This window comes from Pan paniscus, chromosome 15 (assembly GCF_029289425.2).
Source record: "Pan paniscus chromosome 15, NHGRI_mPanPan1-v2.0_pri, whole genome shotgun sequence".
In the NCBI taxonomy this organism is placed as follows: domain Eukaryota; kingdom Metazoa; phylum Chordata; class Mammalia; order Primates; family Hominidae; genus Pan; species Pan paniscus.
In genome coordinates this window covers 89,235,640-89,503,489 of record NC_073264.2, presented here as the reverse complement: position 1 = coordinate 89,503,489, position 267,850 = coordinate 89,235,640, and the positions used below count along the sequence as shown (strand labels likewise).

Here is a 267,850-nt window from a genome sequence, read left to right as displayed (position 1 = left end):
AATGTTGAATATTGGCCCCCACTCTCTTCTGGCTTGTAGGGTTTCTGCCGAGAGATCCGCTGTTAGTCTGATGGGCTTCCCTTTGAGGGTAACCCGACCTTTCTCTCTGGCTGCCCTTAACATTTTTTCCTTCATTTCAACTTTGGTGAATCTGACAATTATGTGTCTTGGAGTTGCTCTTCTCGAGGAGTATCTTTGTGGCGTTCTCTGTATTTCCTGAATCTGAACGTTGGCCTGCCTTGCTAGATTGGGGAAGTTCTCCTGGATAATATCCTGCAGAGTGTTTTCCAACTTGGTTTCATTCTCCGCATCACTTTCAGGTACACCAATCAGACGTAGATTTGGTCTTTTCACATAGTCCCATATTTCTTTGAGGCTTTGCTCATTTCTTTTTATTCTTTTTTCTCTAGACTTCCCTTCTCGCTTCGTTTCATTCATTTCATCTTCCATTGCTGATACCCTTTCTTCCAGTTGATCGCATCGGCTCCTGAGGCTTCTGCATTCTTCACGTAGTTCTCGAGCCTTGGTTTTCAGCTCCATCAGCTCCTTTAAGCACTTCTCTGTATTGGTTATTCTAGTTATACATTCTTCTAAATTTTTTTCAAAGTTTTCAACTTCTTTGCCTTTGGTTTGAATGTCCTCCCGTAGCTCAGAGTAATTTGATCGTCTGAAGCCTTCTTCTCTCAGCTTGTCAAAATCATTCTCCATCCAGCTTTGTTCCGTTGCTGGTGAGGAACTGTGTTCCTTTGGAGGAGGAGAGGCGCTCTGCATTTTAGAGTTTCCTGTTTTTCTGTTCTGTTTTTTCCCCATCTTTGTGGTTTTATCTACTTTTGGTCTTTGATGATGGTGATGTACAGATGGGTTTTCGGTGTGGATGTCCTTTCTGTTTGTTAGTTTTCCTTCTAACAGACAGGACCCTCAGCTGCATGTCTGTTGGAATACCCTGCCGTGTGAGGTGTCAGTGTGCCCCTGCTGGGGGGGTGCCTCCCAGTTAGGCTGCTCGGGGGTCAGGGGTCAGGGACCCACTTGAGGAGGCAGTCTGCCCGTTCGTTCTCAGATCTCCAGCTGCGTGCTGGGAGAACCACTGCTCTCTTCAAAGCTGTCAGACAGGGACATTTAAGTCTGCAGAGGTTACTGCTGTCTTTTTGTTTGTCTGTGCCCTGCCCCCAGAGGTGGAGCCTACAGAGGCAGGCAGGCCTCCTTGAGCTGTGGTGGGCTCCACCCAGTTCGAGCTTCCTGGCTGCTTTGTTTACCTAAGCAAGCCTGGGCAATGGCGGCCGCCTTGCAGTTTGATCTCAGACTGCTGTGCTAGCAATCAGCGAGACTCCGAGGGCGTAGGACCCTCCGAGCCAGGTGTGGGATATAGTCTCATGGTGCGCCGTTTTTTAAGCCGGTCTGAAAAGCGCAATATTCGGGTGGGAGTGACCCGATTTTCCAGGTGCGTCCGTCACCCCTTTCTTTGACTCGGAAAGGGAACTCCCTGACCCCTTGCGCTTCCCGAGTGAGGCAATGCCTCGCCCTGCTTCGGCTCGCGCACGGTGCGCGCACCCGCTGGCCTGCGCCCACTGTCTGGCACTCCCTAGTGAGATGAACCCGGTACCTCAGACGGAAGTGCAGAAATCACCGTCTTCTGCGTCGCTCACGCTGGGAGCTGTAGACCGGAGCTGTTCCTATTCGGCCATCTTGGCTCCTCCCCCGAAAACCATTCTTTATTGATACTTTGCCTAGTCTTTCTAAGGGATTTCAGTCTCCACTCCAGTCACACTTTAGTTCTTTGTCTTGTTAGATGTCTGCCTGTAATATACAGAAACACTCTAAATTATTAGATTGAATGACATGAAATTGCTGTTTTATAAATAAAAAATTGTCAATTAGACAATATTACTTGGTTCTACCTAGTAGTTTGAAGTATTTGAAGAACACTATTAGAAACTTAGATTTAATTTAGACTACATTAATTATTTCTTTAGAATATTTGAGTAAGTAATCTTAGAAAATGGAGGTGGGAGGGTGGTTCTTGACATCCTTAGACATGTTCAATCTCTGACTTAATTGAATTAAATGTGAGATTTCTCTTATCCTCTTTGAAGTCTTCCATTTCCTTGTCTGCAAACAACTGCATAGTGTTCATTATGTTTTTAAACAAAATCTAAATTATCCAACAGTGTGAAAATGTGTTATGAAAACAGCCTATCGTTCTGTAACATTAAGTATTCATTGAAGTTTATACCTATAGGCAAGCTGAGATTATGATAACATTGAGGTCCCAATGAACACAGGAGCTATTAATATTTCCCACAGTGAAAGCACAGTCTAGATAAAAAGTTTGGTGTTGATCTGGGTACAGAAAGACTTCCTCTGTGTTATTTATAAGACGCAGAGTGAATGTTTCTGTACAATTTCTGAACAAGGTAGAAGAAGTGATGTTCCGACACTCTAATTCAGTTTGTACACAAGGCTGGAGGTAAGCAAATATTTTCCCTTGTTTGTCAGAAAATGTGGGGGCTAGGAGGATGCTGGTGATTGCTAAGCAAAAGTTCTAATTTTGCAGAAAAAGCTGTGGAGCCCAGAAAAGATAAGTAATTAGCCTACACAATTGGTCTTTATGACTCTTGATTTCGTGCTCATTCCACTAAATCAGGAAATAGGCAGGAAGACAATTATTTCAGTGACTTGTCCTTAGGCATGTTCACTCTCTTATGCATGTGCTACCTAAAGTAATAGAAAAATGATTTTCATATGCAATTGAGGATGTATAAAATGGAAAAGATCAATGAGAATTTGCTCCAGTCTTTGGTCTTAGGCAAACCTGTACCTAAGCTGTCCTAGATAAGTAAGAATATGTATATTTTGAAGTTATACATTTTTTTTTGTAAAAGAGCAACATGTATTATTCTGAACATGGTTGAGTCCAGTTTTCTTCTACTCTGGAGATGATTACTTTATCGTAATCCAGGGGGACTGTCATTTGTATTGATTTAGAAACATTTTACTGGAGAATTATCCCTCAGAAAGCTTCCCCTTTTCAAGGATAGCATAAAGAATAACACTAATGATGTTTTGTAAAGTAAATACTGCCACATGTTATTTCAATAAATATTAAGGGGCACCTACTACGTGCAAGGCTACTTGGGTCACGTTTCCCCCTGGGATTCTACGGAACAACAGTATTTTCTCCAGTTCATTTACATCCCCTTCAGTGATGCTCTGGGATTTACCTGCTTTGAATAGAATCACTGGAAGCTGGGGGTCTATAGGGATATTGTAAAGTGTCAGGAAGCACAGCAGCCATTGTTAAGTGTGTGTTGGAGTCAACCTGCTTTGAATTCTAGCTGTGCTTTTCCCCAGCAGTGTGGCCTTTACTAAGGGCCTCATTTCTTTATCTGCAAAATAGCATAATAATAGTGTACAATTCATGTGATTGTTAAGAGAATGACAGGAGGTAATACATTTAAATAACTTACCACTACGTTTGGCTGTCATAGTTTGGGTTCCTCTGGAACAAGAATTCAAGTACAAGTAGTTTATTTAGGAGATGGTCCAAATAAACACTAGAAGGGGGACATGGAAGTGAGAGAGAGAAGAGAAGGAAGCCAAAAAAGGAATGCTATCAAGCAAGTTACCACTGTGGGTAACTGGAACTCAATCCCACCAGGAAGGAGCTGGGAAACAGTACAGAACTCAGCAGTTATCCTACCCCAGGGGTGGGGAAGCTAGGGCATTGATCCACCATCTAACAACTGTACTTGTCTAAGGGCTGTAAGGGCCTTAGGTGGCTAATTCCCTGGCCTTCTGACTTGCCCTATTGGCATGTAAGTAAGTTTCCATGTTCAGAGAAAGCTGTAAGCAGTAAGGTGCACACACTGGCTGTTGAAGTTGGGATTGGCGTCCAAGAAAGTGGTAAGGGCTGAGGAGATGTGGGCTGAGCATCAGCGGTGTCTGCTGCCCAGGCAACAGGGACCATTAAACACACATTTACTCTTTGTAATTTAAAATATCATTAAGTGACCTTTTAGGTTATTTTCATATTGGCTATGCCTGGTGCAGAGAAGGCATTTGTTGTGAACACTTGTTTTTGACTGCCTAGCACCTTTTCCCTTTTCTTCCTGTGGGAAATTCATCCTAGGTCTTGATCTTCCCTCCTTCCCAGTCCCTTCTTTTCTTCTAGCTCTCTATTATCACAGGAAATGGGAATGGGATCCAGGAGAATACTCCCAGGCAAGCTGGCTTCAGGCATTCATTCCAGGTGGGTGTGGGGCCCTGATCAGCACACCATCCTATCGGCAACCTCCCTGGGACATAGCTGCTAGAGATTCTAGTATTGACTTTTTCTGCTGCATCTGCTAAGCTGGAAGAGAGAGACAATGAGACTCAGAACACCTCCTGAAGAGACTATTTTATCATCCAAATACAACTCTGGTTGAAGTGAGCTCTGCCTCTGGCCCTACCAGTTATATAAGCTGTATTAGTTTGTTCTCACGCTGCTAATAAAGACATACCTGAGACTGAGCAATTTATAAAGGGAAGGGGTTTAATTGACTTACAGTTCAGCATGGCTGGGGAGGCCTCAGGAGACTTACAATTACAGATGAAGGGGAAGCAAACACGTCCTTCTTCACATGGAGACAGGAAGGAGAAGAATTAGAGAAGTGCAGAGTGAAGGGGGGAAAAGCCTATTACAAAACCATCAGATCTCACGAGATCTCACTATCATGAGAACAGCACAAAGGAACTGCCCTGGTCAAGTCAGTCACCTCCCACGAGGTCCCTTCCCCAACACGTGGGGATTACAATTTGGGTTACAATTCAAGATGAGATTTGGGTGGGGACACAGAGCCAGACCATATCATAAGCCAACAAATTCTTTTCTGTTGCTTGCAGTGAAAGAATCGTACCTGTCAGAGCATTTAATATGTACCCATAGCACTTCATGCCCTCAGATTCTAAGACTTATCTTTTAGCACATCACCTTTCAGTGTAAGTTCCCTGGTAGTTATAAAAGCTGCTTAGCAAGATGTTGGAGGCAGGTATGTACTGCTGGCATCATTATATAGCAGAACATGCTTCCTCTCAGGTGAGGTTTTTTAATTTCATACATTATTGCTCAGTCACAGCATTAAAAACTTTGAATTACCCCATAAGAAAGTCATTCACTTTGCAATTCTTTCAACCCCAATTACATCAAGGAGAAAGTCTCTGTTTGTTACTAGTGTGTCTTTAGCACCTCTCACCCTTGCTAATCTCCCTTTCTAACAAAGATCAAAGCTTGGGCTCAGGCCACAGTATTTAGAGAAGATTTGAGAGTATCATCTTTGTTGTGCTCATTTATGGCAATTTCTACAGTAGTAATTGGGCTTGGTTTTCAAGATTTCAGTTACCCATGGTCGATCATGCTTCAACAATATTAAGTGGAAAATTCTGGAAATAAACACTTTCTAAGTTATAAATTGTGTGCTATTCTGAATAGCATGATGAAACCTTGCACTGTCCTGCTTTGTCCCATGTGGGATGTGAATCCTCCCTTTGTCCAGTGTCTCCACGCTGTCTCCACTTCCCACTAATGAGTCACTTAGTAGCCCTCTCAATGATCATCTCACATCATCACAAGAAGAGTGAGTACAGTACAATGAGATGTTTACAGAGAGAGAGAGAACCTAAATTCATATAACTTTTGTTACTGTATATTGTTAGGGTTGTCCTATTTTATTGTTATTGTTGTTAATCTATTCCTGTGTGTAATGTATAAATTAAGCTTCATCATAGGTAGTACGTATGGGAAAAGACAGTGTGTGTTTAGGGTTTCGTACTATCCATGTTTCCAGGCATCCATTGGGGATCTTGGAATGCATTTTCATGGCTAAGAAGGGAATACTGTACTGTTCTTCCAATTATAATTGAGCCAGTTTCTTTTAAAAATATGGTTAATTTTTAAAGTGAGTAAATTCAAGGGAAAACTATAAAGTAAATAATAGTACAGGTGGTATAACAATATGGCAAAAGCCATGTAGGTGGTACTTAGAAGTCTTAGCTTTGGGAATCACTTGCTTAGTATAGTGGTATCCCTGTTTCCAGATGGAGGAAAGAGGGAGTAGACAAGGATCCGTTCAAATTGGCATAGGCTGCTTCACTGGTGTGATTTTGACTAAAGGACAAATTTGGTTCATTGAGGAAGGAGTCTCAATTCATTTGCGGGTAAAAACAAAGAACACTTATTTTTCCCAACCACTATTTTCAACTCTGCTCTAACACAGTCCCCTCCTCACTGGGTGACAGGGGCTCTTTATAACACTTCAGCCTGATTCTTTAGCTTTTTGTCATTTTCAGTAATTAAAAGTCACTTTCAGTTTTTAAGACTCAGCTCTGTTTATTTAAACTTTAATTTTTTTTCAGATCCAAAGCTCTTCTCCCCCACTCCTCCCAGCATTGGCTAGACCAGTGGGCTCCAGGGCTGGCATTTGAAGGGGCATGATCTGCTTTCATATACCCCCTTCTTCCTCCCTCCATGCACCTGCTTCTCTGATGCTGAGCTGGAGAAGGAAAAGGAACAAGAAAGACCCAGCTCCTTATTTGACTTGTCTTTACATAGCTCTCATGGGTGGTTGACACCGTTGTTGTCTGAGGGTTCAATGTAGACAAACGATGGCTCTAGCATGCCCCTCTGATGGCAGCCTCCCCAAGCAGCTTCCCCAGATGTTGGTAATATGTTGTGAGATTTGACTCCAAATGAAGACCCTCGGTCTGCATATTCCCCCACTGCTTCAGTGTGCTTGCCTCCTTGACCCCTGCTACAGCAATCCCCAGCTAGAGACTGTAGGCCACAGACTCACAGACTTACAAGTACCTGTGGGATCCTTTTCTGTACTTCTTGGGATCTGGAACTATGGAAGGGATGCAAAGAAAGGAAGTGGCCTCTCTCTGTCTTACCACCCTCCATCATTCCTTGTCTTCTTAATTCATTCCCCTCCACCTGGATCACAGGGGCAGGTGAGCAGATCCACTGACTAATGTAGACATTAAACCAGAGAGTGGAATCACATTTCCCCTTTTTGTTGGCACCTACAAAAGAATGGTTCTCTTGGGACCTGCCTCCCTTGGTTTTCACACTGCTATAAAGAAATACCTGATACCGGGTAATTTATTTAAAAAAAGAGATTTAATTGACTCACAATTCTTCGTGGCTGGGGAGGCCTCAGGAAACTTGCAATCATGGCGGAAGGGGAAGCAGGCATGTCTCACATAGCAGCAGGCGAGAGAGGGAAGTAAGAGCAAAGGGGAAGAGCCCCTTATAAAACCATCAGATCTCATGAGAAGTAACTCACTATCATGAGAACAGCTTGGGGGAAATGTCACCCATAATCCAATCACCTCCCTCCCTCCATATGTGGGGATTACAGGTCCCTCCCTCAGCACATGGGGATAACAGGTCGAGATGAGATTTGGGTGGGGACACAGAACCAAACTACATCAGAATCTGAGTCCCTGATACTGTGGAAGCTCATACCAACCTAGAAGGGCTACTATCTTCAGACTTTCAGAAGAGAGAACTAAATGTTCCATTACTTACAGTTATACATAATCCTAGCCAATCACAGTCAGACTTTTTGTAGTGTTCAAACTAGACTATGAAAATGGAGTCTCCTAGAAACTACTTTTATTGACAGCTTGGAATAGTTCTTAAATGTACATTACAGAATGCCTACTTGGATGGGACTGAAAATATAGCAGTATTTCTACTCTTATATGTGAATATTTTTATAGTTTGGAGAAATTGGAGGACTGACTTAAAATGAGCCAAACCCATATTCAGATTTTATTAGCGGTTGCCTTTTCCCCATTATATTCTCTGCTCTTGAGATTATCCAGAATAATTGTTCTAATAATGCTAAAGGTTTGGCAATTGCATGGACACATTACACAGTAAAGAATTATGAGATCAAAATCCTTGGCTTGTACCGTATTAAGTGGTTGTATGAGTTTGAATAGATACATCTCTGAGTCTCAGTTTCCAAACCTTTAAAATAAAAGAGTTAAATTGCAATGAATGTGGCTTCCAGTCCTTTATTTCTATGAAAAGCTTGGTATTTTTAAAAGACAGCTTTTTCCTACTGTTCTGACAAAGGCCAAATCTCTAAAACTTTGGAGTTATTTTAGGACCTGTGCTATCACAAGCTGCTCTATGAAAGATGGCAGATTTAGTGTTAGTGATTTCACTGATATTTTGTTCTTAGAAAATTATTCATGGCCTTAAATCGTGTTCAGACACTCAAATTATTAACACTATCATTTATAAAAAGTGAAACGTTTCAGGGTGAGGAAGCAAATTATTCTGTCTGGTACCTCCTTCACTGATTGGAATAGGGCATCTTGTACTGAATGTATAAGTAGCTTCTTCTGTACTCTTTCATTAAACGTGATGTTATTGTTTGTTTGTTTTTTGCAAACTCCTTGGTGTCTTCTAGTGGTTACAGTCTAAAGCAGACATTATAAAAGACTGAAGTGGGTAGGGAGTTGAGATAATTGTATCAGGACAATAAGTGCTAATAGTATTGTTACCAGGTGTATTCACTGCCCAGGTACTATGGCTTTTCAATAACAGGCATAATTAAACACACCCCCAGGCTGCACATTGCATATAAACATCAAGTGATAACCCATGACCTAAAGGGGTTGGTGGCCAGAACTCATTGCTTGTTAAGAATCTCGGCCGATGGGGCATGGTCAGGCCTATAATCCCAGCACTTTGGGAGGCCGAGGCGGGCAGATCACCTGAGATCAGGAGTTCGAGACCAGGTTCGAGGTCGGGAGTTCGAGACCATGGCCAACATAGTGAAAACTGTCTCTACTAAAAATGTAAAACTTAGCTGGATGTGGTGGTGGGTGCCTGTAATCCCAGCTACGGGAGGCTGAGGCAGAAGAATTGTTTGAATCCAGGAGGTAGAGGTTGCAGTGAGTGGAGATTGCTCCACTGCAATCCAACCTGGGCAACAGAGTGAGAATCTGTCTCCCCTATGCCCCCTCCAAAAAAAAATGAATCTCCTGGGGTCGAGTGCAGTGGCTCACACCTGTAATCCCAATAGTTTGGGAGGCTGAGGCAGGCAGATCACCTGAGGTCTGGAGTTCGAGACCACCCTGGCCAACATGGTGAAATCCCATCTCTACTAGAAATACAGAAATTAGCTGGGTGTGGTGGTACATGCCTGTCATCCCAGGTACTTGGGAGGCTGAGGCAGGAGAATTGCTTGAACCTGGGAGGCGGAGGTTGCAGTGAGTCTAGATCATGCCATTGCATTCCAGCCTGGGCCACAAGAGTGAAACTCTGTCTCAAAAAAAAAAAAAAAAAATCTCCTGGAAGGCCAGAGTGGTGGCTCGTGGCTGTAATCCCAACACTTTGGGAGGCCGAGGCGGAAGGATCACTTGAGCCCAGGAGTTTGAGACCAGACTGGGCAACAGAGCGAGACTCTGTTTCTACTAAAAAAAAAAAAAAAAAAAAAAAAAAAAAAAAAAAAAAAAAAAATTAGCCAGGTGTGGTGGTGTGTGCCTGTGGTCCTGGCTACTTCTACTTGGGAGGCTGAGTCAGGAGGATCACTGGAGCCTGGGAGGTCGAGGCTGCAGTGAGCCGTGATTGCGCCACTGCACTTCAGCCTGGGTGACAAAGTGAGACCCTGTCTCAAAAAAAAAAAAAAAAAAAAAAAAAAAAAAAGAAAAAGAGAAGAATCTCCTGGAGAGCTTTTTGAAAGCTACACCTGGGCTTCTCCTACCCCCAGAAATTCTGATTGAATTCATTTTGGGTTGGGCTTGAGCACTGGCATTTTTTTCCAGATCTCTTCTCCTGATTTTCATGTGGAGCACAGTTAAAAAGCACTGAGGATATACTGTTATAGATTCCTTATACTACAAATAAAGTGGTATAATATATTTGTAGGCAGACTCTGATTAAATGCATGTGTTGTAAACCTAGGGTAATCACTAAATATTCTTTAAAAATTCTTATATATATTGTCTATAGAGATAATCAAATGGAATCCTAAGATATACTCAATGATTCTGAGAATAGGCAGCAAAAAAGGGGAAAAAATGAGACAAAGAAATGATGAAACAAATAGAAAACAGCTAGTAAGAAGGTGATTTGATGCATTTTACATATTAATGATTTGAACACTAATTGAAAAACATTGTCAGACTGGGTAAAAAACAAGAGTCAACAGTATGCTTCTTTGAAGAAATCAACAAATTGATTCTGAAATTTATTCAGAAAAGTAAAGAAACCAGAGTAGTCAAAACAATTCTGTAAAATAAGAACCAACTATGTAAATTGTTAACGTTAGGGGAAGATGGGCGAAGGAAGGGTAGATGGGAACTCTTGCAACTCTTCTTTAAGCTTAAAATTATTTCAAAATAAAATGTTAGAAAGCTTAACCCTGTTTATCAGGTGTCTAACACCATAGGAATCCACCTCTTGCATCAGTGTGGCCTTCATGTGAGACATGGAGTCAAAAGAGTGCATTTTGGAGCTTTAAGGTTTGACTGCCCCGCTGGGTTTTTGAACTTGCATGGGGCCTGTAGCCCCTTTGTTTTGGCCAATTTCTCCCATTTGGAATGGGTGTATTTACCCAATGCCTCTACCCCCATTGCTTCTAGGAAGTAACTAACTTGCTTTTGATTTTACAGGCCCATAGGCAAAAGGACTTGCTTTGTCTCAGATGAAACTTTGGACTGTGGACTTTTGAGTCAATGCTGAAATGAGTTAAGACTTTGGAGGACTGTTGGGAGGACATGATTGGTTTTGAAATGTGAGGACATGAGATTTGGGAGGGGCCAGGGGCAGAATGATATAGTTTGACTTTGTCCTCACGCAAATCTCACCTTGAATTGTGATAATCTCCACATGTCAAGGGAGGGGCCAGGTGGAGATAGTTAAATCATGGGGGTGGTTTCCCCCACACTGTTCTCATGGTAGTGAATAAAACTCAAAAGATCTGATGATTTTATAAATAGGAATTCCCTTGCACAAGCTCTCTTGCCTGCTGTCATGTAAGGCTTGACTTTGCTCCTCATTCACCTTCAGTCATGATTGTGAGGCCTCCCCAGCCATGTGGAACTGTGAGTCAATTAAACCTCTTTCCTTTATAAATTATCCAGTCTCAGGTATGTCTTTAATAGCAGTGTGAGAACAGACTAATACATCAGGTATTATATAAGTTTAAAGATGAGGAAACTGAGGCACAATGTGTTGAAATAATTTTCCATCTATTTACTAAGTGCCATATTTGATATTGCAACCTAATTCTGTCTGACTATAAAGCTTGTCCTCTTTGATTAGTCAACTGTATTTTAAGTTGTGTTTCCCCAAATAGTTTGTAAGCTTGAGGAATAGGGCTGTATCTTTTTGTTTGTTTGTTTGTTTGTTTTTGTTTTCATTCTAAGGTGGAGATGAAGTTTCATACATTTGTATTCCCAGTACCTAGCAGAATGACTGTTTTAGGGAACATGCCCAACAAGGATTTGTCGGTTGGGATAGCATTTCTGTCCTCAGGAATGTGTGTTCTTTGCCGTCTTCACATTTTCTTTTCCAAAGTCACATCAACATGCTAGTATGTAACAACCCAACATGCTTCTCCCCCATGATTCCCCAGCTCAGTATCAGTTGTTGGAATCAAGTAGAGGGGAACATTAAAAAAAGGTGGTCAGAAATGCTGTAAGAGTAGGTGCATTCAGAGAGCATCACCTGCTCTTTCTATGGGCTCTTGAATGCTGTATGAGTCAGGGGAGGCTAACTGCTGTAACAGACCTCCCCCACTTCCCTGCCCACATTTCAGTGGTCTTATATGATAGACAATTATATTTTCTTTATGTAAATTCCAATAGACAGGGGTAGAGGGGTGGATAAGTTGAGTTCCATGTAATCATTCTAGGATCTGGCTTATGGAAGCTCCACCATTATTCAAACACAACTTCATGGTTACCTGGGCACGGACATCCAGCTGGCAGATGGGGGAAGAGATAGCAAGGAGAATTAATCAAGGAGGTTTTTATGGGCCAGGCCTGGAGGTGGCCCATGTCATTTCTGCTCATATTCCATTAGCTATAACCTCAAGAGAGGCTGGCAAATAGAGTCTAGCTATGCGCAAAGGAAGAAGAGGTTATGGGATTGGTTGTATACATGGATATTAATGACTGTCTTAGTCCATTTGTGTTGCTATAAAGGAATACCTGAGGCTGGTAATTTATAAAGAAAAGATGATTATTTGGCCTACTGTTCTGCAGGCTGTACAAGAAGCATGGCACTGGCATCTGCTTCTGGTGAGGGGCCCAGCTGCTTCTACTCATGACGGAAGGTGAAGTAGAGCTGATGTGTGCAGAGACCACATTACAAGAGAGAAAACAAGAGAGATAAAGTGGGAAGTTGCCACTAACAACCAGGTCTCCCAGGAACTAATAGAGTAAGAACTCACTCATTACCGTGAGGACTGTACCAAGCCACTTATGAGGGATCTGCCCCCGTGACTCAAACACCTCTCATTAGGCCCCCACCTCTAACAATGGGTATCAAATTTCAACATGAGATTTGGAGGGAACAAACAAAATCAAACTATAGAAATGCCCAGGTGTGAATTAATTTGTAGGGACAGGCTGGACTGGGCACCCTAGAAATCATCACAGCAGCAACCACTAAAAATAGAACTGACAGTGAATCCCTCCTCCTCAGCATTAGTTGGAGAGAATCTCTCACCTCTTTGCGGGTGCTCCACTGTGTAATCTTCTGCTTTGCCCTCTGCATGAGCAGTTTCTGATGACAAATGCATGGGAATAAACGGACATAAAAGAGAACAAAGCTCCACTTGTTCCAATAAACCCCAGCTGTCAGGACACATCTCTTACACCACAAGTACTGATCCCAAGTGTTTCTTGGAAGTGATCTCTTTAAACCGAATCAAGTCAGAATGCACTTAACATTCATCATTTCCTGCTTTTATGTAGCTTTGTAGTATAAGCTCTGTGGGATCTTGTCAGACCCTTTGTTGTTGAGTAATAACACATTTGTTTGAAAAAAAAAAAAGACAGAAAATTAGAAAGCATGAGTTTATTGCAGCAAATGTAATAGGCCTGCTTTTCTTCCCAGGAGTGGGCTGTCACTGTAGCTCAATGTCCTCACCATGGCCATTCTCTTTAATACAGAGGCTAACCTTACAGTGAGGTAGGCCACAATCAAGGGCTTGTCCTATCCAACAGCCTGGAAGAACCATAGGCATTCACCAAAATCAAGATTTTCCCAGCCTAATCAAAGCACATAGAACAGTTAATTATTGCATGGAAATGTGGTCATTTATCAGGTGAGGTTTACGTGAATTTCACAATGTAAATGATGTCTTTCCAGTTGTTTTCAGGGTATTTCATATCCAGAAATCATTGAATTGCAGCTCGTCATATATTTACACAAACCAAATTAAAAAGCTATTTTGTACTATGTGAAATATAAAATGAGCATGAAATGATTTATATACAAGAGTGGATATGTAGAGTCTAGGTCCTACACCACTATGAATGCATATCAACCAATGACATGTTGACCTATTGGACCACAAGTGAACATAACCATTCAACGCTAACTTCTTGGTCCTGAGCTGTTATATAATGTGTCAGCTCTAGCTCTCAGAATGTAGTAACTAGAGTACTAGTAGTTTAAATGTTATTTTTCAGGTAACTTTGAACTACAGCAAATGTGACTTACTCATTGCTGTGGTCTAAATGTTTCTGTCCCATTCCTAATGCCAGCACACTGGGCATTAGGATTTAACGTGTGAATTTTGGAGGAGACAAAAACATTTATTGGGAGGTATCTCTCTGGGACCTGGCATTAGGAATGGGGCCTTTGGGAGGTGATTAGGAGAATGCTTTTACAAAAGAGGTCCGAGAGAGATGCCTCACCTCTTCCTCCATGTGAAGACACAGCAAAGGAACAACAGTCTATGAACCAGGAAGTGAGCCCTTACCAGCCAACACCTCGATCTCCAGAACAGTGAGAAATAAATTTCTGTTATTTATAAGCCACCCAGTCAATAGCAGTTTGTTATAGTATCCTGAACAGACTAAGACATCCATGGTTAATGATGAATAGTAATGATAATGATGATAATAATCTCAACGAAGTCTAAAGACACTCTAAGAATGTCAAAGGGCAAAAGAGAAAATGTCAAAGATAAAAAATAATAATGATTTAATCAGATTTTTTAGAAAAGTCCAAGAAAAACTTTAAAAGTATAATCTGTCTTACTTGTGCCCTGGAGCTGGGTGTCTTGCTATCTCTGGAGTTCAGTCTGTTTCTCTGGGCTCATAGCTCCAAGCCTGGTGAGGCTTGGCTGAGGATGGGGACTATCAGTTAAGTGGCATGTTCAGTCCTGAGGCTAAGAGCTTTCTAGCTGCCAGGCTGCTATTACATGGTGCAGGGAGTAGGGACTGCCTTGTCCACAACAAGAAAAATCTCCCTCCCCTCAGCCAGATAGGTGGATAGTGAGGAACATGGACAATATTTCTCAAGCACCTATTAAATGTGCAATATTGAATGCTCAAGTGGTAACACAAGATGGTAGTGGGTGGGAGTGGGTGGAGGAAGACAAGGGCCTGAACATAGAAATCAGAAGATGAGACTTGAATTATGTTTATGTGAATATGGTTTTTCCTGCAACTCCTACCTTGCCTTGGAGTGGACTGTATGTTCCTGAAGGACAGAAACAACAATGAGGTACAGCAAGGGATAGGGAGAAAAAAATCTCAGCTTTCTAGTTGAACCAACCTGCTCTGATTCTGCTCTTATTTAATCCCCATATTTTTCCTGTATACAATAAGCATCAAAACAACTATCTCAAAGGGTTGTTTTCACATTGATTAGGTGTTCAAGGTTAGCTTCTCTTTCTCTGGGGCCTTGCTTATAGCAGATGCTTGATAGAGAAATGAATTAAGACCATTTTTATAGAATTCCTGAATGTTAAAACTGGAAAAGCCTTTCAAAATCATCTAGGTCAACTATCTCATTGAATTTAATTACACTTCTCCTTTTTTAGGAGTTATAAATTGATGGGAAATAGCTGCTTCTATCAAAATATAATGACATCTTGTCTATTAGATGGGAAAAGATAAAAAGACTGAGATAACCAAGATCTGTGAAGATGCAGAAAAGCTTTATCTTCATGCCTTACTGGTGGATGTATAGATTGGCTTAACTCTTCTAGGATACAATCTGGATGATATGGACACCAAATTTAAACATATATATATATTTTTATTTAGCAATCTCATATCTAGAAATTTATCCTGTGGAGATAGTTGGTCAATTGTATAATAGTATGCATGTAAAATAATCTTCTTTGTAGTATTGCTCATAATAGCAAAATGCTGGAAATGCCCTACATATTTCTAAACAGGAGATTAGTTAAATTAATTATGACACACCTATGCAGTAGAGTGTATGACAAATCTATATTGACTGGAATGTAAAGACCTTCACAATGAATTGAATGGGAAAAGCCGGTCACAAAACATCATGCAGAGTAGTTTCATGTATATAAAGTTATTAAGAAATGCATGTGGCCAGGTGCAGTGGGTCATGCCTGTAATCCCAACAATTTGGGAGGCCGAGGTGGGTGGATAACCTGAGGTCAGGAGTTCGTGACCAGCCTAACCAACACAGTGAAACCCCGTCTCTACTAAAAATACAAAAATTAGCCGGTTGTGGTGGTGGGCGCCTGTAGTCCCAGCTACTCAGGAAGCTAAGGCAGGAGAATCGCTTGAGCCCGGGAGGCGGAGGTTGCAGTGAGCCGAGATTGCACCATTGCACTCCAGTCTGGGTGACAAGAGTGAAACTCGGTCTCAAAAAAAAAAAAAAAAAATACATGCACAGAGTGCTGTTGGGATGATAGTCACCATGATTTTAACAGTTGCCTTTGGGTGACTTAGGCTGATGTTTGCTTTCTTCTTTATACTCTTCTAAAGTGCATGGATTGTCCACTTGAACATCTGTTGACTTTATAATCAGAAAAAAATCATGAAGCTATTTTCAACTTGAAACAAAAGACAGAAATATCAAAGATCTCTTCATGTTGCCCAGTTTAAGAGTGGTACTTCGGCAGTGTCACTGTACAGAATCCAATTTTATTTTTCTTATTTACCCTGACTGCCAAGCTAGTTATTTCTGCAGTCATAACTGCAGAAAGCCCACAATCCGATACTTCTCACTTTCTTCATCTCTCCTTTTGGGATTCTGGGACTTACCACAGATCTTTTTGAAAAAAGATAGTAAACAAATAAATAATAAAAAGCACCCCTGTCTCTCTTTAATTGTAAAGCTTACACCATCAAATAGGTTTTTATTTTCCTAAATAAAAGCAAATGGTTGACCATCATGTAATATTAATCTGCCCTTAAGTGACATCCAAACAAAACAGATTTCCTGTCTTGTGATTAAAGAATTTGAAGGACTACCGGGCAAGATGCAGGATGTGTACTGTGTATTGGTTGCCATGGTTTTGACTGAGGATGGGCTATTTAAGCTTATCCTTAATTTGGGTAGGCATGAGTCTCAGCTTTGCAGGGTTAAAAATGGTGTAAAAGACATGACTGTTTTTAGACTGAATGGGAGTCTGGCTATAGTAACAGCTAAAAATAGAGGTCTCTATCTTTAATTAACCCTTTGGTTTCCGAATCAAATAAAGAAATTAATTACGATAGATTCTTTTCAGAAAGTAATCTGGCATGACAGAAAAAGCTGATTTCTAATTACATATGCATTTTGAACTGACATCCTAATATATTTTCTTTAAAAACCTGAAGTATGTATTGAAAAGGCTTATTTTAGCTTTAAAATCATCTAGTCAGTTCCCATGGCAGCTTTACTCTGTTGAAGGATTCGATTGTAACCAATTTAATGTTTTTAGTGGCTAATTTATTTTTCCATTTGCAAATAGCACTTTGAAGCAAACAGGAGGTGGACTGTTAATAATTTACCCTTGATTCTATTATCTATATTATTTCATGCAGCATGCCACACATTATTAATATGCAGATGGTAGATCGAGTTCTGCAAAGAGTGAAAAAAATTTAGAAACATAAAATAAAATAAAATGCAGATGGTCTCTGTATCAAAGACTTTAACACTGAAGTTAAACAAAAATCTACATAAGTTGGATAAATAAGCATTCAATAACATCAAACTCAAGATTTTCAACTCCTTGTTTTGGAACTGCAAGAGCTCTTTGATGGACACATCATATTTTGGAGAGCCCATTCAAATTGGAATCAGAAAGTGGAAATTCCAGTTTTACTTCTGTCCTTGGGTGGCTTTAAGATTTGAGGCAAATCACTTAAACTGCTGAGGCCTCAGTTTCCTTAATTATACACGTATCAGCTTCGAGGATATTTGGACCAGACGAATTATCTATTTTATTTTATTTTATTATTTGAGACGGAGTCTACTTTGTTACCCAGGCTGGAGTGCAATGGCGTGATCTCGGCTCGCTGCAACCTCCACCTCCCGGGGTCAAGTGATTCTCCTGCCTCAGCCGCCCGAGTAGCTGGGATTACAGGCGCCTGCCACCACACCTGGCTGATTTTTGTATTTTGGGGGGTTTCACCATGTTGGCCAGGCTGGTCTCGAACTCATGACCTCAGGTTATCCACATGCCTTGGCCTCCCAAAATGTTGGGATTACAGGTGTGAGCCACAGCATCCTGCCTGAATTATCTATTTTAAAGTTTTTATTTCTTTTTAAATAGTTGAATGCTTTCCTCAAATAAAGCCCACGTAGAAGCCCGTTATGAAAACAGAAGTGGATTTCTACTTGTTAAAGATGTGTAGGGGTTAGCCGGGTCCCGATTGCTTCTCTCTTGTCCTTTTGCTAACCCCCTTGAAACACCAAGTAGGAGCCCACAGCGCTCCTCAGTGCACAATTTCAGGGCCATTTGTTTAGACAAATTTTAACTTCTCATTTTATCTTAAAAGTTAGCCTGTGGTTCTGAGACATCTCAAAACATAATGCCATAATAATTTTTTTAGAAGATAGAAGTTTTCGGTTGGGATTGGTGGCTCACGCCTGTAATCTCAGCACTTTGGGAGGCCGAGGTGGGCAGATCACGAGGTCAAGAGATTGAGACAATTCTGGCCAACATGGTGAAACCTCATCTCTACTAAAAATTCAAAAATTAGCCGGGTGTGGTAGCGGGCACCTGTAGTCCCAAGTACTCTGGAGGCTGAGACAGGAGAATTGCTTGAACCCGGGAGGCGGAGGTTGCAATGAGCCGAGATCGATGCCACTGCACTCCAACCTGGTGACAGACAGAGACTCCGTATCAAAAACAAGCAAACAAACAAACAAACAAAAAAAGATAGAAATTTTCATATTATACCAAAGAAGATAAAACATAGCAACTTTGAAAACATAGTAATTTTATTTCTGACTTTATGGCTTAGAAAAACTGTTGCTTTCCTGATACAAATGCTCCTCAACTTGCAATGGGGCTATGTCCTGATAAACCCACCTTAAACTGAAAATATTCTAGGTCAAAATGCATTTAATCCACCTAACCTACCAAACATTACAGCTTAGTCTAGCCTACCTTAAATGTGCTCAGAACACTTATGTTAGCCTACAGTTGGGCAAAATCATCTAACACTAAACCCATTTTATAAAAAAGCGTTGGTTATCTTCTGTACTTTATTGAGTACTGTATTGAAAGTGAAAAATGGAATGGTTGTGTGAGTACTCGACTGCTGAGCATATTGCTTTCACACTGTGGTGAAGTCAAAAAATTAAATAATCATGAGTTGAACCATTGTACTATTGGGGACTATCTGTATTTGGCATCAAGGGACACTCAAGTGAGTCATCTCCCCACTGCCTGTTTTTTATGAGACCTCAGAATCAAACGATTTACTACTTGATGCATGCCCTTTGTTACTTTGTCTTTTTACAAACATCTGCCTATTGACTCATTGCTTCATAATTTTTATATTCTTTTGGATTTTTTATGGCTTTGCACAGTCCACACACTCCATATTCTGAATAATAGAATGCTGCTTATTAGGATAAGTTGTTTACCCTCAAGGTTAATCCAGCCTCTGTTAGTGTAAAGAAAAGTAAAAGAACACTTTTATTTACAAAGGAAGCTGCAGTATTGAGAAGAGCTTTGGCTGGATCAAAAACTTGTGAGCTCACGTGGAGGAAGCTGGGGTTTGTGTTCCAAAATGGAGATTTTTATGAAAACCTGATCACTAGTTATTCTATATCTACTAGACATAGACTACTAATGGGAAACAGTGATAATATAAGAAGGAATAACAGATATCCTCAGACTTTCTTCATTATTTCAAATAATATTTCAGGATCAACAATGGCAGCTATGTCTGATTCTTGCTTTACTTTAATGTTTTCAATAGCTGTGATCTTCACAGGAATCAATTGTGTTATAATCTGCAGATGGAAATTATGAGTGCTTCTGGGCACTGTGCTACACAGAAAAAATAAAACTGAATAAAAGTACTATGATTTAATAACATAATCTCTATGAGAAAAAAATATTGTATACACCCCTAACATTTATGTGTTTCCCAAACCATTATACAAATCATTTACAGAGAAATCACACCAACCACCCACTGCTTGTTAAAACAGAACAAGTATTTTAACATTGAAACGCAACTTTATAAAACAGCAAGGGAATTGGAAATAGAAGGAAATAACAGGCTGGAGACTTAACTGTTTCTTCCTTTTTTATTTTAAACTTTTAAAGTGTAATGCATGTTCAGAAAAATACACACAAGGCCCAGCTAGCTGAATTTTCACCAGCTTAACACACTGGTATAATTAGCACCCATATCAATAAACTGATTATCTCCAAACTCCCTAAGTTCTGCTCTTGCTCCTTCTAATCACTGTCCTTCCACCAGGGTTACCTGGTATCTTGCCTTCTAATAGGATAGATTAGTTCAGTCTGTTTTTAACTTTTCTCTAAATGGAGTAATACAATACGTACTCTTTTGTGTCCAGCTTCTTTCATTTAACTTTTATGTTTGTGAGACTCACCTATGTTGTTGTTTGTAATTGTTCATTCTGATGAAGAATATTAAATTGTGCAACTATGCCACAATTTATGGACCATTCTACTGTTGATATTCATTTTGGTGCTTTTTTGTTTTTAACTACTACAAATTGTGTTCTAATGAACATTCTTGATCATATCTTTTGATTACATATCTAGGGGTAAAATTGCTGTGTCATACATAGAATAAACATATGTCCACATTCATAGGGACTGCCAAATAGTTTTCCAAATGGTTATATCAATTTACATTCTCAGCAGTAGTGGGCAAGAAATCCTGGGAATTTTCTTCCACCGCTGCCATTCCTGAGACAGCAAGAACAACCTCTCCTCTTCCTCCTCCTCCTCAGCCTACTCATTGTGAAGATGATGAGGGTGAAGACGTTTGTGATAATCCACTTCCACTTACGAATATTAAATATATTTTCTCTGTCATGATTTTCTTAGTAACACTCCCTTTTCTCTAGTTTACTTTATCGTATTAATAAGAATACAGCACATAATACATATAACATACAAAATATCTGTTAATGAATTGTTTATGTTATTGGTAAGGCGTTCAGTCAACAAGAGGCTATTTGTAGTTAAGTTTCTGGGGATTCAAGAGTTATATGCATATTTTTGACAGAGCAGGTGGTTGGTGCCACTAACCCCCATGTTGTTCAAGGGTCATCTGTACTAGCTAACACTTATTATTTTCTGTTGGATGAATAGTGGTATCAGATTATGGTTTTCTCATTTGCATTTTCTTGAGGACTAATAAAGTTGAGCACCTTTTCACACCTATACTGTCCATTTGAATAGCCTCTTTTGTGAAATATAATTTCCAGGTTTTTGCCCAATTTTCTGTTTTTTTCTTATTGATTTACAGGAATTCTTTGTATATACTGGATAATTTCTTCATTTTCTTATGTATAATGAATATTTAAGGGTTCAGATTTATGCTTGGTATGTTTTTATGTTTTCAGGTATTCTATTTATTACGCACCTCAGGCCTCTGTATATTGAAGTCTGGAAAGCTTCAGATGACATTCAAGTAGAAAAAGTTTCCTTATTTAAAAGTCAAAAGTACTGTATGCAATGTGTCATCATCATTTAATGACATTTTAAATTCGCAATCTGTTTTTTTTAGTTTTAGCCTTTTAACATTGTTTGATCCATTGTTTAAAACTGGATATACCATCACTTTGGGAGGCCGAGGCAGGCGGATCACGAGGTCAGGAGATCGAGACCATCCTGGCTAACACGGTGAAGCCCCGTCTCCACTAAAAATACAAAAAATTAGCCGGGCGAGGTGGCAGGCTCCTGTAGTCCCAGCTACTTGGGAGGCTAAGGCAGGAGAATGGCGTGAACCCCGTGGGGCAGAGCCTGCAGTTAGCCGAGAGTGTGCCACTGCACTCCAGCCTGGGCGACAGAGCGAGACTGTGTCTCAAAACAACAACAACAACAACAACAACAACAACAACAACAACAACAACAGCAACAAAACTGGATATAAAAATCAGAAGGACAAAAGGAAAGGAAAAGATAATAAACATGCTTTGACTTTGTTAGAATAGATAGTAATATCTCATTTTGGGTGTATGTATGGTGATGTTCATAAGAGATTGAAATTCCTGGTTGGGATTTCAGTTTTGCAACTTACTAGTGTTTTCTGGTCGAAATAGCCTTGTAATCACCTATACTGGGGAAGATATTTGCCATTTTTGACTATCTAGTGTCCTTCTTTTGGTAGCCGCACCCGGTATTTTTTTGGAGAGCCATCCTAGATCCACAGTTGGTCTGTGTGTATTGACCCCATCCCTACCTCCAGCAGAGAGTGCGAGCTACTAATTCACACCTGGCCAATCAAACATCACATTCCTTAGGGCACAGTCATTGGTTTAAGGATGGGCATGTGACCCAGTCAGAAGCATTGACATGTAAGAAGACCTGTGTTAGGACCACAGAGGGAGAGAAAGACTCTTCCCTGGTGAATTTGACCTTTGGAAAATGAGATGTAGAACTATTGCAAAGCACCTTGCAACCTCAAGGGAAGATCTTGTTGAAAACAGAGCCAGCCCAGAAGAGGTGCAGCTGAGAGAGAGAGAATTGAAATATTTTGAGTCTTTTGGATCAAGCCATGGCTGAAGCCAATAATACTTGGTCTTTTCAGTAATGTGAGCCCATACATTTCTGGTCTGCTTAATATGGTTTGAGTTCGGTTTTCTGATACTTGAAACTGCAAGAGCCTTAACTGGTGCAAATACCTGTCCCAGATGTTGTTAGTAGCATTATATGTGATATACAAAGTATGATAATGATATGGCTTGAAGCAGAGACTTCTCCCTGAAAGGTAAATATTCTTTCCAATAATAGTTTTATAATTTAGACACCAGGATTTAAAGTTTCTTAAGGGTTTGTGGAGGTAATTAAAGTTTATTACGGTAAAAGTGTTTGGTTAGGTTTCGTTTAATGGAGATAGGTGGGAAAAGAGAAATGTGTGCTCTTGTCTATGGTCAAGAATAATCACTGTGCTTCATAAGAGTGGTTCCCAAGTATCTGTTTTTGGACTCTCCCCATCAGAATTGCTTAGGGAGCTTGCCATAAATACACATTTTAGGGCCCTAACCTTGGAGATCTGGAAAACTAAATGTGGGATGATGAGTATAGTCTGTATTTTTAAACAAACTCCAAGATTTGGGAACCAATGCTTTATTACAGGAGTCCTCCTCCTAATTGTGGGACACAGATGGCTCCTGCTTATCTTCTTCCAGGAATTTTGAACCATACAAGGGAATAAAACAAACAGAAGAAAGAGAGAGGTACACATAGGCCATGAGAAAAGCATGACTGCTAAAGGACTGAAGAATGCATGGGTGGAGAGGGGAAGGGAAGAGATTTTATACCAATATTGTTTTTAAAGAATTGGAGTTTCTAGAAACAAAAATAGGTTAGAAGATTGGTTATAGAAGAAAAAAATAAAAAATATAAATAAAAATAAATAGATTTGGAAATGCAAAGGTGCATGTATATTCCTCGTTTCTACCTGGATGCATGGGGAAAATAATGAGGAAGAAGTGATCCCAGCTCTCTTTCCGGTGTCGTTGCTGATTCAAAATATATGTCAGTGGGCTGGGCACTGTGGCTCACACCCGTAATCCCAGCACTTTGGGAGGCTGAAGCGGGCAGATCACTTGAGGTCAGGAGTTTGAGACCAGCCTGGCCAACATGGTGAAACCTCATCTCTACTAAAAATACAAAAATTAACTGGGTGTGGTGGCACGCACCTGTAATCCCAGATACTTAGGAGGCTGAGGCAGGAGAATTGCTTGAATCAGGGAGGCAGAGGTTGCAGTGAGCTAAGATGCGCCACTGCACTCTAGCCTGGGAAACAAAGTGAGACTCCGTCTCAATTAAATATATATATATGTGTGTGTGTGTGTGTGTGTGTGTGTGTGTGTATATATATATACATGTCAGTGTACAGTTGACCTTGCACTGAACACTGCAGGGGTTAGGGGTACCGACTCCCTGTGCAGTCAGTAATCTGTGTTTAACTTTTGACTCCCCCAAAACTTAACTACTAATAGCCTACTGTTGACTGAAAGCCTTACCAATAACATGAACAGTTGATTAATACATATTTTGTATGTTATATTTATTATATACTACACTCTTACAATAAACTAAGCTAGAGAAAAGAAAAAGTTGTTAAGAAAATCATAAGGTAGAGACAATATATTTACAATTTATTAAGGGGACACGGATCATCATAAAGGTTTTCATCCCTGTCGTCTTCACGTTGAATAGGCTGAGGAGGAGGAGGAAGAGGAAGCGTTGGTCTTGCTGTCTCAGGAATGGCAGAGGTGGAAGAAAATCTGTGTATAAGTGGATTCTTGCAGTTTAAACCCATGTTATTCAAGATTTTACTGTATTTCACACACATTGGTTTTTGCATGGAGTTACGAAGAAGACATCCACTCCCTTATCCATTTAGTAGTGAATAAAATTGATGAAAAACTGTTATTATTGATCATCTCCAGATAAAAATTTTCTAGTTCCTTCAGCTCCACTGGCATGCATATCATATATAGTAAAATATAACATGTTAATTAGAGGACATATGTTGACTTCAAATACAGTTTTGCATGTGAAAAGACTACAGGCTTAGTTCTTAAATACTGTAACAGATGCCTAATAATTGATGTTGAAAGTACTTTGTAAATCTTGCTCTAGGAAAAAGAGCTAATGATTCTCTTACAACCCCAGCAGTATTACATTACACTTCACCATCATCAACTGTATTTCAGGAAGGAGGGGCATATAGTTTGAACTACATCCTATCTGAATCCCTGTAATAAAGAGCTATGAATATGGGAATTCAGATGTGTATATTACATTGTATGTAATATTGAAAATTTATTATTAAAATTTAAATTACTACTTATTTTAAAATTTAAAATATTTAAATTTAATAAAATTAAAACCATTTAAATGTAATTACATTAAAATAATTTAAATTTAATTACATTAAAATAATTTAAATTTAATTAAAAATAAAAAATAATTTAAACTTAATTAAATTTAATCAAAATAATTTAAATTTATTTTAAAATTAAAATTTAAATATTACTTTCAAATGACTATTTAATTTTAAATACAATTAAAATAGAAATAGAAGCTGAGTAGAACTAACCATGAAAACCTTTCTTTTAGTCTGGCTATTTCATGTTCTGCTTTAAAATGTAAGCAAAACAGATTCTTTTCAGTGCCAAAGTGTTTTTTTCCCTAACCGAACTCAAATCCTTTGATTTAACAATTGACTCAGATTACTTTATTGGTGCACGAATTGTTATTTACAGTTCTTTTGGCCAAACCACAATAAGAAGTAGTACATATACCACAAGATGTTCAAATATTACTTTTTTAACTACCAGATGAATATATTTATTACTGCAATTATTGTGGCTACTCTGCATCTGGAAGCAAAATATTTAGCAATCTAAATAGCTTAGCATCTTAGTTAGGTTACAGTTGAAAAGTACGGATCTGGGCTCTTACCTGGATCCTGCTACTAACCACAGGAGTGATTTCGTCAAATTATCAGGCCACTCTGACCCTCCGTCTTCTCCTCTCTTTTAACAGGGGCTGGGGCCGATGATCCATGTATAGTTCTAAAAGTGAATAGGTTGCTAGACACTGGCTGACATAGACTCCTAGGAAACACAGCCAAGGAAATAGTACACTGTGTCTTCTGGGCAGAACTCAAAAAATAAGAAATGAAATAATAATCAAAGTAAAATTCATTATTTCCTAGTGATGTAAAACAAAACAAATCCTGTTAATCACCTTTGGAGGATGCTAGGGAACCAACTACTTATTCTGACAACTGGTACATAAAGGGAAAGAACTGAACATTTATCATTATTTTTTGTGGATGGGCTATACCTCAAGGTAATTGAATAGTGTATAAAGGAGAGTTCATTATACAATAATTCCAGCTAATAAAGGCAGAAAAAGTAGAAATAAAATGTTATCATTTTGCAACCCCCAAAAATGGCTCAAGGCAATGATCACAAATAGTTGTAAAACAATTAGGGGAAAAGCAAATGTGGAACTTTGTAGTGGGTAGATCAGGCTGACAACAAATGAAACCATTAGCCAATCTTAGTGTCACATGAGAAGACACCCAGGCATTATGGTGATAAGATGTAAAGTACAAAACCCCACCTATGAAGCATTCTTTCCAAATATATTGAACCTGAATACACTGTAGATCTAATTTCTCATTAACAGGAAATGCAGGGAAGATAGGAATATACTAAAGATACTCAGAGATAAATTAAAATCTGGGAAATTTTACAACGCAAACAACCTGACCTGGTTTCTTCAACAAATAATTTAGAGGGAAGAAGAAAAGAAGAAATTCATAGAACAAGAGATATGTTACCAGATGCAGTGTATAGACCTGGTTTGAATCCTGTTGCAAACAAACTAACTCAATAAAGAAACCAAATATCAGACAATTGGGGGAAATTTGAATACTGATTGGATATCTGATATTATTAAAATATTTTGTTAATTTTTTAGGTGATGTATCATATTTTGGTTATGTTAAAAAAGGAAACTTTTTTTTTTTTTTGAGATGGGGTCTTGCTCCGTCGCCCAGGCTGGAGTGCAGTGGCGTGATCTTGGCTCACTGCAACCTCTGCCTCCTGGGTTCAAGTGATTCTCCTGCCTTAGCCTCCCCAGTAGCTGGGATTACAGGTGCCTGCCACCATGCTCAGCTAATTTTTTTGTATTTTTAGTAGAGACAGGGTTTCACCATGTTGGCCAGGATGGTCTTGAACTCCTGACCTCAAGCGACCTGCCGGCCTTGACCTCCCAAAGTGCTAGGATTACTGGCATGAGCCACCCTGCCCAGCAGAAAACATTGTTTTTAGAGATGTATTTGAAGTATTTATAGATGGAACAATATGATGTCTGGGATTTGCTTCAAAATAATCCAGTGGCAGGGTGGTGAGTGGGAGTGTAGATGAAACTAGATTGCTCATGTGTTGACAATTGTTGAAAATGGATTTTGGCGCCATGGCACATGTATTCCTATGCAACAAACCTTCATGTTCTGCACATGTATCCCAGAACTTAAAGTATAATAATAATAAAAAAAAGAAAATGGGTTTTGGGCACATGAAGATTCATTATGTTACTTATAGTGAATATTACATTATTTATTATATTACTCTCTCTGTTTTTGTGTATGTTTGAAAATCTGCCTAATTTTTTTAAATGGGAAAAAGTAATAAACACTTTGTGATAATTTATTAAATTCCATACTTAAGATTTGTGCAGGTTTTTGTATCAATGACTGTATTAGTCTGTTGCTACACAGAACTACCTGAGAATGGGTAGTTTATAAAGAAAAGAGATTTAATTGACACACAGTTCTGCAGGCTGTACTGGAAGCATGGCTGGAAAGGCCTAGGGAAACTTATCATCATGGCAGAAGGCGAGGGGAAGCAGGTACATCCTACATGGCCAGAGAAGGAGGAAGAGAGAGAAGAGGATAGTGCTATACACTTTTAAACAACCAGATCTCATGAGAACTCACTCACTTTCATGAGAACAGCAAGGGAGAAATCTGCCTCCATGATCCAGTCACCTCCCACTAGGCCCCTACTCCAACACTGGGAATTAGAATTTGACGTGAGATTTGGGTGGGGACACAGAGCCGAACCATATCAATAACTGTATTAGTTTCCTGTAGCTGCCTTAACAAATTACCACAAATTGGTGGCTTAAAATGACAGAAATGGACTCTCTCAGAGTTCTGGATGACAGAGGTCTGAAATCCAGCAGAGCTGTGCTCTCTCCTGTGGCTCTAGGGGAGGATCCATTTTGGGCCTCTTCCAGCTTCTGGTGGCCGTTGGCATTGCTTGATTTGTGGCCATATAACTCCAGTCTCCGCCTCTATGGTCACATTGCTGCCTCCTCTTCTGTCTATGTAGTCTCCTCTTGCCTCTCCTATAAGGTTATTTGTCCTTGGATTTAGGGCCTATCATATAGTCTAGGATGATCTCCTCATCTCAGAATTCTTAACTCAATCACACCTGCAAACCTTTTCCCAACATGCGGACATATCTTTTGGGAGGCCACCATCCAACCCACCATAATGGTGTATTTCAGTAGAAAGATTTGAAAACTAATAACTAAAAAGCACAGTTTATCTTTGTCAATTTCACAATAAGGAGTAACTGTCAGAGTTATTTCTGGTACAAATGTGTGAGATATCCTTGATTTTTTTCCTACCTTGTCACACAAGCAAGTCCTGTCATTTTCACTAAAAAAAGGTAAATGAAATCTTTCTAACTTCTTTCCATCTATACTCTCAGTGCTTTAATCTCATCTACTATATTCTATGATGGTCCTACTGATCTTCCCGGCTTCTAATCTCACCTCTCTCCCTTCCATTCTCTGCACAGAGCCAAGCAGAATAATTAATTAAAAACAAAACAAAAATTTATAATCTAATCACCATCTCTTCCTTGCTCTGTACCTGAAATGGTAGTCCATTGCTTCTAGAATAAAATCCAAACACTACCATGGCTTCAAAGGTGAGAATAAATAATTTATCCTCCAACTTTGTCTACACTTATCTAGGGCTATTCCCTTTCTTACCCACAACTGCCCAGCCCCACTGGCTTCTCTTCAGTGTCTTAAACACACCAAAGCCAACTCCAGTAAATGTAGACCTGGGAAAAGGAGACACCAGACAGTATTTACTATGAGAATTCTATTGATAATTAAGCAAATTATCATTTTTTAAATGAAATAATAATTCATGATGGAAACAGTAATTTATGTTGGATACAGATACATTAGAAAACATGTAAATAAAATATAAATACTCATCCCTCTTCCACTCTCTGAGATAATGATATTTTCATATATATCTGTTCAGAATGTGTGCTTAAATATTGCAAACGTATGATTGTATAACTTGGTAACTTGTTTGTTTTTTTTGAGATGGAGTCTCGCTCTGTCACCGAGCCTGGAGTGCAGTGGCATGATCTTGGCTCACTGTAACCTTTGCCTCCAAGGTTCATGTGATTCTCATGCTTTAGCCTCCTGAGTAGCTAGGATTAGCCACCATGTCTGGCTAATGGCTAATTTTCATATTTTTGGTACAGACCAGTTTTCACCATGTTGGCCAGGCTGGCTTCAAACTCCTGACATCAAGTGATCCACCTGCCTTGGCCTCCAAAAATGCTGGGATTACAGGCATGAGCCACTGTGCCTGATTGTAACTTGTTTTTTTCCACTTAGCAATGAACTGAGACTGTTTTTTCATATTATTACAAATACCATTTCATCATTTTCTTAAGGCTTTTGATCCATATTTCCTAATCACCCGCCCCAGGACTTGTGCCAATCTGCATTCCTGCCAGCAGAGCATGAAAGTGCCCATTTCCCCACATCCCTGGACATCTTTTTAAATCTCAGCCAATCTGAGAGATGAAAAACAGCATCCTATTGTTCAATTTGCATTTCTTGGATGGTTATGACATTGAACTTTTTTTTCCTGGTATTTCTCACCTATAGTTCTTTATAACTGTGTAATGAAGTATTTGGTTATATTTTAAAAAGAAATAGCAAACTAGCTAAAAAGCATTTGTGAAAGCCACTTAGTGCCAAATTGCAGTAGCCCTGCCACCATGCCTGAGAGCACAGTTGCATCAATGCCTCGAAGCTGTTTGCTCTCCTGGATCTGAGCATACAGCCTGGGCTTTATAGACCTTATTAGGGAAGCCTCGATTTTCTTCTCGTAAAATATAAATCACAGAAAACCCTCCATGATCAGTTTTCAAAGTTATTGTTTGCATTTTCTGAAAATACACGTGGTAAAACAAGAAATTATAGATTTAAAATCTAAGTTTCAGAATGGCGCCCAGCAATTTGCACTTGCCATTGTCTGGGGTTTTGATCATCTTTAAGTTTCAGCATGGAGTTCACGTAACTTGATATATTAGCATAGTCAGCAATACATTTTCCTGTTACATTTATTTTAGAAAGAAGGTCAGATAAATGTGTAGGAAAACCTTCATTTTCCACATTATTTTTGAACAGGCAATTTTATTTTGCTTCATCTGAAAAAAAAAATAACAGCAGGATATTTCAGGGCACCATGTCGGATATAGTACTGCAGATGTAAAAATGTATCACAAACTTGCTTGTGAGGCAATACCAGGGAATACAGCCAGAGTACTTCTAACTGTCCAAGGTCCTGAAATCCCACATTTTCTTGGTTTACAATTTTGTGTATTATTTTGAACTCAGAGTGTTTGCTCATTGAACAGACACATTCTATCACTTCATATTTCTTATACTCTATTATCATTCATGTGTATCTAAAGTTAATCCACTTGAAGGTTGCAGTGAGATGAGATTGCACCACTGCACTCCAGCCTGGGTGACAGAGCGAGACTCCATATCAAAAAGAAAGAAGGAAGGAAGGAAAGAAGGAAGGAAGGAAAGAAAGAAAAAGAGAGAGAGAGGGAGGGACGGAGGAAGGAAGGATGTCAGTCCACTTGAATATCAATGGATCAAATGACAGAATAGAGCAATTTTATGTGTGATATAGTGTCATATTTTTAAGAGCTATTTTTCTAAAAAAACTTAATCAAAACAAAAAATGTAATAATGGTTGTGATTGTGAGACCAAATATTTTCTTAAAAAACTCAAAAACATAAACCAATGTGACCTAAATCACAGCTAAATAGAGAGCTCACTGTAAATAGAAATTCTAAAGAAAGAGGTCCAGGACATCAGAAATAAAATTAAATATTATGATTCAATAAATGCAAGTGCAGGAGTACCAAAAATAAAAAAATAACCTGTTAAATAGAAGGGACATGTGAAAACAATGTTTTGTTTTAATGGCAAATGTGAAGGGCCAAGAAACACGGTGTGCCATTTCATGGGAGGGAAGGGTGACACTGGAAAGACACATGGTGAATATTGCTTTAAAAATCTAGTCTTTACCAAAATCAAAGTTCAATGGTGACCAGATATGTGGCTCGTGCACCATCTGTGAGGGGAGCAGGTAGAGAAGGGAAGCCAAACTAGACCAAGAAGGAAGTGTCAGCATTTGTCGAGAGAGCATGCTAAGTAGCTTTATGAAATAGGCTCAGTGAAAAGAAGATAAATCAGGAAAGATAGGTTCTTCCTTAAAGAAATGGGACAGACACAGAGTCAGACAGTCAGACAGACTCAGAAACTCAGCGTTTAACCCTTTCCTTGAACAACAAAAGCTCAGACAGGCAAAGTGGCTTACTCAAGTTCGGACCGCTTACCAGTGGCAGAGCTGAGACTAGAAATTAGTAGTTTCAATTTCTATTAGAGTGGTCTTCCCACTCTAGGACAGCTATCTCATATGCGAAAAACTTAACATTCATATAAACAAGCATGCACCACAGTTAAACACAAAGGGGCTGGGCACGGTGGCTCATGCCTGTAATCCCAGCATTTTGGGAGGCCGAGGTGGGTGGATCACTTGAGCCCAGGGGTTCAAGAGCAGGCTGGGCAACATGGTGAAGCCCATCTCTACTAAAAACACAAAAATTAGCCAGGCACTTGCCTGTAATCCCAGCTACTTGGGAGGCTGAGGCGAGAATTGCCTGAGCCCTGGAGGCAGAGGTTGCAGTGAGTGGCGAGAGCATCACTACACTCCAGCCTGGGCGAAAGAGCGAGACTTAGTCTTTAAAAAAAAAAAAAGTTAAACACAAAGGGCTTGAGAAATAGAGCAACTAAATGAATGGATGACGAAGGAAACGGTATAGAAAGGAGCTGTGTAACATGAGTCAAGAGAGATATGTCTGGCTTTATATGAATTTTAAGGAGGGGGAAGAGCATTGGCCAAGAGGTATGAGAAGGATGGAGGTGTTAATAGGCCCAAAGGTACTAAGGGGAACCCAGTAAATCACATGGCTTTTGGGATTTTGGGGCAAATCAGAGAAAACATGGAGAAAAGACTTCAATAGTCCAACAAATAAGGGACAGAGGCGTTATAAATGCTTGATTAACCCAAATGCATCTGAAATCAGGAGTTTCGGATAACTGAAATTTCTGATTGTGTAACTTTGCTTTTTTCACAACTCCTAACTCCCATCATGCTTGCAAATGTTTCTTAAATACATTAGTCCATTTTATGAAGACTTGAAGCCAGTCAGAATATTTCTGTTCCAGTCCCAATTCTATCACAGACCAGCTGTTTGGCCTCAGGGAAGCCACCTTACTTCTCAGGGCCTCACTGTTATCTGTAAAACAAAGGGCTCTAGTACATTAGAAGTAACCAGACTTTGCATGGAAGAATCACCTGGTGGCCAGGTTTGGCGGTTCATGCCTGTAATCCCAACACTTTTGGAGGCTGACATGGGAGGATTGCTTGAGCCTAGGAGTTTGAGTTTGCAGTGGGCTATGAACCCAACACCGTACTACAGTCTGAGTGAGAGAGTGAGACTGTGTCTCAAAAAATAAGTCACCTGGGGCTCTTGTTACATAAATGAATCTCCAGACCCCACCTTAGACCCACTGAAACAGAATCTCAGAGGAAGCACTTGGACCTAGGAATCTGCTTCTTGTCACTAAGAAATTTTGCAAAGCTCCCACTACATGATCTCCATGTTCCCTACTAATGATTATATTTATGACTCAGTTTTCTCACTGGAAGCTCAGAATTTCTAAAGCAACTGAACTTCTGTTTGATGGACTTAGGGTCACTGCGAATATGGAAAACATTGTAAGGTTCTCTAGCTTTCTATGGATAAAGGACAAAAGAATGGATACATGCACTAACTCCAGGTTATTTATTCTTTCTTGAATCTAAAATTGAATGGATGAGTCTTTGATGTCAGCTTATAAAGTTTATATACCAGGGCTGGGCATGGTGGCACATATCCATAGTCTCAGCTACTCAGGAAGCTGAGGCTAGAGGATCACTTGAGTTCAGGAGTTTGAGGCTATGGAGGAGTAGTGTGCTATGATTGTGTCTGTGAATAGCCACTGCACTCCAGCCTGGACATCACAGTGAGGCCCTGTCTCTAAGAAACAAATTCTATATGCCAGAAAAAAATATACCAAGTCCAATGTGCACATGTTACAAATAAAAGTCCTGGCACCAAAGACAGAAAATAATAGATTATTCTATCTCCTAGGAGTAGAGTAAAGCAAAGCAAACCATCACTAAAGTATGAGCTTTACTTGGTCTCAGCAGCTTCTTTAATAAAATAACAAGTTACCCAGCTGGTCAGAGGCAGAGTGTAGATTCCCCACTCCCAATATTTTAGAATTAAATTTATTATTTTCCTCATTCATGGCTCAATAGCAATGGGGGCATCCCTGTAATATCAAGTTCAAGCTTACTGTTATGATTTAAAGGAAGAACATGGTTATGATATTGCATAGCCATAATGTTTTGATTTCTTTCCAACGGAGAAAAATAGCACTTAGGAAAACAAGAGAAGCTGAAAATATCCAGAAACGACAAACACAATGATATATTTTCTCCCTCAAAACTAATCTAAACTTAATTTGAATTCATGTATGACATAAAGTACTTAAATATTCTCTTTCCAAAAATTGACCTTGAATGATTGGAATTCATCATATATTCTTGCTTATTGTATCCATCTGTGTATCTTATATAGAGGGCCAGAGCGTACAATTGTTCAGTTTGCACATTGTATACAGGCACTAGGCTGAGGTGGTGAGTGGGACTGAGAGCCAGTTCAAATTCTGGACATACTGCTGTGCTTCCTGGTATTGGCACATCCTTCCCGTCTCATACCCCACCTCTTGTCCCCAAGGGATGTATTCTGAGGTGAACAAAGAACAAAGATACTGTCTCAAGTTAAGACAGTGCCATAGTGCGTTGTTTCCCACCAGAGGGGAGTGCCTTTCTCTATCTGCCATCTAGGCTAGCTGTGGCCATCTAGGCTTGCAGTGTTTGACTTTCTCTTCTACAACATTGCTGGAGGTAGTTTTAATTGAGTGAGTTCTGATTAGTTGAGATTTTACTACGGTGCATTATATAGTGAGGCAATAATTTGATAAAGGTTTTCTAAAAATGTTGCATTCTTTCTACCTGAAGATTATAGTCACTTACAACGCTTTGGAACATGAAGACATCACTCTTTTGAAATTCTTCTTGAAAAACAAGGACGCAAATTTGGAAAAAAATGAAAAAGAATAGTTTTTCATAAAAGATACCATAAGATTCTTAGAAATTACAGTTGTCAACTGAACTTTGATTCCTGATGAAATTTTTTGCAGGTCCAAGAGGATCAGCATTTCAATGTGTATCAGTAATATTAGATGACTATTAAAAATATAGTACTGGGGCCAGGTACGGTGGCTCACACCTGTAATCTTAGCTCGTTGGGAGGCCGAGGCAGGTGGATCATTTGAGGTCAGGAGTTCGAGACCAGCCTGGCCAACATGGTGAAACCCCGTCTCTACTAAAAAGTACAAAAATTAGCCAGGCGTGGTGGTGGGCACCTGTAGTTCCAGCTACTGGGGAGGCTGAGGCAGGAGAATCGCTTGAGCCCAGGAGACGGAAGTTGCAGTGAGCTGAGATTGCGCCACTGCACTCCAGCCTGGGTGACAGAGGCAAGACTCCATCTAAAAAAAAAAAAACAAACCTAAATAAAAACATAGTATTGGAATCTAAATATAGAGGCATTATATAAACTGGAAATAGATCCTCTTTCTGTACCTCAGCATTATTAATCGACCACTGAAACAGTAGAGTAGGTTGAGCAACATAATGTGGTCTTATGTTACACTGGATAAAAGTTGAAGTAATTCCAAGAAGACTGCATATCTGGGTAAATACTTCAGGATGGTCACATATTTGCCATGATTTCAGGGACATAACAAAGGTTTTCTCACCTCCCTTTCTACTCACCTCTTCCCCATACTTCTTTTATTTGTTTCATAATGTCTGATGGTCTAAGATTTATTTTTCTATACTTTGGCTTAAATGTTCACCTGGTGTTAAAAATGCAAATACCTCTGGGATAGGAAGAACATTGTCTTTGAGCATCAGTTCTCTCAAAGAACACAGACAACACACTTTGATAGAGAGAATAATACAAGGGAATAGTACCCCAGAGTTGGGGAGGTAACAATGAAAAGGAAAAAGGGTCAAGAGTGTTTCAACTGCAATTGCCAGAGATCAAAACTTTGTGTAATCATCTTGGCATTGGGAATGGTAATTTGACTTAGAGATTAGTGGGTCCCCAACTTCAGTCAGATAGCTCGGGTTTGATTTCAACTTCCATCTCTAACTAGCCTTGCTTATTTGGATAAGCAGTAACCTCTCTAAGCTCCAGTGTTCTCCTCAACAAATATTTATATGCCCAATACATGTCAGGTATTATTTTAAATTAAATCACAATAATATTGTCCATCTTCTGGGATTGTTATGAGAAATAAATGGGATAATCTTTAAAAGTGGTTGCTATGTGCCTGGTGGATAGTAAGAAGAATCTTATGGAACAAGTAATCCTAAAGATGATTCCTTTAATATGTGAATTCCTACACAGTTTACAAAGCACTTCCACATCTATTGCCTCCTTACAGCAACCCTGTAGGCAGAACTAGCCAGATATTTAGTGCTCCATTTTACAGGTGAGGAAACTGAATAAAGCTTGGCATGATTCACTTGGTTGGTTGTGCAGTGCTCCCTACTGAAAAGAATGGTGGGCTAAAATGTGCATAAGTTGGCCAAATACTTGTTCTTATTACGAACCCCTATTTTATAGATGCAGAAACTTGGTAAGGCTTAGAAAGACTTTGATTTTTTTTTCTGAAACTTGTAGTGAAAAAGAATGCTTTTAAGAGAAGTATGAGTTGGCCATATTAGCCTATACATGTCAGTAAAGGGGTAAAAAAGGGTTATTTGATATGAAGAAGAGGACATTGAACAATTTAATCTCCAATACATAACAGTTACCAAAAAAGACTGGTTTCTCCTCATCTTCACTTAAGTACTGAAAAATTTAAAGAAGAAAGAGATTTAGACTGGAAATAAGAAAATATTTTTACTCCACCGAAGTTTCTTAAATTTTGGAAAAGCCCATCAACAAAGGGTTTGGAATCTTTCACTAAATATATTTAGAAACCTTGAATAGTCATATATATTGGACTCTTATTTAGAAGTAGAAGACTGAACCAGTAATCTTGAAATGACCTCTTTGAAATCTGGTTTCATGATTCAGCAAACATTTAGCTGACTTAGTTGTAGAAGAGGAAAGTTCTTATATTACATTTGTTCCAATGATTTTCAAGCAAACAAATATTAGCTTTAAGAGCAGCAAAAATGAAATGAATTTATTTCACACATTCCCATAGGAGGTGGAGACTGTGTCTCACACTTGATCTTCGCTAAAAGGCTGAGAAGCAATGTGAGACTGTGTCTCACTTCCTACTGAACACAATTTTTTCTACTGTCCAGGCTATTCCAAGCCTTTCATAGGCTCTCTGGGAGAAGCATCTGTCCATATGCCCAGATAGTAGGTCCCTCTAAAGAATTTTCAACTCTGCCAAGTTGAAAGACCCTGAGAATAAGACTTGCTCATAAATCAATAGGTTATTGAAAGCACACATGCTTTCTACACGCCTTTAAGTTTGGTCCAAATTAAAACCTTCCTAGAACGACATGAAAATCAGAGCTCATTCATTATGGTGTGTGACCTTGCTGAGTTCTTATTTTTAAATTCAGTAAAATACCATATGTGCCTGTCAACTTGGTGTATATGTGTGAAAACACTCATCCATTCCTGAAACAAGACCTTTTGGATAAAAAACAAAGATAACTTCTTTGAATAAAGCAAAGACTAAGGAGGAGAGTGAGTAGAGCTACAACTGTCTTCCATTCTATGGATACTGGCACAGATGCCAAGTTTATAGAAAATGTTAACTTATTTTAATGATCTACTATGACCAGGAAATAATTTTCCCCCTTTGACTCAACTTATCTTTAGCTACATCAGGCCATTAAACACATCAGAAAGCAAATGAGCTTGGATTCTGTGAAAAAAAATCAATGACATTAGAAAAATATGAAGATGCTTTTCTAGAATAAAACACACTAAACAGAACAAGCAAATGCAATCTTTGATTGGATCCTGCTTGTCTTAGTCTGTTTTTGCTGGTTAGTTTATAAATAATGGAAATTTACTTCTCATAGTTCTGGAGGTTGGGAAGTCCAAAACCAAGGCTTGTTCTCTGCTTCCGAGATAGCATCTCCTTGCTGTGTCCTCACATGACAGAAGGGCAATAAGAGACAAGCTCATTCCCTCAAGCCCTTTTTTAAAAGGCACCAATTCATAAGTGGGAGGGGAGTCCTCATGACCTAATCATCTCCTAAAGGCCTCACCTCTTAAGACAATTACATTGGAGAGTAAGTTTTACATGAGTTTTAGAGAAACACATTCAAACTGTGGCACTGGCTTTTACCAAACAACTGTAACTTTTCTGTGTGTTTGAAAACTTTCAAAGTAAATAGTGGAGGGGAAAAGCAAAAATATTCTAGCTCCATCTCTTTAAAAAATTACCTGGGATTATGGTTTGGTAGTAATACAGAGAGAGAAAAACACTAAAACTTGTTCTATAAGAAGAAGGACTATAGCTCTGTACATTTTTGGTAAGATGTTTGGCACTATGCTTTATAGGAGCATAAAAATATTGTCCTAAGGGTTAAGATTTTAAATAGAGAAACTTATAGGGAAAGAGGATGCAGTTCCTGGTTATGAATCATGTCCATCAGCCTGACACTTTAATTACAACTTCTTTGGAGTTTATAGTATATTATCCTCATTAATCCCCAATTAGAGGTTTGAGTCATCAAAATAAATCTGCAGGACTTACACACACAGAGTTCATTATGGAGCAGCCTAGCTTCACGCTTCCAGGTGTATGACATATGACACCCTCTGTCCTTTCACTTCTGATGTGTCTCTAGTTTTTCCAAGCCAAAAGCAGAGCCCAGGATTAGAGCAACATATATTTAAGGGTGTGTTTTTGCAGATGTCAGTTGGGACTAGAAAACAAATGTAGGCATGCTTAAACGCTGAGACCAATGTGGAAACTTCACGAGGTGGGGGTAGGGGGAAGAAAATTTTTGGTGGGGCACGTTTAAGTTCACGTTAATGTATAACGCTATCGATTTTACTACCACTGAGTGGGTATATGAAGGGGATGTTTGCGTGTCTGTGTGTATGTGTGTGTGGTAAAGGAGGGTGTGTGTGTGGCGGGGGGTATTTTCACAAAATGACATGGAAACCTGACTGCAGCTCTTTTGGGAAGAGGACTTGGAGGTGTCTTGGGGGTGGGGAAAAGATGGAAGACTGGGATTTCTTCTGGACTTCAGGGAAGAAGGATGAAACCAAAGGGAAACAATCCAAGGCAGATTAATGAATTTAGTCTAATATTTGTGAATTCAAAGTAGATTCTAATCAGCCCATCTCCTCCCTCTTCTGTTTGCAGAACTGGCACTAAAGAGGATTCCCCAAGCTGCTTCATCACTCCCTGCCATTCGCTGTCCCAGGAAATTCTCCTGACTCGCCCCGGAATCCGTGTTCGACTCTTCTCTGGCTGAGCTGTTCATTGCCAGCCACCCTGAGACTCCCCACGCGGCAGGCATCGTCTCCTCCGGTCTCACAGCCACCCCGGGCTGGAGCGTGGGGAGGGGGTAAGGGAGCCAGCCAACTCGGGGAAACTTCGTTGCCAGAGATGACTGGGGTTTTCGGGCTTTCCCAGCCTTCCCATGCCGGGCCACACGGCATTCATTAAAGTGGTGGGGCAACTATTGCTGCGCTCCGGCCGGGCAGGTTTTGAGCTGCAGAGACCCGTGCCCGGCAGCAGCACTTTGCCACCGAGTGCACCCAGGACGCAGTGGCCGCCAGCCCGGGTCTCCTGCTGGGGGACGGCGAGTGCAGGGAGACTTTGCGCCACGATGTTTTGTTTTCCTGCCGCAGGAACGCTAGGCAGTCTCTTTCCACCGGACTTAACCCGCCTGAAGCAATAGCCATGGCAGTTGCGGCGGCACAGAGGGAGACAGAACCGCTTGGCGCGGCATCTTTCTTGGATGTTTTTTCTCTACACAGACGACTTCTTTCTTTCCTTGGGTAAGTGAAGTCCAGCTTGTAAATAACCAAAGGGTAGAACCGAAGGGGATGGAAGGGGATTGCAGTAGCCCAAAGGGCTAAGTTTTCTTGGGAGGGAGGTCTCCCTCCATCCCCACTCCATGCAGTCCACTCCAAATACGCAGTTGAGGAGGAGTTGTGTTTGATTTCAGACACGTTTTGGGAAACGGTACTGGGATTTATTTACCTAATTTTGGTGGATTTTTTTGGGGGGGGGCGGGTAACTTGTTTTTGTCTACATTCTGAGAAAGGAGAATGAAAGTGGAGGTGAGAGAAAGCTCCAGAGGTTGGAGGTGGGGAAAAGAAAGGAGGGGGCGGCATCCAGTGATTAAGCAGAGAGATCATCCCAAGGGCCAATGACTAGTGCAAGTCTTCAAGGCAGACCAGGTGCACTAGACACTGATCCTGCTCCCTGCCCTAATAGAGTCTACCCCAACCTCCCCATCCCCAACCCTCCCCTTATAACCATCCTGCTGTTGCCATTCTGGGGAAGGTCATCACTACTCAGGGCCCCAAATAACTTTTAATGGGGACCTGCAACCTGTCTTGTACACAAGTGATGCTCAATAAATGTTTGTTGATTGGCCGAATGATGTTGCATCCTAAGGGTGCAGTTCCTGCCACAGGAATTTGCCTTGGACAGTGAACTAATTCCCCAATGCAGACCCCAGAACACAACCATAGGTCAGTTCATTTTGCAAAGGAGGAGGGCCTGGAGGCTTAGAAAATATCGTATTTAGACCTTCATTACCCAAACGAACCCATGGGACAGGTTCAGGGTCAGATTCACGGGTCCCGGGACTGGATGAGCTCACAAGGTTCTGGCATGGAGAGCATGGACCTTTGTGTCATACAAACTTGGGTTTGAATCCTCATATCGTGACCTTGGGAATGTTTCTTTATCTCTCTGAGCCTTGATCTTCTCATCTGTAAAAGGAGGCCAGTTACAGCTTCTGCAAAATGATCTAACAAAGATGAATGGAGAGGAAATATGAGATGGTGAGGGGGAATTCAGTAAATGTCAATCTTGCCTCCCCATGCTCTGAGGACTCAGGAGAGGGTATCTTTCTCTGCTGAAGCCCCTCTCTGACTCTGATGCATGTAAAAAACATTGTATTGCAGTGACTGTGCTAGAGTCCAGCTGTCCGTGAACAGTTAAAGAGAAGAGCGCAGAGGGAGGTTCGAAAGCCTTTCTTAGAAGCATCTCCCTCTGGACTTGAGAACAGAATTTACATACACACTGGTGTCTCGGGGCATGGCTGGGAGAAGCAGAGATTCCTTGTTTGTTTGATTTCTATGTCTTAGCCATCCTCCCAGTCCTAGTAGAGAGAGGCAAAGTGTGGTTACAGAGTCCAGGGAAGATGGTTCTGAAGCACCCGGGAACCTGCCTAAAGGGCTGAAGAGTCAGAGTAGCACCATCAGATTGGTACCAGTTTTGCCTGAATGGGGTTTGCAGAGAATTCAGGGCTACAGCCTGGGGTGCCTGTGACAGCCCAGTGACAAAGCACTCACCTTTCCCACAGACCACAGCGGACCTCTGTAGGTCTTGCTCTTGGACTCAGAAAGCTTGATGTGATAGTGAGGGATGGATGGTGAGAAAGATGCTGCTGACATAGGGCTCCCCAGAAGCCTCAAGGTGCCCTAGAGTGGCATGCAACTTAGAGATCAGCTGCTAGTGTGGGATTTTAGGACCCCAGCTGGCAGGCATAGGAACGAGCTGGGCAATTTCTATGCGTAAGTAAAGGCAACAACAATCTAACAGGACCTTATGGCACTAGATAGTAAGCCCCATGAAGGCAAGATCTCTGTCTTGTTCTCTGCCATATGGCCAGCACATAGCACAGTGATGGCACTTGGAAGGGGTTCAATATATATGTTGAATGAACAACAAATTTTAGTAACCTTATCTGGAAGCCAGAGTAGGGGTTTAAACTACTTCCTATCCAACAATGCAGCATGCAATTCATGTCTTCATTTAGCAAGTATTTCTTGAGCACCTACTACGTGTAAGGCTCCGTTGCGAGGCATCCGAAGCAATTTGTCAGCATCATTCATGTTGACACTCGGAGCAACACCGTTCAAGAGCACCTCAGCACCACCTGGCTTTTCTGAAGACTGAGGCCCCACCACAAACCCCTGTGGAGTTTCAAGCAGGGGCAGTGAGAGGGCATTAGATGAATGCTCCAGGTTTAGCCCCTTTGCGGGAACAGGTCTGGGTCCCTTCGCATCTGCCCTGCTGGGTCCCAGGATCCCGGGGCCGCCGCTTCCGGGAGCTGCCGGGTCTTGGCAACTCCGCTTTCCTCCGGGGGCCCCCGTGCCTCTCTCAAGCCTCCTTTCCAGCCAACGACCAGCGGCCCCAGTCCGGCTGCAGGTAGCTGGGGAAGGGACCAAGCTGCGCCTTGGGAGCGAGCTTCCCCGGGCGGGGAGAGCGCAGCAGATGCGGAGCGGTCCCAGAACAAAAGGCTCATGGCTGGCACGGGCCTCCTTGGAGTGCGGCGGGGACGTGGGTTCGGGACTCAGGCGAGAGAGCCAGACGCGGGAGGAAAAAAAATGAAGTGAGAAAAGAGAAGGAGGGAGAGCTCAGGGTGAGAGCGGTGAGAAGAGGTGACCCGGAGGCTGAGGTCTGCGGCGGAGCCGCAGCGGCCCTTCCTCCGCCTCCTGCAGCGCCTTCCAGGCAACCAAGCGTGTCTCCGGCTGCAACTCCAGCAAGCGCGCCGCTGCCGCCTCCACGCCCGCCCGCCGGCCGGCCGAGCCAGTAAGTAGCGGCGCGCCCACCGCTCGTTCCCCGCCCCTCCGCGGCTTCCCCGCCACCGCCCACCGCCTCCCGCCGCCCCGCGGGCAAGTCCGCGACCGCCTCCCCCTGCCCCGGGCCGGGTGCCGGGGGCTCAGCGCGCCTTCCCAGCTGGGAGCCTCGGTCCGCTGTCGTCCTGCTCCCTCTTGCCGGGGCGCGGCGTCTGGGGCGCGCCGCGGGGAGGGTCGCCCTCGCCGCGCGCTCCCCGGGCGCCGCGCCACCCCTACATCCAATGGCTTTCGGGGAGCGGGAAGTGGGGGGCGTCGCCGGGGGCGAGGAGCCGCGGCCGGGGTGGGGCGTGTGCGCTCAGCGCGGCCGAGCGAGGCTGACGTGCCCGCCCAAGCGCGCGCCCGGGAGTGTGTGTGTGCGGGTGTGTGTGTGCGGGAGTGTGTGCGCACACGCCTTCGGGGGCTGGAGTGACACTGCAGTGGGCTTCTCCGTAGCCCCAGCCTTCAGGCTGCTCAGCCCCTAACCTGCCGGCACCGCTTTTGGGAAGCAGCTTGGCTCTTCCATCTTCCCAAGCCTTCCTCTCCATCCTTTCATCCACCCCTCGCCGATCTTACTTTTTCTTTTACCCACGGGGCCGCGGCCGGCCACCCCCTAGCCGGTGCAAACACCCAAGCCGTCTCCAGTTCTCCCCCAAGCTAATATTTTCCCTCCTGTCTTTTTCTGGGGTTCCTCCACGAGCCAGTCCAAGGCTCCCCCATCCTCGGAAATTGTTTTGTTGGACTGCTAAACCGAGGCGTGTAAAGCTTGAGGACTTTATTATTATTTGGGTTCTTTTCATTTCTTCCCCTTCTGGGCAACGGAGCAATGAAATTTCCAATCGAGACGCCAAGAAAACAGGTGAACTGGGATCCTAAAGGTGGGTATTTCCTACTTTTGGCTGCCCTCGCCCTGCCTCTGTCTCCGGCGTGTGCGCGCTTCCTTGAGTGGAAGCACTCTTGCTTCTGGCAGCGTGTGTCCTGAGGCTGGGAAATGCGCCTGGGAACTGCAGCGCGGGTGGGAGGAGGGCGGAGGCAGCGTGGGTTCCGAACCCAGATAGTGCCTGTCATTACCACATAATCATTGTCCCTCCTAGATTGTCTCCAGATCTATTTAGATAGACCAAGCCGACTGTTTGGTTTGAAATTGCAAGTGTCGGTATTTGCTTTTGACTTTGAGTGTGCGAGTGTGTATGTGTGTGTGTGTCCTTTGTTTCTGGTGATCTTTGTCTCTCTGGCAGATGGGTGGGGTGCTTCCCCCTGGACCTGGAGCTGCGCCGCATGCCCGGGTGTCCTCAGTGGGAAAGGTTTCCTGGCAGCAAGTGGGGCTCGAGTTGCAGCAGCCGTCCCTAGGGGTGGGCCCTTCTCGCAGGGCATGCAGAATAATGGAACCCACAGGGCCTCCTGAGTCTTCGTTCAATCTTATTACCAAACCTAGCAGCTAGTTAGGCTCAGGTCAGAGTAGAAGCAGGAGGAGGGGTGGTTTGTGAGAAGGGTGGGGCTGGCAAGGCATAGGGGAGGGGCACGAAGTGTGCCCGCCCAAGCGATGGTGTGGTTTGCATGCTTTTACGAATGTTGGACCAGGTTTCATCCACGCAAAAGGGAGCGATTAAGACGGATTTGTGTGTGCCTAGCGTCGGCCACCGTGTCTGTAATTAGCATACAGATGTTAAGGCTCCAAGGGAGTGATCAGTATGGGAGCAGAACAAGTTGGAACCGCGTGTCCAGTTGTGACAAGAATGCTCTTTAGCATTTCTTGTAGCTCATCTAACGACTGTGTCAGGCTAGGCAACGCCTCTGTGTGTATTGGGATTGAAATTTGTTTATTTGGGGTGCGTGTGTGTTTAATGTTCTTTATGAGCGCATTTCTTCTTTTTCTCCAGACTGGAAAGAAGAAACCTTCTTATTTGTTGAGTAAATGTCTTAGGAATTGACTGGCTATTGAAGAGTGAGTGAAGAGATATTGCCTTTTTAAAACACTGAGGCTGTTACATCTTAAATACAGCCCAAACCTTCTATTTTGTCTCTACTTGAAATCTCTGGAAATATGGAGGTGTGCCTTTGCTTTTTTGGGGGGAGAATCCCTGAAAAGCATATTTGTTAAATACCTATTACATGCTAAACACTGTCCTAAGCTCTGGAGATACAGTCAGAACAGGAAAGATAAAAGCTCTGACTTGGAGTTTACAGTGAGGGAGACAGACCTAAATCAATTCCATGGAGGAATGCATAATTCAAAGTTTATGTATGCTCCAGGGAGAGCATCAGAGGTTTAAGAAAGTGTCTGATAGAAGAGATTGACAAGGACCAGAGAAGGCTTCCCTGAGGACATGACACTTGGACTTAGGCCTGGAGGATGTATAGGAGTTAATTGTCTAAGCAGGAGGGGAATTGTTGCAGAAGAGGGAACAGCAAGTGCAAAGGGCCTGAGGCAGAAGAGGTATGTGTATTTGATGAACTGAAAGGAGGTTCCCATGGCTATGGCAGAGTGAGTGAAGAGGTATTGCCTTTTTTAAACACCCAGGCTGTTATACTGTAAATACAGCACAAACCTTTCATTTTGTCTCTATTTGAAACCTCTGGAAATATGGAAGTGTGCCTTGGCTTTCTTTTGGGAAATCCCTGAAAAATGTATTTATCCCTAGCAGAGAGCAAGAGGGCTTGTGTTTTGAGATATGACTGGGGGATCCACAGGCGAGATGCCCCCGCAAGCCCTGTGTTGTTGGAGGTGGGGTAGGGTTGTGGGGTTGGAAGAGTATAGTATTTATTTAAAGCCAATGAAGAGTTTCAAGACGAGGAGTGACATGATTTGAGCTAAGTTTCAAAACAAGTGCTGTGTGGCTCTTGTGGATGTAGGGGACCAGATACAATGGTAGCATGGGCCAGGGTGGTTGCTGTGGGCATGGAGAAGCGGATGGAGTAGAGAGCTATAGAGGACATGAAATCAACAGGCTTTGCATGAATAATGTGTGGAAGTGAAGTGAAGGAATTGGAATGACTGAGATGGCAGCCAGGGCAGGACCAGTCTTGAAGGAAAGCTCATGAGTTCAATCTAGGACTTGTTGAGTAGGACATGTCCCCAAGCCATCCAAGGGGTGTGTTAGGTGGGCAGCTGTCTAAATGCTGGGGTCAGGATCTTCAAGGAACTTTGGCACAGAGGGAGTACCATGAGACTGATTTTGTGAAGCTGGCTTTGTGTTTTAAGGTACATTTCTGTGTGATCATCGTTCTATATATTCATGTTACAGTGATGAACACAGACAAATTTTACACATTTTACAGCCTGACACAGTGAAGAAAAGCATACAAATAGCACCTTCAGTTACAACCAGTGGTGCTAAAAATGAAAAAACCTCAATAAAAATAACAACATTTAATGAGCAACCATTGCATGCCAGGTGCTTTATGTACATTGTTTCATACAATTATTTTCACGATACTTATCTGATGGTATAAGTGTTATAGTCCCATTTGGCACTTGATTACCATCATGACACCACTAATCTGCCTTCCAGTGGAGTTGCTCTGACTTTGTGCACAGTTGTTCCCAAAGACAGGGGTGACAGTAGTCTTTTTCTAGCCAGGGGATGGAGGAGGGAAGAGAGTGAAGAGTGAGGTGGCATATCTCTTATCTGTATAGAATTATGTGCTAGGTGCTCTTCTGATGTTTTACATGTGTTAATTTAATCTTCACAAACATTTTAGGAGAAAGGTATTATCCTAATTTTACAGATGAGTTAACTGAGGAACAGAGAGGTTGAGTAACTTGCCCAAGGTTGCACAGCTAGTAGGACAAGATTAGAATCTGGGCTCTTAAACACTCTTCAAGTCTGTGTTTCTTATTGGGTCTTTTGGCTTTTGCCTGGTAAGGTTCCCAAAGCTCAGGAAGTGGAGAAGCTTGTTGCGAGGAGGAAAAGGAGAAGAGAGAGGATGAAGAGGAAAAGGGAATGGAATAGGAGGAGGATAAAAGAGAGGAAGAGAGAGGAGGAAGGAGAAGAGGAGACAGTGACTCAAGCTTACCCTACTTGTTCCTTTCTCTACTAACCTATTCAGACAATAATCTTTTCATTTCCATGTCTGATGGGCAAGTCAGTGACTACTGGACAGAGTTTGGGTCTCTGTTTTGGAGGTTCTGGATTACATAGACCAAATGTGTTTAGCAGGGAAAAGATGAAGGGGAGCCCAGCAGTATTAGGGGAAAGTGGACAGACAGTTCACATTACTTGGACTGTAGGATATGTCTATCAACAGACATGACCCTTCAGGCGGAGGTGCTCTCATGGGTTCTGGAAGGCAGTTGTAATTATAATGTTTTTCTTACAGCCTTATTACCTTACAATTTAATAGCACAAAATGAAGGTGGTTTGAGAATAGATTGGTTTGGATGGCATTTGGGTGGATTAAGCAAAGCATTGTCAAGAGGTGTAGGTAAAAACAAGACCCAAATGTAAAATGGTTCATCTCTGGTGAGCTATGGCCTTCCTTCATATTCATGGAACAGGGCCTTCTACGAAGAGCGTTACTGTTTGTGTAGGACCTACCACAAGTAGATTGGTTCTAAGTCTTAGCTTTCATAGCAGAATTTACGTGCACTTTAAATCATCAGCATCATTTGTTGATGATTTTCTGCTTAAAATTGGTATTTACTTGCTGCTTATGTGTATTAAGATCTTTTTAAAACCAGTGAGATCTGCAAATAGTATTCCTCTCACTAGAGGCAAGCAGATGAATACAGTGTAAAAAAACTTTGGATTTGGGGGCAAAATAATTAGGTTCTAAAAGCAGCTGTAGCAATACGTAGTGGTATGACTTCGGGCTGCTCATTTAGCTTTTCTGGGTTTCGCTTCCCTTCCATGGAGAAAGGAGTCATTGCCTTTGTCTACCTCTCTGACTTTGTCTCTTAGAACTTTCCCCAACTTGATCTGATCTTGGGGCCAGTTGGCTTCCTTTCATTCCTCAAATAGATCACACTTGCATCTGTCTGAGGGCCTTTGCGCTTGGAATTCCCACTGCTTATAATGCATTTCACGTAGTTGGCTCCTTTCTGTCATTTGAATCTCAGCTCAGATGTCCTCTTGTTAGCAAGGGATTCCCTCTCTTATCTGAAAGACCTCTCCTCCTGTTCCCCAGCACCATCATTTTCTCTTGTGTCACCTATTCGATTGTCTTACTGGCACTTGTCATGATTTGAAACCATCTCACTTACTCATGGGTCACATTTGATGCCAGCCTCCTTTACTAGCATATGAGGTGCATGAGCAGGGACTTTCTCTGTCTTGTTTATTGCCATAACCCCAGTGCCCTGGAAAGTGCCTGGCACTCAATAACCCTTTGCTGAATGAATGGAAGGTTGGCAGGATGGATTGGAGAGGACTGAAGGCTTTATGCCTCATGGAAATTGCAGGATGCCTCTCAGCTATAAATGGCAAAGTACAAATAAGGAGAAAGGAAGAATATCCCCAAATAGTGGCATATCAGAAAGGACGCTGATATTCCCACTTCCTTGCAAGCTCCAGCTCGCTCTAAACCTCCAGTGCACTGTTTTCCTTCTTTTCTCGTCTTTGACCAGAAGTAAGAAGGCTGAATAGAAGTGCAGTGAGGGTGGATGGGTGGACTGATCTAGCCTGCTGAAGATATGGTCAGTGTCCAATAAATAATTTGGCTCATATCAGCTATTGGAGTGTGGCTATTTTTAGGCACTTTAATCCACTTAAGAAAGAAGCAAAGCTCTAGGAGTGGAGGTGGATTTTTTTTTTAAAATGCTGCACTTTTAGTGCACACTTTAATGCAAAATTCTGGAGAAGCCCATACCTTATGTGCATAGCACCTTTCAGTTTACAGAACACTTTTTAGGAATGATCTCATTTGTTCTTTAAAAAACCCTATTTTTGTAGGGATTAGAGTCTTAGATTTACTGACAAATAAAGCAAGATGTAGAAAGGATAAATGATTTACGTGGGAGCCCAAAGCAACAAACAGGCAGAGCTGGGGCTACCCTAGGCCTTTTGATGCTTACATCCATGACAGTTTCCTTCAAGCTTTCCTTCCTCCCAGCAACTTTGTTCATTCCACACTCTCCTGCTCTGTTACCCAAAAGTGTGTTCAAAGGTTTCTCTTGAGAGATTTAGAGGAAGCAGTCTCCCTGTTGATCAGTGAATCTTTAGTTGATGGCTATTTTCAGCAGGTTGTACTTATTGCACAGGTCTACACGTTCATTCTATGAGCTCAGGTGAAGACCCTTAGATCTTCCTTCTGCTGTACTGGCTAAAAGAAGATTTTGGTCTTTTGTGAATGGGGGCCATTTTCAACTTGCTAGGTTGCTTAAGTGCTAGCTTTATTAATGTGTTTCCAAACACACATTTGCGTAGCTTAGATTTCCTGGAAAGAAAATAATCTATTTTTGATTTAATATCCAATTTTCAGGAGATCAGTGTTCCAAACGGGATTTAAAATGTGCCAAAATCACCACAATTATCCTCAAAAGTACCAAGGAACAGTGTTCCAAAGACTGTCTTGGCCAAGATTTGGTTCAGGCTTCTTTTCCAGCAGTGTCTAAGGAGCTTCACCATCCTTTTTGCTAATCCCAGTGATCACTGGGTTGAATTAAGACTGAGCAGGTTGACTTTGCTGTTCCATGCCATTTCCAAAACATCTGTACTTTGGCTCCATATGAACCCCACCTTAAATCTGATGCATTTAAAAAATATAATATAGTCTTTCCCCTCATTAGGAAACTTCAACCACAACTGAGATATGGTGTGAAGTATATTTAATATAGGCATAGTGAGCTAGTGATTTCCTTTTGACTTTTAGTCTACAGGAAATTAGAGGAAGAGTTTAATGATGAAATGGAAAGAAGCCATTCTACTGATAGCCAGTTAGGAAGTTTCAGTTTGGACAGCTCCCTTGGCTGATGCAGAAAGGTAGATAAAAGTGACAATCTTTTTCTGTACTCTGATTCTTATAAAGGGCACCTACTGGATGATCCAGATGAGGTTAAAGTTAGTTAGGGGCTTAGCTCTGCATGGCATGTTTACAGAATCTACCTAACCGTGGCACTAGGAGTATGGTCACCCTGTTGGTTCCACCCACCTGGGTGATTTCTCTCCATAAGAATCATGGAGGTCAAAGGGACCTTCCACTTCTGGGGTCTGGTCCTAGGGGTACTCTCAGCGGAGACTTTACAGTTTATCTATGTCTGGCTCATTACCATCACCTACAATGGGGAAATAAAGACCTACCATATTTACTTGCTAGAACATCTATTTGTCATTTGCAGCCACAGTTTAAGAGTTTTTTTTTCTCACTGTGAGTGTCTAGGACTGAGTACTCTGAATTGAAAATGAAACCCGACTTCCTAATCCTCCATTTAGGGTTGAAGGGAGGGAGTAAGGGTCATAATCACTGGCAGGGGAGGGCACGGTCATGAGGGAGCATTGCATTCTTTTCCTTTGCCATTCCCAGAGCCAGGGAGGTGGGGAGGGGTGGGCATTGGAGGTAGTGGGGATGAGGCTGGGAGATGGATGGGATTTCAGGAGATTTTAGGTTTTGTATTACCAATAACTTCTAGTCTCATCACTTACCCTTTCCATGGAAGTAACTTTGAAGCAGAGTGGAATGGTGGGGAAACAAGATTAGAAAGGAAAACATAGGATTTACTGCCATACATAAGCCAGGTGATCACAGGGAACTTTTCCTTCATTCCTCCCTTCCTTCTTTTCTTCATTCCTTTGTTCCCTCCCACCACCATCCCCCCAAATCCTGCAGAGTCTTGATCTCAATTGCTCTCGCTTGTGCAAAGGGTCCTTTCTCCCTTACCCAACTACCCAGTGTGGTGGGGCTGGTGGTATTTACAGTTTAAAAAGAGTTGCTTGAATAGAAAATGAAAATTTGGTCGGGTGATGGAGAGACTGGAAGTCACGGTAACCTTTGCAGACGCCTAAAACACCAATATTCATAATTTTGACATGCAAGCTAGCAACAATTTTACTACCAAGAAAATGAGTTTCTTATGTGCAAGCAGAACTTGAGATCCCCTAAATAATCACACACCAAATATTTAGCATGATAAAGATAAATAGTATAACTTACTAAATTTAATGTGATATGAGCCTGACAGGCAGAATAGAGATGCTTGATATTAGGTGTGATAAAAGATTTGACATCCAACATTCACTTGCTTCGTCCTCTGAGACAAAAGTCAGGCACCAAGTGTTTAAGAAAAATTGATGGGAGGAAAAGCTTAGAGATGAATAAAGTCTATTTATTAATTTATATTTTCCTCTGAGAACTGGGGAGTGTTGTTACCCATGTTAACTGTGGACTAACCTGGGCCAGCTCCTGGATTCTACTGGCTAAGAATGTTGCTTTAGGCCAAAGGAATTTATCCCTCATGGTGGAATTTGAGGCCATATGGGAGGTGATTATGATAGATCTGTTTTGGCCTCTACATTCTTACAATAACCTGAAAGGAGATTAAATACATGTTATAGTCATTTAACCTAGACTCCAGGCAAAATGTCACCCTCTGTACAGTATAGGAGCTTAGGATAGGAGACCTGGTTTCTAGGGCTGGCGCTGCCACTCATTTAGAAAAGGAGGGAGTTGAGTTGTTGGTTGTTGAGATCCCTTCCTTCCCTGATAGTCTTAGATTGCCTAAGTCCTAATCCAAGCATGATTTACTAGAGGCTGATTTGGGAACATTGCTTCATTTTTCTGTGACTTGGTATCTTCATCTGCAAGATAGAGATAATTACAGCCATTACTTCTTTGGTTTGTTATGTGGATTACATAAAGTGATACATGCAAAGCTCTTAGAAGAATGCCGGATCATCATGAAGGCTCCATGAGTGGTACCTGCCTTGTGCTGTTCTCACAGTTGCAGGAGGCAGCCTGTGAAGTCAGGGTAGCCTCCAGCTCAGCCTCTTGGAAGCATCTGGTTCACTGTCTGGATCATCCAGGAGGTGGTCCATAGCAGAGCACAACACTCCTGATACTCTGGTAGACTCTTAGTATTCTTAGTTCAGATTTAAACAACCTAGGCTGTCCTGGTTAACTCAGAGAAAAGACCAGTGAAAGAACATGGCTTGGAATCACAATATTTGAGTCTCAGTTAATGTACCAATTTTATTAGCAGTGTATCATAGTTGATTTCGGCTGCTTTAATAAAATTCCATAAACTAGATAGATTATAGACAACAGAAATTTATTTCTCACTGTTCTGGAGGCTGGGAGGTCCAAGATCATGGCACTGGTAGATTTGGCATCTGGTGAGGGCCCACTTTTCAGCTCATAGATGGTGCCTTCTTGCTGTGTCCTTACACGGTAGAAAAAGTGATGGGTCTTTCTTGGGCTTCTTTGATAAGTGCACTAATCCTAATCATGAAGGCTCCATGCCCATGATCTAATTACCTTCCAAAGGCTCCATCTCCTAATAACATTACCTTTGGGGTTAGGATTTCAACATATGAATTCTGGGGGGACACATTCAGACCATAACACTGTGTGAACTTGGCCAAGTCACTTAACCTTTCCTAGCCTTAGTTTTCTTTTGGGTAAAATAAAGATCACAATAACAACCACTTCACAGTTGCTGAGATGATCAAATGAGACAAATGTGAATAAACTTCATAAACTGTTAAATTCCAGACCAACATTTCCCAAAATGTGTTCTGTGAGACATAAGCTAGACTCATCAGATACTCTGAGAAGAAAAGTGGTGTCATGGTAAAGTCAGTTTGCAGGATGATACGTGCTCAGTCATTCCTAGAGAGTCATCATGCACGTTAGCATGTTACTGTATTATTGTGTAACAAATAACCCCAACATTTAGTGGCTTAAATCAATATAAACATTTATTATCTCATAAGTTCTGTGGATCAATAATTCAGGGATAGTTTAATTGGGTGGTCTGACTAGGAGTCTGTCATTGATTGTGGTCAGATGTTGTCCGGGCTGCTGTCATCTGATGGCTTGACTGGGGCAGGAGGATCTGTTTCCAAGATGGTGTGCTCATGTGACTTGCAAATTGCTGCTGGTTGTTGGGGAGAGGACTCATTTCCTGCCAATGTGGGCCTGTCCATGGGATGCTTATGTGTACTCATATGTGACATGGTGGCTGGCTTCCCCAAGAACAAGTGATTCAAGAGAGAACAAGGTGGAATTGGCAACACTTTTTATGACTTAACTTCAAACATCACATATTTTTACCACCACCACGTTCTTTTCATTAGACGCCAGTCACTAAAGTTAGTCCACATCTGGGGAGTGGTGGGGGTGATCATATTCACGTTGGAAGGGAGACATGTCAAAGAATTTGAAGACATATTGAAAAATCACCGTAAGAATTTTTTCCTATCATTTATTGAATAGGCACCACGTGCTAGGCTAAATGCTTTATAGTTATTATGTCATATAATCCTATTCATAATCCAAAGAAATAGGTGAAATTATTATCTCTGCTTTCTGAATGAGGAGGCTGAGGCCTATAGAGCTTAAGTAACTTGCCCAAAGTTACCTAGTCGTGCTACGACTTGAACCCGAGTCTGTCTGATTTAAAGCCTGAACTCTTACCTCTGCCTCATATGCCTCTCTCTGATAATCCTGTAGTTCAGAAGTCTGTTTAATTTTGTTTAAGCCTGCATTTTCTACTTAACCACAGAATGATGATTCATTTAACTCCATTTTTACCCTTTCATTTACCAACGGCTTGAAACATTATTCTAGAAAGACAGTGAGCATGATGATGATTTATGTATAATATGAACATATGGTCTCATAATAGATCCCAGCATACCTATCAGTCCAAACCTTTTGTATTATTCAAATACTGGAAGTGTCTATTTTGCCTGTCTTGTGTGGGCACCATCTATGTGTAAATCTGTAAACATTAATTTAAAAAAAAGACCCCATAATCCACCCTATTTTTTCTGACTGTGAAACTAGAGGTGGGGTATGATAACTCATGGTCCCACTTCTCTTACAGAGTCCCTTTCTTTGCAATGTCCCTTCTTTTACAGATTCAGTGACTGACAACTTAACTTTCTTGGGTAAAGCCAGAAAAAACAGGATGGCCTCCAGGCCGAGTAGTAGAAATGCTGGGGAATGGGGTGTCTGGTGTGTGTCTGGTGTGTTCCTGCAGTGCCTGCAGGCCATGTGTCTGTATGGTGACTGAAACTCAAGTCGGCATCCAGCCAGGATGGCAGGGACCGTGTGCCTGGGGGTGACGGCAAACACACAGTGAGAAGCTGCTGATGGAGGGAGGACCGTTAGCACTCCTTGTCATATTTTGAGTAAACATTTTTTTGACAGTCTTGTTGCTTTTTCTGTACAGTCTTGAGAAAATGATTTCCAGGAAGCAGGATGCATCCAATGACTTAGAGGTTCCCATGTTTCCAAACATTACATGCCTGGCTTATTCCTGAGGCAGTTTTGTATTCTGAAGGAAGTTTTGGAGCTTCTGTGTTCTGGGCAGAGGCGAGTGAATATGGTTTCTTTTGAGTAGCACTGTGGACTTGAGAATGATCAGGAGCTGGACATTGTTGAATATGTCACTTACTGCACAAAATGGCAAAGCCAGGGTCTAGGACAGGGTGAGAGTGTGTTGAATGGAGCTGCCTGGGGCCCCAGTCACATTCAGGAGCCAGCACTGATGGCATCTGTAACCATAGTAACCAAGAGTGGAAAAAGTCTCAGGATGCCAAGACGCCACTGTGCCCCCCTTCTGGTTCCGTTGTTTTCCCCTCTATTCTTTCATCCAGAAATTCCCCCATCCCTGCCCCCAACCACCCTGACAAGGGACTGACTTTCAGGGTGGTTTCTACACTGGTGATTTTAACTTCCTACTAACTCAACACTTCCTGCGGCCCCTTTTTCAGTTCTGAGATCCACAAGGATTCATTATGATCCAGACTAAGCCTCATGCACCTAATTTCTTCCGCTTTTCCATTTTTACTGTGAAAATTGGTCCTAAGTCATGTAGTATACATACTCTAGACTTATTTACAGCTGGGCATAACAACGGTGGCTCATGGCACTCAAAGTTTCCAGTAACACTCCTGCACTCACAGTCTGGTATAGATCGTGAGATTTTTTAGATGTGTTTTAAATGAACAGAGAAAGGCAATGAGGCACAGGAAAGAGAGCCGTGGTCTCTTGTTTGGAGATGTGGGTTTTGCTACTGGTTGGAAAGTGAGGTGTGGCATGGCGCATGAGGGTGGGGAGAGGTGGGTGATGCTCAGGTCATGTAGGGCATAGTAGGTCTTACTTATAAGGAACTCTTTTTTTCTGAGAATAACAGGAATGTCTTGATTGATTTGAAGTGGGAGGATGACACAATCAGATTTTTAAAAGATTATTTAAATCGCTAATAAATCAAATGATGGGTTCAGCGAATGTTTGCAGAGGATACTTACTGTGTGACAGGCATAGTGCTGGCCTTACCTGGGGTATCTGTGTATTCTTGTAGGAATCCTACATAAAAGCTGTTAAAATATTTTAACAGAAAAAAGCTTTTCTTGACATCTTTGAATTATGACAACCAATTCCAAACTTCTGGTTGCAAATGGGAGGTGTATCTTAAAGCAATGGCGATTGCATTTTCAATTTCTGTTCATTAAAATGATATTTTCCCTGGCTTTGTTACATGACCCTTGATTCTGTGATAATTTGCATATCTAGAGTCGATGAATCAATACATGCAAAACTGTGGTGCGCTCGCTCATATTCTGTTATACTTCAGACGCCTTTTGGAAGCATGTGGCTCTCAGTTCAGCATAATGCGGCTGATAAAATTGCCCCCTCCATACCCGCCGTCACTTTGTTCCTGGTGTGTCCAGAGGTATTGTAACATCGGGGTATTTCTCCTTTGACTCTAATGGGACCCCCTGCTAGTTGTGTTCTTGTGGCCTCAGCTTGGAAGGCCTCCCAAAAGCCTGAATTAATGAAAGCTTCTGATGTGCCGATCCCTTTCTCTGGCAGGGTGAGAACGCAGTTTCTATAGGAGCGTGAATGCCTGCTGCTCAGGCAATAATCTCTGCATTCAGCCTCAGTACTAAAGACAGGCAGAGCAGACAGCCACAGGGGGTGGGATTTGAGGAGCCCTATAAAGTCCCTCTCCGCAGCTGACACACACCACTCCTTCCCATGACTATCAGGATGCCTACAATCTTAACAGTTACTTTATTCATTGGCTGTTGTCACTCGTCCATCTGGTTATTCCATAAACACTTAGCGAGTGAGTGCCTGCAGAAATGGGGCTAGGCATTGGACACAGAAAGATGAAAAAGACCTGAGGCGTGTACCCAGAGAAGTCCCAGCCTAGCCACTGAGACAGGTGCATCATCAAGTAATTATGATACACCATGATAAATGCACTGATAGAGATATGGATTAAAACGTCAGCTCCAGAACACATCTTGTTAACATGCAAATGTAGTTCCTCAGGGTAACAAACTAATTTCCAATTACCCGTGGGTACAGCCAAATTAATAGTTCCTGTGAGAGAACTGGACCAAGAGAGAACAGAACTAGGGACTGATATGTATTGATAGGCTGGTGTCAAGTGGGAAGAGGGGGAAGTCAGGTGCTGTGTAGGGAGCAGACTGAGAGCTCTGGAGGGCAGGAGTGCCAGGAAGGTTACTGAAAGCAACTTTTCATTTGTGCAAATGTTGTTCAGAGGTTGCTCTGCTCATGTTAAACTCACTTTATAAATTGGAAGGAACTTTTGAGATATCCAAGTCCATTGAGGCTTCTTAGGGCAATACTGAATCTAGATTGGTGAAGTGACTTGTGCTTGCCCAGACAGCAAAAAGGGGACAAAGCATATCTATGAACCCGTAATGCTAACCTTCATTATTCAACAGTGATGCTTATGGCAATGCCAACAGGTGTTGGGGCCTTTTATTAATTTTTAATTTTAGTTTTTTATGTTTTTGAGACAAGATCTTGATTTGTCGCCCGGGCTGGAGTGCAGTGGTGCAATCATAGCTCACTGCAGCCTCGATCTCCTGGGCTCAATCAATCCTCCCACCTCAGCCTCCTGAGTAGCTGGGACTATAGGCATGTGCCCCCAGACTTGGCAAATTTATGCATTTTTTGTAGAGACGGGATTTTGCCATGTTGCCCAGGCTGGTCTCGAACTCCTGAGCTCAAGCAATCCACCTACCTCGGCTTCCCAAAGTGCTGGAATTACTGGTGTGAGCCACCGTGCCCTGCCTGCTTGGGCCTTTTTGCTATTCTCCCTCCTATGGGAAAAAGAATCGAGAAAGAGCAGTAGGCTCTACTAGAGTCTGGAGCATATCGGTTCTGAGATGTCAGATTAAATTCTCTATGTCTGCAGCAAGTACAAATGTGAGTGTATATTCAGCCTCTTGAAGAAGACATCTATCCATTTCTTCAGTGAATATTTGCCCGGAGTCTTCCTCGTGACAGGCACTGTTTTAGGCCCTGGAGGTACAGCAATAAACAAGACGAAGTCTCTGCCCTCCTGAAACTAACCGTTTAGCCAAGGCTTAGCATCTCTTACACTCAGGTCAACTTCTGCATTTTAGAAATCTGTTTCAGGCACACATTTGACAAGTAAAGAGGTTCCAAAAATACGTTAATAAGGATGAAAATAAGGCCATTCTGATATTCCATTGCACGGCAAAAATGCTTAATATGGGAATTTAATATGGAATGGGTGCTGATGCTGTCAAAGGTGGTGACATTCTGTTAGAAAACTCAGTGATTTCAAAGAAGGCCTCAGAGCTGCCTAGTTTGTAATTAGATATTTTGAAGAATCTGTGTTAATTAGGACTCTGTGGCTTGTGCATGTATACTGGGACGAGACTGGAGTTTGTGTCTCTTCCATGATGATGGCATGTAAATTAATCTCCAAGGAATTGCAAGATGCTGAAATTGAGGTACTTGAGTACACGTTGCATGAGTGCACACAAGTGTGCCTGTGCCGGGACGCGTGTGCACGCGTGCACACACATACACTCTAGCAGATAGTAACTTTTTGCTACATGTGATTTCCAAAGTGTCTAAATTTACATGTCTTTTGAGTAGGAGGAAATTAGGGCTTTTGTCTGTTATATGCCTTGCAGTCCTTGGCCTTATCTGGGCTGCTGGGGCAGAATGAGGCCAACAGAGAACCAAGGATGCCAGTCTGGGTCACAAGGGCTTAAGGAAGCAGCAGATGGTTGGACTGACTGGGGTGTCCATTAAGAATCCAGGGGTAGTGAGAGTCTTACCTGGAGTTTGAGGCCGCACTTCCACTGCCAGGACTCTCAGCTGAGTGGCTGGAAGAGACCTGTAGGAGCCATCCTTCCAGTATCTATCAGAGGTTTCTGCTCTGTTTTAAGCTCGTCCTAGTGATCGAGGGAACCTTGACTGGGGGTGCTGATGATTATTAACAGTGGCCATACTCCCACGGCTGCAGGTGGAGATGAAGTGTTTGATGAGAAGATGAGCAAGAGCTCAGGTGTGCCCCACCAGCTCTGCCACTCCCAAGCTGCCGAACTTAGGCACTAACTTACCTCTCTGTGTCTGCTTCCCAACTTGAGAACCGGAAATGATAAAAGTACCTGCTCCCTAGGGAGTAGATATGGTTAAATGAGACCTCTTAAATGAGACCATGCACACAAAGAGCAGAGCACAGTGCCTGGCACACAGGAGGCACCTAATAAACATCAATGATGCTGCTACTGGTAACACCCATTTGCTGAGGGTCTTCAGTGGCTCAGGCACAGTACTCAGTGCTTAACATATAATATGTAATTTATTCTTCACAGTAGCCTGAGTCACTTGCTTGTTCTTCTGGTTAATATCCTAATGTTTAGCTCACCGACTTAGATGCTCATGACTTCCAAAGGATCTTCATGTAACAAGGACTCCATATCTATTTTTAAAAAATAAGAGCTTTATTAAGATATAATTTACATACCATAAAATTACCTATTTAAAATGTACAATTCAGTGGTTTTTAGTATATTCACAGAGTTGTGCAATCATCATCACTATCTAATTGTAGAAAATTTTCATGACTCCAAAAAGAAACTCCATATCCATTAGCAGTCACTCCCCATTTTATCTCTCCCAGTCCCTGGCAAGCATGAATTTACTTTCTGTCTCTATGGAGTTGCCTATTTTGGGCATTTCATGTAAATGGCATCATACAACATGTAGATATTTGTGTGTGTGTGTGTGTGTGTGTGAGATCAGCTTCTTTCACGTAACATAATGCTTTCAAGGTTCACTCATGTGGCATCCATACCTATTTTGAATGAAGAATGAAGACAGTCATCTGAGACAGTTGTATTAGTCCATTTGGAAGATGAGGAAACTGAGGCTGAGAGTGTGTATGTAATTTGCTCATGGCCACCCATCTTGAAAGCGCTTGAGCTGGGATTTGTGCTCAGGTCCATCTTGGCTCCAAGGCAAGACCTTGGTCTTCTCATCCACTCACTGGTCTCTGGTTGGACCTCTGCATCATGCTGAACACCATTTCTATAGAGATGGGTGTGTCCCACTGGGTGTGGACATCCTGAGGAATTGCTGTGGTTGCAAGAACTCTGATATTTTCCATCTACCTTGAGGGGGATATTGTTTCATGTCTGTATACTCACATAGTGTTGGCCAGTCTAATTCTTTTGTCCATTTCCTAAGGGTTATGATATGAACTTGGAAAGTTACAGAAATGAAAGTGATAGGAGAGATATACTTTCTGGGTTGGAAACCCAGCAACCAGTCACTCAATATGACGGAGGAAATGTCATCCTTCTTGTGTTGTCTTCAATAATAGATTGTAATGAAACACTATGGTGTCTTAGTTGGCTCCCCTCCTGCCCCGTGCCCCCTCCCCCAGCCCCAGTGCTTTTCTGGAGACATGAGATGGTGTATCCCTTCCTCAGTTGCTGTGATAGCAGTGGGGATGTTGGGGACAGGTATTCATGGAAGGAAAAGGCGTGGTACCAGCAGGCTCTTGGGCAGGGATGTGTGTCTTCACTTGATCATCAGGGAATGAGCTATCGTGATGACAGAGCACATCCTATGAAGTACAAATCTTCTCCCACATTTCCCCAAAATTACTTTTGTCCTGCTCTGTTCTCTCACATGCTATTCTAGGGAAAAGGTCCCATTTTATCATTAAAATGCAAATGAGATTTCCATCTTGCTTCTACCAAAGAAGGAGGAAAATAACCTATATAAACACCATGAAACCTTACTTTGACTTAAAACTAGTGGAAATTGGCCCCTGAATCAGATAATTAGCTGAAAGTACATGAACACTTTAGGCCTCCGGTAGTGGCTATGTGCTTGTTGTATAGGAATTTCGTCTACCATGGATTTCATGGAAGTGGCCCCATTCCTGCTCTGGGTTTATGTAAGACTTTCAGCAGCAGCCCAGTCTGATGTAGCAGATGTTCCAGTGCCTGTCCCTATCTTCCTGCTCGCACCACTTCAGCTCATGCTGGCTCACTTCTGACTGCCAACTTGGCATTTTTTTTGCCTTTTTCTTGACTGAGCCTACTTTGCTGCTCCCATGGAAGGCAGGAAGTGTTGGGGAATTAGTGGACCCCAGGAGGAGCTCTCAACCAATAACTGATGGAAGATGGTGCGTAAACACCCCAATTCCCTCAGCCTTGGGTAGGGTAACTCAGGAATATGGTTTACATGGGGTCCCAGTTTCCTCTGTAGGAAAAATTCCACTGGGCGACAGCAGTAGCTAGTTAGAAACTGCACCTTTTATTGGTTTTCTTGGCTGCCTTCCCAGCCCTTTCTCTTTTCTCTAATTCCCTACTGGCGATTTCTTCACTTCCCAAACAAACCACTTGTGCTCAAATCGTAATTGTAGGATCAGCTTCTGGGGAAACCCAAATGAAGACATATGGTAAAGCTTCCCTCTTTTCTTGCCTTTCTGCCTTTTGCCCCAATCAGTTAGCTTTGATGGTGGGAGTGAGGGGATGCTCAACCTCTCAGGCAGGCTAATGGCTCTCAGGAGACACAATCCACAGCTGATTGGCAGTTTTCTCCCCAAGATATCTTCAGAACAAACCCTGGTGCTGGTGAGTGATCCACGCAGCATGAAAAGAGAGGGTAAAGCTTGATGAGGCATGTTCCAGTCTCATCAAACTATTTTGTTTCCATAATTTTCCTTCTCAGAAAAGGGCAGAATCAAGTACAGTTGATTCTCATCATTTATGGTAATTCTTGTGTTTTATAAAGTTGCTGTAAATCCTGAATTAGCAAATAGTGAACCGTTGCTTTTAGGGGAAATATACGGTTAGGTTCCTGTGAGCCTCTAGTCACAACATTTTCTTCTTCTTCTTCTTTTTTTTTTTTTTCAAGCTTAGGGTCTTGTTCTATCACCCAGGTGGGAGTGCAGTGGCGTGATCTTGGCTCACTGCAACCTCCACCTCCCAGGTTCAAGCGATTCTCCCACTTCAGCCTACCGAGTAGCTGGGACTACAGGCATGCACCACCATATCCGGCTAACTTTTGTATTTTTTGGTAGAGATGGGGTTTCACCACGTTGGCCAGGCTTGTCTCAAACTCCTGACGTCAGGTGATCTGCCTGCCTCGGCCTCCCAAAGTGCTAGGATTATAGGCATGAGCCATCACACCTGGTCAGGTCACATTTTCATCAACTAAATACATAACCTTGTTGTATGTGTGTTTCTGTTTAAAGACATCTTATTTCATATATATTGTTGATTTGTTAGCATTGAACTCACAGCCACAGCACTGTGACTCATTTCTGAACAAAGTTATCTAACACACATATTTTCTCCATAAGGCACCTCGCATCTTGCACTTAGGAACACTGGATAGCACTTCAGCATTGCACTTGGGGGTGATTTTAAACAGTGCAAACACTAACAAAAAAGCACAAAATGTGAAAAACATGGCACTAAATAGATCACAGAATGGACATTTGCTTACAGCATGAGTGCTCGAACAAGAAGGCAGAGCGTTGCCTTGTTCAACCTCAGCTGAGGACATGTGCATCGGGTGACTCAAACTTTTTTCACTGCTGTGTGCATGACTGCGAATGACTGCAGAACACCATGAATATTGATTTGATTTCGGGGTTACAAATAAATTTTAACACGTAGAAGAATTTGCAAATATATATTCAGTGAATAATGAGGGTCAGTTGTCTTTCTTACTTCATTACAATAAGACTCTACTTCAATTCAGTATTTTTATTTCATTTTATTTTGTTTTTGAGAGAGAGGGTCTTGCTCTGTCACCCAGGCTGGAGTGCAGTGGTGTGATCCTAGCTCACTGCAGACTCAAACTCCTGGGCTCAAGTGATCCTCCCGCCTCGGCCTCCCAAATAGCTAGGACTACAGGAACATGCCACCACACCTGGCTAATTTATTTATTTATTTTTTTGTGGAGACGGCCTCCCTATGTTGCCCAGGCTGGTCTCCAACTCCTGTTTTCAAGCCATCCCCCTTCTCACTCTCCCAAAGTGCAATTTAATATATTTATTAAATGTGTGTTCCAGGCTTTTTGATTGCTATTGAGATGCTAATGAGATGGTCCCTGTCATTAAAGAGCGTCCATTCTGGTGGCACAAGGAACTCAAATTATAACACAAGACAGAATACCTACTCCAGAAGAGAGTTCTGTGAAAGCGTGAAGGAGGGACTTGAGTGTGCGATTCAGGAAGGACTTCACATTGGAGGGAGTTTTTTTAGATAGGTCTTGAGAAACATTTTACATTTTGAACACCTCATACATCATTGATAAAAAAAAGAAGCAATTGGTCGAAACAACTTCATTTCCCCAGATCAAGTCTTCTAGGTTACCTGCATCTGCACCCACCAGTCCCACCTTGATTCCTCTCTAGATGAAGGGCGTCTTTTCCTACCTAAGGCCGTCCCTTCTGCTTATGCTGGGGACTCCTTTGCTCTTTGGGGCATCCTCTCTTCTCCTGGGGAATTGATCTCTCCCTCTCTACTTGAATATTCCTACTAGCGTATACATGGGCTTCCGTGTCATCCCCCTTGATCCCGCATTGCCGCCAGCCACCCCTCATTCCTTTAGGCCTTTCACAGCAAAATTGCTGGAAAGGGTGGTCTGAAGTCACCATCACTACTTCCTCCCCTCACATTCTTTCCAAGCCACCACCACTTTATGGGGGCTGCTCCTTTGGAGGCCACTTATGGACATTGTATCACCTTTCTGTCCTTTTATCTTAAGTACCAGTTAGGATGCTTTCAGCTGCCTGTTGCAGAATGTCCTGATACAAGTGACTTACACAATACGGACATTGACTGTTAAGAGAGTTATGTTCTCACTGAACAAGGATGTTCCAGGCTTGGCTTGGGTGTTTCATAACACCTTCAAGGACCCAGACTTCAGTTTCCTGCCCTGCCTCTCTTGATCACATCAGCAGATATTATGTCGTCTAAAAGCAGGGAAGGGAGTAAAGTAGCCTCTGTGTTTTTCTTTTTATCATGGAGGATGTTTTTTTTGCCCTGCAAGCCCCATGCACATTTCTTAAATATCACCCCCTAAACTCATCCCTGGCAAAGGGGGATGGTATTATCCTTATTGGCTTGGACCAATTAAGATTCATCCCCTGAGTCTGTGAATGGGATGCATCTTCTTTGAAATGTTGTCATTTAACCAAAATTGGATCTGTTAAAGGAAGGGGGAGCGCCTAAGGTGAAAGTGCCAGGCAGTGTCTGCCACATTTTCCCTGACCCTTCCTAGCAATTTTGACAGCCAGCCACCCCATCCTTCTTGAAGCACTTCACTTCCATCACATGCTTTGTGACATCATTTCCTCTGGGTTTTATTTATGTATTTATTATTTATTTATTTGAGACAAAATCTCTCTCTGTTGCCCAGGCTGGAGTGCAGTGGCGCGATCTCAATTCACTGCAACCTCTGCCTCCCGGGTTCAAGCGATTTCCCTGCCTCAGCCTCCCAAGTAGCTGGGATAACAGGCATGTGCCACCACACCTAGCTAATTTTTGTATTTTTAGTAGAGACAGGGTTTCACCATGTTGGCCAGACTGGTCTTGAACTCCTGACCTCAGGTGATCCACCCGCCTTGGCTTCCCAAAGTGCTGGGATTACAGGCATAAGCCACCGTGCCTGGCCGCTCTGGGTTTTCTTTTAACTTTTCTGGCCACTCCTGTTTCCTGTTGACTCCTTTCTCATTGCTCTACCTCTAATTGGTTGAATGCCCAAATAGTTAGACCTGAGGTCCTTCTTGTCAGGATCTGTAGGTTCTCCTGAGTGATCTCAGCAGTCCCTTTGTATCATCTATATGCCGAGTATATCCTAAACTTGCTTCTCTCAAGAGTTTATCATCTCATTGAATGAGTTTCCCATCTCATTGATGGGCACCGCCATCTATCTGTATAGTTGCTTAAAGTATGGGCATGTTGCGCGAGTCCTCTGTTTCCCACCCCTGCCATTTTGTACTCCACTCACCAGCAAGTCCTGCCTGATACGATATCTAGAACACATCCAGAATCTGTTTGTTTCTCTCCATTTCTGCTCCTGCCACCCTCATTCCATGCATCTTCCTATGTGGATAGCTGACAGCCTTTTTATCGGCCTCCTTTCTTCTACCCTTGCTCCCAATAATTGATCCTCCGTGGAACAGCCACAATGATCTTTTAAAAATATGAATCTGATTTCTCTTGACCCTCAGCTTAAAATTCTCTATTGGTTCCTCTTTCCACTTGGCATAAAATCTGCTTTCTGGTGCTGGCCTGCAGCACCCTGAGTGCTGGCTGTGCTGACCTCCTTTCCAAGGCTGGTCTTGAGCCGTCTTCCTCTAACCTATGCTGCACTTCTTTCTGCTTTCCTTGAATAAAACAAGCTCCTCCTGATCTGAGGGCCTTTACGGGACCTCTTTTTTTTTTTTTTCTCCTAGAATTATCTTCTGCCCAATTTTCATAGGACTGGCTTCTCCTCGCCTCTGAAATCTCAGTCCAAATGTCATGTCCTCCAAGAATCTTTCTCTAACCGCCCACTCCTGCTGGGCACCCTCTGTCGTAGCATACTGTTAGGAGTCTCTGCATTATGCCTCTAACTCTTTGAAAAAAAGTTCTATTTGTTAGTTTAATAAACTAAAACTAAAAAATTTATAAACCAAATTTCAAAATTTTAAAAATTAATAAACTAAAAACAGTACAATGATATCTCTGTGAAGTCAAGGGAGGAGAGAGTTTTAAGAAGGGGAACTTAATTAGCAGCACTAAAGGCTCTACAACGGCTCAAGATAATGATGATGATGATGATGATGATGGTGATAATGACAGTGATAACTAACATTTATTGTTACTATGAACCTGGAAGAGTGCCAGGCATTTTGCGTACATTATCATATTTAATTCTGACAGATTAAAAGTCCTGACAATGCCTCTACTGTCAAGGAATGTTATTCTCATTCTCAGAACACTGAGACTTAGGGAGGTCAGTCAAAGTGCCTGGCACATGGTTGCTTTCGATTAATGTTTGCTATGTGAGTAAATAAATTTCCACAAGGTCCTGGAGCTGGTGAATGGTAGAGTTGAGAGTCTAACTTACATCTGACTGAATCCAAAGTCCGTATTTGTAACCACTGGTCTATATTTGCTCAGATGAAGACAGAGAACCCCTTAACAGATTGAGAAAAGGAAGCCTAATATAGGATAAATGATTTCTTATTTATTTAAAACATATGATAAATAAAATTAATTTTCAGTCCAAAACCTTCTGAATTTTGGAATTCTGGACTCCATTCATTCAATTCATTTGAAGGCATAGGTGAGTTCTTTAAAAGAAGCATTAGGAATGAATCCAGATTGAACAATTTTCTTATTAAAATACCCTAAAGATGCATTCTTATGATGAGCCAGGTTCATTGTCCAGGAAAGCTATTAAAACTCAGTCTTTGTGATGAGTGCAGTAAGAACCCCACTTGAATTACGTAGTGAGCAGGTGCTTCCTAAACCAAGTTTCATGTTTGACAAGCTAGGAGAGAACCCAGTGTTAAATGTTTTCTGGCATGTTGGCCTTTGGTTTCTCATATTATGGGACATATGTTTAGTGCTTGTGGTATATGCTTAGCCTACTCTTGTAGGATGACTGAGACCTCACACAACATCAAGGACATAGTCTTTGCCTTTGCTGAGTTCACACTGTAATTGGAGTGATGAAACATACATGTGAATAAATGCAAAGTCACAAGTAAAGACAGTTAATGTGATTGATGAAGGACGTGTGGCACAAGATGGATAAGAATGAGAAGTAGAAGAAGTGGGTGGTTTTGAACTTTCGTTACTCAGGGAAGGGAATGTATGTGGATTGGTGGAGAAGAGAGGGGAGGAAGATGGTTTTAAGCACTGGTAAGATGGTGCATATTTGCAAGTTTTGCTCAAGGGATAGAAAGGGCTGAGACCCAGTGGGGAGGAATCAGAGGGGAATCGGCAAAGAGAATTAGGGAAATGAGAACTGTCAGTAGAGGAAGTGAGATTAGGCTGGCCGGGAGCTATTTGGGGTTTCTGAGTACTGATGTTACATGAAGGAATATTTGTGAGGGATAAATATTGCAGTGGGTGCATTTGAGAGCAAAACCAGATTCAGACCCAGTTAGGGAAGGGTTTCTTAAACATCGGCCTTTCCTATGCCATCTTCACTTTTTAATTTTTTGGTGGCCATATTTAGATATCAGCTGTGTCACTATATACTTAATATTTTCTGTAAGTTGATTTCACTTTTAAAAACTTAAATTTAGCTTTGCCCTATGCAATAAACTTATCATTGTTTACTGAATGCTTTTCTTTAAATTTAACCCCTTAAATCTTAAATAAATGTAGCCTTACCCCAAGCACTAGTACCTATGAAATCATAGGTATTCTGTGCTAGTTCTATTTTTCCAAATGCACAGTAAATTAAACCTGCGGCCATTAAAAAAATGTTGCATATGTGTGTTACCTAATGCTGTCTTGTGTACCTATGGTTCATGTGCTACACTTTTGGGAATACCCAAGGCACTGTTACAGCTTTCTAACTGTGACATGATGAAACTGAATAAATAGGAGCCAGCTACATTTATTAGATACTTACTGTGTGCAAGCCCCTGTGATGGAGGAGATGAACATATGATGCAGTCCTTACCCTTAATAGATTTGGAGCAAAGCAGAGAGAGAATGGCACACCAATGAGAAAGTGAGATGTAGGCCTGACAGGTCCAATCTCTGCCATGTAAAGCAGCTTTTAGATAAGCCATCTGATATCAGCTCTGCCACTGGTCAGCTGAGTGAGCTGCCACTCTGGAACCCAAGGGTAAGCTCTCCTCAAATTCGGTTCACTTCAACAAGTATTTGCCAGATACTATATGACACTTTTGCAGATATTAAGGAAATTAAAGTGTCTTAGGGAGTGTTAAACCAGAAACCAAAGTATGAAGTGGGAGACAGAGTGGGATAAGGACTGTAAGAGAGATGCAATGACATGTATTCAGTACTTACGGGAGGAAGAGTTCATAGCCAGCTTTGGGGACCAGGGAAGGCTTCCTAGAAGATGTGTCATTTCAGATGGACTTTAAAAGATGGGATCATACAAAAGGCAGTGATGGAGGGTGTTCAGCAGAGGGAAGGTCATCGTCATGACAACAGAGAGGGAAGCTGAGGCACCTGTGTGGAGAAGAGCAAGTCTCCGTTGTTTGGTGGTGATGTTGGGGGCATGAAGGTGGAAAGGAAGGTTGGGGTCTTATGGATACCTTACATGCTAGGTTGAACATGGATTTATTTTCACAGGTGATCAGGAGCCATGGAAGGCTACACTAGCTGGGCGTACATAATTTAAGTCAGAGGGACAAATAACTGCAAGCTAAATACTCTTAGGGAGAAACTGCAGCAATCTGGGTGAGAAACAATGAATTTGTGAGTAGTCACCATAGCAAAGGTCTGGGCTAGGGGGGCACTGGAGGAGTGAAAAAGAAAGGTTTAAATAGTCACTGAGAGGGCTGAGGACCCACTAGCCACTGGCATAGTGGAGTCAATCATTTCTCTGAAATTACGAGGAGGAGAGGTGGGGCATCTCTAAGGCTTGGAGCAGTGGAGGATGGTGATTGTATGGTAGGGGAAAGAAGATAATGATCGCAGTTCCAGTAGGTGATGGATGAGGAGGGGAAGGTGTTTTACAGATTATTCACTGGGAAAGAACAGAGGCAGTCCACACTGTGGTTAATTCCTTTTATTTTTGTCTTTAAGTATACTTAAGGATAAATAGCCATACAATTTCTGTTTGGCCTTTCATGCTGGAGAGGTGCAGAGGTTGCACTGAACATGGACGATATTAATTTTGACTTGTACAAGGGTACTGTGTCCTGGGAACTGGCCAATAATATTCTATGAAAAGTCATTTGAGTAACTCATTTTTATACATAAAATGGGTAGTTCCTTTTCAATTTCCTTATATTTTGGGATACTTACATGCCAGGATTCCTCTATTTCAATCCCTTGTTTTCTACCTGAAAAGATCTTACGGTTGGTGGCTGCGGATGCAATTCTGCCTTTACACAGAAATGACTCTCCTGGGCATACCTTTAGGCAAAGAGCAGATGAACGCATAACGAGCAGCTTTGAGATTTGGTATTCCCACTGCAGAACGAAGAGAAGGGTGGCCCACTGGAAATTTCCTCAGAGAAACGTCTAAGTCTGAATCTCCCACATCCATTCATTTTCATGCATAGTTCTTTCATCTGTTGTTTTTTAATTTATCTATTTTATATAATGTCTATCTCTGTAGTACCTGGGATGAAACGCGCCAATCCTGACTGCAATGAATAGGGCAAAGCAATTCTTGGGAGCTGCTCTGGGCAGGAAGTGGAGGCTGAATTCTTTTAAAGGAAAATTTTTTGGGGATCGTGACTCACTGGCCTTCATCCCCATCATCACTGGGATTGGTTAAGTGCCAGGAAACAGCTGGAAGTCGACAGACAATTTAGGGTACAAATGAAAGGAGAAGTTACTGTTAAAGGGATCTGTATTCTCTGTTATCAAAACCACCAACGCTGTCTCCTAGCTAATAGGAACCAAAACTGTGCCCTGAGAATGCTGCCAGATGTTTCTCAATAGGCACGTTACGTTTTATGGTCCTGGATGCTGCACTTAAAAATAGTGTCCAATTTCAAACTCACTATTAAGTAGACACTAAACTTTTGGAATCTATTAATGGATCTAGATCTCCAACCTAGTGGCAACAAACTGTTTGAAGTTTATTGTTTTAAGTGAATTTTAAATGTGAAATGATGAGTATTCAACTTCAATTTTTTTGCATGATTTTTCCACTGTGGCAACTTTCCTTTTAAAATGATAGAACCTCATTATAATGTGGCTGATAGGAAATCTGTTTATTCATGCATATATTTATTCATTTACAAATATTTATTTACTACCTACCAGGCTCTGTGCAGTACTCCGATAAACTGGAACAAGAGCCATATTTTGTACTTTGTATGTTTCTCCAAGAGAAATGTTCTATTGTACTACATTAATTCTTAGATGCATTTTTGAATTATTTACTCTTCTGAAATCAGAATGTGTCTTACTAGCAATATGTCATAATTTAATTGGCAATTTAAATTTTCAAGAGGCACATAAAATAATGATGTGTTTTGTAATTGACAATGTCTTGATTTGATAGAAGATATTTGTACAATACTATATTGGTACCATGCTTTGGCCGATGTAATGGTCCTATTGGGAGTTCACTACTAATGTTAAGCCTCTAGTTTTAGGTGTTGATGTTGGTCCAGGGACACTAGGACTCAAATGCCCAGATGTCCAGGTCTAAGAGAGAAGAATCAGAAGGTGAATGCAGAGCCCAGTGGGTTCAAGCCATGTAGACAATAATAGCAGAATGGAGAGACATTTTCCGATGCCTCATGTCTATGCATCTTCTCTCCCTTTCTGGCCTGCCACATAAATTCATTGCAGTGCAACTCTGCCAGACATCAGAATAGAGCAGGAGGAAAGAGAAACAGCTGCAGCATGGGAGATAGGACTCATACCAAGAGAGATTAGGGTGGGTGTGTATACCTAATGATGGTAAAGTGAACAACCAAGTTACAGTGATAGCAGCAACACGCATTTATCGAGTGTCCTATCCACTTCAGAAACACTATTTTTAAATGATAACAATTCTACAAGATAAGTATTCATTGATCATCAATATTATCCTTGTTTCATGTGTAAAACTGGGACTCAGAGAGGGTGAAAAACTTGTCCAAGGTCATACAGTTAGGAAATGGTAGAACCAGGATTCAGGCTTTGCTCCATGGTGCATCAAGGTCTGCTCCACTTCCAGTGTGCCATGCAGTTTCCCCAAATCTGAGAACATGCATTTACTTTATGTCCGGTTATGTGAGGTCTCAGAAGCCAGACAGGGCCAGAGTATGAAGAGTTACATAAAAGAGCTTCAGAATCTAATAGGGTTCCTGAGCAAGATTCTACCAATACCTGGAATAACTTCCTCTGTGTATAGCCCAGGTGCATGGACTAGACCAGATTGGGAGGGGATGGTTGCCCAGGAGGCCCAGAGAAGGAGCTGGTAGCATGGTGAGTTAAGGGCTGAGGATCAAGAATTTGTTAGTTTAATTAGACCCCCCAAAGAGCAGAAGTGCTGTTGTAGTTAAGACTCTGGAACTCAGTGATAGGATATTTTAATGAAGCCCATGATTGCAAGAGGAGCTTGCTGAATGGATGAGCTCACAGTCCATAGTTGGGAGCTAATGAACAACTTTAATTATGTTTCTGATACTAGTGGAGGTGTTCTCCTGTCAATGAATTCCTTTTAGATTTTGACCCCATGTAGATCTCAAGGAAATAAATAAATAAATAAATTAGTTAATTAACTTATTTATTTTGAGATGGAGTCTAGCTCTGTCGCTCATGCTGGAGTACAATGGCACGATCCCGGCCCACTGCAACCTCTGCCTCCCTGGTTCAAGCAATTCTCCTGCCTCAGCCTCCCGAGTAGCTGGGACTACAGGTGCCCGCCACCACGCCTGGCTAGTTTTTGTATTTTTAGTAGAGATGGGGTTTCACCATGTTGGCCAGGCTGGTCTCAAACTCCTGACCTCAGGTGATCTGCCTGCCTCGGCCTCCCAAAATGCTGGGATTATAGGTGAGCCACCATCTCAAGGAAATTTAAAATGTTTGGGTTTGCTACTGAAGAGCCAAGAAGAATTTTGCAAATTATGAGAAAGAGCCCAAGCTTTCAAATGTCCAAGGTGGCTATTCATATCTGGGAACTAGGAAGAATTCCAAGTTGTTCACCTATGCCTGTTTCTAATGCCTTCCCACAAGGGTGACAGAGCAAAGTTGATTTTTATTAATTTAGGGGAAATAATCTCCACTGAATGGCCAGAACAATAACCTTTCTAATGACACACAGAACAACGCTACTATCACCCTTGTCACGGCTGTACTTGTCATCATAGGTATTTATTAGGTACTTAAATACTTGTTTGGCTCAAGATAGCTCACAAAGAGGCTCATAAAGTCTCGTTTTCTGTCTTTTAGAGTTTCCAGTGTAAGAACAAATGGATGAGCAAACACATATAAGAAATACATTGAAGAGAATTAGAATATTCATGAATGTACAGTGAGAAATTCTTAACCTATACAGGGTCATAGATGACTTCATTTAAATATTTTCTAAGGGTAGAACGCAACATTATTAGAATACCTGAGAGGGGAAGGTTGGGACCGTGCCCTTGAAGTTGCATATTAAATTTAAGAGAGGAAAGAGAAAGCTGGCAATGTTTCAAGTCTGGAATTGATCCTGAAGGCAATACTTTGCTGCTGGAATTGGTATTTTAAAGACCAGCCAGAATCTCTTGTGGTCCTTTGCCCATGTAGCCCTATGAGGACGTTTGTATGTTTGGATTGCTTGAGGCCTGAGTGTCATGGGCATAGGCAGAGTCATTGGATCAACCCATGTATCTGTTGCTTGACACATTGCTCTGGATACATTGTACCCAAGAAATCAGCCCAAGTGGGATCCAGCCCAAAAGAGAATTGTTGATTTTCAAAACTGAACAGTCCAGGCAAAGCTCAATCTAGGGCTCAGATCATTCATCCAGGACTGCATAGTTCTTCATTTCTTGATTCGTCTTCTTTGCATTGCTCTATTCTTAGGCAAGTTCCATCTTGGAAATCCTAAGGTGGCTGCCAAAGGCTGCAGACCCTCCTCTGTCTTCCAGATTTACATCCTTCAGGAGAGTGAAAGCTCAGTTCCCTAAGGCTGAAACAAAAATCTTGCAATGGCATCTTTTTGGTCCTGATTGGCCTGTCTAGGGTCAGATACTCATTCTTTAATTATCATGGTGGTGATTGGGGGAATCGAATGTGCTAATTGGCTTTGCCTGGGTTGTGTGCTTCACTCATGGAGCCTAAGAGAGAAGCCCAGTGAAGCCCAACTCAAGGGCTGAGAGTGGGCTGTAGTGGTTTCCCTAAACAAAATCGGTACTGTTGACATAATATGGCATGGTCATGGATGCTGAGAGAATGATGTAGAGAAAGGGTGGATGAGAATGGAAGCAGGACTAGGCACAGTGGTTCACACTTGTAACTTCGGCTACTTGGGAGGCTGAGGCAGGAGGATCGCTTGTGGCCAGGAGTTAGTGACCAGCCTGAGCAACATAGTGAGACCCTATCTCTAAAAAATTTTATTTTTAAATTAGCCAAGTGTGGTGGTGCATGCCTATAGTCCCAGCTGCTTGGGAGACTGAGGTAGGAGGATCGCTTCAGCCCAGGAGTTCAAAGTTACGGTGAGCTATGATTGCACCACTGCACACTAGCCTGGGTAAACAGAGCAAGACTCTGTCCATAAAAAAGAAGAAGGAGGAGGAGAAGGAGGCGAAGAAGAAAGGAAGTGGGTATGCTAGTTTGGAGGTATTGAAGTCCAGGCAAAGAATCATGGTGGCTTGGACAAGCAGAGTGACTGCTGAGATGGAGAGTGGTGGATGGGTTTGATTTCTAGTTTGGAGATGGAATCCACAGCATTTGCTGATGAAATACATGTTGAAGATGGTAAGGAAAATAATTAAAAATGATTCCTAGGCTTGTGGACTGAGTAACTTGGGAGGATGGTGGTAGCATTTCTTGAGATAGGTAAGAATGGAGGGTTTTTATTATTTTAAAATCAACTATGCTGTTCTAGCTCTGTGGGATTTGAGAAGCCTGTTAATATCTGAGTGGGAATGTCAACTGGACAGTTGGAGACAGGAGTCTGGAATTTAGAGGGTAGAGCTGGAAATATATATTCGTGGATATATGAATCCATAATGAGAAGGGGTGGCTATAGCAGTTTTTATTTTTACTTTTAAAGCCATTTAACTAGTTTATTAAATTGGCGGGCCTTCTTGAGAGTACAAACCATGAATCACTTCATTTATCTTCAACTCCTACCTTCACTCTTGCCCTGTGAGGCCAACCCTGGATGATACACCAGAAATACCTCACAGCTTTTCCAGGCACTTTAAAAATCAAATCAAGTAAAATAGAAATAAAAATTGTACTTTTTTTTTCAGATATTCAAAAGTCCAGTTTTACATGAATCAAAACATCAACCTCTCATCCAATTCAAAGCTCTCTTTCAGCCGGGTGAGGTGGCTTGTGCCTGTAATCCCAGCACTTATGGGAGGCCGAGGCAGGCCATCGCTTGAGCCCAGGAGCTTGAGACCAGCCTGGTGAAACCCTGTCTCTACTGAAAATACAAAAACTAGCTGGGCTTGGTGGTGTGTGCCTGTAGTCCCAGCTACTCGGGAGGCTGAGGCACAAGAGTCGCTTGAACAAGTGGGGAGGACTTTGCAGTGAGCAGAGATCGTGCCACTGCACCCCAGCCTGGGTGACAGAGCCAGTCCCTGTCCAAAACAAAACCAAACAAAAAAACCTGTAATCCCAGCACTCCGGGAGGCCGAGGTGGGTACATCACCTGAGGTCGGCAGTTCAAGACCTGCCTGGCCAAAATGGTAAAACCCCGTCTCTACTGAAAATACAAAAAATTGGCTGGGCATTGTGGCGGGTGCCTATAATCCCAGATACTCAGGATGCTGAGGCAGGAGAATCGCTTGAACCCGGGAGGCAGAGTTTATATTGAGCCGAGATCACGCCATTGCACACCAGCCTGGGTGACAGAGGGAGACTCCATCTCAAACAACAACAGCAACAACAACAAAACAAAATCACAAAGCTCTCCTTTCCCTATAGGCCAGGCCTGGCCTGAGACACTGCAGATCAGCCATGGGAAAGGGAAGGCAGGGGCCGTGGCTGTTCCTTTTCCCTCCTTGTGCACACTCCTTTCCTGCTGGCTTTGCTGCTTTTGGCTCCACCACAGTCAAGGGGCAGGGAGAAGGTGACTAGAAAGCAAGGATGTTTTACTTAGCTGGTGCTTCTTATGGTTCTTTCTAGTCATGAAATAGTCTCTGTCTTGCAGGTGTCCAGCTTTTGTGAGTTCTTGGCCACCCTGTGAAGACCCCCAGACTTTCCTCTACAGACATGGATGATGCCCTCCCTGGCTGGTCTCTTATGACACCCCCGGCCTCTCAGCTTCTGCCTTGAGTGTACCCTGAACTTTTTTTCTCAAGTGGATGGACTTCTTGGGGAAGGCTTTTTTCTGAAGGCTTTGATGTAGCTTCTGACCCCATCCAGTGCCTACTTGGCCCAGAGAAACCATTAGGCATCTTTGTGCTGCCATATATGGGGAAAGCACGTGACTCCACTGTTGCCTACCCTCCTCAGCCTGCATTACAGACCAAACACTGCGCACCCATGTCTGATTTTCCCCGGGCCGTCTCATTGCACACCTCCAGAGGGCATCATTCACATGTGTTCTCCTAGAATTGCACAGTTAATGTGGCAGCCCTGAGTTCAGACAAATCTCTCATGCCCCTACCTGCAGCAGTGCATTCTATGAAGTATGCAGTTCAGCAGGCACCCAGCTGGGGTTCCAGATGCTGAGACCCCCTTCTGCCAACCCCTCTGATCTCTGAGCAGTTCTCTTTCTGCTCCTTCATTTGCCGTAGTGCTGCAATGCTATGTGTTCTTTTCTGCTAAGAAATGCTTTTTCTCCAGCGAATTCTCTTATGTGGCTTAGAGATCATATGCAAGCTCTGCATTGATGGATCCTCAGTCTTCAGTTTTGAGAGATCTCAGTATAAACCCCAGGACAACAGGAAAGGGCTCACTTAACATTGCCTTGTAACAGAGAAACCATCTCTTTGAATGAAAGCTGTCAGGGAAGCTCAGTATATAAAGCAGGTGACATGGTGCTCCATTGGGGTGGTGGGGAACGAGGGGTGGGGTGCTCAAGGCTGGCTTCTGTGCACAGTTAGAAAACTCCTGTGCCTGAGAAAGCCAACCGTGGTTTCCACGACCAGGAGTTTCCCACTATTTACAGTTCTGCAGTGTTTGGCTTCTTCATCATTTTCTGCTGGTGAAAGCAACAGTTTGTACAAGACGTGTGGGAATAAAAATAGTCCAGGTGCTGCCCTTTTCCGCGGCAGAGGGACCACCTGTCAGGCTGCCCTGGTGGGCCTCTTCTCACAGCACGGTTCTGCCACTTGAATACCTCCCTGCCTGTTTCCTGACGCTGACCTAGAAGCTTCTGGTGAATGCTTTGCTTCTGCACAACTTGCATGGTGGGTGCCTTTTTTTTGTGAATGAAAAGATCTTCCTCTGGCTCTGAATATAGCAACTGCACGACCTGCAGAAATAATTTTGATGTTTGCTTGTGGCCATGTTAGCTTAGGGCGTTGTACCTTATAGGGACATTGGCAAGAATTTTCTCAAAAGGTTTTCATCTGTAAATTTTCATCTTTGCACATAGTAGATAGCTTAGAACATCAGTCTCGTTCCATCTGTTATAAGTTTTGAGGCTTTGGGCAAAGTACCTAACTTCCCTGTGCCTCAATTTCTCCATCTGTAACACTGGAGCAAGAGTAGAACCTCCATCCTGGTCTGTGGTGAGGCTTAGTGAGGGCATTCATGTGAAATGTACACAGTGCCTGGCACAGAGCAAGTACCCAGAACACGTCACTAATTGCATTAGTTTCCTCTTGCTGCTATAACAAGTTGCACAAACTGCATGGCTTAAAACAACACAAGTTTATCATATCGTTCTGCATGTTAGACTTCCTAAGTGGGTCATATGGGGTTAAAATCAAGGTGTCCACAGGGCTGTTTCCTTCTGGGGGCTTTAGGGAGAATCCTTCCCTTGCCTTTTCCAGCTTCTAAAGGCTGCTCATGTTTCTTGGCTCATGGCTGCACCACTGTAACCTTTGCATCTGTCCTCACATGCCTCCTCTCTCTGGCCCTCCCGCTCCCCCTTGTGATTACACTGGACCCACCCAGATAATCCAGGATCATCTCCTGATGTCAAGATCTTAATAACATCAGCAAAATCCCTTTGTCGTGTAAAGTAGTAAAGTAATGTGCTCACAGGTTCCAGGGATCAGGACATGGACATCTTTGGGGGACTGACCATTATCCTGCTGATCCTACCAATTATTTAAAAAGTTGTCCTGTAAGTATCTACAGTGTGCCTCCGCTGTGTGCTGGGCATACAAGGTGAATAAGACACAATGCTTATGCCAAAATAGATACACAAGCACGATGCCCTTAGTAATAATCACAGTAGCTGACATTTACTGAGTATTTACTATGTGCCAGGCATTGTGCCAAGCACTTCAGGTGAATTATCTTGCTGAAATCTCACCATGGCACTAAGGGAAAGGTATAATTTCCATTTTAAGGATAAGAACACTGAGGCTTAGAGAGCTTAAGTATTTTTTCTCAAGGCCACAGAGCTAAGGACATGAGCTCAGGTCTATCTGATTCTAAGCTTGAACAATTCATCACAGCCCCCTTAAAAGCTGGGCGGGTTTACCCTCAGGCTCTCTTCTTCACTGTGTGTAGCTAAAGATTGGCCAGCTTAAGAGGAGCAGGTCACACAAGCAGCTATGATGAGGGCCAGTGGGCAGAGCTCCCAGAGGAGGCTGAGGCAACATTGCTCCCATTCCTGCCATCACCAAAAGCTGCAAGTCCATGGCCCTGGCACTTGGGCAAATGTTGCCTTGTCTTCAAGTGAATCTAAAAAACTGTGTAAGGGCATGATTAATTCCACCAAACTGGATTCTCCCCAAGATCACTTACACCACACTAATGGGGCCCTGCTTCAGCCTGAGGAACTGTGTGAATAAAAGAGAAGAAGCCCAGTGAGATTCCTCTTTCATGATTAATAGAAAAACCAGCTGGTGACTTTAAAAGGCAAAGAAGGAGGTACATTCAGATGAGTCAGAAAGAAAAGGCAGCATTTGAATCCTAAAGGCCATGTTACTCTTGATCTTCTCCAGGATTTCCTTTAGGGAAATGGAAATTTTTACATGGAGGGCAGAGGTGGGGCGAAGGTTGGACTGTAGACTGAGTGGTGTTATAATGAGACCAACCCGGGTGCTGGGTTGAATCATATATTCTAGATGGGAAGTTTATATTCTAATGAGGGAGACACACGGGGAATGAGCAAATCAGTACAGAATACAATCTCAGCTAGCACTAAGTTGCTTTGAGGAAAATCAAGCCAGGCGGTGGGCTAGGAAGAGACTGGAGGGGAGAATGGCCCTTCTGCAGTGGGGTGGTGAGGAAGGAAGTCCTCGCTGAGGAGGCAGCATTGAGCACTGAGAGGGCGCTACCCTGTAAGGCCCTGGGCAAGACTGTTCGAGGTTGAGGGAACAACACACATGCAGTCCCTGAGACTAGAGCTAACTTGGACAAATGAGAAGACCAGTGTGGCTGGGCGGTATTGAGGGACAGATGGTAGGAGATGAAGGTGGAGAAGTGGGCCATGGCCAGAATTTGGGGATCTAAGGACAGGAGTTTGGAGGTTCCTCGGGGTGTTGTGGGAACCCTCTGGAGGGTTTTCAGCGTGCAGTGGAGGGATCGAATTTACATTTTGGCAGGCAGGTTAGGACACTGTTGTGCAGAAACAACAATGGCTAATGGGCTGGTTGAGGTGGGAATGAAAGAAGTGGTGGAATGAAATCAGGATGTATTTGGAAGGGAGAGTTGGCTGGACTGGCTGTGGGTGTCAGGGCAGGGTGGAGCCGTAGACTACTCTGGATTTTCTGTCCAAGCCCTGGATGAATAGCAGTACCATGAATTGAGATGCACAAGCCTAGGAGAAGAGGCAGATTTGGGATGTGAATGTGTATGAGTGAAAACAAAATTTCTCTTTGAATCATGTTCAATGTGCTACTTGGACAAGCAGCTAATTGGACAACTAAGTGTAAAAATTAAATAGTGAACAATGAGTGGAACAAAACGTTAGAGCTGTACATTTTGCTTTAGAAGGGGCATACTTTTTGCTTTAGAACGTGTGGCAATCTAATACAAATGGCCAACAAACATATGAAAAAATGCTCAACATCACTAATGATAAGGGAGATGCAAATCAAAACCACAAAGCGATACTGCCTTACCCCTGCAAGAATGGCCATAATAAAAAAATCAAAAAATAATAGATGTTGGCGGGGATGTGGTGAAAAGGGAACACTTCTACACTGCTGCTGGGAATACAACCGCTATGGAAAACAGTGTGGGGATTCCTTAAAGAACTAAAAGTAGAACCACCGTTTGATCCAGCAATCCCACTCCTGGGTGCATACCTAGAGGAAAAGAAGTCATTATACGAAAAAGATACTCATACATGCATGTTTCTAGCAACACAATTCACAATTGCAAAAATATGGAACCAGCCCAAATGCCCATCAATCAACGAGTGGATGAAGAAATTGTGATACACACACACACACACACACACACACACCATGGAATACTATTCAGCCATAAAAAGGAATGAAATGATGGCATTTGCAGCAACCTGGATGGAATTGGAGACCAACATTCTAAGTGAAGTAACTCAGGAATGGAAAAACAAACATTGTGTGTTCTTACTTATAAGTGGGAGCTAAGCTATGAGGATGCAAAGGCATCCTCATTGGACTTTGGGGACTTGGTGAAAAGGGTGGGGGCAGTGAGGGATAAAAGACAGCAAATTGGGTACAGTGTACACTGCTCGGGTGATGGGTGCACCAAAATTTCACAAGTCACCACTAAAGAACTTAGTCATGTAACCAAACACCACCTCTTCCCCAAAAACCTACAGAAATAATAATAAAAAAGAACTTGTGGCAATCTAATTGATGATAATTGACGGTAGCACCCATGTTGGGGAAGGAAGGAAACAATGCCAAACACTATGCTAGCTGCTTCACATGTATTATTTTTCACAGGGTGTAAGGCTTGAGAAGCATCTAGTGTCCTGTGTCAGATTATGCATTCTGGAGGCAGATTGCTAAGGTTCAAGTCCTGGCCCTGCCTCTTAGTGGCATGTTCTATGCTTTGCTTGCTTATCTGTAAAATGGAGTAATAATAATACCTTGCTTGTAAAGTTATTTTTACACTTAAATGAGTTAATGCATGTAAAGCACTTGGAATAGTGCCTGGTATTGTAATAAACAATAAATGAGCAATTTTAATGTTACTATTTTATTTTCTCCCTAGGGTGCACCTCAATAGATGGAAGAGTGGGGCATGTGATAAGGTTTGGCTGTGTTCTCATCCAAATCTCATTTTGAATTGTAGCTCCCATAATTTTCACATGTTGTGGGTGGGACCAGGTGGGAAGTAACTGAATCATGGGGGCGGTTCCCCCATACTGTTCTCGTGGTAGTGAATAAGTCTCATGAAATCTAGTGGTTTTATAAGGGATTTTCCCTTTCACTTGATTCTCATTCTCTCTTGCCTGCTGCCAAGTAAGACGTGCCTTTCACCTTCTGCCATAATTGTGAGGACTTCCCAGCCACATGGAACTGTGAGTCCATTAAGCCTCTTTTTCTTTATAAATTAATTACCCAGTCTCAGGTATGTCTTTATCGGCAGTGTCAAAACAGACTAATACAATGTGTTATAACAAGAGTGTTACTTCAGAATCTTGTTTTAACTTGTGTATTAGTCAGTGTGCAGGATGCTTGGGTTCTGTCCTGGTTTTTGCCATGTTTCCGTTTTATGAGCAGTTCCTCTATCACAATATAGATGAATGCCTCTATCACAATATAGATGCAGCAATAAGTTGGGATTGCTGCATAGCCATCCCAACTTATTGGCATAAAACAAGCATTTTATTATGCTCAGATAATGTGCTTCAGGGATTCATGCAGGACACAGAGGCGATGGTTTGTCTCTATTCTGCAACGTCTGGGGCCTCACCTGGGAAGATGAGCCTCACCTGGGAAATCTACAGGTGTCTGTGGGGTTAGGGGAGGGGGCTGAAATCAACTGGAGGTATCTTGGCTCATGTGACTGGTGGTTGATTCTGGCTCTTGGCTGAGATCTCAGCGTGGCTGTTGGCTGGAACATCTGTATGTGATCACTGTGTTTCTCCACATGGGTTAGCTTGAGCTTCCTCACAGTGTGGCAGCTGGATCCTAAGAGTGAGCATCCCAAAAGAACCAGGCAGAAGCGGTGTGGTCTTTCATTATTTAGCTTTGGAGGTCACATAGTGTCACTTCTGCTTTAGTCACAAGCCTGTCCAGATTCAAGGAGAGGGAACATAGGTTCGATGTTCTCGCGGGGGGAATATTAAAGTCACATAGTAAGGGGTATATGGGATAGGAGAGATTGTTGTGGCTAGTTCTGGTAAATATAGTCTTCCAGGAGGCTTAACCTGTGGGCCACTTATGAGCCTGTCTGGCTTAAAGGATCCAGTACACATCTAAATTTGGACATACTCTAAAATCAGCATCTCTTTTATTTATTAAGGAACCTGAGTAATCTTAACCTAAGTTGTATTAAAATTCAAAGATTGACTCCTTAGAACAGCTAAGCTTTCATTCATTTAATGGGCACTGATTGAATCTTGACTCTGTGCAAGATCCTGTGCTAATGGCTGTGGGAGCATATTGAGATGCCACAAGAAGTTGGCATGCTAAAAGGTGAAGACAAATACAGATGGCTTTCAATTAACTAGTCTCTGGAGAGACAGAGGCCACTCACAACCTCTAATGATAGTTAAAATAAAACTTATTCAGGCCAGGCACAGTGGCTCAGGCCTATAATCCCAGCACTTTGGGAGGCTGAGGTGGGCGGATCACTTGAGGTCAGGAGTTCTAGACTACCCCGGCCAACATGGCGAAACCCCATCTCTACTAAAAATACAGAAATTAGCCAGGCATGGTGGTGCGCGCCTGTAATCCCAGCTACTTGGGAGGCTGAGGCATGAGAGTCGCTTGAATCCGGGAGGCAGAGGTTGCAGTGAACTGAGATCGTGCCACTGCACTCCAGCCTGGGCCACAGAGTGAGACTCCACCTCAAAAACAAACAAACAAACACTATTTAAAACAAGACACAAAGTGAGTTTAATGCAAACTTATTTAGTTAGCATTGCATTTAACGTTCAGGAACACATGTTCCATTTTGTAGACTTCATTAATTACAACTAGCAGTTATTTAAGTGCTTACTAGAGACATTGAATATTCTAAGCACCCTGTGAGTATTATGTATTTAATTTGCACAATACAGTGAAGCAGTTACTTTATCGTACCCATTTTATAGATGAGAGTGAACAGTAGAGGGGTTCTCATTTTGATGGTTAATATTGTCAACTTGATTGGATTTAAGGATGCAAAGTATTGTTTCTGGGTGTGTCTGTGAGGGTGTTGTAGGGGAGATTAACATTTGAGCCAGTGGACTGGAGAGGAAGACCCACCCTTAATCTGGGTGGGCACCATCCCCTTGGCTGCCAGCACGGCTAAAAAAAAGCAGGCAGAAGAAGGTGGAATGAGCAGACTCGCTGAGTCTTCCAGCTTTCATCTTTCTCCCGTGCTGGATGCTTCCTGCCCTCCAACATCAGACTCCAAGTTGTTTAGCTTTTGGACTCTTGGACTTACACCAGTGGTTTGCCAGGGGCTCTCAGACCTTTGGCCACAGTGCACTGTCGGCTTCCCTACGTTTGAGTTTTTGGGACTTGGGCTGTCTTCTTTGCTCCTCAGCTTGCAGATGGCCTATTGTGGGACACCTTGTGATCATGTGAGTCAATACTCCTTAATAAATTCCCTTTCATATATACATCTATCCTATTAGTTCTGTCTTTCTCGAGAGCCCTGACTAATGCAGTCATGGAGGCTGCGTTTGTACCCAGGGTCTCCCAGTCCCCAGGTGCATGCTCAATGTGACAGGGCTAGTTAGTACAAAGCTGGCACTAGAATCCAGGTTCTGGATTTTCTTCTTGGTGTTCTTTCCTCTAGACTTGAGGTTTCGAATTGTGTTCCTGAATCTTTTGGGTCCTAAAAAAGTCTTGGGACCTGCTGCAGGGGTTGAGAAGAAGCAAAGCTCATGTGACTCTAGGCCCTTACTCCAAAGTCCAACCAAGTAGCATGCTTTGAGGTAAATTATATTGTGTTAAATTTAATATATGATACATAGTATAATGCAATACTTAATATATATTTAATATATTTGTAACATACAAAATACAATATCCAAGAGCAGTATGGAACACCAAAAGGTGTTCAGACTTTTTTTTTTGAGACAGTCTCGCTCTGTCACCAGGCTGGAGTGCGGTGGTGCAATCTCGGCTCACTGCAACCTCTGCCTCCCTGGTTCAAGCAATTCTCCTGCCTCAGCCTCCTGAGTAGCTGGGACTACAGGTGCCCACCACCATGCCTGGCTAATTTTTTTTTGTATTTTTGGTAGAGACGGGGTTTCACCATGTTGGCCAGGATGGTCTCGATCTCTTGACCTCGTGATCCACCTGCCTTGGCCTCCCAAAGTACTGGGATTACAGGCGTGAGCCCCTTCCTTCAAATGGAATTTTATATCTATGTTTACATTTTCTGCTTAAAGTTTGAATTTTGTTTAATTCAATTGAATTTCCACTTAAAATTTAAGCTTTTGAAACCCACACCTCTGACATATTCCACATTGCTGTTGGATATTTTTAGTTTAAAGATTTGGCCTGTAAGCTGTATCAGTATCATTATTCTAACTTCAGGCTCAAGGTCTCAGTCACTAGTTAAAGTCTTTTCTACCGGCAAATCTGTATTACCATCTACTGTGGAAGATAACCTCTAAAGTGCCCATGTAAGCACAAATCCATAAAACTAAAAGTCAAAGAAAAAAGAGAAAGAGTTTATTCCACTTTTAAAAGTTCAGTTTGATTTAGATCTTATATCTCTTGGGTTTTCTTGACTGATTTTTTACATAAATGTGTCCCAGAAAGAGTGATCATATCGTGATCTTTGTTCCCAGTTTTCCTTTTCCACATCAAGTTTTCCTGATGGAAAGTGATTTAAAAAAACCCTTATAAAGTGTGATAATCACTCTCTTCTTTAGTAGACAGTGGAGTTTAATAGATGCATACAGCAGTTGTTTACTTGTGATGAAAAGAAATGTGAATTTTCTGGTGCAAGGACATTTCTAGCTCATGTCTAAATTGCAGAGAGACCACAGTTTGACATAGTGCTGAAGCAGGTTGTAAGAGGTAGGGGTACAATGTATGTCTGCACAGGTTGTGCACTATGCAACTGTGAATGGTGTCTTCTGGAATTGTCTATGCGGAAGCACTGTCAGGAGGTCATGGATTCCAGCCTCTGTTGATTTTTGTGCATGGGAGAGCTTGATACCAAGCCTCAAAGTACTAGGAATAAGAAGGTATTACATGCTGTAATTTTCAAGGTGGTGCCTTTCTGTACCTCCATTGCTTTTAGTTTAGGGCATTTCTTCTGCAATCTTTGGAGGGTTCCTAGGAATAAAAAAGTAGCTAGTTTGAGACAGTGTGCAATTGTGCTGAAATGGAGGACCATGGGGGTAGATGTAGTTCCCTTCATGCCAGTAGCTAATTGGCTTAGTTTGCTGATTTGTTCCAGGATATTCCCTAAAAGTAGGTGTCTTCTAAGTCTCAGCTTTGGGCCTTGAGGTATGGCATGGCTATCCGCTCTCTGCTCCTGCTGAGCTAAATGCAGTCCTGAATGCCAAATATTGAGATTTGGAATTATCAAAGGACTATTAGCATCAAATTGAGAAACTCAAGCTAAATTTGCAAATTAATACAAAATCATGAACTGAGCTTCTCTTCCAGAGAACCTCTTATAACAGAACTTGAAGGTGGCAGGATGTCTTGATAGAGCGTGGATTTTAGAGCTGGATGCATGCTGGGCTTATATCCTGGTTCCAGCATTTGCCTTGGGCAAGTTATTTACAACCTCTGGTTGAGGTGGTTGGACTAGTTGATATCTATGATTCCTTTTAAGTAAATAACTATTAGTTTTTTCATACAGTATAATTACTATATAACAAATGTCTTCTTCTTTGATTTCATTCATGCATTCAAAGTATTTATTAAATGCCCTCCAATGCCGGACACCATACTAGGTACTGGGTATATAAGAGTGAACCAAATGAGCAGGGTTTCTGCCCTCAGGGAGTTGATAGTCTAGTGGGGAAGGTGTTGGGGATGATGGTTCGTCAATAGTAAAGAAACAAATAATATAACTACAATCATACTTGCTGTGATAGAGAATAATGGGGAGGACCTATGTATTAGTGGGGGTACTCTAGAGAAACAGAACCAGTAGGATACAAACACACACACACACAAATATATCTTGCATATATATATATCTATATGAGAGATATATGTATATATGTACATATGTATGTGTGTGTGTGTGTATATATATATATATATATGGAGAGAGAGAGAGAGATTTATTTATTTTAAGAAATTGACTCACACAATTATGGACAGGTCCCAAGATCTGCAGGTGAGTCAGCAAGCTGGCGACCCAGGAGAGCTGATAGTTTAGTTCCAGTGCAAGTCTGAAGGCCTGAGAACCAGGAAAGCCAATGGTATAATTCCCCTGAAAAGCTGATATTTCAGTTCAGGTCCAAAGGCAGGAAGAATTCTCTCTTACTCAGGGGAAGGTCAGCCATTTTGTTCTATTCAGGCCTCCAACCGATAGGATGTGGACCACCTATGTCGTGGGAGAAATCTGCTTTACTCACTCTGCTAACTTAAATATGAATCCCATCAGAAAGCACCCTCACAGAAGTACCCAGAATAATGTTTGACCAAATATCTAAGCATCCTCTGACACAGTCAAGTTGTCACATAAAATGAACTATCCTAGGCTACTTAGAGTAGTCAGAAGATACCTCTCTGACATGGTAACATTTAAACTGAGACCCAAAGAATGGGAAGGAGCCAGCCGTGGAAGAATGGGGGACAGGCCTTCCAGGCAGAAAGAAACTGAGTGGAAACTGAGTGGAAACTGAATGGAAACTGGAGTCCAGAGGGAAAAGGGGCATGTTATGAGATGAAATTAGAGAGGGGACAGAGGCTTTACTGTCAGACCTTGGAAGCCATGATAAGGGGCTTGCATTTTATTCTAGATGCAACGATGAGAGGCACTGAGTTTGAGCACCTTGGAAGCCATGATAAGGGGCTTGCATTTTATTCTAGATGCAGTGATGAGAGGCACTGAAAAGTTTGAGCAAGGAGGAATGTGAGAGGATTTATGTTTCGAAAAGATTTTTCTGACTGCTCTGTGGGAGTGGGTGAGAGTGGAAAGTGGGGAGACCTGAGAGAAGGCTATGGCTGGAGCCTAGTAGGGAGCAGGTAGCCTGGATGGAGGGCCAGGGGGACAGAGGGAAGTGGATTGTTTGCAGGTCTATTTTGGTGGTAGAAATGAGAGAACTATTGGGGAGGGACAGGACAAGAGAACAGAAAGTAAGACTGCCTCTCAGGATCCTGCCTATTTGGCTTGAACGGTTTGGGTGAACATTACTATCATTCAGGGAGGTGAGACTTCCTTTTTTGGTTGGGTCAACTAACAAGCGCAATTTTCACTTACTAAGCATGAGACACACCTGAGGTATCCAAATGAAACTCAATAGTAGGCAATTGGGTGTGTGAAGCTGGAGTTCCAAGGACATTTTGGGTCTGGGTGTATAGACCTGGGAGCCATCAGCAAGTAGGTAGGGATTACACAGGGAGAGGATATAGAACAAAAGGGGTGCAGAAAATAACCCACGGAAGTCCAGTGTTTAGGCAGAAGAAGAAGTATCTGCAGAGTGGATTTAAAAAGACCCAACGAGAGAGGGTGGAGGAAAGCCTTGAGAGTGTGATATCACAGAGGCTGTAAGCAGGGAGCTTTTTAAGAAGGAGCAAGTTCTCCTGTGCAGAATATTGCTGAGAGGACAAGTGATGTGTGGCCGTGATGGTGTCCCCTGTGTCGGTAGCAGAGATCGTTAGCAGAGCAGTTTCAGTGGAGTGACAGGAGAGGAAGACCAGTAGATTTTATGCAGTTTTAGGATGGGTATCACCCAGTGTATTAGTCCATTTTCACGCTGTTGATAAAGACATAACCAAGACCGGGAAGGAGAGGTTTAATTGGACTTACAGTTCCGCATGGCTGGGGAGGCCTCAGAATCATGGTGGGAGGTGAAAGGCACTTCTTACATGGCAGCAGCAAGAGAAAATGAGGAAGAAGCAAAAGTGGAAACCCGTGATAAACCCATCAGATCTCGTGAGACTTATTCGTTATCATGAGAATATCATGGGAAAGACTGGCCCCCATGATTCAATTACCTCCCCCTGGGTTCCTCCCACAACACATGGGAATTCTGGGAGATACAGTTCAAGTTGAGATTTGGGTGGGAACATAGCCAAATCATATCACCCAGTTTAGTACTTCACTATGTTTTTGGCCAATTATGTTGGGTAGGGGATGGTTGTGCTCCTCCTGTCCCTTACCTTAGAGCTGGCAGATAAAATACCAGATATCCAGTTAAATTTGAATTTCAGAAAACTTTTTAAAAAAGTATAAGTATATCCCAAATATTGCATGGGATATACTTACCCTTTAAAAATTTTGTTGCTATTGTTTATCTGCAATTCAAATTTCACTGGGTGTCCTGTATTTTTGTTTCCTGAATCTGGTAGCACACATTGAATTGCACCCTTTAAAATGGCTAGAATAGGGAATTTTATGTTATGTGCATTGTAACACACACACACACACACACACACACACACACACACACACACACACACACATATCTGGCAATTCTCCCTTAACTAAACTACCATGTAGAAGCTACCATGCGATGCAGTCTATTTCTAGGTTTAGCCACAAGGGTCAATAAGAAAATCTGACCTCAAAGGAAATTATGTCTGGTGATGGTTAATGCTTCTACTAAATTCCCTTAGAGCATAGGATGCTGAGCCCATAGTAGGACCTTATCAAATGCTGGTTTGATAGAAATTGCATTTGGGGAAAATTAGCAGCTGTTGATAACTGAATGGAAAGAAACGAACTACCCTGGTACCTGTGGTACAACTTAGAGAACACCATGAAATGGTCCTCATGGGAGGTTCTCAATGAATTCAGTGGCGTGGCACTTTTGGGCATGCTTTTGGAACCAAGTACTTACTCCATGTGCCTGTGAGTTTGGCACCTCTCACGGCAGCCCAAGTGCAACTGGTTTCTGAGGGGCCATTAAAAATCTCCCAATGGCAGACAACTCTCAGACATGCCTGCAAATTCCAAGACAGCCAGGCTGATCATCTGCTACTTTAATTGGTTATACCAGTTTTTGTGCCTTTGTTTCTCCTCCTTTCTGTGAGGTGGAGGAAACATAACCGCAAGACTGTTTCCAGTGACCTCTTCAGAGGCAATTTCCAAGCAATTAAGTATGGGTTGAATCCAAAGTGTATTGATGAATTAAATTCTGTTCCTTGGCTGAAGATTCTGTTCCTTGGCTGACACCTGAACTCAAAGGTTAGATTGAACTATCTAGGAAAATGGTTTTTCTCTTGTGTTTTCCTGCAAGCTTTGCTGTTTACGAAGATCTTGCATCAACACTTAGCATTCACTCACATGGCAAGCTTGCATGTGGTACTTTCATCCACATTAATTTAGGGAACTCTACTATGTGCCAGCATTCAATATCCAATTTGTCTTAGATTTTCGAATAGTGTCCCACAATTTTATAACTGGGGAGTTCCTTGAATGGAAATATGTTCACAGTGGCTGCTTAATTGTGACTAACCCATCACATAGAGACTGCTTTGGTAATAGATTTGATTCTGAGGGTCTAGGAGAAGGGACACTTCTCATATGGGGAAGACGGGATTAATCCTTGAAAATGATACTGAAGCCAACTTCTGTACCAGTATAGCAGCTTGGCAGACTTCTATATGATCCGTGTAAGGGTCTGTTTGCTCTCTGAGATTTTGGGTGCCTTCTCTAGCCCCTGAGTGCTGGGCTTCTTCTGAATTCCATAGGGGTGGAGGTGAAGGTACCGCCAGCTCTCACCCAACTCATCCATTCCTGGACAGCAGGGATTCTGCTCATCACCTTGGTGCCCCCGATGCCTGAAGCACAATAGGCCCTCAGCAAACATTTGTTGAATTCATGCCATGAACATTAATCGAGCCCTTTTTATACACTGTGCACTGGGATTGGGACCATGGAAAATTTAGAGAGGAAAAGGTCCACCTTCAAGGGGCATCTAGAGGAACTTATCCTCTAGCAGGAGAAATTGCTAATGAGAAAAGGTATTTTGGGGAGTGGAGTGAGGTGTTGGTCTAGCTGGCAGGTTCAGCCTATGCTCAGTAGCTCTCTGGTATGGAAAATTCCTCAGAATGTTGATTCAGCCATAGATTTCTCTGGCAGCACTGACTCTTGCCTTCCTTCGGCCACATTTTATTCCCCAAACCTAGGTGTTACTGGGAAGAGACTGAGCTGTTTTATTGAAGATAATTGACTTTCCCAGTTTTTAAGTAAGTCTGTTGATTCCTCGAAGACTTCACTAATCAGAGTTATGAATATTTCAAAAACACTTCCCAGTCTTCAGATGAATGGATTTGTAGGTTTTCTACATTGCTGTCTCCCTAGCCCCATGAGGAATAATGTGGGTATCCTTTTCCCTTTTAGGTTTCTCTCTTCCTCTAACCTGCGCCCACTCCCAGCCTCTGATAGATGCATTTGCAGTAAATCACAGAAATGTTGCTGATGTCAGCAGCACTGATATGCATTAGAGGAGCCACTTCAGAGGAAATTACTCAGAGGGTGATGCTGAAATGCAAAGCTGTTTGGTAGGGTATTTTGTAGAAACTGTTTTCTCCCTTTGATGGATCTTGTTTATTTTTTTTTGACTTAGTAGGCACAGTGAAGGAATAACCATCCAAATGTTTTTTTTTTCCATTTAAGTTTTGTATAGGAGGTTTTGGTGACTTTGAAATGAACCAGGAGCACTGAGCAGCTACACTGACAAATGGAGATGGCTGAGGCTGCTTGCAAAGCAGTGTGTTGGGGTGTGGAGCCTCCATGTCAGTGACCTGGGGAAAGGCAACAGTGAGGGCACACCTCATTCTACAGAAATGGTTTAAAAATATACATATGATACCCCACTTTTGATGCACACAGACTGTGCTGTTTAAATGCTTTCGATGGAAAATCCTTTTGTAAAGTACACGTCTATCTTGCAGAGTAGGATTTCTGTATATGATCTCAGGTTTGTTTATAGGGAGGTACACTTGGATGTCTTCGTGACATTTATCATGACAGCTGTCGCTGAGCAGAGAAGGAGGGCAGGACTGCCATGGGGCATCAAGGGCCGTTTGAAGAAGGAAATGGTGGACTGAGAGTGATAGCGACCTGTGAGGCTGCCTGGTTTCTGTAGCAGTGTTCAGCAGCCTGTGACTCTGAGCAGAGAGAAGGAATATTATACAGGGATATTTCCAGGTAGCTCCAGGAAAAGACAAAAGGGGAGGAAGTTGAGTCTGTTAGCTAAAGAGCAGTGTTGAATATGGGATCCAAGTTGGGTGGAGAAGAGAAAGAGAACACAGGGAGGGTAGGATGACAGGAGAAAGTAGAGGCAGGGTATGATGTGGGAGCAATGAGGGTAGCAAGCTGGAAAGAGAAGATGCTCTAGTCAATGTCTTAGTGTGCCTTAGGGCTGCTATAATGAAATACCATAGACTGAGTAGCTTTTACACAACAGAAATTTATTTCTCATGGTTCTGGAGGCTGGGAAGATCAAGATATCAAGGCAGATTCAGTGTCTGGTAAGGATCTGGTACCTGATTGACAGACAGCTGTCTTCCTGCTGTGTCCTCACTCGGTGGAAGGACCAAGAGATATCTCTGGGTTCTCTTTTATAAGGGCATGAATCCAATTCATGAGGGCTCAGCCCTCACCATCTAATCACCCCCCAAAGCCCCCACCTCCTAATCCCATCACATTGAGGGTTAGATTTCAGTGTGTGAATTTTGGGGGACACAAAAATTCAGACCATAGCAGTAATCGCTTCAACTGAGTATTGAGACAGTTCTTGTGGTAACAAGGTTTAGGGTGTGGCCATAGGGAGACTCAGCTGTAGTGGAGCTGTTGGGGCTGTGCCAAGGTCACCCAGATCCGTTTTGTTCTGTGCGCCTGTCCTTTAGCTTCTGGGGGCTTCTCTCTTTCTGGCCTGTACCTACAGCCTTTTTCAGAGGACTCTCCTTGGTCTACCGGAGCCTATTTTCAGGATGTTCCTAGGAGTTTTTTGAGATGGAGTCTCCCTCTGTCGCCCAGGCTGGAGTGCAGTGGCACAATCTCAGCTCACTCCAACCTCCACCTCCTAGGTTCAAGCCATTCTCCAGCCTCAGCCTCCCAAGTAGCTGAGATTACAAGCATGCACCACTATGCCTGGCTAATTTTTTTTTTTTTTTGTATTTTTAGCAGAGCTGGGACTTCGCCATGTTGGCCAGGCTGGTCTCAAACTCCTGACCTCAGGTGATCCCCTGCCTCGGCCTCACAAAGTGCTGGGATGACAAGCATGAGCCACTGCGCCTGGCCATCCTAGGAGTTTGTATCACCCACTCCTTCACGGTTTGTCTGGAAGGATCTCCTAAATAAATAACTCACAAACAAATTCTCATCCGGGATCTGCTTCTGGGATACCTGCCCTGAGTTAGTGGTTGAGATGGAATGGAGATGATGGCAATGGTGATAAATTCAAGGAAATGGGAGGCTTGGGTCTTGGCTGGGTTGTGTGTGGGATGCTGAAGTCACTTAGGAGGGAAACAGGACCCAGAGAGAAGGCTGCAGGAAACTGGGGGAGCAGCCAGGTCTACCACTGATGGCCACGGGGAAGAGTAGGAAGTGGAGGAGCCAGAGGGCTGGGGTCTCAGAGGAACTGCGGGTTTGACACAAGAATATGGGGTATTGGTTTTCCAGGACAATGTGACCCTGATGTTGTGGGCGAGGGAGACTGAACAGCCCCTACCCCAGAGTCACACTGACAGCACAGTGTCCTCAGGGAAAGCCCAGGTATCAGGAGAAAAGGTGCAGGAAGGGGCCCTGAAGAGGCTGGGGGCATGAGGGAGTCTTCAGATCTTCAGCAGGGGCCCCTGAGGCATCTTTGGAATGGTTTGGGGTAGGGGTGAGGAGAAGGTTGGATCAGAGGGGAGGAGGCTGAGAGCAGAAGAGAGATCAAAGAATAAAGCTACACCAAGTGGCCTCACTGGCCTCACACTTCTCAGAATTGGTCCCTTCAGACCCGGTGGTGGGTGGCTTGGCAGCCTGGATGTGGGGTGTGGAGATTGGTACTACTCCTGGCACACAGGAAGCATGCATTGGTTGAATAAACAAATGAATGACACATCAAGTTTGTAGATGCCCCACCTTTTCATCATTCTGAACCATTGTCACTTCCATGTATTTTATGGTCTGATAAATATGGAATTAATCGAAGTACCTCTAGCTATTTGTTATCACCATTATTGGGTGGGACACAGCGAACAGATTTCTTAAAGCTAGGGAATTATGCAATAGGACATGTTATGGACTTAAGCCATAAGATCTATTTTTTTTTTTTTATATAGAGTCTCACTCTGTCACCCAGGCTAAAGTGCAGTGGTGCAATGTCGACTCACTGCAACCTCCTCCTCCCAATTCTCCTGCCTCAGCCTCCTGAGTAGCTGGAATTACAGCGTGCACCACCATGCCTGGCTAATTTTTGTATTTTTAGTAGAGACAGGGTTTTGGCATGTTGGCCAGGCTGGTTTGGAAAGGATCTTTCTAATAGGTCAAAAAATATTTTTCAGTTTTGCTTTCTACTGTGGATCTGTAGATCCACAGTATAACTACTTATGGTCTATTTGCTTGTGATTGCAGATACTGAAGGAGTTTGCTGGGAAGGGAGAAGCGTGTGTGGAAGAAGAGGGGAGGGCTGGAGAAGTGAGATGAGCCCTGAGCACACGGGACATTGGAAGCCAGGGAAAGAACCATGGCGGTGCTTGTGGAGTTTTAACAGGTGCAAGCTGGGAATTTCAGAAGGCTCACCTGGCTGCTGAGTGGAGCCTGGGGCGGGGTGGCGGGGGGGGAGACCCCTCCGGGAGCCAGTGAGGAGAGATAACTGCTTTTGACAAGACACCTGGGAAAGACATCTGGAAGGAATGGCGTTGACAATAGGATTTAAAACCCTTGGCCCCAGGGAAAGGAGATATTTTGAGAACTATGACTGCTTATGTTACTTTTAATCCCAAGAGGAGGATAAAGGTCTTTCCTGTATAAAGTGCGCTAGTTAATTTAAATTGTGGAGGAAAAAACTTAGGGCAAGAGACAGAATATGATATTCAGGAAGCATTTTGGAAAACGACACAAGGAACCCCAGCTGTGGCTGTGTGCACCTTTAGGGCCTTGATCATGGAGGCAGGATAAAGGAGTCCATCTCGTCAGCATGGCGGAGTCAGAGTCTGTTGGGAGAATCACGAGGTAGGCAGCTCTAAATCCCAAAAGATGGTGGTCCAGTCGGATATGCCTGGGCTGCTCTGACCAGCTCAGCACACACAAGGAATAGCTCTGGTCCTGGGCAATTTGTGCCCTGGGTCGGAGGGTGAGAGTTTATCTTATCGGAACAATAAAGGCATCCCACCTGCTACCAGGAGCAACCAAAAATGCTCAGAAGTTCTGGAACAGGAGTGCTGTTGAACAGAGTTTCCTGGCAGCCAGAGATAGAAAGTGGTAAAAACAGCAAAATGCTGCTATGGTATAGTACTGAAGTCATCAGGCACACACTGAGACTTCCTGTGGGTCAGGCCTTGTGAATGGTGCTGGAGACAGAGACTGGGATAAGATCTACCATCTCTGATGCTGACGCCCAGCCCAGTTCTCCCCTTTTCCTCTCTAGTTTTTTCTTTCTCTGTCATGCATCCCCGTCCCTTTGCTGTCCCTTAAATGTTGCTCCCTTGAGCATCATCTTTTACTCTCTTCTCATTTTACATCTCCCTCTGGACCACTTCATCCAGTCCTGTGGCTTCAGTACCACTTACATACTCATCACTCTTAAATCTAGGGATTCAGCTAGATTATTCCCCTGAGTTCTGGTCCGTTATGCCTCATGTTAACTGGGTAGCTCCACCTGGATGGGCTACAGGAGCTGCACACCTAACTCTCCTGCATTTTCTGTCTTGCAGAGCATGATACTGTTATAAGCTTATAAGAGTCATCCCAGACGCCTCCCTTCTTCCTTTGCATCAATCACTAGGACCCACACATTTTACTTCCTTAACACGCCTTGTCTCTGACTCCTCCTCTGCTGCTGCCTGAGTTGAGGCCTCATAATACATTCCAGTAAACTCCTACCCACACCCCCCACAGACGATCTCTCACTTGCTGCATGTCTCTTACGCACTGCTGCCAGAGTCAGCTTGCTAAACCCAGGTCTGACCCCCTGGCTCTTCTCCCTGTGTTAGCCTTGATGGCTTCCCACGCTCATTAATAAGACCAACAAGAGCCACACTCTCTCCTCTGCTTGTCTTTGCAGCTTTATTTTGGTGTAGCCATCTTCACACCCTCTAGTCCTGACACGCAGACCTGAGGTAATTTCCCAAATGCCCCAGGCTGATTCATGGCTGAGTGTCTTTGTATCTGTTGCCCCCCCTTGCTATTCCGCCTTCCTCTCCACCTCCTTCTGCCCTCTCGCAGACACCTAATGCCCTTTCCACACCAGTGGGCACCTTGTCTTTGCATTCTCGTCTCCTCTTCGGTGGCACTGACACTCTCTCTTTATGTCTTTCTGTCCCCCACACCTCTGTCAAACACAGCATCTGCATGCTTTGTTGCATTTGCTTGCATAGAACACGTAGTTTTCTTCACCTCCTAATAATGTGGACAGCTCACGTTGATTGAGGACTTGCTTTGAACAAGGCGTTGCGCAACATGCCGTACATTTTATGTTAAATCTTCCCAATAGTGCTACTGCTTCTGTCCCTTTCCAGGGAGGAGGAAGGAGGCTTGGAGAAGGGACTGTCTTTTAGGAGCCCTGCCCAGTGTTTCCTGTGGAGGGTGGGGCCATCGTGGAAGACAAACCTATGGTAGGGGTAAGCTGGGTGGCTGTTGAAGTCCAACCTTCCCCCTTCTTCCTCTAACCCTGATAACCTTGTTCTCTGGGGCCTGTCTGCTAGTGGAGAGGCTTCTGACTTTTTTTTTTTTTTTGCCATACCTTTGGTTTATAAATACAAGAAGAGATTTGGGGGAAAATCAGGGGAAACTGTCGAGCTTTCAAGTCCCGAGAAGGAAGTCACTGCTCCTTTAAGTCTCATGTGAACCCCTTGTTCTCTCCCCAGCTTGTGGGGTGAAAGAAAAGCCCTTTAGTCTTTCGGGTCCTCAAATCACAGTTTATGCAGTTTGGCCCCAGTCAGAGGGACCCCAGGAAGGCAGACTCAGGGTAAATTCTGCCTGTCTTCCACCAGAGAGGGGACTCACCAAGTGTGACTCATGCCATTCAATAGAATTTTTAAAATCTCACAAGTATTTTGTACCCCTGAGTAAAAGAGAGGCTTGTAGCTCTTCATGAAGAGAACAAGAAAGGCCCGAACTGAGTGTTTGGAGCCCAGTGAAGTAAAATACTGCCCTGTCTCTTGTCTGTCCACTCTAGCGCTTGTACAAACCATGAAGAACTCTCTTTGGACTGTTTGCTTTTTGAGAATGTTAACACCTTGACTCTGGATTTCTGCCTATGGGAAAAAACCGCAATAGTGCCAGGGGTGCTTCCATATGCAGGATTAACTCTGCAGTCAAAGTTTCTGTTGGGCAGGTGTGTGAACTTGATATCATAAATGCTGGCCCAAAGCAAATGGGAGAATGGATGAATGAACAAATTCAGGAATGAAACAAACTGTAACCAGGGGTCTCCTAGTTGTAGGTTCTCTGCTAAACTTCATATTGAGACACAAAGGAAGGGCATCTTATAATATAATGTTGGGGGATGAGCAGTCAGCTTGGAGGTGGGGACACGTAAGGTGAGTTTTGATGTTTGTGAAGGAATTGACCAAAAAAAGAGTCAAGAGGTGAGAAGAATCTGGGAATCCAGACCTGTTTCTCTGGGACAGGTGTGAGCGGGTCTGGGTGCTGCTGGGTTTGGCTGGGGCAAAGGTTGCTTGTGGGGGCGTGGCAGTGGGTGAGGCCTGTGAGATAGGCAGGCGCCAGGTCCTGGAAGGGAGAGTCAGGGAGCAAGGCATGGAGCCTGCACTTTACTCTGAATCTTGGTGGCGCCTTCAGAGCATTGTTAGCAGGGGTCCGTGTGATCACACTGACACCTGAGAGAGCGACACACCATGTACATGGCTGGTATATGGAGGATGGATTTAAGGGGGACAGAACTGAAGGCTGTTGCAATGATTCAGGTGAGAGAAGATGGGGGTCTGGACTAAGGGGACAGGAAAGCACAGATGTGAGATGAGGTGGCAGGCAGTTCTAGCTCTCTCTTCCCCCCAGTCTGCCTTGTTTTCCTCTTCTCATGGCTCCATAGGGTCTCAGTCATTTCGTCATAGCTTGATCTCTTCCATCTGGAAGTGCAGCCTGAAATTTTGAGGACAGCAGGGAGCAATGCTTCACCCAAAGGGAGAGCCTCGGGTGGCGTTTTGGGACCATGGCTTGCTCTCTTGGTGCATACAGACTTAGTGTTACTGCCATTCTTACTGGGATCAGCTTGATTGCCTTTAAGGTAGGGCTGTCCCATGGAAACAGGGAAAACATGATTTGGTTGTTTGGGTATCTGGAACCAGAGGCAGCACAGATACTGCTCTAAGAGCTGCTGGGACAACTGGAGGCCGGTGTGGGTGGAGCACCGGAGGTGGAATCCTGCGCTCCTCATCTTTCCTGCCCTCTTCCTAACACCCTCCCTCCCCAGCGGACTGAAGTCTGCCTATGCCTATTCAGGCTGAGCTGTAACCTGGGACTCTTTGGAAGCTCTGAGCCATCAGTGCAGGTGGCCCCGGAATGATTCCAGACCTAGAGTAGGGGTGGGAGGTCGGCTGCGGGGCAGGGGGAGGTGAGAGGAGGCTGTCCTTTCCCTCTTGCCCGGGAGTCTGCAGTCACAGTTGCACTTTGCCTGGGTCAGTAGCAGAGTCACGCTGCTGTGTGACAGTGGCACTGAGGCAGCTGCATTTCAGGTTTCCAAGAGACTCTGAACCCTTGGAATGCCATTTGTTTCAGGTGACATGGAGGAGTGGAGGCACTCGGGTTAAGTGTCTGAAGATGGATTCAAGGATGCCGCTGCTTGTTAGCTTGTCATAGGTTGCTCAGTGTCCCCTCTCTGGCCCGTAGTTTCCTCATCTATCAATGGGGGCAGATAATAATCATCACCTTACACAGAAGGTTTGGCGAAGATAAAAACAGGTTCACTGGCTGGGTGCAGTGGCTCATACTTGTAATCCCAGCACTTTAGGAGGTCGATGCTGGCAGGTCGCTTGAGGACAGGAGTTTGAGACCAGCCTGGAAAATGTAGTGAGACCCCATCGCTACAAAATATTAAAAAATTAGTTGGGCATGGTGGCATATATCTGTGGTCCTAGCTACTGGGGAGGCTGGGGTGGGAGGATAGCTCAAGCCAGGAATTCGAGGTTACAGTGAGCTGTAATTGTGCCACTGCACTTCAGCCTGAGTGACAGAGCAAGATCCTGTCTCAACCAAAACAAAGCAAAACAAAAACAGCTTCATGCACGTGTAAGATCTTTGTTAATTCTTCCATTAACTCTGAAGGCGGGATGCATCTTATTAATTTATGTAGCTCCAGTGCCAAATGCAGTGCCAGGCAAACTCAGTTGTTTGTTGATTGAACGAATGAATGGATGGTGCAGTAATATCTGTGGGGCTTGAGAAAGCCTGAATAATGTCAACTTATTAAGAGCTTGTTCAACCATGAAAAAGCAGATTTCCACATATACCCCTCCATATCACCCACATTTAGGTGAAAATGAAATATGTGCCGTATTCTTTTTTTTGAGACAGAATTTATCTCTTGTCACCCAGGCTGGAGTGCAATGGCACGATCTCGGCTCACTGCAACCTCCACCTACCTGGTTCAAGTGATTCTTCTGCCTCAGCCTCCCGAGTAGCTGGGACTACAGGTGCATGCCACCATGCCCGGCTAATTTTTGTATTTTTAGTAGAGCTGGGGCTTCACCATGTTGGCCAGGTTGGTCTCAAACTCCCAGCCTCCCAAAGTGCTGGGATTACAGGTGTGAGCCACTGCGCCCAGCCATGCAGATATTCTTGAGGAAACATTTTAAAATGAAAACTAGCAGAAAGGATATTACCTTTCAACATTTCGTTTCTCATCAATTCTTGGCAGCACTTTTGCTGCCCAGTACTCTTCTGTTGGAGCTGTGAAGTGTGATAGGCCATTACTTTATAGATCCATTCATTATTGATACGTTATGTAGGGAAGAACTCCACTGCTGTTTGGAAACTGAAGTAGTCAATCTCATAGACTGGAAAATATTTTTATGCCTATTTGAAACAAATGTCGTTCCTATTTTTTGGGATAAAAGGGCCCTTTCCCCCTGGAATTGCTATGTTTCCTCTTTTCCTGTTCCTACACTCTGCAGAACTGACTTTGAAGTCAGATGATTCCCTTTTTAATCTGGCTTCTCACTTTTGGGCCGCTTAACCTTGACTTAGCCATTGAACCTGTCTGGGTCTCAATTTCTTTGTCTGTGAAGTGGGGCTGTGTTGGGCATGAGCATGCGCCTACAGGCCTCTAACTGGAGGGGGTGTTGGTGATCAGGGCCCTGGCTGCTGCCCTGATCTCCACAGCTGGGCTTGCACTGCGGGTACATTGCTCCCGGGCTGCTCCCAGCCAGTGTCTGTGCGCAGCAAGGATACCACGGCAGGATTGTTTCTGGGAGACACAGGACTCCTCAGACAGCTGACTTCAGCTCAAGAACTCCTTGATGGGCTTGCTAAACTTCCTTAGGCTGGAAGATGCTTACCTCCTCCTTCCTTCTTTCCTTCCTTTTCCAGGGGTCAGACTTACATAGAGTCTAGTGTCTGTTCTAGCCTCCCCAACTCCCTATCATTTTCTCTCACACATGCGTTCCCCCTAATAAAATCCATGCACATTTAATCCCTTCTTGGCATCTGCTTCTGGGGGTCCTACCTGGACTCATGCAGTGTGATAATTCCTTGTAGTGAGGACCGAATGTAGTGATGTAAGCAGAGTGTTTGTCAGAGTGACAGCATGAGTAAGTGCCCAGTAGGCCATCAGGGCTCCTGTCACCTTCACCACCATCAGCACCACCATCCTCATCACCATCTGGCCAAGTTTGCTTCTTTGTTGGTTCCAGGCACGAGAACTCCAGTGGTTGATTCCAGGTCATAAGGCAACTGTATTAGGGTGAGAACAACTATGGCTTCTAAGGAGAATAAATGGATTAATGAAAATGCCATTTAAAAATTTATCCAACTTGGCTGGATGCGGTGGCTTACGTCTGTAATCCCAGCACTTTGGGAGGCTGAGGCGGGCAGATCACCTGAGGTCAGGAGCTCAAGATCAGCCTGGCCAGCATGGTGAAACCCCGTCTCTACTAAAAATACAAAAAATCAGCCGGGCATGGTGGTGCACGCCTGTAGTCCCAGCTACTTGGGAGGCTGAGGCAGGAGAGTAGCTTGAACCCGGGAGGTGGAGGTTGCAGTGAGCCGAGATTGTGCCACTGCACTCCAGCCTGGGCGAGAGAGCAAGACTCCGTCTCAAAAAAAAAAAAAGAAAAAGAAAAAGAAAAAGAAAAGAATTTATCCAACTTAAGCACAATCCAGATCCTTTTCTAGCCATTGAGATGTGCAGTCTTCTTTGCCAAAACAACCAAGTCCATTTTTAGTGAAATGCACAAAAGGTTTTGTAACATTCTGAGATCTGTGCCGGTACTCCTGACAACTACAAATATACTCCAGCCAGTAGACCAGGGCTGCTCATTTGCTGTTCCTGAGAACCCTGTGGACATTTAGAAAAAAAGATGGCTGCTATTATTCACATTTCACAGTAAGCAAACAGAGAAACTAAGTGACAGTTTCGAGGTCATGCTGTCACTGATGGATTTGGGACTGAAACTCTGGTTTTTGCTCTGATGCTTTGGAAGCTCAGGCATGGGTGGATTCTGTTCAAACTCTGCCCTAATGGACAGTCTCTTCGCAAACTGGCACCAGGACCTGGCCTGAAGAGACATTTCTCAAGCCCAATTCTGCCCAGCCTCAGGGATGCTAGAAGCTTGGGAAGCATCCATGATGCAGGTCAGTGACGGAGACCAGCCTCCACTCACCTCCATGCTCATGCTATTTATTGCATGTCAGCTGATGAGGCTTTAAGCTAATGTTGGTTACCTGGTGCTGTGGAACATGTTCCTTAAGCTGACTGGCAAGCCCCTGAGGCTGGGAGGGACTGTGCCTTATCCCCACCATACCACACCCCTTTGTGCCCATTCAGCATTAAATAAATGTTTGTTTTTGAGAGTGCTGGTGATTCCGATGGGGCTTTTGTGTGAAGGAATTATCACCACCACCACCACCACCACCACCACCACTAGAAAACAACATTTGCTCTATGCCAGGCACTATGCCAAGAAATTGAGATCCAATGATTAAAAGATGAACTTTCTGACTCCAAGAAGTTGATAGGCTAGTGGGGAAGATCAGCACGCTGGGCCTGCCTGGAAGAGCCCAGGACGACTTCATAGAGGAGGTAGCTTTTGGCTGAGACTAAAGAGGATGGGAGTTTTCCAGGCAGATGAGGGTGGGGAAGGGGTTCCTGGCTGAGAGGACAACACCTGCAAAGGTGTGAAGGTGTGAACAGAGCACTGCTGTGTTTGAGGACCTGCTTTCAGTATTGCTGGAGTGCCAAACTGTTTGCCATTTGACGCTGCTCATCCACGTTGTCTGTGTGGTTTGGATGTGCCAGCATTCCTTCCACCCTTTATTCACTTATTCCACCATCATTGATTGTCTACCCACCATGTGCCAGGTACTGTGCAGAACACTAGGGGTGCAGAGGTGAGGGGTAGACAGGGTGCCTGCCCTCATGGAGCTTTCAATCTAATGGGAGTGCTGGACAAGGGCACAGGCTGTATCAGCAGCACAGCACAGTGAGTGCTGGGCAAGGGAGATGTATTAGTCTGTTTTCCTGCTGCTAATAAAGACATACCCAAGACTGGGTAATTTATAAAGGAAAGAAGTTTAATGGACTCACAGTTCCATATGGCTGGGGAGGCCTCACAATCATGGTGGAGGGTAAATGAGGAGCAAAGTCACATCTTACATGGCAGCAGGCAAGAGAGCATGTGCAAGGGAACTCACCTTTATAAAACCATCAGATCTTGTGAGACTTATTCACTATCATGAGAACAGCATGGGGAAAAACCTGCCCCCATGCTTCAATTACCTCCCACGGGGTCACTCCCCCAAGATGTAAGGATTAATGGGAATACAATTTAAGGTGAGATTTGGGTGGGGACACAGCCAAACCATATCAGGAAACCTGAACTAATGGAGGGCAGATTCATTTCCTGGGGCTTCCGTAGCAAATTGCCACACATGTAGTGGCTTAAAGCAGCACTAATTTTTTATTGTATGGTTCTGGAAGTCAGAAGTTCAAAATCAGCCTCACTTGGCCAAAATCAAAGAGTAAGCAGTACAGGTTCCTTCGGGAGGCTCTAGGGGAGGATCCTTCCCTTGCCTTTTCCAGCTTCTAGAGGGACCACATTCCTGGGCTCATGGCTGCATCACTCCAACCTGTGTATCTGTCCTCACATCCCTTCTCTCTCTGGCCCTCCTGCTTCCTTCTTATAAGAACTCTTGTCATTATATTGAGCCCAACCATATAATCCAAGATCATCCCCCATCTCAACATTCTTAATCACATCTGCAAAGTCCCTTTTGCCACGTAAGATAACATTCATATATGTCTTGGGGATTAGGATGTGGACCTCTTTATGGGGCATTATTCTACCTGCCTCCAAGGCAGGAGGGGAGAAGGTGCTCCCAGAAGTGATATTTAATATGAGATTTCTGGCTCAGAAGCGGGATACACATGGAAGCAGGGAGGCCCCTTGGGAGGCTGCTGGGCTGGTCCAGGCGAGATGTGACAGTGGCCTGGATGAGGCTGCTGGCCACAGGGGTAGGGAAAGGCCCAAGGGATGAAATACAGTGACGAGGCAGAATGAATGGGAGATGTGGGCAGTGGTAAAAGAAAGCCACCTTAGGCAAGGCTCACCTTCTCGGCATCAACAGGAGCAAGGGGGAAAGTGAATGCAGCGTCTTTAGGGAAAGGTTAGCAAGAACATAATGCCCAGGTTGCTGATTCTAACATATAGATCTTTCAATCAAGATTCCAGACAATTTTGCGTTTGTGTAAATCTGAGGGAAATTTAACGTGGAGTGATTTTATTGGATTGGATAATATGCCATAAAAGACTGACGTTCAGCTCGGTTTCCAAAGACAGAAACTGAATTCCGAGGGCCTAGGAGGAGAGGCAGATGTTTACAAACTTAGATTCTTCTAAGCCATCACTTCTACAGCCAGGTGTTTTGAACAGGCAGTGACATAGCCTGCTCTTTGACTTTTCCAACAGTGATTGAGCAGTTTAACTCCCTGCTGGAGTGGGACTGTTTACCCCACTTAGGTAATTAGGTTTATCATCTACTAATACCTTCTTCACACAACAGCCAGCCTGCACCATGACAGAGACTATAATAAGAGTTGGAATAATAAAGGGAGAACAAAACTGAAGTGCAGTGGCTGTTCGTTGTTGCACAAGACATTTCTGTGATGCATGATAGCATTGCGTGTGCGTCACAACCCCAAACTTCCTGCCATCGCAGAAAAGCCTCCAGCTGAACCTATTTATTTCCAAAGTAATGAAATTGCCCTACAGAGAACAGGGACCTTAGAGAATTCTATGTGCTTCGAAAACCAGGAAACAGTTTTTTTCCAATGACGTCTTATTGGAAAACAATAGAAGAAAAATTCTATTACTAGTAGATCAGGAGTGGTTATGCCTAAGTCACATCTTCTATTAAGATATAACAAGCTCATCCTTTTTCCTTTGTTTTGTGACAAGAGGACTTTTTAAGTCTCTAGACGTTCATCTCTTCTCTGCTGTTGGTATCACCAGCCCTTGGTGCTTGGATAGAGTAGTTGGTTATCCCTCTCCTATTTACTTCCTCTCCAAGTTCAACAACATGTTTGTTTTTAAATCTGGTGATTTGTTGTATTCCTTACACATTGTTTCAACAAGGAAGCTAAGGGAGGAGGTGAATTATAAATGGCAGAGAGATAGCTTTCAATTTGGACCCTCGTAGAAAAATGTAAGTATTTCAAACTCAGTTTATACTTTATTTTTTTTTTAAACTGGGACTCCTGGTGCTTATTTTTTAGAACTCAGATGGGTACCTAGCAACTGATCAAATTCCCTAACTGCAGGCTTGGTGAACCAGCGTTTCATCCTCACATTTGAAAGCTGGCTCAAAGAAGACATCTGTGCTTTGTTTCTGACACGTTTTGTATTTATTTATAAACAAACTCTCTTCTTCTTTGTCCCCCACCCTGACTCCTCAGTGGCCGTTCCCGCAGCAGCACCGGTGTGCCAGCCCAAGAGCGCCACTAACGGGCAACCCCCGGCTCCGGCTCCGACTCCAACTCCGCGCCTGTCCATTTCCTCCCGAGCCACAGTGGTAGCCAGGATGGAAGGCACCTCCCAGGGGGGCTTGCAGACCGTCATGAAGTGGAAGACGGTGGTTGCCATCTTTGTGGTTGTGGTGGTCTACCTTGTCACTGGTGGTCTTGTCTTCCGGGCATTGGAGCAGCCCTTTGAGAGCAGCCAGAAGAATACCATCGCCTTGGAGAAGGCGGAATTCCTGCGGGATCATGTCTGTGTGAGCCCCCAGGAGCTGGAGACGTTGATCCAGGTGAGCAGGGAGTGAGTCCATCTTAGGCCAGCTGGTGGGGTGGATGGCAGTGTTGGTTTTATCTTTCTGGGTCTCTAGTCTTGCCTTCAGTTGAGAGGCTCTTGGTGGTCAGGGAAGTTCTCTCCAGGGAGGTGACATGTGAGCTGAGACCTCCAAGAAGCGATAGTGAGGCATGTGACAGTGTGGGGGAAGGAGGGTCCATGTTCTGCATCTGGTTTTGGATGAGTGGTCAGAGGCGGCAGCAGGCCAATGGACTTTGGATTTTCAAGTTCAAGTCCACCTATGTGTGCTGATTAACTCCTTGATTCTGAACTCTGTGGAATGCTGGGATAGAACCCAAAGAAGGAAAGAATTTTAAATATGCAGATTTAGAATAAGCAGGGATATATTAACCTGTCCAAGATCCATGAGGATGAGGTAGAGAAGAGGCCACCAGGTGTGTGGGTGAAGAGGCTGTCAGTGGCCTGAGACAGCTGTTATAGTGGATTTATGGGGATGAAATAATATGGATCACAGTAGTAGTAATCATCAGGTTTGCTGTTTTTGAATACTTACTGTGTATCAGGCACTATACTAAGGCCTTTACATACCCTGGATATTAAGGAAAAAAGATTCTTAGGAAAATGGAAGCAGAGAACTTGAACTGCAGCCTAAAGAAGCAAGGCAACACTTCTGGGCGACGGATGTGGACTTGGCAGGGGTGGACTGTGGCGGTGAGGAGCTATAGGAAAGCCAGAGAGTCATCTGTGGGGCTACGGTGCGAGGGACTGGATCAGGAGGGTTGTGAAGTCTGGGAAGCCAGAGAGAAAAGCAGTTCCCACGAGGAAGAAAGGGAAATGGTGGAGAGCCCTGTTGGAGGGCTTCACCTTGGACGTGAAGGAGGAAGGCTGCCTCTGAGGCTGAAGTTCCACTTTCTATCCCAGACACCCTCCTGAACTACAAAGAGTGGGTTTTGGTGGAAGGCGGTGACATTTATGGAGGTGAGGGAGAGTCTCATCTTTCTGGGGGCTCTAAAGTTTGGAAGGTGGAGGGATGGAAAAGACAGCTTTTACAATTCCTTCTGGCTCTGGAAGATGCACATTAAATTCTAATGGCTGCAACAATCCAAGATAGTGTAGGATTTACCAGTCTGCGCTGTTTCCTTATTTATTTATTTCTTACCATACCAATAGAGTAGGGGAATTCTGATGCTGCTTATGATCTGGCACCTTCACAGCAATCATATTCTTGTCAGTTAGTTTTAATAATGACTTGACTCTTAAATAAATAGAAATACAAATTCTTCCCTTCCTGGGAGTAAATATGATTTCATAGCTATGCCCTATAATTCTTCTCAAAAAAATAAAATGTTAAAAATCCAAGGGCAGCATTTCATATAAGTGTTTCATAGGAAGTCAGTTCTCCAAATGGCTTTGTCTTTTTTTTTTTTTCCTTTTTCTTTTTTGAGACAGGGTCTCATTCTGTCACTTAGGCTGGAGTGCAGTGGTGTGATCATGGCTCATTGCAGGTTCAACTTCCTGATCGAGGTCTCAGCTGATCCTTCTGCCTCAGTCTCCCGAGTAGCTGGGACTACAGGCATGTGCCACCATGCCTGGCTACTTTTTGCATTTTTTTGTAGAGACAGGTTTTCACCATGTTGCCCAGGCTGGTCTTGAATTCCTAGGCTCAAGCAATCAACCCGCCTTGGCCTCCTAAAGTGCTGGGATTACAGGTGTGAGTCACCACGCCCATCCCTTTTCTTCTTTCGTGGGAAAATGCTACCACATTTGTGGTGATGAGATTTTTGTACTAATCAGTGCCAGATTTAAAGCCTAGCATGCTATAAAGAATGGAAGAAACAATTCTGGAGTAGTTTTAAGTAGGAGTATAATTACATTTATACACATTGTTGTGATATGAGGTAGGATCCTTTTTAATTAGTTGTAAGACACATCATAATAACCTGATAGGCGTTCTGAAGTGAATCTAGTATCGTGTTTGAATTTTCCTTCATTAGGCAGTAAGATCTTGAAGAAAAGGAATGCATTGTGTTACCTTTTCCTCCACATGTGACCTATGCTTTGCTTTGCCTCTAATTATTGCCCATTAGATAAATGTTTTTAGAGCAAGATATCAAAGCAAATTGTAGAACACTGGTGATGTCACAAGCTATCTGAGCTTATCCATGCATTTGTTGATTCATTCAGCATTTCTGTATTGCCCATTCTTTAACCCTTATCTTTATGAGAGAGCTCAGAGACCTGAATGAAGGACAGGGTCAGAGAGCGTGGAGGTCCTTATTCTGATGCTGCCATTAAGACTGGTGTCCTGTTTTGACCTCAAAGATTTCTCTGTGAAATGAGATATGTGTGTGTATGTGTGCGTTTGTGTGAACGTGTTTGCACATACACACGTGTGTGCATTTAAGATAATTTTATAACAATTTAAAAAGCTGCTCTTTATTAGGCATCTGTTATGAGCTGGGCATCATATACCCATTATTTCATTTAATCTTATCAACAACACTCTAAGTTCATATCATGATTCCCATTTTACAGGTGAGGAAACATCAGTTTCCTTAAAGAGGTGAGTAACTTTCCAACCACCAAAGTGGTAGAGCTGGTAGTCAGCGCAAGGTTGGACTGACTGTACACTCTCTCATCCAAATAGTCTACAGGCCCTTTAAGTAGATCTTGGTTTATAATAAGCTCCAGTCTCTTTTAAACTTGTGCTTTATGTTGAATGCTGTATTAGTCCATTCTCACTATAAAGAACTATCTGAGACTAAGCAATTTATAAAGAAAAGAGGTTTAATTGATTCACAGTTCCGCAGGCTGTGCAGGAAGCATAGCTTGGGAGGCTTCAGGAAACTTACAATCATGGCAGAAGACGAAGGGGAGGCAGGCCTGTCCTATATGGCTGGAGCAGGAGGAAGAGAGAGCAAAGGGAGGGATGCTACACACTTTTAAACAACCATATCTTGGCCTGGCGCGGTGGCTCACACCTGTAATCCCAGCACTTTGGGAGGCCAAGGTGGGTGGATGACCTGAGATCAGGAGTTCGAGACCAACCTGGCCAACATGGTGAAACCCCATCTCTACCTAAAATACAAAAATTAGCCAGGCGTGGTGGTGTGCACCTGTGGTCCCAGCTACTAGGGAGGCTGAGGCAGAAGAATTGCTTGAACCTGGGAGGCAGAGGTTGCAGTGAGCCGAGATCATGCCACTGCACTCCAGCATAGGCATCAGAGCATGACTCTCTCAAAACAAAAACAAAAACAAAAAGCCAAACAAACAGATTTCATGAGAACTCACTCACTATCACAAGAACAGCAAGAGGGAAATCTGCCCCCACCATGCCCCTTCTCCTACACTGGGGATTACAATTCAACATGAGATTTGGGCAGGGACATAAATCCAAACCATATCAGACACTTTCCAGAATTTTAGCAGTCAAAAAGCATTAGATGGCCAGGTGTGGTGGTTCATGCTGGTAATCCCAGCAGCTTGGGGGGCCAAGGCGGATGGATTGCTTGAGCCCAGCAGTTCGAGACCAGTCTGGACAACATGGCAAAACCCTTTTGTACAAAAAATTACAAAAATTAGATGGGTGTGGTGGCACACGCCTGAAGTCCCAGCTACTTGGGAGGCTGAGGTGGGAGGATCACCTGAGCCCGGGAAGTCAAGGCTGCAGTGAGCCATGATTGTGCCACAGTACTCCAGCCTGGGAAACAGAGTGAGACCTTGTCTCAATAAGTAAATCATTAGAGTTCCTGGCTGCCTAACAGGAAGCATTTCTGTTTCTTCTCCCTATGCACATTGAGCATCAGTCCTGGACCTGGGATGCTTTTAGATCTCCATCTACTATGACTTACAGATTCATCCTTGTGTTTATCTACAGTCTTTCTCACAATATAAGTTAAGCAGGTTTAACTGCTGAATCTGTGTCAAATCATTGCACCAAATCATTACATTTTGCCCTTCAGTTCACTGATACCTTCACAAGGATGAAAGTGTCCGCTCTTACAGACCAGGGAGCTTTCTCACACTTTATGCCTCTGAGCAGCACTGTATGTAGCGATCACAAGAAACACAGTATTTAAAAATAGTCTGTTTTCACATCTGGAAGGGTTTTCAGTGTGCTGTGTTTTAAGTTGGAAAGATAGTACTATTGTATCTCACCCAAGTCTGAAAGGAGTGACTGGAGAGTAGAAAGTAGATGGAAAGTATTTATTTCATCATGTCTCTTGGCTGGATTGAGTGGACCCCTCATAAAGCCAAGCTGGAATGTGTGCTTCATATTATTAATAACCAAAATAGAGTATCCAGAGAAGCATGATGCCCTCAAAATGCCTGGATAGCCTAGAAGAGCCGTAGCTCTTACAGCCATCGTGGGGAGGGATTTTCCAACAAGTAAGACCACTTCATGGGGGTACTGTGGGACTCCAGAGGAGAGTAATGGGCCACTATCCCTAAAGGTGAAGAAAGATGGGTTGCTGTTATGAAGGGGACATTCTCATCCATTCATTTAGTCATTCATTCATCTATCCATCCATCCACTTGTTCTCAGAATTGCTGCTGAACTCCTGCATGTATCAGGTAACATGCCAGGTGTTGGGGAGAGAAAGAAGAAGACGCGGCCGGGTTCGGCGGCTCACGCCTGTAATCCCACCACTGTGGGAGGCCGAGTCAAGTGGATCACGATGTCAGGAGTTTGAGACCAGCCTGACCAACATGGTGAAACCCTGTCTCTACTAAAAATACAAAAATTAGCTGGGCGTGGTGGCAGGTGCCTGTAATCCCAGCCACTCAGGAGGCTGAGGCAGGAGAATCGCTTGAACCTGGGAGGCGGAGGTTACAGTGAGCTGAGATGGTGCCATTGCACTCCAGCCTGGGCAAGAGAATGAGACTCCGTCTCGGGAAAATAAAAAAAAAAAAAGACACACCATAAGCAAGTTACTCACCTCTTGTTTCTTCATCAATAGAATGTGGCCTCAGGGTGCTGAGAGGATTAAATGCAGTAATTCATGAGAAAGGCTTTGAACTGTGCTTGGCACACGGTAAATGCTCACAAAAGGATTATTATTGCTGCTTCTATTGCTGCTACTGTTCTTAATATTATTCAGGGAGCTCAGATTTTCAAGCAGTGGTTCTTAATGGGATGGGGTGGGGTCACCGGGGAGGGGATGGTTGCCTCTAGGGGGCATTTGGCAATGTCTGGAGACATTTTTGGTTGTTACAGCTGGGTAGGTGCTATAGACATCTAGTGGGTAGAGGCCAGGGTTGCTGCTAGACATCCTACAATGCACAGCATAGACCCCCCCTCCCACAAAGAATTATCCAGTTCAACATGCTCATAGGTTGAGAAGCACTGGAGGAAGAGGCATGTAAGCCAATAATTACAATCTGTTGGAATAGAGCTATCTGAAAGACGTCCAAAAAATGGAGCCCTAGTGAGGCAAATAGAGCTCAGAGAATATTTTGTGGTTATTTATCTCCTTCAGTCCCCACAGCTGTTCTATGAGGATAATCTTTGGTGCCCACATACAGACGAGGAAATGAGGCAGCAGGAGCTGAAATGATGGCTTAAGTTCACCTGGTTAGAAATGGAGGATCCAGGGTTTACTGCCAGGCAGTCTGACCACATATCCCAGGCTCTGAACCACCATGCACTGGAACAGAAACACGATATCTGGGAGGGATTCATTGGGTAGGCCATGGTTGGAGGGTATCCCAATGGCTGGCATGTGGCCCATGGGAAAATGCTAACAAGTTTGTGGTGACAAGAATGTTATACTAATCAGTTCCAGATTTGAGGCATTGAAAGTGATCAGAATGGCTTGAACTGAGAAGTATGAGAGTACGTGGAAATGAGACTGGGAAGGGGGTCGTGGGAGCTGGGCTGAGGAGGTGCTTAGAGGACCTTTATGTTGTGGAATGTCGAGTCACTGAAAGCTTTAAGCGAGGCTTGGAAGATGGAAATTGGCTGCTGAAAAAACCTTTTAGCAATGAGGAAGTTGGGTTGGAGGAAGGAGAAACGGGAAGAAGGAAGACCAGTTAGAATGTTGCAACATCACAGGTGAGGGATGCTGAGAGATAGAGAAAAGGCTATATTTAAGAAAGTTGACAGAGAAAACTTGAAAATTACTCAAACCTGACTCAGCAAAGATTTCTGCTATGTGCTGCATATCCCTGCATGGCCTGTAGCCCCCAAGACTCTGGGGTTAATCTCCCCACGTTAAATCCTATACCACTTAATGAGCTGAGTGAATTGGGCAAATATCATGTTGCCCCTGGCCTCACTGCTCTTCTGTGAAATGGAGATTGCGATCACGGTGTCTGCCTGTTAGACACTATGGTGGTCTGAGGATTAAACAGAAGAAGCTCAGTAACTCTGAGCTCTTGTTATTGCTGCTGCTTATTTGTTAGGGAAGGAAGAAAAAAAGAAACCAGAAAACTCCTAACTGATGCGCATTGTGGAGTTCTGCTGAGGGAAAAGAGAAGAAGGTGTCTGAAATGCCTCTTGGGCTTCAAACCCTGGATTTTCTCATAGACAAATTTTATTTCTACTGTTCAAGTGCAGAGTGCCCATCACAGAAGTCGCTCCCAGAGTGCTAGGCTGGGCTGCTCACACCATGATGCTCTGTCTTTGTGGCTTGAGCTCAGGGAATCAGCACAGCAAGTTGCCATTCCTTTGAGAGGGTTTACTGTGGGCATCTAGAATGTCATCTTTATCCTTCGTCTTACTGGAGACTGTCAGTCTCACATTTATTAAGTAGACACTAGGGCCGGCTCCACTGATCTCTCTCCCCCCTGCTTCTCTGGTTTGAGGCACAGTTTCAGAGAACCTGAGGGACCCGGTGGGCTCAGGCGGCCTCAAAGCAGCAGGTCACCTGACCAGTGGAGTGACCACAGATTCCGAGGTGTGACCGAGTGAAAGGGCTTATATCCCCAATGCCTGACTGCAGTTAAACCCTAATGAGGTGTGTGGATCTTCTAGAGGAAGGGCCAGGCCCCTTTAATAAGGACCCTTCTGAACAAAGAGACAAGACGCTAATCCGAATTCCACTAGGACCAAGTTTGATGTCCTAGGGCAAGCCGCTTAACCCGAGCTGGGGCTCAGCAGTTCAGCTCATAGAGGACACAAAAGATGCATCCATCTCTAGAATCTTACCCCTGAGATGTGAGGGAGTGTGCAGACGATTGTAAATGGGTAACTTCCTGCAGAGCTGGTGTAATAATAAAATATAGCTACCACTTACTGATTGTTTACTTTCCTCTAGACTCTGTTCTAAGTGCTTGAATCCTCTAGCTCATTTAACTCTTGCAAGAAGCCTACAAAGTAGGTACTTTTTTTATTCCTTTTTTTTAAAACAGGGTCTTGCTCTCTTACCCACACTGGAGTGCAGTGGTGCAATCATGGTTCACTGTAGCCTGGAACTCCTAGGCTCAAGCAATCCTCCTGCCTCAGCCTCCTCAGAACGTTTCTGGGGGTAGGTTGGTCCAATCCCCTCAGAGTGAGCAGGTTATCTCACTCCCTGGAAGGCTGGCTTCTTCCCTGCCTCTCTTCGGTCCTTGCCTCCAGCAAGTTACTGAAGTCCTCAGAGGCCTCTCCACCGTGAAATGGACACTGTCTGTTCGTGGGGCTACAGATGGATACCACCAGACCCAGCTAATTTTTATTTATTTATTTATTTTTAGTAGAGACAGGGTCTCACTGTGTTGCTCGTGCTGGTCTGAAACTCCTGGCCTCAAGCAATCCTCCCACCTCAGCCTCCCAAAGTGCTGATATTACAGGTTTGAGGCACCATGCCCAGTCTGAAGTAGGTTCAATCATCATCATCTCATTTTATGGATGAGCAAATAAATCCCAAGAAGTTAAATAACTTGTCCAAGTCCAGACAGCCAATAAGTGATTAAACTTGGATTTGAGCCCTGGGAAGCCAGACTCCAGAGCCCACACAACTGAACCCTTGTGCCATACTGCTTACTTGCATCAATGGTGAGTATCCCCTCACTAACATGTAGACCTCTTCATAAAGCTTTTACTCCAAGGAAAAGGTTGGTGGGAGAAGGAAATGTGATTCAAGAAAACTGGGCTGTCTGGCATGGTGCTATAGCACTCCACGTGGGGAATATTGTGTTTTCAAAGAAAGGGTGTGTTAGAAGGGGAATGATCACGGACATTATATCAGATAGACTTGGTCCCTCAACACCACTAAACCTAAGGCTCCTCCTCATATTAAAGGGATCACAGTCCTCATTAGGATGATTGTGGGGAGTGAGTGAACCTAGCAGAGTGCCTGGCATGTCACTGGCATCAGGAAATGCTATTTCCTTCTCCCACCCGTCTTTCTTCTCTCAAGCGAACTGAGTAGACAAAGCTAATTATACCTGGAGTACTTGCATTTCTTTGGCAGTAGAATAAAGTAAATTAAATGTATTTTTGAAGTTGAGGTTTCCGTGAACTTGATTTGGCGGTCACTGTGTCCCAAGAAAGGCTTTATCTTTGACGTCCTCACATGCCGCAATTGCTTATCTCCCTGTTCCCAGTGCAATTGTCTTAGAAGCTTCTATACTGACTAGTCTTGGAGAAAGCCGTAAAACATTCCTCTTTTGTGATCCTCAAAGAATAAAATCTTGAGGAGCCTTCGCTGACTGACGGGGAAGTGAAGAATGAATGCTTCAGTCTGCAGGGATGATCATTGGCAGCAGTCTTTTTTCAGGTTATGAATTCTGATGTTTCCCAGATGTTTGAAGATTTTGAGTGTCTTCAGGGGAGCTCGAGTGGTCCCATGGCTGCCATTTCTTCTGGTCATAGCCTCGCTGAAGGGAATAGCATTTCACGGGAGTGGGTTTAGGGTTGGATGAGGCACCCATCAGGAAGGACATGGGATTTTTCATTCTAAGTGCCTTGCCATAAAGCAAACGACAGGGGTCTATTCCTCTCTCTCTGGAGAATATTTCTGGGGGCAGGTTGGTCTAATCCCCTCAGAGTGAGCAGGTTATCTCACTCCCTGGTAGGCTGCCTTCTTCCTTGGCTCACTTCAGTCCTTGCCTCCAGCAAGAGGGGTCTCTCCAGTGCAAAATGGTCACTGTCTGTTCATGATAGTTTTTCTGTCTGAAGAAAGTCCCGGGGCCTTCATCTGCGTGGCTGGGGCTAGGTCTGGAACTGCCTGGAGCATGAGCCTTTTGGGGGGTCTCTTCCCACCTGCTTTGTCTCTCTCTCTCTCTCCCCCCGACCCTGACTGGTCCAGTGACTCTTTATGTTGGTGAACAGAAACTTTACCATTGGTTTTCACTTTATGACGTCTATGGGATTCCCCTCTCTGCCCCCAAGATGGCATCTCACTCTGTTGCCCAGACTGGAGTGCAATGGTGAGATCTTAGCTCACTGCAACCTCTGCCTCTTGGATTCAAGTGATTCTCCTGCCTCAGCCTCCCAAGTAGCAGGGATTACAGGCTACTTCACCACCCCAGCTAATTTTTGTATTTTTAGTAGAGACAGGGTGTCACCAGGTTGGCCAGGCTGGTCTCAAACTCCTGACCTCAGGTGATCTGCCCACCTCAGCCTCCCGAAGTTTTGGGATTACAGGTGTGAGCCACTGTGCCGGCTAAGGATTTTTTTTTTAATCCTTTCCAAATAGAGTTTCAGATACTTTGCTCAGTACTGTGTTTGATGAGTATTATTTGGCAAGATTTATTATTTTTTCATTAAAAAATTAAAAATGACCTATAATAATTGTATGTATTTATGAGGTACCTTGTGATGTTTCCATACCTACAATGTATGATGATCAGATCAGGGAAATTAGCATATTCATCATCTCAAACATTTATCATTTCTTTGTGTTGGGAACGTTCAATATCCTCCTTTTAGCTATTTGAAACTATATACTAGATTATTGTTAACTGTAGTCCATCCTGCAGTGGTATAGAACACTAGAATTTATTCCTGTTATCTTGCTGTAATTATGTCCCCTTTAACAAATCCTTCCCTATCCCCTGCTCCCCTGACTCTTTCCAGTTAGCATTATTTATTAGGCACTGATTCTGTGCTGGCTGGGTGCTAGAGAATTTACATATATTACTTAGCTTCATTTGCCTCTCTCCATTGCACCAAGAGGCGGCCACTGTTGCTGCCCCATTTTACAGAGGGTAAAGTTCTTGCATCTAGCTAGTGACCAAAGCAGGACTTGAGTCTAGCTAGATCTCTCTGACTCCAGAGGCCACGCTCTCTTAATCGTACTCTCCTTGGCTTGACACGGTGGGCTTAGAGAGTACATAATTGGATCAAGACAAATTCCTCCTGACGAAGGGAAAACCCACTCAAACAACATGATGAGCAGGCTCCTTTGTGACAGTTAGTGCTTGCCTTCTAACGCAGAGCTCTCTCTCCTGTCCTCTCCCTGTATTTGTAACCTTTCTGACATACAGAGAGCCTCCATGACAAGGCTGGGGTGCCAGATTGTTGGCCTCTGGCTTACTGACTCATTTTATTGGCTGTGCGCATTGGGCCTGACTCTACCATGCTTTAGTGGAGAAAGATTTAGTTTAAGATGTGGGCAGCGGCATGTGAGGAGTGGGTATTGTGCTGTGGTCCTGGGTATGAACCTTTGATGTTGTCATGGCAACCAAAGCTGCTATTCTGCAGATGAGAGGACTAGATATTATGAACTGCCAAACTGTTCTCTCCATAACCAAGGAGATGTTGGTAATCTCCTTGGTAATTTGCATGACCCATAAACATTTCCCAAGGCTGTGGCTCTGCCCTTCTGCCAAGACCCAAGTCACTCACTTGCTCACTCACTTACTCATTTGCTCACTCACTCATCCATTCTTTCATTCAACAAACTTGTTGATTGCCTACTGTGCTAGATGCTGGGATGTAATGGTGAATAAAAGACAGACATGGTCCCTGCATTCTTGGAGCTTATAACTAGGATGACCAAATGTCCCAGGTTTTGTGGTTCTGGAGTAATTGTTAATAATGCCCCTTTCTCTCTCAAAAGTGTCCTGGGGCTGGGTGTGGTGGCTCATGTCTATAATCTCAGCACTTTGGGAGGCTGAGGCAGGCGGATCACTTGAGCTCAGGAGTTTGAGACCAGTCTGGGCAACATGGCAAAACCCCATCTATATTAAAAAAAAGTGTCTTGGTTTGAAATATAAAATATATAGTGACCCTACTTATAGACAGTGGGAGAGCCAAACCTTATGCATGTTATTACACAAATAATTGTAACTAAAAGCCAGATGAAAGTTGCAAAGGAGAGGGGGCTAGAGCTATGGGACACCCAAAGAGGAGAACTGATTTAGTAGGACAAAGATTCCAGGCAGAGAGGGCTGAGTCAAGGCCCTGGATGGGAGGAAGCAACATGCCATGGCTGAGGACTTGAGAGAAGTGAGCAAATGTGGCCAAAGGGCATTTAGCAAAGGGAACTTAGAAAGCAATTTGGCTGGAGACAGGCAGGAGCCAAACCACGCAGGGGCTGATTCTGAATTTTATCTTAAGAGCACTGTGAAGCTTACAGTTATGTTTTCAGTAGCAGAGTGATATAATCTGGTCAATCAGTACATTGCCATTTTGGTTCTTTGTATAAACCCAAAGGGTTTTAAGTTATTTGTTCATTAATTCAATAACTAAACATTTATGGAGTGGCAACTGTGGCACTCTGCTAAGTGTTTTGCTCTGGACTTCTGAACTCTATTGTCCTCAGTGGTGCCAAAACTCAACTCTTGGGGGAAGCCTTTATGGGCCCTTTATGTTGGGTCATGTCCTGCTTGGCCCCATTTGCCCCCCATTTGCTAGACTCTCTTGGATGACCTTTACTTTTCTCTGTCCTCTTTCCATGACTGTGAGCTCTTTGAAGTTGAATCTATGTCTTTTATCAATATATCCCTTCTGCCTGACACAGTGGCTGGCCAATAGAAAATGCTAAAGGCTTGAGGAATGAAGGAATGGTGCTTTTTGTGTCTGTTCTTTTTTTTTTTTTTTTTTTGAGACAGAGTCTTGCTCTGTCTCCCAGGCTGGAGTGCCTTGGCAGGATCTCAGCTCACTGCAACCTCCACCTCCTGGGTTCAAGCGATTCTTCTGCCTCGGCCTCCCTAGTAGCTGGGACTACAGGTGTGCACCACCACGCCCAGCTAATTTTTGTATTTTTAGTAGAGACGGGGTTTCATCATATTGGCCAGGCTGGTCTTGAACTCTTGACCTTGTGATCTGCCCACCTCGGCCTCCCAAAGTGCTGGGATTACAGGCATGAGCCACTGTGCCCAGCCTTTGTATCTGTTTGAAGACCAAGAGCCCTTCATTTAGAACTTTCACAGAAGGAAAGCAAAACATTCTTTTGTTTCTGTTTTACAAGTCTTTTCTTTTTGGTCTGGTTGTCAATAGTACTTCTCTGGATCCGCCTCCTGTATTCAAGTGATTTTTCTGTCTCAGCCTCCTGAGAAGCTGGGACTACAGGGGTGTGCCACCACACCCAGCTAAGACAAAAACTCACCTTGTTGTCTTCTTTATGCATGAGCAGATTCCCTTGGTATCTATAGCCGTCGAAGCTTTACGTATTTCCCTATTTAGGGACATAAGGATTTTTAGGAAAGCAGCATGTTGGAAAGCACGGCACCTGAGATGTTCACGGAAATCCTTGTTGTGACTTCAGAGTGCAGATCTAGAGCAGCCCTCTGTTTGTCTGCCCTGGGCCATCCCCTATTTCAAGCAGTCTTTAGTCCAGGAAGTTTAGGTAGCAGCTCAGGCAGCAGGTGAGCTCTGGAGAGTGCAGGTTCGGGTTCTTTGAGCCCAGGGGCACAATTCTGAGTTGAAGTGACTCCTCCTGGCTGTTGCTTTGAATTCAGAAGAGCTGCCCTTTCACCAGCAAAGCAGTCACGCAAAAGATGCTTCAATGTGTGCAAGATCAGGCCTGCAGCCCCCAGCCTGTGTCTACAGGCCTCCGAGTCATTATTATTACTGTTTCTATCCCTGGGGTTATTGATTTCATCACTGTTTAGTGAAGGAGATCTAAAGCTTTTAAGCCAGAAATTAAAGAGGTAATGGAAATTGGCATGCCACTGGAAAATGAATTTGCAAATGAGAATTCAATGTTCTAAAAAAACTCCCATAAAAATAAAACCAAAACCCAGAAGTGAATGCTCCTGTGACTGCATTTTTATCCAAATGTGCATGGGTTTGTTCTCCTTTAGAGTGTGGCTGTATACATTATGGAATAATGAGATTTTGATGGTGTCTCGTTCCTACAATTGCTCTTATTACTTATCACAATACAATGTATTCATTTATATAACTAATATTTACTTAGTACCTATAATGAAGCAGGTGCTATGTTTGGCTCTAGCGATTAAAAAACAATAAAAAATGCAAGATGCCTCCACCCTGTCCTCAGGGAGCTTGAGGTTCAGTATTAATTATATCGCTAGCCAATTCTGGCATGGTGCTTACTGTGGACAGGAACTGCTCTAAATGCTTTATGTGTAGTAACTCATTTAAATTTTACATTGATCCTATGAAGTGGGGTAAGCAACAGAGGAACAGAGAAGTTAAATAAGTTGCCCAAGCTGAAGTGAGAGGTGGAACTGTGATCCAGCCAAGGCAGTCCGGCTCTAGAATCCATGCTTTTTAGCCATGATGCTCTACTCTAGTGGATAGTTACAGCCCAGTAGCTATTGGTTACTAGATTGGTTCTAGAAGACAAGGAAGCACTCAAGTCCTTAGTCACAGAGCAGGAGTCTCTGACTCAACCTATGGGACCCCCAAGAGGACCTTCATTCACCTGTGAGTCAACTGCAGAGAGTCGTGATTACCTCCTGGTTGTCCTTTAGAGTGACAGGGCTTTGTGTCCTAACATAAGGTGTTGAAGCTGGGTCACCCTTTTCGATCTAAAACCAATGTCCATGGGTTATCATTCAGGTCTGCAATTAAGAGTAGCTTGTCACTTTATATTGGGAACATTTATTTTTCCTTCCTTCTCTATGGAAATGGGCAGAAGAGATGAAAAGCCTGCTGGTGCAGCTTAACTTTCCTCAGTAAGTGAGTGTTTAACCTTTTGTTTTTTTAAAAATGGAGATGAGACATACAAATTATGACTTCTCTATGTTGTCCTTTTTTTTAGTTGGAAGAAGGTGACATGACAGATGAGCTTTAGAAAAATGTTTAGAAGGTGAACAGAGAACTATTCGTGGAAGATAGAAGGCTAGAGTTAAAAGAGAGGACTTTTAACCAGTCTCAGCTCTGACACTTCCTAACTACTATAACCTCACAGGATTTTGTGAGGACTAAATAGGATAATAAGGCAGAGTCTGCCACATTGCAAGTGCTGGCAGCTATGATTAATTTTAGGAGTATTCTAGAACTTTCCCTGAAGTTTCTAGCATTGTCTGCACTTCCTTGTTTCTCCCCTTATCAAACTATGCTCACGGGAGATTTGGTGACTCATTCTTAAGGAGGCACAGAAAATGATTTTTTTTTTTTTTGGCACAGAATCTTGTTCTGTAAAGGGCAGTCTTGCTCTGTGGAGGCTGGAGTAAAGTAGCACGATCATGGCTTACTGCAGCCTCTGCTTCCTGGGCTCCAACGATCCTCCCACCTGAACCTCCCGAGTGGCTAGGACTACAGGCATGCACCACCATACCTGTGTAATTTTTGTATTTTTTGTAGAGATGGGATTTTGCCATGTTGCCCAGGCTGGCCTTGAACTCCTGCGCTCAAGCAATCCTCCTGTCTCAGCCTCCCAAAGTATGGGGATTATTGGCATGAACTACCATGCCCAGCTGGAAATGAAATCTTAATTTGTGATTAATATTGATCACTCAAAAGCAACAAAGAACCCTAAGGTAAATAGCTACAATAAAAACAAGATAGCAGAAGCCTCTCTTTTTCATGATGTTATTAATCATCTAAATATTAAATTTCAGGCTCTGTTCAATGCAATGGCAATGGAAGGAATAGTAACCTTCCATTTAGTGCACAGTGTAATGAATCAGAATTCCTGTAGCTGCTTTTGTAGTCCAGTACAGTTTTTTAAAAATAGAAATTGGATAGACCCGTTTTTAATGGGAATGATCTCAAGTGCAGAGAGAGCAAGGCATATATCAGACGCTCTCCTCAGGACCAGGGCAATTTTTCAACATCAGTTGGCAAATTTGTTATTCTGCCTGTAGAGTGTAAGTCCAAACTGAGATGAAAGAGTGACAGCTTGTTAGTCTGAAAGTTTATTGATCATATCAAAGTATACACATCTATCCCTGATTCCTTAGTGGACTTGATACTTTCCTCGTGGTTTAAAATTTGTCTTATTTCATCCTTCCATATAGTCAAAGAGAGACAGAGGAAATGCATTTTCCATCATAAGGCACAATTTGGAAGCTACAAGAGTGCCCCCAAATATGGCCTGGTCTCATAAGATAATATTTAGATAGATTAGTCGTTAGTGAATACCCAAGGGGCTAATGAATTGAGTCTCAGAAATCCCCATTGTAAGGGATTAACTTGTGATAGCAAGGAAAGCTAGCGTGTCTAAGACCATACGCCATGAGCAAGCATGCTAGCCCATCCTGGGTTTCTCTCTCCTCTTCTCCAAACAGATTCTCCACTTGCCCTGTCCTTTCTGCCAGTGGCCTTCACTTTAGATTTATAACTAGGCTGTAAAGTTCTAATGAAAACTTGCTGCCTGGCTCCCTGAGGACCTGAGGAAAGGCTAATATTTGCACATAACTGGGTACTTAGGGCAGTAGGAAAATACACGTCATTGTAATATCCACCACAGCACTGAAGGTGCCTCTTTCTTTACCTTTTTATGGTCTGGTCTGCTTTTTATGAGGGACTCTGAGGTGGTGTGGCAGTTAGGAAGGCCACTTGATTGGGGTGTGTCCACTCAGGTCAGCCCAGGCTTGACTGCCATATTGGCTGTGTCTGGGTGGGAGGTAAAGGCACACGTGCGTCAGCCTGCATTCTCTTCCCTTCGTCCTATTGCAGGTAGCTGGGTGTCCCAGGCTGGGTGTGAGCCAGCCTGCCCTTCCCAGATGTGGGAAGCTGTGCGTCTGAGATAGAGAAAGAAAAGAACTCAAGGTAGAGAGAAGCGCCTTTGCAGAGTTCAGGATGGTGAACTTCCTGTTGACAATTCTAAGAGCATTGTTTGCTAGCTTTGCTGCGCACCAGATGTGTACTGTACACACAGCACTTTACCATTCTCAGTGTCATGAGTCCCTTGGGGGCAGCAGTGTTGCCCACTGTACTAGGTCCTCACCAGGGCTGAGTTAATCTGTACTCTAGGAAGTGCTCCGAAAGGGTTCCTGTTACTAATACTCCTGAATAAGAAATGACAAGGCACAGTGCCTGAAGTCTTATGTTCATTTTTAGACAACTCTGACAACAACCTTGCATGGAAGTTATTAGTCCCTCATTTTATAGATGAGGAAACCGAGGTTCAGAGAAGCTGAACAGCTTGCAAGGCTGAATGGTTACCGCTTTATCCAAGAACTTTCCCTGTTGCAAGAGTAATGTATGAGGTGCTTCCACTGTCTCCCTCTGCACTGAATCCAAGACATCTCTGAATCAGCCACAAAAGTGCCTCACTGGGTGTGGCCCCAGAAATCCTCTCTGAGACCCTCCCATGGTTGTTTGAAATATTGTGAACTCACCTTGCCCTTGGAAGATTCACTTGTGTGGCTGTGGAATATTTATATGTGAAATACTTCTGAAGCAGGTGAAAGAAAAAGTAATTGTGGCAAGCAAATTAAATATTGTCTTTCCACTTCAAACCCGAGGCTCGTCGGCCACAAATGTGTGAGGAGGTGGAGAGATGTTGCTGCCCTGCTGCTGGGGTTTTGAATCATTAGGGGCATTTTTGAGGAGTAATGAATGTGGTCTGCCAGTTGCCTTTCTCACAGAGTTTGTGGCTTTCCTCCCAACTGCTAATGGCTGGAATAGGCTCCCTTTTTTTTTTTTTTTTTTCTGAGACGGAGTCTCGCTCTGTCCCCCAGGCTGGAGTGCAGTGGCGCGATCTGGGCTCACCGCAAGCTCAGCCTCCCTGGTTCATGCCATTCTCCTGCCTCAGCCTCCCGAGTAGCTGGGACTACAGGCGCCCGCCACCATCCTGGCTAACACGGTGAAACCCCGTCTCTACTAAAAATAGGCTCACTTTTAATACACTTTAGAAACCACTTTCCACATTCATGCCCTCACCCTGCCTCAATCCCTGGCTAAATCTCCAATTCCTAATCCCTTTGCTGACTGTGCCGTTCAGGGAGTAAGAACGTGGTGGACGCAGCCACCATTGTACCCTCGGATGAAGTCCTTTCTCGAGAGACAAACAGTCTGTTAGTAAAATGACCATACATCCTGGGTTGCACCTGTCCTGTGGTCCCAGCATAGCTGTTAACAGAGCTACCTTTTTATTTGCAAGTTCCCTGCTTTGGACAATAGATCAACTGGTCATCCAGCTATTAGCGTCCATGCATAAAGCACGAATCTGTTGTATTCTTCAGCCAATCTGAGACAACCAAGAGATTACTGCTGCACCTTTGTTTGTCTTTCTTTTTGGTGGCACATAAGGAAACAGAGAAACAGATGATCTCACCGAGTGCACAGATCATAGGAGAAAAGCCACAGACAGTTAGTGGTCCCCTGTGGGTCATCATTCATCCCAGTGCAGCACTAACGCTCATGATGGTATCGCACGCTGTCTGGAGCAGTGATTCATGTAGCTGGCGTTGCCTGATGGGAGGAAACTGGTGGGGAAAACGTGGTGGGGGGTCCTGTGAGGGGTCCAGTTACCTCCTCCTCCTCTCTTTCTAAGCGCATCAGCTACAGACCCGCCTCACTTTGTGAGAGGTTGCAGTTTCTCTCTTCTGCCTGTCAGGTAGTCCTAATGCATGGTGTGGGGGAGGGAGGACAAGGGAGAAAGAGGGGCACAGAATCTTTTAGATCTTGCCCTCTTTCAAGTCAGCTCTCCACCTCTTTTTAAAAGAAACAAATCATTATTATTTTGTTGTTGTTGTTGAGTTGCTTTTGTGTTTGTCTAATTTTAGAAAGAAGTAAAATGTTTTCCTCTCACACCTCTGGGAAGATAATATATCTAAATTTATTAGTTTAGTTTGTTCATTTATTTATTGTTGACTTAAAACATTCACTCCCGTGCCATTTACTGGGTAGCTGAGTGGGTGCTGGAAATGCCAGCTTAGAGGCTAAAAAGGAAATTCAAGGAGGAATGGAATTAAAATGTAAAGTAATGCCCTCTTATCTACAGTATCCCCTCATATCTAATTATCTGTCTACCTCTATTGAATTATCTGCCTGTGTGAATTTTTTGATCCTTGTAAGATCTCTCTGAACTTGATAATGGTTGAACTTGTAAGTGAACAAATGATGCTCACTGAGTCTGAAATTAATGAATAACATTGATTGAACCTCTACCCTGTAACATCTTTTGAGCTAAACTGTTCCAAGCTCAGTTGTGCCATTTCATCATCTGTGTGCTCATACATTCCTAATGGGCTGCCCTCCATTCACTTCTGCAGCCTGAATGCAGATAATTTTTTTTTTTTTTTTTTTGGAGACAGAGTCTCACTCTGTTGCCCAGGCTGGAGTGCAATAGCGCGATCTCGGCTCACTGCAAGCTCCACCTCCCAGGTTCACGCCATTCTCCTGCCTCAGCCTCCTGAGTAGCTGGGACTACAGCGCCCACCACCATGCCTGGCTAATATTTTTGTATTTTTAGTAGAGATGGGGTTTCACCATGTTAGGCAGGATGGCCTCAAACTCCTGACCTTGTGATCCACCTGCCTCAGCCTCCCAAAGTGCTGGGATTACAGGCATGAGCCACCGTACCCGGCCGAGAAAAATCTTAAAAGCAAATGCATTTAATTTTAAAATGTTTTACTTGAGCTCAAACAATTAAGATCATTTGAAAATACTTCAAAAATTAATAAAAATTAGAACTGTAAACTCAATTAGAATTATTATTATTGAGTTAAAAATGATGTTGCCAATTCAAATGGTAATGTCAGTTATAACCCGAGTTTGCTGATTCATTTGAATTCTGGTTGTTTGCCAGAGTTTTTCAGAGTCATAAGATCCAGATAGAAAATCAAACCTCATTCTCAGCATTGGGGCTTTCTAAAGCCTTGTCAGAAATTTGGTGACTCGTGGGAGAGCTTATTTTTCTCCTTTTCATTGAGTCTTGCTCTCAAGGAGTTAGTTCAGATCATCAGTGGCCCTACTTTGCCCATAACAAGCCTTATGTATAATTTCCACAAAACTGCTTCCCCAGGGCATTTGGGTGCATTGGCCATTTTACTGAAGATTTGGCAGGGAGAGAGGAATTGACATCACAGATAGAACCCAGCTGAAATTGGATACTAGATGGAGTTGCTCTTCAAAGACTTGGGCATTGCCGCTACGGAGCCTGAATGTCCCACCTATCAGTTGACACCCCTTTTTGTCACTTTATTTCTTCTTGTCCTCCTTTTTCAGGGCTTTTCCGTTTTCTCTGATCCTTCCCTCTTAGGGTATAAAAATCAACCTTTCCCCACTTTAATTAATTTATTCTTTAATTTTATTTTAACACAGAGAGACTCATCTCTAATCAGCTTCAACAGCCAAGTGAAGTTTGGTGTCTCCATTTGCATATTCAAGGAAGTAGTCTAATTAGAAATGATCTCTCGTGAGGTCTCTTCTGCCTAAATTCTGGGACAATGGCTATCCTCCTTCCTCATCTGTCTGGAGGTGAAGATGGGAGTGGGGGAGGCAGCATGCATTCTAGGTACCAAAGGTAGAGGAAAGGCAAAACCATCTGCTTTGGGCCAGACAGGGTTGAATCCTGGCCTCTTCACTTCCTGGCTGGGTGACCTAGGACAAGTTAATTAAGTTTCCTGAGCCTGTTTCCCCATCTCTAAGGTAGGGGATAATACTACTTTCTTGCAAGTTATGGAAAGGATAGAATGGAATCACACACAAGTTGTAGAAAGGATAAAACAGAATGACGCTTCTAGTGCACCTGGCGAAAGGCAGGCACTTAACAACTGTTAGTTCCCTTTTCCTTTCAACTGATAAACACTTTCCTTGAGGGTTACATAGGTAAACATTAAATATTTATAAATTGCATAATTCAAGAAAAATGAAACTTGAAAAGGATTCTTCAGATTTTTTGATGAAACAAATCATCGTCCCCGTTGTCTTTCATGCAAATCTGTGTTTTTGTTTGCAGTGCTGGGTTTGCTTATGACATTTATGTGCAATTCTCAGCACCGTGAGACTTGAGTGAGCCTAACCTCTCTTCACAGCTTGATAGGAGTTGTAAATATTAGGTACTGATGGTATGATTTGAGGCAACCTAAGTGACTGAAGCCTAGAGCCCTCCCTGCGGTATTATTTCCAAGTGGGCTCATCAGAGCTGAATTGATAATGAAGATATAAACACTGGTGAAGGCTTTGTGGCTTGGTTTGATGGTACTCATACGGCACAGTGAAAATGGAGATGCTACCAGTGGAAAGGACTCACCATCTGTCTCTCCTCTAGAGCAAAGCAGAACATACCTATGATGATTATGTGACCATTGTCAATTAGGCTGATTTATGCAAAGACAGTCTGTACACATCCCATGCAGCCAGATTTTAAATTCTAGGGTGCCAGGGTTTGCTAGAAACAGTGGCCGGCTGCGGTCTTGCATAATATTCCATGTTCTCTTAGAGGCAGAAAAGAATAGACTCACGACTTGACAGAAGGTGCTTTTTTCCCCTGTATCATCCAGTCAATTGTCTATGAGTCTGCCAAATCTAGCTCGCAGCGTCTTTTTGTACAACCCCTGAGCTGAAAATGGTTTTTGCATATTTAAAAGATTATTTAAAAAAAGAAAAATATACAACAGAGAACCATATGTGGCCCACCAGGGCTAAAATATTTACTATCTGACCCTTAATGGAAAAAGTTGTTGATCCCTGGTTCAGAGTGTTTGAAATAACTCAGATGAAAGAAGGCAAAATGTAATGATGATTGACTTTTCCAGTTGTAATCTGATTTGTGACAACCACTGTATGCCTGTTTTAACAAAGCTTAATGGGCATTACTTAGGATAAATGTAATTACGTTTCAATATTTGTGTCTTGCTCTCCCTACATAGGGTTATTCCAGGTTTGCCCAAGAAACAGAGTGTCTGTTTGTTGTTCTAGAAGTAGCTCCTGTGTCTGTCACCTCCTCTCCAAGGCTTCCACCTGTCGCTTTTTTATCCCAGTTCACCCGTGTGAACAGCATGTGTTTCGGCTGCCATGACAGCACGTCCTACCTTTTTCCCTAGCTTGAAAGAAGATGGCAGGGGCCAGCTCAGGAAGAACTGCTACGGAGTTTTTTTACCTTCTCCTGCTCGTGATGAGGCTAGGGAGGGATTTTTAGCGTATCTTTAATTGTTGCCGAAGTATGAACTCGGGGAAGGGGGCAACTGTGAAGCAGTGATGCATAGACTAAGTCTCCTGGAAGAAGCAGGGCTTGAATTAGACCCAGAAGGATGGGCACCGTTTGTGGGAGGGCACAGGTACATAAGTACAGGGAACATGTCATGGAGTGTCCTGCCCAGAGTGGGGAATTTATAGCAGTGTGAGATGAAAATGGGTCATCATTGTGGCCAGTTTGTTAGAAATTTTAAGGTGTATAGAATTCCAATTCAGTTATCATCAAGGAGTCATTGTAGCTTATTTTTAAAAAGAGTGATGTGTGTGTGTGGTGTGGGGGTGGGGGAGAGTGGAATGTCAATCATGAAATTGGCTACTGTTTGGTAAACCCTAACTGGGAGCCAGACATTTGGCTAAGGGTGTTACTTGGACCATCTCATTTAATCCTCACAACAACCCTGTGGGGAAGCTATTATCTCTAGTTTGCAAATGAGGAAACTAGGCTTAGAGAGGTTCAAACAACTTGCCCAAGGTTTTGAAGTTAATAACGGCCACAGCCAGGATGGCTCTTAACTCCTGCCCTGTGGAAACAAGCTCAACGTAAAACATTCTTACAAGACAGAAAAGAGTGAAAAAGCAACCAAAATCCTGCCTTGCGGAAATGCCCACTTTGGGTGAACATTCTTATAGACATTTTTTTTGTGTGTATATGCACAGCAACTTGTAGCATTTTGCATAATCTGGGCCACCCCATGCCTGCAAGCTTTCTATAAATGTCACCATATTCTATATCCTAGCGTTTCCCCCCTATTTAACACTAATTTTCTGATTTTCACAACTGGGTGCATAGTATTTTGCTTTGGGATGGTACCCTCATCCACTTAACCAGTTCTCTCTAGATCACTGCAGGTTCTTGAGTAGGGGAATAATGTATTGGAACCTTTTTTTTTTTTTTGAAAAAAAAAAACAACAACTTTTAAACTGAGTCTTATGCTTTTTCCCTTTCTTTGCAGCATGCCCTTGATGCTGACAATGCGGGAGTCAGTCCAATAGGAAACTCTTCCAACAACAGCAGCCACTGGGACCTCGGCAGTGCCTTTTTCTTTGCTGGAACTGTCATTACGACCATAGGTACCCATTTGTTTGCTAATATCTCTTCCTCTGCAGGTCATCTTGAGTAAGGGCGCTTAGTCAGTGTTTTGTCCTCATAGCATACACTATAGTTTGAGGTTCAGAGGAGGCTTACGAAACACTGTCATTTAAATTAATGCAGTCATTGTGGTGGCTTTCAACAAAAGCCAAAGCATAATGAAGTATCTCTTTTTCCAGAATGAAAGGCTAGCAAACCTAATGAAAAGGTTAGAATGGAAAATATGAGTTGGTCGGTTGAACTCGGGTTACTCATTTGAGCTCAACTTCCATTTTAAAAATTGTACTTCTTATTAAAGTTATATAGTAAGGAACCAAAATATTCTACAAAATTTTTTATAAAAAACAGTAACATTCTGACCCTCTCACCTTTTCTTATCTTCCCAGAGACTGTTGCTTTCATCTGTTTTGATTGTTGATTTTAACATTCATCCCCATGTCTTTAAATATCATGCTTGTGCTACTTCTGGAATTTTCAGTTTTGGGGATTTTTTTTGACTTTCCATTGTGGAAGATGAGGAATTAGTTCCTTCTTCCTGCCTGCCTCATCACAGAAGGGCTCTTTTCCTGTCCTCCTGTCTTCCCAATATTTAATTAGATAGAAGTGAAACATCTGCATGATTTTGACTAGATAAATGCTTTCTGCAGCTGATCATAGAGTGAACAGCGATGACCTCTTTCCTTTATCAGTCTTTGTCTTATTTTTTGTATGTGTGTCTTTTTTTTCTGACACTTGGTGAGTTTTGTATTTTTGTCTTAGGGGTTAACTTTATTTATTTATTTATTTATTTTATTTTATTTTTTGAGATGGAGTTTCACTCTTATTACCCAGGCTGGAGTGCAGTGGTGCAATCTCGGCTCACTGCAACCTCCGCCTTGCGGGTTCAAGCGATTCTCTTGCCTCATTCTCCCGAGTAGCTGGGATTACAGGTGCCCACCACCATGCCTAGCTAATTTTTGTATTTTTAGTAGAGATGGGGTTTCACCACATTGGCCAGGCTGGTCTCAAACTCCTGACCTCAGGTGATCTGCCCGCCTCAGCCTCCCAAAGTGTTGGGATTACCGGCGTGAGCCACCGCACCTGGCCTAGGAGTTAACTTTATAAGTATAATGGCATATAATAATTTTAGTGTTCTATTCGTTAACCAGCATGTATTCGATCCCTATAACGGGTGATGATATCTCTTTTCTCTCTTTTTCCAACACGAAGTTTTGGTGGACATCATCTTTTAAATGATTAAATTTGCTTATGTTTCTCTTATATGATTTGCCAGCTTTAAATGATAACTCTTGGCACTCAGCTATTACATATAAGGCAGTCAGTGAACTTAGCATCTCAATTTCCTTTCCCTCTTCCACTAACCACTCTTATTCATGGTGTCATTCTATATAAGTTGTATCTCACTTTATTGTGCTTTGCTTTATTGTGCTTTGAAGATGTTGAGTTTTTTTTTTTTAAACAAATTTAAGGTGTATGGCAATCCCGCATTGAACAAGTCTATTGGTGCCATTTTTCCAACGTCGTGTGCTCCACTCTGTGTCTCTGCCACATTTTGGTAATTTTCACAATAGTTTCAACCTTTTTCATTTTTGATTATATCTGTTAAGGAGATCTGTGGTCAGTGATCTTTGATGTGATGATTGTCATTGTTTTGGGGTGCCACAAACCATGCCCTTTGAAGATGGTGAACCTAATCAATAAATGCCGTGTGTTCTGACTGTTCCACCAGCCGGCCATTCAGGCATCCCAGATCCCTGAGGCACAATGGTATTGAAATTTGGCCAATTAATAACCCTGCAGTGGCTTCTCAGTGTTCAAGTGAAAGGAAGAGTCAGTCGCATGTCTCTCATTTTAAATGTAAATCTAGAAATAATTAAGATTGGTGAGGAAGGCATTTTGAACTCTGAAACAGGCCAACAGCTAAGTCTCTTCTGCCAAACAGTTAGCAAAGTTGTGAGTGCAAAGGAAATTTTGTGTTTTATTTTTTTTGAGACAGGATCTCTCTGTGTCACCCACGCAGGAGTGCAGTGGTGTGATCATGGTTCACTGCAGCCTTGATTCCTGGGCTCAAGGGATCCTCCCACCTCATCCCCCTAAGTAGCTCAGACTACTAGTGTGCATCACCATTCCTGGCTAATTTTTTAAACATTTTTTTCTAGAGATGGGGTTTCACTATGTTACCCAGGCTGGTCTTGAACTTCTGGGCCCAAGTGATCCACCCACCTTGGCCTCCCAAAGTGCTGGAATTACAGGCATGAGCCACTGTTCCTGGCCAGGAAAAATTCCTGAAAGAAATTAAAAGTGATACTCCAGTGAGTGAGCACATGAATGATAAGAAAGTGAACCAGCCTTATTGCTGATATGGAGAAAATTGTAGTGGTCTGGATAGAAGATCAAACCAGCCACAACATTCCCTTAAGCCAAAATCTAATTCAGAGCAAGCGGGCTCTTTTCAGTTCTATAAAGGCTAAGAGAGGTAAGGAGGCTTCAGAAGAAAAGTTTGAAGCTAGCAGAGGTTGGTTTATGACATTTAAGGTAAGAAGACCTTTTGATAACATAAAAGTGCAGGTTAAAGTGGCAAGTGCTAGTGGAGAAGCTACAGCAAATTATCCAGAAGGTCTAAAAGTGGCTACACTAAACAACAGATTTTCATTATAGACAAAACAGCCTAATATTACAAGATGCCATCTAGGACTTTCATAGTTACAGAAGAGAAGTCAATGCCTGGCTTCAAAGCTTCAAATCATAGGCTGACTCTTTTGTTAGGGGCTATGCAGCTGGTGACTTTATGTTGAAGCCAGTGCTCGTTTACCATCCAGAAAATCCTAAGGCCCTTAAGGATTCTGCTTGCCTTCTATAAATGGAACTTCAAAGCCTGGATGACAGCACATCTGTTTACAGCATGGTTTACTGAAGAGTTTAACCTCACTGTTGAGATCTACTACTCAGAAAAAAGATTCCTTTCAAAATAGTTCTGTTCACTGACAATGCACCTAGTCACCCGAGAGCTCTGATGGAAAGGTGCAAGGAGATAAATGTTGTTTTCATGCTTGCTAACACCACATCCATTCTTCAGCCCATGGATGGAGTAATTTTGACTTTGAACTCTTATTATTTAAGAAATACATTTCATAAGGCTGTAGCTGCCATACATAATGATTCCTCTGATGAGTCTGAGCAAAGTGATTTGAACATCTTCTGGAAAGGAGTCATCATTGTAGATGCCATTAAGAACATTTGTGATGAATTGGAAGAGGTCAAAATATCAACATTAACAAGAGTTTGGAAGAAGTTGATTCCAAGGCTCATGGATGACTTTGAGAGGTTCAAGACTTCACTAGAGGATGCCACTGCTGATGTGTTGGAATTAGAAGTAGAGTGTGAAGATGTGACTGAAATGCTGCATCTCATGATAAAACTTGAATGAATTAGGAGCTTCTTCTTATGGATGAACAAAGAAAGAGATTTCTTGAGATGGAATCTGCTCCTGCCTGGTAAAGATGCTGCGAACATTGTGAAATGACAACAGAGAATTCAGAATATTATATCAACTTAGTTGATAAAGCAGTGGCAGGGTTTGAGAAGATTGATTCCAATTTGAAAAAAGTTCTACTGTAGGTAAAATGCTATCTAACAGCATTGCATGTTACAGAGAAATTGTGAAAGGAAAAGTCAATGGATGTGGCCAACTTCTTTGTTGTCTTATTTCAAGAAATTGTCACAGCCACCCCAGCCTTCAACAGTCACCACCCTGATCAGTCAGTAGTCATCAACATCAAAGGAAGACCCTCCACCAGCGAAAGCATTGTGACTTGTTGAAAGCTCAGATTATTATTAGAATTTTTGGTAATAAAGTATTTTCAAGTTAAGGAGTATATATACATTTTTTAGACCTAATGCTATTGTACACTCAATAGACTGTAGTAGAGTGTAAACATAACTTTTATATGCACTGGGAAACAAAAAAGAAATTGTGTGACTCATTTTATTGTGGTGGTCTGAAGTCTAACTCACAATGTCTCTGACGTATGCCTGTATAACCTCAGGGTATGTAATTTAGATTTTAATTTGTTACCCTGATATTTGCATTTGTTTTAGTCGTAGCTCTATAGTTAGATATCATTAATGTTCATCTCTAGTCCTTTTGCTGTGGTTTATCTCATGATCACTTACTTGGCTGAAAGTCATCTTCAAGTAGTTGCCTTAAGAATGGCTCAGGGGAGCAATATTCTGTGAGATCTTGCATTGTTCACAGTTGTAGCTTAACATTTGAAGGATAGTTGAAACAAAATGAAATCCGTTTTATTGACTCACATTTCTTTTTCTTTTTTCTTTGAGACTGGGTCTTGCTCTGTTGTCCAGGCTGGAGTACAGTGGTACGAACATAGCTCACTGCAGTCTCCAACTCCTGGGCCCAAGTGATCTTTTGGCTTCAGCCTCCTGAGTAGCTGGGACTACAGGCGCATACCACCAGGGCTAGCTAATTTTTAAAGTATTTTGTAGAAGCCAGGTCTTGCTGTGTTGCCCAGACTGGTCTCAGACTCCTGGCCTCAAAGGATCCTCCTACCTTGGCCTCCCAGAGTGCTAGGATTACATGTGTGAGCCGCCACGCCTGGCTTTACATTTTCTTTTTAACTGGTCTCACAGGTGTTGCTCTTCTGTTTCCCAGTTTTTATGCAGCTGTTGGGGGAAACCTGATGCCAGCCTTTTTTTCCCCACTTTTATAGGTGACTTTATCTTTTTGTTCAGTGACTTAAAATATTATTTCTCTTTCATCTGATAACATTACTAGGTTTTGACTCTTTTATTGCATTAAAGTTTTCTTGATTGACATCTTTAAACATTTTCTTTGCTGTGTGGTTTTGGTTTTGTTCTTTGGGAGATTACAGCTATACATATATTGTAACTTCTTTGCTCATCTTCTATGTCTCTCATTTCTCTTCTACTTTTTAACTCTTAAAATTTAGTTTTCATTTTGTTAATTTTATTCTCCCTATTCCTTTAGTTTGTATGTTTTCCACAATGCCTGTGCTGCCATGAGCTCCTTCCAATTTTATTTTTTGTTTTTGTGATCAATAGGGAATTTTTTCCTTTTCCTGTTTCTTTCCTGAATTTCATAGCTCACATTTCATCTTCACTTGTTGTTCCATTTTTCCACTGATTTCTTGAATTTCTACTTTTTGGCTTCTCTGTGAAGATTCTTAGAGATGATTATTTCATACTTGGTCACAATTTTTGTCTGATTTTTGAAACATTTTTCTGGTGAGCCTCTTTCCATCCATTGGTAAGTTTTGCTACTCTTTTCACATTTTTTTTCTTATGGAAGTTTTATATTTGTGCTGGGTCAACTTCTTTTTAAAATACCTGGCCCCAGGCAAACTGGATATTCCTGGACCAGCTTTCTGCCAAATGATTTCATGGAGTTGGGGAGAGGAGAGCAGGGTGAGTCAGGGTACCACCTTCCAGATAGCACATCCTAACTCTCTTCATTTCTGTGACAGAGTGTTTCTGCAAATAGGGTCCTTCTGTATTATTTCTGTCCTACCTCCCTGTTTTCTGAACCAGATCAAGTTCAGGGTGGCTTCTGCTGCTCTCCCTCTTTATCCTATGTTTCATGCTTGGTAAAAACAGGGACATCTCTTTTGAAGTTCAGAGTGAGACCCTCCCCTTTATACTTGGATATTTTCGGATACTTTCTGAAATTTACCACTTTAGGGCCCTGTCATCATTTTCTGAGCTTCTTCTTTTTATTTTTTGTTCATATGGCTTCTGTCCAATCTCTGCTTCTTTTGGTAGTTCTTACACATATGCTGGAATCTCTGGATTATATCCTTCTTCCAGCTCTGCTGAAAATGAGTTTGAGGATTTTCTGCCCACATACAATTGTGAAGTAGCACTGCAACAAAAATCTTCATTCAGAAGCAGGAGAGACACCCAGCAGTCACTGGTCCACAGCAATGAGGGACAGGCATTGAGAGGCTCCCCCGCCCTCCTGGTGGGGGAAATTCCTTCATTCAAACTTGTTTATACTCTCTAGGAGGAACTCCCTGCCTTATTGCTCTCTGAAGCCCAGCTATGCCTTTTGAGAGGTTCTTTCCTCTGAGGCACAGTTTTGACAATCAACTTCCTATAGGCGCAAATTTCAGAGGCTAACGATTGGTTTAGAGGCACAGGTTTTTGCTTTTGTTTTAAGATCTAGCCTTCAGGACCTATGTTGTTTCTAGGTGAAATCCAGAAAGTCATATGCAACAAGAACATTTTGGATGAAGGAAAATTGCCATTGTTATTTAGAAACACTCTTAATCTAATTATATGACATGCTAGGTTTACACTTGCAAATCTGCAAATATATTGGTGTTAGCTATTAAAAGTATTCAAGATGCCCATGACACCAGTGGGTCTGGGACTTAGAAGCCTTTTCTGGCACTCTAGGCCAGGTTAGGTCAGCTTAATCCACAGACTCACAGCGTCCAACAAAGGAAGCTGGGTGGCCTGACACATTTAGTATAAGGGCAAAAAGTGTTAGCAACCTGAACAACACCAGAGGGCGTTGCTGTAGTGGATCCAAGAAGACCAATGTCAGGTTTCATTGTGTTCAGCAGATTGTTAACCTGGGAAAAAGTGTCACGCATTGTAGGAGGATCTATTTTACACCAATTAAAATTGAGAAAGTCTGGGCCACTTCAAGAAGTACATTTTGGAAAATGCTCTCTGGTACCCGGTATTGGATTCATGAGACATTAGTGTATATTGAAGGAAAGTCCTAATTTTCTTGTTTCATGACATGGCTAAATGAATGATCTGTCTGCTGCATTGAAAAACACTATGGCTACATTGGAAGGTGCATTAATGGTATTTATTGTGTTAGCTTGTTAGGAATCCAGGAACTTGGTTTATTGAACAACTATGTTTATTGATCCACATAATATTATGTGACTGAGGAATGGTGGCTCCATCTGCCTAATGAAGAACGTTTGATATGCGACGGTTTTTGCCCTTTTTTGTGTGTGTGCTTACACCGGAATCTTTGAGTTTGAGCAAATGGCTCTTAGCCCTTGGATTCTGTTGCCTGGATTCCATTCACTTACTCACCCATGTCCTCATTGTCATATCCCCAGTGGTTCCCTTCCCCATGCTTTGTCCCCAGGCCTCAGGTGAACAATCACCTTGTTTAGACTAAGAAATCCAGTGCTTGGCCACAATTATTAGTTCAAAGATGGACATATGATCTGGATTAGGGGCTTTTGCCGGAGCTTTGGAGGAAATGACCTCTCTTTCTTACTAAAGGTAAGTCTGGAAAGAGACAGGCCTAAGGCACTGCCAGTCATTTTTTTCCCCTTGGGTTGTTCTGCCTAGAATTCATCAAACACTAAAGAAGCAGAGTGAAGAAAAGGAGTGGTGAATGGGGTCTCGTTTACATCATTTGAGCTCTGGATGGTGCTACCCAGGAAGTGTTAAGAAATAAATGTTAAACTCCCTTCTATTTACTGGGGTCAATATATTTTCTTTCGTTGTTTAAGCGAGTGTGCATTGAGCTTTCTATTACCTGCAAGTGAGAACATCCCAATACATGCTTTGGGTCAGAGCTCATGCAGGGCCAGTGAATATCCTCTGACCTCCACAGCTAGTGACTGAGCCTGCTGGCTGCTGCAGCTGCCATCTGTCATCATCTTTGAGCCACTGAATCTTGATTTAAAGTCTTAGGCAGAGCCATCCTATTTGTTCATGTGCACACATCCTGGCTGCCTAGGAGGCTGTTTCCTCTGTGGTGGGAGGCAGGACACTGTATCATACCAATTATGCACAGGAAGGGGGTCTTTCCCAAAAATCAGAAGGAAGGTGGATGCTGAACAGGAAACTACTGCAAAACAAATGTGCATCAAAACCAAAAGTAAAATGCAAAGTCCACTTCAGTATCATTGTACAGTGTTAACACTAGAGATAGGGTCCTTGTTCTATTTAATTTAGAAAACACAATTTTCTCTCTCACTCTTTCTTTCTTTTTTTTTTTTTTTGAGACGGAGTCTCGCTCAGTCGCCCAGGCTGGAGTGCAGTGGCGCGATCTCGGCTCACTGCAAGCTCCGCCTCCCGGGTTCACGCCATTCTCCTGCCTCAGCCTCCCGAGTAGCCGGGACTACAGGCGCCCGCTACCACGCCCGGCTAATTTTTTGTATTTTTTTAGTAGAGACGGGGTTTCACCGTGTTAGCCAGGATGGTCTCGATCTCCTGACCTCGTGATCCGCCCGCCTCGGCCTCCCAAAGTGCTGGGATTACAGGCGTGAGCCACCGCGCCCGGCCTCTTTCTTTCTTTTAATTGAAAAATAATGTATTGTAAGTTGAACACCATTTAGCTGGCTAAATTTTAACTCCAGAGTGGAGGATCTTTATAGAGTCATACAGTTAGAGAATTCCAAAGAAGCCCTTAATACAAGTAAGTAAGTAAGAATAATGAGGTGCAGAAATAATTGTTTTTCCAGTTACTTAGTGGTAAATTCATTTGTTGCATGTGGTCGCAAGGTTTATAAGAAAACTCAGAGCCCAGCAATTCTTCCAGTTCTTCCTGAGCAATTTTCCACTACTTAGGAGTCAGGAAAGAGGAATCGTGAGAGCTGAGGAGCTGTGTATTTCATTAATTGTGAAATACACAAATATTGGCCTGTTTCCTTGCGATCATAAAATTTGCAACGTAATATTGCAGACATTTTTGCATATTACTAAAGTTCTTTGAAAAGTGTATTATTTGATGGTTTCTATTGGATCCACTATTCACACTATAATCACATATTCCTGGGAACTTAAGCTGTTTCTATTTTAGTAATAGTGTAACACCATGGTGTTAACGTTGTGAAGTGTGGTCTTCATCTCTGGTTGTTGCCTTGGAAAGGTTACCAAGGGTTTGCTCTGTCAAAGGAAATGAAAGGCTTGCCAAATTTCTTTCCAGAAAGGCTCTCATGAGCAGCTTAAGGTTATGTACTTTTCAGACATAAAAAATGTGTTTATTAGGTAGAATGTGTGTAGACACACTTTGGGAACAATAGAATCTTTTCTGAAAAGCAGCGCTACTCCTTAGTATCAGAGGTCCCTTTTATCTGAGGATATCAAAGCACTTCTTTTTGAAGAAGGTTTTTCTTGTGCTGAGATATATGGAAAGATTTACAAGTGTATAGCAAACAGAATACCTTCAGGCACTTCTCCAGACGAGTAGCCACGCCAGAAGGAAGAGCAGACTCTGCTCTGTCAATGACGGGGCTGCACTGCACCCTAGTCCCTTTCTCAGTAACTAATTCAATGTGAGAAAGTCCCACCTGCCTTTGATTATTGGCTCAGCTGGTGGGTCCCCCGTAACTAGCTTTTCTAAGCCGGATGAATGATGCTCACTTCTATGTGCAGATGCTTTTTCACAAGCTGTCATTTGTAGAAGGACAGCGAGCGATCAGGTTCTTACCAATATCTGTGAAATGCGATTAGATTTTAGTCTGTGAGGCATTTTCAGATTGAGCCACCTGACTCTACCCACATCAGAGAGAGAGCCTCTGGTCAGGACCAGGTGGTAGCCAGTCACTGCGTCACTAGCCTGGCAGCCTCATTTAAGGGTTGTCCCTATCAAACTATCGAGGCACCTGTTGGTACTTACCCAGCACTGGATTGGATGTTTATTTTTTATTTTTATTTTTATTTTTCGGAGAAGGGGTGTTGCTTTGTTGCCTGGGCTGGAGTGCAGTGGTGTGATCATAGCTTACTGTAACCTCAAACTCCTAGCTCAAATGGTCCTCGCGCCTCAGCCAACCAAGTAGCTGGAACTATAGTTGTGCACCACCATGCCAGGCTAATTAAAAAAAATTTTTTTTTGTAGAGACAAGGGCTCACAATATTGTTCAGGCTGGTCTCAAATTCCTGGCCTCAAGTGATCCTCCCACCTTGGCCTCCCAAAGTGCTGAGATTATGAGTGTGAGCCCCACTTGATTTAGATGGGATGTTTAACCTGTGCCTTTGAAAAGAGCAATCACCGTGGCTAACATTTACTGAGTTCTTACTAGTTAACATGCATTGTGCTCCACATACATTATCTCATTTAATCCTGCATAACCACATGAGGTGGGTACTGTTATTAGCCTCATTTTATCTATGAGAAGACTGAGGCCCAGAGAAGTTAAATAACTTGCCCGGTATTTCATAGTTAGTAAGCAATGGAGTCCAGCTAGATTCACCAGGACCAGCTACGTAATTTGTAGCACCCAGTACAAATTGAAGTGGGGTCCCTTAGAGCATTAAACCAAGCACAGGACCCATCTAAGCGTGGGCCCTGTGGGACTGCACAGGGTGCACATCCATAAAGCAGCCCTGCCCGCGCAGACAGACTGGTGACCATAATAAGAAAGCACACTCTCAACTAAACAAGTAGGGCTGCACAACACACAGTTGGGCCAAGATTTGACTTTGGCACGTAAACAGCAAATGGAAGCCTTTGTGTGCACTCCTCAGGCACAAGTCCTCTTTAAATGCCAGCTTTCTCTTCCTGAAAAACAGGGAACTCTTTTCTAGCCAGAGGTGAACAGATCTGAGCTCATCCTGGTGCTGTGCGTTGATTACAGCCTCCCCTTGGCTGTTTGCCCTTGTGGAGTTGGTTGTCTTCTGCTGAAAGTCACCACCTGATGCTGTGGGTGCTATGGGAGAACAGTGAAGTTTCTGGAGGGAAGATAGGAATCAACTGCCTGTTTTCTCCTGGGACTGAGTTTTCCTGGAGACATATTGCTCAGAAACAATTCCTTCCCACAGTAAAGCACAAGGCAAACTGGGTGCTTAGTTTGCATCATATTTCACAGGTATTTAATCTTCACATGCAACTCTTGCTTTGCATGTAACTCATTTAATCTTTAATAGCTATGGGTAGGCACTTTAATAGCCTTGTCTTTTGATGAAGAAAGTGAGGGAGAGAGATTAAGAATGTGCCTATGACCTGAGAGTTGGTAAACAGAAGAATCAGAACAGAAATCTGTGTAGTCTCTAGTTCTAGAGCCTACAGACAACCGTCACACCTTACTTCAAAGTTCTACCCAAGCATTCTAGAAGGATGAGCAGGGCAGTCAGACAGGCGGGGTGTAACTAGATCCCCAAATCCAGAAATGTGGTCTTCCCATTGCCTCAGAGCAAAGCTCCAAAGTGTAAGTGCTGGAATTTTCCCAGAGTGACAGTGTTGAGGGTCAAACAGTCTCTCCTTATAGTTCACCAAAGGCATGGAGCACACATACACTCACACACACGCCCATGCATGAGATACAGCATCACTCAAGAATGATGACTTTCTGTCCACTGGGCAGTGTGTCACCAAAGAAAGATGGCTGTGAATATATTTAAAGGCTTGTTTGAGTATTGCATCACTCATGCTCTTACCCAAGAACTTAGCTTTAATATTATTTTTGTGTTCTAGTCAACAAAACACTGAACAAATAAGGAACCAATTGTGATAATAATAATAATAATACTTTGCTTTGGTACAGTACTTTACAGTCCATTGATTTTTTTCCCCCCTGCATTTTCCTTGAGTACCTCTGACACTAGGATTTGCAGATGTTAAGTGGGTCTAAGGAGAACCAGGTAGTGTGAGGTGGAATTGGATCCAGATCTTTCATCTCCTCACTTCTCCCTGATGCTCCGTGGTAAGCCACAGTGCCTTACCCAGGAGGTGGGTGGGGGTGGTCATCTCTGAAAGCTGGAGGAAGGGGGTGTAGCACTTGTCAGGATTAATGAGATGCCTGTTCATCCAGTTCCAAGCCTCCACTTGTTTGCCTATGTCTGCAATATATTTCTTTCTGAGACACTTGGACAACCTATATTCCCCAAAGTTAGGCTATTGTGAGACAGTCAAGTTGGGGTCTTCAGTGTTTTCACAAGTTACTTGAATGTTTCCAAGAATCACCATAAACCTGCATAAAGTGAAACTGTAGAGGCTCATTTATTTCCTTTTCAATAGGGCTAGCTTAATGTCAGCTCGACCATTCTAGAGGGGTATTCTTGGAAAAATGATTTTGTCCAAGTTCCTGAAAGTACCTGAAAAAAGTTCTGAGAGCTTTTTTGCATATTTAAATCAAAATCCTGGTGAGTAAAGGAAATACAAGATGAGGAAGCCTAGCCTGAACACTCATTTTAGAAATGGAAGCTGTAATTTAGATTATTATAAGAGGTTGAATGATTCAGAACAGAAGATTGCAAAGGAAAGTATCCAGGTGACTCATTCCCGAAGGCAGAAGGCAACTGTGAGTTCTGCAGGCCTGTGGGTGGCTGAATGATGGACTAACCATCAACGTTTTTTTATCATGTTGCATTCCCAACCTGTCAATAACCATGGACCCAATAACTCACTCATTGAATGGATTCAGAAACAGGCCCCACATGATTTACCCAGATTTGGGAGAATGGTTAGATTACTGTCTAGATACTTTTTAACATAAGATTGTAATATCAATTGGCACAAAAATGAATATTAATTAATTTAGACTTTCATCTCCATGTAAAGTGTGCTAATGCTATAGGACTTTTTCTTCCAGCAATACTTTCTTTAGCCTCATCCATGTAGGGTAAGCCCAGTACTCATTGTACATAAGTTACTTGTGTAATGGCAGTACTCTTAAGAATGCAGATGCAGGTATTTTCAAAGCACTATTTGAAATACATATTAGTAGACCTGACTATAAAAAGATTCTCTTGTATTCAAACATCCATCAATAAACTTTTAGCATCTTATTACCCTCAATGCAAGAGGTAGTTGGGCGGAGAGGTAGGACTCAGAGATGATGTGGAGTTCCCAGTAAAGAGAAAAAAAGAACCAGATGGGGCGAAACTTCACTGGCAGTGGGGAGAGACAGCACAAAGCCTTCCCTTCCCTATTCTTTCCTGTTTTTAGACTTCCCAGGGTAAGGCTGTACAATTCATGAGTCCTTTCTAACCTTGTACTAGACCACATTTCCTCTTTAATATGGGGTACCCATTACCCTTCAAGACAGCCACAGTCGGTCCGGGTGGAGCCCATGGGTAAGACTGTGAAAAAGAAGCTCTTGTCAAATCTAATAAGTGCAGTGGTGATTCCTTCCCACACATTCAGGTCTCGCTAAACTAGACATGCCCATGATGCTTGGTGTTTCAGAAAAAGGTGGTATCACTTTTTGTCAGAAATGAAAATGAAAGTTCTGAGTGACCATGAATTTCCTAAAATGTGTTAATATCCAAGAAACCTTAAAACCGTTTATAAGGGGAGAAGGAAGAGAAGCAATGGAACAATGTTGCGAATTGTAGAGGGCCTTTGAAATGAAGCTCTACTCCCTAAAGCTCATAAGGTGGGGGAATGTACAAACTTTTAAAAAAGTCTGTGAGTTCTTTGGTCAGTATGCTAATTTCTCTGCCACTCTCCCTCTTTTTCATATTTCTCACCAGGGTATGGGAATATTGCTCCGAGCACTGAAGGAGGCAAAATCTTTTGTATTTTATATGCCATCTTTGGAATTCCACTCTTTGGTTTCTTATTGGCTGGAATTGGAGACCAACTTGGAACCATCTTTGGGAAAAGCATTGCAAGAGTGGAGAAGGTCTTTCGAGTGAGTACTGTGTCATATTTAAATTCTAACCACTGCGATCCAATTGGCTTTAGCCTGACAGGATCCAGGAGGCAGTATCAGGGGCATTGTCTGCTTTTAATGGAATAATTTTAATGTTATGATTGTATTTTCTGTTTTGGCCAATGGAAGTCAAACATCTTGCACCTAAACTCCCTTCTTTGAGTAGCTTCCTATTTTAGAGTGATATTTCTGCAATCACAACACAAGAGGGTTAAGTATGGATTTGCCAACACAGATTTTTTGAAGAGGTGAGACAAGTTCAGTTTCTCTTTCAAGATGGAAGATGGGGTTCCTCATTGTGTTTGCAATGATGTAGAAAACTGTACATCCATCCATTTTGTTGTTGGAACTCCCTTACTCCGTTTTATTTTCAAGCACAGTGTCTTCAGGCTAATCCTGCTTCTTCCAGAAGCCTGACTTCTCCAGACACTGCTCTGTGCTTTGCACCTGTCTCCTAATGGTCTCTCTCTCTCCCATCTCTCACTGCTGAGTGCTCCCTCAGAAATGGCATCCTGATGTACTACTTCCTACCGAACTGTTGATGATTGCTATTGCCTTAGTGGGTTTTTTCCTTTCTGGAATATTTATCTTTAAACAAGAGACAACTATCTCAACTCAAGGAATTTATTTACTAAAATTAAAATTAATTAATAAATTATTCCTGGCATTAGTTGCAGGCATGAGTGGCTGAGTGATTAAACCGGGGTTCCCAATGCCCTTTAACTCACACTCATTCGTATGCTTTCACAGAACACCTGTTTTGCTCAGATGTAAGGTCACTTCTGCTCTCTTACTCACTGCTGACCTAATTCTCAAGTCTTTCAAACCTTCCTCAGGGAATGCTTTCTTATGATGACTTAATATTTAAAAATGACATTCTGAGGTCTTTTCCAGGATCTAGGAATGGTGGCCAAAGGCAGATCAGCTGGAAGCTCTAAAGCTGTGCTTTTTTCCCCCTCTAAGAACTCTTAAACTTTGAGTTCAAGGCTGTCTCTGCAATAATGGCTCATACTTCTCTTTAGAAGAATGCAAGGGAGCTTTCAGATGAGCAGTTTCAGAGGCTTTTTAAAAAGAGTAGAATGGGAGGAACGAGGCACCATAGCTGGGTGAGCCATTTTATAATCTCACTGATCCTGGGTCAGCTGCCTCAGTTTACTCATCCACAAAAGGGGATAGAATTTGAATCTACTTTGTCAGGTTTTGCTGATGATTAAATGAAATAATGTGTGGAAAAGAGCTTGTCATATAGGGCAGACATATAGAGCGCAGGGCTTCTGTGTGTCTCTCCAAGAGAAGCCCTTATGGGCAGGCTAGCCACTCATCCGGGTTTCATCTGAGGAGCTCTGTGGTGTGTGAGTTTTACTGGAATGTCCCACAGCCTTTGCTCCTTCATGCTGGCTGGCCGGTGGCCTCATTAGACCGCGCACCTGGGCTCCCCAGTAGTCTCCATGGAAACCATCAGTGCTCAGCTTCCCTGCTTTTCAGACGTTTAGTTCTTCCTAAACCAGACATGGCAGCCCTGTCTCCAAGAACTCTTTTGAACTTCTTGGAAGCACCCTTTTAGCTGCTGCCTCATGGCCCTCTGACTTAGAGAAAAAAGAATCTGGTGGTTTGAACACTCAGAACAGGATTCAATTGGGGAAATGACTGATCTGGCATTTTTATTTTTATGTAGCTTCTTTAGAGCTCAGTTTCCTTATTTGTAGAAGAAAGGATTGGACCAAAAGTTTTTGAAATCCTCCTTAGCAGAAAAAATTCTAGTTACTATATTTGAAGTGATGGAAGAGGTTGCAATCATCTGGACATCTGCTACTAAACTTAGGGACTTAGTCTCCCCTAATGAATTTCCGACTACAAATAGAGTATATGGTTCTCCTTCCTCTTGAAGCTGCCTCTCAAATGGACCATAAACAGATTCTGATACAGAGCCTTAGAAATCTCACATTTCATCTTTATGCTGATTGTCCACTCAGCTCCTTGCAGCGCCATCAAAGATCAAGATTCTTTTAGGAGGCGAGACAGTTGCATATTATTGAATTGGCAGCGCACAATGAATGCATTTGCTGAGTATTGGAGGGTGCTATTGGAAAGGGTGACCGAATTCCAGGGGGAGTGTAAGCACACTTCCTAAATATACGAACAACTGATCCTGCAGCAGTTTGCTTGCTGCATGTAAAGTTTTGGTAGAAAATCTCAGTTTTCTGCCATTGATTTAAACTACATTTAAAAGTCCAATTATGTTTAGGTGGTTATTTGAGAAATGAAAATTGTATAAGCTAACAAAGCTTGGGGTTGTGAATTTTTAGTTCTCATGGGGGAAGGTTTATGTATTTCTTCTGCTCAATGAGTGTTAAGCCCTTCTCTTGATCTGTTATGTTTTCTCTCAGCTCTTGGGAAGAGAGGATTTACGGTGGAGTAAAAATAAAATCTAAAGTTGGCTTTCTGCCGGGCGTGGTGGCTCACACCTGTAATCCTAGCACTTTGGGAGGCTGAGGTGGGTGGATCACCTGAGGTCAGAAGTTCAAGACCATCCTGGCCAAGATGGTGAAACCCTGTCAGTACTAAAAATACAAAAATTTGCAGGGCACGGTGGTGCATGCCTGTAATCCCAGCTACTCGGGAGGCGGAGGCATTAGAATTGCTTGAACCCAGGAGGTAGAGGTTGCAGTGAGTTGAGATCGTGCCACTGCACTCCAACCTGGGTGACAGAGTGAGCCCCTGTATTAATCAATCAATCAATAAATAAAGTAAATATAAAGTTGGTCTTCAAGATGCCTGAATCCTGAGGTGACTCTGTTTTGGGTCCTTCCAACACATCCCAGGTCTGATCCTCATTTTAAAGAATTGCTGAGGGATACTGGATTACTTAGAAATGCTTTTGGTTGCAGAATAATAAAATGCCTGACTATTGGAGTTTTTATGACATGAATAAATAAAAATTCTTCTCCTCTAGAGTTCAGAACTAACTGTGAAATGGAGGAGTCAGATGGAGATCAAATTGCCAGCTTTATTGCTTATAAGCCGATCAGAGAATATAGCTTTAGCTTTGTTTCCGAAAGGGCTTACAGTCACTTTACCCTGAATTAGGGCCTTGCTGCTGCATTAGTTTTTCTATTGCTGTGTAACATATGACTACAATCATAGAAGCTTAAAACAACACTTTTAAATGGCCTTCTTGCACCACCACTTAGAATGTTTAATTTTGCTCTCAGATGATGTTCAGAAACAAAGGAAAGGTAAAAGTAAAGGTGCCAAATTATTTGCAGATGTGCATAACCAAACCCAAATGAAACTAAAATAAGAATGCTCACAATTTTCTTTTTCTTTTTTTAAGTGGAGATGGGATTTCACTGTGTTGGCAAGGCTAGTCTGGAACTCCTGGCCTCAGGTGATCCGCCCTCCTTGGTCTCCCAAAGTGCTGGGATTACAGTCGTGAGCCACCACGCCCAGCCACACACATTTTTTTAAGCCAGGTGTACAGACCAAATAACATATTAAACTAGATGTAAAGAAAGAACCAAAAGTGAATTCACCAGAAAAGACATGCCACTAAGACAGAATGTAAATTCTGTAGAAACCAGAGTACTCAATGCAGAAGGATACTTTTCTACCAGAAAGTGCTTGCCAACAAACAAACAAACAAAAACACCTTTTACAGACCCAAGAGGGATGCAAAGTTCTTTACTTAAGGCACCTTTTAGCCAAATCAAATCACATATAAAGTCAAAAAGAACTCACCAAAGGGAGGGAGTCTGAGAATCTGAGAGGAGAGTCACCCAGACAGAAGAGGCAACAGACAGAAGCAGAGAGCAGAAAGGGCTCAGTCAGTACTGCACTCAATTCCAGGGACCTCTCATTCCTCTGAGGTGCACTCACTTTGATCCCACTTCTGACACCATTTATGTCACCCTAAATAACATACAGAGAGAGGCTCATTGAAAGAAAATGATATTTACTCAGGGATGGGCATTGCAGTGGTAATACATGCCAGTTTAAACTATGTGTGCATTCAGGGAGGTAAAGCAAAAAAAAAAAAAAAAAAAAGGTTTTTAAAGCAAAAATGAAGAGGATTACATAATTGTTTTGAGCTAATTATCCTTGAATACAAGGATCAATAACAAGGGTGATGCCAGTCCAAGGTTGGACAGTCAGTTGCTGGGTAGATGTCTTCGCAGAAATGCTTTTCTGCATAACGCGGTGATGCGTTTTGTGCAAGGTTGTAGTTTTTGCAGTCTTTTATGATAGCTCTTGTAATCAGGCATTTGTGCATGAGAATCCTTCCTTGCTGGCTTTCCCTGACTCTGTTTGTCAGAGTTTTAAGCACAAGTAACCCCATTTTGATTCTGACAATTTTCATACTCCCAACACTCATTAACAATGGGTTAAGAATTTGAACCCTTATCTCACATAGCAAGAAGCCTGGAGGCACGTTGACTCAGGCTTGTGCTATCCGCTCCAGAATGTCAGGTGTATCCAGATTTGTTACCTCTTTCTGCTCTGTTTTCCTTCATCCTCAGACTTGTCACTCACATTGCAAGATGGCTGCTTCATGACCAAATGGCACGTTTTCACCCAACCTCATATCAGGAAATACAAAAGGAACTCCCTTAAAATTTATCTTTTTTTAGAGCAGTTGCATATTCACAACAAAATGGAGGGGAAGATACAGAGATATCCCATATCCCCTTGCCCCTACACACATGCGCAGTCTCCCTCATTATCAACATCCTCCACCAGACTGGTACATTTGCTACAGTTTATGAACCTACATTGATGCATCATTATCACCTAGAGTCCATAGTTTACATTAGGGTTCACTCTTGGTGTTGTAGAGTCTATGAATTTGGACAAATTTATAATGACATGCATCTACCATTATAGTATCATACATACATAATATTTCACTCTCCTAAAAATCCTCTGTACCCTGCTTGTTCATCAATCCCGTTCTCCTAACCTTTGACAATGACTCATGTTTTTATTATAGTTTTGTCTTTTCCAGAATGTCATTAATATGGTTTGGCTGTGTCCCCACCCAAATCTCAATTTATATCTCCCAGAATTCCCATGTGTTGTGGGAGGGACCTGGGGGAGGTAGTTGAATCATGGGGGCCAGTCTTTCCTGTGCTATTCTCATGATAGTGAATAAGCCTCATGAGATTTGATAGGCTTATCAGGGGTTTCTGCTTTTGCTTCTTCCTCATTTTTCTCTTGCTGCCACCATGTAAGAAATACCTTTCACCTCCCACCATGACTCTGAGGCCTCCCCAGCCATGTGAAACTGTAAGTCCAATTAAGCCTCTTTTTGTTCCCAGTTTCAGATATGTCTTTATCAGCAGCGTGAAAACGGACTTATACAGTTGTGCAGTTGGAATCATACTGTATGTAGCCTTTTCAGACTGGCTTATTTCACTTAAATATGGATTAAAGTTTCCTCTATGTCTTTTCATGGCTTGTAGTCCATTTCTGCTGGGTGGTGAATAATATTCCATTTTCTGGGTGTACCATAGTTTATGTATCCATTCACCTACTGGAGGACATCTTGTTTGCTTCTAAGTTTTGGTAATTACAAATAAAGCTGATATAAACCTCTGTGCACAGGTTTTTGGTTGAACATTAGTTTTCAACTCCTTTAGTTAAATACAAAGATGTGTGATGACAGGATTGGATGGTAAGAATATGCTTAGGTGTATAAGAAATTGCCACACTGTCTTCCAAAGTGGCTATACAATTTTGTACTTCCACCAGCAATGAATGACAGTTCCTGTTGCTCCACATCCTCATCAGCATTTGCTGTTGTCGGTGTTCTGAATTTTCTCAATTCTAAGTGTGTAGTGGTATCTTGCTTTAATTTGCATTTCTCTGATGATGTATAATGTGGAGCATCTTTTCAGATGCTTACTTGCCATCTGTATATCTTCTTTGGTGAAGTGTCTGTTAAAGTCTTTGGCCTATTTTTTAATTGGGCTATTTGTTTCTTTATTGTTGAGATTTAATGTATAATGTGTAATGTATTATTATTATTATTATTATTATTGAGACAGAGTCTCACTCTGTCACCCAGGCTGGGGTGCAGTGGTATGATCTTGGCTCACTGCAACCTCCGCCTCCCAGGTTCAAGTGATTCTTCTGCCTCAGCCTCCCAAGTAGCTGGGATTACAGGCGTGCACCACCATGCCTGGCTAATTTTTGTATTTTTAGTAGAGATGGGGTTTCACTTTGTTGGCCAAGCTGGTCTTGAACTCCTGACCTCAGGTGATCCACCCGCCTAGGTCTCCCAGAGTGCTGGGATTACAGGCATGAGCCACTGTGCCTGGCCATATTTTATATATTTTGAATTATATTCCTTTATCAAGTATATCCTTTGCATTTTTTATCTAGTATATCCTTTGCAAATATTTTCTCCCAATCTGTGGGTTATCTTTTCATTCTCTTGATAGTGTCTTTAACAGAGCAGAGGTTTTAATTTTAATGAAGTCCAGCTTATCAACTATTTCTTTCATGGAGCATGTGTTTGTTGTATCTAAAAAGTAATTGGCATACTCAAGGTCATATAGATTTCTTCCTATGTTACCTTCTAGGAGTTTTATACTTTTGCATTTTACATGTAGGTATGTGATCACTTTTAAGTTGATTTTTGTGAAGGGTGTGAGCTTTGTGTCTGCACCATATTTTTTGCATGTGTATGTTCAGTTGTTCCTGTGCCATTTGTTGAAAAGACTTTTTTTTTTTCCTCCATGTTGTCGCCTTTGCTCGTTTGTCAAAGATAAGTTGACTATATTTATGTGGTTCTATTTTGGGCTCTCTATTCTAGTTCATTGATCTATTTGTCTATTCTTTCTCCAATATCATACTGTCTTGATTACTTTCGCTCTATAGTAATTCTTAAAGCCAGTTAGTGTCAGTCCTCCAATTTTTTTCTTATTTTTCAATATTGTATTGACATCAGCTCCTTTTATGGAAGAAAAATCTTTCCCAGAAGTTACCCTGTAGATTTCCCCTTCTGTCTCATTGACCAGAATGAGATCACATTAGCATCTGCAAGGGAGGATAGGAAAGGAAGTATCGGACAAACGACGATAGTGTTGCCATAATGGACTTAAACCAGTGATTCTCAAAGTTTGGTCCCTCAACCTTAGGCATCAGTATCCCTTGGACCATCAGCATCGGCATCCACTGGAAATTTGTTAGAAATGAAAATTCTTTGTGGTGGTGGTGGTGGGGGTGGGGCTGGAGCTCAGCAATCTGTGTTTACCAAGCTGTCCAAGTGATTCCAATGCTTAAGGAGCAGAGGAATCATGTTTCATCTCTTGGGGCTGAACACATTGCTGTGATGAACAAAATTAGAATTCTGTTAGCGAAGAAGTTGGAGTAAGCAAATGATAACGTCTCACATAGATGTCAATTAACTGCTAGCCACTGAGATCACTCATAGAGAAGATGTCTTCACTCTTCCTTGTCATAAATTAGGTGGCTGTTGGGATCCTTGAATCAATCAAGATAAGCTAGCCTATCACAAACAGCCTACTCCCACTCCTGGCAGATCTGCTGCAACCCAGGCAGCTTCTCAGGCTCAGGGGCTAGATAGGGTGGGGGAAACAGCTGAGCGCTGCTAGCTGGCTCTTCAGAGCGTTGTCCCTCAGGTAGAGCCCATTGGCCCGAGCTAGTTACCAGGTCCCATTCGTAGCTGCAAAGGGGGTTTGGAATGCATTCTTTTATCTCCAAGAATAGTAGTGGATGGTAAAATTGTTGCGCACTGGTATAGTCATGTACGTATGCTCTAAGATGCACTCCTGGGTCCCACTCTAGGGTGACCAGCCTTTCAGGAATTTAGTTCCAGGTCGTTTGTGCATCACTCTTCGGGGGGAATACTACTATTGTGAGACTCATAGATTTCGCACCTGAGAAAATGGAGCCCGTGAGGTGACTTGCCTGGATCCACACAGTGAATTGGTGGTAGGACCTGGATTAGAACCACTAATCCTGCCTTAACCTCTTCCAGATGGGCTGAAAATATTAATGTCAGATTAATCTACACCATGAAACCAATGTGGAGTTTAGAATATTTTAGTATACCATACTAATTAAAGTAAAAATAATTCTTCCTGAGTTCCCAGGGAAATATCTGGGCAGTTAGCATCCCAAATATCTGCTTATTTGGGATGAAGGAGGGCTGACATTGGATTCTGAAGCAGGTTTTGGAAGCAGGCGGCCTCTTTCTCCCCTGCTGTGGGGTAGCTGTCTTGCTGGGCCAGGCTGATTATCACTTGATAGGATGCTGTAGGAAAACCAGTCAAATTCTGGACTGATTCTCATTTTCTTGGCTCCAAGCTGGACTTTGGCCTCTGGTAGGAAGTACCTGCTTCTTTTTTTCCGGCTCGGATCAGCAGGCTTTCTGGTATTTCCTGTAAAACCAAGGGACACCTTTTTTTTTTTTCTTTTTCTTTTTTTGGCTTTCCCCCCGCCCCAAGGATATGGCAGAAATGTTTATTTGCTTATGGATCCAAATGATTCTGGGTGTCACTGACAAATAATAAAACATTACCCTAGACTTACGAGTGCCAAAATTACTTGGAAAATTTAGAACAGGCCACATGTTTAAGATGGAAGTGATGACAATCTCAAAGTGCTAATACGGTTAAATTAGTGGACTGATCAACCACTTTAGATTCCAGGAAGGGGCATGTGGCGGAAGCCAAAGACTCCTGCAGGCCTCTGCCATGTGCCTGGCATGGATCAAGGAGAGGCTTTTAAGAACACAATTGGCAGGAAGCTTCTGTTTCTCCCAAGGCATCTTTGAGCTAGCATTCAGCAGCAAAAGGGTTAACTTAAAATAATTATTATTTCAAGAGGCAGGCGCAGTGGTCCACGTCTGTAATCACAGCTCTTTGGGAGGCCAAGACAGAAGGATTACTTGAGCCCGGGAGTTCAAGACCAGCCTGGGCAACATAGTGAGACCCCATCTCTGAAAAAAAGAGAAAATCGAGCCGGGCGCGGTGGCTCATGCCTGTAATCCCAGCACTTTGGGAGGCAGAGGCAGGCAGATCACTTGAGGTCAGCAGTTTGAGACCAGCCTGGCCAACATGATGAAACCCTGTTCCTACTAAAAATACAAAAATTAGCCTGGCATGGTGGTGTGTGCTTATAGTTCTAGCTACTCGGGAGGCTGAGGCAGGAGAATCGCTTGAACCGGAGAGGCAGAGGTTGCAGTGAGCTGAGATTGTGTCACTGCACTCCAGCCTGGGTGATAGAGTGAAACTCTGCCTCAAAAAAAAAAAAAATTCAAATTACTTGGGTGTAGTGGTAAGTGCCTATAGTCCTAGACACTCAGGAGGCTGAGGAGTGAGGATTGCTTGAGTCTAGGAGGTTGACACTGCAGTAAGCTAGGATCACATCACTGTACTCTAGTTTGGGCAACAGAATGAGGCCCTGTCTCTAAAAATATTTTTAAGTAAAATAAAAAAATAAAAATTATTATTTCAAACAGATCAAAATCCCTGTTTTGGAAACTGGGTATTATTTTCAGCATTGTAGGTTCAGCTACAGTTTCCAATACCTATTGGTAATGAAAATGTTCAAGGGTCTTGGCTGTGCACATCAGCATTGCACCCAAAGAGGCAGGGGAGGAGGGCAGAGTGGTAGGCTGAGGCTTTAGTTTAAGAAATGGCTGCCTTTCAGTAGTGTAGAAGAGACACAATATCAGTGAACTTCAGTTTACCAGTGCCCGTATGTCTCTGGAGTATCTGCTTCTATGTCATGCCTGCCCTAGTACATACCATATTATAAGTTCCTAACAACTAACTCAGTAGGATTAATGTTACATGATAATGTGAGTTTATTTATTTATTTATTGAGACGGAGTCTCACTCTGTTGCCCAGGCTGGGCAGTAGCACGATCTCGCCTCACTGCAACCTCCGCCTCTCGGGTTCAAGCGACTCTCCTGCCTCAGCCTCCTGAGTAGCTGCGGCTACAGGCGCGTGCCACCATGCCTGGCTAATTTTTGTATATTTTTAGTAGAGACGAGGTTTCACCATATTGGCCAGGCTGGTCTCGAACTCCTTACCTCGTGATCTGCCCACCTTGGCCTCCCAAACTGCTGGGATGACAGGCATGAGCCACCACACCCTGCCGTGAGTTTATTTTTATCAGAGAGAAGACCCTGGTTTTAATGTAAACAATTGCTTTCTTCCTTTTCCTAGGCGGCAAGAAGGTAGGAAGGAATTATTTGAAAATGCAAATAATTTTAAAGCTTTATCAACCAAGTCTGTTCCAAATTAGTTTACGGATTTTGTGTAGCTTTAATGATAGGGCCAGAATGTACATTTGGGGTGACCTACATATATGACATCCACAAAACAGACTACACAACATTTCTTAATGACAGTCCATGACAGTTTTTCCATGGACGGCTCCTTTTTTCCTCCCTTCATTTAACATAGGATTGCTCAGCCTGGATACTATTGACATTTTGGTCTGGATAATTCTTTGTCATAGGAGTTGTCCTGTGAATTGTGAGATGTGTAGCAGCATCCCTGGGCCTCTACTCACTTGATGCCAGCATCATCACTGCCCGCAGTTATGACAGCCAAAATGTCTCCAGACATTACTAAATGTGTCCTCAGGGGCAAAATCGCCCTAGTTAATTTGACCATAGCTATACTGGGATATAAGGGGACAATTGCCCCAAAGACTACCAGGTGCATGCCCTGGTCCCCTGTTCAAAGCTTCCACACGAGCTCTGGTGCCTCCACCAATGATCCTAATCAGTTTTTCAGTGCTAGCGCCATTCCGACTCAGAACTCTCCTCCCTCAGATGGGTCCTTAAAGAGGGCTTTGCAGATTTTATACTCCGGGAATGAGATCATTTCTCACCAAGAAAGCAAAAATGCTTGGAGACTTGACTCTGATGAGTACACATAATGATAAATTGTTCTGCTATTATTCTTCACTAGGCAAACCATCTCAGCACTAACTTTAACTGGCCCATAGGGACTTATCTAATGTATGGTTCTTCTTTCTTGGCTTACCTTTCATAACTGGCCAGTATCCCTTTGGTGTTTCCTGTTGTCTTCTGAGGTCATTATAGAACGTTTTAATGGCCTTTAAAGTGCATCTTCACTCTTTTCTATGCACAGTAAAGATATCAAACATTGCCTGAAATAGAACTACTTAAAATACTGCCTGGATAGCGTTTATCATTTAAACATTTTCCAGGTAGCTTTAACAGAGTCTCTCTCTGTCTCTCTGTCTCTCTGTCTCTCTCTCTCTCTTTTCCCCCTGGCAAGCTTTGATCACAGGTAACTTCTGGGAATCTGGTTGTTACTTTGGGGTGGGAAATTATTCATGAACATCTGCATGCCGGAACCTTTGTAGGGAGCCTTGGATCAGTCATTTGTCTGAGAGGATTTTGTTGAGATAATACTGAGTATTATGGCACTGTGATACCAAAGCCTAGATATAAGTCACTGATATGGTTTGGCTGTGTCCCCACACAAATCTCATCTGAACTGTAGTTCCCATAATCCTCATGTGTTGTGGGAGGGACCCAGTGGGAGGTAATTGAATCATGGGGGAGATTATTCCCATGCTGCTCTTGTGATAGTGAGTTCTCATGAGACCTGATGGTTTTATAAGGGGCTTTAACCCCTTTGCTTGACACTCGTTCTCTCTCCTGCCATCCTGTGAATAGGTGCCTTCCACCATGATTCTAAGTTTCCTGAGGCTTCCTCGGCCATGCGGAACTGTGAGTCAATTAAACCCCTTTTCTTTATAAATTACCCAGTCTCGAGTATTTCTTCATAGCAGCGTGAGAATGGACTAATAGAGTCGCTAATCTGTTTTGAGGGTTTATTATGCCAGATACTGGGCTATCTGGGCTTTACCTAGAGTAAGCTGTACAGTAAGTAACCCTGCCAAAGAGATCATTATTGTTTCTTAATTATATGAGATTGGAATGCTTAGACTGGTTCTGTGACTTGTCCAAGGTCACACAGCCCATAAATGACAGAGCTAGACTTCCAAACTTGGTCTCCCTGCCCCAGAGTGCATGAATAGACTTAGTCATTCCACGATACGTCCTTTCTTCTTTCTCTTGCAATGTAGGCATAGCATCTGATGGCTCAGAGGAGCCTTCACAAAAGGTTTAGTAAGACCTGGGGACAGATAAAAATGGCTAGTTGAGAGAAAGATATTGGGCCTGTCTTCATCTGCTTTAAAAGGATTTTAGTTTTCTGACTTTATGCTCTCTCTCAGTGTGTTGAATTGCATCATAGCCTCTGGTTCTTTATGTACCTGCTTTAGTTCCCTAATACCAGCTCATTATTAGTTAACATCTCTTTCTTTGTGTTCTCTTTTCTTGGAGGTTAATCTAAGATTTAGGTGTCCCCTTGCTCATGTCTGCTGCTATGTGACTAATACAAAGATGGGTTTATATTCTGGTATCACTATAGGACATTAAAAGTAATGGCAAAAACCACAATTACTTTTGTACTAACCTAATAAAAGAGGGGCCTATACTGTACTAATAACTGACTTGTTTTGACCCACCTCTGCGAGAGCAGTTGCCAGGCAAAGATAGTCCCCACTCTGTTCTTCCATCCACTGCTCTACTTTGTACAACCTGCTTAATGTTAAAAACAGGAGGAAATACACAGCTCAAAGCCAAGCCTCTTGGTGCCCTGAGATAGCTGGCCTTGTCCTCCAAAGCATTCTTCTTTTTCTGGGCTCATCAGAATGCCTCAATGCTCTGCTTCGATGGTTTTAAGAGCATAGAGTGGCTTGGTGTGGTGACTCAAGCCTGTAATCCCAGCACTTTGGGAGGCTGAGGTGGGCGGATCACCTGAGGTCAGGAGTTCAAGACCAGCCTGACCAACATGGAAAAACCCCATCTCTACTAAAAATACAAAATTAGCCAGGTGTGGTGGTGCATGCCTGTAATCCCAGCTACTTGGGAGGCTGAGGCAGGAGAATCACTTGAACCTTGGAGGCGGAGGTTGCAGTGAGCCAAGATCACACCACTGCACTCCAGCCTGGGCAACACGAGTGAAACTCTATCTCAATAATAATAATAATAATAATAATAATAATAAAGTAAAATAAAAAGAGCATAGAGTTTGAGACCATCACCACCAAGATTTTAATTCCCACTGGGGATTTAACTCAGTCCTAAACTCAAGGTCTGCTATGTCAAGTAGTATTAAATATCTCTTCCTTTTAAGAGCCATTTAGCTCTTTCCTCATATCTTTCAGATTTTGCTGGTTTTCCCTAAGGCTTCTGAAACTCTTAAAACATCTCTGATAGAGGAAACTCTAGAAAATTTTATGGGTATTCATTATCAGTGAGGTCTTTCTCATTGAAGAGATAATCACTTCTTAGAATCCCAGGGGTTTCATTAAGTATTAATAAAAGGTTTTATATTTTTGCATTTTGGGGCTAGTGAAAGTCTAGTGATGCTTTAGGTCTACAACATGGTAAATTGTATTTAAAGATTCCAGGTGCTTTTGAGTTATGAATTTAATGCAAGAATTCTATTAGCAATCACATTTTTACTAGTATTATAAAATCAGCATAATAGGTGAATGATTTCCTATGTTCATGCTTTATCACCAATTTTCACAGGTTAGTTTGGTTCCTCTGGAATGCACTGATTTAATCAAATATTAATTCTTTGCTCTCTTCTTATAGAGAACTCTTTTTAAAAAATTATCGTAATTTTTTTTTCTTTTTACATTTAGCCTCATGTTACTTCTGTGAGCCAAGCAAGCAATGACCTACTTTGGTGTAGCTTCTAACAAATTAGGTTCCTGAAAATTGAGAGGTGCCCTTATTGAATTGAGTGTGCTCATCACGGAGCTGGTTGTGTGATCTATGTGTTCACTGTAGGATAAGTTTTAGATGACTGGCATGTCAGTAGTCATTGATACTTTCTAGATAGCTTTATGACTTTTTGCCTTAGGGAAGGGAAAATGTTTAGAATACACGTCGTTATTGAAAGGTGTGCCAGTGTTCTGAACCATCACACCCCAAAGAGCCAGCTCCCCTGGGAGGTGACAGTGTGACAAACATGTGCAGCCCCATGCTGAGCAGGCTCTGATGGCTTTGCATAGTGAAGGGCTGCCAACAAACTGCACTCTCCTGAACTGAATCCAGCCCAGGAAATGCGCATTCCTGTTAGAAGTGCACTTTGTATTTCTGGGGGAGAATGCATTGCTTTGTATTTTCTGAGAGGAGCTGCATTTGTGCATCATAAGTTTTGACCTAATGGTTTTGCACTATGTCTTGGAAGTTTACTATGTCTTGGAGTTTTAGGCTCCTGCTCATAGATAGCTGTAGTTCTCATCCTATAGGTGGTGGGCCCCTAGGAGCCTGAGGTGTCGTTTTAAAGGATCAGTGAATCCTTTTGTGTTTCAAGCATTGCCAGTGGACAGAATAAATAATATGTCTCCTTAACATGTGTGCTGCCCTTTTCCAAATGTGTGTAGAGGGGTTGTCATCAATGATTCATTTCAGTTCATTTTAAAGGGTGACTCCCGTATTCATAGTATCTATAGTATCTTTTTTTTTTCTTTTTTTGAGATGGAGTTTTGCTCTTGTTGCCCAGGCTGGAGTGCAATGGTGCGATCTTGGCTCACCGCAACCTCTGCCTCCCGGGTTCAAGTGATTCTTCTGCCTCAGCCTCCTGTATCGCTGGGACTACAGGCATGTGTCACCATGCCCAGCTAATTCTGTATTTTTAGTAGTGATGGGGTTTCTCCATGTTGGTCAGGCTGGTCTTGAACTCCTGACCTCAAGTGATCTGCCCACCTTGGCCTCCCAAAGTGTTGGGATTATAGGCATAAGCCACCATGCCCAGCCTCTCTCTTTCTCTCTCTCTCACTCTCTCTCTCTCTCTCTCTCTATATATATATATTCTCACTATCAGTTAGTACCAAAAGTTCTATTGTTGTGTGGGGATCAAGGATATTTTTAACCTTCAAAGGGAGTGCCATACTCACAAAAGTTGAGATCACTGGCCTTTCAAGTTAGCATCAATTTCCATGACATTCTGGGCTTTCTTTTTTCTGTGGATTTAACATTTTCATCCTGGCCATAGTCATTGTTACAAAGATTTTTTTTTTTTTTTTTGAGATGAAGTCTAGCTCTGTTGCCAGGCTGGACTGCAATGGCATGATCTCCGCTCACTGCAACCTCTGCCTCTCAGGTTCAAGCAATTCTCCTGCCTCAGCCTCCCGAGTAGCTGGGATTACAGGCACCTGCCACTGCGCCTGGCTGATTTTTGTATTTTTAGTAGAGACAGGGTTTCACCATTTTGTCCAGGCTGGTCTCAAACTTCTGACCTCATGATCCACCTGCCTCGGCCTCCCAAAGCACTGGGATTACAGCCGTGAGCCACCGTCCTGGCCAGAAGTTTTCTTTTCCTCTAAGTTACTCCCAGGAGTTGGTAGGATACTTTAGAGCCTGCTTCAAGATTTTCTTTATGCCTTTTTTTATTGTGTTAAAGTGTACACAACATAACATTTACCATCCTGTTTTTAAGTGTACAGTTCAGTGGCATTAAGTACATTCACATTGTTGTGCAACCGTCACTACCATCATCTCCAGAACTTTTCCGTCTTCCCAAATGACAACTCTGAGTCTGTTCAATAATAACTGCTCATTTCCTCTCCCCCAGCCCCTGGTGACCACCATTCTACTTTCTGTGTCTATGAATTTCACCACTCTGGGAACCTCATGTCAATGGAGTCATATAGTGTTTGTCCTTTTGTGTCTGGCCTATTTCACTTAGCACAGTGTCTTTAAGGCTTCATGAATATTGCACATGTGTCAGAATTTCCTTCCTTTCAAGGCTGAGTAATATCCCCCTGTCTGTATATACCACATTTTGTTTATTTGTTTATCTGTTGATGGACTTTTGGGCTGTTTCCACTTTTTGGTTGTTATGAATAATGCTGCTATGAACATGGGTGTATAAACATCTGTTCAAGTCCCTGTTTTTAATTATTTTGGACATATACCCAGCAGTGGAATTGCTGAGTCACATATAATTACAGATTTAATTTTTCTGAGGAACCGTGACACTGTTTTCTACAGTGGCTGCACCATTTCACATTCCCACCAACAATGCGCAGGGATTCTGTCTTTCCAGTTCCTCACCAACACTTGCTGTTTTCTGTTTTTTTTTTTTCTTTAACTTTTATAGGCCCAAATGACAGCGTTTGGTAAATTGCTGTCTGACTGCCTCTAAGTCCTGGCTGCTCCCATAGCTGCTGTTCTATCACTCTGGGGACTAAGTGGAGAGGCTGTGCCGTTAGCCTTGCTCCCCTCTTGCACCTGCCCTCTCTCCCTCCCTGCCCTAACCTACAGCTGTGTCCCTGTGCGTCTTTCCTTCCTACTCGTCAGCTTGGGCCCTGTGCGCAGAGCTGGTGGGAGGACGGGTGGCTCAGTGCCAGGCCGACTAGGGCCTCTGCATACGGATGACATCCAGTTTCCGCCAGACCTTTTTTCTACTCTGAAATCCTTTTATTCACCCAATCATGATTCACTTTTCTGTTCTTCACTGTGGCTGTTCCTTCATGCTCCTCGCGAGGTCAACTTAATAAACAATTATCGAATAACACTTTTTTGTGTGTGTTCTCAACACTATAGGGATATGTGGCAATAAACAAGGGATAGTCCTTTCTCTTAAGGAGAAAACAGCCATGCATCAAGACCAGTGTCCATAATATTGTGCAGAATGATACCAGGGCTAGGGCAGGCAGGCTCTGAAGTCACACCACCTTGGGTGAATGATCCATGCTATGTCTACTTCTTATCAGCTATGTGACCTCAGGCTGTGCCTCAGTTTTCTTATTTGAAAAAATGAGGATAATAATGGTTCCTGTCTGTTTTGGCACTTAGTTGACACTTGAGAGCAGTGTCTGCCACATAGCCTCAATCAATGCTATTCACTATTATTGTAGAACACTGTTAGCTATGGGAGCCCAGAGAGGGACTCGTTAATTCTAGCTTGTATGTTTCACATCACACAAGCACCTGCCTTGTCTTGCCAATGGATTGTTCTGCTCAAGTAAAGCATAGGGGCTTGAAGCTAAATGTTACTGTGCCTTTATTGGCCTGTATCCCTGTAGGACCTGCTCAGTGCTAAGTGCTTTGGAGGTTTTCAGTAAATATTTATTGATTGTGAATTGATTAGAGAGGAGAGAGACACGAACCAGGTCTTTTTCCAAGCACCCAGGATGTGTAAGCTTCACAAATGAAGAGATGCTTGCTGAATGCTGCCCTCTGTCCTACCCTTCCTGGAAATGGGCATGGAGGTGGGTGGGGCTGGAGAAGTGGAGGGGGCCCCAGAAAGGGTAGCGACAGAGAGAAAGAAACCCATGGGCAACAGGGTCTGTATCTGGGACAGGACCTCAGCCATCAAGCATGGCCTTGGGAGGAGAAGATGCATTGGCCGCGATGCAGCGAGCCCTTTCGAAAGGCAAACAGCACAAGCAAGAGTGCAGACGGCAGGTTGGTCGGCTCCTCTGGGGCTCCCCCAGGGGGTGCCGTTGCCATTCGGTCTGCGTGAAGGAGGCAGGTTGTCTTCTTCGTCGTCGGCCACACTTCACTGGCTGCAAGTGTTCATGCAGATGTGCTCATGTGATCTTACCACATACGCAGATTCTAGTAAAAAAAGAAGAAGAAATCCAAGAATGAGTAAGAATTTATTTTAGCTACATGCTGACTGCCTCTCAGCTTGCCCGTGCTCTTACCAGATCTTGAAAACAAGGGCCAGTTTGTATTTTTATAAAAATGCATCAAAGTGTTACTAAAAGATCCTAAAGGAAGACTAAAGTTTCCTCCGAAAAGAAGCCTGGCCCTTCAAATACCAACAAGGGATCCTCGGAAGATGGGTTTTACTGAGCGCAAACACTGTCTCTTCTGTTTAGATACCGTGTTATTACACCATTTCCCCTCTCAGATTGAGTGATGTTTCCTCCATTATTTTTTCCGTTCCTTGGCAGAAGTGAATTTCACCATGAACAACATCTGCAGTCTTTCTATACGAGCCTGGGGAATGCTTGAAAGAACTGATACTAAATTATTATTATTAATATTTGTCTACCTATCCACTCCCCACCCCCAGGTCCCCTCTCACTCCCGAGTAGTCACAAATGAGTGTATCGGGCATCTCGTCTCAGTTGTCAGGACTGTCCCTTCTCATTCTAAACTATTTTGCAGATTAGCTTGAGCAATTAGAATCGGGAATAGATATCATGTGGTTAAAATAAAAGGGAATTTATCTACAATTTGAAGAATAGATTACAGAGAACTTCCATGTGATTTTTTTTTAAAATAAATTTTGCTGTGTACTATAACAGAGTTGGCACCAGAGCTAACAAAAAAAAAGCAAGTATCAACATTTAAAATGCAGTACATGACATGTAAATGCCATATGGTATTCTTGCAGTGTTATTACCACTTTCTTTCTGGCATCCTTTTCCTGACATTGCTGTATGCTTCTTGACTCTGCTGCTCTTCAGAAAGCCTCAATTGTCCTGAGCCCTTTAATTCTGTATTTATATTAGGTGTCTCTCTCTTTTATCTACCCTTTGGAGGCTTATCAACCTTTTCCCCAAGGAAGAGGAAGAAGAGGACCTGTCCAGATGGCTGTGTAAATATGTGACACCTGCTTCCGTGAGCCACTATTGGAAGAGTTTAAGAGTTGATGGGATTGTCCCCTGTCTAGAAGATGAGCACACATTTGCTTCTCTTCTCCTTTCTATTTTTAAAAAATGATCATGTGCCTTTAATGATGTTTCTGGAAATGTCTTGAATTCAAATTATTTTCTATTTTTAGGGAAATAAAAAAGGAACCCACCAACCAAATTTTCTGAAAAGATTATATGGGTCAAAATGTTAAAAGTTTGTCATAGTTAATATTTCCTAAAGTAAGAGCCTTGGTGATCGTGTTTGGGGAGAAATCTCTGCTTCACCACGGGAAAGTCAGTGGACCTCTGCGTTTGCACTGAATGTGCCACATTCTTTCATCTCCAGACTTTTGCGTGTGATATTTATGGTGTTTCAAACAATGTCTGTACCCTCCTCCTGGTCTCAGCTCAAATGTCAGTTCCTTGGGGAGCTTTTCCTGACTTCTAAATGAGGTCAACACCCCCCCAATAGCATCTTGTAGACCCCAAGAATAACATTCATCTCACTGTATTGATGGTGGGCATCCCCATCAGCCTATGAGTTGTGTGAGATCGGGTCCCATCTGCCTGTTCACCACTGCATCTTCAGGTGCTAGCACAGGGCCTGGAACCCAGAGAGCACTTAATCCCGTACTTGATGAATCAATGAATGAACATTGCTAGACATAACCTTATACATCTTGATATAGAAAATGACCTTGAAGCTGGACTAGGTCCCAGTTACTTGAGAGGCTGAGGCTGGAGGATCAGCCCAGCTTGGGCAGCATAGTGAGACATCCCCTATCCCTCCTACTCTCCTAATCCTGCACAATCCCCCTCTAAAAAAAGATAAAGAGAGTGACCTTGGGCCGGAGCCGTGGCTCGCGCCTGTAATCCCAGCACTTTGGGAGGCCGAGGCGGGCGGATCATGAGGTCAGGAGATGGAGACCATCCTGGCTAACACGGTGAAACCCTGTCTCCTCTAAAAAATACAAGAAAATTAGCCGGCCGTGATGGCGGGCCCCTGTAGTCCCAGCTGCTTGGGAGGCTGAGGCAGGAGAATGGCGTGAACCTGGGAGGCGGAGCTTGCAGTAAGCCGAAACTGCACCACTGCACTCCAGCCTGGGCGACAAAGTGAGAATCTGTCTCAAAAAAAAAAAAAGAGAGAGTGACCTTGAAATCGAAACTAGTATTGTATGCAAATAAATGGCAATGGGAAAAAAAAGTTCTTAGTCTTTGAAGTACAATTATTTTGAATAAAAGATGGGTCTGTAGGGGAGCTGCTCCCTGCTAATGCTTATTGCCAATGGTATTCATATGCAGACACTTTTACCTCATCAGGCTATACTTAGAAGTGTAATTCTACAGACTTATCAAGTCAATCTTCTTAAATACAGTATACAATTTACCTTCACCCAGTGGTTCTGAACCCTGTAATATCCAATATCCTTTTATAGCATATATTTATGAATACTCCTTTACTACATTGAAATGAATTTCAGAGACAGTGCACCTTGCCAATACAGATAATTTTGAAAAATTCAATGCAAATTTTCTAGCTATAATATAAAGGAGAAATAAATGGAAAGTAATGTTTCAACAATAGGTGCTCTGTTATGAAACCCTAGGAGACCTGCTGAAGCAGTGAGTCTTGGCCTCTATATGTAGAATGCAATATCTCCAAATGCAGATTGGTTCAGGTATGTTGTGTTGATGACTAAGATGTTACAAAGGACTTTTCCTCCAGTGGTGTGGTTTTCCAAAATAGAGAACAACTCTCAGCAAGGTTCCAGCTAATCTATTTACATTAGAGTCAGATTCTTATAAAATTTGGTCAACTTTGAAAAGATGCAAACAATTTGTGTGTGTGTCTTCACATGTAAAAGGGAGTTAGGTTCTTGGCTCAGATAATTGTAGACATGAGTTTTTCTCAGCGGGACATTCAAAACTCATGCTAAATGTGGGATGGTTCTGTGATTCGTGGCACTGATTGTTGTATTGCAGGACATCTGAACGTCTTTGACCTCCTCCCAGTACATGCCAAACGTGCCCCTCCAGTTGTGACAAGCGCAAACACCCTAACAAGTTTAGAGACCACCTCCTAGGGTGTTGTAATCTAAACAGGGTTATAAACAGAGCTTCCAGGGGGCTCCCATGTAACTTTCAAGAATTTACATATTTAATTTCTATTCTTGTGAAAATGGCCATGTTCCAATAGTTAAGCCTCTTCCCTTGATGTATTTCCCATGCTATTAATATTCAGTTCTATTCCACAAATATTTATTATATGCATATGTGTGTGTACATCCATCTGACTATACCTTTCTATGTTATGTACCTTTACTAGCATTCCAAATTATAAAATCCTGTCAGTTTATCTCTTGCTAGATGAATGGTTTTATTGTTTTTATAGAATATTTGCTTTAAACAGTACTCTCATATTTTCTCGAGGTGCTAAAATAGAGGAGGCAGCTGTAGAAAAATGCACTACGGGCCGGGTGTGGTGGCTTATGCCTATAATCCTAGTACTTTGTGAGGCCAATGTGGGCGTATCATGAGGTCAAGAGATTGAGACCATCCTGGCCAACATAGTGAAACTCCATCTTACTAAAAATACAAAAATTAGCTGGGCATGGTGGTGCATGCCTGTAGTCCCAGCTACTCGGGAGGCTGAGGCAGGAGAATCACTTGAACCCGGGAGGCAGAGGTTGCAGTGAGCCGAGATCACGCCATTGCACTCCAGCCTGGGCGACAGAGTAAGACTCCATCTCAAAAAAAAAAAAAGAAAAGAAAAGAAAAGAAAAATGCACTGTGCCAGGCACTTAGAACATTGAGATGAAGGAGCACACTGTGTAATAGGGAGACACATGGATGGATGGACAGACAGTGATGCAGGTTGAGCAGCTCTATGGACAGGGGACCATGCAAGGGTGAAGGAACATGGCCAGCAGAGAGCAAGAACTGGAGAGGGCTTCCTGCAAGAGGTAATGTCAGAATTGTGTGTGAGGAATGAACAGGAGTCCGACAAGCATTAAAAAGGGGAAAGAACCTTATCCTAGCAGATGGAACAGCCCTTAAAAGGGCACAGAAGCTAAAAAGAAATGAGCTATGAAGCCATGAGAAGATGTAGAGGAATGCTAAATGCATATTGCTGCGTGGAAGAAGCCAATCTGAAAAGGCTACATGCAGTATGATTCCAACTACATGACACTCTAGAAAAGTCCAAACTATGGAGACAGTTACAAAGATCCATGATTGCCAAGAGCCTGGGGGAAGAGAGGGATGAATCGGTGGAGCAGAGAGGATTTTTAGGCTAGGGAAACTATTGTGTATGATACTATCATGGTGGATACATGTCATCAGACGTTTGTCCAAACCCATAGGATGTACAGCACCAAGAGTGAACCCTAATGTATACTATGGATTCTGGATGATATTGTCAGTATAGGCTCATCACTTGTAACCAGTGCACTACTCTGGCATGGGATGTTGATAGTGGGGAAGGCTGTGCATGTTTGGGGCGGGGGCTATATGGGAGATCTCTGTACCTTTCTCTCAATTTTGCTGTGAAGCGAAAATGGTTCTAAAAAGATCAAATCTTGAAAAAGGCACTGAAGTATGAAATGGAGCAGTATTGGGGCACCAATAAACCATCCAGTCTCTCCAGAACTGCAAACTAACTGCTACTACAGCAAGAGAGAGGGGTCAGCAATTACCTGCCTGCAGCGGGGGTAGGGGGAGTTGGGGGAAATGGGGGGGTAGGGGTCCCTGACAGTTTCCTCAGAAGTGGGTTGATGTATTCTGGAGGAGGAGGAGGAGGAGGCAGCATGAGGTGGCAGGCAGGATGCATTTCTTGAACTGGATCATGGCCAGGTCCTTAGAGCTCTCCCACTGCCACCTTTGGCAAACATTCCTGGGATCCTGAAGGCTCAGACAAGGCCCATCCCTCTTATGTTACCATGGGGATTATCTCTTCCTCCTTTTCTCTTTTAGTTTTCCCTCCAAGGAAGGGTTGTCCCTCCTTTTCCAAAAGGAAGAAGGACCAAGTGAATGATTTTCAAGGGCACAGTGCTGTTATTTCTCAAGGGAACCTCTGCCATGTTCTTGAGCATGTTGCTCGTTTTCTCCTTCCCTTCTCTTCTCCTTAGCCCTCTCCCTCTCGCTCTCTCCCACCTCTCCCCCTTTTCCTTTTTCTTTCATCACAAAGACTACAAAGAGAATACATGGTCACTGTAGAGGCCTTGGAAAATGCAGGGGAATGCAAAGAAGAAAGTAAAATCCTGTAAATATCCTTTGTCCAAAGAAATCCACCATTAACACGTTGATAATTGTACTTCTGAATCTTTTCTCTGCATCTACATTTGGCCCCAATGCCTGGTGCTCCACTGGCCCCACAGTACCCCTCCCACCTGCTACCTACCCTGTCCAAGTTTCCCTGCCCTCTGGTACTGGTAGGGGTTGTCACCGTGTCCTGGCCACAGCCTGTGCCTTCCCTGTGTTACTCCATCAGCTCCTTCTGGATTGCTGACCTCTGCTCTAACCACTGATCGTTCATGACAGTTTTGCTACCCACCTTCTGCAGGTGACAGATCCTTCTGCCTCAGACGGGGGAGTGCTACTGTCCTGCTGTCATAGAGCTGAGGGAGATGGACACCACTCTCCCCGATAACACTAGATTATCAGGAATAGATACAACACCTTCCAAACTGCAGCGGACACCAGCTGTACATTGTAACAAGACTTTTAAGATTTAAGAATGTCAGAGAGATATTACCCACAGCAGTTACCTCACATCTGCTTACAGTCTGGCTGTTCTTGGAGCCCAGAATTCCAGGCCTGTTCCAGGGTGTCCAATTGAGCTGTGTCCTTGACCTGCCTCGAGGCGGCTGAAGCCAGCTTGCCCTGACCTCCAGGAGTAGCTGTTGCAGGCAGGCAGCTTAGCTCAAAATGAGAGAAACTATGGCTAATTTAAACAAAAATGACAATAATTTTAAAAAGGATATTGGATAGCTACCAAATCCTTGGGATGGTTGGAAACCCAAACTGGGAAGGTACCTTGTTAAAAACAATGACCAAATCACACCATGGAACTGGTCCTGGAGGAAGCCACTGCTGTGTCTGCCCGGGCATATACAGGGCTGTGGCCCTTGGATGCTGCTGCAAGAACCATCCTTGTGACTGCTCCTGGAGTGGGGCATACCAGCATTGGTACCACCATCCCTGGAATGGCTTCTACAGGGTCCCTGTTTCTTTATATAACATCCAAGATACGTCTGCTCCTGCCTGCCACCCCACCTCCCATGGAAGCTCCCCGCTGGTGCTTTCACTTCCATCTTGATCAAGGGCAAGGTTTACCTTCCATGCCCACCCCACTCAGGGTTCCAGTCCCTCACCCTCTGTCAGAGGACCTAGGAGGATCCAGGACTCTTGAGAGGTGGGCTGTGCACAGGTGGTGAATCACCAGCAGAAAGCTCTGCATCTAATCTCTTCCTCTTGGCCTCCAGACTGGACATTTTGCTTCCCACCACCCACCCCCCACAACCGGAAGACTCTAGGAAGATCTCGTCCCTTCCACTGTACTTTTGCTCCAGGCTGAGTGGCCATTCCGCCTTCTCTCTATCTGTGTTCCTAACCTGGTCTTGCCTACTGTCTGGGAGAGGAGAAAGTGGTTCTTCAAGTCTGCCTCTGAGAATCTCCACATCTCTTTTCAGAATGGTCTGGGGAGTGGCGGGTGCCAGTGAGACGAAAGAGGAGGATGGAGGACAGAGGACTCTCAGATGACTACTTCAAGGTTTAACCCTGTTACATCTGCATGGGTGTGGTTCAAAGTCTGAATTATGTCTTTATGGCTGGGAAAGCCTGGGTCACATGCTTGTCTCCTCATAGCAGGAGAGGCTGGGAAAGTCAGTAGGTGGTACATTGCAGCTTCTGTACTGGGAGGAGGTCTCTGTCTTTCACCAAACTAAAGAAGGATGTTCAAATTATTGGTGGACAAAAAGAATGACAAGGATCCTCTGACGTGGACATGCCCTGTGATCACATTAGCTCTGTTTGATCACAGCATGATAGTGGAGTGGCTTGGGTTGCCTATGGCAGTATCATTGATAATCATTTACCATACACCACAGGCTGAGCATCACCAGGGTTGGTCCAATTCCATTTTCTAATCTTTCTCCTAACATGGGGTGAACATCAGGAGGCCTGGAGATCTTCTTTTGTTGCTTTTAGATTCTCAGTTTCTGGTCCTCTGAGAAGAACTGTTCAAACTGTTCATGCATTTCTCTACTAAACACTTTGCAGGAGCAATGGAATCTAGAACTGCATTTTAAAGTGAATACTCTTGTAAAGGAAATAGTATCTACAGAGATGAAACCCTACCAAAGGGTGGGGCACTGTTGACTACTTTATCTTATGGAGCATGTGTCCCTGGAGTCACAGCCTTGGGATGCCTACATCTGCTTTCATTTGCATAGCTAAACAGCCCAGTCTCTTCATGAAAGGTAATAGTCTACTTTATTCATTACATTTAGCTCCATGAAAGAGTTTGCATATAACTTAATTCTTTTAAGAGGAAAAAATGTACCAATTAAAAGCCAGGACATTTATTGTGCATGTTCAGCAATCAAAATAGGCTTCAGGGTAGCCTTCTATTTTTTTTTTTTTCTTTTTTGAGACAGAGTCTCACTTTGTTGCCCAGGCTGGAGTGCAGTTACATGATCTCGGCTCACTGCAAGTTCTGCCTCCTGGGTTCAAGCGATTCCCCTGCCTCAGCCTCCCAAGTAGCTGGGATTACAGGTACCCGCCACCACACCTGGCTGATTTTTGTGTTTTTAGTAGAGACAGGGTTTCACCATATTGGCCAGGCTGGTCTCGAACTCCTGACCTCAAGTGATCCACCTACCTCTCGGCCTCCCAAAGTGCTGGGATTACAGGCGTGAGCCACTGTGCCCGGCCCAGTGTAGTCCTTCTAAGCAAATCCATTCTAATCAAATGAAGGAGCAGTGCTCCTCTTTAATAATCATAAATAAGTGATAGATGAATAAGGAAATGAATCATGTATGCATTTATTTGTCCACAACACACAATTGGAGCCTGGCATTTCCTGGAGGCATTTGTATAAAACTTAGATGAGATCACGTCCCCTAGGATGTCAAGGTACTTGCCCTGATTCTGCCATGAGGCCTCCAGTGGAAACTTTGTCAGGAGTAGAAAACAGCCAATGTATGTGAAGTCCAAGTTCATTGGCACCTCCCTAGCCTCCTTGCAGGGTTGTTTCTCTCCATCACTAATCCCCTGTTTTGGATCATTTGCAACAACTCCCTTTACTATGAAGAGGGAATCTTGAGGTATGAGCAGTAAATATGGAGACTGTGGTAGGCAAACAGTTCCACAGTGTCATGAGGTCCCTTTTACACTCTCTCACTCTGTGGATTCTTTCCCCTTCACAACACGTCCGATTTATCACAAGCTGTGATTAATTATTTCCTTGCATGACTATTTAATGCTTGTCTCAACTCCTACTAGCTCTGTGAGACTGGGGGCCGTTTTGTTTTACTCACCGGTGAAGTTAGCTCAATATCTGACAGAGAGTAGGTACATGATAAATACTCATTGTAAAAAGGAATAGAAAAGTTATAGAGTTCAGCTACATTCATAGCTTGAAAAATATGCTAAAGGAATTTTCTCATTTTAGGTGTTTCTGTCCAGTTCCCTCAATGCAGGCCTTTCCAGTGTAGGGTTTATTTCTGCATGACTTTCTATAAAGCTGTATTTCCTTCTTATCTAACTTCTCGTTCCTAGTCTAACTAGAAAGTTCATGCATATCCCTTTCTCCCTTCTCTCCATTTTCTTTTTATCTCTGAAACAATTAGGTACACGCGTAGCTGGGAAGCCTTCTTGTATGCCTCCAGAAAAATTCTAGATCCCTCAAACTATTGTTCTATCTCTTCTTTCTATACCCCAATTTTTTTCTCAATTATGCTCTTAAATTATCCTTCTTAAAGATTTTCTAATTTTGTTTGCTTCTTGTTGCCTTTTTCTCTTCTAGTTCACACACCTTTCTCTGTAAGATTTCTTAATGCTTATTTTATTATTATTTATAGTTTTATGTGGACAAGCATCCCTAGGTGCTTACATTAAAAGTATTTGTCTAAAAAAAGAAGGAAGGAAGGAAGGAAAGAAGGAAAGAAGGAAGGAAAGAAAGAAAGATAAATATGGAAAGAAAGAGAAAGAAAGGAAGAAAGAAAGGAAGAAGAAAGAAAGAGAGAAAGAAAGAAGGAAAAAAGAGAGAAAGAAAGAAAGAAACTGTCTATTGGGAAGGGGGTTGTTTACTGCTTATCCAGCAATACCCAGGTATTTGTAAAGGTGTTGACCTAAATCTATCTGACCTTGAAGGCTGTCTTCAAATCTTCTAATAGGCAAGATAAATAAGGTCACAGAAAATGCATACCTGTTTGTCATTTACCTTTATTCCTGGGCCTATAGATAGTTCTTCTGTCTAGTAGCCTCTGGGCTACTCATGGGAGTGGGGATAGGGATCATATGACAACTTTCTTCTCTTTTACGTGTTCTGGGTACTCTTGGATACTGGTTCCGGGGAACAGCTGCATAGCTAAGAGATGGGTGGGAAGGACAAGAAAGAGTAAAGTGTTCCCAGAGGAGCCAGCGAGGCAAGGGGTGTTTTACTGACCTAGTCTGTTTTATGGCTACATGAGAACCCTAACACTGCTCTCCCCTTGCCCTGGCTGCTTTTCCAGGTTCTTGTCCTTCCCAGACAGCTCTAGCCAGGGCTCAGGGTTCCTTAATGGCTGTCCCAATCCACTCTTCTTTTAGCAGAGCAGCCTTAGCAGGAAACCCACTGTAATCTCACCCTACTTTTCTGCTTTTACAACATGTCTTCCTTCCGGGTGAACATTCACAAGCTAAAGAAGGGAACTCACCTTCCCTTGAGGAGAGCTTGCTGAACACCAGAGGATTTCACCTCTTTCCCCCTTCATAATGGAATAATCACTGAGCTTTCTGCTAAAATAAAAAAAATCATGGGCCGGGCACGGTGGCTCACGCCTGTAATCCCAGCACTTTGGCAGACCGAGACGGGTGGATCACTTGAGGTCAGGAGTTCAAGACCAGCATGGCCAACATGGCGAAACCCCATCTCTACTAAAAATACAATCATTAGCCGGGCGTGGTGGTGCGCTCCTGTAATCTCAGCTACTTGGGAGGCTGAGGCAGGAGAATCGCTTGAACCTGGGAGGCGGAAGTTGCAGTGAGCTGAGTTTGCGCCACTGCACTCCAGCCTGGGCGACAAAGTGAGACTCTGCCTCAAAAAAATAAAATAAAATAAAATAAAATAAGACAAAGGAGATGATAAATTAAAGCCTAACATTACTATATTCCCTTTATACTGAAGAATATGGTTTATATCTGTGGAAAGATGAGTTTCCTAATACAACCTCAGAATTAGATAGGAGATCACAAGGGGTAACTCCCAAAAGGAAGGGGAGAGGAAGGGGCTGGGTTAACAGTTCCTGGGTCAGAATAAGAGTTGAGTGGCCATGTGTATTACAGCAGGTGGAGCTCCCTATACAAGGAAAGCACTGGGGCGGAAAATGAGCATTTATCCTATTAGAGTGGTCTTGTGCCTTCACTCCTGTGCACTGCTTAGCCAGGGAACTGTGACCTTACACCTTGTTAGCCAGTGGAAGAAGAGTGAGTCTACCTTTTAGCTGTCTGTAGCATTGTTACTGTAGTATTATTGTATGCTTCTGTTTATGATGGTGGAGAGGCCATTTGAGATGGAGGCATTGTTCATCATGCTGCTGAAATTTGAGTAGGATAAATTTAGAATTTGGATAGGTGAGCAGCTGGGAGGGGCATCTTTTGGGATTGTCAGGAGTTACTCAGTTGATGTGGCTCATCAGCAGGTGTCCCATTCTCCTTACCTTTCCATGGGCTTTCTTTCACCCTTCAACCAAAGGAGAAGGACCCTTCTTCAGTTAAGGATTTGTCTGGATGTTTTCTACATGTGGTGTGATCGCTTATGAGTTTTCCTGCCTCTGAGACCTACCTTCTGAATGCCTGACTGACAAAGATTTAAAGGTCGTCCATTACAGTTGGCATGCTTTTATATTCCACATGCCAGAGCTACAAGAATGTTATTCTTTCCTTTCTTCTCTCCCAGGTGATATATTTGGTCACCTAGGTGTCATTAGGTACTAAGCTTTGCCTTCAATATCTACCAGGGTGGGGCACCATGGACAGTGCCACAAAGACTTTTTCAGACAAAGGCTCAGATCTTCCTGCTGGACTTTGTGTGCAAGAGGAAGGAACTTTTTCTTTTCTTTTTTCCCCTTTCTTCTCTCTCTCTCTCTCTCTCTCCCTTCCCTCCTTCCTTCCTTCTGTTTCTTCCTTCCTTCCCTCCCTCCTTCCCTCGAACTGCCATGTCCCTTGCAACTAGAATGGTCCCTGACATTTAAGGTTTTAAATAATTATGTGCAGAATGAATTAAATGCCAAATCTTGTGTTCCAATAGCGTATTATCTTCAAATGTTAACAGCAACCAGTTTTTTAGAATAGAAAACTTTTGAAAATTTTAATTAAAGTATTCCTGCAGTGGAACAGTTGATTTTTTTTTTTTTTTTTTTTTTTTTTTTTTTTTAGTCGGAGTCTCTCTCTGTTGCCCAGGCTGGAGTGCAGTGGCGCAGTCTTGGCTCGCTGCAACCTCTGCCTCCCGGGTTCAAGTGATTCTCCCTGCCTCAGTCTCCTAAGTAGCTGGGATTACAGACATCTGCCACCATGCCCAGCTAATTTTTGTGTTTTTTAGTAGAATTGGGGTTTCCCCATGTTGGCCAGGCAGGTCTTGAACTCCTGACCTCAGCCTCCTGAAGAGCTGGGATTACAGGTGTGAGCCAGCATGCCTGGCCTGAGTTTTTATTATTTGTGAATTTTATTTTTTTCCATCCCAGATGCACCTACATTGGTAGTCTAGTGATAAAAACAATTTACCCATATATACCAACATCTTTTTCAAGAACTTTGCATAGTGAAACCAGCAAAGTATTGAACTGGCCAGTCTGTCATAGGTGTCTTGCAACATGACTCAGAGTCAGAAGCTGGATATAAACTTTTTTCTGTTTGTGTATATATGATCCATTTGTGTATTCAGCTTTTGAGTGGGACTTTTTCAGTAGGCTTCTTGAAGGTTCCACTTCACTATTCTCACTGATATGTGCTTACAGCATCTCTGCCATGGAGATTTTAGGCAGAGAGTGTTTAAAAGCTCTACTCATAGTTTATAGAATTGCTAGTGCCACAAGGCCATTCATTGTGATGTTGAAATTATTAGTTATAAGTGAACCTTCTAAAATAAATCTTGGAAGAAAACATGTTATAAGAAAATGAAGTCAGTCCTCTTACTAGGCAGTTCCCATCGTCTTTCCATTTTGAGAAATTATCCTCAGTTCAGATGTATTACTATGGTGATGTGTTTGCATTTCAACAAACCAAACCAAGCCGTAAACTGAGCTCTGCATGTTTAGCTTCTGTCTTAGGATTTTTACCGCAGTGTCTTTATTCTTGAGTAAAATCCCCGACATCCTGGCTAGAAATCACAATGAATAAATAATTTCCCAGCCAGACAAAACAATCTGAATTGTTAATCTCAGAATTGTAAGAAATTACATAAAGATGCAAACAATGGGGATTAAAGAGGGGGTAAAAATTAAACGAAAAAATAGCCCACAAATGAATGGAAATATACATGCTCTCCAAAATAACATTGTGGAAGTAAACAAAAACAGGCAGAGAATTATGCTTAATGAGAATTGGACATGTGGCTTAGCCCTCTGAGGCCTGAAACAAGTAAACACTTCCCGAATTGTCAGTCCATACATCCCTCTCTCAAAAGAGAGCTCCTAGAACTGGCTCCCTCTCCTCCTGTTTACGAAGCTTACTTGGTGTTTGGAACAATTGCACATATAATTTTAACAACTAAATGAACTCTACAGGAGATGGGTTTTGAGTACTTAAAAAATTCCTATAGTTTGTATCAATCAGATACGGGAAATAGTTTTGCAAAATACTGTTTGTGTAAAGAGAAGGGAAGAACATGCGCTCTAGTCTAACCAATCAACAAAGTGTGAAAACACGATTTAGACAGAAGTACACGACCATCCTATCAGTTCTACCCAAATATCATATCAGGCCATCTCTTCCCTGATAGCAGTTTTGTTAGCCTAAGGACACATTAGCTCAGTTAGATCTGGGCTCTCACAGAGCTTTCTGCTAGCGGCTCTGCTTACTGGTAAGTAAGCAATGCAATTTTGCCTAGCAACCCCACCGTGGAAACACAGCTCCATTCTGTAAGTGGCAGGGGGATGTGGCAGGGAGGCAGGGAGAGTGAGGTTTGTGCCTCTCAGAATCCCTCTGCAGCTGGTTCCTGACATTGCAAACGTTATCTGCAATTCTTGGCAGTTTCTGAAGGATGATGAAAAATGGGACGGGGAGGTGGCTGAGCCTGGGGTTTTGGAAGTAGGGTGGAATTAATTGGAAGGCAAATAAAAAAGCTTCCAAGATTGTGAGCTGAGACTGTCTGGGAGCTCAAACCAGAGTTGGCAAGAGGAACCAAAGGAGAATGAGGACGTTTTTTGTCATTGACAATGAGGTATACAATATATCCAGGAAAGGACAACCAGCAGCGACCTCCTGAAGCTAAACAGAGATTATCTTAAGCCACATATGAGGGAACATTCCTCAATGGCAAAGAGAAGCATTAAACCTGGGACTGTCTACGTCTAAGGAAAAATTTGAGCATTTACATTAAAATGGCCTGTTAACAAGCATTGAATATTAACCAGGCACTGTGCTAAGTGTTTGCACACTTGTTTAATCTTCCAAACAATCCAATAAGGTGGGATTTCTTATCTCCATTTTATAGAGGAAAAAAACTAATGCACAGAGAGGTTGAGAAACTTGCCTAAGGTCACTCAGCTATTTAGCAGTGGGGTTGGGATGTGTCTCAGGCAGTCTTTCCCTAGACTCTGTGCTCTTAAACACTACTATGGTTTTTCAGCAGCAGTGAACAGTTACAGGGCTAATGGGGATAAGAAAACTGAAGATCACCACACGGCACATGAGATGGTTTGTGATTCCATTGTGAAAGCTGCAGTTTAAAATGTTCAATTAAGGCAACTTTTTTTTTAAAAAAATACCTAGAGGGCAACAAAAACATGGGTATCTAGAATAACAGATATTGCTAAAACCTTATGCCCACAGCACTTCTTTTTATAGCAAAGTATGGGTATACACATATTTTCATACACCTACACACACATACACATGCAAGACGCGCATTTCTTAAGTCCCTAAAATACCCTGATAATTAAATGCTCCAAACATTCTCTGAGCGTTACCCTTGGATGTCTAGGAGAAGCAGCCCAGGAACACACTTGTTAGCCAGGGCAATGAGTAGTGGTGAAATGTTTACCTTGCTGATAAAGTCTCCAGTAGATGATGCAATTAAGATGCCACGATCTAGCCTTTGTTATACACCTCCTTGTCTGCCATCAAACAAATCCACCCCTGTCCTTCCCCATCTTCCCTCCTGCCCATCTCCTGAAGTCCAGGAACGTCTCCAGCTTCCTACGTACTTGCAGTCCTCTTTTGCCAACCTCAACCTCATTTAGATTGCAGTTACATTCACATCTTAATTTATGACTTAACAAGCATCTCACAAACATTTAATTCACTGTAACTTCACTATGCATTTGAGGAGGAATATTTGAGGAGGAATGGTACTCCCATTGCCAGCAATTAGATTGACTTAATGATCTATGGCGAAATCTCCTTTTGGGCTTTGAACTTTTCATACATTTCTGCAAACAAAACTAGGCTAATTAAAGTAAATTCCTGGATTCTCAGAGGGGCTTACCTGCCTTCACAAAATCCTCCTGTAATATCCAACATGGAAATTTATGAAATGGACAAAACTTTCCCTGCAGTTTTCAGGTAATTTATCTTGTTTTGACACTTTCATGTGTGAAAAAGTCAATATTTTCATATATAGTTTCAACAATATCAATAAATTGTAATTTTTTTTTCAGATGGCTTCTCTGAGAAGATTAGGAGGGTTTCTATATCAAAGCATAGATCAAATTATTTTTCCCTGTTCCCATTTTATATACCAGATGCCTTCTTAGGAGTTAGAAAATACCTCCTTTTTACAAGGAAGGATGGCATTTCTTTAGCTTTTCCTGGACAGATCACCCAGTGACCATTTTTTATTCTCAGTCTTCCTTCACAGAAGGGACAGAGGACTGCCCATTTTCAGCAGGAGTTAGTCTGATTTCTTCTGTTAGATGCAGACGACTTTGTTTGACAACTTTCTTTGGGTTGGTGAATTGTTGAATTACTTGAAAAGCTGTTTCCGTTGTTAAGCACTGGACTGAGAATTAATTACATCAGAATTCTAATCTCGGCTAATTAGTGGCATCATTTTATGCAAGTCCCTTAACCCCTCTTGGCTTCTGTTTTGCATGTGTAAAATGAAGTATATAAAGCAAAGGTCTCTCTGTGCTTGGTGCGATGAAGAGGATGCAGGTCTCATGGTACGGATTTCCTATATTGATTGCCCCAAATGTGGTGTACGTTTGCAGAAAATTCATCTAGGCAATGTAGAAAGGCCATACATTCTGGTGTTAAACACATCGTTCATATATTTATGCTAGTATATGATACCAGGGCCTCCTGATGACAGTCTCCAGCACCAATTCTGAGAATTGCGAGGATTTTTCAGCTTAGAGTCAATTCCAGTGTCGCCTTCAGCACATCCAAAGAGAATACGACCGATGCTACCAGTCCTGCTCCTGGACTCCACTGGTATGATTCCTTTGCCCCACTATCAGTCTAATTCCCATTCTAGGTGCTTTTTTCTTAATGACCCAACAACTGACTCCTTCAGGAGCTGGCATGAGATGAGATTTGTTTGCAGAGATGTATAAAAATTTCAAAGCCCCAAAGGAGATTTCACCACAGATCATTAAGTCCATCTAATTGTCGTCCTACTACCCATTTAGACGGGGACCCTGTTATGCTAACTCCTATCCTGTCTCTTGTGAGTGATACAGTCAACACACATGATGATCACAGCACCAGCTCAGACAGGTGTGTTTTAAAACAAAAGTGTGTTATAAATGTACAGCCTCAGCAGGGAAAATGTGGGGGTGAAGAAACACACAAATACTTGGCTAGAGTCAGTCACAGGTGAAGATGGGGATGACTGTGTTTTCTGTTTCATCCAAACATTTTGGCCTGACTCAGATAATTCTTTTTCCCAGCATATTCTGTTTGACACAAGGGAAACGGTGCAAATCCATCACCACCATTGTGGAAAGAGCTCCAAACTCATTCTCACGAATGGTGGATCAGTAATACTACATGACAAATGGTAGCATTTTTGGGAAATCATTATATTTGCACCAGTGAGAAGTCAGAATCAGCATTTGGGCTGCAGTCATGGAACCATGCAAGAAACATTCAAAGCATTGGCTAAGCAGGATTTTTTTGTTTGTTTGACCTGGTGTCCACGAACAGGCTTCAGGGAGCCTGAGAACCTCCTAGACCACTTGAAAAATTCTGAATGCACTTTTCTAGGAAAGAGTTCACAGCGTTCATCAAATTTCCTCCAAGCAGCCAATGACCAGAGAAAGGTTAAAAGTCACTGACACAGTACCGTTTTCTGTGCATCTATATCCTGAATCCAGGGTGATGCCGCTGACTTGCCTATCTTTCTCCTCTGCTCTTCCTAGAAAAAGCAAGTGAGTCAGACCAAGATCCGGGTCATCTCAACCATCCTGTTCATCTTGGCCGGCTGCATTGTGTTTGTGACGATCCCTGCTGTCATCTTTAAGTACATCGAGGGCTGGACGGCCTTGGAGTCCATTTACTTTGTGGTGGTCACTCTGACCACGGTGGGCTTTGGTGATTTTGTGGCAGGTAAGCACCCTGGGCAGGCCAGGCACTGGGGCTCTGGCGGGAAAAATAATCTGTTGGCTGTGCTTTTCGCAATCGATAAAAGATGTTGCGGGAGAAGCAAATGAAGATGACTCAGTGTCACTACTGCTGTGAAGAGGCTCATTTCAAATCCCTAGTCCTATGTAATATAAACACCATAGGTTTTTTCTGCTATGAAAAGAAAGCCAACCCTTTCCTTCTCAGGATGCTTATTTCCCTTATCGTCACACAAATTATGCAAGACTAAAGTGAATTTCTCATTAAATCTTGGACTTCTGAATTGAATTAAACCTCTCTAATCCAATGATAAAGGCTGTGCTAGGAAGTGGCACATAGGAAACTCAGATGAGATTAACATAGAATTTGGTCTGCAGTGACCTGCAGGTTCAGCTTCCTGACTCCCAGGTGAGAGCCATTGTCTCTGCAAACGTTGTCCTGCACATGCCCAGATACAAAGCTGAGGACTTTGGTGACTATGGGGAGCTGAGAACTGCCCAGAGGGAATATAAGCTCGTGGATTATGCGGGAGTGTATATACAAGCAATAGCCTTCCTTGTAAAAATAAATGTGGATGAGCTATGTTTAAGGAAGTGAAAAAAAAATCACCATCAATTTCATCTAGGGCCAGGGAAATTGCAAATGAAATGAGATTTAGTTTCATATGTGCACCAGTTTCCCAAAAGTGTGGTAGAAAGGTACGGATAGAAGGAAGAGGCCATCCTTCTCTTTTTCTAATAGGATAGTTCTAGATGTTCAGACAAGTGATCAGTTTCTACTACAAGAAGTGAACACTTTGATCAAACAACTCATCTGTCACAAGTTTGAAATGTCTGGATGGAGTGTGTGTGTGTGTGCGTGCGTGTGTGTGTGTGTGTCCTTTACCAGTTCCTGGTGAAGTGGCAGCCTGACCTGAGCCCTAAGCAGACTGGTTTTTTTTTTTGTTTTTTTTTTGTTGTTGTTTGTTTGTTTTGAACAGGGTCTCGCTCTGTTGCCCAGGCTGGAGTGCAGTGGTGTGATCATGGCTCACTGCAGCCTCGGACCTCTGGGGCTCAAGTGATCCTCCCACCTCAGCCTCCTGAGTAGCTGGGACTACAGACGTGTGCCACCATGCCTGGCTATTTTTTATTTTCATTTTTTGTATTTTTCGTAGAGATGGGATTTAGCCATGTTGCCCAAGCTGGTCTTGATCTGTTGGGCTCATGTGATCGGCCTGCCAAAGTGCTGGGATTACAGGTGTGAGCCACTGCACCTGGCCAGACCGTTCTTGTTTGGCGTGTGATCCCAGCAGTGTCTTGATTTCTCCATGGAATACTGTGCACATCAGGAGGATGGGTTCTGGTCTCTGGGAGTCTGGCAAACAGGAAATTCTGGAAGAGATTGCTGAAGGCTCATCAATAGGGGCACGCGTGCCTCCCTGTTAATTTTATAATACAAATAACTGGCAGAGTGGTTTTGTAGCTCTTCCAATTGGGCAGACAAAGACTGAATTCCACTTTGTAGAAATAATAGGGTTTTTTTTCCCCCTTCCTTTTTATTGGTTAAGGACTAAGAATTGCAAAGTGACTAAATTTAGTTTTTTTTAGCTTTTAACTAAAAATTGATTTTTAGTCAGTGTGACTGAAAATCATTTACAGAAAGCCTGGAGCCTGGAACTCTACCCATTTTCCCCTTACGCACAGTGCTCAACCATGGATGTCTAGTTAGTGGCCTCAAGCTCCGAAGAGAGACTGCACAGAGAAACTGAGAAAAGTAAGAGGAACAGTTATAGATGTATTCCAGTTAATCCCTTGGCATCATCCGTAGCCGGTCCATGGGAAAACTCGGTGGTGTTTCCAATCTAAGGCAAACACATGGAGTGGCAGCTGGAATTTTGAACTATTTCACAAACATCTTTAAGTATCCAAAGCATAACCTGCAGTGGGTGGTGCTTTAGAGCTCTCTGGGATAGCACTGGGCTGTCCTGAGGACTGTCTATTATAAGATACCTGTGACAGACACAGATCTCTAACCAATGGCTCAGTTCAGTCTGTTAATCTGAGGCACAAATAGCAGAGGCCTGGGAGTGAGATTTTTAAAGTGATGCTTTTATTATTTGTTATCTACCATGGACTGAGCACTTAGTACAAACTAGCACTTTACCTTATCTTTACTTACCTAGTAAGGGCACAACCTACACAGTCCCAGGCATCCACAGTTTTACTGCCCTTGTCAGTGATTACAGAGCCATATTTCCTTTGTCCTGAGGTTTCTGTAGACCACGGTCTCTTAAAAGTCACAGTGCTGACTGCAGTTAGGCCAGACCCCTTCCAAGCTCCAGTTTTCCGAGCTTACACAGACCAATCTGGAGAATGCATGCCTGAAAAGACTGGAAGTTTATCTCTATCTTTTGGTAACAGTCTACGAGTGATAGGGAAGGTTGCCCAATCATTGGAAAACGATACATTAACAAGAGTTGATGGTTTGCTGTGATTCGACATAGTATGAACTCTACTAGAAATGTAATCAGATCATTGATCCTGCAGGATTGATTGCTGATTTATTTTGCAGCTGACTCACTTTAGGACAGCCTTACAATATTTCGCAACTCTGTCTGGGAGCACACACAGAACTCCGAATCCAGATAAGCAGCTCATAAAGGGATACTTAGAAGGGTGTTGACTGCCTGCTTCATTGTTCCTTGTTCACTAGCGCACCCTAGTGACCATCTTTGCTGGGTGATAGTGACTTGCAAAGGTAAATATTTACTCCCAGATAGCCCACAGGAGAAAGCTACAGATTTCTCTGGCGTAGCACAGAAACGAAATGAACCTGAAAAACCACTTACTAGTGCGGGCACTCAGATCGTATCCTACAGCTCTAATGATGCAGGAGAGAGTTGTCTGAAAGGAAAAACCAAAAGCAGCTGGACCAAACCGAAGGGGGCTTGGCACAGAGAAGTTGGAATTCTAACGTTAAGAAGTGGCAGCAGCTGTCGAGCCTCATGGTCTGCTGCGCTGTGTTGCTGATTGGGTTTGAGCTTGTCGAGAGGAGCCACAGGTCACATTTCTTGCCCAGCTGCCTTTGCCGTAAGACTCAGTGGCGCTAGATGTGGTTACAACCTTGGTCCGGTGGGAAAGTCTGTAATCACTCATCACCTAATACGATAGTTACCAATCCATTGCTAGTATCTGTCGTCTTAGAAACGGCCACTGCCTGCTTCGTTAGGCAACAGTGTTTCCCAGAGAGAGATTGAGGCTGATGTCCGTTATTTCCAGGAGCTTCCTCACTTCTTTAGGACGGTGGGTTGGGCTTGCAACCTGTTTTGCATGGCTGCCTCCAGCAGTGTCTGTAGGAAGGTTAGAATAAATAGGCTAATTATTCAGAATAAATGACTGGTCCTTTCAATGGAACAGCCAGTCAATGCAATCAGGCAACTGGCCAATTTGGTTTGATGGATTTTTACTGTAATCCTTATTTATAAAATAAAGGGATTGGCTTCAAAGGTCCCTTTTAGTTCTAGTTGATGGTGACTCTAATTACTCAGCCTAATTGACCCTTTGGAGTAGCACTATGTAAACACCATTCCTCAGTTAGCATTAAATCACTATTGCTTGCATCAAAGTCCCAGTAATGCCATTAAAGCTAATTTTACTTTCACACATCCACTTGTCTCTTAGTAAATGTATGGGTGCTTAAGATGGAAATGGTTCCAAGAATTCCAAACCATAGGGGGTGATATGATTATATTTGATTTTTATTAAAATAAATTTAGAGAAGTTTAAGAAAAAACAATGACAACCAGGCCTGATCTGTTGTCCTGTAGTTCAGAGTTATTCATCCTCAATGCTCAGGTCAAGCATTAGTAGGTCAAGTTGGCCACTGGCGTTTTTTATTTCTGGTATTAAGGTTAGTGGTCAAGAATCAAGGGAAGTAAAGCCTCAAGTTAGGCTTTTTTGGGTAAGGGATGGGTACCCCCCTTGCCCTCTAACCCCGGTCCACCTTGTACACAACAAACCTAACAGCTGAGTGTTAAACAATGATGGATGACGTCTTCACTACATGGAATGGAATATGTGTTCTCTGCAAAGACCATATGCTAGATCATGGTTAAAGTAACATTTGGTTGTTTTCAGGGGGAAACGCTGGCATCAATTATCGGGAGTGGTATAAGCCCCTAGTGTGGTTTTGGATCCTTGTTGGCCTTGCCTACTTTGCAGCTGTCCTCAGTATGATCGGAGATTGGCTACGGGTTCTGTCCAAAAAGACAAAAGAAGAGGTAGGACCCCTTCCTAACCCTATGAATGTTCCTGAGAACAGATGAGCTTGTGTCCAGAATTGCCTGTCTCTGTCCTGTGGACTGGAGTGTTTCTGGCTCGGTTTTGCGGGGGAAGCGGGGGGCGGGTCATAGGCTTCCTCATGTTGAATCATTCCTTCAAAGCTAAGGAGAATAGAATACAGTTATTTCTGGATTCTTTTTTTGGCAGGTGAGAAAATATGGTGATTCGTTTACCAGCCCATAAATCCTGGAAAAACTAGTAAACAACAGCTGATTTTAAAAAAATGAAAATGAAAAGAAATAGGAGAGGTAGACTATGGCTGAGTGTGTGTAGGGGGGTGTGCAGCCTGTCCTTCCGGTCTCAGGGTCTGTGCAGAAAGGCAGTTGAACGCCAAGAATCTTTCCTGATTCAGTAAGAAACTGAAATCATCGAACATTGACCAGCTACGGGGAAGTGAGCCCAATGGGCCTTTTTCACTTATATCCCCTCTTGGTTGTTGCATCCGTAGAGACAAATATACATCCCTGAGGAAGGGCCGTGCGTGTAACTTTACATGAAGGGAAGTAAAGGAAGACATGTGAAGGAAAGATAGATATTGTGATTAAGAAATAAATATTCATGTAGCTCTCTTAGGAAGAGAGGAAAAGAAAGGAGGAAGGCCAAGGAAGGAGAAAAAAAAGAGCTAAAAGAAAGGAAGGGAGATAAGAAAAACCAAAGAAATAGAGGGCTAGCCTCTGTTTGCTTCATTCTGTATAAAAGGCCCCAGGAGAAAGGTGCTGAATGGAGAGATTTCGCACATCAGTTTCCTGGGCCCATATGCTAATTTTCCTGGTTTATATAAGTAAGCCAGGAAAGTAAGCAATGCAATTTCCAGACCGGTTCCCCAGACAGCTAACTGACCTGCTGAAAATCAGCTATAACAAAAGAGAAGGGAACAACATGAATATTGACTTTCCTGGATGCACAAATTTGAGTTCCTCATTTGCAGAGGGAAGCATGGGACTTATACTGTCTGCCCTGTTCATTAAGAGCCAAGAAATTTGGTGCTGATCCTCAGGCAAAACTCCACTCTAAGGAGGCCTGTTCTGTGGGCTTTGGCAGAATAGGCCGTCTTCCTGCACCCTGACTGGGGGAAGTGGGTTACCAGGTGCCCTGGAGCATCTTCTTAAACCAGGGAAAGCCCCACAGCACATGACCATAGCATGGCCCAGATAGGGTGGCCACCCATCCCAGTTTTCCCAGGACTGAGGGAGTTCCTAGGACACAGGACTCTGTTTTAAAACTGGGACAGCCTCAGGCAAACTGGAACAAGTTGGTCACCCTGCCAGGATAGAAAACCAGAAAGGCAGGGAGGGCAGAAGGCCTGCTGAACATCTGCTGTGCCCAGGACTGAGTGAGGTGCATTTCCTTGTCTCAGGTGAGCTATATATGGTCACTCAAGTGTATGTTGGGGGAATGAGGCCATGCAATTGATAAAAGAGAGCTGGAAGCCAGGCCTGTCCAACTCCACATTTTAACCTCTCCTGCAGGATGCCGTCCCCCTCTCTTTAAGTCACCATCTCCAAATCTCAGGCTTCTTGGGGTTGCCCACCACATGTGTCTCCCTGAGCCACCTTATTTACTAGCCAATTAGGGATGGGTGTCCAGGTGGCAGAAGTACTAGGGCAGAAGGTAGCATTTGCACCTCCCCCTGGGCATGTGTTCCGTCACCTCCTGGTCTCCCCGTGGGGACACCCGAGGGCTGTGGGTGCTGGGAGGCCAAGGCAGGGAGGCATTTGTCAGCATATTGTTGCTCTTCTGTCTCTTGGCCAGGTGGGTGAAATCAAGGCCCATGCAGCAGAGTGGAAGGCCAATGTCACGGCTGAGTTCCGGGAGACACGGCGAAGGCTCAGCGTGGAGATCCACGATAAGCTGCAGCGGGCGGCCACCATCCGCAGCATGGAGCGCCGGCGGCTGGGCCTGGACCAGCGGGCCCACTCACTGGACATGCTGTCCCCCGAGAAGCGCTCTGTCTTTGCCGCCCTGGACACCGGCCGCTTCAAGGCCTCGTCCCAGGAGAGCATCAACAACCGGCCCAACAACCTGCGCCTAAAGGGGCCGGAGCAGCTGAACAAGCATGGGCAGGGTGCGTCCGAGGACAACATCATCAACAAGTTCGGGTCCACCTCCAGACTCACCAAGAGGAAAAACAAGGACCTCAAAAAGACCTTGCCCGAGGACGTTCAGAAAATCTACAAGACCTTCCGGAATTACTCCCTGGATGAAGAGAAGAAAGAGGAGGAGACGGAAAAGATGTGTAACTCGGACAACTCCAGCACAGCCATGCTGACGGACTGTATCCAGCAGCACGCTGAGATGGAGAACGGAATGATACCCACGGACACCAAAGACCGGGAGCTGGAGAACAACTCATTACTTGAAGACAGAAACTAAATGTGAAGGACATTGGTCTTGGACTGAGCATTGTGTGTGTGTGTGTGTGTGTGTGTTTTTAATATTCACACTGAGACATGTGCCTTAAACAGACTTTTTAGTCCAAAATTACATAGCATTGAAGAATATATTTCACTGTGCCATAAACAACTGAAAGCTTGCTCTGCCAAAAGGAATCAGAGAACAAGAACTTCATTTCAGATAGCAACCGCAGGACACACCAAGAGTGTCCGTGCACGTAGCCGGTTCTGGCCGTACATGTTAAGGGCATTTCAGTGGCAGTGCTGTACCCCTGGGCAGTGCTACCTGGGCACACACGTAGACAAGGGCAGCTATTCCTTAGACCAGCCTCCTGAAAGAAACAGGTGTGTCTTTTTAGTGGAGTCGTTAGTAATATGTGCACACACAGAAGGGGACCTGATTGGGGGAGAGCTGGTTATGTGTAACAAGCATTGGAGTTGACATTTTGGCATGTGCTCTGAGCTTGAATTTTGATACAAACCATTCAGTGCATCATACCTAGTCTTTCTATGCTCCAAATGAATGTCTGTGGGGACCTGAGAGCACCTGGAATTTGTTGGAAGCAGAACAGAGCACACGTATGAAAAGGTGCAATTGCTTTTCTCATGACAAAAGAAAAAAAAATAATCACAAACACATCACACTGTGGATATCACCTTAACCAATGACAGAAGCCCGCTGAGTTTGGTCTTTCTCACAGGGGTAGGTAGTCCACATGAACTGGCGAGCAGTGGTGAAAACACGACATCAACTGCTGCGTGGTTAAAGGCCAATCATGCATTTTCCTCAGTGGGTGCAATGGTGACAATAAACTGATTTGGAAATGTCCATGTACTTTGGTTATAACTTGTTTTGATAAGAGGGGGAGAAATACCAAAACAATTGCCTTGCATGATGCCAGTGGCTTGCTGTTCTGTCTAGCTGATCCTACATTTTTACAAAAGTAGACATCCTGCATTTCTGAGACACACTGAGGAGGACCATGGCATCTTTCCATCTCAGGGCTTTTTGTCCCTTGGGTGTCTTAGGGTAGACATAGTGATAAGATCCAATCTCGCTATCTCCAAACAAAAAGAAAATGTACCCCTTGTACAGTAAGCTTGAAATGTTTTTATTGCTTGCAGCGTAAGTGCCATTAATTCCGTTTAACAATGATACTTAGAAATATTTAAAATATTTCATTTTACTTTTATGTTTGGGCATTCCTTTATTCTGAAAATGTCACCACTTCTCCTTGCTTGTTTCTACATCTCACATCGATTACTCACTAAAACTGGAACACCCTAGACTGATTGTTCCCAGGCAAACGATAAGCTAACACATCATAATTATGATTGGTCTGTGAGGCTAGAACATCCCGCAGAGGAAAGTCGGGGAATGGCTAGTCATAGGTTGCACGATGATTTTAAATGGGTTTGTATCAGAAAGGGGAAAATACATACTCCTGTGTATGCCTCAGTCTTTATCATAATTGGCTGGTTCACAGCTAGCTCTTTGGGCCACACGTGAAAGCATTTGGACCTGGCAACACCAGGCAGTTGCTGGTTATGGGTGTTCTAGGCTCACTGCTACCTTTTACAGAGTTCACGGGATTTTACGTAAATAACCCGCAGTGTGGATTTACCAAAAGATCACAGCACTAGCGGAGACTTCCAGAAACTGTCTCATGCTTTCTGACCTCCAGGGAAAGTTGTACCCACGACATCCTCGACCACTGGTACCGTGGAAGACCTGTCCCTGCCCATTTCTCAAAAATGCACAGCTCTTCCCTGCCTGGAGCACATGCAGTCCCATCTCCCTGTCCCCAGACCTTTAGGCTCTGTTGAAGTTCTGGCATTGCTTATGAGACCCTTCCTGTCCAAGGAAGGTCTAAGTCAACGCCTCCATTGGACTGGAGATGAGGCTCACTGGTGACATCCTGTGCCGACTCAGTAATAAATAGTCACTTGGGAGGCGATGTTTATGCAGGTGTGGATGTTGAGTTTTACTATGGGAATCATTCCAGCCTGACAAAATGTGTTTTAAGGAATAGGTAGATAACTGGGACTTCCTCTGTTATTCTAACAAGTCGAAGCTTCCTAATTAAACTGTCCATGGATCTCACTTATTTGGTTTCCACTCTGTGTTATCTGGTACGTTCTTTGTAGCAGTGTGTTAAAATTCCAGGCCCTACGGCCAAATCTGGCAGAGGCTTCCCTCTCATTTATCCAGTGCCTTCTGTGGGCCAGGCACAGGATTAGGCACTTTATGAACGTCAGCTCAATGAAACCTCACGACACTACGTGGGAAGTATTTGCAAACCCATTATATACACAAGGACACAGAGGCTCAGGGAAGCTATGTTATTTATCCAATGGCACACAGCAAGAAAGTGGTAGAGCTGGTATTCAAAGTCTGACCAAAGTCTGCTTTCAACTTCACTATAGTGTCTGTGTCATGCATCCCTGTGAATGTGTGTGTTTGTGTGTATGTGTGTCTTTCTAGCTTCATGGACACAGCTTACAGATGTGGGGAGCAGATATGGCGGAATCTCCACCGCCAAGAGGGCACAAGGTCTTGTGTAAACATGGCTCAAAGGGTTGCCCCTGCAGACACCTACTGTACATTTATTTGGTTTTGGAAATTTTGTATGTGGCACCCTTTAAAAAATGCCCTTTGAAAGCACTCTTTTGCACTTTACTTGCTAACTTTGTAGAAACTCTGCATACAGCAGGAATAAAATAGTTCAAAGCACTAAGCTGCATACTCTACCAAATGGAACAGGTGCATGTGTTGGTATGTGCATAGATGCTTCCCCAAATGAGTCAAATCAGTCATACAGAGGGATGAAACATAACCTTGGGCTGGGGGTGGGAAAATTTTCTACATAACCCATTCCCTGAGACATTTGGGCAAGAATGTGATGAACAAAATCAAAGAAGATCCTCTATGGTGATTGATTGATTAAATATGTGTGCAAAGTGTTTAGAAACCTATAAAATACTCTCGCAAAGATGCTGAGAGAGAATAAGAGGTTGGATTCCTCTTCATGTAAACTAAGATTTTGGAGGAGGCCAGTTGGTTTGAAGTTACTTGAATGTTACCTTTTTTAGATGGGGCCAAATGGCATGTAGAATACATGTGATAAGTCAAAGCTGCTACACATTCTATACATGCATCAGCACAGCCCCCCCACCCTTTCCAATCTGCACTCCCATTCCAGCATAAACCTAGGAGAAATGTTTCGATTTCGCACAAAGAAAGAGCACACGTCCACCATCTTCAGTGGGGGCTGTCTTTTGCTTCACTGGCAAGCGGGCACTGAATTTTTCTTGCATGACAAATCTGGAGGTTTACTGGTGAGAGAGCCAATGGGCATTTTTTCCTGGAAAGAGTACAGCTCCATACCCAGTCCTAACCCAACAGTGATTCCAGGAATTTATCACTTTGGGGCAGGGCTGTATAGTGTGTGTGTGAGTGTGTGTGTGTGTATGTGCGTGTTGGGGTGGTGTTGGGCCATCTCTGGCCTGTTACTAAGGTAACTGGGACTATTTGTGTTCCAGCAGTCATAGCCTGTGATTGTGGGTGCATCAGTTCTCTGCCTAGATCTCTGTTACCTTGTCTGCACATCAAGGGAGGGAGTTGAGCACAGATACTTGTCAAGGTCCATTGTAGTTGTGCAGTTCTCTAATGAAACACTCCCTAGTCCATGAGTTCACAAAATTTATTAAGATTAAATTATAAGTTGGATTTGTGAATAATGACTAATTAATTGTCTTGCCCATTTTAGGTTAAGGTGAGAGCTTAGTCTCTTGCCCTTTGGGATTTGTCTTTTGGGGGATTAATGGAGACCAGATGTACTTGGGAGACTGGTGTCCAAATTCAGGTCATGCCCTGTGTAGGCTCTCTCTATCCTCCCTTATAGCTCTTTAGTGTACTGTCACCGGGAGGGCTCATGCTGTGAGGGCATTTTTTGCATGGTGTTAAGACTAGTTAAAGAATTTTAAGCTGTTGCTATTTGCAGTCAATTGTAGTACTTCATGTATCATGAATTCAAGTACTATGATCAGACAGACATCTCTCTCTCACACACACACACACGCACACATACACACACACACACACCTGAGGAAATGGCTGCTTTGGGTTCTATAAGGACCATTCCATGTTTAAAGTCCTAGTTGAGCTGAATACTAAGAACCTGCCCCCTTGCCTCCCTCTGAGATGATATCATTTCCTGGCTTCGTCAATGCTGCCTGTTTATTTGCATGCTGGGTTCTGAGGACTAGTGAGAAGGTGACCAGAGTTTGGGTGGGGCTGGTTTTTACCCACTGGATTTGGTGAGAATGTGAAGCATCCGGTGTGTACCAGGGTTTCTGAACCATGGGACAGGCGTAGGAAAACAAACATTCAGAGCCCCTGTAAAACGAGAAAGAAAAAACCAGCCAGTGTTGCATTCCATATCTCTGCTTGTTGCATTTTGCTAATATGGGGTTATTCTTTCTCACTGTTATGATGCAATTGTTTGCAAAGACAGTGGCTGAGTGAACAGTAAGAGCTGGCTAGTAATGGCCTTAAAAAGAAAAAGGGTAACTCTCTGAAACAAAGATCACTTTAGTGTGGCATTGTGGATGCTGTTAATTCTGCATAGGGAAACTTTGGAACAGCATGCTAATTACATGGCTGTAAGCAAAGCCCTGTCCTCTATCTCTGCACCATACCTTCATTGGACTTCACCAACCCACCCATACTCCATGTAAACCTCAGTTCTCTCATGCCTGCCCTAAGTCAGTTGACATCAGTGCAGTGGCATTGAGGAGAAATGAGAGGTGTCTCTGATTTTACTGAAAGTGATGATCATTTTCACAGGTGCCTGAGGTTTGGTATCTACTTTGTGTTCTTGATTCTTAGGTGAAAAATCTGAAATAGTTCCCTGTGCATTAAAATAAATTATTTTGAGAGGACTCCTGCTCTGTCGATTCAGCAGACCTATGCTGCAGAAGGTAACTGCGGAAGCTCTCTTTTGCTGTCAGGGCTCTGAGCTTGAAGGGAGAAGGTGCAGTGGTGCCTAGAAGTGATATGCAAACCACCTCACATGCCAGCCTCTCCAGCCTCTGGCCTCCTTCCCATCCCAGAGTCACAGGCAGGGGACCCAGTGACAATGATGATAAATCCATGTGTGGAGGTGTTTTACTTATTTTTCTTTCCGTAGGATTTCATGGTGCTTTTAAAAAAAAGGCATTTTACAGAAAATAATGCGGGGGGAGGGGGATTTCATAATGTTCTTAGGGAAAGTACAAAACAAATTTGCTTGTGACATTTCAATAAGCTGTGCTGCTATTGTCTTTATTTGATGATGTAATTTTTTTTTCAATGATGGAGAAAAATTGCAACAAAGACCTTCTGGAAGATCCAATCCAATGTCTCTTCTGTTTTCCTTTCTTTTCTGGGACCCAGCGTGGTTCATAGTAGCTGGGTTGGGAGCTCTGCTCTGGACCACAGATATTTTGTCCTGAGCACAGGATAGGGGCTTCTTCAAGCTTGCACTCACTTATGACATTCATGGGCCTGTGGAGACTCACTGTCTTGCAGGAGGAGGAGCGCAAAGCAATCCATGAAGAGAAACCTTAAAAAAAAAAAAACAGAATTGTTGCTGCACATTTACTTTCATTTCCCTGTTTCAACCTGATCTTGATTGTACATTGCTGGGACTACACCAGCATGATAAATCATATTTTCTTGGTGAAACACTAAGTTTAGACATCGCGCCAGGTCTTCCAGTATAAAATGAACAACCCCTTGGATGCCGACATTTCATGCTGTGTTTGGTTTTGCTCTTGCTATGCATCCACCAGCCACGGGCTTATTAATATTGAGCAGAAATAAAATGCTGACCATTTTTGAGCACCTGTTATCTACCAGTTTACAAACATCCCATTTACCCTTGCAAATGCAACCATAAATTGAATATCTTCATTTTACAGATGAAAACTTTGAGGCTCAAAGAGAATAGGAAACCTCCAACCCAAGTTAATCAGCTCCAAGCCTGAGTATCTCACTAGGCCATGTGGCTGCAGGGGACATATGCTTTCATGACTTTTCCAGAGAATGTGATGTGGTTCTTTCTGACTTGTCTTCACCGTCTCTCCTCTTCTTTTTGTGAGGGAGACATGCCATGGTTTCAAAGGTGCATTCCCAACTGTGGGTCAGAGCAAGTGTAAGTGGTCTACAGTTCTTCTATCTTCATGTCTTTGCACCTGCTATCCCTCTGGAAGTCCTCCTCACTGATGCGCCACTTCCCCCATTCCACTACTACCTGACTCATTCAAGTCCTCAGAACTCAGCTGATGAGGTATCTCCAGGAAGTCCTTCCTTACTTCTCTCCATCCCCTTGGAGTTAGCTGCTTTCAACACAGCTTGAGCTCCCCTCAGTGATAGTGCTGCTTATGCTGGGTTTTAAGTGCTAGTTTCCTCGTCTGTTCCGTGCATATTATAAATGCCTCAGGGCAGAGATTGTGCCTTTCATTTCCATCCTTAGCACTCAACAGGGTACCTGATACATTATAGAAACTCAAATTATTGGTGGGATAATCTTTTTTTTTTTTTGAGACGGAGTTTCACTCTTGTTGCCTAGGCTGCAGTGCAATGGCGCAATCTTAGCTCACTGCAACCTCCACCTCCCGGGTTCAAGTGATTCTCCCTCCTCAGCCTCCCAAGTAGCTGGGACTACAGGCATGTGCCACCATGCCCAGCTAACTTTTTTTTTGTATTTTTAGTAGAGATGGGGTTTCACCATGTTGGTCAGGCTGGTCTTGAATTCCTGACCTCAAGTGATCCATGCAACTCAGTCTCCCAAAGTGCTGGGATTACAGGTGTGAGCCACCGTGCCCAGCCTTGGTGGGATAATCTTATTACCTTATTAATCATACATTTTCATCCTTCAAGGCAGATTTAATTTGTTCAGGAAGTGGAAGTCATTTGGAGCCAAGACTGGCAGCATAAGTAACTTATCCAACTCCTAAGTATCATTTTGGTCAAAACCAAATTTGCCTATAAAGTAATGAGTTTGATTTGTATTTCGGATTTACAATGAACTCCAATAGTTTAATCACAGTGATAGTTGTTGAAATAACTAGATTCTAAACATGACTACTATGAAGGACAGCTTTCATTTGTCTGTATAGATAATGGAATGCTTATTTAAAAACCAATCGTATTACTGTAGATAGAGTTTGAGTGTCTGTATACTTAGGAAATACGAGATTATGCTTTGCTCCTGTGCCCAAGGCAGGCATCATTCTTCAATCAAATAATTCCTTCCCTACGAATCCAGGCACATTCTTAAAATCTATTTTAAGGTTACATTCCCTGTTAGCAGTTCTCAAAATATGGCCTAGTGATCCAAGTAGGACTCTGAGATTCTTTCAGGAAGTCCATGAAGTCAGAATTATTTTCAGAGTAGTAGTAAGGTATTATTTGCCTTTTCACTCTCATTTTCTCATGAGGGTACAGTATTTAGAATAAAGTAGCATTAGTCACTTAGAGTAACAGCAGCAAGGTAATCTGATACTTTATTGACCATCAAAAGAATTTTCCAAAATGATAGTAAATGGGCCTGTATTTCTTAGACAACTCAAAACTCTCTAAGAGTTTCTTAGAGAACTCTTAGAGAACCTGGATATAAAATAATTGTATTAGAAAGGGCTTCTTGCTTATCCTCATAGGAGTGGATCATAACAATGACCATAAAACAATATTTATCTGGCCCTGCCCTAGCTGCTCTGTGGGGCTCCAGTCCCTACAGTTTCTCCCCAATTAGTTCCGAGAGTCCCTAGAGAGGTCTCACATATGCTCTTTCTTGGCCATCATTCCACAAGAGCACCAGCTTTCTAGAAGCCTTTCAGCAACTCCATGACTGGATTAGATGGCCTTCCAATGATCCCCTGGTAAGAACAGTCACCCGGTTTTTGACATTTGTCATCTTCCCCACATCGAGAGTTCCTAGAGGGAGCTCTCTTTCATTAATTTCATGGGCTTGGCACAGTGAATAGACGTGGCAGGAACTTGGAAGATAGTCATTGAATACAGAGCAAATCCAAAACTGTGGTGTTGAGCAAAGGGGCTCTGCAGAGAGTCGGAGCAGAAGGGAGCCCAAATTTGGGGTGAGCTAGAGGGGAAGTCAGGAGGATGCAGTGTGTGACAGGAGTCCAGGACAAAGGATAGCAGTCCAGACAAATGGAAAATATGTTGGGAGATTTCTGAAGACAGAATACCAACCACAATGGCAGCTTTTTATCTGGTCACCTCCATGAACTTGCATCAACCAAAGAAGCCAGAGTGGTGCAGATACTCTTCAAACCAAACTATCCCAGTTTTAAAATGCAGTGCACACCTGGCTCTACGGATCTGAACTGGCATACAGGTCAGCATCCATACATGGTCTTCATGTGAAATATCTCAAATTTTGGATGATCTGTTCTTAGAAATACATTTAAAAAATGTAAGAATCTAAAACTAAAAAAACATTGTCACACAAGTTATTATTAAGACAACTGTTTATTAAATGAATTTTAAAGGTCATTATTCATTATTTGGAATCATGCAGGATAAGTAAAGATTTTTCCTCACTTGGAATGTGATAATATTAAAATATTTTCCAACATAATATTTGATGCTGTTGTCTGTAAAGTGCCTATATTGATGGCTCTTTTGAATTGTTTTGCAAATGCTTGAAGCAAAAAACAATCACAGGACCTCAATGAGATACGAATTTATTTTGAAATGAAGAACGTTTTTTAACATTCTAGCATCAACAGCCTTAGTTGGAAACATAAGAAATAGAAATACACATAATGCCAGCATAATTTATGGCTGTGCGTTTCAGTATTTTATATAAAACATTAATCAATACCTTAAAGAACATTTTGTTCTTCAGTTATTTGATTTCATAGAAAAGTAACGGGCCATTTCATTATTTCCGTGAGTGAATATGAACCCCAAACATTTTTTCCCAGTGAATTATTGCTGAGGAAAATAGGAGAAATAGCTAATGGCAATAGCAACTGGTTAAGATTGTATAATCCATTCATTCATTGAATAAATATTTATGGAACCCTATAATGTATGAGGCCCTGGGAAAATGATGGAACAACTAGGTCATGTTCACGGCCCTCAAAGTTCTGCACAGTAGAGTTAGGTAGCTTTGAGCAATGTGCTCTGGGGAGGTAAAAAGTTGGCAGTAAGACTGTATATAATTGGGTTCAAAAGTACAAGAAATTACCACAAAATTGATAGGAATTAAGAGAGTGTGAGGATCAGTTTGCATTGTGTCAGTCAAGGCAGGCTTCCTGTAAGACAGGGCATCTTAAAGATGGTATAGGACTTGTTAGGTAGCAGAGAAACCTGAATGGCTCCAAAGCATAATTCTGCTTAATTAAATATTCTGATCAATATTTAAGATTGATCTGTTTGTCCAGAGAATACTTCAAATATATACTCATTTGAGATTACTTTGTTATAAGACATTTTCAGTGAAGGGGGGAATGCTTTAAAATGACTAAAACAAATTACAAACTCTAAGCCAAACTTAAAAGATAAACAGAAAATCGGTGCTACTGGTCACCAGCTACAACACGAATTGTAACTCCTTCTGAAAGCAAGTGTGATTGAATAATACACAGTATATTAACTTTTCTCCCCTCTCCCTTTACTTCCCCCTTTCCTCTTATCTTACATCAAGCAGATCCCAGATTTTGGCTTCATTCTAGGGAGAAACACAGCGGTAGGAGTATTCCTCATTGTTTGTTTCAAAAGTCAGTCTCACAAGATTTCATCTGACAGGGAGTAGAGTGATTTGGAATGCAGTGATGGGAAAGAGAGGTCTCCCTTTCAGGTTGGGGATAGGGCAGAGAGGAGTCTGGAGTCCCACACAGGGGGCCTGTGTGTAGCCCCCGAAAAGAAAGGACAGCACAGTGGGCTTCAGCATAGAAGACCCAGGGCAGCCCTGCCAGAGGGCGAGGGGCAGTGTGGGTAGGTGCAGGGTCCCAAGATCCCAGTCCAAACCTTCTAAGAAAAAATTTCACATGCTCCCAGTTGGGTAGGTCTTGAAACTGATGTCATGATGATTTACAGAAAATAAAGTTCTTCACCACTTCTTGCATATCTAAACCGTTTTTTTCTCCTTCTGACCAAAATGGTTCTTCTTCTTGGTTTGAACCTGAATGATTTTGTTTCTTGGGTGGAAACAGAAGATCATTTTTCTCCCTGATTTGTGGAAGATTCACACCATAGAAACACTTTGTATTCGTGCGTTGTGCCATGAAATGCACAGTCTCTTTTTGAGAAAGGGTTGGAGAGGCAGTTTCCTGTAGCTAGAGGCCAGAAGCACCTGCAACTGAGCTCCTGTTTTCCAACCTCTTTCTGCCTTGGTGGGTGGGTGTGGGTGCCAGAGACAAGAGACTCCCAAATGCTGAGCCGAATCTGCCTCCCCTCTTAGGCAAAGAGGAAAGGGAATAGGGGCAGAATAGTGGGCCTGCTGTGGAGAGAGAGATCCAGTTGGTCCCATAGCCAAACCAGCTTCCAGATCCTGGCTCCAGACCCCTCAGGGCCTGGTTGCCCTCTGGGAAGCTAGACATATATTGAATGCCCACTCTTGGGCAGCTTCAATAGCTCAGCCCTGTGGGAGCTGGGATGCAGGACCAATTTTCTGCCCACACGTGGAAGGGCTGGGGCAGAGAAGGGGACCCTATGAGACCAGCCCCTCCAAGGGGCCAACCGAGTGCTCTAGACAAAATAACTCATCCATGGCATCTGAGGCATGTGTGAAGCCAGCTTGACCAGAGGACCTTTGAAGAAGATTCAAGGCAGACGCTGAACATGCTTGGCTTCAATTCAATACATCTCAAACTAGTGTGAAGGCAGAGGGGGTCAGTTAGCACTAAATCATATGCCAAGCCCAAGCAATATGTCAGATTTTGTACCTCTGCCCAAGAAGCTCCCATCTGTTGAAGGTGAGACAGACGATGTTTTTTTGTAGTTATGGAATAGGGAGACAAACATATAGAAATGTCAGTGACTTTATGAAAGCTACAAAGCAGGCCCTCTGCTCATGTATCTCCCTAGTTTATTTGTTGTTTTATTTAGGCTCAGGGGGTACATATGCAGGTTTGTTACATGGATATGTAGTGAACACTCCATCCAAGTAATGAAAACTGTACCCACTAGGTAACTTTTTAGCTGGAACCCCTCCAGCCTTCCCCAATTTTGGAGTCCCCAGTGTCTATTATTTCCATCTCTGTGTTCATGTGTACCCACTGTTCAGCTCCCACTTATCAGTGAGAACATGTGGTATTTGATTTTCTGTTTCTGAGTTAGTTCACTTAACATAATGGCCTCCATCTCCAACCATGTTGCTGCAAGGGACATGATTTCATTCTTTTTTATGGCTGCGTAGTATTTCTCGGTGAATATATACCTCATTTTCTTTATCTAATCATCTGTTGATAGACAGACACGTAGGTTGATTCCATATCTTTGCTATTGTAAATAGTGCTGTGACAAACATATGAGTGCAGGTATCTTTTTGATATAATGATTTCTTTTCTTTGGGTAGACACCCAGTGGTGAGATTCCTGCATCAAATGGTTATTTTTCGTTCTTCCAGATATCTCCATACTGTTTTCCATGGGAGTTGAACTAATTTACATTCACACCAACAGTGTATAAGTGTTCCCTTTCTCCACTTCCTTGCCAACATCTTTTATGAATTTTTGATAGTAGCCATTCTGAGTGTTGTGAAATGATATCTCATTGTGGTTTTAATTCGCATTTCTCTGATACTTGAACACTTTTTCATATATTTGTTGGCCACTTGTATGTCTTCTCTTGGGAGGTGTCTACTATGTCACTTTTTAATGAGGTTGTTTTTTTTTCTTGTTCATTTGAGTTCATTATAAATTCTAGATATTAGTCTTTTGTTGGATGCATAGTTTGCAAATATGGTCTCCCTTTTTAAAGTAAGATTGTCTGCTTACTTTGTTGATTGTTTCTTTTGCTGTGCAGAAATTCTTTAGTTAATTAAGTTACATTTGTCTATTTTTGTTTCGGTTGTATTTGCTTTTGAGGTCTTAGCCATAAATTCTTTCCCCAGGACAATGTCTGGAAGAGTTTTTCCTAGGTTTTCTTCTAGGATTTTTATAGTTTCAGGTCTTACATTTAAATCTTTGGTCCATATTGTGTCATTTTTTGTATATAATGAGAGATATGGGGCCCAGTTTCATTCTTCATAGCTATTTAGTTTTCCCAGTACCATTTATGTCCTTTCTCTATTACCTATTTTTGTTGACTTTGCCAAAGATAAAGTTGGTTGCAGGTATGTGGCTTTATTTCTGGGTACTCTATTCTGTTCCATTTGATCTATATGACTTTTTTTTTTTTATTCCAGCACCATGCTGTTTTGGTTGTTACAGCTATAGCTTTGTAGTATAGTTTGAAGTGAGATAATGTGATAGCTTCAGCTCTGTTTCTTTTGCTTAGGATTGCTTTGGCTATTTGGGCTCTTTTTTGTTCATATGAACTTTAGGATTGTTTTTTCTAATTCTGTGAAAAATGACATTGTTAATTTGATAGAAATTATGCTGAATCTGTAGATTGCTTTGGGCAGCATGGTCACTTTACCACTATTGATTCTTCCTATCCATGCACATAGGATGTTTTTCCATTTATCTGTGTCATCTATAATTTCTTTCATCAGTTTTGTATTTCTCCTTGTAGAGACCTTCCACATCCTTGGTTAAATGTATTTCTAGGTATTTTATATGTTTTCGTGGCCATGATAAATGGGATTGAGTTCTTGATTTGGTTTTCAGCTTGAGTGTTTTTGGGGTCCAGAAATGCAACTGATTTTTGGATGTTAATTTTGTATCCTAAAACTTTACTGAAATTGTTTATCAAATCTAAGAGTCTTGAAGGAATCTTTAGGGTTTTCTAGGTATAAAATCATGTCATCAGCAAATAGATAATTTGACTCCCTCTTTTCCAAGTTGGATGCCTTTTATTTCTTTCTCTTGCCTGATTTCTCTGGCTAGGACTTCCAGTACTATTTTGAATAGGCAGGGTGGGAGTGGACATCCTTGTGTTGTTCCAGTTCTTAGGGAGAATAATTTCAACTTTTTCTTATTCTTGATGTTGGCTGGGGGTTTGTCATATATGGGCTGTTACTATTTTGAGGTATGTTTCTTTGATGTCTATTTTGTTGAGGATGTTTTTTCATGAAAGGATACTAGATTTTATCAAATGCCTTTTCTGTATCTATTGAGATGATCATATGGGTTTTGTTTTTACTTCTGTTTATGTAGTGAATCACATTTATTGATTTGTGTATATTGAACCATCCTTGTATCCCTAGAATTTTCTTTTGATATGCTGTTGGATTCAGTTCACTAGTATTTTGTTGAGGAACTTTATGTCTATATTTACCAAAGATATTGGCCTGTAGCTTTCTTTCTCTCTTGTGTCCTTGCCAGATTTTGGTATCAGGATGATGCTGATTTCATAGGATGAGTTAGGAAGGAATCTCCCCTCCTTGATTTTTGGGAATAGTTTCAATAATATTGGTACCAGCATTTCTTTTTACATTTGATAAAATTTGGCTGTGAATCTATCTTGTCTTGGGCTTTTTTTTTCCTGTTGAAAAATTTTAAATCACAGATTCAATTTTATTACTCTTATTGGTCTGTTCAGGATTGCTGTTTTTTCCTGATTCAGTCTTGGAAGGTTGTATGTCTCCAGGAATTTATTAACTTCCTCTAGATTTTCTAGTTTGTGTGCACAGAAAAGTTCATAGTAGTCTGTGATGATCCTTTTTTCTTTCTGTGCAATTGTAATGTCATCTTTATTATTTCTGGTTCTGTTTATTTACATTTTCTCTCTTTTTAATGTGGTTATTCTAGCTAGTGGTCTATCAATTTTGTTTATCTTTTCAATGAACCAACTTCATTTCATTGATCCTTTGTATAATTTTTTTTGGTCTCAATGTCATTGAGTGCTGTTCCAATCTTTGTTATTTCTTTTCTTCTGCTAGCTTTGGGTTTATTCTTATTTTTATAGTTTCTTGATGTGTGATGTTAGGTTGCTAATTTGAGATCTTTCTTTTTGATGAAGGCATGAAAAGCTATAAACTTCCCTCTTAATACTGTTTTTTCTCTGTTCCAGAGGTTTTTGTATGTTGTGTCTCTATTTTCATTTGTTTCAAAAATATTTCTGATTTCTCTCTTAATTTCATTGTGTACTGAAAAGTCTCTCAGGAGCAAGTTGTTTAGTTCCCATGTACTTGTGTGGTTTTGAGAATTCCTTTTGGTAATGATATTTGATTTTAATCCATTGTGATATGAGAAGATACTTGATATGATTTCATTATTTTGAATTTATTGTGACTTGCTTTACGGTTAAGGATATGGTCAATTTTACAGAATGTTTTATATGCAGATGAGAAAAATATTCTTCAGTTGCTGGGTGGTATGTTCTGTAGATGTTTATTAGGTCCATGTTGTCAAGAGTCCAGTATAATTCCAGAGTTTCTTTGTTAGTTTTCTGCCTTGATGATCTATCTAGTACTGTCAGTGGAATGTTGAATTCCTTCACTACTTTTGTATGGCTGTCTATATCTTTTCTTAGGTCTAGCAGAATTTGTTTTATAAGTCTGGGTGCTCCAGTGTTGGGTGTGTATATATTTAGGATAGTTAAGTCTTCTTTTCTAATTAAAGTATGTTTTATCTAAGAATAGCAATTCCCTACTGTTTTTTGTTTTTCATTTGAGTGATAAAACATTTTTCATCCCTTTACTTTGATATTTTGGGTGTCTTTATACATTAAGTGGGTGTCTTGTAGGCAGCAGATGGTTGGGTCTAATTTTTTAAATCCTATTTGCCAATGTGTATACTTTAAGTGGAATATTTAGGTTGTTGACATCCAAGACTAATATTGACATGTGAGGTTTGTTTCTTTGTTAATATTGACACATGAGGTTTGTTTCTTAGTGTTGCTAGCTAGTTGCTTTGTAGTCTTAATTGTATAACTGCTTTATAGGATCTGTGAACTTTGCCCTTATGTGTGCTTTTATGGTAGTGAGTATTGTTTTGTCTTTTTGTTTCTGTTTAGAACTACTTTGAGCATTTATTGTAGGCTAGGTCTAGTGGTGATGAACTCCCTTTGCATCTACTTGTTTGTGAAAGACTTTATTTCTCTTTTGTTTATGAAGCTTAGTTTATTAGGATATAAAATTCTTGATTGGCATTTTTTTTTTCTTTAAGAAGGCTGAAGATAAGCCCTCAATGTCTTCTGATGTGTAAAGCTTCTCCTGAGAAGTCTGCTGTTAGTCTGATGGGATTTTCTTTATAGGTGATTTGACCTTTTTATCTAGCTGATTTTAAGATTTTTTCTTTAGCATTGATCTTGATGGTCTGATGTCTGTATGCCTTGGTGATATTCATCTTATATAGTACCTTGCAGGTGTTTTCTGAAATTTTTGTAACTGAATGTCTACCTCTCTAGCAAGATCAGATAAATTTTCCTGAATTATTGCCTCAAATATCTTTTCCAAATTGCTTACTTTTTCTTCTTCTCCTGTCTCAGAAATGCCTATAAGTCATAGGTTTGGTCATTTTTACATAATTCCATATTCCTTGAAGGCTTTGTTCATTTTTTTTAAAAAATATGTTTATTTATTTTTATCTGACTGAGTTAATTCAAAGGATTGGTCTTCAACCTCTGAAATTCTTCTGCTTGATCTAGTCTATTGTTAAAGCTTTCAACTGTATTTTGAAATTGCTTTAGGAAATTTTTTATTTCCAGAGGTTTTGCTTGTTTTTAAATATAGCCACCTCAGTCGGATGTGGTGGCTAATGCCTATAATGCCTGCACTTTGGGAGGCCAAGCAGGCGGATCACTTGAGTTTAGGAGTTTGAGATCAGACTGGCCAACATGGTAAAACTGTCTCTACTAAAAATACAAAAGCTAGCCAGGCGTGGTGGCCTGCACCGGTAGTCCTAGCTACTGGGGAGGCTGAGGCAGGAGAGTTCCTTGAATCCAGGAGGTGGAGGTTGCAGTGAGCCGAGATCGTGCCACTGCACTCCATCCTGGGTGACAGAGCAAAACTCTGTCTCAAATATGTATATATATATATATATATATATATATATATATATATATACATATGTTGAATTGTTTTTCCGATTTCTTTATGTTTGTTTTCAACTTTCTCTTGGATCTCATTGATCCTTGAACTTACTCTTAGATCTCATTGATTGCATTGAGCTCTTCCTTACAGTCCATATGTTGAGTTCTCTGTCATTTCAGAATTTTCATGTTGGTAAGGATCCATCGCTAGAAAGCTAGTTTGATCCTTTTTGTCAGAACTGTTTTTTTGTACTGCCAGAGTTCTTGAGGTGATTCCTTCTCAACTAAAGAAACTGTCGCTTCTAACTTTTGAATTTGCTATTGTTTGGCTAAGACTTTTTAAAAATTTATTTTCCCTAGAAGGTATGACTGTGTTGTATATTGTGTATGACCATTTGGTTTCATTTCTGGGTGCTTTCAGGGGACCAAGTCTCTGCATGGGTTCCTTGGTTATGGAAAGCTTTTATGCAGTGGTTTTTTCAAATACTGCTTGTTGGAGTGATGTATTGGGTCTATAACACACAAGACTGATGCATATTGACACACTATCTTCTGCAGGGCTGGGAGTGTGGAGATCTTAGGAAGTTTGTCTCCCACGCTAGCACTGTGCCCTTCTGGCAGGCTTATTTGGTGGTGCTGTTTGGTCTCCATGCCAGTAGGTGGCACTAAAGAGTAAAAGCTGGCTAACCCTTGAGTAGCCTGGTGATGAGTGTAGGCATCTGCCCTTATGTGGAGTGGAGTTGGGGTGAGGGGGTGGTGGGGGAGTTGTGCTGGGATATGTTGAGGTCTCGGGGCTGGGGGCAGGGGTAGGGGGCCGCACCAACTCCTTGCCCTGGACAGGCAAGAACACAATCTGTTTCCCTATCATGCCCCTGTCACAGGGCTCAAGACTTTCCGTTTGTATAGACGTTGTCCTTTAGCTTCTGGCTGCAGTGTGAGTGAGGTCTGCAGGAATCCTCCTCTGGTGGCTACCACTGAAATGGGCTTGGGACAGAGCCTCTTCCCCCAGTCTAGGACAGACAGTGCTGCAGCTTGTCTGCCATCCATTTCTGGGATGCTGCCACTCTGTATAGGAAGAGAGAGATAGGTCCCGCCCTTCATGCAAGCCTGGGTATCATGGGCTCACTTTTAACAGGGGTACCGTTGCTGCAAAGAGCCCTGGAAAGGCTGTCTCTAAGTGCACTCACGCCAGCCCCCATCAGGGAAAGCCTCTGCTGTGACTGCAATGGTGGACAGGGGGAGCGGAAGATGACGCCCTCTCCACGTTTGTCCCTGGTCCCTGGTGCTGCCCTCTTTAGCAACTGGCATCACCCCAGTGTGTTCTTTTTTTTTTTTTTTTTCACCAAAGGGGACTTGTACTTTCCCTTCCCCTCTCCTCCCTGGTTTATTGTGTTATAAGATGTAGAGAACTGGCTATCCGTGCAGCAAGACAGCACGATGTGACTCCCATTAAATAAAAACAATGCTCGTTGCTTACAGTGGTAGGGGATTCTCCCCACTTCTATACTATAAGCCCAGGCTTCTGGGTCTTTTCTGACAAAGAGACCCATAGATGTCCCAAAGGCGATTAGAACAAAGTAAGAGGAGGCCTCTTAAAAAGATTTTAAAAAAATCAAGAGGTTAGAATTTTCTGGGTTAGAATCCCCCAAAGATACTGTATCTGAAGCCCTTGCCTCTGTGTTAGGTACACACATACACACACACAAAATTAATGACTCTATTCTTAAATATTTAACTACTTATTATTTACTATTAAAGAGTAAACATTTAATTATTTCTACTATTACTAGTTTTATCCTCTGCTGTTATCTATACAAAAAAGTATAAATGATCCAGTGGAAAAACCTCACAACTCATTGTTTGGCCACTGAAGGCAAATCTGCTTCCTCAAAGAATACATGTCCCTTTTCAACTTGCTTTCTTTTCTTTTTGAACTTGTTTATTTTTATTCCAAAGAGAAACTGAAGAGCCTTTCAACAGTTGCTGGCCCATCGAGGAGTTTAAACCTGCCAGTCTCTCATGTGCATCAGAACCAAAATGCAATTACTCTTTGCTCTGTGTGTGTGTGTGTGTGTGTGTGTGTGTGTGGGGGTGGGTGGGTGGGTGTGGCATCCTAGGTACCAGACAACTTCAGTGACTTGCTCAAGGTCACACCCACCAGCGGTGGGTGATGGGGCTGGGATATAAAATCAAGACATGTTTAACTCCAGATCTCGCCTTCTTCTTATTGGCACTTCACTGCCATGAAGCCTCTAATCCACTATGAAAACCACATATAATAGAAGGAATGGGGACTCCAGGAGGTACCACCCACTTCTCTGCACCACCTGGGGCCAGGGAATCTTATCTCTTCCCCAAGTCACTTGGATGAGTTTTCGTGGCCAGACTACTGACTCCAGAGGTTAGGAGTTCTTTTTCCCATGGGTAGAAAAATGAGCAGCAAACAACATGGGTGCTCTCTGCCAATGGAGACTTACTCCCAAGCTCTCCTTTTGCTGAATCTTGGCTAAAGCATGCAATTAAGAGTCAGGTTCAAGGAAGTGGGATGCATGGTAATGACTCATACCTGAACACAAACAGCATTCCACCCTCCCTCCTGTCGGTTCCATTTTAGGTGAGGAAGCGCATCAGCTCTCAGGTTATGATCTGGCTGTAATACTACAGTGATGCCAGGGAAAGTCAGAAAATTCCCAGCTAGCATGTCAGGCAGCCCAGGATAGGCAGTGTGACTTGCCCAAGGTCTTAAAGGGAAAAGGCGAGGTCATGTCTTTGCTTTCCTCTTATCCTGTCTCCCTCTTTTATTCCCTATGACCCATCTTTTTAGAAGCAGTAAAGGGCAAAGTTCTGGTAGAGGGAAGTGGGTGGACTTACCGTTTATGTTGACATTTAGAATACCACCTACACTGGACCTCCCAACCACACTGGACCTCCCAACCACACCAGACCTCCCAACCCTGATGCTTCTTCTTCACTATATGTGGCTCCCAGAGAGAGAAAATGGAGGTTACAGGTTCCTTTTCCACCTCTCCCTCCTTTCTGTTTCTCTTTGCTTTCATATTCTTGAGCTCTCTGATTAATCTCCAGCCTGCGAAATAACTGACCTTTAGCCAGAGGCTCCTCTTGCAGGTTGAGAGGGTTTGACTGCAGGTGGTACTGTTGTATCCATCATCTTCATCTGTTTCATGAGGACCCTTTTAAGTTTTGCATGATTCTATTCAAAAACACCTCTTGGCATTTAGAGATCATTTCACATTGAGAGAGGCCACTTCTCTCTGGTCTTGGGAGGCCAGGAAGACTGGCCTGGGGGAGATTTGGGAGCTGGGGGTATTAATGGTATTTGTGTGCACTTTGGGATTCAGTCTCTCTATGCCTTGTGAATGTTTACAGTTTTTCTTTCCTTTTTTTTTATTCCCTAAAAGGTCCATCCCATGAGTCTTGCAGGGTATAGGAGGGGTGGGTAGTAATGGTGCAGAAATGGGCATCACATGCGATGGGCCTTGAGCATTGTGCCTTTCTTTAGCACAGATGTGACAGGCAGTGGCATCAGGTCCCATTTTCCTGCCTTGTGCAGAACCTGTGCCACTGCCCTGCCACGCCAGGCAAAGGACTCGAAGGCCCTATTTCCTGGGTTCACATGAGTCAAGAAAACCTTCCTTTGTCAGCCACTGGATAATTACAATAAAAGGGGTCTTGCCCCCTTCACTGCTGTCAAACAACAGATTCCTCCCTGCCCTCACAGTCTGCCAGGACACTCCACTGAGAGCCCTGCATTGCCAGTGGCAGGTCTCTGCTATCCTGCTCTCCCAACCCCCACTTTCGGGATGTCTTTATGAGTCCCAAATCACCATTCCTCTTTACTTCCAAACTCCTCCTCAGGAACCAGCCATCTTAGTCCAGATTGTCTGAATGCAACAAAACAATAAAGGGAAACCATCCATTTCGCTGTGGCTTAGAATTGTGGGAACAGCCACAAAATAATATTTCTCTGGCACTGCCCCCTGCTGCTCTGTAGGGCTCCAGCACTCCCCTCCCCCAAGCCCAGGTTTCTCTCAAATAGTCCCAAGAGTCCCTTGATGGTGACTCTTTCATGAATTACTCATTATTTTCCTCTTTTGCTGCTCGTCTGGGTGAGGGCTCCAAGCTGCTGTCAATCTTCAAACTGACAGGTAGGCCATGGAAGATGCCAGAAGGTCCTGTGGCTGAAGATTAGCTACAGACGCCTAGCTAAGTTCCAGGGAGGTGCTTGTGCCAAAGGCATGTAAGGCATCACTATCAAGCCCGCTGCTGCTGCTGTTCACACTGCCTTGAGTCACCAGGGAGATGTCACATATTTTCTGTATGTGTGTCAGTAAGACTCAAGAGTGGCTATTTCTAGTCATTTACATTTTGGTGACGGTATTTATAACTCAAATTTTCACTTTTGTTTTCATAGGTTGGACCTTGGAAGAACCAAGGAGAGGAGAAGCCTCAAGCCCTCTGTAGTGAAGAGCCAGGAGAAGGGATGTGCAGGGGCTCAGAGTCTTTCCAGTCTCCACTGGGGAGGGAAGAAAGGGGAAATGAGATAATTGGGTCCAAATCACAGTCCCAACAAAAACTCACTGCAGGTTATCAAATTTGAACTCAAAGACCGAGACCTGCCAATATAGGGACAGAGACTGTTGAGGTCACTTAGCCTAACCTTCCACACAAAGCCCTGATCGCGTCTGCAGTAATCCAGATGGATATTTCTCTAGCTGCTGTTTGCACATTTCCAACCTGAGTGAGAAGAGTCTGGGATGGAATTCCATATTCCTGCTGTGGCACCCCCACACTTGCATGCCAAGTTCTCCTTGGTTTACATAAAATAGAAAGCATTGTCTCCCACCACACACTTTGGGTCCCCAGGAACATATTTTGGGAAAGTCCATGACCATCTCTGGGAGTCGAAACTTTCTGGTAGTTACCATTGCCAGGCTTCCAGCCTTATCAGCTGCTCAGTGCAGGGAGGTTGGCACGCCATTGAAGTGACAGAGGGGAATAAAAAGAGAAATGAGGTTACGGGGATAAAAGGCACAAAATATACACCTGCCAAGAGGTTGGATGGAGGCAGCAACAGTCAGGGTGGTTTCAAACTTAGTGTTCAATCTTCTAAAGGACATTTGAGTTTCAACTGAAGGGAGAACATGGACATTTCCTGCATTTACCCCTTCACCCAACACATATTTACTGAATGCCTACTGTGTGCTGGGCGTGGTTCTCCATGGTGGAGATTCAGAGAGAGAGGTAAGACAGTGTTTCTCCCCAAAGGACCTCACTGTCTAGTGAGAGTAAAACCATGAAGCTGATCAATGTTACAGGATGTGGCCAGTGCAATGAGAGAGGGATGCCAAGTGTTGGGGCAGAGGTCACACACCGAGGAAGGAGGCAGGAACCTTGTAGCAGCTCGCCTAGGGGTATGGGTAGGTGAGGGTTCTAGGCAGAGTGGAGCCATGAGCAAAAGCACAGAGATGCAGCAGTGAACTATGAGCCATGGGGAGCTGTTATAATGGAAAGACCAAGATAAGGGTGCGGGGGTAGCCAGGCCCATGGCCACTCAAATACCATGTTGAGGAACTTGGACTTTATCCTGCAGGCCATGAGGCAGCACTGAAGTTTCGTGAGGAAGTGTGAGGCCAAAGAGGGGAGTCCCATGAAAACTTGGTCTAGGACCACAGACCAGAGCCACATCGTGACTGTAAAAAGAGCTTCCAGTCCCGTCAGGGAGGAAAGCAAGAGTTCATACCTACGATTGGGTGAAAGAGACTTCTTCGCCCAGCTAGAAAACAGCTTTTCAGAGATGCAAACCTAGTTATTTTGAACTTTGACTCAGTGGCTTCTGTTTCTCAGAAACAAATTCTACAAAATTTTCTGGGTTTTTTTAGCTGTGGATTTGAGACAGGAGCTGCTAGCACATTTCAGTCCTCATTTCATCAGCAACTATATACATGCTCATCAGTTACTGTCTACAAGCCCTTCTTTCCTCCCTTTCTGTCTTCTCCTTACCCCTCCTTCCCTCCCTTCCTTTCATATGGATTGACGGCCCATTCATCAATGTGAACAAAAACTCATCAGTAATTCTTTCCACCAAGGGAACCCCTGACCTTTTAGAGATTTCTCTATGCCATTGTTACTTAGGCAAGGCCAAACAGACTGGGCTCCATCGTAAGAAGAGAAGAGAATGGGATGAAGAGTGAAAATATGCCTGAGGGTGGGAGCTAGTCCTCCTCTTTAGAGAGTTTGGTTATGAGGGGCTGTGGTGTGGGAAAAATGTGGGACATTTCTGTGGTGTAGACCATCAATCAAGTAGGTAACCAGGAGGTAGATGTCGAATCTTGACTCTTCTCCCAACACAGTGTCCACTGCCATCAACTGACAGAGTGGTCTTCCAAAGAAAACATCAATTTGGTTAACAATAGCAGAGAGGACCCCAGTGGAACAGTAAGTTTGCTTCTCAACGTCAGCCTTTCTTTTTGCCTCACTTTGGCCTCCAAATTGCAGCTTTATTCTTTTCCGTTTTGTCAGATGTATGCATGGGGTGGAGGTGTGTCAGAGGTATTTGCCTGCCATGGGAGATCCTAGAAGGCAGAGTCCCGTAATGTCATAATGTCAGCTGAAAAGAGCCTTAGAGATGAGCTTTGCAGTCACTCCACATTTTTTTTTTTTTAAGAAAATACTTGTTTGCTAAGCTGTGTGTTAACTTCTGGCCCTGGCTCTCAGGCGAACAAAGGATAGGGCACAGTGTTCTGTGTGTCCCCGGGTTTGCCCCGGGTTTGCCCCGGGTTTGCCCAGTTTGGGACTATTGAGGACACTGACAGAGAATATAGCTTTGAATATAAAAAACAACAGTTATTCTTCTGAGAAAGAAAACTCATATTTATTGAGTGTCTATAGGTGCCAGCAAGTATAAAGCACTTGGCATATATTAGCTTGGTTTATACTCATAACCATCCTGTGAGGTAAGGATGATAATTCTTATTTTATGGAAGAGAAAATACATGCCAAACAAGAGAATTTTCCCAAGTCACAAAGCCAGTAAGTGCCAAAATCATGATTCAAACTCAAAACAGCTCTCTCCAAAGTCAACGTCCCTGAGGCACGAGAGAAATACATCAGGATCCTAGAGAGAAGAAAAATGCCAAGGTGGAGAGAAGGGCAATTGAGAAGTCTCACAAACTTCCGAATATGAATATGAGTAGAAGGAAAAAAGGAAGGACCGCCACAAAATAGAATAAGCACAAAAAATCTTATTTTCCTATAGCCAACCTCCTCCCTTTTTTTTATTAGGACTCATAAAATTCAATAGTTATCTGGCTCAGTAGTATTTCTCTTCTAAATGATGTGTTTAAAAATATGCATGTTAAATTTCATTTCTGGTCTTTACAAGACCAGAAACACATAAGACCTCTTCACTATTGGGCTGAGCCCATTGCATTTTTCAGAGATTCCCCAAAATTTTCTGAGCATTTCAGCTGTCTACGGTGATGAGGGAATTTTGTGCACTCCACATTGCTTTCCAGTACTAGTGCCATAGACATTCAGCACTCACTACAGCAACTCTCTGGGAGCTCGGAGATACTTTTCTGAAGCTTAATCTTGATCACAGCCTTTCACTCACATCACTGACTTTTGAAATTAAAAATCCCAGCCATTTCTATAATTTTTTGGATTCTTACGGTAGGTTTGGGATGGGAGATGGAATAGGAACTCCAGAAAATTATTTACTTGGCTTTTTCTCAAAACTTACTATGATTTTCTATCAGCCAGGAGAGCAATCTCTTCTTCGTTTGCTTAGCTTTGGAAATAAGACCAGCAAAAAATACATTGGATGGTTCAGGGATAGTTGGTGGGTATATGGTGGAGTGGTGTGTGCGTGTGTGTGTGTGTGTGTGTGCGCACGCGCATGTGTATATACTGAGGTTGGGCTGAAGGCATTTTTCCTCAGGGAATGACCACTGAAAACCACCTCTCCTGCAAGGTTAACTTCTTATAGGAGAATTAAAAACTAAGAAATCAGGTACTTGCTTTAACTATTATAATGAGAAATGGGAAATGATTCTGACCAATAATATAAAAAATCACAATATTAGTCCAATTTCTTAAAGTTTACTTCTCAACTTAGATTCTGTTAGCTATTCAACAAACACTTCTGCAGTGCAAAAACAGTTCAAAAAATATTTAACTGAGGCACGCTATATTGATGTTCTACTGTTTTTCACCTTGCCTAATGGTTGCTTCCAACTAGACCTGAAAATTTGGGGTGATATACAGGGCAAGAACTATAATTCCTGTATCCCCTCAGGCTCTGCTTACCCACCCACAAGTTGCCTAGAAAACTCCACATTTTTGCCAACTCTTCAAGTCACTTTTCTCTCAAGCTTGTATTAGAGAATAGGTTACCTGTCCCCCTGAAATCCTATTCATCTCCCACCTGATTATTGGCAACTTAATTTATTTTAGTGCCCCAGTGGAGCCTGGCCAGTAGTAGGCAGTCAATGAATATGGACAGAAGAAAGGAAGGGTGGATGGGAAGGAAAGGAGGAATGGCAGGAGGGAGGGAAGGGAAAACCTGTGGCCCCAAGTCATTGTGAAATTCACACTGAAGAATGAAATTCACACTAAAGGATGCAGCAAAACCCATAAGAATCACTTGTGAAGGAAACGAAAATGATGAGAGAGTTGGAAAAATTAGATCTTAACCCCGAGATTCAACAGAGACAAGCTAGTGCTGTGTCTCTGAGTGGGATTCAAGTGCAGTGTTAAGAGGAATGGCCCAAAGGGCAGTTTAACTGAATGGAACTTTGGCAAAGGCAAGGTGCCACAGCAACCCCCAAATCTTGGGAGAGGGTCTTTGGGGGCTTTGGACTTTGATCACACTGAAACTCCAAGTGAACGTGACTTTTCTACAGTCACTACTCATTTTTCCTGTTCATCTCCCACTTGATTATGGGCAACTTAATTTATCTTAGTGCCGCAGTGGACACTGGCAAGTAGTAGGCAGTCAATGAATACTGACAGAAGAAAGGAAGGGAGGATGGGAAGGAAAGGAGAGAGGGAAGGGATAGAGGGAGAGAGGAGCTTAGCGTGTTGAAAGCATGTGTACAGAAACAAATGAAACAAAAATCAAATGAACAGCAGGACTCGGCTCAAGAGACAGCCGAAATGCCAGAAAATTGTGTAGAATCTCTGAAGAATGCAATGGGCTCAGCTCAATGGTGAAAAGGTCTCCTATGTCCCTTGTGGCCAAGACAAACCAGGCAAACCTGAGGCTGGACACACAGAACAGATATTTTTCTCCTCTTTTTCTTGCATCTTCAAAATTTCTAACTTCCTCTTGTATGAAGGCACCTAGACTTAGTGAGTTTCCCTTTGTGACTTGGAAGTTGTGGGAAGGGAGAATCAGTCAGGAAATGAGGTGTCAGTAGGTTCTTTAGCAAACTCAGCCAGTAGATGGCTAAAAAAGGACTTGGTTACTTTGGGTCCATTTTGTCTATCCATGGGATACAACCATGAGCACGGGGAAGAGCTCTCTACCTGAGCATGTGGACTGAAAAGAGCAGAACCTTGGGGGATCCTGAAGGAAGAGGGGAAAACGGGGAAACCAGGAAAACAGAGGAAGTTAACTTAGGAAGGGTAAGGGAAGAAGAATGCAAGATTGACGTTGCAGAAGCCAGAGGCCAGGGCTAAGAACAGGGTAAGGGACTTTTGAGAAAGGAGTAGCAGAGCATTCACATTAGATAAGTTCTGAGAGGTGTCCACTGAGCCTGGGTTTGTTATCCAGAAGGTGACCTACTGTAAACTTTGCCAGAGCATTTTCAGTGGTGAAGAAGTGAGACCTTTGGCTCCCAGTGAAGGGAGCAAGCCCAGTTAGGTTTCTTTAACAAGCTTGGCCAGGAAGATGGAGCAGTTGCTAGAGACGACGGAAGGTCAAGGGAGACCTTTGCTTCCTCCACAACTGTGGCAGGCTCTGGGGCACCTTCATAAGCTGCACAAAGAGAGCCTGATGAGAGAGGGTGAGAACGCAGAAGGGAAAGGAAACACTGGGCAGAAAACAGGGTCTTGGGCCAAGAAAAGGGGAGAGGGGGACATTTGCAGAGCATCGGTAGTGGGATTGCCTTGAACTTGAGTTTGAGTGTAAACAAAGTTCACCAAAGGGGATGGGGAGGAGACAGACACAGAATTAGACCCATTCATAGGCTTAGGGGACCTTGCGTGGCCCTTTTGAGGGCTTCGTTTTCCTCAGTGAGGTGGAAGGCAAGGCCAACTTCCTGAGGCATGAAGTGGGGATGGGATGGGGATTTGGTAAGACTGGTAACTGTTTGGAATAGCTGTGGTGGGATATGGGTGAGGGTTATTACGGGATGCTGTGATCCCGGGAGAGGCTGGAGGCCCTGTGTATGACTTTCTCAAGCAGTGTTCAGCAGCGCAGGTGTAGGAGCATTGGAGAGGGAGAAGGTTTGGACCTGTCCAAGATCGGTAATAGGGCTGGTGGGCCTGAAATAGAAGGGGCCAGGTAATTGAGGATCTCACCAAGAATGGAAAAGGGTCTCACTCTGGGTCCTTCTGAAATAAAAAGGGAAGCCACAGAAAGGGAGATTGGCTGGGAAGTATGGAGGGAAGTATAGGATCAATGAGCCTGAAGACCTGTTGTAAGGTGAGGAAAGAAATAAGAGTTGGACGGTTAATGAGAGGTAGCCAGGTCTTAGAATCTGACATTTCCAAGGCAGTGCTGTGATAGGGAGTGGCAAGGTCTACACAGGGAGTATGGCTGTTGGAGGAATAGAGTTGTGAATTTTTCGGCAGACCTTTATTGGGCTTGCTTATTGTTCAATTCAGTACTGTAACTACAGTTCTCTAAATCTTGATGGAGTAATCTACATCCCCAAGAAATTATGATAATGAAGGTTAGGGCACTCAAAACTATTTTTCTTCCCTAGTATTTAGGGGTTCTGAGTATGAGTCTCTGTCTTTCTCTCTTCCTTTCCTTTTATGATACTGAATAATTACAAGAAGACAGTTACAGAAAGTTATAGACCTTGAATATATGCAAGTACTTCCCTCTACCTTCATTATTAGATTCTTGCCCAGCTAGGCAGGTCCAAGATTTTGTTTCTGGCTATGCTAATTTTGGACAATAAAAAGAATATCCTATAAGCGAAAGCACCATCTTTCACACAGGTGCTGGAAGTGGCCTCTTTATCTGCCATGGAGACATATAATTTGGTCCTCAGTTTGGCCACCCGTCTTGCCTCTGGAAGATCATACATATCTGGATTCTCAGACTCTGCACCTCTTTTGGAGAATCTGCTATTTTCTATAAGCAGTCATTGCAGAGGGAGTAAACATTTTGGATCAACTTCTCTTTTTGGCCTTTTGCTCCTTACCGGTAGCTCACAATTTGGAAAGACAATGGAATTAAAAATGAGTTATGAATTTGAGTCAAGATGAATCTATACATCCAGATGGTCTGGAGCCTCTGTGATTCTTCCATGAATGACTCCCTCTTCCTAGTATGGCAGAATATTCTCCCAACTGGGAGTTGGATTTAGACAAGTCACTATGGGCCTCAGAGTCTTCTGTGGACCTGAGAGTCTGGGAGTATAATCCTTCTAACCTTGCAAGGCTATAGCATGGGGATGTCTGAGCACACCTGTACACTCTTATTCATTTTATATAAATGGAAACCATGGCAGTATGGGCTTCTTTGATAGACTCAGGAAACAGGTGGATGCAATATTTCATTTAGAAAAGATGTAAATATATCTTCCCAGGTGTACTTAATTTGTGTATGTCCTGGAATCATAAAAACTTGGAAACTAGAAAGGAAAGAGTCTCACTACTGTAGCCTACTTAATTAATCTGCCCTGTAGTTCATTTGTTTGTACAATTGCATTTCTAGCGTTAAGTGCATGGAGAGCCTGGCTACTGGTTTCCTGATGCCTTCAGCAGGCATAAATCACCTACAGAGGCAGTGGCAACATGGTCCTCGTTTTTCCTCCGAAAAAGTTTTCCTCATTTTCTCAACATTTTGGATTCCAAGACAAAGTGGTTAATAAAACCAGTAGTTCTGTTTCAGTTTTGTTCTGGTTCTGTCTCTGGGGTTGTCTTGGTGCCTGGTTTTCTTTGGTTCCAATGAAGAATGTGTCATTTTTTAAAACTCTTTTAGCTTCTTACACTTTTGGGCTTCTTTTATAATATTCCCTGATCAGGGGTGAGCCCTTCATCACCAGATTAAATTTTGCTTACCTTGGATCACCATCAGGCAAAATTGGTTTTAATGGGTTATCTCAACCAATGGTATCCAGAAGATGCCAGGACTGGAAAGCACCAGCCATCACTTGAGCATCATCTGGGAGCTCATTAGAAATCCCTATTCCTGGGCTCCCCAGCCTGGGGCTAAGAATCTGCATTTTACCAAGATCCCCAGGTGACTCATAAGCACATTAAAGTTTGAAAAGCATCAGTTAGATGACGAGTATGTAACAGCTCCATCTTAGCAGGTTTCCAAAGAAACCCATTGCCTCAGGTACACAGTTTTATCCTTCACCCTATTTGATTTATGATAGCCAGGGTTGAACTACCACAGAGATTGTTTGGTTGGGTTCTTTTCATTCTTTCAGAGAGGGACAGAAAAGGAGATTACTGAGTCTGCAGATAAAGGGAAACCCTGTTGGAGGTCATGGGACTATAGGAATATGTCTCATCTGCTTGGTGTGGAGTCTGTCATCCTGCTGCCCACCTCTTGTGAATGCATGTGGCCCAGTTTTCTGAGAAAAGAAAAATGTGTAAATAGAAAACATGTGAGGGAGCTCTAGTTTTCATCCTAAGACTTACAGATGCAAAATGCAACCCCGTAATGGTAATTGCCAATGGATTTTCAAGTACTAAGGAAGAAACAAAAACCTGTTTTGCTAACTCCTATGATATATTAGCAAGTTCATTTTGGACAGGAATGGGAGGAAGCCATTAAGAGAAATAACACTAGTGTGTTTTATGGCATTCTAGCAGCAGGCAGCGCCTCATCTGTCTGTGGTCTCTTACTGAGAGCCCACACAGGTGATGGCCCAGGATGGAAATAGGACAGGTTTCCCCAAGGAGCCCTTCTCTTCTGCATTGCATTATAGTGTGGTGAAATGCATTAACTGCAACTGCTTCTGTTTGGAAAATGGGGGAAATAAGTGATCTATCATTTAAATGAAATGCACATCACTTTGGTGGCCATTAACTTAGTCCTTGGAAGTGACTAGATGTTTGGGGGCATGTGAGAGCATACAAAAAGCTTGAATTAAATGTTTTGAATAATGTATCATTTGTCTTCTTGTAAAAATATCTATTTTTATCCCACTGGTATCCATCACACTCCCTCTCACCCTAGCTAGATACATTTAATCACTTGTGAAAATGCCTGGATTCTTGATCTCCCAGAGAGAAACTGTAAAAATGCTTGTCTTGGCAGTAGTGGAGTACTGATAACAGGTTTAAATCAACCAGGGATTTCTTTTGACGCTTTCTATTGTCAAATTTCTTAGAAGGAGAAAGGCAAAAGACTCAGGAATCTCCTGTAATCCGAACTATAACCTTTGGAGCTTGTCTCACCCCAATTTCCTATGCAGTTTTGAGAAATAGCACAGTCCTTGATTAGTTTTAAAATACATGTTCAGCATAAAATGTGACTAGTATTAAAGGGGAGAAAAACAACAAAAAATCACCTGCAGTCACCTCCATCCAAAAATAACAATATATTGGGTTATATATAGCATCTCCCTCTCAAAAATCACATAAACACATACAGTATTTGTAGATATTGTTTCCATACTATTAGCACACTATGTAATAATTACAATACTGTGTAATGTTACTGCACTATGTGTAGACTGTTCTCTTGCTTGCTTTTGCATTTAGTGATGCATTACATGTTGTCACATTAATAAATGCCCTTTTCTATATGATGTTTTTTAAAAGACGGGGTCTCACTGTATCCCCCAGGGTGGAGTGCAGTGTTGTAATCTTGAACTCCTGGGCTTAAGGGATCCCGCCTCAATTGCCGCGAGTAGCTGGGAATATAGGCGCATGCCACCACACCCGGCTAATTAAATTTTTCTTTTTTGGTAGAGACAGGGTCATGCTATGTTGCTCAGGCAGATCTCTAGATGATTTTTAGCTAGATTTTAAACCACCTTATGTCGTTTGGATCTGCTAAAAAAAATGAGAATAACTGTAGGCATCGGTCTAATTAAAATAGGGAACAAGAACCAAAAAATCCCCTAGTTCCAGGAACACTGAAGTTCACTAAATACATTTCATTTCCACTGGGATATCATATGACTGAATGGCAATTGCGTTTCTTGTTTAGTATCTTGTGAATGCACATGTAAACCCTACTCTTAGTGTGGTCTTTGTGTGGTCTCTTACTATCACCTCCTGCTACTTCCATCCGTCTCATTTGAAAATGCTTTTGGGCTATGAACGTTTTCTTGTTCTAAGACTCTCAGGGGTCTTTACCTCCTGCTCTCTGTCTGCCTCTAGAAGTACCTAAAGAATACAGGTACAAAGACTAAACTATGTAAATTAGTATGGAGTAGGGAGAGGAACCAGCAAAGAGAAGGAGAATTAGTTCTTATCTCAGTTGGTAAAGATGATTTACTATCTCTTATTCTCTGCATTCACTTTGGGTGGTTCTGAAAGCCTGGGACTGTATGACTGTAAGGTATGCCAGAGAGCCTTGCAGAAGCACAGCTGCTGTCATGAATCTCTCCTGCTGAACATTTGAACTTGGCCACTAACTTCTCACTGGAGAAACATCAAAGCACACGGCCCCGCCCCATGTGTCTACCCTGATTTTATGGTGCTTGCCTACATCGATCTTGCATGAAAATGGGCCCATTCATATCCCTGAAACTAGCTCCTCTGTCTACAGAAATCCTTGGCAGACCTCCTTCTCCAGTAGTAGCCCCCATTTTCCCTTCCCCCTTGTAAATCCCAATCATCCTTATACAAGACTCAGTTCCTCCCTGTAGCCACACAGCCTTACAGGCTCTCTACTCAGGAAGCATACTGCCGCAGATGGGCCTCTCCCAGTTGGTATTCCTCATGTACTTTTGTCACTTGATTACATGTTTATGTGTGTACACTTGGTTATATGCCTTTGTGTACAGACGCATCCCCACTTGAAGCAATAACTCTTTTCGTATACAAGTCAGATTTCCCATATATTGATGAAAGGGCTTAAGGATATATTTCTTTGCTTTCATTTCACAGAAGCCCAAAAGCCTTACAAATCACTTCGACAACAGAAAGATGAGCATGGGTTTTAAATCTCTTGTGTCAGCCATGGCTAGCCACCCATTGACTTACGATCTCTGCATTTTCTTTCTTATCTTCTTAAAGAGATTTGTACCCTTTGCCTGAACTGTAGCTTCCAATCACAATGAAAATGTAACAACGGTGTATGCATGTGGATAGATGGAGAGGGATAAAACACAAACACAGAAATAATGTGAGCTGATGAAGGAAAAGTTTAGATGACTCAGAAACGTGGGGCTGGATGCAAAATTCTCCTCCTTCCTGCTCCTGCCTCCTCTCTTTGGTTTTCATCTATGCTCAAGAGTGCTTTATGTCTACTTGAGTAAAGTATACTGTTACCCATCTCTTAAACTGTATCCAGTGCCTCTGAGAACAATTTGTTAAGGGGAAGTTTGCTCATGGGAATTTCATAATCCAGGGAACATCTGTAGAGCTAAACTGTGAGACCCCAACAATGGGGCCATGCTACTGATTTTGTGTGTTCCCAGTAGCTGTCTAATGAAATGGATTGAGGCACCTGGACAATAGGGTAGTAGGGACTCTTGTTTGTAGCAAGCTGCTAGTGGCATAGGCATAGTTATTGCTAATGTCCTACCAGATGCAAACTTACATACGACCACACATTCCCATAAAGAGATTCTGCCCTCTCCGGGGATAGCGGGCTTGGGGGCAACTCACTGGGAGATTCTTGCCAATAGAGGCTTCATATAGGAGCAGAGATGTAGAGCCAAGACCCCTTAGCAACCTTGTTGAGTCTTATGGTAGTGCTCACAGTGGGCGGGGTGGGAATAACCCTTGGCAAGATGGGCAGATTGTTAAATATGGATGGATTGCTGGGAGCCTCCTTTCCCTGAAAAGGGGCTAAAAGAATAAATGTTGAGAGTACAGAAAATTCACTATGGATAGTGGAGAAAGAGAGAAAGCCAGAGGCCCAGACAAGCCCTTTGGGTTTAGAGGGAAGAAAACTCTTTTCTGCCTTCCAAGTATTAATGACCTCAAACCTTCCTCCTTTTCTGTCAGCATCAGTATTCCACTTTTAAGAGAAATCAGTGGATATAAAGGACTTGGCATCTGCATTTAAGATTCTCCCTATCGCCCTTACCCAGGCCTCCTCTTGGCAGCCTTCTCAGGCAGGGCACCTGGATTCCTCTCTCTTTCCAAGTTTCCTCCCACCCCATTTCTTAGCAGGCAGCACTTTTTAATGAGAACCACTTCTGTGAATTTGAAATCACTCTCTGGCCTCTCAGCACACATACAGATAGATAATAAACTTGGAAATGGAGAGAGCTTCCTGTTTCTCTGGTTCACTTTTCTGACCTTAGAGATGTTCAGTGACTCCCTCATTTTTACACTTTATACTAGTATACTTGGGAGGCCAGGCAAAGCCTCTCTCCCTCCTGCCCAAGAACACTGAGACAAGAACTGCCTCATTGGATTTTTTGAACTCATGTTGGACTGAAGTGTACAAGTAGATGGGTAACATGCTGGTCTTGCCAATATGGGCATCATCTGAATTATTCAGATGTCAGTTTAACCACATCATCTGGAAGGCTCCCAATCAAAGCTTTAGTTTGAGGACAAATTGTATACCTACCCTCTAGCAACTCTTCCAGATTAAGAGGAGTCAGCAAAGTAGACTCTTCTTATTTTCTGAAGATCATAGTATCAGTGTCACAGAGCAAGGCCACTCCTGGCATTGGTTCTCCAGCTTTCCTGCTCTGAAGCATGAACTCGCAGGGGGCACACTGACTCTCACTTTTCTCTAGTTCATTCTTCACACTTCACACTTCTGCTAAGATGAGGAGAAGCAGTTCTAACTGCTCCCCAGCATCTGTGGCACCAAGTCTTTTCTTGTGGGCACAGTTGCTAGTTTGCCTAGTTGCTAGTTTGCCTTGTGGCCTTGCCTCTGCCTGGTGCCCCTGCCTCCTCCATTCCTGCTGCACTCCTTGGCTCCGGGTCTTCAGCTATATAAACGTCCTTATGTTCTCCAAATATGTACAGCTGTGTCACCTGCTGAAATTTTGTACTTGGCTTTCCCTTTGCCTGAAATGACCTGCCCAACTTTCTGGGCCTAGAAAACCCTCTTTTTTTTTTTTTTCCTTCATGAGTGAACTCAGAAGTTTCTCCCTCTGGGAAGCCTTTCCTAATTCTATTTTCTACTACTTAATGAATGCATTTAGTACTGTCATTCTCATTCTTTGTTTACATTATGGTCTCCCCTAAAGGCCACTGCATGAGGACAGGAATCTTACCTGATTTATTTTTTATATTCTCAAGGCTGAAGGAAAAAGTAGGCAATATTTGTTGAAGGCTATGGCAACCAAAACAACATGGTACTGGTATAAAAATAGACAAACAAACCAGTGGATTAGAACAGAGGACCCAGAAATAAAGCCCAATATGAATAACCAACTGATCTTTCACGAAGGCAACAAAAATGTACACTGGCGTAAGGACACGCTTTTCAATAAATGGCACCGGGAAAATTCGATTGGCATATGCAGAAGAATGAAACTGCACCCCATTGCTTACCATATGCAAAAATCAACTCAAGAGGGGTTCAAGACTTAAATGTAAGTCCTGAAACTATATATACATACATACATACACACACACACACACACACACACACACACACACACCTTTTAGGTGTTTCCTCACCTAGGAAAAACTCTTCTGTACATTGGTCTAGGGAAAGAATTCATGATCTCAAAAGCATAGGCAACAGAAATAGACAAATGGGACTATATTATCTGAGAAAGGTTCTGCACAGCAAAGTAAATAATCAACAGAGTGGGCAGAAAACCTACAGAATGGGAGAAAATATGTGCAAATTATATATCCAACAGCTGACTAATATTCAGAATTTACAAGGAACTAAAAAAGTTCAACAACTACAAAGAACCCAAATAATCTCATTACAAAGTGGGCTAAGGACTTGAATAGACATTTTTCAAAAGAAGACAAACAAATGGCCAACAAGCATGTAAAAACGCTCATCATCACTAATTATCAGAGAAATGCAAATTAAAACCACAATGAGATACCAACTTACATCAGACTGTCTATTATTAAAAAGACAAAAATGTAGGAGAGGATGTTGGAGAGAATGCAGAGAAAAGGAAACACTTATATGCCACTGGTGGGAATGTAAATTAGTACAACCTCTATGGGAAACAGTATCTAAAAGAACTAAAAATGGAACTACCCTTTGATTCAGCAATCCCACTACTGGGTGTCTACCCCCCAAAAAAGAAATCATTAAAACAAAAAGATAACCTGCACTCATATGTTTATTGCAGCACTATTCACATTAGCAAAGGCATAAAATCAACCTAAGTGTCCATCAATGGATGATTGGATAAAGAAAATGTAAGATATATATATAATATATTAATACTATTCAACCATAAAAAGAATGAAATCATGTTTTTTGCAGCATAGATGGAACTAGATGCCATTGTCTTAAGTTAAACAACTCAGAAACAGGGACAAATACTGCATGTTCTCACTTATAATTGAGAGCTTAAATAATGTGTACATATGGACATAGAGTGTTGAATGACAGACAATGGAGACTAGGAAGGGTTGGAGGTTGGAGAGGGTGGATGTTGAGAAACTACTTAATGGGTACAATGTAGTCATTCCAGTGATGGATATACTAATAGCCCTATTTCACCCCTATGCAATACATCCATGTAACAAAATTGCCCTTGTATCCCATAAATGTATACAAATTAAAAAAATACTTACTGAATTGACCCATTAAGTTTCCTACCAAGAGTATTTCCTTTCTGTTTGGTTTTATGTTAATTTGTGCCATATTTGCCTAGGAATAACTGGGTCCAGGGTTTCTCATTATGTGACTGGTTGACTACACTAACAACTTTACTCTTCTACTTTTCACAAATTCTCAAATTTTCCAGAGCTTCACAGGGGTCTACAATTGTTGTGCTTCTCTGCACACCCAAAGGGCTACTGTCAAATGATTGAATAAAGGAATTGGCGTTTCTGTTAACTTATTCTTCCCGGAGGAAGAGGCTGGCAAATCATCATGGTTGTATGAAGCCAGAGAGCGCTACTGCCATTAAAGCTAATTGGAAATTCATGTGCTATGGACAGCATTGTTAGTGAAGGATTGACTCTTGCACCTGCCATTTGCTAGAAGATAAGGTCATTTACTGATTGTGAGGGATTTGGAGCACTAAAGTCATCTCCTTACATCGGTATCCAAGGATAGAGTTGATTGTGGTATTTGGGGGATGAAAAGAAGAGACTAATGCTGATTTCTAATCTCTCTCTCTTTCTCTTCCAAAATAGGAAATGATCCTTATGTCAAAGGATAAAAGGAAACAGTCTATTTAGCAGGAAAGAAGGAGGGGAGGTAGAGGGCGGGACTGTCACCTTTGTTAAGGAGCCACTCATTGCTTGACACTCAGCTAGGCACCTGACACATATTATATAATTCAACTTTTATACAAACTTTGGCAAGAAGACTAATTATTTCAGTGTTACAGATGCAGAAACTGATGCTCAGAGAGGATAAGTAGACCCACCCAAGGTAAACACAGCTCAAGAAGTGGCAGCATCCTTGTCTGCCTGACACCAGAACAGTTTTTGGGGACACTCTCATATTGCTTCTGTGCCTTGACTACGGAAGTAAAACTGTCATGCTGGGTTTCAGGTTGGGCAAGCAAATGGGCATTTTGGAGAATTAGATTTTATTCAGAGCAATATTGGGTTTTCAGTCTTTCCTGACACTTATGATTATGTCATTTTCAGCCCTGAATTCTGTGGAATCTACCTTGCCTAGGTGAATCAGAATATTTAGAAATGACAGGCTTATGGAAGTACTTCAGAGCAGAGCTGGGGTAGGCTGGTAAAAAATATGTATCAAGACTTCAGACATAAAAGTTGCCCTGAATTGGTGACTTTTAGCCCCATCCAGTCTGTATAGTCATTAGACAGCCTGAATGTCAGATATTCAGGGGACAAAGCCTTAGAATGAAAAAGATAAATGGTTGTTTCAGTAATGTTCCCCTACATACTCTAAAAGAAAGTCAGCATTAGATACCAGATCAATCTTTTTTGTTTTCACCATTTAATAGGTCTGTGGGAAGATAGAAGTTTCACATCAATGAAAGTCTTTATAATCAAATTGCATTGAACAGGAAAGTCATACAAAAGGATACATTGAGGTCCTATGCTCTGAATATAGTTAGTAATAGGATAGTAGAATGAAAGAAGAAAGGGAAGAAAAGGGAGAAGAGAGAAATCTGAGAATATGTGGATTAGAAATGGTGCAAGGACAAGTACCTCAGAAGGCAAGGAAGGCATTAATATCCAAGGATGGAGTAGAATGTGATATTTTGGGGATGAAAAGAGTAATGCTGATTTCCAATCACTGTCTTTCCCAAATTAGGAAATGATCCTCATGTTGATTTAATGTTAGAAGAATGGACTAAAGAAAGAGGGCCCCTGACTTAGGTTGAGGATAAGGGATTAGATTGAAGCAGCAGAAGCAACATGAGAATTGGATGAAAGGAGCAGGGAGAAACTTCACTGCACTTAGCAACTTTCATGTTTTAGTAACTCAGGCCCTGGATCTTCCTGTCTTCCAGGTCAACAGTTCTCTCCTATAGTAACAAAATTGCCTGGCTGGAGCCCCCATTCTTGGACCCTGCAGAGACTGCGTCTTCCCAAATGCATCCAAGGACTTCTTATGAGCCTTGAATTTCTCCAGTTCTTTCATTTATCCATTTTCCTGATCCTACTGAATTCCCTTTTTCAGTTTCCTGGCACCTTGTAGCTCTTTGTTTTTTGCTCTTGTCATCCCAGAGTGAAAAAGCTACTTCTGTGTCTGTAGCTGAAGGTTTTGGGTTAACAGAAGGGCTTTTGCCACTGCATAGAATAGAAAACAAAATTCACAAATTATTTCAGGCTATGGGGACTTAACTGGCACTCTCCCTAGGTGTCCTTCATTCCTGTTTTCCTTACTACTTGTCCACCTCATCCATTTCTTCTAAGATCCCTACTCCACCCACTACTTCCCAAACTGGTGGCATCTACAGACAGCTCCAAGATTCTGGTTGCTCCATTAAGCAAAGCAGTTTAGCTCTCTTTGGCTTCCACAAGAAACCACACTGTTATGGGATCTTTGGGGCATCAATTTTCTGGCCAGAAACCTCTGTCGCCAGTGGTGCATTTGCCTGAGTTCTTGTCCTACATCCAGAAAGAATGAGGTATATAGATAAATGAAGAGTGACAAGTGAAGGGTGAACAAAATGAAGATGAGCTTTATAAAGTGTTAGAACAGCTCAGAGGAGGCCTAGAGTGGATAATTCCTCTCTATAGGCTGGTTGTCCTGTGGAGTGTTCAGCTCTCAGCAGAGCAGAGGCCCTGGAGAGGGTAGCTCCTCTCTGCTCACTGGTCATCCTGATGTCTCTCCTGATCTCAGCAGAGAGGGTACCTCCTCTCTGCAGCTGGTCCTCCTCTGCAGTTGTCTTTCTGACTCAGGCCATCCTGTGCCCTACTCTGACTGAGCCCTGGGCTTTTATGGACCTCAGAGGGGAAAAAGTGTCTGCTGATTGGTCCATGGGCAGCCATGAGTGGGTCCAGAAGAGGTATTATGAGACCCCACTCTGGTCAGTGGGACTGGCAGCCCAGCCCCCAACCTCCTGGCCTGAAAGTGGGGCCTTACTGGAGACCAACCCTTTCCCACCGAGGAATCAATCTGCCTCCTGCTGGTATTAATGGCCCCAGGGCTCAGCCACAGCCTCACTCCAGGATGGAAGCAGGTGCCAGGAGAGGAGCGAGGCCAGACAGTGGGAGCAGACACCCCAGAGCCAGCAGGGCCATCAGTGGGGAGGGCCTTCCCACCCCCAAGGAGGCAGATTACAGAGATGCTTAGGTCTCGTGCCTGGGAGGGCAGCTGCAGCTACACCCAGGGAGCTCCCACCCCACCAACTTGGAAGGGGCAGAGCTCCCGATTGTCCCTGGCTCCTGCCTGCTCCATGGAGTGGGAGGCCCAGGTCTGCAGCTGCTGGTTGGGCAGCTGAAGCTGCACCCCAGAGGGCAGATCCTGCCTGCTTCCAGTTCCCCACAAGAGCACAGGGAGGCTCGGACCCACAGCTGTAGTTTGGGCGGCTGCCCATAGACTAGGAGGCCTGGATCTGCAGCTGCAGCTTGGCCCATAGACCAGGAGGCCTGGGACTCCTGCAGTGGTGCCCAGGGAACTCCATGGAGTGTGCAGGCTGAGTCGCAACTCCCTGCTGCAGCCAGCATGGTAGTAGTGAAATGGGAAAAGTTCCCTTGTCCCCCCTCGCAAGGCATGTGATGCAGGTGTGACTTGATTCTTCAATGCCCTGCTGCGCAAACCTCTAGGGGAGCATACAGACAGGCGGGTTGTGGGGCTCTGATCCCACAGCAGTGTCTAGGGGTGAATGTTTAAAGCTAAAGCCCCAGTGGGTGTGTGTTACAGGATGCTCTTTTAGTTTTGCCATCCATAGGCAGCTCTGTTAGCCAGCACAATTAGATCCCTGTCTTATCACAAGGACAGAGGGCTTTCTCTGTCCTGGGGTTCTTGCCTTGGTGTACTGGAAGAATCAGATCACATGTGGGCTTGGAGAAGGAGTGCAAGGTTTTATTAAGTGGAAGTAGCTCTCAGCAGATGGGGGAGCCAGAAGGGAGATGATTTTTCCCTGGAGTTGGGCCAGTTGGTGGCCCTAGCTCTCCTCCAACTGCCCCAGCCAAACTCCACATTGTTCTGCTGGTTGGTGGCCTGCCAGCATGCTGGTGCCTGTCGGTGTGCTCCTCTCAATGTCCCGATGCCCGTGTGCATGTCTTTCTTCACTGGTGGTGCTCTTCCTGATGTCCAGCCCCTGTGTGTCTATCTGCTAGGGTCTTGGAGAATGAGTGCCAGGTTTTATTGAGTGGAAGTAGCTAGGGTCTCAGGGGTTTTTATAGACACAGGATGGGGGCATGGTAGGCCAGGTTGGTCTTGGGAAATGCAACCATAGGGCAGGAAAACAAAAATTCCTGTCCACACTTAGGTCCGTGGGCACAGGTCCAAGGATGGAACTCTAGCCACGGACCATGCCCTTTTCTACCCAGCACTTCTCTTCCCCCACTTCGATATCATTTAAAGGGACCATGCTCTTTCATTTCCAGCAGTTCCCTTCTGGATCATTTCTACCCTCTGAAGAGGTACACCTAATTGCCATTAGAATATGGATGATGATTAGTCCTAAGTGCTTCCCACAGACAGGGGGCATTTGTTTTTGGGGAGAACGGCAGTCAGATTCCTCCCAGAGGTCTATCTAAGGGTTCCAAGCAAAGGGAGCCAATGGATTCTAGGAGTGAGAGGAAAAAAAAGTTTCATAAGGTTAAGTATGCGTGGGTTCAACATGTGTATTATACAAGGAAAGAATTTAGTGCCAAAGATTACAGAGATAACAACAACATTGTGCCCCAGGCTGTTTCACCCTGCTGAAGGAAATTAAACCTTGTGTTGGAGCAGATAAACTTTGGAGGAGAGATATCTGCTTTTGCCATATCTTTAGCAGTTAACAGGTGCTCCCTGGAATTCTGGGGTTTGTGGGCTTGCATGGTGGCCATTAAAGCCTCTATATATCTATCAGAGTCACCTGAAAACTTGCCAAGATCCCCCTTAATTTGCTTTAAGTCCTGTAGGGAGAAGGGGACCCGGACATCACTGGGCCTAAATTCACTGGGCATCTGTTGCAGGGGCAAGAGTGAGACTGGGGCTTGTTTAGGGTGAGGATTTCTTGGAGGGGGCAAGTGAGAGGCTGAAGCTGGATAGGGAGGTCGGGGTGGACCCAGAGGAGCAGGACTTGAGGGAGCTGGCTCCTTTGCTGGGAGTGCCTCTGGGACTTGTATCTTTAATTGCCTGGGCTTGCCCCTTGCAGCCTTTCCTGAGATGGCAAGCAGGAGGTCTGGATCAATCCTATATTGTTGGCCAAAGGCCTGGATTGCCTTGCAAAGTATAGACAGCCTGCACATATGGGCCTCAGAACCGTCTATCCTCACATCTATAGAAATGTTTCAATTGCTGGATGGTATTGTAATGAATGGTTCCTTCCTGAGGCCAAGCCAGTCCTTCCTGTAAATCATAATTTGGGATTTCTATGAGGGGGCAAGTGAGAGGCTGAGGCTGGATAGGGAGGTTGGGGTGGACCCGGAGGAGCAGGGCTTGAGGGAGCTGGCTCCTCTGCTGGGAGCGCCTCTGGGACTAGTATCTTTAATTAATTCCCTGGGCTTGCCCCTTGCAGCCTTTCCTGAGATGGCAAACAGGAGGGCTAGATCAATCCTACATTGTTGGCAAAGGTCTGTATTGCCTTGCAAGGTATAGAAACCTGTACATATCGGCCTCAGAACTGTCTATCCTCACATCTACAGAAGAGTTCTAATTGCTGAATGCTATTGTAATGAACGGTTCCTTCCTGAGCCCAAGCCAGTCCTTCCTGTAAATCATAATTTGGCCAAACCTTTGTGCAGAGGGCTATGAGGCCATTTTCCTCCAGATTCTGAGGATCAAAGCAGTCCCAATTGTTCAGGATACACTTTAGAGGAGTATAAGCTGGGGATGGTGAAGAGAACTGGTTGCACATTCTGAAAGACAGAGAATAGAGATGTCCCTCATTTCCCTTCCTTCTTTCAGTGAAAACTCAGGGTGTGATGGAGAGAGAACGCGAGCACCCTCCTTTCACTTTCCACCTCTTGTCCCTGAGCCCCGGCGACCTTGGCAGGTGCTGGCTGGCCCCAGGTAACAATGTAGTATGTACCCATGAAGCAGGGAAAACCTGGAGAATAGGAATTAACCACCCTCACCTGTGCCTTCCTTTCTCCCTGCTGTTGGCAAACTTCGAGTTCCCTGGGCTTGTTTATGCCATGAAGCATGGTCTTCTTCCTTGAGGTGGGGTTCAGTCAGCAGGAATTGGTCCTGCTCATTTACATTGTGCCTGTTTGCCTGAATTTGGATTCCTCAGACCTGTTCTTTCTTTCTAGGGCCTCAGCCTAAGCTTGGAATTGAGTTTGGGACTAAAAAGTCATTTCGGAGGATGTTTGTATCCACTTAGTGTCTCAAATAAACCCTGCAGAATTTGCTCTTATAGCCAGCAGGGGTTGCTCCTCTGTTAATTTCCCTATTAGAAACAGAGTGTTGTGGGCGGGGGGAGGCCCTCTCACTTAGAAAACGAAAAAAAGAGAAAAACAGTTAAAGGGGCAAAAAAGGGGAGAATGCTTGGGGAAGAACCCCTTGCTTAGTGCAAGTGGGCCCCTCTAATCCTTATAACTTTCCCATCCTTTTCCCAGTTCAGACCAGGTTGAATTTCTTGGCCAGGGGAGGGATGGTTCCCATTGACTCAGTGGGCAAGAAGCACCCTGTAGGGTCCTGGCTATCACCTCGGCTTCCTCCCGCCCCCCTCATGGTTGTTGGACTCTGCCTTTGCCTGTTGTGGGCACACCCAGGTGCCCAAGCTGGGAGGGGAAAGAGTAAGAAGAGGTGCCCTGAACCGTGTGTGCCTGCAGCTGCCAAGGTGGAGGCATACATGGCACCTCTAGAAAAAATTGGTCTGATTTGCACCTTTGTGGCTGAGCCAAACACTTATTTTACTTAGTAACATTGCTGCAGCCTGTAGCAAAACTCTTAACATTGTAAAGAAAGAGATAAGAGCCATTTCAAATTGTGTGTGAGAGAGGAAAGAGACGAAAGAAAAACAGAGCCTCTTACCTGCAGGAAAGAGAGAGAGGTGGCAGGGTTTTGAAAGAAAGGCAGACCTGACAGTTTCACGTTTGCTCACACTTACCTTCTGCGATCCCAGACGATCCCCAGTTGTAATGGGAAGTTTCCTTGTCCTCCTCGCAGGGCATGTGATGGGGTATGACTCGCTTCTTCAGTGCCTTGCTGCTCCGGCCTCTAGGGGAGCATGCAGACGGGCAGGCTGTGGGGCTCTGACTCCACGACAACGTCTAGGGCTTGAGTGTTCACAACTGAAACCCCAGTGGGCATGTGTTACAGTAGACTCTGTTAGGGTCCATAGGTGGCTGTGTTAGTCAGCTCAGTTAGACCCCTGCCTTATCACATGGACTGAGGGCTTTCTGTATCCTGGGGTTCTTGCCTTTGTGTACCGGAAGAATTGGATCACACATGGGCTTGGAGAATCACTTGGGTTTCACTGAGAAGTGTCACTGGAGGAAGAGCTCTGAGCAGATGGAGGAGCCAGAAGGGAGATGGATTGTCCCCTGGAGTCTCTCCGGGGATGGTTTTCCCCAGAGCTCTCCTCCAACTTCCCCAGGCAAACTCTGTAGTCATTCTGCCAGTTGGTGGCCTGCTGGGATGCTGGTGCCTGTCAGTGTGTTCCTTTCAACATCCAGCTGCCCATGTGTTCCTCCGCTGATGTGCTCCTCTTGACTTCAGCTGCCTGTGTGTCTCCCCGCTAGGGTCTCGGGGGTTTTTATAGGCACAGGATGGGGTCATGGTAGGCCAGGGTGGTCTTGGGAAATGCAACATTTGGGCAGGAAAACAAAAATTCCTGTCCTCAACTAGGTCCATGGGCACAGGCCCAGAGGTGGAGCCCTAGCCAGGGACCATGCCCTCCTCTAGCCAGCACTTCCTTTCCCCTCTTCTGTATCATTTAAAGGGACCACACTCTTCCCTTCCCAGCACTTCCCTTCCGTATCAGCAGCAGTCACTGCCATCAACACCCATTTAGACTAACTCAGTGGCTTTAACTTCTCACATCCTAAAAGCTCCATCAAGATCCACCAAATTGGTAGCTGTACAGAAAAACCACCTATGGGGAGATGGATCATGCCATGTCCCCTTGAAGACAAGCAACTGTAATCCCCCATTATTTTAAATAACATTTCTTTTCCTTCTTCAAATGTTGAGACTGGGCATGAAAGAATGAAAAGAATACAAAGGTTAGAGGAGTGTGCACCCAGCTCCCAGCTCTGCTAGGATCCAGGAGACTATGAATTGCTCTTGTTAGGTTTTCTCCTGGATTTACCACCTTTGCTGTGTGTTGGTGGTGAGTGTGCTACTCAAATAGATAACTTGGGAAATTTCATGGAATTGATCATTCAAGACTTCTGTTCAACATGACCTTCGGTGAGTTCTTAGCAAAAAGGGAAATGGTGTTTCAAATACAGTAGCCTTCGCTTTATAAGTGTGACCCTTTACCCAAGAGATTCTGCTCATACACAGGGCCTCATATGTCACAAGCCCACCCCTGCCTCCTCTCTGCCTCCTTTCTCACATGTTACCGTCAAAATGTCTTCTCTATGGAGCCTGTTCACTGTGTGAGCAGGGACCCAGTGCTGGGCATGCCAGTGACAGTAACTTTTCCTAAGTGAGTAAAATAAGGAATAAAAGGCTGCTTGAGAGTTGTGGTTTTCCTTTTCTTTTTTGCAGCCTCCATCAGCTCTGCATCTGTTGTAAGGCTTACTTTCCAGTAATCTTTCTTTCCTGCTATTTCATAAATTGCCAATGGAAATTAGACCCTCCCACCCCCACCCTGAGGATGCACAGGCTGCTTAATTTGCCACCCAGATGGAATTCTGCCATGGTTTCATTCAGCAAAATGTTAACTTCTTAGAAACCATGACAGCCTCTGCTGGAGCAATGATAACCCCATGCGCTGACCAGGAAGAGCCAAAATCAAGAGCAGCCCCAGTTATCCTTTTGTGAGGTGGAAGTGAGGAAAGGTGCCTCTGAGAGGGAACAGAATTTGTGGTATACTCAATTCCATTTGCAGAACAAATGGCTAAAAATCAAAACTCAGGGCTAAGTCAGAGATTTCTTTTCCACCTCTGCCTCCGTAGCGTATATCAGAATATGCTATTTATTCAGGATCAGTTCATTGAATTATATACATGTTTAATTTCCAAAGAAACAGTATGTAGATTGAATTGCTGGCTGCTCTCACCTTAAACTGGCTGGAATCACCTCATTTTGGATGATTCCCAGGAAGGGCTGCGAAGTGCCTCAGGAGAATGTGCAGACCAGGACCCGGGACAGCACTCCAGAGGCCCACAGGGGATTTCTGCTCTGTGAGAGGGAGCAGGCAGTCATGTGGGGGCAAAGCCGCATGGCTAGGAATTATCTCTCAATAGGTGTCCCACCAGTCACCCTGAGCCACTAAAGCCATATGGGAAAGAAGCAACTTCAGGATGAGGTCTGGCCTGCTAGGTGGTCTGGAGAACGCAGGGGACAGGGAGGCCTTCCCTGGACATTGCATTACTCAACATGAAAAGGAAGCATTTGAACATCCACCCCACGAGAGCCAGAGCCCCACCTTGCATCAGGGAAAAAGAAAAAAAAATCACTTCAGCGTGATACTCAGTTTCTTTGCTTTTAAAAATTTGAAATGGCAAAATGAGGGCAAATCTACTGCCTGGACTGATGCTTGAAATGCCCTCCTTTCCTCTTAAATGGTCTAAGTATCTGAAAAACATATAAATACGAAAACTCTTTCAAAAACCTTCCTAGGTAGATTTGAGGGGAAAGAGGGTGGGAAGTGAGGGAGTCTAGAAGGATTGGGCTGTGGAATTTCCTATATGGTAAAATGTTTGAGAGAGTGTGCTTTGCCAGGGCCTAAACCTAGGAAACATGCAAGGCAAGAGCAGAATGGGTTGTTGAGCCAGATAAGGTGATTGAAATGGGTCCCTGCCTGAGATCAAGAGCCACAGAAAGAAGGGGAAAATGATTAGTCAGTTAGGTCTTGGCAGGACTAAGCAGGAGGCTATCACCGGGTGAATCCACTAATGCGGTATTGTTCTTGCATGCAGTGGTCTTCTATATGCATTCTTAAGAGGAATGCACAGGTGCACTTTGCTGTATTTAAATGTTCAGGGACAGGGCTGACCCCTCTCTTACCTTTAAGTAACCTACTTAACGATCACAACAGGCTGCTTCTGTATCCCCTGATGGAAGGGTGTGCTAGAGATGGGAAAGAGACCACCCAGAAATTCGTGGTCTATGCCATTCCTGGTGGAAGTAGGTACCAAAGTTGGCCATGGTGCCCATGGAGACAGATGCTTCCCTAGTGATGAAATCTAGGACCCCAAGCTGGGTAACCGGAAGATGTGGGCAGAGAGCCAGGAACTAATTGAATCAGGCACAGCAGCACCCATGGACAGCTGGTCACAGGACCGTGCCTGTGAAGAAAGTTTTACAGAACTGGAAGCCTATGCGGTTATGACCTAGGTTACTTCAAAAGGCTCCTGGCAGTGGTTTCCCAGTTTAGGCACAGGAAAATGGTGTATCTCCTATTTTCCATAAAAAGAAAAAGGATAATTTCTACATGACTGGAATATATCATAAGCAGTAGAACTTAACATCACTTGGGTCATGGATTCCTATAAGAGCTGATGAAAGCTATAGAATATTTTTGCAGAAAAAAATGAGAAACATTGCATACCATTTCAGTGTGTGTAGCAACCCATTGATGCCCACCTATGGGTCCTGATTTGAGGACCACTGACTTTCACCTTTTTTTTGGCACAGCAGAGGTGTTTAGGAATCTCCTAAGGTATTGGCCAGTTGTTGAAGTGTTAATGGGAATATTAGGAAGTGATGGAGCTGATGTCAGAAGGGATGTTCTGGGTGGAGAAATCCAGCGAGTTGTGCAAAAAGTCTATTCGTGGGCAGACCTGGTTTGTTGTTTGCAAGATACTCTTCCCTCCCCAGAACATGTACCATCTGTCTTCTGCACCATGTGTGGAGGACAGTGGATAGATAGATGCCTTTAATAGCTCCTCAAAAACTGTGATACCTATTGGATGCTAAGGTTGGAGATATGCTAGCTGTATGGTGAATGCATATTGGAGAGTTCCTTGTCAAACTAGGTAGCAGTGGCTGGTGCCACATTACCAGCAGAGTGAACTCCAACAGAAATAGACGGAAAGTGGAGCACCTCTCACCTGGCCCTGTGGCTGCTGGATGAGTTAGAGAAGACTACAAAGCTGAGAGGAGCACCTCCAAAAGGTTACACCCAGACCCAGAATGAGAAAAGTAGCAAATTCGTGACTTGGGAAGATAGACTGCAATAATACAGATAATGCCAAGGTCAAGGATCTTGCTGAGTGGTCAGTAAAGGAAGAGCCAGGGAGTCTCACCCTTCTACATGGTTCTCTTAGTATCCTGTGTGTCTGGGAGAGCCAACTTGGAAACTCTGTGGATACGTCCTATTGGACAGTTTAGTACTTCACACTTGAAATAATTTGATTCCAATTTGTCAAAAGGAGGCTTTTAGTGGCCCTAGAAGGCAGTCTCATTTGAGTTGTCAATGATTGCAGCTTACCAGTGTTCAAAGTATCTTCCAGTTTCCTGCCCCCCTGGACAAGCCTCGTGCCAGGGCACACATCCTCTGCCCACTTTCTGCTGGTGTGAGTGCTCGCTAGAGCCTTCTGCTTTAATGCTCTCCCAACTCCTGTCAGAGGACTGGTGTTTTCTACCGGCTCTCTGAGGGTTCTCAGAAAAGCTTGAGAAGCTCTCTTCTTATCTGTGCAGTGAAGAGTCTTATGCAGAGAGTGCAGCTTTAGCTAGAAAAGCCCAAAGTTGGAGAAACATCTCTACTGAAATGTATCCATGGGCACTATTTTTTTTCCAACTCTCTAAATCAGGATACATGGACTCCTATGTGTGTGAGATGGTCAGGAGATGCAGTTTGGATGAGAAAGTGTTGAAGTATCAATTGGTTATACAACAGGACTGAATATTTGAAATCGGGACTGTTCTGGAAAGCTTAGCATGGGAGGAGGGGTCCCATACGTTGACGCTGGTGCCCTTCCAGATTTCTCCCAAATAAAATGTGCTTTTCTAAAGTAAGTTCCCTGATTATTCATCTGTGTGCTCTCATGAGGCACTGAGACAAATACACCAAAATACACCCAAACCTGTCTACAGTCATGGTTAAATGCAAGTTCTATGCATATGTTTCTGTTCAGTGATTAAGAATGTAAAAAGCTTTTTGGCACTTGTTAGTTGAATGATTTATACAATACTCCTCTTTGCTCTTCCTCCCTTCTCTTCCAGAGCCTGTGAACTTGTTGTTTCTGAAAAAGGAGTCAGTTGCTATTGGAATATTATTTAAGGAGACACATGTCAATGCCATTCTACAAAAATGGTACTAGTTTACGCCATGACTTAAAAGGGTGATGGGTTACACATTAGAATTTGGTAGCACGATCAGGCGATTTATACTTTGTGAGACATGGTCACAGTAGGGAGTGTCTGAAGGGGTAGATCCTTCACCAATATCACCTGTGTGGTAGGGTAGACTATGGACCATTGAGTCCAGCCACAGATCCTTGCAGCTGAGGTTTATGTAGGTGGGCACAGTTTTCCTGGAAGGCTCAGCAAACTCTTATCATGAGGTTGTATCTAGGTCAGGGAAATTCAAGGAAATTCAGGGAATAGCAGCCAGCATGGATCCAGGCACAATGCTGTGGCCTGGGCACCACTCCTCCATCTGTCTCCAGGCAGGCAGCTTAACACTATGCCCTACCAGATGGGGGATGGGGTCAGAAGGGACAGGAGGGTGAACTGAAGTAACTCAACCACTTCCTTCTTTCAGGCCTGGCTTGGTTTGGAGCTAGACTAGGGTTTGGAGAGCCTGAGTGTGGAAGGCGAAATGGAGAGCTGGCATAGGAATGTGGATGCACTGAGAGGTTATTCACACCAGTGTTCTGGAAAGCAGGAAACTTCTCTGGTGAAAGTCAAACTGTATGAAAACAGTGATGTAGAGATAGATGCTTGATGTATTTGTAGAGGTTGATAATAAAGTTGAGCAGTAGCAAAAGGAAGAAAACTTTTCAGAGTTTACCCAATCAAACTTGGACAAGTGGCAAACCGTCTGTCCAGTCTGATCCCAGGGTTTGCTGCCTTGCTGTTTGCCTCTCTCTACTTAGAACGCCTCCTAGGAGATGGTGGAAGCTGGTGGGCTATCTTCAATCCACAATTGTTTGCCTCTTTACCTTGGGTCCCCCCAACCCACCCCATCCAAGCAGCCCATTTCTACTTGTACCCTGTGCATCTTGCAATCTGGCCTGATACTTGGCTCCAGAGCTTTGCCCTATGAGAATTAGGCCTTTGAATCCTTGGTTCCCTCCCATCCTGACCACTGTTTAATCTATCTCTCTATTCTTGCCTCTCCTAGACACTTGACCCTGGAACTCAGCTTGGCCAAACCTACCTCTGATCCAAATTGTGCTCTCGGTTATAACTTCATCAATGGTGTTTCTCCAAGGCCAAAGTCAAACCTCTGCCAGAGGAAGATGTAAATATTCAGAGCAAAATATTGCATACCTGGCCCACATGAGTCACTTATGAGGAAGAGGGAGTTAGTTCTAAGAATAATAATTATCTTTTGGGTGAGATTTAAATTCAGGGCCAGAGCATTTCTTAGAAAACCATGGATACAAGCAGCTTGTTAACAGCAGTATCAGGTTCTTGGAGTCTGTATAAAATCTGGCCCATCGATTCAAACAAAACTGGTATGAAATAGCATTTCTCTTCATGTCTGAGGTTCCAGTGGTGGTTGGCTTCCTTCTTATTTCTTGCCGTGTGTGGCTGTTTTCTTGCCAGCCTCAGATTATACACTTACGTGTTTTCCAAAAAATCAAAACCATTTCCAATACTCTTGTTATGTGTTAGTTTATTCTTATCCTTTAATTGATCCAACAGCTTTCCTTTCAGACTAAATTGGCTTAATTGTACCCCACAGATGCCCACAAAATGCTGAATTGAATGAGCAAGGCCCTCGGTCTCTGATAGAGGCATCGTACTCTATAGCCCTAGTGAGACGTTGCTGTCCACTGGCAGTCTTTTGTCTTTTGGGTTATTCAAATACTCTGACTAAATATATGTGTGTATATGTGTATTTCAGACCAAAGCTTCAAAGGTGGCAAAACACTATGGCAAAAACAGGGAAGTTTATAATTTCAGTTTTACGATTAACATTAGTAGCCTGATTTATACATATTTTGCTATACCTATTCTCCAGTAAATATTATTCAAGAAATTCATGGATTTTTTTTTTTTGGAGGGAAAGGAAATTTGTGTGTTTTAAATATGCAGAGTCTGGAGAAGTTGGGCAGATGACCTAATAGAGTCAGGCCCTGCCTCCATGGATGTCCTATAATGCCAAGCTCTGCTGGGCTGATGCCTGTCTCAGGCTGGTAGCCCAGGGAGTGTGAGGAACAGTTAGCATGGCTATGCTGAAGTTACATTTAGGGTGTGTTTAGCCCTTAACAGAGACACTTGAAGAAGAGCTTTCTCTAGAGATTAATTTCCGGCTGGTGTCAATAATGCTTTGGGCTCCCAAACACCTCTGCATGCGCTTTTATTTCCAGGAAATGCTGTTGCTTTAATCGTGATTGCTCAGATAAGCAGCCTTTGCCCACTAAAATAGAATTTATATTTGAGAATCTTTATTTGATGGGGGCTTCTTCCTCAGATAGCAATCAGACTTTCTTATTTGGACAGGAATAAGACAGCTAGCATAGTTCCCTCAGAGTGGTAAAGAAGACAACTTATGATGGCTAGTGTAGTTCTTCCTGACCTCCTGAATGTAGACAAAACCCCAATTCAGAGGATGGATTTTCTTGAGAGATCCTAGTAGCTTCATGATATGATGGCAATGTGGACAGGGTTTGTCTTTTGTTATTAAAATTGACATTTCTACATGTGAAGATGCATATTTAGGAGTTATATTACCTAAACATAAAAAAAAAACCCCAAAACAAAACCCCAAACCTAAAAATATAGATATAATGCTTTTTCTTCCCACAAACACAGAGTTTCATCTCTGAATGATGTGCTTGGTCAAGCTAGCTGTAATTTTACACAGTTGTGGGACACTTGAAAAACAGCAGAAGAAAAGCCATGGGCACAAACACAAGCCTAAGTTTCTTTGTCCTCTCTTTGGGGTCTATATATTTAGTAGATGTGTGCCTCCCCTTCCCTGATGATTGTTTATGGTTAGAATCTGTTCTGATAGGTCGGTGCCTGTACCATATACCAGTTGTTAAATATTTTGAACATCAGCTCCACCTAGCTTAGAATAATTGGGAAACGAATAGCATCTTAAAGGATGTGAATGAGACAGAGAAAACACTCCCAGATGGGGTCAGTCCCAGTCAATAAAAAGGGGGATAGGATGGTGAGGGGAAATTGGCTAGACCTCTCCAAGTAGGCACTAGTGAATTTGAGCCTTTTAAAGCCTTTTCTAAAAGGCTTTAGAACAGTGTGAAGAACACATTGACATGTGAAACCTGGGAATGGGAGTGGGCTGAAAAGTGAGACCAGGCCAGGGTTCAGGGACAGATTGGAACTGTGAGTTCTGAGGCCAGGCAGGTACCCAAGTGAGGACAATGAGCAGAGCCATAGTGCAAATGGCTTGAGGCAACCTGTTGCCACTCATATGGCTGGTGGAGCTAGCTGATCTCTCTGAAGGCACTGAGTGATGCTAGGTAGAGCTTGTGTATCCTGCCCTCTCAACTGTTTCTTCTCCTCCTTTCCTGGTATTGAGCACTAATACCAGAGGGCTGGCCCAGACTGAAAAGTGTCCTGTGGTGTACCTTGGCTGAGGCTCAGCTCCTCTACTTGCCCTCCTATTCACCATATCCTTGTCATGGTCCCCATTTCTTGTGAGAGTGTGTAGCATGAACCCCAGTTGATAATTCATGTGTATGCCTATTTTGTCAGTGCTGGGAACTGTGAAAAAGAAATGGTCAAACTTAAACTTGCCTTATGCTGTGGTTATGACATATAACCATCCCTTCAACTTTCAATAGGTTTGATGTGTATAAGAATTCAAGCATATGACTGCTTTGGTTTTTCCTATCAAATTCACTATGTCACAGACAATTTAATGTCAGAGGATTCCTCCAGAGCTTTGCTCCCATCTCTGTGCTGGGCTGCACTGTGAATAAATCTTTTCTCTACTAAAAATTCCTGGAAATGACAAGTATTTGGCTTTAGGGTGCTTTATGTGGCTTTTTCCTTGAGCAGATCAACCATCTACTTCCTTCTGAGGCATGATATTGAGTTAGATTTTATTCCTTAATGTCACACCAACACAAGGGGCAGGTGAGCCAGGCACAAACTGAACTGGGAGAAGATGAACATTTTCCTCTCAATAAATCACATGGGGGTAACTGAGAGTGGATGCCATTTATAAAGTTCAACACTGTCTCCCATCTTTTGGTATGCTTTAGGTTGAATGCTTCGGATGATGTTTTTTGGAGTTAAAAGAAACATTTTATGTTTAATGAACGAATGTATGTTGCTGGTTATGGATTTTCAATTTCTAGTATTTATGTAGCCAGTTTTCATAATGTAATGTTTTAGTGTCTTATGGAAGTAAAGTCTTGAAGACCCATCCAAGTGGTGTAAAAGCCCCTTGAAAATTGGTTGGTGCTTCTTTGGGGAATGGACACCCAATGTCCTGCAGAGGGATCAAGGTACACAGGATTGGGATTAGACACATCACTCTGGGTGGAGGGCCAGAGCTAAGGACCCCTTGGCATTAGCCAAAGAGAAATCCAGTAGAGATGGGGAGATCACCACTGAAGCAGACATCTCCGTCACTTCATCTTCTTATGTTTCTGTCCTAGTTGGGGTAAATCTTCATTCATAAAGAGGAAGAATCTGTGTAACAGCCCATGGAAAGATATTTTTCTGTCTTCACTGCAACTTCAGCTAAAGCCTTAAAGCTGATGGTGAAACCAAGGTCTAATCTTTTTAGTTACTTGCTTCTTGTTGATTTTTTAACCTACATTGCTGAAAAGCAGGCTGCTATATGCTGTAACTTAGCCTTCACAAGCTTCCTTATAGATAATACCTCTGCTGTATTGATTAATGTATTAATACCTCTGATGTATTGATGTAATGGTTGCTTAAGTTGTTTCTCAGGAACTTAGGGTCAGCTCTTGTCCGGCTTGAACCAGTTGAGACCACTTGGCCTGTGCAAATGCCCAAGTGGTGGCCTTTTGATGTCATAAAGCCAAAAACTCCTCCCTCAGATCATGCTAACACCACCATTTTCTGAACATGTGTCTTATGAAGAGCCATGAACCCTGACTGTTTGGCAGATCACAGACCACCTCATTTTTCCCACTGTTGTTCACCTTTCCCTATGTCTTAGACCAATCCACTTCTTTACCCCATATATATCCCTCAACCCTATCTTTGTAGAAGTGGATTTGAGAGCTGTTCTCTCATCTCCATACTGGATTGCCCCGTGAATCAATATTTTCTATACTGCAAAACTTGTTGTCTCAGTGATTGGCTTTCTAGATGATGAGCAGAATGAACCTGCCTCAGTATCAAGGGCAATGGGCGAAAAATAACTCGGCATTCAGGACTTTCCAGGAGGAACCAGACTTATCCTTGGAATATCTGCACCCATCATCCAAGTCCACTTGGAGGAGACAAGAGAAGAGGAAAGGTTGTTATTTCTTTTTGCTCTCCTTCATTAGCCAAATGAAGAGGATGCAATAAAACCATGATAACTTCTCATAGACTTTGGGGTTATACCACGATAACGTCTCATGGGCTTTGGGTTGTCTGCTTGAAGGGGAAAACATGTCACATGACATTCCCTAGCAGAATGTCTTTTGGGGTTCAGAAACTCATTAGCTTGCCTTGGGCTGTTGTAAGAGCCAAGTTCACTAGAAAGCTTCACAGGAGTCCCCTGAAGAAGTCTAAATGTGGGAGGTTGGCTGGGGCAGTGCACAGTAGTAGGGCAAGAAGAACGGGGGTAGTGGCTGGGTAAGCTTCCCTTGCATTGTTTTGAGGGGCAAGAATGTATGCCCTGCAAGGCATCAGACAAATATGTAAAAGGTTCCAGGATCAAGTTGTCTTGAAAGACTGTTGGTTGGCGTAGGGGGGTCCCCAGAGTTACACTGATGGGGCAGGAACTGAAGGGGCTGGGGTCACCATACTTCACCAGAGGAAGCATTGTTTGGGTTAAGAGATGGTACCACAGGAGGTCTCCTTAGTGGTCTTCAATGTACCCATTACTGTCTCTCACAAAATAAGCCAGTATTTACAAAATAGAGGCTCTTCAGGAGTCAAGAGAACACTGCAAACAGCACCAATGAAGTAAAAATTCTTTTATCTTTTATCTGTCATCACTCTTGTACCTAGAGAACCCAGAAGTAGGCACTGAGTAGAGTGAGGTGATAGGAAAAGACAATGACTCCTCCCCAGATGCTAATTTCCAAGCAAGACTGAGCTGGGTGGGGAAAGAAGTTTTAATTGGATGCAGGGTTAAAGTTTTGATTAAGACTGATCTGGATTAGATTTTTAAGAAGACATTTATGCAGCCAACAGACACATGAAAAAATGCTCATCCTCACTGGCCATCAGAGAAATGCAAATCAAAACCACAATGAGATACCATCTCACACCAGTTAGAATGGCAATCATTAAAAAGTCAGGAAACAGCAGGTGCTGGAGAGGATGTGGAGAAATAGGAACACTTTTACACTGTTGGTGGGACTGTAAACTAGTTCAACCACTGTGGAAGACAGAGTGGCGATTCTTCAAGGATCTAGAATTAGAAATACCATTTGACGCAGGCATCCCATTACTGGGTATATACCCAAAGGATTATAAATCATGCTGCTATAAAGACACATGCACATGTATGTTTATTGCAGCACTATTCACAATAGCAAAGACTTGGAACCAACCCAAATGTCCATCAATGACAGACTGGATTAAGAAAATGTCGCACATATACACCATGGAATATTATGCAGCCATAAAAAAGGATGAGTTCATGTCCTTTGTAGGGACATGGATGAAGCTGGAAACCATCATTCTGAGCAAACTATCTCAAGGACAGAAAACCAAACACCGCATGTTCTCACTCATAGGTAGGAATTGAACAATGAGAACACTTGGACACAGGAAGGGGAACATCGCACACCAGGGCCTGTCATGGGGTAGGGGGAGTGGGGAGGGATAGCATTAGGAGATATACCTAGTGTAAATGTCGAGTTAACGGGTGCAGAACACCAACATGGCACATGTATACATATGTAACAAACCTGCACGTTGTGCACACGCACACGTACCCTAGAACTTAAAGTATATATTATATATATATACACATATATATATACATATACATATATATACATATATGTATATATATACACATATATATGTGTATATATATATATACACATATATATGTGTATATATATAAAGAATGATCTGGATTAGATTTTTTTTAACTCCTGAAGATGGGACAACTTATTAGTGGCTAAAATGGAACTGAAAGTGATGCAATCTGTCCTAGGCATTGGTGGGAAAAAATAAAAATATTTCCTAATTATATCATACCCAGTTAAACTCTGTACCGATCTGATAAAAATCCACATTCCAAATATACCAATGCAGCTTTCTTACTCCCTTAGCTACATTGGTTTTATTCTGAAGACTTACCAAGACAGCAGTAATTTCAGGCACAAAATGTCTATCTCCACTCTTGATATTTAAAAGTAGGCAAGAATTCACCCAAGGGGGAGAGAAACATAATGCTTTCCAAGGCAAAATTATCATGAGGAAGTTCCATTACAGACGGTCTTGCCCTCTGCAAAGCCAGGAGAAGACTCTTTGCGCTCTGGCTGAATTTTTTCCAAGATAGTTTTCATCCCTTCTCCATGGACTTATGTAGCCCCCTTTGTCTCCACTGGGGTGACCAATCCAGTGCTTGCTGAGCCTGCTTTCTTCACAGGAAGAATCACTTTAAAGGATCAAGTTGAGCTCCTTATCGGAACATGGACAGCCACAAGCCTATTATGCCTTTGGAAACGTTTCTGACATCTTCTATTGAAAACTCCTGAAAATAATCTAGAAACTCTCTTTCATTATCTATATTCATACGAAGAACCAAAAACAGGCAGGGTTTCACTCCACGAGCATTTAGTAGACTGATACTTAAACCCAGACAAATGAGAAATAAGGAAGCCTCCACAGCTTCCTTCCTGAATGACAAAATCATTTGTGCTAACGGTTGGGTCTCTTCCTCTCCCACAAATTGCTTCACTTGACCATATCTCAACCTGAAGACCATTTTCTTTGGTTGTGTGCTGGTGGCTCCACGTTAAATGTCTTAAGAGGATATTTTTTTAAAGAATAGGAAGGCACTGTTCAAGTCCCCAGGGACTTATTGGAGCTGTTCTTTGTCAGTCCTCTCTTCTGTTGATGACAGAGTGTTGCTTGAGTCATGCTTCCTCCTTGCAGAGGCAGAGGCAGGAGAAACAGATGAGCAGGGTTTCAGAAGTGAGAAATCCGAAGTTCTCTTTCCAAATCTGCCAAGGACTTCCAACAAAACCTAAGGCTCAAAGCCAAGTATAGCCGTGAGTAATTTAAAGCTAGAGGGAGCTGCTGCATAGAGGGCATTCAGAGCCTTCCTGGAAGCTATGCTTATGCTCCCTCTTGTTTTGAAAGAAGTCAGTTCCTAACGCCCAAATTCTAGTCTATAAAGTTTTTTTCTTAATTTAAAATGCTTAAAATCTGGCTTTTGTTCATTTCATTTTTTTTTTTCCTCTGTGGAACTAGTCAGATTTCTCATTACTAATGCAATATTTTAAATTCTTAAAGGTTGAGTCAAACTATTTTTTAAAATAATATGGAAAAAGCATGGGAAGCATGTTCTCGGCTCCCAAAAGTAGAAAAATTTAGCAACTGGAGGAACCACTGCAATGTGTGGCCAGAAAAGACAATGGATGAAGTCATCTTGGTTGGCAGTTCCTGGTTTTGCAGGAACCATAGGATAAAACTTGTAAAAACTTTTTTTTTTTTAACTGCAATTTCTTGCTTGAAGGCTCAAGGTCTGTTTTTCCTCATCCTGCAAATTCTTTTTTTTTTTTTTTAAACTGGACTTTCTTGCTTGGGCACTCAAGGTCTGTTTTTCCCCATCCCACCAAAAAATCAACCTTAATTTAAGAGGCCTGGTTGGCCAACTCATACCTAGATTTGGCTTTGGTTGATACTGAAAATTCCTGCAGCAAATGTCTCCTGTTTGGCTCAAATTAGTACATCTCCTTTACTTTTAAAGGCAGGGAGTTGGGATTGCTACTTTTGTTTTAAGCAACTGAGAATGAAGGGGAAGTTGAAACATACGTACTCCATGAGGGAGTGAGTCTTGAATAGAGACTTCTCAAGTAGCCAAGAAATTGGGGCAAAGGTCACTGAAGGCAGAAGTCAGCCTGCATTCATGACAAGCACCTCCAGTCTCCTTGCTGGCATCAGAATCTTGCATTGAGCCTGCAGCTTTCTTGGCTAGCTGACACTTTTCTTAGATATTTTTATTTTGGGAGAGCAGACCCATCCAGATATCCCCAAGTGATCACTGGAGTAGCCCATTGCAAACAATAGATGACCTAGATTCACTCCACTGCTGGCTTTCTGAATTCCAATTGTCATGCTCTCTGAAAACTTCTTCCTATGATTGACCTAACATGTCTGACAGCTTTAGGTATTAATGCTAGTTGAAACATTTCCTGGATTCATCATGTCCTCTGGGGGCTGTGTCTTAGCTTCTGGCTGCAGTTTCGAGTCCCTTGTTAAGGGTGTCTTGACCTCTACAACCAAGTCAGTTCCCCTAGTTTTCACAGTGCTAGCTTCTCTGTTCCCAGTAGGCTACAGCTAAAGGTGTACAGTATGCCTTAATGTTACTTCCGTTAGAGTAGTGACACATAGGGGATGCATCCAGAAAGAAATTTTTTGAGAACAGTAATTTTTGAGAACTTCAGAAATTTTTCCATTAGGTGGCCTCTACTCTTGGGAATCTGTGCAGAGGCAGAATTTCCGCTCTTTAGATTATGTACTTAAAAAAAATCTACAAGGAAGGTTCCAAGATGGGTGAATAGGAACATCTCCAGTCTACAGCTCCCAGTGTGAGCAACGCAGAAGATGAGTGATTTCTGCATTTCCAACTGAGGTACTGGGTTCATCTCACTGGGGCTTGTCAGACAGTGGGTGCAGCCCACAGAGCAGGGCAGGGCATCACCTCACCCGGGAAGCACAAGGGGTCAGGGAATTCCCTTTCCTAGCCAAGGGAAGCCATGACAGATGGTACCTGGGAAATCGGGACACTCCCACCCTAATACTGCTCTTTTCCAATGGTCTTAGCAAACGGCAAACCAGGAGATTATATCCCACACATGGCTCAGAGGGTCCCACACCCACAGAGCCTCGCTCACTGCTAGCACAGCAGTCTGAGATCGAACTGCAAGGTGGCAGCGAGGCTGGGGGAGGGGCGCCCGCCCTTGCCGAGGCTTGAGTAGGTAAACAAAGTGGCCAGAAAGCTCGAACTGGGTGGAGCCCACCACAGCTCAAGGAGGCCTGACTGCTTCTGTAGACTCCACCTCTGGGGGCAGGGCATAGTGGAACAAAAGGCAGCAGAAACTTCTGCAGACTTAAATGTCCCTGTCTGACAGCTTTGAAGAGAGTAGTGGTTCTCCCAGCACTGAGTTTGAGATCTGAGAACGGACAGACTGCCTCCTCAAGTGGGTCCCTGACCCCCAAGTAGCCTAACTGGGAGACACCTCCCAGTAAGGGGCCGACTGACACCTCATACAGCCAGGTACCCCTCTGAGAGGAAGCGTCCAGAGGAAGGATCAGGCAGCAACATTTGCCGTTCTGGAATATTTGCTTTTCTGCAGCCTCCACTGGTGATACCCAGGAAAACAGGGTCTGGAGTGGACCTCCAGCAAACTCCAACAGACCTGCAGCTGAGGGTCCTGACTGTTAGAAGGAAAACTAACAAACAGTAAGGACATCCACACCAAAACCCAATCTGTCCATCACCATCATCAAAGACCAAAGGTAGATAAAACCACAAAGATGGGGAGAAACCAGAGCAGAAAAGCTGAAAATTCTAAAAATCAGAACACCTCTTCTCCTCCAAGGGAACACAGCTCCTCACCAGCAATGGAACAAAGCTGGATGGAGAATGACTTTGATGAGTTGAGAGAAGAAGGCTTCACACGATTGGTAATAACAAACTTCTCTCAGCTAAAAACAAACTTCTCCGAGCTAAAGGAGGATGTTCGAACCCATCGCAAAGAAGCTAAAAACCTTGAGAAAAGATTAGACGAATGGCTAATTAGAATAAACAGCATAGAGAAGACCTTAAATGACCTGATGGAGCTGAAAACCGTGGCACGAGAACTACATGACTTATGCACAAGCTTTAGTAGCCGATTCAATGAACTGGAAGAAAGGGTATCAGTGATGGAAGATCAAACGAATGAAATGAAGCAAGAAGAGAAGTTTAGAGAAAAAAGAGTAAAAAGAAATGAACAAAGCCTCCAAGAAATATGGGACTATGTGAAAAGACCAAATCTATGTCTGATTGGTGTACCTGAAAGTGACGGGGAGAATGGAACTAAGTTGGAAAACACTCTGCAGGATATTATCCAGGAGAACTTCCCCAACCTAGCAAGGCAGGCCAACATTCAAATTCAGGAAATACAGAGAACGCCACAAAGATACTCCTTGAGAAGAGCAACTCCAAGACACATAATTGTCAGATTCTCCAAAGTTGAAATGAAGGAAAAAATGTTAAGGGCAGCCAGAGACAAAGGTTGGGTTACCCATGAAGGGAAGCCCATCAGACTAACAGTGGATCTCTCAGCAGAAACTCTACAAGCCAGAAGAGAGTGGGGGACAATATTCAACATTCTTAAAGAAAGAATTTTCAACCCAGAATTTCATATCCAGCCAAACTAAGCTTCATAAGTGAAGGAGAAATAAAATCCTTTGCAGACAAGCAAATGCTGAGAGATTTTGTCACCACCAGGCCTGCCTCACAAGAGCTCCTGAAGGAAGCACTAAACATGGAAAGGAACAACCAGTACCAGCCACTGCAAAAACATGCCAAGTTGTAAAGACCATCGATGCCAGGAAGAAACTGCATCAACTAAAGAGCAAAATAACCAGCTAACATCATAATGACAGGATCAAATTCACTCATAACAATATTAACCTTAAAAGTAAATGGGCTAAATGCTCCAATTAAAAGGCTCACACTGGCAAATTGGATAAAGAGTCAAGACCCATCACTGTGCTATATTCAGGAGACCCATCTCACATGCAGAGACACACATAGGCTCAAAATAAAGGGATGGAGGAAGATCTACCAAGCAAATGGAATACAAAAAAAAGTAGGGGTTGCAATCCTAGTCTCTGACAAAACAGAATTTAAACCAACAAAGATCAAAAGAGACAAAGAAGGCCATTATATAATAGTAAAGGGATCAATTCAACAAGAAGAGCTAACTATCCTAAATATATATGCACCCAATACAGGAGCACCCAGATTCATAAAGCAAGTCCTTAGAGACCTACAAAGGGACTTAGACTCCCACACAATAATAATGGGAGACTTTGACACCCCACTGTCAACATTAGACAGATCAATGAGACACAAAGTTAACACGGATATCCAGGAATTGAACTCAACTCTGCACCAAGCAGACCTAATAGACATCTACAGAACTCTCCATCCGAAATCAACAGAATATACATTCTTCTCAGCACCACATTGCACTTATTCCAAAATTGACCACATAGTTGGAAGTAAAGCACTCCTCAGCAAATGTAAAAGAACAGAAATTATAACAAACTGTCTCTCAGACCACAGTGTAATCAAACTAAAACTCAGGATTAAGAAACTCATGCAAAACCGCTCAACTACATGGAAACTGAACAACCTGCTCCTGAATCACTACTGGGTACATAACAAAATGAAGGCAGAAATAAAGATGTTCTTTGAAACCAACGAGAACAAAGACACAACATACCAGAATCTCTGGGACACATTTAAAGCAGTGTGTGGAGGGAAATTTATAGCACTAAATACCCACAAGAGAAAGCAGGAAAGACCTAAAATTGACGCCCTAACATCACAATTAAAAGAACTAGAAAAGCAAGAGCAAACATATTCAAAAGCTAGCAGAAGGCAAGAAATAACTAAGATCAGAGCAGAACTGCAGGAGATAGAGACACAAAAAACCCTTTAAAAAATCAATGAATCCAGGAGCTGGTTTTTTGTAAAGATCAACAAAATTGATAGACTGCTAGCAAGATTAATAAAGAAGAGAGAAGAATCAAATAGATGCAATAAAAAATGATAAAGGGGATATCACCACTGATCCCACAGAAATACAAACTACCATCATCAGAGAATACTATAAACACCTCTATGCAAATAAACTAGAAAATCTAGAAGAAATGGATAAATTCCTGGACACATACACCCTCCCAAGACTAAACCAGGAAGAAGTTGAATCCCTGAATAGACCAATAACAGGTTCTGAAATTGAGGCAATAATTAATAGCCTACCAACCAAAAGAAGTCCAGAACCAGATGGATTCACAGCCAAATTCTACCAGAGGTATAAAGAGTTTCAGAGGTACCATTCCTTCTGAAACTATTCCAATCAATAGAAAAAGAGGGAATCCTCCCTAACTCATTTTATGAGGCCAGCATCATCCTGATACCAAAGCCTGGCAGAGACACAACAAAAAAAAGAGAATTTTAGACCAATATCTCTGATGAACATTGATGCAAAAATCCTCGATAAAATACTGGCAAACCGAATCCAGCAACACATCAAAAAGCTTAGCCACCACGATCAAGTTGGCTTCATCCCTGGGATGCAAGGCTGGTTCAACATATGCAAATCAATAAATGTAATCCATTATATAAACAGAACCAAAGACAAAAAACATATGATTATCTCAATAGATGCAGAAAAGGCCTTCAACAAAATTCAACAGCCCTTCATACTAAAAACTCTCAATAAACTAGGTATTAATGGGATGCATCCCAAAATAATAAGAGCTATTTATGACAAACCCACAGCCAATATCATACTGAATGGGCAAAAACTGGAAGCATTCCCTTTGAAAACTGGAACAAGACAGGGATGCCCTCTCTCACCACTCCTATTCAACATAGTGTTGGAAGTTCTGGCCAGGGCAATCAGACAAGAGAAAGAAATAAAGGGTATTCAATTGGGAAAAGAGGAAGCCAAATTGTCCCTGTTTGCAGATGACATGACTGTATGTCTAGAAAACCCCATCGTCTCAGCCCAAAATCTTAAGCTGATAAGCAAATTCAGCAAAGTCTCAGGATACAAAATCAATGTGCAAAAATCACAAGCATTCCTATACACCAATAACAGACAAACAGGGAGCCAAATCATGAGTGTACTCCCATTCACAATTTCTTCAAAGAGAATAAAATACCTAGGAATCCAACTTACAAGGGATGTGAAGGACCTCTTCAAGGAGAACTACAAACCACTGCTCAACAACATAAAAGAGGACACAAACAAATGGAAGAACATTCCATGCTCATGGATAGGAAGAATCAATATTGTGAAAATGGCCATACTGCCCAAAGTAATTTATAGATTCAATGCCATCCCCATCTAGCTACCAATGGCTTTCTTCACAGAATTGGAAAAAACTACTTTAAAGTTCATATGGAATCAAAAAAGAGCCTGCATTGCCAAGACAATCCTAAGCCAAAAGAACAAAGCTGGAGGCATCACACTACCTGACTTTAAACTATACTACAAGGCTACAGTAACCAACACAGCATAGTACTGGTACCAAAACAGAGATGTAGACCAATGGAACAGAACAGAGCCCTCAGAAATAATGCCACACATGTACCACCATCTGATCTTTGACAAACCTGACAAAAACAGGAAATGGGGAAAGATTCCCTTTTTAATAAATGGTGCTGGGAAAACTGGCTAGCCATATGTATAAAGCTGTAAACTGGATCCCTTCCTTACACTTTATACAAAAATTAATTCAAGATGGATTAAAGACTTACATGTTAGACCTAAAACCATAAAAACCCTAGAAGAAAACCTAGGAAATACCATTCAGGACATAAGCATGGGCAAGGACTTCATGACTAAAACACCAAAAGCAATGGCAACAAAAGCCAAAACTGACAAATGGGATCTAATTAATCTAAAGAGCTTCTGCACAGTGAAAGAAACTACCATCAGAGTGAACAGGCAACCTACAGAATGGGAGAAAAAGTTTACAACCTATCCATCTGACAAAGGGCTAATATTCAGAATCTACAATGAACTCAAACAAATTTACAAGAAAAAATCAAACAACTCCATCAAAAAGTGGGCAAAGGATATGAACAGACACTTGTCAAAAGAAGACATTTATGCAGCCAACAGACACATGAAAAAATGCTCATTATCACTGGCCATCAGAGAAATGCAAATCAAAACCACAATGAGATACCATATCACACCAGTTAGAATGGCAATCATTAAAAAGTCAAGGAACAACAGATGCTGGAGAGGATATGGAGAAATAGGAGCACTTTTACACTGTTGGTGGGACTGTAAACTAGTTCAACCATTGTGGAAGACAGTGTGGTGATTCCTCAAGGATCTAGAATTAGATCCTTGACCCAGCCATCCCCTTACTAGGTATATACCCAAAGGATTATAAATCATGCTGCTATAAAGACACATGCACACGTATGTTTATTGCAGCACTATTCACAATAGCAAAGACTTGGAACCAACCCAAATGTCCATCAATGATAGACTGGATTAAGAAAATGTGGCACATACACACCATGGAATACTATGCAGCCATAAAAAAGGATGAGTTTATGTCCTTTGTGGGAACATGGATGAAGCTGGAAACCATCATTCTGTGCAAACTATCTCAAGGACAGAAAAACAGACACCGCATGTTCTCACTCATAGGTGGGAATTGAACAATGAGAACACTTGGACGCAGGGTGGGGAACATCACACACCGGGGCCTCTCATGGGATAGGGGGAGTGGGGAGGGACAGCATTAGCAGATATACCTAATGAAAATGTTGAGTTAACGGGTGCAGCACACCAACATGGCACATGTATGCATATGTAACAAACTTGCACATTGTGCACATGTACCCTAGAACTTAAAGTATAATGAAAAATACATATATAATAAAATAAACAAAAAAATAAAAAAGTCTACTATGGTGAGCCTTTAAAGTAATTTTTTTTTAGGCAAGTGAAAGGACTAATGCTGTAAAGTTTGGCATTCTGTGCATTGAGGCTGCCCATGGGGCTGGACTCAGCACTCGTTCTGAATTGATGTGGTCATGGTGCTTCTGGTCACATTCATTGTGGTCTTCTTGGGTCTGTAATGTGTAAACATGTTTTGGTCTTTCAATTGTCTTTGAGCTTAGACAAGATTCATTGTAAATGCTCCAGAAGGCAAAGGGACTTTTCCATTGATATATATAGCGCATTGTCCCAGTAGTTTTCACAATGATGCTATAAATCAGTTTTCCATTTAAGATTGTCAGCACAAAGAATTCACCAGTGAGGTAGATTTTGTGCAATTTTTCATTTGTAGGATACGTCAATACTTGTGTCATAGTGTCACAGTCACCAATCACTCCATTCCTTGTTTGGATGAGAATAAATGCAGGCAGGAAAAGCTGAAGCCACAGCAACAGCTGGTGGTGGATTAGAGGCATCAGGGAAAAAAGTGGGATATAGCTTCACAATAGGTGGCCTGCTTTGGGTGGATCTAGAGTGCATAAAAGAGATATCCATTTGCAATTCCTCAAGTTTGGCATCGAGCACTTTGAATCTGTTTCCAACTGCTTGTGTTAAGTTTTCAGTAGCGTCACGCAAGGCATAAATTTTTCCAGCCAACTGATGTCTCACTACCTGAATATTATTTAGCACGTCATTGCTTTCATTGCTGGAATCATCTTTTTTGTTTCATTCGCAAACATCTTGAGTGTCCACTCTTCTGTCGAATCTGCTTCCATCCCAGTTTCATCCTAAGACGTAGCCAGCGACAAAGTGGGAACAAGTACTTCCTGAGGGAGATTTTCCAACAGATTGATGGCGTCTTGTAATCTTAATCTTTGTGTGGAGTAGCTTCTTTTGCATCCATTGGCTGTGACAACTCGAGTGTTCATCTGAACGGCTCTGCCGGTGTTTTGGTGTCTTTGTCTTGGTCTATCAAGTTCAGTTTTTTATTCTCACTAGTACTTAGGGAGTATCTCCTGTCATCGATGTGGGAGACTTGTTTCTTCTTTTTCTCTTGGATTCCACTGTTGCTTGAACCATTTCATGCATTATCCCGTAGGACTTGAGAATCTTCCACTGTTCATCAGTAAATGCGGATTGACCAGAACGCTTCAACCTTTTTTCTGTATGCATCTCTTAGCTGAGTTTCAGGAATACTTCCTAGTGTTGGCATTCCTTGTCTATAATTTCCCATGGCTGAACTAGTTTCAGCTGCATGATACAGGGCTACTATGGCGAGGAGCGGAAATGCTGTTGTCATGATCTTGGAAGCATCAGGATGACAAGTTGCCTTTGTATACAGGAACCACTCAGGCCCAGTTGCATTTTTTTTTTTTTCATACGGAATTTCGCTCTGTCGCACAGGCTGGAGTGCAGTGGCGCGATCTCTGCTCACACTGCAAACTCCACCTCCCGGGTTCACGCCATTCTCCTGCCTCAGCCTCCCGAGTAGTTGGGACTACAGGTGCCTGCCACCACGCCTGGCTAATTTTTTGTATTTTTAGTAGAGACGGGATTTCACTGTATTAGCCAGGATGGTCTCGATCTCCTGACCTCGTGATCTGCCCGCCTCGGCCTCCCAAAGTGCTGGGATTACAGGTGTGAGCCACTCCACCCTTTTTTTTTTTTTTTTTTTTTTTTTTGAGACGGAGTCTCGCTCTGTCATCCAGGCTGGAGTGCAGTGGCGCGATCTCAGCTCACCCCAGTTGCATTCTTGAGGCATGCATCTCTGAACTGGGGTGTCTCATCAATTACCCCAGGAATGAGGATCAATGCAGAGTTGAAGTTTCACAGAAAGTTGCTGATACAATGCTGATCATTGTAGTCATCTGTAATTCTCATGTGACAAGATGAATCTGAACCATGAATGGTTGCTCAAACCCTCCAACATTTGTAGAAAGAATTCCTATGAGGGCTTGATGACACCAGTTGTATCCTGCCAACTTAGACACCTATGTTGAGACCTCAAGTTGTGAGAAATTGACATGCATATGCTAACTCCTGCAGCAGTATGTACTTTTTGAAATGGTTCTCAGTAGCTCTTATACATGAATTATCTTGTAAATCACAGAAGACACTATCATGATGTTCATTGCAGCATGATAAAGACCAAGGTGGTGGGTTGCATCGCCAGTGACCAGTACAATTTGACATGATTCCGTTCCATAGCTTATAGGAAGCCAAGTGACTGGAGTTCTGTTGGGTTTGTTCAGGTGAGTCAGTACAGGGAAATGCTTTCTCTTTCTTCTTTTTTGTTTTTTGAGACAGGGTCTTGCTGTATCACCCAGGCTGCAAGGCTAGAGTGCAGTGGCGCTATCATGGCTCACTGCAGCCTTGACCTCCCTGTGCTCAGGTGATCCTCCTACCTCAGCTTCCCATGTAGCTGGGACTACTGGCATGCGCCACCACGCCTGGCTAATTTTTCTATTTTTCTTTTGGTTAGGGATGGGTTTTGCCATGTTGCCCAGGCTGGTCTTGAATTCCTGGGCTCAAGTAATCCTCCGACCTTTACCTCCCAAAGTGCTGGGATTACAGGCGTGAGCTACTGTGCCTGGCCTGGAAATGCTTTCTTAATGAGGGTATAACACAGCATACTATAATTATATAAATAGTTAATGGAGAATGGCAATGTCTAACATCATCATTGTAAAAAATGAGTAGTGCAGGTACATGTGCTTCTGTGGCAAGGGTAGGAGCATGGACAACATGTGCCACAATGATTGGGAGACTGTCCTCGAGCACCACTGAACTTGATAGATTATCCACACCTTTGCACAAATATGTTAAAGGATTAGTAGCAGCTTCCCAAGTGATCCTGCCACCTCAGCCTAAGCATCTGGGACTACAGGCATGTACCACCAGGCCCAGCTAGTTTTTTTAAAAAAAATTTTTGTAACGGTAAAGTCTCACTTTGTTATACAGTCTGGCCTCAAACTTCAGGGCTCAAGCAATCCTCCTGCTTCATCTCCCAAAGTGATGGGATTACAGGTGTGAGCCACCATGCCTGGCCACAAACTGTTGTAGTATATCCTCCTACTTTGACAAATATACCCTCATAATGACAACATTGAAATATATGTTGACATGGTTTGGCTCTGTGTCCCCACCCAAATCTCATCTTGTAACTCCCATAATTCCCACGTGTTGTGGGAGGGACTGGTGGGAGATGATTGAATCATGTGTGCAGGTCTTTCCTATGCTGATCTCGTGATAGTGAACGGGTCTCACAAGATCCGCTGGTTTTAAAAAACGGGAGTGTCTCTGCACAAGCTCTTTTTGCACATAAGATGTGACTTGCTCCTCCTCGCCGCCTTCCACCATGATTATGAGGCCTCCCCAGCCATGTGAAACTGTTGCCCAGTCTCGAGTATGTCTTTATCAGCAGTGTGAAAACTGACTAATATGTATGTACATATGCATACCAGTTGATACCAAATAAATGCGGAGAGTGCAACTTGAAAATTTATTTTACTGTTGTCAAAGCTGTGACTTGCTTTGGGAAGAGGTGGTGGTGCACACACATGAGCATCCCAACCCCAGCATGCTGCAGCTGATTCCCACTCCTTGCAGAGAGTCATTTCTTGGCCATCCCTCAGGCTTAGAGTGTACACATGGGCAATGCAGTCTGCTTGACTGCCCCAGGAAGAAATCCTTGCAGGCTCCTAGATGTCCTGAAGACTGCTTGGAAAGGGAATTTGGGAATCTTTTATAAACAGAATGTGATCCCCAAAGGGATGGTCCAGACTCTAGGTGGGCATACCCATTGCTTCAAGAGATCTTTGCCTCCATATGATGGGAGCAGCTCAGAGCTAGGCCCCCTCTTGCCCAGATCTGAGTTGATACTGATAGGAAGAACTAGAGTCCAAAGGAACACAATTTCTGAAACTGGAAAATGAATGGATAAGAAGTAACTGACTTGGCAGACACAAAAAGGCTCAATTATCAAACAACAGTGGGGAAAGGGAAGAACCAACCTGGTTTACATGACAAAATCCTTAAGACTCTGGAATTGGGAGGAGGGTATTAGGTTCAGGAATTTCCAGAAGTGAGGCTTTCCAATAAGAAGGAAGGGTTGAGAGTTGGTTAAGAAGTGTTAAGATTCCTAGTTCCTCTTTCCTACTCCGTACTTGTAGGAAAACCTCTCCTTTCCTACTCAGGAAGGCAACTAAGCTTATTATCTGGACAGGGAAAAAGTCTTGTGGACCAGGAGGAGCCTGGCAGGCATGATCGAAGGCGGGGTGCCACCTGAAAAGATGAGAGTTAAACCAAGCTATGTCTGTGGAAAGTGGAGACCCCACTTGTACCTCCAGTCCTCTCCCCCCATTCTGTTTCAGAAGCTTTGTAGTGAGGCAAAACATTACATCTTCTCTGGAAAACATGACCAGATCTTTGCAGTCAACAGGCTCCCCTCATCTGGTTAAAAATTCCAGTCAGATTTTTAGTGTTCTACAACCAACGATTAGCAGATGTCTGAAGAAATCTTCTAAAAAGAAAAGAAGAATAAAGCTTTCTGTAGGAAACCAATTGCACATGAAACAAACTTCAAAGAAATAATATCCTTAAATAAATCTTTTAAAAAAGATAGCACCTGTGGTTAAAGAACAGTCTTCCATAAAAGGAAATGTTTTGAGAATATAAAAGAGCTCTTGGAAATTAAAAATTTAAAACTCGATGGTAAAAATTCCAAGAAAGGGTTAAAAAATAACATTGAGGAAACCTCTTCAGAAAGTAGAATAAAATGGTAAACAGCCGGGAGCGGTGGCTCACGCCTGTAATCCCAGCACTTTGGGAGGCCGAGGTGGGCAGATCACGAGGTCAGGAGATCGAGACCATCCTGGCTGACACGGTGAAACCCTGTCTCTACTAAAAATACAAAAAATTAGCCCGGCGAGGTGGCAGGCACCTGTAGTCCCAACTACTTGGGAGGCTGAGGCAGGAGAATGGCGTGAACCCTGGGGGGCGGAGCCTGCAGTGAGCCGAGATCGTGCCACTGCACTCCAGCCTGGGCGACAGCGAGAGTCCATCTCAAAAAAAAAAAAAAAAAAAGGTAAACATATAACATATAGGTGAGAAAAAAATCATAAAAGTAGTCCCAAAGAATAAAAGGCATTCAGAAAGGACAAAAACACACACAAAAATGAGAGAATGTGATACACTGAATAATTTCAAGAAAAATCTCCAAAATGAAAAGGCATGAGTTCTCAGATTGAAAAGTTCACCACTATCCAGAAAAATGAATGAAAATAGATCCATATAGAGACAACCTATGTGGAATATCAAATTACTAGAGCACCATGGAGAAATTTCTACAAACTTCCAGGGAGAAGGGAGAGAAGAAGAACAGCAACAAAAGAATCCAGATGATGAGATACTTCTCAACAGCAAAACTGGAAGCTAGATATTTTAGGGCAATTGCTACAACATTCCGAAGGAAATCAAAATTTCTAGCCAAGAATCTTATACCCAGACATGCTATTAGTTAATGTGAAGCTAGAATAAAGACATTTTAAGACACATGAGTCCCCACATTTTGCCTCTATCTAACCCTCTCAAGAAGCTACTGAAAGATGCGTAGCATCAAGAAAAAAGTATGTGAGAAATAGGAAGGTATGTTGTGTCGGAGACAATTCTATGTGTTTACCACACGATTTCCTCTTCTCAGCACACAAGAAGACTACATATCCTAGCATTCTTTGTAGTTGTAGTGGAGATAATATAGTCAGCCTTCTCTTCTGACATTCTTTCATGTCAGAGGAGAAAAAAATTTTAGATAAAACTGCTTTCAGGTCAGGCATGGTGGCTCAAGCCTGTAATCCCAGCACTTTGGGAGGCCAAGGCAGGTGGATCAAGAGGTCAGGAGTTCAAGACCAGCCTGACCAACATGATGAAACCCTGTCTCTACTAAAAATACAAAAATTAGCCGGGGGTGGCAGCACGCACCTGTAGTCACAGCTACTTGGGAGGCTGAGGCAGAAAAATCACTTGAACCCAGGAGGCGGAGGTTGCAGTGAGCTGAGACCGTGCCACTGCACTCCAGCCTGGGAGACAGAGTGAGACTCCATCTCAAGAAAACCAAAAAACAAAACAAAACAAAACAAACTGCTTTCAATGGTTAATTTTGTGACAGTGGCTTTGATGGTAGCCATTCTTCAGCCATCCCATTGAGAGAAATAAACCTGGTTGTGTTGGAGGTATAAAAAAGTCCTGACAGTCAAATGACTCATTACCTTGTTTATCTACATTGTTCCATTTTCCTGTACACCTTCTGACTTAAACAGATGGCTCAAAAAATGATGTTCCTGTCCATGGTTTCTTCTTGAATAAACCAAAAAGCACACTTGCTGTTCCTCCCTGTCTTTTCAGACAATTTTGTAAAACTAGTCATGGTATTTCAGCACATACAGATCATTGCTGCTGTAGAACACTTTACCCTGTTTTTCCCCACCTCTTTCTCTTAAATCAGGGGTCAGCAAACTATGGCCATGGGCCAAATCTGGCCCATCTCCTTTTTGTGTGTGATCTGCAAGCTCTACGAATGGCTTTACTTTTGGCCCTTCTCAATTAATATATAAAGCATAAAAGTGGTAGTGAGATCAGAATCAAGGAGACTTTATTCCAGGTATTGAGTCTATAAATAATAACAGGTATTAATCAGTTAACTTCTCAAAGAAACGGTTTTGTTTATTATCTCCAGTGTTTAGTACACTGCTTGTCACAGAGTCTGTGATGGTAAATTCTCCTTGGATTAATTGTCATCTCAGTACCCGATTTATTGTAGGTCCTTGACAAAGGCATGAACAATTGGGTAAACAACAAAGAGGTATTATGGAGCCTCTGTTACATGTGGAGCACAGTTATGTAATGAGTGAATATAAGAAGTGGACCTTGAATTTAAGATTCTTAAAATCTCATAAAATTAAAATACTTTATGATGATGATGTCAATAGACAATTATCAGTTGAATTGTGAAGAATAGACCATTGCTTTCAAACTGGGGTGCTTAGACCCCTGGGGTCTTCTTTCCTGGCATTACAGAGTTCTCTTTTCCCATTTTCCTTTTTCTATAGCGTACCTCTTCATCTAAGAAAGGTAAACATTTCACCTTTCCAATTCTTACTGTGGCTCATTGCTCTGGGCTGTAAGGTCTCCCAGGGCACAGATAATTTGAAATACTGACTTGAAAGAAGGGTCTTTTAATTGATGAAATCAAAGATTCTCAAAATCTTTCTTTTACTGTCTTGAACGTATTTCTGTTAAAGATGAAGTATTAGAAATGGGGATATTTTGGCCTTTGTTGTGTGTTCTGAAGTCAGAAATACTAACTGTAGTCATGGGCCTAACTTTCATTTAATGACCTACTCTTTCATCCCCCACCATTATCAAGAAATCCACAGCTCTTGAGAGTTTGACAAAGATAAAGCAAAAAGCATTGTTAAGAAACAATGAAAGTTAAAAATGGCTTCCCCCTTTCTACCTCCCTGCAGACATATTTCATGAAATTGATTTTTTCTACATCCCAATGCTTAACCCTAGAATAAGTCACTAACTAAAAAGAAAAGCCCCTGTTAACAGCGCAGGTAGAATAAGTTAGTGATGATTAATTTAAAATATGTAACTGGAGTATTTTTAGGGACTATCAAATTTTCAAGTTACCTTGGAGAAAGCCTATTAATAAATTTTTTTATATGTGATTCCTTCTACTTTAAATATGCTTTATAACACTAAACATACATTTAAATTACAATATTCACCTAATTTCACCTTATAAAATGTTTAATATTTTCTACTTTTTGATATAAAATAAAAATATGATGAAAGCATGAGGAAAAATTAATGAAGTACAGTTTTTTATGGTATATAACTTTCTCTTTGTTTACATAAAACAGGTTCGATTACATTTAATGAAGTAAATGGTGAAATTTCTTAATCTCATACATTATTCTTATTTAATTTTTCTGATAAGCTAGTAGCTTATGAGATGCAGGCAACATTCGCAGGACATGTTAAGAATAGATAATGGCCAAAAAATATCTTGTGAGACAGGTAAAATCCATAAGTATGTTAAATATAATAGTAGTAACCTGTAAAATATGGATTGTTTGAGGCCAGGAGTTCAAGACTAGCCTGGGCAAAATAGCAGGACCCCATCTCTAGTTAAGCAGAAGAAATGGAATGCATGATGGAAAAAACAAGAGATTTACTTACAGATACAAAGATACGGAAAGACCAAGTCATAAAATATGATGCCGCCACTTCTGGCCTGACAACTATGTCATACTTAAATTGTCCATCCACTGGCGACTCCCAGTATGGCCCTATTTTGGCCCCACATGTGCTCTGCCTAAGAAATTCAGTCAAAGCCTAAAGCTGTTGAGCTGGCTAATTCCCAAGTGTTAGCTATGGCCAGGCACACTTGGCCCTGAGTCTCTCAGATTCTGCTCTCAAGTGATCCTCCTGCCTTAGCCTCCCAAAGTGCTAGGATTACAGATATGAGCCACTGCACCTGGCCTAAACCCCGTGTTCAAACCTCAGCTCTGGTCTTCATAACCTCACCACCCATGGGGGAGATTGAAGCAGGAAAAGACACTATGTGAACACTGTGTGACCCCCAAACTTTGGATAGTGTGGTCTTCCAATCCTTGTCTGTATGGGGATGTCTTGTCTGGGTTCTAGGCATTTTAGCCTTTCTGGGGCTCTTCCTCCATGAAGAAATATTAAAAATATTTACTACTGAATTAATATGAAGACTAGTATAATCCAGGGTAGATTACATTCATTCTTTTTTTCTGACTTAAAAAAATTAAAACAGTTTTGTGGGCTCCTAAAAATGGATGGTCCCTGGACAGTGTGTCTGCGGTGCCTCGGGGAGAAGCTGACCCTGGTTCAACCTTCTTATACCCTATCCTAAGTGTATTAACCCATCTCTTTCCCTTGCCTCTTGCTATATTTTAAATTGATTAAATAGCTCATGGGATTCAAGTATTTAAATTTGGTTGGTGAGCCTTTCTGTTCCATGGCCTTTGAGATAGCTTGCTTGAGAGCATACTTGGAGGGTACCCTTGCATCAAGGTAATTCTCCCCACAACATTCCCCAAAGCCAGACATCCACATTTAGTATACACACGCACACCAGCCTAACAATGAGTAACTTCCCTTTCATTCTAGGCCCCCTTTAGTAAAGAATTTATCATTTTAACCACATATTAAATGTTACACCATTGCAAGTTAATGAAAAACAGCATATAGATATATTCTTAATTTTATAACTTATAAAAATTATAATATGAATGATTTTTATAATTACAATGTGTAACTAATTACATTAGATCAATATCATTTTAATCCTAACAACTTCTAGTAATTTGTATTATGGTATTATAAAGTTATCATATGATTCATGCCTTTTCCAGTGGATTTTAGAATTCATTTTTTTGGATAAAAAATTAACTCAGTGTCTTTTTTTCTGAGAGTCAGACTGATTTAGCTGATTGATTATCTTGAGAAGGAGTACTGGCTTTGCTAACGAGGCTACGTGGTAGATTTTTTTTTTATAAACTGAATGAGCTAAATATGTAGCTCCAAGGTTTTGACTATATATATATATTCTACATGTATATCAGCATATCATATATTTACATATGTAATTAGAAAAAGCATATTGAAACAATTTATTTTCATAGCGTTTTCCAAGTACACTGAATTAAATAACTAAAAAAAAAAAAAAATCACATGCAAAAATGCCATCAGTTGGTCTAAGCTATCTCCTCTCTGCACTTGGCCATAAACTGGCATCAATGTCTTTTGCAGCAGGCAGAATGACCCCCAAATATGTCCATGCCCCAATCCCTGGAAATTGAATATGTTACATTACATGGTAAAGGGGACTTTGTTGATGTAATTAAGGTTATGAACCTTAAAATAGGGGGATTATCTTTGATTATTCAGGTGGGCCCAAACTTATCCCGTGAGCCTTTAAAAGAAATGAACTTTCCCTAGCTTGGTTGACAGAGGATGTATCAGAAGATAGAGGGGGTTGAAGCATAAGAAGCATTTTACTCACTGTTGTTGGCTTTAAATATGAAGACAGCATCCAGAATCAAGGCTCTTGGAGCAGATAACAACCTCTGACTGACAGCCAGCAAGGAAATGGCAACATCAGTGCCACTGCTGAAAGGAGCTGAACTCTGCCAACAACTTGCATGGGCCAGGCAGCGTGTTCTCTCCCAGAGCCTCCACAGAAGAGCCAAGGCCAGGCAGCACCTTGATTTTGGCCTTGAGATTGGGAGGAAAGAAGACAGTCGAGCCCGTCCTACAGAACAGTGAGTTTTCTGAATGACATACTCATGAGATAATAAACTTGTGTGGTGTTAAGCCACTGAATTGGTGGTAATTTATTGCAGCAGCAATAGAAAAATGAATATATGCCTCCTAGCTTTCAAGAAAGAGTCACTCCTGCAACTGGCTTGTTGGTGTGTTAACTTTCTATTTTATTCCACCTAGGAAAGTGGTCTTTACAGAGAAAAACACAACTGTCCATGTTTCAGTCACACTGTGGGCCTCTTGTGTCATCATTGTAATGACTCTAGTAGCATTCAATTGAAATGAAGCAAAATGCAAGGAGATTAATTTTAGAAGTCCTCTTATTTATAATTTAATGGCCTAAAAATTCAGGGATGGCTACTTTTCTGGAAGGTTAGTGGCCACAGCTCTGGGAAATGAGTCCACTAAACCTGGACTCAACATTATTTAACTGAGCATTAGGTCCTTCGCAATGGAAGGGAGAAATGGAATACTACATTATTAAACAGCCTCAACTCCTTGGAGGTCAATCATAACACAAGAGTTCAGAAAAACATTCAAAACAGCGCTTTACTCTAGGTTCAAGTCTCATTCTTGAGTCTATTCCTGGTCTATGCTGAGAGGGAGGATTTTCAGGTGGTTCCTGTTCTATCCAATTCATCCCAGGCTCCTCCATGGTCCTGAGTCCTATGTACTCAGTCCAATAGGCAGTCCCTGATGTTCATTCCCTTTAAAGTGTATTGGGAAAACCACCCTCATCTTTATACCCCTGCTGCTTCCTTACTAGTCTCCTCAGTTGCAGGAAACTACCCCATCTTCTTCTCAGTCACAGGCTAGTCATTCAGTTCTACTTGATTCTCCTCTGGATGAGAATGAAATGGTGATGGTGATTGGTTGTGAAGCAGGAGGAGAGCTCTTCAGGTCCTTTGGGTAGAACTATAAGATAAACAGCACTTTGACATTGCCAACATGAACCTCCTCTTTTAATAATTCCAACGAATTATGGTCAAAGAATCTTTGATTCCCCCACCACCTTCAGTGGAATTGCCAAAAGCTACTATATTATTCTAGCTTTGTTACATGGCATGACCCAAGACAAGAGTTGGGAAATGGAGAATAGAACTATGACAGGTTAGTGGAACTTGAAGAGAGAGAGGTTTTGTGGACAGAAAGGAACTGCGTCCTTCAGCCAACAAATGCAGTCAGCCTATGGCAATCCCATAGGAAGGGAGCTGGGGAATAGATACTCTGACTTGACTTCTCTTTATTTATCTGGCCTTCTGCAGGCATCCCCCATTAGCTGTAATAAACTAGAAGCTAGAAGGAAAGGCAATCCTTTTCTTCAGTCCATCCAGATCAGTCTCACAGGGCATGGGCAGCTTGGAGATCAGACCTGGAGATGAAATGAGGGTTATCCAGTAGCTCTGAATAGCATGGGATCAAAGACAGTCATGGCCCCAGTAAGGCTCATGGGATAAGGTCCTAGAGCTTTATAGGAGTAGGGGGCACAGAGATTGAGGAAGCAGGAGTGTGCAGCAGTGGCTATGCTCTCAGGGATCTGAGGAAATTGACACATGGCATCATGGGAATGGCACTGGGGCATTGTGGAACATCCTGATAACTACCTCAGCTCCAGAGGATGTGTTTGTATTTGCACGCACTTCAGTGAGAGCTCTGGCTTCCTCATTTATGGCAATGGCACTCAGGTCTCCTGAAATCAGTGTGTCTATGTGTGTGTTTGTGTGTGTGTGTGTGTGTGTGAACATGCATTTAATGCTAGGAAAATAAGGGTTAGAATGTACAAGACACACTTTGGAATTAGTGTCTCATTGATAAATAATCCTTTTACTCTGGGAACAACTCTTATTCTATAGGAGATGGTTTATCAGTGGCACATGTATACTGAACAACTCTGCTCCTTTGGCTGCAGCTGAGTGATTCAGGAATGGAGATATGACCTTTGTCAGTCCAATTTGAAGGCTTCTCCAGGATTTTTCCAGCTGGAAGTATACAAAAATAACTTTGTTTTTCTAGTCTGGGCGAAGGAGACATTACTAGGTGGGGTATTCAACGTTGCTGGATGCCCTATTTCCTGGCACATGGAGGAAGCCATCTGCTTTGACAGGAAACCAAGCCCACCCATGAGAAGCAGAGACAAGATACAGAGAAGAGCCCAGGAAATACTCAGTTTAAATTGTTTTTGAAGCCCAGCTTCACCCCTGATCTTGCCATTTGAATATTGAATCCTTTAGTAATATAAATTACCCTGGTATTCCTTCAACAAATAGCATTCTTCTTTGTCAAAGCTTGCTTGAGTTGTATTTTCAACAGAATCCTGACTAATACAGTTGATACAGTTAATAGTCCAAGCTAATTTTTCCATGCATAGCACAGATAATAGTAGGGATCAAATGACAGGAAGTCAGAGCTAGAGAGATCCTTATAGACAGGCAAGGTAAGATGAGAAGCTTGAATAAAGCTTTGACCTAGAAGGATGGGAAGGATTCTTTGGCTGCAGAGTACTGTATTCCAGGCAAGGAGATGATCAGAAGGAAGGTGGCCCCAATTCCAAAGATGTATTTATGGTCAAGGACTAGTAGGAATCAAAATGCCTGAAGTGGGAGACGAGATTGGAAAGGAGCTTCACTGTTGAGGACTTTGAATGCCCGGCTAAGACAGTTGTGGTTTATTGTAGTATAGGGAGATGTTAAAGTATTTGAACATGGAAGTGATATTATGAAAGTTGTGTTTTAGGAATATTGACCAGATCGCATACAGGGTAAGATGAAGAGAGTAAGAAGTGGTGTTATTAGGTCGGTGCAAAAGCTATTGCAGTTTTTGACCTTAAAAGTAATGGCAAAAACCGCAAACTGCAATTACTTGTGCACCAACCTCACACACCCAAATCGGAAGGCAATTGCAATCTTCCTGGTATGAGTGCCCAGGGCGTGGACTAGGGAATTAGAAGTGGAAATTGAAAGGAGAGAGGGCACGTCTTATTCATCTGTTTCCTTCACATCACTTACAGTGACTGTCACCTTGTAGGTGCTCATCAAATTCTTGCAAATAAATAAGAAATTTGCATCAAGTAGTTTTAGATATATATATTATCAACATATATTATGATATTTTAGGTTACAATTTAAAAATTATTCCCCAAAACTATGTTGTTGAATTACTGAGGACATTTAGTCTGAATATTGTAGCTGACAGTGGATTTCAGAATTATCTCAGGTAAATTAATTAGAGAAGTATATGTGATTTATTGTTATGAACTAGAAAGTATAATATCTTCAGCCACTTAAAATGTTGTTTGGTATTATACAATCAAGAAGTTTATTAGCTCAATGAAGACATAGAAAAATTTTCTTTTTCCTTATACATTATCTTTAGAGAGAATAGCTAGAACAAAGATCATCAATAATGATGCAGGAAGATAGATGCCTTATAAATTCCATGGATTTCATATCTTAAGTACTATACTTTCAATACTTGATTATTTTGTCTTCCTTTCATTAATAGAATACCATGCCACTCTCCTATCCTTGAATTTTGGAAGAACAATGCATGCACAGATGGAGGCTGTATTTCTCAGCTTCACTTGAAGTTAGACGTGACCATGTGAATAAGATCTCCCCAACACAATGTGAACAAAAGGAATACGTACAATTTCTGTGTCACCTCCATTAAAGGAAATTACTTGTTCTCTATGTCCCCATTTTCTCCTTCTCGCCAGTTGGAAGGCAGACATGGTAGCGAACAACTTTGGATCATAGAAAATCTTTGATCATATCCTTAGAAGATGACTGAGCAACAAGATGGAGGATACCTGCGTCCCCTTGGGATCTTGTGGAATAGAGAGGCTCACCTGCCTTAGACTGTTTGGTGGATCTGGCTTGAAATTAAGTTTCAAAAATTATCATGGTAAAGGTGATTGGAACCACATCCTGAAGGACTCTGAATGCCAGGGTAGAGAATAGCGAATCAACATCATAGACACTGGGGAGCTTGAAGGTTTCATTTTTTGTTTTGTTTGTTTGTTTTTAAAGCAGGTGGCTTAACAATCAAGGAATAGAATAACTTCAGAAGGCAGTAGTGCAGTATGGAAGATGGATTAGAGAGCTGAAACCTAATATCAATTGAGATCTCACTGAAATAATTTTGGAACAAGATGAAGACTCTATCTAGATTAGTGTTAGTAGAAATGGAGAGGGAAGATTGAATTTAAGATATGTTAGGGAAATGTTCTAGTGTGGGGTAGCTTTGAAAATGTGCATGGGTAGAGGGTGAGAAACCAGGGAAGGAGGAACCAGCAATGCAAAACAGTCCAGGGACGGAGGGAGAATCATTGATGGAGTCAGATCTTGTATGAGGAGGGAAAAGGCAGGAATGAAGCCTTATGTGACCTTTTGAACTTTTTTTTCTCGTGTTTTAGCTCTTAGTTACATCAGTAGTTAAAACCTCAGTTTGTGGAATCAGACAGATCCAGTAATGTGCTAGTGCTGTTCTGTATCAGCTATTAGAGCTGATTGTTAAATTTTCAGGAACTTTGAGAGTTAGTTGTTAAACACAGCATTAGAAAAATTAAACTATATAAACTTATAATTAAATAAATTACATTAAAAACAAAAGTCAGAAATACTATAAACGTATTGTTTCCTAGTTATTTTATCTCAATTTTCTATTATTTTTGTTGTTGAAGTTATTTATATCCTCATGTAACTACGATGGGAATGCCATATAATGGTTTGCTTCTGTGCCTGTCTTGATAATTCTGCTTTCAGGGATGTCATGTTGATAGCTTGAAATCCTTGTAGCATTGGTGGGAGTATTTACACCCCAGAAATTGGTAAACATTAAAAGTTAGGTCTTGGTTTGTTTTGTTGATTGTCTAGACCAGGGATTGGCAAACTGTAGCCTGCAGACCTACCACCTGTTCTTGTAAATTAAGTCTTACTTACTGGAACACAGCCACTTCCTTTTATTTATTTATTGTTTATGTTATGTTATTTATTTATTATGTTGTGTTATTTATTGTTTATGTTATGTTAAATAAATAACTATATGTTATTTATTTATTGTTTATGGTTACTGCCATGTTACAGTGGGAAAGTTGAGTGGTTACAACAGAGACCACAGATAATACACAAATGAATGATTATGGTTGTGTTCCAGTAAAACCTTATTCAGTAAACTGGCCCACAAGCCCAAAATATCTCCTATTTGTCCCTTTAGGGAAAAGTTTACTGATCCCTGGTCTAGACTTAAACAGTGATAAAGAAAGAGGGGCTTCAAGATGGCTGATTAGATGCATCTGATATTTGCCTCTTCCATGGAGAGGAACCAAAATAGCCAGTAGATAATCACACTTTGAATAGATAATCTAAGGGAGAACACTGGAATTAAACAGATAATTGACGGGAAGTGATGAAAGCAAGGAAGGAGAGAAAAGCGAGGCAGTCTGTTCAGCCGGGATCTGCTGGGAGTCTGAAGAGGCTCCCTCATGTGGGGAAAGGGTAAATAAGAGACTCCCACAGGCCCACATCCCAAATGTAGACTTCTACAATCCTAGCCACGGGATAGCATCTTGGCCCTTGCAGGCCCTGAGGCTAACATAGTGAGCTACTTACAGTCCATGTGAAGGCATTGCTTCGAAGAGAGAGAGAACTCACACTGGGTCCTAAGCAGCTGCAGCACCATGCCATTTTGAGAGCCTGGCCCCCAATAGGCTGTGTCTTGCTTTAGGGCTCAACAACTTCTGCATCTCCACATTCCTAGAACCCCGTTGACATTCCCCACCTGCAGTTACCACTGCCAAGGGGTGGGGATCACTGGCAGGAACCTCACTCCACCCCCAAGCAGAGAAGCGGCTGCATATTTTCATATGCCCCAAATCCCACTGCCTGCAACCACTGCCACTGTGGGCTGCCGCATGGCCAGGATGCAAAATAAGCATGGACCCTTCTGCCACCTGCCTGCAGCTGCTCCCACTGAAAGCAAACCACCCTCCCCAGTAGCAGGGCTATGGCAAGCTGCTGATACCCCTAACTGAGCATTCCACCAGGGGCCTGGGCATCACCCCACCCTTGCTTATGACAACCAGCACCTGCAAGCTGCATAGGGGTCTGAGGGCAGGTCAACCCAGCCCAGTTCCCCCACCCTCTCATACCCAAATATGCCATACAAGGGCCTTGGGATTACGCAGCTCAGTCCAATACTGTTGACATCTGAGCACTCCTCCTGGGTGGGGTGGGGGGGTCTGAAGTTGTGCCCACTCAAACTGCCACTACCACCACAGCTGACACCCACCCACATACACTACCTGTGTGTTTGGGGACTGGCCTGCCCAGTCTGTTGCAGCCATCACAACAATGGCACAGACTGGTTTGGTCCCAGAGGGTTGTACCACCACTGCTACTGCCATTTCCCATACTATATCCACTGCCCAGGGGCTTGATAAACCACCCACCACTTGGCCCACCACTGCCATTGCTGGCACCTGAACAAGACACCTGGAGATCCAAGAATGGGCCTGCTTGGAACCACTAACATCATTGCTAGTGTATGCCACCCTGGGTCCCAAGGATAGCCATGCTTAGTCCACTGTTGCCACTAATGAAGCTCAAAGACTATCTGACCTGGCATCCCAGTCCCCAACAAAATTTCACTACAGCCTCTACTAACAAGTGTACCCTAAGTTACCAAGGAAATATCAGCCACTGCTAATAAATATAAATAGCTGAAGAAATCAAACAAATCTGCACTACTGTACACACTCAGAATCAAAGCCAAAGGGTCCTACCCAACCAGTACCATAGATACATCTCCAGGAAAATGTTCTTCTCTATGAAAGCAAATTCAAAAATTAGAAGGGACTGTTACACAACATGTGTAGATATCAATGTAAGGACACAGGAAACATGAAAAAGCGAGGAAATATGACACCTCCAAAGGAGCACAATTATTCTCCAGTAAAAGATCCCAATAAAAAATAAATGTATAAAATCCCAGAAAAATAAATAATTCAAAATAGGTACTAAAGAATCTCAGTGAGATACAACAAAATACTAAAGAATAATACCAAGAAATCAGAAAAATAATTCAGGATATGAATGAGAAGTTTGTCAATGAGATAGACATCAAAAAAGAACCAAACAAATGCTGGAACTAAAGAATGTATTGAATAAAATAAAAGTACACTCAAAGGCTTCAACAATGGACTAGCTCAGACAGAAGAATGGACCTCAGAACTTGAAGACAGATCTTTTGTAATAACCCAGTCAGACAAAAACAATAAAAAAGATTAAAAAATAACAAGCAAACCCTATGTGACATATGGGACACCATAAAGCAAACAAAGATTCAAATTTTTGGTGACCCGGAGGCTGAAGTGGAAACTAAAAGGTTAGGAATACTACATAACGAAATAACAGATGAAAACTTCTCAAGTCTAGCAGGAGATTTAGACATTCAGATACAGTAGGCCAAAGAAAAAGAAAGACTCCAATACAATAACTGTTGGCAATTTCAACAACCCGTCTTCAGCATTAGACAAATCATGTAGACAGAACATTAACAAAGAAATGATTGATTTAGGGTGCACATTAGACCAAATGGACCTAATAGATATTTACAGAACATTTCATCTAACAGCTACAGAATACACATTCTTCTCATCAGCACATGGAACATTCTCCAGAATAGACCATATGTTAGGATACAAAACAAGTCTCAACAAATTTTAAAACTTGAAATTATATCAAATATCTTTTCAGACCCCAGTGGGATAAAACTAGAAAACAAAAACAAGAGGAACTTTGGAAACTGTACAAATCTATAGAAAGTAAACAACATGCTCCTGAATAACCTTCGGGTCAAGGAAGAACCTAAGGAAGAAATAAACAAATTTCTTGAAACAAATGAAACAAAAGAAACAAATGATTTCTTGAAATCAAAACACAACTTGCAAAAACCTATGGGATACAGCAAAAGAAGTGCTGTATAAAGCTGTTAAAAAGAATATTATGCTTTTATTTATTATTTATAAATTGTGGTATACATATCTTTTATAATTTATAATAAAGATACAATGTATAATATACATATTTTTTTTTAGAAAACAGTTACCAGCACACTGCTGGACAGATCTAGGTTTAAGTTACAAGAATTTTAAGTAAGTAATTTGTTCTTTCTAAGCCACAGTGTCTGTCCACATTTGTACTCTATTATAGCAAGAAGTTACTAATATTATTTATTAGATAAGGGGTAGTGATATGGTTTGGCTATGTCCCCTGCCAAATCTCATCTTGAATTCCCACGTGTTGTGGGAAAGACCCGGTGGGAGGTAATTGAATCACTGAGGGAGGGCTTTCCTGTGCTGTTCTTGTGATAGGGAATAAGTCTCACGAGATCTGATGGTTATATTAAAAATGGGACTTTCCCTGCACAAGCTCTCTTCTCTTATCTGCTGCCATGTGAGATATGTCTTTCACCTTGCACCATGATTGTGTGGCTTCCCCAGCCACGTGGAACTGCAAGGGCAATAAACCTCTTTCTTTTGTAAATTGCCCAGTCTCAAGGATGTCTTTACGAGCAGCATGAAAACAGACTAATACAGGTAGCAAACTTTTTCTTTAAACAGCCAGAAAGTAAATATATTTGATTTTGTGAGCCATATTGTTCCTGTCACAACTATTCAATTCTGTCACTGTAGCATGAAAGCAGCCATAGACAATACATAAATGAATGGCTGTGGCTGTGTTCCCACAAAACCTTACTGAATAAACAGGTAGCAGGCTGCATTTGGCCCATGAGCTATAGATTGCTGAATCCTGCACTAGATTATACATTTCTTGAGAGTGAGAATTACGCCTATCTTGATAAAACTTGTATCCTTAGAACTTGACACAGTTCTTAGCACACATAGCAAAAGATGAATTAATATTTGTTGAACTGTGAATAAAGAACAGCAGTAAAAATGAATGGACTAATGCTGCCTGAAACAACATGGTTAGCACTCACAAACATCATGTTTAGCAAGAAAAGCCAGAGGCAAAAGAAAACATACTGCAAAGATCCATTTCTGTAAAGTTCAAAAACAGGCAAAACTGGACTCCTGCTTCCAGTCATGATGGGATAACAGATTTAATTTACCCTCCCACTTCAAGCAACTAAAAATGAAGACAAACTCTGTAATACAATAATTTATGACAATGGGAAAGAGGCAGCACTGGACTCGAACTTCCAAGAAAAAAAAACAAATAAAGTGAGCCCTATAATCATTTCAGTTTAATTTCTAGATACAGTTTCTAGATTGCAGCACAGGATGGAGGAACTCAAACCCAAATCCTGGTTGTCTTGCTGAGTGAAGGACACAGGGCCAAGAATTTGGGAATCCAATGAGGCTAGAATTTGGAGACAAGGAAGATCAATAGAGAGCTCCAGAGATCTGTAGAGAAGTCCCCTTGTATCTTTGGTTGAGTAATTTTTTTTTTTTTGAGATGGAGTCTCGCTCTGTCGCCCAGGCTGGAGTGCAGTGGCACAATCTCAGCTCACTGCAAGCTCTTCCTCCCAGGTTCATGCCATTCTCCTGCCTCAGCCTCCCAAGTAGCTGGGACTACAGGCGCCCGCCACCAAGCCTGGCTAATTTTTTGTATTTTTGGTAGAGACGGGGTTTCACCATGTCAGCCAGGATGGTCTCGATCTCCTGACCTCGTGATCCACCTGCCTCGGCCTCCCAAAGTGCTGGGATTACAGGTGTGAGCCACCGCACCTGGCCTTTGGTTATTAATCTGCACGTAAGTGCAGAGGAAATTACCCTAGGTCAAGGAAAAAAACACCAGAAAACAGTAATGTAACCAATTTCTAGAATTCATACATAGCGAAGAAAAGCTTACATTGCTATCACTGAGAATGGGAAGATATCATAACACATGGGACATTGGATAGAATCCTCAGAAGGGTGTAATATTAGTAGTTGGCTGAATTAGCTCTAAAATAGTGGCTACTCTGGATCAACCTTAACATAGTATGGTAGCAAGTCTGAAAAAGATCAAATTGATTTAAAATAAGTGCAAACCAGAATAAGGTTCAATATAATATTAAGCAATAAAACAAAATATCCCACCTCAAAACCTAAAATTTATGTTGATCAACTAATCAAAAATTACCAAGTATTTTCGGAAAATAAGGTCCATAGCAAGGAAAAAAACCTAGTCTGTAAAACAGACCCAGAAATGATATAAAACATGAAATTAACAAAAAATTAAACCAGCTTATAAACATGCCCCATTCATTGATTTAAGAAAAATCAGTAAAGCATAACCACAATGAGGAGAGAAATGGAAGTTATAAGAAGATTCAAATAGAGTTTCTAGTGATGAAAAATGTAATAGAAATAAAAAAGACTCTGGATGAGATTAACAGCAGATTAGATACCATAAAAAATAAGTGAACCCAAAGGTATAGCAATAGGAATTATCCAAAAAGAAGCATAATGAGAAAAAAATACTTAAAACAGAATAAACAGAGCACTAAGTGGTCTAAAATATATGTCATTGGAGTCCCAGGGTGGAAAAAACAACAAAAAAATGAGAAGAAATAGTAAATGAACATTTTCCGTAAGAGATGAAATTTATAAAGTAATCCAAAAAGATAAATGAATCCCAAACAGAATAAGTATAAAAGAACCACCATGTTGTAATCAAATTGATGAAAATCAGTGATAAAGGGAATTTTATAAGCCACCAGAGAAAAATAAACATTACAAACCAGATAAGACTGATGCCAGACTTTAAATCAGAAACTATGTAAATCAAAAGAAAATCGAGAAACATTTTTACTTCATGAGAAAGGGGTGGAGGGAACAAAACAAAAACAAACAAAATACTGTTCAATGATAATTCAATAACATGTAATAATATAAAAATGATTTTAAAAAGGAATTTTTTAATATAAAAATGGAGCTTGAAGAATTCATTACCAGCAGGTTTCCAATGTAAGAAGGCTATGAAAAGGTCTTTGGCAGGAGGAAAATAATGGAAGAAATTTGGCTCTATGCAAAGAATTGAAGAATGTTGGAACAGGTAAATATACTGGTTAAATAGAACAGACTTTTGTCCTAATTTTAAATTTTTTTAAAAAAATTCACTGCTTGAAACAACAATAATAACAATGTGTTGTGGAATTTATAACACATATAGAAGTATACATATTAAGATAAAGGACAGGAGAAAGAAAATGGAATTACACCCTTGTAAAGTTGTTACAATATACGTGAAGCGCTTAAAGTAATATTTGGAGATAGACTATGTTAAGTCAAATATATGTATTTTAAGACCTAGAAAAACCACTTAAAATAATAGAAAGCATAGTCATTAATAAGCTAATATCAAATATAAAATAATCATCCAAATGAAGGCAGAAAAAGAGGCAAATGGAAGAAAAAATAGAGATTAAACAAAAACTAGGCGGAAATATGGGGGTTTAAAACACAAGAATAATAGAAAGGATAAATAACTAGATGAAAATATGTGGTTTAAAACAAAAGTATGTTAAAAATTACATTAACTATAATTTTTTTTTTGAGACAGAGTCTGGCTCTGTTGACCAAGCTGGAGTGCAGTGGTGCAATTTTGGCTCACTGCCACCTCCGTCTCCCAGGTTCAAGTGATTCTCCTGCCTCAGACTCCCGAGTAGCTGCCTGCCACCACACCCAGCTAAGTTTTGTATTTTTAGTAGAGACGGGGTTTCACTGTCTTGGCCAGGCTGGTCTCGAACTCCTGACCTCGTGATCCACCCACCTCGGCCTCCCAAAGTACTGGAATTACAAGCGTGAGCCACCCCATCTGGCCTTAAGTATAAATTTTATAAAAAACTTCAATTAAACTACAGAGATTGCCAGATTGAATTAAAATACTAGTTGTAACTATATGCTCTCTGATTCTCCTATTAGCAACGATGAGAAAGAAAGTTTTATGGCCAGTATCTAGAAATCATGTATGGTGACTCTCTGCCTCTGCCTCACGTGAGTTCACATAAAACATACACAAAAAGGTTCATCAGAAAAATACAAACTCATTTTTATTTACTTGGGTTTTGTCTTAAGACTTTATGAGGAACCATCTACCCATGTGCCTGACATAGGTCTTATTTTTCTCCTTAGTACAAAGGCAATTAAAACAATCTGAGTGACCTCTTTGTTCTTGTTCTCCTATACCAGGAGTAGAAAAACTATAGACTGCAGGCAAATGCTTTCCATCACCTGTTTTTTTCTACTATTCTATTGAATTATAATTCATATACCACACAATACAATCATTTTAAGTATATAATTTAATGGTCTTTAGTATATTCATAACGCTGTGTAACCATAATCACCATAATTAATTTTAGAACATTTTCATCACCCCCCAAAGAAACCCTGCACCTCTTAGTTATCACCCTCCAATCCCCACTTTTTTCTGCACCCCACGCTAGGCAATCACGAATTTGCTTTCTGTCTCTATAGATTTGCCTTTTCTGAACATTTCATATAAATGGAATCACACAATATGTGGACTTTTGTGTCTGGCTTCTTTCACTTAGCATAATGTTTTTAAGTTCATCCATACTGTAGCATGATTCAGTATTTTGTTTCTTTGAATGGTAGAGTGATATTCCATCATATAGATATACCACATTTTCTTTATCCATTCGTCAGTCGAAGAACATTTAGCTTGTTTCCACTTTTGGCTATTATAAATAATGCTGCTATTAACATTTTTATACAAGCTTCTGTGTAAACCTTTGTTTACATTTCTCTTCGGTATATACCTAGGAGTGGAATTGTTGAGTCAAACAGTAATTTTAAACATAAAATTACAGTTATGTTTTAAACATAAAATTACAGGTATATACCCATTTTGAGGAGCTGCCAAAATGTTTTCGAAAGTGGTTCCTCTAATTTACATCTTATTAGCAAATTGAAGGATTCAAATTTCTCCAAATTCTCATCAATATTTGTTACTGTCTTTTTTTTTTTTATTGTAGCCATCCTAGTAGGTGTGAAGTGGTATCTCATTGTGGCTTGAAACAACTGGATATCTACAGGCAAAAGAATAAAGCCAAACCTCTATCTCACACCATATATAAAAATAAAGTCAAAATGGATCAAAGATCTAAATGCAACATCTAAAGCTATAAAACTTGGATGGGCGTTGTGGCTCATGCCTGTAATCCCAGCACTTTGGGAGGCTGAGGCAGGAGGATCACTTGAGCCCAGGAGTTTGAGAACAGCCTGGCCAACATAGTGAGATCCTTTCTCTATCAAAAAAGAAAAAAAAAAAAGAAAGCTGTAAATCTCTTAGAAGAAAACAGAGGTGTAAATCTTTGTGACCTTGATTTAAGCAATGGTTTCTTAGCTATAAAACCGAAAGTACAAGCAGCAAAAGAAGAAAAAAATAGATCAACTGGGGTTCAAGAAAATAAAAAAACTTTTTTGCTTCAAAGAACACTATCAAGAAAGTAAAAAGACAACCTATACAGTGACAGAAAATATTTGCAAATTGTATTTCTGATAAACAACTACTCCAGAATACATGTAGAATTCTTGCAGCTCAACAATAAAAAGATAATTAGTCCAGTTAAAACCTGGGCAAAGTGTTTGAACAGAACATTTCTCTAAAGAACATAAACAAATGGCCAATAAGCACATATAAAAGATGTACAACATTAGCCATTAGGGAAATGCAAATCTAAATCACAATGCAATATTATGACATACCCACTAGGGTGCCTAAAATACAAAAGCAGACATTAACAAGTGTTGGCAAGGACGTCAGGAAATTGGAACCCTCATACATTGTTGACAGAATTGTAAAATAATGCAGCCATTTCAAAAAACAGTTTGGCTGTTCCTCAAATTGTTAAACATAGAGCCGCTATTTGACCCAGCAATTTCACTCTAGGTGTATATCCATGAGAAATGAAAACCTGTGCCTACAGAAAAACTTGTACACAAATATTAAAAGCAATATTATTTATAATAGTTAAAAAATGGAGAAACCTAAGCATCTATTAAATGATGAATGGACAAACAAAATGTGATATATTTGTGTGGTATATTATTCAGCTATACAAGGAATGAAATACTGAGAAATGCTACAACATGGATGGATTTTTAAAACATTATGCTAAGTGCAAGCAGCCAAATACAAAAGGCCACATATTGCATGATTTGGTTTATATAAAATATCCAGAATAGGCATATCCATGGAAACAGAGAGTAATTTAGTGGTTTTCATGGTCTGGGAGCAGGGAGAAGGAAGAAAGGCTGCTAATTGGTTTGGATTTTCTTTATGGGATTAAAAAAAAAGAAAAGAAAAAGAAATCCTGAAATCAGATAGTGGTGATGGTTGCATTTTGTGGATATACTGAAAACCACTGAATTGTACACTTTAAAATAATGAATTTTACAGTAAGTGAAGTATGTATCAATGAAGCTATTAAAACATCTATTTATTAGCTCAAATTTCTACAGGTCAGAATTCTGGCATGGAGTGGCTGCATTCTTTGTTTAAGCTGAAATCAAGG

General features: G+C 42.6%; 1 protein-coding gene and 1 long non-coding RNA gene across 4 annotated transcripts; one reads left to right on the top strand and one right to left on the bottom strand.

Moving 5' to 3' along the window:
* Positions 1 to 38,087: 38,087 nt before the first annotated feature.
* Positions 38,088 to 184,763, top strand: KCNK10 (potassium two pore domain channel subfamily K member 10). Of its 3 annotated transcripts, none has more exons than XM_003832742.5 (7): positions 38,088 to 38,759; positions 101,496 to 101,845; positions 124,234 to 124,351; positions 137,799 to 137,959; positions 172,454 to 172,640; positions 176,771 to 176,913; positions 178,727 to 184,763. In XM_003832742.5, the coding sequence occupies exons 1-7, from the start codon at positions 38,720 to 38,722 to the stop codon at positions 179,345 to 179,347; spliced, it is 1,620 nt and encodes a 539-aa protein (XP_003832790.1). In that variant the 5' UTR covers positions 38,088 to 38,719; the 3' UTR covers positions 179,348 to 184,763. The 3 variants fall into 3 exon arrangements, with proteins under 3 accessions (XP_003832790.1, XP_034793855.1, XP_034793854.1); XM_034937964.3 differs by lacking the exon at positions 38,088 to 38,759 and adding an exon at positions 40,931 to 41,532; XM_034937963.3 differs by lacking the exon at positions 38,088 to 38,759 and adding an exon at positions 41,909 to 42,433.
* Positions 184,764 to 218,497: 33,734 nt separating this feature from the next.
* Positions 218,498 to 232,379, bottom strand: LOC117975872 (uncharacterized). Its single transcript, XR_004666268.2, has 3 exons — positions 221,665 to 232,379; positions 220,345 to 220,468; positions 218,498 to 219,189 (listed from the first exon to the last, which is right to left on the bottom strand). It is a non-coding gene; the product is annotated as an uncharacterized LOC117975872 (long non-coding RNA).
* Between the last annotated feature and the right edge of the window lie 35,471 nt (positions 232,380 to 267,850).

What these genes read in the sequence shown, in the direction of transcription:
- KCNK10 (XM_034937963.3), top strand. Translation starts at nt 42,382, where the DNA reads ATGAAATTTCCAATCGAGACGCCAAGAAAACAGGTGAACTGGGATCCT. An exon ending in CTTTGGTGATTTTGTGGCAG is followed by an intron (nt 172,641 to 176,770) that starts GTAAGCACCCTG and finishes GGTTGTTTTCAG; the next exon opens with GGGGAAACGCTGGCATCAAT. An exon ending in CCAAAAAGACAAAAGAAGAG is followed by an intron (nt 176,914 to 178,726) that starts GTAGGACCCCTT and finishes TCTCTTGGCCAG; the next exon opens with GTGGGTGAAATCAAGGCCCA.